The 243,793-nt window shown below is 41.5% G+C and overlaps 1 protein-coding gene across 2 annotated transcripts; it reads right to left on the reverse strand.

The window, feature by feature from the left end:
• Positions 1 to 77,263: 77,263 nt before the first annotated feature.
• LOC109905288 (follistatin-related protein 5-like) lies at positions 77,264 to 243,524 on the reverse strand. 2 transcript variants are annotated; one of them, XM_020502574.2, is made up of 16 exons: positions 242,767 to 243,524; positions 228,725 to 228,875; positions 209,396 to 209,426; positions 176,751 to 177,002; positions 146,758 to 146,954; positions 141,496 to 141,616; positions 122,811 to 122,977; positions 115,326 to 115,446; positions 110,652 to 110,813; positions 109,495 to 109,629; positions 102,290 to 102,316; positions 101,827 to 101,945; positions 98,793 to 98,942; positions 96,218 to 96,325; positions 95,521 to 95,645; positions 77,264 to 79,761 (listed from the first exon to the last, which is right to left on the reverse strand). In XM_020502574.2, the coding sequence occupies exons 1-16, from the start codon at positions 242,946 to 242,948 to the stop codon at positions 79,059 to 79,061; spliced, it is 2,751 nt and encodes a 916-aa protein (XP_020358163.1). In that variant the 5' UTR covers positions 242,949 to 243,524; the 3' UTR covers positions 77,264 to 79,058. The 2 variants fall into 2 exon arrangements, with proteins under 2 accessions (XP_020358163.1, XP_031646109.1); XM_031790249.1 differs by having other exon boundaries at positions 209,396 to 209,429; positions 242,767 to 243,481.
• Between the last annotated feature and the right edge of the window lie 269 nt (positions 243,525 to 243,793).

Genomic DNA, 243,793 nt, shown 5'->3' on the forward strand with positions numbered 1-243,793 from the left:
CGCCAGTAGCATATCTACTGCAATGCGATTCTGGAATGTCATAAGAGAAGTTGCAGCCAGGCTCTCATGCTCCATACCGTTATCACGCACCTGGCTCCTGTTATCTAACAACAAAAAAAAACGCTTGTTCTCGCAACCCCACGCTCTGAATGTGCCCTCCCTTCTGTATTTTTTCCAGCATGAGAAAGTCCCCTGGCCCTGACACTTTTAACAATGTTTCAAGTCAGCTATGTTGCATAACACTTGCATACATCAACACAAGCCAACAGCAGATAATATTCAATCATATATATGGTAATGGCTATAATGTAAAACACAGGAACCAATAATCCCTCTTTTTCACACCCCCCAGGGTGTGAACAAAAATTCAGCAATGAATCATACAACAGTCACAGAGTTTAAAATACCTTCATGTCAAAAGAGAACAGCTCATTCAAAAACAGAACATTAAAAGAAATGTGTGAAATTTAAGTCCCCCTTTTGACACCCACAAGGGTGTCCCTTAGCAAAAACAGGATAACACTTTATTGTTTATTGACATGTAAGATACCGGATAAAACTTTGGTCATGGAAAACAGAGTAAAACAAAGCAAAGCATTATTATAAACCATCTGGTCCTCTCAGCTACTCCTATCCTGCACCAGTTGGGCTTCATGCCACCCAGGGACTCAAAACCTTCACAACAGGGAGAACAAACATACTGGAAAGAAAACCCATCATAAAGATGTATAACAAGGAACTGTGGTGGTGTAAGATTTATTCTACTACCTCGCCCACAGCATACCATGGGTCATCCTCAGTCAGTCTCATCCTCCCCTGAAAGCATGCTTCAGTATCAGCATCTCCAACTGGAGCATCAAGCAAAGGCATCATCATGCCTGAAGCCTTCACCACATCTGTAACAGACTTCTTAAAACACGGTATGATGCAAGCAGCACAACACGTCAAATAACAAAAATTAGGGTCAGAAATCCAGTAACCACCATTCTAGTTTACTTACCAAAACCAGGCTCCCACTCAAGAGAACAGGCCAGACTCCTCCACCCCCGCCATGGTCCTCATCTCAGCAGATAGTGCATCAAGCCCACTAAGGGCCTTAGATATACTACCATCTGGACTGGTGTTATTAGGAATATACGTGCAACATTGTTCACCGTACATCTTGCATACGCCCCCCTGACTGGCAAGAAGCACATCCAAAGCAAGTCTATTCTGTCTGGCAACCCTAGATGTGGCCTCAAACTGTTCAGACATACCAGTGAGTGCATCACGGGGGTAATTAACAAAACGCTGTTGATCATAGTAGATGTAATGAATCCATGCAGTCTGTCTTGCATCCACTATGGCTGGACCTATAATCCCTCATTCCTGCCCAAGGCCTGAAGCTCATGAGGAACCCCCACCGGCACTCCCAACAGGTTAGTGTGTATGTCAACTACATCCTCTGTCCATGGAGCACTACTTCTATGTCTCCCATGGGATGGAATGTTTTCAGGTCCCCTGGATACAGAACCCAACAGCTGTTCAGCAGTAACATCAACAATGGTCAGTGGAATTATCAAACTGGTCAGAGCACACGTACCTTGCCAGTCTCCTCTAAGAATGGGTCTCAGCACTCTTTTGGGTCCACAGATCCACCACACATCAGCCAGACCACTAGTTTGGTTTAGGCCTGTAACTGGCCAAGTGGAATTAATGGTTATGTTACTACTGCAATCAGCTTCAGGCAATCTCCCATAATCAATGCCATTACCTGTACCCGTGATGCAACTGTAATTGCCCCCATATGCCTCAACACCCCAAGGGGCCCGATGAGGAGGTACTGTAGGAAACACAAGGCTCAAAGAGGAACAGAGAGTTGAATTGGCCTCAACCAGGTATAAACCTCTCAGAATACACAACCACCCCTCTCCTTCTCCTATAGCAAATGGGTGTGTAGCCAGAACAGGTCCATCATGACCAATGTTTCATGTAACTCATGTAGTCCTTTCTTTTCAGGGTCTTAACTGTACCTCATAAGAAAGCCACAAATTGTCCCTACCAATAACACCAGTCTCAGTGCCTAATTGATCAATAGCTGAATAGTCTAACATTAATTACCTGAATGGGATTTTTTAATACAGTGGTGGCAGGTTCGGTCCAGGGGTGGTAGAGGAGTGTGTCTGGCCCTGGTTCATCTGGGACCTCTGGTTTTGGCAGCACCTTAATAGAAAACACACCCATCGTGTCTGTCCCGGTCCTTTGTAGTCCGAGGGTGTAAGTGCCTGCATCAGAGAGCTTAATAGTTTTGATGGTTAGCAAGATTTCATCACCTTTACAAAGTTCAACAGTGCTCCCAGGTTTTCCCATATCATGAAAAGCCTATCCACCTTTGTGGGATCCCCTATGCTATAAGGATACCCTCTCTTCCAATCCCAGAACTGTCCCAAGTCGGTTATCCTGTAATCCCCATACGGACACCCTCCCAATTTAATATAATTTCATTTATAATTTTCGTCCACTTGTTCTGTAGACATACATTCAGCATTCCACGGGTCAGAACCTGGAATCCGCTGGTACATCACCATCTATTTCCATCGATTTCTCCAGAGTCCTGGAAATAAGGCCTCATAGACAGGGAGTTAGACAACAGCCCCATAAAACTAAAACAGTCACACAGGTGAATGTAGCCCACAATACAGTGATCATAATATTTTGCCCATTTTCTAAACATATTATCAAACCCAATTAATCAGAAGTATCCACCCCAGTGTTTTCTGTCAACCCGTGATCCAGGGTGGTCAAACCAGCTGAGGCTTCGGGTACTGATTCATCCGGAGCTGTGTTATTTGGGATGTCACCCACGATAAGACAGCTCAGACAAACAGCTTCCATGTGAAGCCCCACCCTTTCCCCGAGAACACATCACTTAGCAAGAGCCAGACACATCTTCACTTCTATGAACAAAAACAGGGGTGACAGGACAGGGAGGATTTTCTTCATTCGAGAGATGGCCCCCGGAATTCTGTTAATTCCAGTTCTCCTCTCGAACACTGTTTATTGTTCGATAGTGTCAGTGTGTCTTACCCTCCCACCGTGCGATATGAATCCGGGTAGCTCTTTCAGCTAGCTGCCACCAGGAGACCTTGGTATGGTCCCCCCAACAAGCCTCTGGGACTGGATTGAGTGACTTCACCTGCAGTTCACCTATAATGCATAAAATGCTGGACATACAGGCTTGGTTAACAAACAGTTTCTCATCTTTTATCTGATTCTATCTTTAACTTCTATGCCCATTTGTTAGCTACATTTTAAAAAATATTCGTTTATCCAATAGGCCCCATCCTATCCTAGACCACAATTTACCTATCCCCCTTTTGATACCTGGCTTTGCCCAGGTAACAACTTTACCTACTCTAAATAATGACTTAGGTAAGATTAGTATATTATCCTTCTGTTCTGACATTATCATGTAGGAGCGCCCCTTTAAATTTCCCACATGTCCAATTCTCCCTTTTGTCTCCACTCAGTGACTGTTATCTACACACTCCGTTATCTTTGCTCGTCCTGGCTCCCTTCTAAAACTTCTCCTCTCTGCTCTCCAACTGTCAAGGTCTCTGCAGTGCGGGGGAGGGCTCATCTGTCTGCCTTTTCCCATGTTTCCACATTTTAACTAAATGTCCCACTGTTTGGCTTTATCTAAACTCATGGATTTTTAGAAAAACATGTCTATGGTGGCAATTTCTAAAGTCTTTATATAGGTTAAGTAAACTCCACTATAATTAAGTTACCTTAAAAAATTAAATTTAAAAAAAACTTTAATTATTATTATTTTATTTTTTTTAAACAGTATTACCCATGACCACAAATGTATTATTCAAATGGCACCCCCTTGTGGCTGATCAGACCACCCGAGAGAGCCATGAAATCCGGTCACGGGTTACACCATCCCCCCACATTCGTGTTCCATACCATATTAGACATATTAAAGAACCCTTTATCCTTAAAATAAAATAAAAATCACTTGTGTAATTAAAACTCATAAAATAAAAAACTCATAAAGGTTCCATATGTGAGCGTGCCTCTTTAAAATATCATGTCTCTGGGAACATGGAAATCCCCTTAACCCAAACATTTACTACAAAAACAAAACCTAATAATTATGATAATCCCCTCAAACTCAAATAATTTGTCTCGATGTTTCATGTCTTATTCGTGTTTCTCCAAATTGTCTCCCCAAAATACTTCTTAAATACCCAGCCATTAGACAGACACACACAACTGTGATAAATGTGCACTGTCCCTTTAACATAAAAACATCAGCCTGCAATCCACTCTGCGGGCCTTTCATTGTTCTCCATAATGAAAACAGATTCTAATGTTAGTATACCTTGACCTCCTGTTTAATTTCAATGATGTTATCTGAACAATCAAACCAAAATCAATACCCGGGAAGTACTTGTGTAAATGAATTAAAATAACTAAATAATTTGGTTAGAACACCACTCCAGTCTTACATCGACCACACCCTTCGCCCCTTACCTAGTGTACAGTTTATCTATTACTCAGTGGCTCAATTAATGTTTAACGTAAGTATGTTCAGATGTTGATTATGTAATTCTACAACATTAGTATAGTTCAAACCTCATAATATAAATCCGCAAAAAGAATTTTGCGTTAATAGAGTTTAACACTCTTTCCAACAGTCATGCACCCCCCTCAATATTCTATGATATAACTCTCATCAGCAAGCCTGCGACTTTTTCAACATTCTCACCGGTTCCAGCTCCAACTGAAACACCTCATGTACCACACTCGCTTTGTCCCCGACCTCATTCATATCGATATTAGTCCCCGACTGAATATCAAGCGTGTTTCATGCACAGGATTTGATTCTTGCAAATCTTCATTTACGCCAGTAAGCAGACCAGTGGGAGACGCAATGGCCCCGCCTTCTGTTCATTCTCTGTTTGGTCCCTTGGTTCTTAAATACATGGCTTTTATTTCTTTCAACTTCCTTGTCTCTGGCCTCCTGCTACGTCCCTCTCAACTCACGTTCCATTGTTTTCAGCTGGGCCCCTGTTGGCGGCCACCCCCCTAGATAACCTGCTTGTGTCCATCTTAACTTCAATCCCTCCCAAACTTTCTTTATAGGCGTCCATCGTTCCTTTCCCCCTGATCTATATTTAATTTTTTGTTCTAGGAACTCATTAAACCTCAGCTTTGGAGTATTGGGGTTCGCCATTGTGAATTTGCTTTAAACGTAATTTAATTTAATTCAATCGGAATTTAATCGTAGTTTTAATCGAAATTCTCTCCTTCTATCTGAATATAGTTAGCATATACTTCGCCCGACGTTGATTAATGCCCACGAGGTATTCGAAGAGACACTATTGCTCGTGCTCTGCCTTATCTCAGAGCTTCTCCTTCGTATATTCAGGTTGAGAAAAACCGCATGGGCTGGTATAGCATTTGTGGAGCGCACAACCAAGGGATCTATTCGACTATTTAGTCTCAATATTTAAATATTATATTCAGATATTATTTCAATTATACATCAGTCATTTCATTCCTGATTATACATTTATACATGTACCTATTAACATAGGTACATAGGTACAATATAGAAGTTTCGGATTTATCCAATATCCCTTATTATAATTCTCTCTCTCTCCCTCTATCTAACCACCAACAATCTTAATGGAAACAATTACAACCACATTGCATTTTAACATAACATAACATAAACAGTTACAAATAGACAAAACAAGACAAAACAGCACGTTATATCTCTGACCCCTGAAAGCCGATCCTTATCAGTGAATTTCTATCAGACTGAGCCGTACCGGACCACAGGATAAAATTACAACTTATCCCCATCGGCGCCAGATTTGAAGAATAGTAATTAGCTATCCCCTACTGATCTCTATTCCTGATCCCTATCGAGCTGACCCCTATCAGAATTATTACACATGTCCGACCCCTATCGGTGAATCTCTATCAGACTGAGCCGTACCGGGTCACGGGATAAAATTACAATTTATCCCCTTCGGCGCCAGATTTGAAGAATAGTAATTAGCTATCCCCTACTGATCTCTATTCCCGACCCCTATCGGAACTAACACACATGTCCGACCCCTATCGGTGAATCTCTATCAGACTGAGCCGTACCGGGCCACAGGATAAAATTACAATTTATCCCCCTCGGTGCCAGATTTGAAGAATAGTAATTAGCTATCCCCTACTGATCTCTATTCCCGACCCCTATCGGAACTAACACACATGTCCGACCCCTATCGGTGAATCTCTATCAGACTGAGCCGTACCGGGCCACAGGATAAAATTACAATTTATCCCCCTCGGTGCCAGATTTGAAGAATAGTAATTAGCTATCCCCTACTGATCTCTATTCCCGACCCCTATCGGAACTAACAAAGACAAAACAGTGATCACTCATCATTGAAAGCTAGCAGACTGTGCTGACCGGACTGATATCTCATCAATGATTTAAATCACACCGGCCGTCGCCGGTTCGTTACTACATATGTTCACATACACTGTTATTTCGACTCGTCAGCAAATTATAAATTTACACAAGAATTCATACTTACTCGGAAAAACTGATAAAAATTTGGACAGACTATTCGACAATATGCAAAGTTTGATTTAACAGGCTTTTGCTTACCTTATTTTTTTTTATGGTGCACCTTGAAATCAGTTTTCCGAGTTGAGCAGAATTGTTGCCCTCCCCCGAAAGTCTTCACCCGTCTTTCTTATTTATTTAATGAATCGTCCTTTCCCCAACTCGCCTTCTCCACACCCAAATCAACTCACTTCGACTGGATCGTTAGTAAACTATACTCTGCTACCATTTCTGTTAGTAATTTGGTATGTAGACGGACGAGTCGGTCAAGGATCGATTCAGACAAGGTGGTAAATTGTATGACAAGCTACAGTTTATTCAGAGTGAAGATATCTAGAACAGCGTAATTACGGCTCTCCCGCTGGTTCGTACGGAAGCGCAGACGAAGAAGAGGCCGTTACAATCAGTACACCACTATTATATAGGAAAGAATGTAGGTTGATTCTGGAAGATCGGATCTTTGGATTGGTTCATCTGGGGTGTAGTCTGTAGTCTTCCGCCATTGGCTCAGTTGTCTGTCCGTCATCGTAGAATCCTCTTCGGGCATTCAACGTTCAGCTACAACGGAGATCATGTGTGTGTGCGCTGGTTTTGGCCATTAGTGTAATGCGGGAGCTATCCTGTAGGGGACCCCACAGGCTCAACTCTGAGTTGTAGCCCTTTATCAACAATAGTTTGGTCACCTACATAAGAATTAGCATTTCTCTACAGCTTGACACCTTGATAAGCTCATTTCCAGACGATGGCTCACTGGTCTTACTGGGCGACTTCAACCTCCCGACATCTGCCTTCGATAATATTATTTCCAACTTTTTCTTTCCCCTCTTTGCCTCTTGACCTTACCTTTTCATAGTCCCCTCCCACTCACAAGGCAGGCAATACACTTGACCTCATCTTTACTAGAGGCTGTTCTCCTACTAATCTCACTGTAACCCCCCTCCAGGTGTCTGATCACTACTTTGTTTCCTTTTCTGTCTCCCTCTCCTCCAATCCTAGCCACTCAGCCCCTATCCAGATGGTAATGCATTGTCACAATCTTCACTCTCTCTTCCATTAGAATATCCTATTCTATCCAATCATCTTTCCTTTTTGCTAAATCCTTCTCCCTCCTGTCTCCTGATTCTGCTTCTTCAACCCTACTCTCCTCCCTTTCTGTATCCTATGATTCCCACTGTCCCTTTTCCTCCCCTCCTGCTCTGTGGCTGAGTGACAATGTTTGAATGACTGAGTGACCTTTCTGTATCCTATGCCTTGCACTGTCCCCTTTCCTCCCCTCCTGCTCCGTGGCTGAGTGAACAGGGCTACGGGCTGCTGAGCAAAAATGGAGGAAAACTGAACTTCCGGAGGACCTATTATCCTTTCACTCCCTCCTCTTTAACTTCTATTCCTCTGTATCCGCTGCTAAAGCCACTTTCTATCACTTTACATTTCAGGCTTCTGCCTCTAACCCTAGTAAACTCTTTTCCACCTTTGCAGGCGACTTTGTCAACCACTGAAAAGAAGGTTGATGACATCTGCTTCTCATTCAGTCAGCCTAATGGGTCCACTGTTACCACTTACACAGAACTATCCTATGCCTTGACCTCTTTCTCCCCTCGCTATCCAGATGAAATCCTGCAAATAGTGAGGTCTGGCCGCCTGACAACCTGCCCTCTCGACCCCATCACCTCCTCTCTTCTCCAGACCATCTCTGGAGACCTTCTCCCCTCTTTGACTTCAAAATGGCCCGAGTTGCTCCACTCCTCAAGAAACCAACACTCAACCCCTATGACATCCAAAACTACAGACACATATCCATTTGGTTCTTTCCAAAACACTCGAGTGTGTTGTCTCTGATAAACTCTCTTGCTATCTCTCAGAATGATCTTCTTGACCCTAACCAGTCAAGACGGGTCACTTAACCGAGACTGATGACTGCTCATCTCTGTGTCACGGAGGCTTTCCACACTGCCAAAGCTGACTCTCTCCCCTCTGTTCTCATCCTCCTACATATATCCATTGCCTTAGACACCATGAAGCATCAGATCCTTCTTTCCATCCTCTCATGGTTGGGCTTCTCAGGCACACTCTTGGATTGTATTCTACCTGGCAGGCCACTCCTACCTGGTGACATGGAGACGGTCTATGTCTGCACCACATAGTCTCACTACTAGTGTCCATCAGGGCTCCACTCTAGGCCCTCTCCTCTTCTATACACCAAGTCACTTGGCTCCATCATATCTTCGCATAGTCTCTCCTATCATTGCAATGAGGATGACATTCAACTACTTTTCTCCTTCCCCCCCTTCTGACACCCAGGTGGTGACACGCATCTCTGCGTGCCTGTCAGATATCTCAGCTTGGATATTGGCACACCACCCCAAGCTCAACCTCGACAAGAATGAGGTGCTCTTCCTCCTGGGGAAGGCCTGCCCACTACAATACCTCTCCATCATGGTTGACAACTCCATGTGGTCCCCCTCATAGAGTGCAAAGAACCTTAGCGTGATGCTGGACAATACCCTGTTGTTCTCCACAAACATCAAAGCAGTGCCTCGCTCGTCTCTGTCCTGGTACCTCAATGAATGGCAGAACCAGAATCCCCCTAAAGCTAGGACAGCAAAGTCTGAAAACATCTGAAACCCTACGTCTTTGAAGAGTATCTTAAATAATCCCACAGCTTCTTTGACGCACCTTATGTCTTCTTTACAGTGAAATGATCTTGATTGGTGATCTCAACTGGTGTTGGTTAAAGCCGGTGTCTGATGATTTAAACATGTTTTGTCATTCTATGAATCTTACCCAGTTGATTTACTCACCCACTCGCCCAAAACTTAAATGCCCAGATAAATCTACCCTGATTGATTTGATATTGACAAATGTTCCACATAAATAGTCTGCGGTTGGTGTTTTTTGTAATGATTTAAGTGACCATTGTGCTGTTGTTGCTGTTAGAAATACTAAGGTTCCAAAGACAAACCCACATTTTATTCATAAGATAAATCTGAAGTGTTTTAATGAGCAGTCTTTCTTTCATGATTTGTTTTATTTTGACTGGAGCAAGATTGAGCTTATCCCTGGTGTGGAAACTGCCTGGATATTCTTTCATGATGTTTTCTCCCAAATAGTAAAAAAACATGCCCCATTCCGCAGGTTCAGGGTTAAAGGGCGGGATAATCCATGGTTTTCTTCTGAGCTGTCTTGTATTATTCACGACCGTAATCTAGCCTGGGCTAAAGCAATGAAATCATGTTCTGATGCTGATTGGCTTATTTTTAGGCAGTTACGAAACAAGTGTTCTTTTCTTCTCAGGAAGGCCAAGTCTGAATATTTTATGTCTGTGTGCGAGTGTCAGTGATTCACACCCACATTTTGTTGTTACTGCCTGAATTTAAAATGTATAAAATGTAGATTTATTTTCAATGGTTGCTTTAAAACACTTAGAGTTTAATGGCTGTGATAGGAGAAAACTGAGGATAAATCAAAAATTGGAGTTACTCCACAATACTAACCTAATTGACAGTGTGAAAAGAAGGAAGCCTGTACATAAAATATTCCACAACATTCATCCTGTTTGCAACAAGTCACTTGTAATACTGCAAAAAAATTGGCAATGCAATTTCCTTTTTATCCTGAATACAAAGTGTTATGTTTGGGACAAATCCAATACAACACATTACTGAATACCACAGCTCTCCATATTTTCAAGCAGTGTGGTGGCTGCGTCATATTATGGGTATGCTTGTAATCGTTAAGGACTTTTCAGGATAAAAAAGACATGGAATGGAGCTTAGCACAGGCAAAATCCGAAGGAAAACCTGGATCAGTCTGCTTTCCACCACACACTGGGAGATGAATTCACCTTTCAGCAGGACAATAACCTAAAACACAAGGCCACATCTACACTGAAGTTACCAAGGAGAGAATGAATGTGAATGTTCCTGAGTGGCCGAGTTACAGTCTTGACTTAAATATACTTCTAATATATGGCAAAACCTGCAAATGGTTGTCTAGTAATGGTCAACAACTAACTTGACCGAGTTTTAAGAATTTTGAAAGGAATAATGGGCAAATGTTGCACAATCCAAATGTGGAAAGCCCTTAGAGACGTACCCATAAAGACACACAGCTGTAATCATTGTCAAAGGTTCTTCTACAAAGTATTGATGTGAATACTTATGTAAATTAGATATTTCTGAATTAAATTTTTAATAAATGTTTTCAGTTGTTATTATGGGGTATTGTGTTTAGATGGATGAGAAAAATATATATTTAATCCATTTTGAATTCAGGCTGAAACACAACAAAATGTGGAATGTCAAGGGTTATGAATACTTTCTGATGGTACTGTGTAATTCCGAAAAGTTTCTTGTGATGGACCCTGATGGGATCATGGGGTCTGTTTACGATGATAATTATTAGGTGTTGGCTCAGGTTGCTAGCTACAATATTTTCAACCTTGCCTACGGTCTTAAAAATGTTATGTTTGTTTGGATTGCAGGCATTGGGTCACTTAGTTGGGTTATATTCTTTGAAAATAGCAAGGTTGGGTTGTTGATGCTGGCTAATTGTTGCTGGCATATTCAGAAATGATATCAGAAGACTGGAGGCATGGCTTAGTAGGGGTGTGGCTATCAGATAGTTATTTTTGGCCACCCATGAGAGTACATGTCATTCTTGCTAATCTGTTCTGTTGTATTTTCATCACATGATAAGGTTGAATGCTGACAGTTTTTTTTTGCTTAATTGAGGCTTAGAGGGGTGATTGAGTTCCTCAAGAGCCTATTGAACCTTTTGAATGTTCCCCCACAGTGGCAATGTTTGGAACACCTAAAGGTTATTTGAGGCTCCTTTACTTCTAACAATGCATGGTACAGTTACCCTTCCAACTTAAATCTGTGGGCTAAAATAACTGTTCCTCCAATTATTTTGCTCTACGTTTGGATCATATAGTTCAAACCTATAATAATCCACGTGATATGTGAATATAATGTTATATTTTTTTTATAAAAGCATAACACTTGGTACACTTGTACAGTTTGGGGCCCTGAACATTTTCTATTTACATACACTACATTGTAGATATACATAATGATTTAGGAAAGTAATATCACCATTTCCCAAGAAACAGACTGTTTCAAAGTTCAATGTGAGCAGTACATTTCCGCGCAGAACTACACGAGTTGCCAATGTTTGCATCTTCATTAAGAAAACTGTAATGGTTGTTAGTTTGGCTCAGACAGAAATTAAATTGGTCTGATTATGCTATCAGGTCAGGGGTCAGATTGTTGGAGAGTGCTGCTTCAAGTTACAAAGTTTTTATTTTATTTATGTATTTAACTTTTATTTAACTAGGCAAGTCAGTTAAAGATCAAATTCTTATTTACAATGACGGCCTACCAAAAGGAAAAAGGCCTCCTGCGGGGACGGGGGCATGGGATTAAAAATTACAAATATAGGACAAAACACACATCACGACAAGAGAGACAACACAACACTACATAATGAGAGACCTAAGACGACAACAGCATGACAGCAACAAATGACAACACAGCATGGTAGCAACACAACATGACAACAACATGGTAGAAACACAACATGGTAGCAGCACAACATGGTAGCAGTACAAAACAGGGTACAACCATTGTCATGCACAGACAATAGCACAAAGGGCAAGAAGGTAGAGACAACAATACATCACGCAAAGCAGTCACAGCTGTCAGTAAGTTAACTGCTTAGGAGCTACCATGTCCTGATACAGTATTTACAGTATATCTAGCTGGTCCTTATCTCAAGCTATGGTGTCCATATTAGGACAGCCTTAGAGTTACGAGGAGTCATTCTGACACCTATGTGTGACTCTGAGTCTGTCCTATTATGGCCCCCTTTATTTGGGTGGGTATGGTAGAATACAGAAGTGAACTAATCAGCACTACAACACTACTTTAATTAAAAGCAACTCTAATGATAGTTGGTCAAGTTTCTGAGGTAAATGTATCATAAGTGGACCAAGACGGACCCGCTTTAAATTACGTTCAGCATATAAAGGCTTCATAAAGCCTTCTTAAGGCCTTCATAAGCACTACATAAATGTGTTACAAAGCATCTATAACTGTATGTCATGCTTTATAAAGGGTTCATAAATGTGGCAAAACTGTGTGACATAATCACCCATGTCAAATGTGACATAACCCACTATGTCAAATATGATAAAAACATGCTTTTTTTTGTTGCTCTTTTGTTCTCAACCCCTCCACCACCCCCCTCTTCGGAGGACATCTTTCAGTTGTTGTTTTTTTACAGCTTTTCTGATTCATGTACATACATTTTAACATATGCATTTTTAGATGTATATTTTGCATACATATTTTGCATACACATTTTACATACATGGTACTTTTATATAAAGCAGTCACATAACAATACATTAACCGACATACTGTAAGCTCTTTAAACCCAACCCTCGGTCACTCTCAGCCCATCCCACGTATCAGCATAAACCACCCTCGTTTGGTTTCCATGTGCCATATATTTTTCTATTGTGCTGGGATGTTTTATATAAACATGTGCTTTATAAAGGGTGACATGTTGTGCAGAAGGATGGCATACGCTGTAAAGTGATGACATGTTAGTGACATTCCCGAAATGCGCGGAAGTTCTGGTGGACCAAACTTGGCCTTCATTAGTCAGGGTTAGGTTTATAATCTCATTTTAAGAAGATCAATAGTGGAAACGGGCAGGGTTTAGCAATAATTATGACTGCTTGACTGTGTTAAGTAGTGACGATGACAAATACTTTACTCAGTACGCTCACTCCTATAGTTTTCTATGGCCACTAAGGCCAACTTTGAATGGTTGATATCTCAGGCTTATATGTGCGGTGCAATAGCCTGGGGACGACGATACACTTAGAAACACTTACCTTGATCAAAGCCCCCAAACCTAAAGACTTTGAAAGTACCTTTCTTCTGGAAACCAAGTTCCTCAGTACACAAACATTCACATAACAAAAATGACCCATTACGCGTGGTGCTGGGCCCAGTCAGGTCTTTGACACATTCACCCACTCTCCTGCTGAAAGATCAGCTACAAAATGTTGTCACCATTGTAACAGGTAATAATCAAGCCCTGGTCCAACATGGGAACAGAAGAGGAATACCTTGTGTGTTAGTCTCAGGTTGGACTACTCCAAATCATCTTGGTTGTGACACACACACACACACAAACACACACACACACACACACACACACACACACACACCCACACACACACACACACACACACACACACACACACACACACACACACACACAAACTTACAAAAACACACTATTTGCAGGTCCATCAACCCATTTAAATACCTCTCAGACACAACAGTAACCTATAGATCATGAAATATCCTTCATAAATCAGTAGAATGTTAATAACCTATTAATTTACACTTTGTAGTGTCCTGTAATGCTTAGTTTAAAGTAAGACCACTATGGTCATTCACAACACATCCATAAATTCCTTATATAATATGATGCTGTACCTACCATAAAGTCAGACCCCTATGGTCATTCACAACACATACATAAATTCCATATATAATATGACGCTGTACTACCATAATGTCAGACACATTTGGTCATTCACAACACATACATAAATTCCTTATATAATATGACGCTGTACCTACCATAAAGTCAGACACCTTTGGTCATTTATAACACATATGTCCAGGGCAATACATTTCAATGTCCGTACTGTGAGATGCCTAAGACAGTGCTACAGGGAGACAGGACGGACAGCTAATCGTCCTCGCAGTGGCAGATGTGTAACAACACCTGCACAGAATATGGTACATCCGAAAATGACACCTCAATGGTACAGGATGGCAAAAACAACTGCCTGAGTTACACCAGGAACGCACAATCCCTCCATCAGTGCTCAGACTGTCCGCAATAGGCTGAGAGAGGCTGGACTGAGAGCTTGTAGACCTGTTGTAAGGCAGGTCCTCACCAGACCTCACCGGCAACAACGTCGCCTATGGGCACAAACCCACCATCGCTGGACCAGACAGGACTGGCAAAAAGTGCTCTTCACTGACGAGTCGTGGTTTTGTCTCACCAGGGGTGATGGTCGTATTTGTGTTTATTGTCGAAGGAATGAGCGTTACACCGAGGCCTGTGCTCTGGAGCGGGATTGATTTGGAGGTGGAGGGTCCGTCATGGTCTGGGGCATTGTGTCACAGCATCATCGGACTGAGCTTGTTTTCATTGCAGGCAATCTCAACACTGTGCGTTACAGGGAAGACATCCTCCTCCCTCATGTGATACCCTTCCTGCAGGCTCATCCTGACATGACCCTACAACATGACAATGCCACTACTGCTCGTTCTGTGCGTGATTTCCTGCAAGACAGGAATGTCAGTGTTCTGCCATGGCCAGCGAAGAGCCCGGATCTAAATCCCATTGAGCACGTCTGGAACCTGTTGGATCGGAGGGTGAGGGCTAGGGCCATTCCCCCCCAGAAATGTCCGGGAACTTGCAGGTGCCTTGGTGGAAGATGTCTGTAACCTAACCCAAATTATTACCAACCAGAACGTTCACTAATAGGTCTGGTATTACATCATCAGCGTGTATCAATCACATTTTTACTAACATGGCTGGACATTGTTCTAAAGCTGTATCAGTGGCACTAGGTTACAGTGATCATAACTTGGTTGCACTCACTAGGAAAACTAAAATACCAAAGGCTGGCCCTAAAATAATCTACCGCAGGTCCTACAAGAGGGTTCAATCAGGACTCATTTGTGGATGAGATTAAGAATGTGCAAATGTTAGAAGTGTGTAGCAAGGATGATCCTGAAATCTCACTAAGTTTGTTTATGAAATGATTTATGAGTATAGCTGATAAGCATGCCCCTTTAAGAAAATGCACTGTGTGTCACGAACGTCGTAATGATTGGACCAAGGCGCAGTGTGAGTAGAGTTCCACATATTTTTTATAAACCGAAACTCAGCAAAACAAAACAAACAAGCACAAACGAAACGTGAAGCTACTGGTGCACACAGACAACTATTCGTAGACTAGATCCCACGAATACCAATGGCTACCTAAATATGAAATGGCTACCTAAATATGATCCCCAATCAGAGACAACGATAAACAGCTGCCTCTGATTGGGAACCATATCAGGCCACCATAGAAATACAAAAACCTAGATGACCCACCCTAGTCACTATCACGCCCCAACCAACATAGAGAATACACAGCTTTCTATGGTCAGGGTGTGACACTGTGATGTCAAATGGTGCCCTATGGATTGATGATGAGCTGAGAAATTTAATGATTCAACGTTATGATGCCAAAAATGTAGCAGATAAATCTGGTACTTTGTTTGATAAGCAAAGTTATTGTAAATTAAGAAATCTTGTGACTAAGCAAAGGAAAGAAGAAGGGATTCTATCAGCACAAAATCTATGAAGTAAAGGGTGATGGGAAAAAGCTGTGGAGAATGTTGAACACTATTATGGGTAGGAATTCAAACATGTCTGCCTCTTTTGTTGAATCAGAGGGTATATTTATTACAAAACCACACAACATCGCAAATTACTTCAACTAATATTTTACAGGGAAAGTGGACAAGTTGAGGAATGCTATGATTCCAACTGATGGTTCCATGTCATATACCCTTATAAAAGATTGTATCATGAAGGAGAGGCAATGCAGGTTCCAATTTCATCAAGTAGAAAGGGAAGATGTAGAAAGGATGCTGTTGTCTCTTTCGGATGACAAGTCACCTGGTACAGATAATCTTGACGCCAAATTGCTTAGAGTTACAGCTAACAAAATATCTACCCCAATCTCTCATATTTTTAATATGTGCTTGATGTATGGGGTGTGCTCAGAAGTCTGGAAAGAGTCAAAAGTCACCTGGTCCCTAAGGATAAAAAATTTGCATTCACTGGTTCTAATAGTCATCCTATAAGCTTGCTGCCTGTGTTAAGTAAATTATTGGAAAATATTGTATCTGTACAAATCAAGGATTATTTCTCATGTAATGATCTGATAACGGGTTTCCAGCATGCATACAAAGAAGAGCATTCTACGAATAAGCCCTTAGCACAAATGACAGATGATTGGTTAAAAGGTATGGATGATAGGAAGTTAGTTGGTGCAGTGTTCCTGGATTTCAGTGCTGCTTTTGATGTAATTGATCATGAACGGTTACTCGGAAAACTTAAATGTTGTGGTTTTAAGGATGCAGCTCTATCCTGGACGGAAAGCTATCTATCCAGGAGAAGGCAAAAATTGTTCTTTAATGGTACCTTTTCAAATAGTAAAGATATACATTGTGGTGTTCCTCAAGGAAGCTGCCTAGGCCCACTGATCTACGCTATCTTTACTAATGATTTATCTTCAGTAATCAACAAAGCAAGAGTGGTCATGTATGCTGATGACTCTACAATGTATAGTGCAGCATCAGAATGTAATGAGCTAGAAGATGTACTGAACAGTGAACTAAGAATGGTGTCTGAGTGGGTTGATATGAACAAATTGGTGTTGAACATTTCTAAAACTAAATGTTTTGTATTTGGTTCAAGATATATGCTTGCTGATGGCCCCCAATTGACTTTGTCAATGAATAGAATACATGTAGAGCAAGTGAGAAAAAAGAATAAACTACTAGGTGTCATGTTGGACGCAGCTTTATCATGATCAGAACACATAGATAATATTGTTATTAAGATCGGTAAGGGAATTGCTGTTACAAGAAAATGTGCAGAGTATGTAACATCTACCACTCTGAATCAGGTGATTCAATCCCTGGTCCTATCACACTTAGAGTACTGTCCGGTTATATGGTCATCTGCAGCAAAGAAAGATAGAAAAAAAGCTCCAAATGCCTCAAAACAGGGCTGCCAGATTAGCTATTCATTGCTGTAACTGAATGAATATTATTAAAATGCATCACAATCTTTCATGGCTTCAAAAACAAATGACTATCAAGTCTTCTGATTATCTTTAGGAATGTTATTTTTCAAACAACCACAGTATTCTTCAGTCCAATTAGTACATACTAGCAACACGCATAACCACCAAACCGGACAGGCAAATTCAGGGCAGCTAAAACAACTCAAGCCAAGGACAAATCGCCTTAAATCTACAGTTTTATATAAAGCTATAGCTGAAAGGAACTTTTTACTAATCCATGTTTCTCAGGCAAAAAGTGAATCCACCTTCAAGAAAAAAATAAAAGAACATCTAATGTGATAGACCATATGACTGGACAGCAAATAGAAATTATCTGTCACGATCGTCATAAGAAGCCTTCCAAAATGCAGCATGGTATGTGTTCATGATGATATTTTAATTAAAGAAAGCACTAAGCACTGACCACTGACTATAAAACAATAAACGACCGTGGCGCTATAAGAACTGTGCTGACACAAGCAACTAACATATACAATCACCCACAACCCACAATGACAACACAGGCTACCTAAATATGGTTCCCAATCAGAGACAACGACTAACACCTGCCTCTGATTGAGAACCATATCAGGCCGAACACAGAAACAGACAAACTAGACATACAACATAGAATGCCCACTCAGATCACACCATGACCAAACAAAACATAGAAACATACAAAGCAAACTATGGTCAGGGCGTGAGAGCATCAACTGAATGTTAAATGTGCTTCCTGTCAGGTATTTTAATTATCTGTATTGTCTACTTGTTGAATGTTTGTGAAGTCTTGATTGGTTGTTTGTAATGTCTTGTTAACTGGTGTTGGGCCCCAGGAAGATTAACTAGTGTTACGGCGTTAGCTAATCGGTATCCTTATAAAAATTACAAAATTACATTTGCATTAAATGTGGGTTTTAAAACATGTTCCAAGGTCAAATAAATGCCCCCAATGCAAATCACTGTATACAGATGGGTGCAGCAGTAAAAGTATTGTATGGGAAAACTGTAGGTCTGTAGAATGTATACAGTACAGTATATGGTGTCATTTCATGGGGCTATGAATAATGCAGAGTGTTGCTGGACTTTAACTCCACCCATTACATTGGCAGCGGAATCACATCACACGCACTGACTGCACTACAGAAAATGAATTAAAGGGTAACTACACACAAAAAATCAACATTTCTTAGACTTTACCCAGACCTCAAAAGCCATCCCCTGATGTGGTTAAAGCATCCAATTTGGTTGTTTTTCTATTAAAAAGTGTGAAAAAACTGGGGCAAACCAACTTTTGGGGGGGAAATCTGAAACCTGAGAAACAAAACCAAGATAACGGAATTTGGGAAAAGACAGATGTAAGCAAAACATTTAAACAGATTTTAAAAGGCCCTAACAACGTTTTATGCTGTGCATGACTGCACTTTACAGTGTGTGTCATCCTGCAGCATAGCATTTTGGGGGAAGTTGAGGTCAGGTCAAATATTGATTATGCACCTAAGAGGGAAAGTGGTTGGGCCATGCTAGAAATGTTTTAGTGAAATATAATATAATATGTAACAATTAGCAGACACTTTTATCCAAAGTGACATACATTCATGCGTGAATCCATTTTTATGTATGTTTTATGTGTTTCTAAAGTGAACTCTAACACGGTGTGTGCATGCGTATTAATGTGTGTGTCTCCAGGGAATTCTATTAAGTTTACATCAAGGATATGCTTAATAACAGAGGGTTGTGTTTTCTTAATCACATTTTCCATCACTGTGACTTGCATAATTTCGCCACTGTCACAACTTGGCTTCCCATTTATTTTTCTACAGCCCAGACCAGAGGTCATTTAAAAAAAAGATAAATTCTAATTATCCACTGAAAGTACAAAGTAGCAAACAATTTACCAGACCAGTACATTTGCCCCTTTTGCTTGAAGATACAGTATCAAATGATTATTATGGAACCACTATGAATTGATATATTTTTTTCTTATATTCTGTGTTGACTGCAGGTTGGGAGATATACGTGATCTAATTAAAAGGCTTGTTCGGTAAAACATACAGTACATTAATAATAATAGCCTCCATAATCTCATTTTAATGATATTTCCAATGCAAATCCTTAAATAATGAAAATTGTGCATTGTTTGTCAGTAAATTGTTTGTGTATTATCTCCAAACGATGCACATCTCAGCGAAACCGCTCTGGCATTACATGCTTCATTAAAAATGATGACAGGAAAAGAAACAAATATATTTGTGAATGAAATGCTTCTCTGTATCTTGAAATATTCCCAAAGCAACTCAGCAAATATCCACTATGATTCTATTGGGTATGCTATGACGTCAGTCTCCAATATTATTAAGAGACCACTTCAGGCCACTGATTGAATGATCCAATGGCTGTAACCCCATTTGTTTCCCATATCTGTCTATTATCATATATCATATTTGATTCATAAAGCCTTGCCATCTTTAGGAACAATAAATAGTCTTTCCTGTGGTCTACAGAGCCAAACAAAAGTCCTAACTGAGTACGACAGTATGAGTATACCTAGCTGTAAAACCTGGAAGTGGTTTCAATCATTTTTCTACCATTCATTTTTCCGTAGGGGATTTTAGAATTACTTCACATAAGGTCTGTGTAGGCTTACCTTGGCATGACATTTTGATAACCACACAAATCTCTCTCGGACAAGGTTAATTATATCAATACCCCCCAAAAATATGAAATTAGCTAATTAGCTGCTAATGTGGCTATCATATAGAACTACACATCCTGTTGAAAGCTTAGAAAAGTCTCTACACGAACAGTGAGCTAATGTTAACTATCTAGCTAAGTGGGCTAGCTAGTTAGGCATCTGGGTTGGATGGTTGACTACATTAGCAAACATTTGCTAGCTAATGTTGATCTCACCGTGGTGTAGTTGGACTTTCCCGACAGGAAATGCTAGCGAATGTTCCTAACAATAGCGATTAGCGCTAACTAGCTAACGCTAAATATCCCTGCTCTGGTGCACGAGCTAGTATGTCACCACTTGTGGGGAAAAGTCTGACTACATGAACAATGAGCTAACCTAACTAGTTAACTAAACGTTAGCTAAATATTTGTGTCCTGGTAGGCTAACATTAGCTAACATGTCACCACGTGGCAGGTGTGACTACGCGGTGAGCCAACATTAACTAGCTGGCTAGCTAGCTCACATATGACTTGTTTTCCCATAGAAAACACAAATGGTTTTGTTCCATGAGTGCGTCCGTTGCACATGGCTAATCAAATGACCTGTGAAGTCAGTTATACATGTTTGCAGGGATGAAAATTAAGCTAGCACCAAGACTAGTACTTTTCAGACTATGCTAGTAGACAATGTGCCAAACTAGCCTGACACAGTAGTGACATTTTGCCTTTACAAACATAGCATGCCACAGATTTAGGACATGCATGTTACTCAGGCTAGTATAAATTGTGGTCTGCTGGCCAGTGCCTAAAATCCTTATGTTCCACCCCTGCATATCAGTCCCTTTCAGACGATCCCCCTTGTCACTATTGGTTTTCATCAGTGCCCTCAAGGCTTAGGGTTTTAACTTTCCTCTTGAGAATTAGAATCAGAAGTACAGTAGTATAGCTTATCACAATACTTGGGCTCCTGACTGGCGCAGCTGTCTAAAGCATTGCATCTCAGTGGTTGAGAAGTCACTACAGACACCCTGGTTTGAATCCAGGATGTATCACCACAGGCTGTGATTGGGAGTCCCATAGGGCGGTGTATAATTAGCCCAGCATCGTCTGGGTTTGGCTAATGTAGGCTGTCATTGTAAATATGAATTTGTTCTTAACTGACTTGCCTAGTTAAATAAAGGTTAACATATATATTTTTTAAACTTCACCTCTTCGTGCAAATAGTACCCTAGATGTCATGACCATCTAGTTGAGCATTCCAGATAATTCCCCCTTCCCAGCAAAAATGTCCTATCCACATAGTAGGATTTTAGATGTGCAGATAGATCAAAACCCAGTCTATTTTACCATTACTATAGTCAAGTCTGTGGGTTATGGTATTTTAATATAGATGTTACCATTTTAGTAATCAACTTAGCTAGCTAGTAAAAGTAACCTTTTTTTTCATCTTTCAGGTGGGCGGACCGGAGACCCAGTGTCATCACTCGGGTCTGTAGCTGCCATTTTCCGGTGGGAAAGAGAAATGAACCTGTACTTACCAGAAAAGGTAGCTCATCCACCATGGCAGAAGAAGCAGACCCAGACTGTTGATTTGAAAACAATAACAAAACACGAGGCATGAGGATTGGGTGTTGAGCGACCACTTGTCACATTGTCCAAGGTGGGTTTGTGTTATGATAAACAATGCATTTCTGTCCAGATGAAGATGATGAAAAAGACCAACTACTGACCAAATGTCTCTTTGTTTTCCAGTCCAACAGGAGTGCATCCCTAAGGCCATCCGATGCATGGACATCCTGTGCCAGTGGGATCCGACTGCGAGCGTCCAGTTGTGGAGACTACAGCACATCGAGCCTGTGGAAGGACAGGTCAGTAACTCATTAAATCATTTAATATAACACAATATTGTATTTGCAACAAAATGTTTAATGACGTGACGCGTGACGTGCGGAACGTAAGGCTCACCTCACAAGAAGCAGTGCATGATCAACGCCACCCTCAGCAAGGAGATCTGCTGAAAGTGATGCACTCTCTCTCTCACTATCGGGGTAAGACATCATTTAAACATCACAGATATAAATTCCCACTGTGCCCATGATAAAATGCAATGTTAACTGTGTTGTACTACTGAATGAAACTGTGAGGAGATGCATTCAGACCAGCCTTTGTGATTGAACTTACCTTGGCTATATTACTTTAGTTGGCTGCTTTGAGCAAGACTTGAATGTAATATAACATATTATAGGAGCCTATTGTTTGTGTATGATCTTTATTCAGTGTTTACTTGTTTTTAAACAATGTCAGGTACAGGCAGGGATGACTAGTGTCTTCAGTATACATTTTTTTAGACAGGTTAAATGTTATGTCATATTGTATCATAGCCAACATACAATTTAATATAGCATAGGGTCAGACGCTGTTTTGAGTATTATTTCGTTCCACTCACCTCTGTTCCTAATCTGAATTAACTATACTCACCACTTACATTTTTTACTGCCTTTAAATGAGTCCGTTGAGACAGTGTTTCAAGAACCTAACGTTTGGCTCCAAATGTGAATACATGTCCAATACTCTAGTAATATATAATAATATGTGTATTATTTACAATTGCTCCATACTATGTGATAATGCCAATGTCACATATAAACATCTACGAGTCATGCTAACGCATATACTGTGAGTCCATTGATTATCATTGTCTCAACTTGTTCCTTTTCCTTAATTCATCATATCTTCAATTACTTAACTTTCTGCCTTCATTTTTTCTATGCAATTTTTTATGAAATGTGACATCTTCTTGACATTAATTATATTCTACACCTTTCCTTACTGTTACAGATCATGGTGAAGGATTTGCACCCTGTGATGTGATCGCATGCACACTGTGTAGTATGTAGCTTATACAGCTTTATGCAACCATACAGTTGCTCTGCTGTACCAGGTGGCACATTATTCACAGCTCAAAAACTCAAAAACCCAGTGGTCCCAACAGTCCTTAGCTGCACAGAGAGCGAGCAGTGTTGGCACAAGCCAAGAACTACGTTAAGGTGTGGATGGGTGTGGATAGATATCTTACATGTGTATATATATATATATATATTTATTTTTTTAAATAAAATCTCAAATTCAAAATTAGATCTAGAATCGGCTTCCTATTTCGCAACAAAGTATCCTTCACTCATGCTGCCAAACATACCCTTGTAAAACGGACTATCCTACCGATCCTTGACTTAGGGGATGTCATTTACAAAATAGCCTCCAACACTCTACTCAGCAAATTGGATGCAGTCTATCACAGTCCGTTTTGTCACCAAAGCCCCATATACGACCCACCACTGGCTCTCGTTGGCTGGCCTTGCTTCATATTCATCGCCAAACCCACTGGCTCCAGGTCATCTACAAGTCTATGCTAGGTAAAGCCCCACCTTATCTCAGCTCACTGGTCACCACAGCAATACGCACATGTAGCACGCGCTCCAGCAGGTATATTTCACTGGTCATCGCCAAAGCCGCCTTTCCTTCCAGTTCTCTGCTGCCAGTGACTGAAACTAATTGCAAAAATCACTGAAGCTGGAGTTACATCTCCCTAGCTAACTTTAAGCATCAGCTGTCAGAGCAGCTTACCGATCATTGCACCTGTACATAGCCCATCTGTAAATAGCCCATCCATAGCCCATCCAACTACCTCATCCCCATATTGTTATTTATTTTTTTGTTCTTTTGCACCCCAGTATCTCTACTTGCACATTCATCTTCTGCTCATCTATCACTCCAGTGTTAATGCTAAACTGTAATTTTTTCGCCACTATGGCATATTTATTGCCTTAGCTCCCTAATCTTATGACATTTGCACACACTCTATATAGATTTTTATTTTGTGTTATTGACTGTACGTTTGTTTATCCCATATGTAACTGTGTTGTTTGTGTCATACTGCTTTGCTTTATCTTGGCCAGGTCGCAGTTGTAAATGAGAACTTGTTCTCAACTGGCCTACCTGGTTAAATGAAGGTGAAAATAAATGAATAAAATCCCTGGTCATCCCTAACTAAATCTGATCAGGCGGGCTCATTAAACATACATGCTTAGTTTGTAAATGACTGTTGGAGTGTGCCCCTGGCTAAAAAAACAAGAAAACTGTTTGCTCTATGTAAGGAATTTGAAATTATTTATACGTTTACTTTTGATAATTAAGTATATTTTAGCAATTACATTTACAGTTGAAGTCAGAAGTTTACAAACACCTTAGCCAAATACATTTAAACTCAGATTTTCACAATTCCTGACATTTAATCCTAGTAAGAATTTCTTGTCTTAGGTCACCACTTTATTTTAAGAATGTGAAATGTCAGAATAATAATTTACATTCACTCAATTAGTATTTGGTAGCATTGCCATTGTTTAACTTGGGTAAAACGTTTTGGGTAGCCTTCCACAAGCTTCCGACAACAAGTTGGGTGAATTTTGGCCCATTCCTCCTGACAGAGCTGGTGTAACTGAGTCGGGTTTGTAGGCCTCCTTGCTCGCACACACTTTTTCAGTTTGGCCGTCAAATTTTCTATAGGATTGAGGTCAGGGCTTTGTGATGGCCACTCCAATACCTTGACTTTGTTGTCCTTAAGCCATTTTTCCACAACTTTGGAAGTATGCTTGGGGTCATTGTCCATTTGGAAGACCCATTTGCGACCAAGCTTCTTAACTTCCTGACTGATGTCTGATGTCTTGGGATGTTGCTTCAATATATCCACATAATAGTCCTGCCTCATGATGCCATTTATTTTGTGAAGTGCACCAGTCCCTCCTGCAGCAAAGCACCCCCACAACATGATTGCTGCCACCCCGTGCTTCACGGTTGGTATGGTGTTCCTCGGCTTTCAAGGCTCCCCCTTTTCCCTCCAAACATAACGATGGTCATTATGGCCAAACAGTTATATTTTAGTTTCATCAGACCCGAGGACATGTCTCCAAAAAGTATGATCTTTGTCCACATGTGCAGTTGCAAACCGTTGTCTGACTTTTTTATTGCGGTTTTGGAGAAGTGGCTTCTTCACTGCTGAGTGGCCTTTCAGGTTATGTTAATATGGGAATCGTTTTACTGTGGATATAGATACTTTTGATATAGATTCTGTTGTTCTGGGATTGATTTTCACTTTTTGCACCAAATTACGTTCATCTCTAGGAGACAGAATGCATCTCCTTCCTGAGCGGTACGACGGCTGTGTGGTCCCATGATGTTTATATTGCTTGTACAGATGAACGTGGTACCTTCAGGCATTTGGAAATTGCTCCAAAGGATGAACCAGACTTGTGGAGGTCTTCAATTTTTTTTCTCAAGACTTGGCTGATTTCTTTTGATTTTCCCATGATGATCAAGCAAAGAGGCACTGAGTTTGAAGATAGGCCTTGAAATACATCCACAGGTACACCTCCAATTGATTCAAATGATGTCAATTAGCCTATCAGAAGCTTCTGAAGCCATGACATCATTTTCTGGAATTTTCTAAGCTGTTTAAAGGCACAGTCCACTTAGTGTATGTAAACTTCTGACCTACTGGAATTGTGATACATTGAATGATAAGTGAAATAATCTGTCTGTAAACAAATGTTGGAAAAATGACTTGTGTCATGCACAAAGTAGATGTCCCACCCGACTTGCCAAAACGATAGTTTGTTAACAAGAAATTTGTGGAGTGGTTGAAAAATGTGTTATTTTTTTTGGTTGAATTTTACCCCGTTTTCATGGTATCCAATTGTTTTTAGTAGCTACTATCTTGTCTCATTGCTACAACTCCCGTATGGGCTCGGGAGAGACGAAGGTTGGAAGTGACACTGCGTGTTTGTGTGCAGTGAGAAAGAGCAGCTGTATGTCAGATCGTTGGAGACCACGTGGGATATATGGCTCACACCGTTGAAGGAGTTACCAAAGAGCAGGGCACCTCACTGGACTGGCATAAACTAAGAAGGCTATTTTGTGGACCAAAAATTAGAGAAGGTGACAATTGTGACTAGCTACTTGCAGGTTCTGAGACACAGCATGAGGACTCGAGAACTTGTTTAGGTAGATAGACATATATTTTCATCTCACGGGAGAGAGCCACTCCCTGTCAGTGGCAATCTTGGGGACAAGACGTTCGCACATCCGTCCTGGGGTCATTGATGCCGGGAGATGTGTGAAGACGGATGAAACATGAATCGACTAAATTAATGTTACTGTGAATTAAATTGCCCATGAATTAAATTAAATTGTCATGTTTGGATTGTATCAAGAGTTCATAAAGAGTTACACATTTTGATATGTTCTATTGTACTCTAAGTGCTCTGGATTTAGTTTAAATTAAGTTGATTAGAATAGGGTGTGGGTGTGTTTTCCTCCATATTGTTGTAACTAGCAATGTGCAAAGAAATGTTAATTCAGGTTGGGTGAGTTTCTGCTTGAATTTGGTTAAAAGGACAGTGAATTCGTTCATATTTTGAGAACTTGTTAGCAAGCTCCTGTGTGTATCACGCACGCAGTATTTTCTCTTCGTGATTATTTTGAACTGAAGACACGTGTAACCACATTAAGTCTTATTTAATTGATAGTAATTTACTCTGTTGTTCTGTAATGTGTCATGTACTTCATGTACACTGTAAATGTTTGAGTGTTAATTCTTTCGCGACTAATAAATCCTATTAGTTGAATTGAGTAAATCCATCCCTTGTTTTACAGAGTAATCCTTTGACTATACATTCATAATTTAGTGGGTCTATTGGTAAGTATAATTTACACTACACATAGTACATACACATAGTACATGCTTTGGTTTCACTTTGGTCGACTTGACTCAACAAATGAATGCTAGAACATTGGTCTCCAGGATTAGCTATTTGTATCTAACTTCTTAATAATTTCTTAACTGTGCAAGATACAAACATGTTCATTATAGTCATAATGAGAGGTGATGCAAGGCTTGCTACCTTGACTAGATCCTCACATAATAATGAAGACAGATTGATGAATGTAGTTTATTATTATATTTAACATGATTTAGATTCAACTACAGCCACGTCTAACCTCCTTTCGCTCAGGGAAGTCTGCCACATCCGAGGGCAGAGCTCAGTGGAGAACCTGGCAGACCGAATTATCAAAGGAACCCCGGCAGCAATGAAGAGGGGTCTGGCCATGGAGCCTGCTGCTGTCCGTGAGAACTGACACTGTTTTGGGCTCCCTAGTGGCGCAGCGCTCTAAGACACTGCATATCAGTGCTAGAGGTGTCACTACAGACCCTGGTTCATTTCCAGGCTGTATCACAACCAGCCGTGATTGGGAGTCCCTTAAGGTAGCACACAATCAACCCAGCGTCGCCAGAGTTAGGGTTTGGCTGGGGTAGGCCGTCATTGTAAAACTTGCCTAGTTAAATAAAAGTTAAGTAAATAAAAAACATCAAGAATGTGAACTACATAACATGTGGGTTTGTAATCCACCCTGACGCCCCTTGGCTGGGGTCTTCACCTGACAGGCTGATCTACGATCCAATTGAGAGCCCACTGTTCGGCTTACTGGAGATCATGTGTCCAAACGCCAAGAGTTATGTTGACTGCCCCTACCTGAAAGCTCCAGCGTGGCAAACTGGAGCTGAAGTCACAGCACACCACAGCACACCTACCACCGGTACAAGGCCAGATGCTAATAACATGGCTAGAGCGGTGCGACTTCGTTGAAGAGGGCATGCTAATCCAACGCATCTACAAAGACAGTGGGGTGGCAAACACCATCAGGGAAAAGGCAGACCATTTATTTTTTTCATTTTTGCATGTCTAGATATCGACATTAAATGTTTTACTTCAAACATGGCTATGCCTGAGGGATGTACAGGGAAACTTGTTTTGATGTACAATTTTGGAGTGCATCCTATTTTCATTCATGTTCGTTCATCATTGATGTTGACTGCTTAACCTTTATGAGACAGACGTTCCGCTAGCGACCCACCTCGACAACATCCAGTGAAATTGCAGAGCGCAAAATTTAAATTACAAAAATTTAAATATTTAACATTCATGAAAATACAAGAGTCATACATCAAAATAAAGCTTAACTTCTTGTTAATCCAGCCGCTGTGTCAGATTTCAAAAAGGCTTTACGGCGAAAGCACACCGTGCGATTATCTGAGGACAGCGCCCCCGCATGAAAAACATATTTCAACCAGGCAGGTGCGCCACGAAAGTCAGAAATAGCGATGTAATAAATGCTTTACTTTTGAAGATCTTTTTCTGTTGGCACTCCAAAAGATTCCAGCTACATCACAAATGGTCCTTTTGTTCGATAAATTCCTTATTAATATCCCCAAAAACTCCTTCAAAATGCATACAAAATTAATCCCAAACGTTACCAATCAACTTCTCCAAACAAGTCAAACAACGTGTATAATCAAACCTCAGGTACCATAATATGTAAATAAATGATCAAATTTAAGACGGATCGTTATTGTCTTTACCGGAGATAAACAACAAAGAACGCACTCTCATCCATGAAAACACTACAGCCAAAATGGGAGCCACTTAGAAAAACGAAAAATTATTGCAAATTTTTCCAAGAACAAGCCTGAAACTCTTTCTAAAGACTGTTGGCATCTAGTGGAAGCCCTAGGAACTCCAATCTGGGAGGACTTCGCCTCATAATAAACATGACAGTCATTGCAAACAGTGGTAGGCTGAAATTATTATTTTATTGGATGGTTTGTCCTCTGTGTTTCACCTGCCATATCAGTTCTTTTATACTCACAGACATTATTTTAACAGTTTTAGAAAGTTTAGAGTGTTTTCTATCCATATCCCAGCTTCTGGGCCTGAGTAACAGGCAGTTTACTTTGGGCACGCTTTTCATCCGGACGTCAAAATACTGCCCCCTAGCCCAAAGAGGTTTTAAACTTGTTAAACTGATGTCTTTTCTCATTGAACACATTGTGGAGCATACAGGTTACTTGTGTGTTCCAATTGTTCTAAACTGGTTGCCAGGTGAAGAGGAGTGACACAAGGGATAATGCAACTGTCATGTCTGCTCCCGCTCTTCCCTCCCCTTGGCGCTTGAGGGCGCCAGGTTGCGCTGCATCACGCACTCCTGCCATACATCATGCACACCTGCCTTCCCTCGTCACAAGTATCAGCATTATTGGACTCACCTGGTCTCACTTATCACCTGTTCATTTCCTCCCCTATATTTGTCAGTTCCCCAGCTCTGTTCCCTGCTGCTGCATTGTATTGTTTTTGTCTTTAGCATTAGTTTGCTGACGCTGTTCCTGTCTCGTTCCATGTCCGTCTTTATTAAATGTTTAACTCCCCGTACTTGCTTCGTCTCTCCAGCGTCAATTCCATGTGACAGCAACAAGATGAGGTTTAAGGCAAACTATAGCCTTAAGGCTAGTATTTAATTAGAACTTAATGTAGGCTAATAATATCAAACAGAATTATAAAATGAACTGATTCAATAAAACATCAAAATCAAAGGCACCTAGAGCATTGGAGCTTGTCGAGATGACCTGAGTGACAGTGCAGGGTGCTCAGGCTGGCTATGGGCATGGGGTGGCTGTCTAGGTGGTTCTGGGCTCACTTCTTATTTGCCTGGGCTTTGAACAGAGTTCCATTCTGGTAGTTGAGCAGGAAGCATGCGGCTGAGTACAGCTGGTTGCTGCTACCTATGATGGAGAGGGGGATGACGGTGTCAAAGAGTTTGTTCTCCCTTACCTTCCTGATACATCTTTCCACGTGAACTCTCAATCAGGTGATAGACTGGGTCAGACACACATCTAAGGCTGGCCTCTGGGTCCTCTTTGAGAGGAGAGCTGGTCGGTGAACCTTACAAGGCACAGTGTCATCCACAATAAACCCTTTGTCCACCAGGTTGGCCATCCTCGGTGTGAGAAGAGGCACAATGCTGGACTACTTCAGCAGCTCTTTGCTGCTGATCAAGCCAGCAAGGGAGAACAAACTGTTTGAGAAGACACAAATGTGAGTGCATAATTTAGTGCCATCCCAATCATGCCTTTGAAGGTGGAGTGAGACTTGTACGTGGAGAAGACCTCACTTTGTAGAAGCAGAGGGTATGGTGTCTTGCAGCGCAACTCTGTGCAGTCGATGACCATTTAAATGTGTCCATATAGCCCTCGTTGAACTCCGCAGTTCTTCCTCTATCATCCAGAGACACTTGACACCAAGCAAAGCGTAGAGAAAGACGATCCGACTCAGTGGACAGGCTGATAATAAACCTGTGAGCCAAATTCCTCTGCTTCAATCCCACAGTGTGCTGGATCATGAAGAGTAAGAACTAATCTATGGGCTGCAGGACTGTCTGTTGAAGAAAGTGAAAACATTCATAAACATGCTGTACATGAAATCCAATACTATAACAAAAACATTTTAGCCCTTAGAGCAGTGCTATTCAAAGTCGGGTTCCCCAAAAAAATATTTAAAAAATAGTACAGATTATTGTATGGGATAATATACAAAGTTTTAGGGAAAGATAATAGAGATGAAGATGTAATGAATTGAAGGTTATTTGTTGACGTAAATATCTAAATGTACTAATTTGAAGGTAGTGTTATCAGACCTGGGGAGGGGTGAGTTCCACAGAAATTCTGGTGAAAGAAAAATGGGTTCTCCGCTGGAAAAGTTTGCCTACCACTGCCTTAGAGGGAAGCGAAACCATGCCTAAATAACAACCAGTCACAGTATTATCTCTCCTTAACCCAGGAGTTATTATCATGATTCCCATTGACATTGAATAGAAGATTGAACCAGGCTTGTGACAGTGATGTTGCTGTTTGTTAAAGATCTGTAGGGCACTGTAACATGTGCGCTACATTATATTGACTGCTGTTGCTGCTGCTGTGGTGTCTATTTTAAAAACAGTTTTAAGAAAGATTGCATTTACCGTTGCATCGCTTAGGAATGTGACCACGTTGTTATTCTTTGACACTGCTCTTGCTCTCGTTACACTAATCACCTTGTGTGTGTCAGGTTTGATGAGCTTTGTGAAGGCCATTAGGTGGGCGTGAGTTGCAAGCCCATGCGAAAGTTGGAACATACTATAATGAATGAGTTTAGAAATGGATTAGAAATAAGTCCTACTGTGGCATAACATACAGAGTGATTTAGAGATAGAAAGAGATACATCTGTTTATTTTCCCTTTTGTACTTCAACTTTATGCACATTGTTACAACACTGTACATAAACATAACATATCACGTGAAAGGTCTCTATTCTTTTGAAACTTCTGTGTTCCTTTCTGATTATTTCCCTTTTTGTTAATGATCTATTTCACTTGCTTTGGCAAAGATAAAGATATGTTTCCCGTGCCCTTTGAATTGAAATTGAATTGAGATGGCGAGTGGGGTAGAGGTAGAGAGAAACTGAGAGAGAGGAGAGAGAGCGGGGCAAATGAGTGAAAGATAGAAATAGCAAGGGAGAAAAAGATGGACAGGGCCTGATTGTGTTCCCTTCTGGCCCTGGCAGCAGTTGTAATAGTGTAACACATACACAAACCCCAAGGAACCTGCATCAGGTCACTAATGTAAACTACAGCTGTGATGCTCATTGTAAAAGTTTATCAAGTTTATAGCTAATAGTAACATTAACTTACCTTATGTCGAACTGTATGTCGGAGGAGGAGGCTGCAAATCTTTCCAAACAGAAATGCTTGCTGACAGACAGCTTTTCCACCTGCCTCCCTAGATGCTGTATCTCCTTGCGAAGGTCTTCGTTTTGCCCCAGTGACATATCAAGGACCGAGGGGTCGGGGGCTGAACTGTAGTCATGATCCATCGCCATGGACACGTCATCTGCAATGTCCTCAACATCCTCTGTCTCGGATGATTTCGTGGTGACTGATGATATCGCTAGCTAGCTACTGTTCGCGTTGTAGTTTGTTTAAGTCGAGACCAGAACCCCATGGCCTGGTTAATATCTTCAGCGGAAGTACGTGGGGGTGGCGTTGTCGTTCTACCCTATTCTCATAAACATCACTTAATTGTATGGGTCTGTTCCACTCAAAATAAACATGACCTGTTTTCTAAACGCTCATCCCCAGGGCCTGACTCCCCAGCCCAAATGAATGGTGTGGCAGCTGGAGCTATGGCAAGTTGGATAATGTTGTATCCACTTTCTCTGCTGTGTGCTTTTGAAGTGATTTTCTGCTGCTCGTGGATGTTTCTTGATGGCAGCACTGTGAAGTACAAGGCACCAGTACACCTTTCACACTGCTAAGCCTTTGAAGCTGTGACACTTAGCACTCCTATACAAGCCAGGCCTCAACCGGAGTGGCTAGGATTGGAGGAGAGGGAGACAGAAAAGGAAACAAAGTAGTGATCAAAGACCTGGAGGGGGGTTACAGTGAGATTAGTAGGAGAACAGCCTCTAGTAAAGATGAGGTCAAGCGTATTGCCTTCCTTGTGAGTTGGAGGGGAGTGGGAAAGGGTGAGGCCTGGGGGAAAAAAAGAGGCAAGGAGGGGAAAAAAAGAGGTATAAATAAATTCATCGAAGGCACACGTCGGGAGGTTAAAGTCACCCAGTTTACTTCGATATGTGGTTATTATATCAATATTTGTGCATAAAGGTGTTTCCATTGCCATTTCTCGCATAATTAATGTTACAGACACAAAAAGATCCAACCATCTCAAACGAACATATTATCTGTCAGCATTTCTAAAATTGTACCAAAACTTCCTGTTTCCATCACAGCTGTCTTGATTTTTTTTATACGGTAGAGCTTTACTTGCATAAAAACTGTGTATGGAAACAGTAAAAGTTTTAAGGAAGTTATTCAAAAATCTAACCTTCCAGGAAAACGTTCAAGGAACCAGAGTAAAACATTCGAAGAACTTAAAAATAAATAGACGCAAACATGCTTCGGTTTTGATGACACAAACAAAAACAACGCTCCACATGAGGTGTAGCAGGCAAGCTTCAGGCGTGATTTTAGCTGCTAGTGTGACTCCCCATAGTTGTCTTGTACATCGTTTCCCACCCTTAAGGAACAGTAGTTATAGTCATAACGTTACTTTAATTGCAATACCATTTCTGACAAACCAAAACATTGCCTTATCTTGCACTAGACGACAGTCTTGTCCTAGAGCAGTGTTCTTGTTTATGTGTCAAGTGGCTGAGATTACATGTTTTCTATGTGTCTCTGGCCTGGAACTCAGGAGCTCTCCAAAGAATCTGGCAGATGTGTTAGCAGCAACAACAAAGTAATGTTCATGACAGTCTGTTTCTTTGAAATATGGGGTAGAAAAAAACTGGGGGACCTGATATCCTTTCCCTTCTTGAAAGACATTTGTTTAATTCACTGATCAACAGATTAACCTATGAGGGGGAGAATAGACATAACTGACGCCAGTGGACAACAAACTCAAAACTACAGTGGATGACTTGCAGTTTTCAGACCTGCGATGTAATTAGTAAATGTCAAGCATAACCCCCCCCCCCCCTCATGCTAATTTCTGTACTCAATGATTATCTCATTGGCATTGTGCCTTTTTCTGCATGATTTAAGATGATGTTATCCTTGAAAGGCAAACTCTGTATCATTGTGCATCAGCGATACAACTTTAACTAAAAAAACAAATGGCAATCGACCTGCTGATAATCTGAAATGCACGAGGGTACGGTCATCTCATGCAGATACACTTAAAGTTGTGTGTCATTGACATTCTGATTTAGCAATTCACAAGTAACTTAACGGTTTTAAAATACAATAGTGGCTCCGATATAGGCCAGGTAAAATATAACTGATGGCTTATGGTGCTAACACAAGGTAGCCTGTACAGGGGACATATTTGTGACGTGTACGGGATATATCAGTTATCATATTATCGCCACACCGTCAGTCATGAATGATGACCACAGTAAAAATCCCATGTCACTGTTGAGTCATGGTAATATTCTCTTATGCACTCTGGCCATGCTTTGGTAGTACCCAACTCGCTAATGACCATCAGGTCGCTAATGGCCTGGTACTTAAGGGCTCTATTGTCCCTCTAACCACTCTGACATCAATGCAAATTCAATCGTAAAATCGCATCAAACACTTGTCATCAAAACAGTGTCCTTCTTTTAAAACTCACCTCACTATGATGATCAATTTGAAGAAAGAAATTCAACCACAGGTTGAAACTGAGTGGAAAACTGAGTGGAAAACATGTTCCACTGGACAGTGTTTTCTAAGGTGATGATTAATTCAAAACAATCATATGCATATTAGAGCTTAGGCATACTCATAGACCTACAGTAAATATGAGCCCCAAAACCCCTGAATTAAATTAATGATTGTGCCGTTTGACAGTATATAGCTTACCGCATATTACTCAAGGCAGAATATTTTTTTTTTTTTATGATTTAAGATGTCTTTCATACCTAATTGGTCTAGCCTATACTCTAAAATTAAACCAATTCTAGTAATCGTCATTGAGTGTGGACTGTATTATTATGCAAACTGAATGGATTGGTTACCTTATGCTATGCTCCAAACTTTTTATCCATGAGTCTCAGAGAGAACTTATAGGCCTAGGCTATGCTGTTGGTTCATCGATTGTGCAGGGCAGCTTCACTATAATTACAGTGAATTTGTATTTCATTTTGAATAACCTAGTAATAGGGGATTTAGTCTATTTTCATATCTCACCACCCTGCGTATCCATATCCGTATCTCTCTCCGTATCTCCTCCTCTCTCTACTTTCTCGAGCGCGCAGAGGGGGGCTGATAACAGTTTAATTAAATATATTCCGTTGTGAAAACATCTTACTATCGATGTTCCCGAACAGATTTAACTTGGTTTCCCAAATTAAGCACTGGGGAAGCTGCAGGAACAAGGTTGGAGAGCCCGTGGAATACCAAGTTTGGGCTGAATATCACGCTGCATTGCTCCTCAAACAGTGGTTGACCCGCGGATTGAAATAGGTGTTCTTATAAGCCCAGGCATTTCTCTATGCATTTCTCTATGCAATCCCATGTGAAAGCAAAGTTTTGATGGTTGCCACAAAAAATAGGAGGATTCCAGATGCTACTATATTAAGAACACGGTCTGCTATAAATCCGGATTAGCCTATCCTGTGTGATTGAAAAATGAACCAGCAGGAAAGTGTCCTCCGTTCGTTATTCAAGTGCATACGGCTAACATGTCCCCCCCCCCCCTGCCCCTGTTCCCCTGTTCTTGAACATTTGATAATGGGCCATTCTAAATCAAGACAAATGTTATACATTAGTAAAGACAAGATTGCATGTAAAAAATAGTCTGGTGGGTGAAAATATGATTACTTGATGAGAGAACAGCACGTGCAGCCGGAGGTCAAGGCAGAGAGCGCAAGCTTTTTTAGCGACTTTCTCAAATCGTGAATAGTCATTGTACTGTACCAGTCGAAACCTACTCATTCAAGGGTTTTTCTTTATTTTTACTGAGATGGTTTGGGATGAGTCGAACCGCAGTGTGAAGGAAAAGCAGTCAACAAGTGTTCAGCATATGTTGGAACTCCTTCAAGACTGGTGGAAAAGCATTCCTCGTGAAGCTGGTTGAGAGAATGCCAAGAGTCTGCAAAGCTGGCATCAAGGCAATGGGTGGCTACTGTGAAGAATCTCAAATCTAAAATACAAAAGTTTAACACTTTTTTGGTTACTACATGATTCCATATGTGTTATTTCATCGTTTTGATGTCTTCACTATTATTCTACAATGTAGAAAACAGTACAAATTAAGAAAAACCCTGGAATGAGTAGGTGTGTCCAAACTGTTGACTGGTATTGTGTATTTTGATTTCTAAGACATTCTAAGGTTTGTATCATAAAATAACTCTCAATCTAGCATATAGGACCTGTTTCAAATGATCACTTTTATGCTCAACATCTCCACTTCATATACTTAGTCGCGCCGGAATGGGAAAATGTTATTTTCTATTTTATTCAGTTCATTTCTATTCTTCTCATGATAAAATCACATAATATAAAACATTTGGAATGGGATTTCTAAGCATATCTTGTCTGCTAAATGGACAAGCCTACAACCTGTGGCATGGTCAGATAACATACAGTAGGCCAACTTATGCTCTGTTCTTCTGAAATAAAAGTTCTTCATATCATAATGTTTCTTCAGACCTGCCTAAAATCAATAATGGATTTATTGTGATGTTGTATATTAAATGTATTTATAAATTGTTCCAAAGGTGTGCATCAGTGGCTAGATTATGCGGCTTGTACAGTATGTGTTGAGGCCTGAAGATGCTAAATGTGTTTATGTTAATTAACAGTCAAGTACCATGAGAACGGCAGTTTTTTGCATGACAAAATTTCATGACCTCCACAGCCCTATGTACACCCTAGAAAAATAGCACCATTCACTTTGAAGAGTACATATTTTGTCATGGATAAATGTGCTATTAGTGTGGCTGTCGGTGCCACGGCTTTATAAACATGACAAAGATAACATGGAGATGAATCACAGTTTTGGCCAATCGCCTTTTTACAAATTGTAAATTGTGAGGAATTCTGATTTTCCTTCCTCTCTTACACCACAGTAGAAACAGGGTTAGATCATCAGGCATAATAAATGTGTAATCATGACAAATGAGATGTGAAACACAATCATTTTTGAATAATACGAGGCATCTCCGAGGTACCCAAACATGAGAGGCTCGCATACCCCATTTGTATTGGCCCGTAATGGTGTCATAAACCATTATAAAAAAAAATCAAAAATGACAGTCATATTTATGATGTGTGGAATAGATGGAGCTTTCTTTAATCCCAAATGACGTTTGCGAAAGAAGCCTAAAGCTTTTCCAGAACCTGGGGCCAAGTACTTTACAGTTTGACGGCACTTCATTTTCATTCAGAGTTTGTAACCTTGAGCGCCACAATGTCATTACCCTCCTCCGTTCTCAGCTCTTTAAGATGCACCAATTTCATTTGCATGGGCATCTCTGGGAGTGGAATTTCACATTGCAATATCGCATTACAAAAACTAAATGGGTTTTCGAGCGCCTTCGCGCACATTAGAGAGTCTTGATGCATATTACTGACACAGATATTGCCGGTTGTGAATGGATCGCTTGGACTTTGAGCTATCTTCAGCCGCTTCCGGCTGTTTACTGGTAATGAAGTCGGCGGTGGTTAAGTAAGTCATTGCTGTGTTTGTCACCAAAATAATGGCTTTTTGGCTCATTAAGCCTCATACTGTTGGTAGCCATTTTATCTAGAGCTGGGTGTCCCGCCCGTGTTGACTCCCAAATGACACTGTCGGTAATTGAAAACGCTGAGCTTTCAGGTTTTTGGGGTGAACTTTTGACACAGAAACATTCCTTGTCTAGGGCATTGGGTTGGTTTAATTTCTGGTTTATTCATCACTGTCAGTATCATATCCAAATTCATATTAGCAGGGTGGTGGCTAGCATGGTTCACTACAACAATAGACAACAACAGCAGACAATCACTCTCTAACTGGTTATATTCATTATCCTGACAGCATCCGTATATCAGTGTTAATTATTTGTATGTACGCACCTCTAAACTGTCCGAGGAAAAACTACATGACAGAAAAATAATACATTACCTCCACCAAATCTTTTGTAAACAATGCCCTTAAACTAGTTCTCTTCCAGCATTGTTGGCCATTAAATCTTGTCGCTGGCGATACAGAGCTCATTAGTTTTAATGAATACATTGATGAATGAGGGGTTTTCAGCTGACTGATGAGATTAGGGAACAGTATCATTGTGGAAATGGGCCCCTTACGAAAGGTCACAAAAGTCAGTCGAGCGAATATCTTAAACCAAAAGGAACTCTAATCAACTCAAACTCCTTTCTTGAAAAGTTACTGTTGTCAAAGTTGCACTTAAGCGGGCAGACCGATAGCAAATAAACCCCTATTCTGTCAAGGCTAGATCTGATGTTACACTCTCCTGGGATGATCGCTGTGGAGCGATGGGTAACGATGCTTCGTGGGTGTCAGTTGTTGATGTGTGCAGAGGGTCCCTGGTTTGCGCCCGGGTATGGGCGAGGAGACGGTCTAAAGTTATACTGTTACACAAACATACAAAATATTGGCCGATGGAACGTTTCTCCAGTTCTCCAAGCTCCAAATGTAATGCCCTTCATTTCAAGGCTATGTTCACATATAAAAGGAGAAACACATTGTCCACTCTAACCAAAGATTATACACACAGACACTCATACATGTACAGTTCTTATTGAGCCTTTTCTCCGTGTTGAAGAGAGAAAAATACTTGTTAACAAAGGGAAAATAAGCCTTCACTGTGTCTTTTTCAAACTGTTCTCTGCTGTATAAGTCCCCCCTTCCTTCCCTCTCTCTCTCTCTCTCTCTCTCTCTCTCTCTCTCTCTCTCTCTCTCTCTCTCTCTCTCTCTCTTTCTCACACGTTTTAACTTGTACTGTAATTTCGATGAACTTGAGTCTGCTTTTGGTCTGGCTAGCTCTCTCTCTTCTCAGACCCTCTCCCTGAGAGACCGATTGAAGGAAATCAACAATGGCTTAGTCGGGTTTCAGCATCTGCCGTTTATTGGCAACAGGAGGACACCTTCTCTACTAAGTGGCTTAACTCATTTATTAGCCCCTTCAGCACTTTTACTTTATTGCTGCAGGTTTTCAGACATTGCACTGGGTTGTGGTCATTAAGCACCAGACAGAAGCAAACAGGCTGACACAGGGAGTGACTACATGGACATGTCCAATTATACACACCACCCTAATTTTACTTTGGTACACCGCTTTGAGTGACTTACAAAATAAAACAAACTTGAATTGTTGCATCTCGTCATGATGTTGTCCTCCGGTGGCTAAGATAGCTAGCTAAAGAGAAGAGCATGCCATTGTTGTTTCTCTACAAGTAGGGTGAGCCAACATGTTTTTTTTCTATTTGCAAGTATGCACACACATGCACGCACACACGCATGCACACACACACACACACAGAAATCAGTACCATGGACAGCCACATCATATTTACCTCATGTTGATTGAACTAAATTATTTTGATTTGATGATGTTGAAATGTTAAAGTTGAAATGGTGCTGGCTGGAATAGTGGAGGCAGCTCCTGTTTTCTTTGCGACTTGCGGTAACACTCATTGGTTCTAAATCATTAGTTGTTTAGCAGAAAACATGAACATGCTTGACCATGTTGTAGGTAATTTAACTGTTTGTTACATGCAATATGCTTTGTGGACTTCACCCGACAGATGTTGCTCTCCGGTTTTGTGTTGAAACAAAGGTGTGGTTGAATTTTATTTCTTGGCCTTGGCCTATATATCACAGTGGCAAAGTATATGAACTAACAAGTTAGAGCAATTATCACAACACATAGGATGTAATATGGCTATTAGTTATTGCTCATCATTTTAATGAGATACAATGCATTCGAAAAGCGTTCAGAGCACTTTTTTCACATTTGTCATATTTTTGTTATGTTGCAGCCTTATTCTAAAATGTATTAAATCATTTTTTTTCTCTCATCAATCTAAACACAATACCCCATAATGACAAAACAACATTTTTGGGGTGTATTTTACCTCCTTTTTCACCCCAAATTAGATCTTGTCTCATCGCTGCAACTCCCCAATGTGCTCGGGTTGCGGATGGCTGAGCCATGCGTACTCTGAAACATGAACCGCCAAACCCCGCTTCTTACCACCAGGAAGGAAACGGGAGGGAGGAAACGCCATTTAATTGACGACCGAAGTCAGCCTGCAGGCGCCAAACACACCCCTAACCCGGACGACGCTGGGCCAATTGTGCGCCACCCTATGGGACTCCGGATCACAGCCGTTTGTGACACAGCCTCGGATCTAATCGAGGTCTGTAGTGATGCCTTAGACTGCTGCGTCACTCGAGAGGCCCGCAAAATAGGCTGTAATACATTTTTGCAAATGTATTAAAAATAAAAAACTGAAATATCAAATTTACATAAGTATTCTGACCCTTTACTCTGTAATTTGACAGTGATTACAGCCTCAAGTATTCTTGGGTATGACGCTACAAGCTTGGCACACCTGTATTTGTGGAGTTTCTCACATTCTTCGCTGCAGATCCTCCCAAGCTCTGTCAGGTTGGATGGGGAGCATCACTGCACAGTTGCACATTCAGAGACTTGTCCCGATGTCACTCCTGCGCTGTCTTGGCTGTGTGCTTAGGGTTGGTGTCCTGTTGGAAGGTGAACCTTCGCCCCAGTCTGAGGTCCTGAGCGCTCTGGAGTAGGTTTTCATCAAGGATCTCTCTGTACTTTGCTCTGTTCATCATTGCCTCGATCCTGACTAGTCTCCCAGTCCCTGCCACTGGAAAACATCCCCACAGTGCCGTAGGGATGGTGCCAGGTTTCCTCCAGATGTGACACTTGACATTCAGGCCAAAGAGTTCAATCTTGGTTTCATCAGACCAGAGAATCTTGTTTCTCATGGTCTGAGAGTCTTTAGGTGTCTTTTGGCAAACTCCAAGCGGGCTGTCATGTGCCTTTTACTAAGGAGTGGCTTCCATCTCAACCATAAAGGACTGATTGGTGGAGTGCTGCAGAGATGGTTGTGTGGAGAACCTCTGGAGCTCTGTCAGAGTGACCATCAAGTTTTTAGTTACTTCCATGACCTAGGCCATTCTCGCCCAATTGCTCAGTTTGGCCGGGTGGCCAGCTCTAGGAAAAGTCTTGGTGGTTCCAAACTTCTTTCATTCAATAATGATAGAGGCCACTGTGTTCTTGGGGACCTTCAATGCTGCAAAAATGTATTGGTACCCTTCCCCAGATCTGTCCCTTGACACGATCCTGTCTCAGAGCTCTACAGACAATTCCTTCGACCCCATGGCTTGGTTTTTGCTCTGACCTGCACTGTCAACTGTAGGACCTTATATACAAAGGTGTGTATCTTTACAAATCTGGTCAAAACAATTGAATTTACAACAGGTGGACTCCAATCAAGTTGTAGAAACATCTCAAGAATTCAGTGGAAACAGGATGCACATGAGTTCAATTGAGTCTCATAGCAAAGAGTCTGAAAACTAAGTTTCATTTTTTTTTTTTGTAATACATTTGCAAACATTTCTAAAAAAAACTGTTTTCACTGTCATTATGGGGTAGATTTATGGGGGAAAAAATGATGTAATCAAGTTTAGAATAAGGCTGCAACGTATCAAAATGTGGAAAAAGTCAAGGGGTCTGAATACTTTCCGAAAGCAGCGTACATGTGCAAATTCTTAAATGCAACACATCATAGGTGTAGCTGAAAAGCCTCCAAAGATATTTTTGGGGATAGTAAGTTGCAAATATAATTGTCTCTTTGTGCCTTCCCAGTGTAGCCCATTCAAGCCTTGAAAAGCTTTAAATGAACACACACACACACACACACACACACACACACACACACACACACACACACACACACACACACACACACACACACACACACACACACACACACACACACACACACACACACACACACACACTCCTCTGAATCTGCCTGTTAGCGTTTGAAGTCTCCTCACACGCAGTCCCCAATGACATCTTTTCTTCAGTCAAAGGCATCTAAAGACTCTATATGTACAGAGATTGTTACATTATGTTTCACATTTTTAGATTTGCACAGCAGAGGTTTCACCCTGTATGTGCCATGTAATATTGTGCTCATGTAACCGATTGGATTTTGTTTTGTTTAGACACCAAATAGCATTCAAGTAAGTCAGATTTGACCAATTGTATGTTGATTTGCAGCATAAATGCAGTGATTGTTAAATGTATCGCAGCACATTAATACTGTTAATGAGATGCAAACCAATTTGTTAATGATGTATTCCAAGAAGATTGCTAGAGCCTTTGAAATATAGTGATTAGACTTCAAGTGGAATTGACAGCATTTTAACGGCTTTGCAAATATGAAACAAACAGTAAAAAATATCACCTTTCCAGTTAATGCTACAAAATCTACTTCATAAGAGGTTTTAAAAATAGATTATATTTTAAATAATCCCATGAGATAGAGTAAAGTATTGTTGGCAGAAGCTGAAAACACGGAGCCTAACATTAGCTAGCTAGCTTGCTGGGAGGATGTCATGTCAGTGGGCGAATGGGTGAGTGGCCAACTTTTTCCCCTCATATCGTTATTCGGTGGCTACAGCTAGAGATGCAGGTGCCATTTTGGTTCGCTAGCAAGTAATGTGACTTGTTTTGCTAGCTAGCTATTCTGAACTTGAACGACTGTTATACAAAGTTAGCATGCACATCTCTAAGTTGTCAATCAAATGTATTTGGCGTCGATAAAATGGGCGTGCAAGGCAGTTCCCATTCAGTTGACAAAATGTGGATTTGGATAAGCATGCATTGGCAGGCAAGATTCAGAAGGTCCAGCAGGCTACGATTCCCCATCGTTTACCAGTGAAATTTTGATGGCAAACTACAATCTGAAAAGGGTGGGTTTATCTATTCTTGCCTCGTTAGATTTTAGCTCATCGCGCTCATTTACATATTTGCAGAAATCCTTCAGGTGACTTTTGGCGAATGCGTTCTAATGGTCACAAGTCACGCTGTTGCTACTTCCTGTAAACACAGGAAATGGCTTACTTGCATAGAAGCTTACTGTAGCTCTGAGTGGTTATGGCGCACCAGTCTGTGTAGAGTCAGGTCCTGATTACCGTTCGCCTAGCTGCAGGATATTATGCTGGCCATACGAGTGCATATTATTATATATTTTTTTTATATACTGTATAAGAGTCCGTCTGGAAAGATGCTAAACTTTGGGGATATTGATGATATTTTTTGCACTCTAGTGCAGCACAACTGTTTTTCACAGCATTGCAACCAACACAGAAAAAATACATTTTTATAATATGTGACGTTTTGGCGGGGGGCTGTGTCATACATACCCAGCAGCACTTCGTTCTCCACCCCCTCCATAGCCCCCAATGAATGATACTGTAATAGACAGTTCTCTCTTTTCTCTCTACAAGCCAATATGTATCCAATGTACAGTCTATTACAGTAGAATTAAAATCCACTCCAAAACTAACTCTATTTGGTTAATAGAGACCCTACTGAGTATTCTCCACCCCACTTTACCATAGACAGGAAGAAAAGTTTACAGCTCAACAGCCCAATATTCTCAACATACCAGTGTCAACATTGTATTTTTTAATATACATTTTTTCAATAATTAAAACCATATTTGTATTTTTTTCCCCCTAAATTACTCATTGCATTGTCTTGTTGTCACAATAGAAGTGGCGAATGATTAAAATGCAATATCCTTTGAATAAGTTATCCACATTACAATGTTTTGAAATGAGGGCTTTTATTTTTAAGGTTTCCTCATTACCATACGAAAGCGTCTGTGCAGCTGGCAGAATACTAGTCCAGTCCTGGAAAAGACTGACACGTTTTTATGAGGTTTTGTATACTGCAGTGTTAATTAATTGTCCGAAAGCACGGCCGCTTTCCTACTGTATAGTGCTATATAAGTTTCACAAATGCCTTGCTCTATGTCATTCCCAAACATTCTATGAAAGTATGAAAACATGAAAATTACCATGTCTAAGTGCTTGCTTGTCAGAAAATGTAAAACTTTTTTTTTTTTTTTTTTAAGTGTCATATTCTTCCTGAGAGCGTACATGAACAGATTTTTGAAGAAGATTTCATGTCGCTAAAAGGCTGTCAGTTCCACTTTAATGAACAGCAATAACACATCTTAATGAAAGGCAATTTTGCCAGGCAGGCATATTGTGATTGTAAGAAACGCATTAAGTAAATGTAGAATGATTTAAATAAATACAAAATTTATGCAGTTAAGGAATTATATTGAATCATATACACATCACCATTCAAGATAATAAACCTGATATTCTCCCCTTGATGTATGGGTTGAGAGTGGGATACATGTAGCTTTCCAAAGGCATGTACATTGTTGATGCATGTACCTCTGCTGTTGTATGTTGAACACAATCAGTACATAATGATCTTCAAATGTAAAATGAGAACATATACTCCCTTCAGATAATATAGATTTGTTTTTGGTGGGGCATGATCATATCTTTTTGAAAACATAAGCTCGGAGCAACACGTTTAAACAAACACGTTTTAAACCATTTCAAAGTTTAGCAAAACAATTTCCCAGATTGTGACATAAGGATAATGTAGCTTGTGCAAGTGAATGCATGGATACTATATAGTTTCATAGTATTTACGCTGTAACATACTATATGATCACAGAAAAGATGCTCCTACGATGGGAAATCCAATGCAATTGAATGCCTCATCCATCCCTCACTTGTCAGTAAGTATGATCATGCTTTGGAATCCTTATAAACAGCCTTTTTTTAAATTAAATTTTTTAAAGGGGTGGTTCAGCTTTAGTACTTCTGATGTCATGCACACTTGTTTTTTACGACTTGGATTCAGATGTTTTGTCGTTCAGCCTTGATTACACCTGGAACAGTTCTCATTTCACAACTTAACAGACCAGTGGACACTGCCTCTCTGTATATCATCTAACACACAGACAAATGCTCGCCGCTATCCCCGCTACCCACGATCCCGTTGTGGTGGAACAGACACCACCTGTTCTCTAAATCTTATTGCCATTAAAGTGACATTGAATGGATGAACATTTCCGCCATCGCCAATGTTTTGCAGGTTGCCTTGTGAAGATTCTGTCTTACATTACAAAGTATAGTATAGAGAGAATTCATCTTTTTGTTTGTAATTGTTGGTCTAATGTTGTTGTGTATATCTTCTGGATGTTTGCTCTTCACTCAAACTACGAGTCTTCTTTTATGAAATTATACATAAAATATACAGCAGGACTGAAGAACTTAATCTAAATAAATTATGATTTCTGACTGTGTGAAGTTGAGTTCACACTCACACATGAATTATGGACTAGCTATTTTGGACATATTGCCATTTCCTCCCTGTATTCTTTTGCCATCTGCTTTGGTTCCTTTGTGCCTAAATGGAATGAGCAGTCTCTCTTTCAAGATTCGCTACACTTATTCACAGTAATGTACTGTCACCCTGGATCCAATCTTACTGAGGGTGTTGAATCAACCCAAGTGGGTTGAATCTGTGTCATTGTCAGTCTAACTCTACCTACTGCATATCAATATATTCCTCACTTCACCAGCCAAAGTATTGGATATTTTTGTGATTTGCAGACATTATCACATTTGAGTGGCTGTAATGCAACAAAAAAAGGCTTTACAATGACTTTTGGTGAAAATAAATATATCTTCCCCTCAATTTACTCAAAAGTAGAAATATAAGGCCACAAAATAAATGGCTGAAAGCATACATGCTTCCAAGTGATTTTTTAAATATTTTTTTCCACCTTTATTTAACAAGGTAGGCTAGTTGAGAACAAGTTCTCATTTACAACTATGACCTGGCTAAGATAAAGCAAAGTAGTGTGACACAAACAACAACACAGAGTTACACATGGAATAAACAAGCGTACAGTCAATAACTCAATAGAAAAAAGAAAGTCTATATACAGTGTGTGCAAATGGCATGAGAGGGTAGGAAATAAATAGGCCATAGTAGCAAAGTAATTACAATATAGCAGATTAACACTGGAGTGATAAATAAGCAGATGATGATTTGCAAGTAGAGATACAGGTGTGCAAAAGTGCAGAAAAATAAATAAAAACAATATGGGGATGAGGTAGGTAGATTGGGTGGACTATATACAGATGGACTATGTACAGCTGCAGTGATCGGTTAGCTGCTCAGATATGTCACGACCTGAACTTAGTTATCTTTGTTTTCTTTAATATTTTGGTTAGGTCAGGGTGTAACTAGGGTGGGTATGTTAGTGTTTGTATTGTCTAGGGTTTTTTGTTTTTTTTCTAAGTCTAGGTATTTGTATGTCTATGGTGGCCTGAATTGGTTCCCAATCATAGGCAGCTGTTTATCGTTGTCTCTGATTGGGGACCGTATTTAGGTAGCCATTTTGTCTAGGGTATTTGTGGGTTCTTGTCTATGTGTAGTTGCCTGTCAGCACTCGTTTATATAGCTTCATGTTCATTTTGTAATTTTGTTTGTTTGTTTTGTCTTCTTTTCTTTCTTCATTAAAATAAATATGTACGCTTACCACGCTGCGCCTTGGTCTCCTCCATACAACCAACGTGACAAGATAGCTGATGTTTAAAGTTAGTAAAGGAAATATAAGTCTCCAGCTTCAGCGAGTTTTGCAATTCGTTCCAGTCACTGGCAGCAGAGAACTGTAAGGGGAGGTGGCCAAAGGAGGTGTTGGCTTTGGGGATGACCAGTGAGATATACTTGCTGGAGCGTGTGCCACGGGTGGTTGATGTTATTGTGACCAGTGAGCTGAGATAAGGCAGAGCTTTACCTAGCATAGATTTATAGATGACCTGGAGCCAGTGGGTCTGGCGACGAATATGTAGCGAGGGCCAGCCGACTAGAGCATACAGGTCGCAGTGGTGGGTGGTATAAGGGGCTTTGGTAACAAAATGGAAGGCACTGTGATAGACTGCATCCAGTTTACTGAGTATTGGAAGCTATTTTGTAGATGACATCGCCGAAGTCGAGGATCGGTAGGATAGTCAGTTTTACTAGGGTAAGTTTGGCGGCGTGAGTGAAGGAGGATTGCTTATTGAAGTTTTCGATTATCATGGATTTATCAGTGGTGACTGTGTTACCTAGCCTCAGTTCAGTGGGCAGCTGGAAGGAGGTGCTCTTGTTCTCCATGGACTTTACAGTGGAGTTAGCTACAGGATGCAAATTTCTGTTTGTAAAAGCTAGCCTTTGCTTTCCTGACTGACTGCGTGTATTGGTTTCTGACTTTCCTGAACAGTTGCATATCGCGGGGACTATTCAATGCTATTGCAGTCTGCCACAGGATGTTTTGTGCTGGTCAAGGGTAGTCAGGTCTGGTGTGAACCAAGGGCTATATCTTTTCTTAGTTCTACGTTTTTTGAAAGGGGCATGCTTATATAAGATGGTGAGGAAATGACTTTTTAAGAACGACCAGGCATCCTCGACTGACGGGATGAGGATAATATCCTTCCAGGATACTCGGGCCAGGTCATTTAGAAAGGCCTGCTCGCAGAAGTGTTTTAGGGAGTGTTTGTCAGTGATGCAGGCAATGAGGCAATGATCGCTGATATCCTGATTGAAAACAGCACAGGTGTATTTGGAGGGCAAGTTGGTCAGGATAATATCTATGAGGGTGCCCATTTTTACGGATTTAGGGTTGTACCTGGTGGGTTCCTTGATGATTTGTGTGAGATTGAGGGCATCTTGCTTAGATTGTAGGACTGCCGGGGTGTTAAGCATATCCCAGTTTAGGTCACCTAACTGAATGAACTCTGAAGATAGATGAGGGGCAATCAATTACCATATGGTGTCCAGGGCACAGCTGGGAGCTGAGGGGTGTCTATAACATGCCACAACAGTGAGAGACTTATTTCTGGAGACATTCATCTTTAAAATTAGAAGTTCAAACTCTTCCCCCTTTGACAGTTCTATCTTGAGGAAAAATGTTGTAGTTGGGTATGGAAATTTCAGAATTTTTGATGGCCTTCCTAAGCCAGGATTCAGACCCTGCAAGGACATCAGGGTTGGTGGAGTGTGCTAAAGTAGTGAGTAAAACAAACTTAGGGATGAGGGTTCTGATGTTAACATGCATGAAACCAAGGCTTTTTCGATTACAGAAGTCAATAAATGTGAGTGCCTGGGGACACGCAGGGCCTGGGTTTTTTAGGCCTTATAGCCAAAACGTTCATCAGAAGCCAGCTATCAGATGCTAATTAGCTACTAGCTATTTAGTCATTGTTAGCCACTGCTAGCGGCCTTTACCCTCTGCACATGCACCAGACGTTTTTTAGCCTGGATAAGACCTGCCAGCCTCGGACTGACGGATTCCTGCCGTAAACCCTAGACCATTACTCCTGATCATCACAGCTAGCTAGCTGCCACCGAGTGACCCAGACCCGAAAAATAGCAGATCCGTGTCACATTGAGTGAGGCGGGTTACCGGAAGGTATATTTAACAAAAAAATGAAAAATATACAACAAAGATGAAAAATACAAAAAGTAAACGAGAGGACGACAAACCACGTCTGCACTGCTACGTCATCTTGGGAAATCTTGAAAATAGGTTTGCAGGTTTTGTCTCCTGTGGGCTTTCAGAATGGTAAAGACAGTGAGAAAGAGTTTGGTGGGCAGTCTATAACTGGCCTGGTACTGTAACTGATTGTGGCAGCTTTTCTAGGGGATACAAGCTTCCATTCCGTCTATTTGTTTCCTGCCTTGGCCCATCCTATTCCACAATGGATTTAGCTTGTCAATAAGGGACCATTAAGGCTGAAGGATTCTGCCTGGCATTCACTCGTCTAATTGTTCCATTTATTCCAAGTATCCCTCAGTCTCGGGCCTCTACAAATGTCAGCACATCCATATCAATATTGTCATATTCTGAATGGAAAAGCATGAGACATCTGTCAGAAAGAGAAGGGCTGAGAAATATCATGTGACCTCAACTCTGACGCCATCAAGAACTGTCTAGCATGAAAAGCTAGTAACATAGCTATAAATCCTATAGTATTAACGTATGCACCAATTAACTACTAAGTATAGTAAGATTACTTATCTCAGAACCACTCAGGTGTATGAGAGCACATTTTACACCATGACATCGGAAAGTATTCAGACCCCTTGACTATTTCCACGTGTTGTTACATTACAACCTTGTTCTAAAATGTTTTTAAAGTTTGTCAATCTACAAACAATACCCCATAATGACAAAACAAAAATATGTTTTTAGAAATGTTTGCACATTTATATAAAAAAACGAAACAGAAATATCACATTTACATTAGGGTTAGGGGCAAAGTGAGTCCAATTTCATGGACTATACCTTTAGCAGTATCTTACGGAGCATGCTGGTAAGGCAATTAGCCGACAAAGGCCAGACAACTACACAGAGACCGGCATCACATGAAAGAGGTGTGAGGATCAAACCTTAAGGGCAGAGTTGGCAGTTAGCATCACAGACACTTTTCTGTTGATCAGCTTGTTGCCATTTTGCCAGAGAAATCGCCAGTACAGTACTATATGTATATGTCCAGTGTAAGTGTCTCCAGAGCCTGGGGCACAGTAAAGATGATAAACATTTTAGGCCTGCAAAATGGAGGGACATGTCAATATTGGTGGACGATTGCCTACTTTGTGTGATTAGCATCTGCTGCCCAGCTCCCTTGGCACTGGCGCTAACACTTAGTCCGCGCTCTGCGTGATCTCTATGGCACAGTGGTACTCTCAGAGGTTTTATTTGCATCTGAATTGGCTTGTCTCTGCTGGAGCTCTCTTAACAGCACCTCTCACACATGGAAATGAATTCAGTGATCAGGTGGATTCTCTCATTGTCTCAAAGAGCCTGTCGAGGCATGACTCCGGGTATGATGGGGAGATGGGCAGGGGATTGGAAAGTAAAGATGTTGACATGAATAAATGTAAGATGAGAAGATGTTTTTGACTTTGGTGAAACCTGAGTATCACAGATCAAACTACACTCTTGCCATTCTGTTAATCCATTGCAATAGACGCTACACTTGCTGAGATTGTACTGACTTGAAAGGCATATTGTCAAGTGGATAGGAACATCTACAGCTCGTTCCTCTTAAAAACCTGCAGTCATTCGGGAAAAAGGCAACAGAGATGCTCACTATGCTCTTTCATAGGGAGTTGATGTAGAAAATTGTGAATAGAATGATACATCATATTGTATGAAAACACACAGTATTCAAGAGCTGATCATCACAATATGTTTTTGTTTTCAGCATAGGCGCTCAATAATTATAGAGGACTAAAAGAGAGCTGTGGATAACACTCATAATATAGTGTGTTCTGTTTTGCCACCATTGTGGTTTATACAATTGAAGTTGGAAGTTTACATACACCTTAGCCAAATACATTTAAACTCAGTTTTTCACAATTCCTGACAAATCCTTGTAAAAATCCTTGTAAAAATGCCCATCTTAGGTCAGTTAGGATCACCACTTTATTTTAAGAATGTTTAATGCCAGAATAATAGTAGAGATAATTCTTTATTTCAGCTTGTATTTCTTTCATCACATTCCCAGTGGGTCAGAAGTTTACATGCACTCAATTAGTATTTGGTAGCATTGCTTTTAAATTGTTTATCTTGGGTCAAACGTTTTGGGTAGCCTTCCACAAGCTTCCCACAATAAGTTGGGTGAACTTTAGCCCATTGCTCCTGACAGAGCTGGTGTAACTGAGTCAGGTTGGTTAGCCTCCTTGCTCTCACACACTTTTTCAGTTCAGGGCTTTGTGATGGCCACTCTAATACCTTGACTTTGTCGTACTTAAACCATTTTGCCACAACTTTAGGAAGTATGCTTGTGGTCATTGTACATTTAGAAGAGACATTTGCGACCAAGACCCATTTCCTCTCTCATGATGCCATCTATTTTGTGATGTTCACCAGTCCCTCCTGCAGCAAAGCACCCCTACAACATGATGCTGCCACCCCTGTGCTTCACAGTTGAGATAGTGTTCTTTGGCTTGCAAGCCTCCCCCTTTTTCCTCCAAACATAACCATGGTCATTATGGCCAAACAGTTATTATTTATTTCATCAGACCAGAGGACATTTCTCCAAAACGTACGATCATTTTCCCCATGTGCAGTTGCAAATCGAATTCTTGCTTTTTTATGGCGGTTCTGGAGCAGTGGCTTCTTCCTTGCTGAGTGGCCTTTCAGGTTATGTCGATATAGGACTTGTTTTACTGTGGATATAGATGCTTTTGTACCCGTTTCCTCCAGCATCTTCACAAGGTCCTTTGCTGCTGTTCTGGGATTGATTTGCACTTTTCGCATCAAAGCACGTTGATCTCTAGGAGACAGAACGTGTCTCCTTCCTGAGCGGTATGACGGCTGTGTGGTCCCATGGTGTTTATACTTGCGTACTATTGTTTCGACAGACGAACGTGGTACCTTCAGGCGTTTGGAAATTGCTCCCAATGATGAACCAGACATGTGGAGGTTTTTCTCAGGTCATGGCTGATTTCTTTAGATTTTCACATGATGTCATGCCATAAGGGGCTGAGTTTGAAGGTAGGCCTTGAAATACATCCACAGATACACCTCCAATTTACTCAAATGATGCCAATTACCCTATCTGAAGCTTCTGAATTTTACACGCTGTTTAAAGCACAGTCAATTTAGTGTATGTAAACTTCTGACCCACTGGAACTGTGATACAGTAAGTTATAAGTGAAATAATCTGTTTGTTAACAATTGTTGGAAAAATGGCTTGTGTAATACACAAGGTAGATGTCCTAACCGACTTGCTAAACTATAGTTTGTTCACAAGAAATTTGTGGAGTGGTTGAAAAATGAGTTATAAGGACTCCAACCTAAAGAGTTTTGGACACTTCTATTGAAACGACCCCGTTTCAAAACTGTTTGTTGGATCACGATGTTGAATTCTGATACATCACAGAAGAATCAAAAGGCATGGCAAGCTTATGTGAGGGGTACAGGAAAGTGCAGCAATAGACCAGCTCAGATGACACGTTTATGTTTGGGTAAATAGAGTTACCCATGTCATGTTCCCCATTCTGCAATTTAACTCTAAAAGAGCCGACCATCGGTTAAACATAGAAGACTCGAGGCCGTAAATATGTGGTTATCAAAGGGCATTGCGCAAACCATCCGTGCGCAAAATGACACTGCCAGCTACCTGGCTGACAGAGTCATATCAGCTTTCTGATTCGCTCTTGGACCTGAAAAGATCAATATCCATTTGCAGTCTAGAAGATGGAATGTGAATGTTGTACTTGTAGATATTAGTTTGTTTCCTGTGTTGGTAACTTATGTGACTGGTTGAATGCAAATCTTTGTTGCACCGTTTACTTTAAATCCGCACAGCTAATTGCCGCATTCTCATTGTGAAAAGAGACATTTTGAGATCTATCCCACTGCAACTGTTGTGAGTGGCAGGGACTTAAGAGTGCACTCCAATAGTTGTTTTGTGGACTGAGTATGCTGTACTGTGTTCATTTGGGCTTACTTCCCTCTCCTTTACCCTGTGTATTTGTTTTGCATATAGTGCAATATAACAGCTGAGACTGTTGTCTAGCCTCACACTGAAAACTCACACAGACCTTGAGTTTGACAGAATCGTCCAACTCAAGGTCTGTGAGTGCAGTGTGTTTCCGATCCACGCGAATGGGTTTTCTCTCAGTTAATATCTCTATCCGTTAGCACAAAGCTTCCTGTTACGTTGACACCGACCCAATTGACAAGGGAGGCAAAACGAGAGTGAGAAACTTTCCTTCTACCCTCTCATGATGAAAAGAATGGGCTACATCTGAGATGGGCGTTCTGCATGACTGGAGCTCCTCGAGCACACGGGCACATCCCTTCTTGTACAGGCAGACAAGTGGAGGGAGGCGGGTGGAAGAGTGGGTTATTATCTGTCAGACGGTAGCTAGCTAGCTCGAGATGAAAGAGCTGCTGCTCCAAAGAGTTGCCTGCAATCCTCAGAACGGGGCTGCCCCGATCACTGGCAAAAGCCAGAGCTGCCCTCCAGGGCTTCAAAAGGAAAAAGTTGAACTTACTTATGAGCTGCACCACGGTTCCACAGTCAGGAATCCCTAAAGCCGAGTTAAATATAGAAGAGCATGGAAGAGCAAAATGCCCCATGGAGGGAGCAGGTGGACAGATGATGGATGCAGTAAGAAAGGCGTTGGTGGATATTAAGGTCTCGATCGAATCAAGGTGTTATTGTGTGATTCATTTTGTTTTAGGAATATCACTTGCTCACTATATGAAACAGAACTGACAGAAAATACACACATCAAAATAGAAATACAAATTGCAAGCAGAAAAAAAATATGGTCACAAAAAAACAAGCGCATTCATCAGTAATCAGGTCCTCCGTCAGCTTTCTGAATTGCCCTAGAGGCACCAACACATCGAATTTAAGGACATTTTGAAGATTGTTCCACAAATAAGGTGCAAGAAAACTGAAAGTTGACAAAAGGAATTTCCAGAGTTAGCCGTCCCTGAGTGGGTGTGGCTAACATATGGAATTGTTTTAAGATGGTCATACTATGGATCATTTAGTTATTTGTTTTTGAATTTTAGGACCCCTTTAGGTATCAAAAAAATTTTTGAAAAAATTCGTATTTGATAAAATATAGAATTTGGTCTTTACTACTATAGCCCGGAGAAATGCGTTGAATAACACAATCATAAATGGCAAAACAGACAGTCAAAAAACAAATGACAAGAAACACGGTTTTGAAGTGCTTGTTCTATATCTTGGCGAAAGTTATATACAGTACCAGTCAAAAGTTTGGACACACCTACTCATTCTAGGCTTTTTCTTTAGTTTTATTATTTATTTTCTACATTGTAGAATAATAGTGAAGACATCAATACTATGGAATAACACATATGGAATCATGTAGTAACCAAAAAAGTGTTAAACTAATCAAAATATATGTTATATTTGAGATTCTTCAAAGTAGCCACCCTTTGCCTTGAGGACAGCTGTGCACACTCTTGGCATTCTCTCAACCAGCTTCATGGGGTAGTCACCTGGAATATATTTAAATTAACAGGTGTGCGTTGCTAAAAGTTTGTTTGTGGAATTTCTTTCCTTCTTAATACGTTTGAGCCAATCAGTTGTGTTGTGACAAGGTAGGGGTGGAACACAGAAGATAGACCTATTTGGTTAAAGACCAAGTCCATATTATGGCAAGAACAGCTCAAATACGCGAAGAAAAATGACAGTCCATCAGTACTTTAAGCCATGGATGTCAGTCAGTACGGAAAATGTAAAGAACTTTGACTGTTTAGTGCAGTAACAAATGCCATCAAACGCTATGATGAAACTGGCTCTCATGAGGGCCACCACAGGAAAGGAAGACCCAGAGTTACCTCTGCTGTGGAGGATAAGTTCAGTAGAGGTACCAGACTCAGAAATTGCAGCCCAAATAAATGCTTCACAGAGTTCAAATAACAGAAACATCTCAACATCAACTGTTCAGAGACTGCATGAATCAGGCCTTCATGGTCAAATTGCTGCGAAGAAACCACTACTAAAGGACACCAATAAGAACAAGACACTTGCTTGGGTCTAGAAACTCGAGCAATGGACATTAGACTGGCGGAAATGTGTCCCTTGGTCTGATGATTTTTGGTTCCAACCGCCATATCTTTGTGAGACGCAGAGTAGATGAACAGATTATCTCTGCATGTGTGGTTCCGGTGGTGAAGCATGGAGGAGGTGAGATGGTGTGGGGGTGCTTTGCTGGTGACACTGTCTGTGATTTATTTAGAATTCAAGGCACACTTAACCAGCATGGCTACCACAGCATTCTGCAGTGATATGCCATCCCAACAATTGTTTTTCAACAGGACAATGACCCAACACACCTCCAGACTATGTAGGGGCTATTTGACCAAGAAGGAGAGGGATGGAGTGCTGCATCAAATTACCTGGCCTCCACAATCACGGGACCTTAACTAATTTGAGATAATTTGGGATGACTTGGACCGCAGAGTGATGGAAAAGCAGCCAACAAGTGCTCAGCATATGTGGGAACTCCTTCAAGACTGTTGGAAAAGCATTCCAGGTGAAGCTGGTTGAGAGAATGTCAAGAGTGTGCAAAGCTGTCCTCAAGGCAAAGGGTGGCTACTTTGAAGAATCTCAAATATAAAATATATTTTGATTAGTTTAACACTTTTTTGGTTACTACATGATTCCATATGTGTTATTCCATAGTATTGATGTCTTCACTATTATTCTACAATGTAGAAAATAAATAATACAACTAAAGAAGAATCTTTGAAGAATCTAAAATATATTTTAATTTGTTTAACAGTTTTTGGTTACTACATGATTCCATATGTGTTATTTCAAAGTTTTGATGTCTTCAACTATTATTCTACAATGTAGAAAATAGTAAAAATAAAGAAAATGAATGAGTAGGTGTGCCCAAACTTTTGACTGGTTCTAAATATATATATTATGTGTAAAATAAATGAATATATATATATATTTATTTATTTATTTTACACATATTTAACTCATTTTTTGGTTAGGCATAGAGTGGTCATAAAAGTCTCCAGTGCTACAGATGTTTTCATGAGAAGACCAATTTTCAGGATGTCTCATGGTCTGACAAACACCGCTCTCGTCCTGCCAACTTTCATCACAGATGAGAAGAACGACACTGGCGGATTCGGTGAATTGAGGCAGATCCAATGCAAAAAACAGATGTCCCTATTTTAAATGGGCAGATCTTTATTGGGATTTTTGTCTTAAAATGTATACATGAAAACATAGCAATGTCAATCTACATGACACCTGCTTTCTCTAACTGTATGATCGGCTATGAAAAGCCAACTGACATTTACTCCGGAGGTGCTGACCTGTTGCACCCTCTACAACCACTGTGATTATTATTATTATTATTTGACCCTGCTGGTCGTCTATGAACGTTTGAACATCTTGGCCATGTACTGTTATAATTTCAACCCAGCCCTTCAATCAAGTGGTAGAAACACCTCAAGGATGAGCAATGGAAGCAGGATGCACCTGAGCTCAATTTCGAGTCTCATAGCAAAGGGTCTGAAAGTAAATAAGGTATTTCTGTTTTTATTGATTTATAATACATTTGCAAAACTTTCTGAAAAACTGTTTTCGCTTTGTCATTATGGGGTATTGTGTTTAGATTGACGAGATCCTTTTTGTAGATGTTACCCATTTTCTATTAAGGCTGTAACGTAACAAAATGTGGAAATAGTCAATGGGTCTGAATACTTTCCGAAGCCCCTGTATGTACGTATATTATTATACATGAGTTTGCGTATGGTTACTGAGATCCAATGCAAATACTTATTTATGGGGGTTATTAGTAATATATAAATACATCAATGAGGTGTTAACAGGGTGTTTCACATTTATCATGGGGATTTTTTTTTATAGCAATTGAGTCTGATTAAAGTCATGCATATACTCATATATTGATCAGGGATAGCCAATCCAGATTAAAATCCCCTAAAATGTCCAACACCGAGGACAGAAAAGGTGTTAAACACTCAGATAAAGCACCAACAGCATCCGCCATGGCAGCAGGGGGGGGGGCGGTAAATTCTATCAACAAATACATTTGAGCTAAAAATTGATTTGGAACATAAATATTTAAAGATTGGGACACAGTGAAATTCGATTTTACATTTGACATATATGGCTACTCCTCCCCCTTTATGTAATCTAAATACATTGTAATCACTTTCTTCAATGTCTTTATCAGAGACAGAACCATTTAACCATGTTTCCGAGAGAACCAGAATGTCAGGACACGAGTCCTGTACCCAAATGTCTATAGTGTCAATTTTTAAGTCCTACTTCATACATTTAGGTGCATTAGCCAAAGTGTCCGATGAGATTTAAAGGCAGAGGGGGTATTCAGCTCATTCCCATAAGAGCTAACATGCATAGGGTCAGCTGCATCTACTGTATTTGTTGAGTGAGCTGAGAATTTGCCAACGTCCCTGGCCAATCACGTGAGAGCAGAGTTTAGGCTAGCTACCCTGTTACTGCAGTGCTTCCAAACCCCTTCTTGGACTTCAGGGATTCTTGATCAGCTGAGGCAACCTTTGCAGGGCAAAGCGGATGCTGCAAGTCATACAAACGATGACAGTGCGTCTAGGGTTGTATATCTGTGTGACTGATGAAGGCAGTAGATTTCAGATTGCCTTCCAAAAGATCTGATATACTGCTGCGGTATTGCACGAGAGAGCATTGCAGCATCATAGTATATCTGATTAAGGTTGGATGAGGACAAACCTTACCTAGTGACATGTCAGTGCTCTCTAGACCCTCGGTGTGTTTGCATATGTGTTCCGGGGTGGACTTAGATATTTGAAAGCCTTCACTGACCATGAGAGTTATGAGAGTTATATTCAGAGGAAGTGAGTTTCTGCAGTCTATCTATATTGACCTTTAGCATTTTCCCTATGCCTACTTGCTCTGCAGTGAAACTCTGTTACATTCATTCATGACGACATGATCAGGTGCCTTCCCTCGAAATTCCTAAATGGAATCCAAAGAGTATATTTTTTTTCAAGAAAATAAAAATGGATTTCATGCCCGACTAAACTACTGAATTAAGAATTATAATGTACATGGCTCCTCTTTACTTCATAAATCTCAAATTCAATTAATTCAGCAAATATCGCATGCTAAATGCATTGTAATATCCCGATAGCTAATTAGTGAGAGTTGCAATTTTTCCCCATGAGGATCCTGCTGGATTTCAGATTGACCTTTCTTGTCCCCTTTGAGCTTTCCTAGAGGAATTCACAAAAATGCAGTTACCTACATGCAAACAAATCCATGGTAGTAGCAGCTCTTTAAGTCTCCGTTTGAATCATTAAATCATGCATATTTAACTTTATCATGCCTTATTAAGTCTTCTACCTCTGTCACCAGTCAACCCAAAGTATGAATAGATCTTAATGTGGAGGTTTCAGAGCTAATGTGAGCAGAAAAGATGAAGGTGAGTTTAAAACATGTTCTAATTGGTATGAAAGCAATTCAGTGCCATTCAGTGCATACCAGGTCTTGAACACAATAATATACAGCATATATACAGTGGGGAGAACAAGTATTTGATACACTGCCGATTTTGCAGGTTTTCCTACTTACATACTTACAAAGCATGTAGAGGTCTGTAATTTTTATCATAGGTACACTTCAACTGTGAGAGACGGAATCTAAAACAAAAATCCAGAACATCACATTGTATGATTTTTAAGTAATTCATTTGCAATGTTTTTGCATGACATAAGTATTTTATCACCTACCAACCAGTAAGAATTCCTGCTCTCACAGACCTGTTGGTTTTTCTTTAAGAAGCCCTCCTGTTCTCCACTCATTACCTGTATTAACTGCATCTGTTTGAACTCGTTACCTGTATAAAAGACACCTGTCCACAGACTCAATCAAACAGACTCCAACCTCTCCACAATGGCCAAGACCAGAGAGCTGTGTAAGGACATCAGGGATACAATTGTAGACCTGCACAAGGCTGGCATGGTCTACAGGACAATAGGCAAGCAGCTTGGTGAGAAGGCAACAACTGTTGGCTCAATTATTAGAAAATGGAAGAAGTTCAAGATGGTCAATCACCCTTGGTCTGGGGCTCCATGCAAGATTTCATTGATGTGGGGCATCAATGATCATGAGAAAGGTGATGGATCAGCTCAAAACTACACGGCAGGACTTGGTCAATGACCTGAAGAGAGCTGGGACCACAGTCTCAAAGAAAACCATTAGTAACACACTACGCGTCATGGATTAAAATCCTGCAGCGCACGCAAGGTCCCCCTGCTCAAGCCAGCGCATGTCCAGGCCGTCTGAAGTTTGCCAATGACCATCTGGGTGATCCAGAGGAGGAATGGGAGAAGGTCATGTGGTCTGATGAGAGAAAAATATAACTTTTTGGTCTAAACTCCACTCATCGTGTTTGGATGAAGAAGAAGGATGTGTACAACCCCAAGAACACCATCCCAACTGTGAAGCATGGAGGTGGAAACACCATTCTTTGGGGATGCTTTTCTGCAAAGGGGACAGGACAACTGCACCGTATTGAGGGGACGATGGATGGGGCCATGTATCGCGAGATCTTGGCCAACAACCTCCGTCCCTCAGTGAGAGCATTGAAGATGGGTCATGGCTGGGTCTTCCAGCATGACAACAACCCGAAACACACAGCCAGGGCAACTAAGGAGTCGCTCCGTAAGAAGCATCTCAAGGTCCTGGAGTGGCCTAGCCAGTCTCTAGACCTGAACCCAATAGAAAATCTTTGGAGGGAGCTGAAAGTCCGTATTGCCCAGTGACAGCCCCGAAACCTGAAGGATCTGGAGAAGGTCTGTATGGAGGAGTGGGCCAAAATCCCTGCTGCAGTGTGTGCAAACCTGGTCAAGAACTACAGGAAACGTATGATCTCTGTAATTGCAAACAAAGATTTCTGTACCAAATATTAAGTTCTGCTTTTCTGATGTATCAAATACTTATGTCATGCAATAAAATGCAAATTAATTACTTAAAAATCATACAATGTGATTTTCTGGATTTTTGTTTTACATTCTGTCTCTCACAGTTGAAGTGTACCTATGATACAAATTACAGACCTCTACATGCTTTGTAAGGAGGAAAACCTGCAAAATCGACAGTGTATCAAATACTTGTTCTCCCCACTGTATATATATATATATACATGCATTCAGTATCTCATGGCGGTGCACTAGAGAGAGAGTGTGAGTGACAGAAGGGAGAGGAGTGAAAGCTGGGGATGGAAACCCCTTCTGGGAGTCAGCTGAGGGAGAGCTAAGGGTTCAACAGGAGGTTAAAGTTCAACAGGAGGTCAACAATAAAGAGGACAAAACGCAGGAAACAGCAGCCTGCACTAAATTAACTGTAAAATGATCTTGTAAAGACACCATGTAAAGTAAGTATGACATGTACCTTGTAGGCCTAATACCATTTTCACTGAGCTAAAACCTTTAATCAGAAATAATGCATTGCGTAAACATGTGTTTTCACAGTTTCAATATATAGCACAATATTTAAAGACATATTCCGCATTCATGTCCTGCTCCAGGTGTGGGTGAATGGAGAGAGAAGTAAATCAGGGATTTTAGTATCGGCGTGTAGTGTTTGACGCGGTATTGTGAAGTTCAGCTTGTTTCTCACTTTTCTCATTATGTTTGTAAATGCATTCTCTGTTTAGTAATTTAAGATAAGTTGTCTGGTGGTGGAATGTAAATAAAAGAAAGGGAAAGCGCAACAAGTTTGCGTAAATCCCTAGAGAGTCGTAATTCAGGAAATAGTGATTCACATGCAACAAAGAACCCAAACGGTGTCCTCCATGTTGTCTGGTGACGAGCAACTTCCTTGTAGTTTACTTATGTATTTGTTGCTGGTGATAATGAATTACTCATTCTCTTTCTGCCTAATGCTGGAAATACAGTGTGTGGAAATAAGCAATAAAGTGCGTACATTAGCCTATGAATGCCTACAGGGCTGACAAGGATGGACTAATTGTTATATGGTGAGTGAGAATATGTCACTTTAATAATCTGTCAATTGTATTTGTCTGTAATGATAATGGAAATGTCAGGGAATCTTCTTAGGAAGACGCTAATAACTACAAAACAACACCTTACAAAATTCTGCTTCAGTTATTTTGTCTTAAATTGCTAAATGCCAATGCACCGTCTCTCATCGTGTTTCACTAATTGATTGCCAAGATACGCGCTTCTGTAATTCATTGCATGCAAGATGCCATGTTTTCGACTGCGGAACAGGGCAATGCATTTTACCTTTGTGTGAGTGATATTTCTGATCTAATATTTGAAGAGTTAATTTCCAAAAAGCTATATCCACCAATGTATTTTATATCCATTGTTTAGCTGGAATGGAATGTTCATATCCTGTATATTTGAGTGTGATATGTGGTTTCCTCACCTAACGTAGCTATTTAAAGATGAATGCACTTACTGTATGTCGCTCTGCATATGAGCATCTGCTGAATGACTAAAATGCCAAAATGGAAATGTTTCAAATGTATCATTTGTACAGTTCTTTATTAAAAATGTAGTTATTTGTTACTTTCGAAGACATTCGACTGTGTAAAACCTATAAGTGCTACTTATTTCTCTGAGAGTGAGGCACACATATAGCATTCAGAAATGAAAAATACAAATAAAGTGATTTTAAACAAATACATGTACAGTGCCAGTCAAAAGTTTGGACACGCCTACTCATTCAAGGATTTTTCTTTATTTTTTTTACTATTTTCTACATTTTTGAATAATAGTGAAGTCATAAAAACTATTAAATAACACATATGGAATCATGTAGTAACCAAAAAAGTGTCAAACTAATCAAAATATATTTTATATTTGAGATTCTTCAAAGCAGCCACCCTTTCCCTTGATGAAAGCTGTGCACACTCTTGACATTCTCTGTCCAGGTAGTCACCTGGAAGGCATTTCAATTCACAGGTGTGCCTTCTTAAAAGTTAATTTGTGGAATATCTTTCCTTCTTAATGCGTTTGAGCCAATCAGTTGTGTTGTGACAAGGTAGGAGTGATATACAGAAGATAGCCTTTTTTGGGCTATTAGGTCCATATTATGGCATATTATGAACAGCTGAAATAAGCAAAGAGGAACGACAGTCCATCATTACTTTAAGACATTAAGGTCAGTCAATGTGGAAAATTTCAAGAACTTGGCAAGTTTCGTCAAGTGCAGTCACAAAAATCATCAAGCGTTATGATGAAACTGGCTCTCATGAGGACCGTCACAAGAAAGAAAGACCCAGAGTTACCTCTGCTGCAGAGGATAAGTTCATTAGAGTTACCAGCCTCAGAAATTGCAGCCCAAATACATCAAATCAAAGTTTATTTGTCACGTGCGCCGAACACAACAGGTGTAGTAGACCCTACAGTGAAATGCTTACTTACAGGCTCTAACCAATAGTGAAAAAAAGCTATTAGGTGAACAATAGGTAAGTACAGAAATAAAAACAACAGTGAAAAACAGTAGCGAGGCTATATACAGTAGCAATCACCGGTTAGTCAGGCTTATTGAGGTAGTATGTATAGGTAGTATAGATATGGTTAAATTGACTATGCATACAGTATATGATGAACAGAGAATAGCAGTAGCGTAAAGAGGGGTTGGCGGGTGGCGGGAGGCGGGACACAACGCAGACTGGTTGGTGCACTAGTGGGAGCACTGGTTGGTCGGGCCTATTGAGGTAGTATGTACATATGTGCATGAATGTATAGTTAAAGTGACTGTGCATATATGATAAACAGAGAGTTGCAGCAGCTTAAAAGAGGGGTTGGGGGAGGCACACAATGCAAATAGTCTGGGTAGCCATTTGATTACGTGTTCAGGAGTCTTATGGCTTGGGGATACAAACTGTTGAGAAGCCTTTTTGTCCTAGACTTTGTCCTAGACACTCCGGTACTGCTTGCCATGCGGTAGTAGAGAGAACAGTCCATGACTGGGGTGGCTGGGGTCTTTGACAATTTTTAGGGCCTTCCTCTGACACCGCCTGGTGCAGAGGTCCTGGATGGCAGGCAGCTTAGCCCCAGTGATGTGCTGGGCCATACGCACTACCCTCTGTAGTGCCTCGGATGCTGAGCAATTGCCGGACCAGGCAGTGATGCTCTCGATGTTGCAGCTGTGGAACCTTTTGAGGATATCAGGACCCATGCCAAATCTTTTTAGTTTCCTGAGGGGGAATAGGCTTTGTCGTGCCCTTGTTGGTGATGTGGACACCAAGGAACTTGAAGCTCTCAACCTGCTACACTACAGCCCCGTCGATTAGAATGGGGGCATACTCGATCCTCCTTTTCCTGTAGTCCACAATCATCTCCTTAGTCTTGGTTACGTTGATGGATAGGTTGTTATTCTGGCACCACCCGGCCAGGTCTCTTACCTCCTTCCTATAGGCTGTCTCATCGTTGTTGGTGATCAGTTGTGTCATCTACAAACTTAATGATGGTGTTGGAGTCATGCCTGGCCATGCAGTCGGGAGTGAACAGGGAGTACAGGAGGGGACTGAGCACACATCCCTTGGGGGCTCCAGTGTTGAGGATAGCGTGGCAGATGTGTTGCTACCTACCCTCACCACCTGGGGACGGCCCGTCAGGAAGTCCAGGATCCAGTTGCAGTGGGAGGTGTTTGCAGTGGGTCCCAGGATCCTTAGCTTAGTGATGAGCATTGAGGGCACTATGGTGTTGAACACTGAGCTGTAGTCAATGAATAGCATTCTCACATAAGTGTTCCTTTTGTCCAGGTGGGAAAGGGCAGTGTGGAGTACAGTACAGATTGCATAATCTGTGGATCTGTTTGGGCGGAATGCAAATTGGAGTGGGTCTAGGGTTTCTGGGATAATGGTGTTGATGTGAGCCATTACCAGCCTTTCAAAGCACTTCATGGCTACAGACGTGAGTGCTACGGGTCTGTAGTCATTTAGGCAGGTTTCCTTTGTGTTCTCGGGCACAGGGACTATGGTAGTCTGCTTGGAACATGTTTGTATTACAGACTCAGTCAGGGACATGTTGAAAATGTCAGTGAAGACACCTGCCAGTTGGTCAGCTCATGCCCGGAGCACACGTCCTGGTAATCCGTCTGGCCTGCAGCGTTGTGTATGTTGACAAGTTTAAAGGTCTTACTCACGTCGGCTACGGAGAGCGTGATCACACAGTCATCTGGAACAGCTGATGCTCTCATGCATGCCTCAGTGTTGCTTGCATTGAAGCGAGCATAGAAGTGATTTAGCTCGTCTGGTAGACTCGTGTCACTGGGCAGCTCGCGGCTGTAATAGTCTGTAATAGTTTGCAAGCCCTGCCACATAAGACGAGCGTCGGAGCCGGTGTAGTACGATTCAATCTTAGCCCTGTATTCACGCTTTGCCTGTTTGATGGTTCGTCGCAGGGCATATCAGGATTTCTTGTAAGCTTCCAGGTTAGAGTCCCGCACCTTGAAAGCGGCAGCTCTGCCCTTTAGCGCAGTGCAAATGTTGCCTGTAATCCATGGCTTCTGGTTGGGGTATGTACGTACAGTCACTGTGGGGACGATGTCCTTGATGCACTTATTGATTAAGACTGATGTAGTGTACTCCTCAATGCCATCGGAAGAATCCAGGAACATGTTCCAGTCTGTGATAGCAAAACAGTCCTGTAGTTTAGCATCTGCTTCATCTTACCACTTTTTTATAGACTGAGTCACTGGTGCTTCCTGTATCCATTTTTACTTGTAAGCAGGAGTCAGGAGGATAGAGTTGTGGTCAGATTTACCAAATGGAGGGCGAGGGAGAGCTTTTTTACGTGTCTCTGTGTGTGGAGTACAGGTGATCTAGAATTTATTTCCCTCTGGTTGCACATTTAACATGTTGATAGAAATTTGGTAGAACTGATTTAAAATGCTTCATAGAGTTCAAGTACCAGACACATCTCAACTGTTCAGAGGAGACTGTGTGAATCAGGCCTTCATGGTCGAATTGCCTCAAAGAGACCTCTAATAAAGAACACCGATAGGAACAAGAGACTTGTTTGGGCCAAGAAACATGAACAATGGACATTAGACCGGTGGAAATCTGTCCTTGGTCTGATGAGTCCAAATTTGAGATTTTTGGTTCCAACTGCAGTGTCTTTGTGAGACGCAGAGTGGGTGAATGGATGATCTCCGTATGTGTGGTTCCCACCGTGAAGCATGGAGGAGGAGGTGTGATGGTGTGGGGATGATTTGCTGGTGACACTGTCTGTGATTTATTTAGAAATCAAGGCACACGTAACCAGCATGGCCACCACAGCATTCTGCAGTGAAACGAAATCCCATTTGGTTTGAGCTTAGTGGGACTAAGGGCTATTTGACCAAGAAGGAGAGTGATGCAGAGCTGCGTCAGATGACCTGGCCTCCACAATCACCCGACCTCAACCCAACTGAGATGGTTTGGGATGAGTGAAGGAAAAGCGAAGGAAATCAGCCAATAAGTGCTCAGCACATGTTGAAACTCCTTCAAGACTGTAGGAAAAACATTCCAAGTGAAGCTGGTTGAGAAAATGCCAAGAGTGTGCAAAAGCAGTCATCAAGGCAAAGGGTGGCTATTTTGAAGAATCTCAAATATAAAATATATTTTGAGTTGTTTAACACTGTTGGTTACTACATGATTCCATATGTGTTATTTCATAGTTTTTATGTCCTCTATTATTCTACAATGTAGAAAATAGTAAAAAATAAAAACTCTTGAATGAATAGGTGTGTCCAAACTTTTGATTGGTGCTGTATATACAGTATCTTTCAAAAGTATTCAGACCCGTTTGCTTTCACATTTCACATTTTATGGTGTTACTGAGTGGGATTCAAATCAATTTAATTGATTTAATTAATCTACACAAAATTATCTGTAATGTCAAAGCGGAAGAACATTTAAAAAAATATATATTAATAAAGAATTTAATAACTAAAATATAGTTGTTACAGCTCCCTGAGTCAAAACATCTTTGCCATTGATTACAGGTGCGAGTCTTGGGTAGGTCCATAAGAGCTTTGCACACCTGGATTGTGGAATATTTGCCTATTATTTTATTTTGTAAACTCAGTCGAGATGTTGGGGATAAGGGGTAGACAGCCATTTTCAAGTCATGCCGTAGATTTTCAAGCATATTTAAGTCAAAACTGTAACTTTGCCACTCAGGAACATTCACTGTCTTCTGGCTACTCCAGAGTAGATTTGGCCTTGTGTTGTAGGTTATTGTCCTGCTGAATGGGGAATTACTTTCCCAGTCTCTGGTGTAAAACAGACTGAAGCAGGTTTTTCCTCTAGGATTTTGCCTGTGCTTAATTAAGTCGGCCCATTTCTTTTCATCCAGGATAAAACGCCCAAATATTTGCCGATGGAGTCACTACAATATTGTGGATCCACCCACAGCCATTGAACTGTGTAGCTTGGCCTCATGGTGACATTCCTGTGCAGTTTGATTCCGGTCCCTATATCTCAGTTCAGAATGACGACTTGTATCTTTGATTTGTCTGGGTGGTTTACAGCTCCACAGCTTTTATCTTGACCATTCTTCAAGAGATATTCTTAAGGAGATATTTTCACCCATTTTACCAACCACTGCCCTTCTTTATGAGGCTCTCGAAAGCTCCCTGGTCTTGGTGGTTGAATCTGTGCTTCAAATTCAATACTTGACCGAGGGACCTTACAGATGTTGTACAGTATGTTTGGGGGACAGAAAAAAAAGGTTAGTCATTCCATAATCATGTCAACCCCTATTATTTCACACAGAGGAGGCATCTGTTGGTCACAGATACCTTACAAAAGGTACGGGGCATGGATCAGAAAACTAGTCAATATCAGGTGTGACCGACACACCTCATGCAGTGTGACATCTCCACATAGAGCTGATCAAAGCTGTTGATTTTGGCCTGTGGAATGGTATCCCACTCCTGTACAATGGCATTGCACTGTTTTATGTGATTTGTTAAGCCACATTTGACTCCTGAGCTAATTTAGGCTTGCCCAAACAAAAGGGGCTGAATACTTATGCAAGTTATGGATTTTTTTTATTTATCTTAAAAACATTGACGTTACAAAGTAATCTGTGTAGATTGTTGACGAGAAATGACAATTGTAATCCGTTTTAATCCCATTTTGTAACACAACATAATGTGAACAAATCCAAGGGGTCTGAATACTTTTGCAAGCACTGTATAGCGTTTTGGAACGAAAGGCATATAATGTAAGGCACATAGAAAATTTGATGCAGACAAGTCTCAAGTCCCAGGCGAGGACTGAATTTTAGAGAGGGTTGTGGGTAGACAATGTGTGTTGAAAAATGTGTTACAGGCATTCTGGTGGGGATGGGTTATTGGGGAAATATAAGCTTGCTCGCTCCATTGCATTGGAATTGCTTTCTCAAGTCACCTGTGTATATAGAGCATAGTCTCAGAAAATAACCTGTTTATTATTGTGCTGTCGAAAATTTGATTTCTAACCATGGCAAAAACAAACTTATATTAAGGCCAGTGGAGGCTGGTGGGAGGAGCTATAGGAGGACGGGCTCATTGTAATGGATGGACTGTAATTAATGGAACGGTATCAAACACATCAAACATTTGGAAACCACATGCTTGACTAAGTTCCATTTATTCCATTCCAGCCATTACAATGAGCCGTCCTCCTATAGCTCCTCCCACCAGCCTCCTCTGATTGAGACATCGTCAAAATAAGTTCTATTCCATTCTATTCTCCTTGCCAAAGTGAAGACTTTTCTTTGGTGAGGAGACTTTAGGGAGATACAAATCTTGTTGCCATGGCAAACAGCGCAGAGACATCTGACAGCTATGCTGGGCTGAATGTTAATTAATTCACCCCCAACTTATTCCTTTATCACACAATCAAATGTTGCTCTGTCACTCCCCATTTTTCCATCACAACATTTCCCCCTTTTAATTGTTCCTTATCCATTCACAATGCCAAAAGGAATTGCTTTGACTGATTATGGCCAATGGCAGCTAGCGAGAAAATAAGTAACCATTCAGGTTGTGTGTTCCCTTTTGCTTTTCAGTCAGGTACATCCTATTATGCTCCTACTCATGCCAAACCACATTGCTCACTCCCTCTTTGTAGCACTCCAGCCATCCAGCTGGCCCTTTGTGTGTGTGTGTGTGTGTGTGTGTGTGTGTGTGTGTGTGTGTGTGTGTGTGTGTGTGTGTGTGTGTGTGTGTGTGTGTGTGTGTGTGTGTGTGTGTGTGTGTGTGTGTGTGTGTGTGTGTGTGTGTGTGTGTGTGTGTGTGTGGGTGTGCCAGTCCGCCTCTGTGAGAGCTGCGTGATGTTTTCCTCCTCCTCTCCAGTGTAGCTCATCAGGGGGCTGGACACACCTTCTCCACATCTGCTAACCCGTGAGAGTGGCAGCACATCTGCTCCTTCACTGTGAACACATCCACTCCAGTGGCACACATGCATGGGGGACATTTTCCATGACTCCCTGGCTACGAGCCATGTCTGCGTTCATCGCTGTTCCAGTGTTTTGAATTGTGGGCCCATGTCCCAGTGCAAAGCAGGCTTTCTTGATTTGTGTCACAATTAACACGGTGCTGGGTGTGTTGTTCAATAACTAGAGAGATGAGCAATGGCCGATGCACAGACACCTGTACCTCTCTCAAGCCATTATCCAAGTTATGTCTCATAAGAATAGGAGTCTTTATTATTCCCTGTGGGCCATTCATTTTGCAGCACGTAGTAAAAACAATATGTACTCAACTAACAGTATTACTACTTATTGAGAAAGCTGATAGCAGTTGGCATGAAGGTGAGTTCAGACCTATTCGGTTTGAACTTAGGGAGCTTGTGTTTGCACTCTGAGGGAAGCAACATAAATTCATCAAACAAGGGATGCTCGGAGTTCCTTAAATGGATTGCGCCCTACGTATTACTCGTGCCTCTTATTCTACCCTGAAACTGCAGGGTTTCCTCAGGAAGAGCAAGCGTTGATTTCCCTTTTGCACAGCATCCACCTTCGCCTCGAAACTCAGTTTGCTGTCAAGGAAAGTGCCAAGATATTTGTGTTGATCAACGGTCTCCACTGGCTCACCATCTATCAGCATCTGCATAGGTGGCAGTGAGCTGGAAATCAATAGTCATATCCTTGGCTTTTCTTGACATGAAGTTCTAAGTAGGAGCTGTCACACCCATCCAACAAACTCTTCCACCACTGGGCCATGGCTCACCTCCTCATCTTGTGAAAGACTCACGATAACCAAGTTGTCTGCAAACGTAATAATATGCCCAGCTTCATGATTACTCTGACACTAATAAGTGTACCGTGCAAACACGATGGGAAAGGATGCACTCTTGTGGTGAACCAGTGAAGGAATATAGTGTGCCGGGTCGGGAACTGTTGACTCTCACCCTTTTGAGGTTTAAAACCAGCTGACCATGTTAAAGTCATGATCTGAATTGGACAACAGCCTCTCTGCTAAGACATGGTTGTATACAATTAAAAGCTGAAGAGAAGTCAACAAATAGCAGTCAGCTTACTACCCTCAAGATGATTAAGGACATAATTAAGAATAGTGATAGTTGCACCTTCCGTCCCTGTCCTGATCCTTTAAGCAAACTGCGATGGGTCTAACTGGTCCTGAACCTTGGCCATAATCTCACCCTTAACAATATGTTCAAAGGTGTTCAAGGTCAGTGAGGAAAGGGCTACATGCAACAATTTCAACAATTTTACTGAGTTACAGTTCATATAAGGAAATCGGTCAATTTAAATGAATTCATTAGATCCTAATCTAATGGATTTCACATGACTGGGCAGGGGTGCAGTGGGCCTATCCCTTATCCCCTACCAGTCCCACCCACTTGGGAGCCACGCCCACCCACTGGGGAGCCAGTCAATCAGAATTAGTTTTTCCCCACAAAAGGACATTATTATAGACAGAAATACTCCTCAGTTTCATCAGCTGTCCAGGTGGTTGTTCTCAGACGATCTCGCAGGTGAAGGAGCCAGATGTGAAGGTCCTGGGCTGGCGTGGTTAAACATGGTCTGCGGTGGTGAGGCCGGTTGGTCGTACTGCCAAATTCTCTAAAACGCTGGAAGTGGCTTATGGTATAGAAATTAATATTACATTCTCTGGCAACAGCTATGGTGGACATTCCTGTATTCAGCATGCCAATTCCGAGCTCCCTCAAAACTTGAGACATCTTTGTGTGACAAAACTGCACATGTTAGAGGGGCCTTTTATTGTCCCCAGCACAAAGTGCACTTGTGTAATGAGCATGCTGTTTTATCAGCTTCTTGATATGCCACACCTGTTAGGTGGACACATTATCTTGGCAAAGGATAAAGCTCACTAACAGGGTTGTAAACAAATTTGTGCACAACATTTGAGAGAAATACATTTTTTTGAGCGTATGGAAAATGTATGGGATCTCATGAAACATGGGACCAACACTTTACACTTTGCGTTTATATTTTGATTCAGTACAGTATCCTTTGCTGTTGCAGTGACAGCTGGAAGATGGAGGAAAATATGCCAGTGAGTTTTTAACACTCTGCCTCCAACATCATCAGGGCCAGGGCTCTTTTTGTCTTTGATGTGGCGGAATATTTAAAAACATTCTCATGACCAATATGAATATTACATTCAGAGACACTCCCTTAAACCAGTTAATTCATCATAAAAAAAATGGGTGTCAAACCGTAGGTAAAAATTGTCATTGGTTTATTAATTATCTTCCCAGCTCTAAACTGCAATTCAACCGTCGATTTCATCCCCTCCAAGTAGAACAGGAGTTGCCTCTACTCAGTTCAGCCTCCACCTTGTCTTTATACTTCAACTTAACCCATTTAACCTCCCTCTTTATTCATTTTATGTGCTCCCCTACGCTGGGAGACGTCACCCTGGTGAAAAGGGATATTTCTCATGTTATAGTTTCGAGTGATTTGGCTACCCAAGGTTTGTTATTTGGGAAGCTTTTGCACGATTTCTGGGGGTGTCACCTAATTCTCACAGAATGAAACAGAACTGGTCACAGTGCCAGTCAATGAATCCAGGTCGGTGCAGGAGCAAGTAAAACATGGCCGAGTCAGTTTTATCAAAACAGTTCTGTGTACGTTTCGATGACTCAGCCATCCACAACAGAACGTGTCTTCACTTTGACGCGGCCTCTCTTCAGGACAGGTTTGTCTGTGGGAATGACGTAAACAGAATTATGGTCAGACGAGCCTATTGGACCTCAGACGATGGATTTCTTCACCCCCTCTACTGTCCGACAACGCAAATCCAACACTTGACCATGTCTTGCAGGACAAGTGACGTATTGGTAGATGTGAGTGTGAGACTTTTTCAGTGAACAGCGATTATTGTCACCCAGAACAAGATGCGGAGCATCAGGGGGGGGGGGGAAGATGCTCTGTAACTGTCGCATGGTCCGGGAGATGGTGTCCGTCGTCTTGTCCACGTTAGCTCTAGGATGCATGTGACTGAGATTTGGGGGGGAACTCCTGTGGTAAGCAAAAGGGCTGAAGTGAGAGTAAAAGTTCAATATCTGGGTCACACAGACTCTCACGTATGAGCGCGTAGAGGCAGATCCCTCCGCCTTGTGCCTTTGCCCATCGTTTTTGCATCACAGCCTTGACGTACAGGCACCCAAAAGCCGTAGATTTCTAAATCAGCGTCCCGGTCCTGCTCTTTCAGCCACGACTCAGTGAAGGCCAGAATGCAGGCATTTCTGTAATCGGATAATCACTTAACATTGGCTTGCAAGTTCGTCTATTTTACGTCTGAGAGATTTGCACATTAGCCAGGATGATGGGAGGGGAGAGGTATGCGGTTTAGTTGTGATTTCTTGAGTCTTTAATGCACGCAGCGACTGTGTCCTCTCCTCTTCTCCCGACTCGGCTTTTGGTTATTATATGTGCTCTCTTGTTGCCATTTTGTGAATATATTGTTATCAAAAGGCATACTGTTTTAGTTAACTTTTATTTAACCAGGAAGACCCATTGAGGTCAGAAGAACCCTTTCCCAAGGGAGACCTAGTGCCTGTTAATACCCGTATTGAATTTGTCTACAACCTAAAACAATGCTTGTTGATATAAAAAGTATAATAGATGCAATAATCTGACACTTGAGGAGAATCCATTTGCCGCCATCTTAAAAACATGTAGTGTAAACAAAGAGCAGATGGGTGGAATGTGGTTGGCTGTAGACGGATGCTTGGCTTCTTTATCTCTTGCAGCATCACTCCAGTGCATCTCCAAGGCGAAAAGGTGGCTGTGTGTGCATCCCCCTGTCATTGATGTGTGTTCACTCACCTAGCGCGGCCCTGGTGTCATGCCCGACTAAATAACAGCAGGCTCAGCATGACAATGGGGCCCAAAGGAGACAAGGTGTGACGCCGCCACCATCTTATCACATACACAGGGCTCTGGCTGATACGTGTCATATCCTTCCAACATCCCAGTGAGTCTCTACTATGAGTTTGACACGGGGCAAGCTAAGGGGAGTGTTCACACAGCCAGTTAAGATGCCAATTGGGTGCACCCTGTTGACTATCGATCTATTTAGTAGGTTAGACACTACACAGACACACACAGATACACAGACACGCACACATGCACACACACTGACTACGAATTTTGCACACAACTGAGGATGTTATACTGCAGAAATTGATCAATCAATATGCACATTGATTAGTTGGTTTTCAATTAAGTAGGAACCAATTAATTTCTTTGTTGATGTCAACCGACCCCAATCAACCCTTACACCCAATCAATGCAGAAAAGATCCACTGAATGCTGTTGATTCCATTCAGACATTCAGAGAAATAGAAAACCAGTGAGTGTTAAAGCGTGGGAATTGAAGGCAGAGAGGGGACCGTTGGGTGAAATGTATGAGTATTCAGGTCTGGCACAAAGCACAGCACACATGGTGGCCTCGATCAGTCATCAGCCCTGACGCGGGATGGACAGAGAAGTGAGGCATTACTAGTGCCCAGGCCTGGAACATGATTAAAATACTACATTTGATACCGGGAGGGGAAGGGAGGGGAGAGTTCCACCCATGTGGCAATGCACTGGAAGATGAAGGGCTTGACAATAGATCATTTAAGGCACTTCCAGCCACCTCGTTTCGCAAACCGAGATATGTATTCTCCTGGCAAATTTTATTATAGGGATTGTGTAAAGGAGACTATTAATGTAATGTATCAGTCTCACCGAGTTAGAGAGGAATGCAAATTTGGTCTGTCAGGAAAAACTAGCTGGGGCTTATCAGCTGGGTGAAGGGAAGTGTTTCAGCGGGAGTGTGCGATCTGTGATGAGGCACGGGCTTGCCTAATCACCACGGATCAATACGGGAAACCTAAATGGACAGGGTGGAAACTGAAGCTAGGCTACGAAACTCCTTGGAATGGCTTTGAACATCATAGTGTGACCTATATGACATAAAGCAACGTGAGAAACATGGATGTCCCTGGGTTAGCTAGCTGGGGACTGGCACTATCAGGTAGGGCAAGCCGGTAAAGTGCCTTCAGAAAGTCTTCACACCTCTTGACTTTTTCCACATTTTGTTGTGTTAAAGATCAGTAAAATGTATTAAATTGAGATTTTGTGTCACTGATCTACACACAATACCCCAAATGTCAAAGTGGAATTGTTTGATTACAAATTAATAAAAAATTAAATCTGAAATGTCTTCAGTCAAGCAGTATTGAACCCCTTTCTTACGGCAAGCCTAAGTTCAGGAGTAAAAATGTGCTTAACAAGTCCCATAAAAAGTTGCATTACAGAGTTCAACAGGATTTTTAAATGACTACCCCATCTCTGTACACCACACATACAATTATCTTTAAGGTCCCTCAGTCGAGCAATGAATTTAAAGCACAGATTCAACCACAAAGACCAGGGAGGTTTTCCAGTGGTTCGCAAAGAAGGGCACCTATTTGTAGATGGGTAAAAAAAGTATATTGAATATTCATTTGAGCATGGTCCAGTTATTAATTACACTTTGGATGGTGTATGAATACACCCAGTCACTACAAAGATACAGGTGTCCTTCCTAACTCAGTTGCCAGAGAGGAAGGAAACCGCTCAGAGATTTCACCATGAAGCTATGATAGGCTGTGATAGGAGAAAATTGAGGATGGATCTACTCCACAACACTATTTATTTAAAACCTGTATTTAACCTTTATTTAACTAGACAAGTCATTTAAGAACAAATTCTTATTTACAATGACAGCCTACCCCGGCCAAACCCAAACCCAGATGATGCGGGGCCAATTGTGTGCCACTCTATGGGACTCCCAATCACGGGCAGTTGTGATACAGCCTGGAATCAAACCAGGGTTTATAGTAACACCTCTATCACTGCGATGCAGTGTCTTAGACCGCTGTGCCACTCTGGAACCCTTACTAACATAAATTACAGAGTGAAAAGAAGTATAGCCTGTACAGAATTTTTTTAAATGCAAAACATGCATCCTGTTTGCAATAAGGCAATAAAGTTATACTGCAAAAAATGTATTTTTGTCCTGAATACAAAGCGTTATGTTGAGGGCAAATCCAACACAACACATCACTGAGTACTGCTCTTCATATTTTCAAGCATGGTGGTGGCTGCATCATGTTATGGGTATGCTTGTCCTCGGGAAGGAGTTTTTTAGAATACAAATAAATGGAAAAAAGCTAAGAACAGGCAAAATCTACGAGGAAGACTTGGTTCAGTCTGCTTTCCAACAGACACTGGGAGATTAATTCACCATTCAGCAGGACAATTAACTAATACACAAGGTCAAATATACAATTGAGTTGCTAACCAAGATTACATTAAATGTTCCTACGGTAAGACTTGAAAATGCCAGTCAGCAATAATCAACAACTAACTTGACAGCGCATTAATCATTTTTTAAAGAATAATGGGTAAATATTGTACAATCCAGGTTTGCAAAGCTCTTAGAGACCTATCCAGAAAGAGCTGTAATTGCTGCCAAGGTGATTCTAACATGTATTGACAGTAGAGTATTTTTTGTAGATCGTTGACAAAAAAAATTTTTTATACATTTTAATCACACTTTTTAGCACAGCAAAATGTGGAAAAATATCAAAAATATGTGTTAATTATTTCTGAAGGAACCCTATTCCTTAAATGTAATATCTAACGTAAATGCAAGAAGAAGAAAAAAATATATTTGCATCAGTCGTCATCTCTCACTCGACATTTGTTTCTAATACATTTCCTTCATTTAACTACAGTTCATTTCAGTATTTATACTCTCTGATTGTTACTCGCTTTATATGCAATTGATTTGTCCACTATTACCAGTGTTGGGGAGAGCTATTCTGAAAATATAGTTTATCAAGCTACCAATTACTTCACACTACAACAAGTTAAGCTACCCGTAAGAAACATATAAATGTAAAATAACAAAAATATAAATGTAACAAACAATTTAAAAGATTTTACTGACTTACAGTTCATATATAGTTCACATATAAATTGAAAGAAATGTATTAGGTCCTAATCTATGGATTTCACATGGCTGGGAATACAGATATGCATCTGTTGGTCACAGACACCTAAAAAAAAAGTAGGGGAGTGGACCAGAAACCTGAAATTGTTGCATGTAGCCCTTTCCTCACTGACCACACACATTTGAACATATTGTTAAGGGTGAGATTATGGCCAAGGTTCAGGACCCTTTAGACACATTGCAGTTAGGACAGGGGTGAAAGATGCAACTGTCACTCTTCTTAATTATGTCCTTAAACATCTTGACGGAAGTAAGACCCATAGCTGATCTCAGACAATCCTGCTGGTAAAAGAGCTGGATGTGGAGGTCCTGGGCTGGCGTGGTTACACGTGGTCTGCGGTTGTGAGGCCGGTTGGAAGTACTGCGAAATTCTAAAAAATGACATTGGAGGCGGCTCATGGTAGAGGAATGAACATTCAATTCTCTGGCAACAGCTCTGGTGGACATTCATGCAGTCAGCATGCCAATTGCGTGCTCCCTTACAGCTTGAGAAATCTGTGTGCAAAAATTGTGTGACATTCATGCAGTCAGCATGCCAATTGCGCGCTCCCTTACAGCTTGAGAAATCTGTGTGCAAAAATTGTGTGACAAAACTGCACATTTTAGAGTGGACATTTATTATCCCCAGCACAATAAGCTTTTTGTGTGTTTGGAAAATATATGGGATCTTTTATTTCAGCTCATGATGTCACGGATCCTTCCGGAACTGTCATTACGCACACCTGGTCCCCATTCCCAATGATTAGTAATTGTATAAGTATGCCCTTTGTTCACCATTGTCCTGACGATTATTGTTACAATGTCTGTTGGTGCATGTGACCTGTGCTGTGTGTTTTGGCTTCTGTGCCATTGATGATTACCGGTCTCGTCCCGTGTGTTAATCACTGTGCGTGTGTGTTATTTATTCGAGGTACTCCTCGCTCTTTTGTTTTGGGTTTCTACCCTGTGTTTTGTATAGTGTTTGTCTGGTCTTCCTCCCTGTGCGTTGACACGCTGTAATTTGGGTACAATAAAAAGCCCTATTACGCATTCCTGCGTCTGTCTCCCGACCAACACTACATGTTGCTGCATTTCTATTTTTGTTCAGTGTAGTTTACTTAACTATAGTTACTTTGAAAAAGTAGTTCACTACATCCAAACTACTTCAGAGAAAAATCATCATATCTAAATCTGAAATGTCATAGACTACAAATTGCAAGAAAGATCACCCTGGAGTCAGATGTTAACATCATGTGTAATTTGTCTATTAATCATAAAAACTATGTTTCAAGTGAAAATTATGCTGGTCTTCCTGAAAAAGAAAATAAATCTCGCTTACTTTACTCATATTTTCTGTTATTTTTGCAAAAAAGTCATTGTAGTTCCAGAAGTTAGCTAAACCACTACATGGCAAAAAAGTAATGAAATACTGAAAACACAACCATCATTTGAATTTAGTACAACTACCACCAAGCTACAGCAAAATGTAATTCAATTGCTAGTTCACTACTCCCCCTCACTCACTATTACACATAATTTTTTAATAGCGATTGAAATTTCTAATGATGATCGCATTTAAAAAAATAAAATCATGGTTATGTGAAGTGCCCATCAATAAGTTATGTATCAGCACACCCACATTGTGTGGGTCTCCTTTAATCTCAAGCAGACACGATTGGGTGTGGAATTAGTTTTGTAAGAGTGACAGAAACTGCTGAATCAATATAGGGGTCGTTCAAATGAAATTTCCAAAGCTCTTTCAAAATGACATTCACGAAAGTTCAGAGATATGTTCATATTCTCAGAATGTCATGAGCCTCATTTATACCTGGTGCTAACATGCAATCTTTGTCCTGATCTTATCCACATTCTGATTGTGCACACATTTTAGCCTGTTATATCTACATATGGTAGTAAATTGTGTCTCTTATCCATCCACTGTGTCCGCATTGTGACCAGATGTCCTGTTACCTCCCTGTATGCAGATTATTTGACAGATATTCTTTGAAAATAATATGAATGTATTTATTTTAAAACAATTATGGATGCTATAAGTCAATGGTGCTACCTGTCAATGATTGTAGAGATCGGTATAACTATGATTTAAATGGTTTGACCATCCAGATCGGTTTTCACTTGATTGATATCCAGTTACAATGGGTCCCTGACTACCTCTGGAGGTGGTCAGGAAGAGCTGATCACAATCAGATCACAATGCATCTTTTAATTGTCTACACCTGTCTGAAAATGTGAGAATGTGGACAATATCAAGAGAAAGGACAAATGTTAGAACCAGGCATAAACACAGGCTATTGTCAGCAACAGAAGAATTACCAAAGAAGTTTCTCTGAACTGTGTTGAACCTGGTCTTTCAACGGCATTAGTAGAGTGTGGCCTGAAACCATGTTTGAAACACATTTTCCACAGAAAGGAAGTATAGACTTTATTGTCAGGTAAAATGTCAAGTGTGTATTCTCTACATAAATAATAACCACATGAATCAACAAACAGCACATGGCTATAATGAAAACTACAATGTCTCAGTAGGTGAAATCACAATGTACTTGGTCAAGGATAGCGAGATGACAATGGTGCTCTTTTCGTTTCTTGAAAGGTGGGTGCATATGCACAAAATAATGAACAGAGCCCTCAAAAACTGTATGAAAACTTCCATGTTCAGGAACTCAGTCAACTCTGCTGCTATATACAGAAAACAATAAGTAAAGTCACAGGTAATCAGTACAGTCCTATGGGTATCAAGGGGCAACACCAAAGAAAATGTGACATCTTTTTTTGTTTTTTTTTCATGAATTGAAATTGAATTGACTAAATAAAACAAAACATCAAATTATATAAAAATCTTAATTGGGAACATAAAATGGACCTGTCCATAACCAACCAGAGGTCCAACATTAGATTTGAAAAATAATACATTAACATATTCCTCATTGTGTTTGTGTTAGAGTGCTATGGTGAAAATGCATAGAATGTGTCCTTCGAGGAAAGAACTTGTGTCCTAAGCACAACGGGCCACATACTTGCCAGGTTTCATAGGTACAACTGATTCATCCAACTATGTTCTGCCTTGTAGCATTTGAAAAGAAATGTGACTCACATTTGAAGCTTATAGACCAAGGTCTCTCTCTATATTATCCTTAGACCCACACAGCTCATAGGGCCTCTATTCTCTACAACTGCACAAATCCACTTCCAACTAAACAAATCCCTCTTTATTTCACTGTAATGATACATATCCAATTGCTAAACTTTGCCAAAATTGACTGACAATATGTAAGTACATTCTATTATATACTATGACTCCTTTTGGGCCAGGGATATTCTTCAAATTTGAATATTTTTCTACACACACACACACACACACACATTGACCTTGTGAATCAAAGTGTGAAACTTTCATGAATTTATCCCGCAAATATTAAGACGAATCAATCTATTAACATTGTCATTGAGACTTGGATTGTTGGACGAAATCACATTCAAATCACTAGCTCTGTTGAAGACTCTCAGAGATCAAAGGTGACCAAGCAGCACTACATCATAATGGACAACTCAATCTCTCTATCTCCACTTCAAACGAGACGGGGTCTCAGCAAGAGCTCATTTTAATTAGCCCAGAATGGGCTCCACGTCGGTCTGAGATGAAAATAAGACGAGAAACATGGATTTTTGGAGCATCTCTCACCATGAAGGAGGGTCAAAGAGAAGGTGTAATCTGCAGCCGCAATGGGAATAATTATGTGAATTCCTCTTTTGGAGTTTGTTTTCCTTCAAGGCACAGGAAAAAAATGGAACGGGAGTAGACAAAACAGAGGATAGTCTAGACCTATTTTCTCCCTCTTTTTAGCGAGATGCGAGTTGATGTGATTATCAAAAAACGTCCATCGAATTGAATTAGCAAGACTTGCAATCGAAAAATGCTAATATGACTCTAATTTGTCTAATTTGAACTGATATCCCCTAGAAGATATTGTGGAACCACCAAGATTTCAACTTGGCTAGTAAACAACGCCAACAAATCACTCCCTATTTTTTTTATGAAGTTCCCAACATCTAATACGATTTTGATCTGTGAATTTTGGTTTTGAGAATTGCTTACGTTTTTCTTCACACCCAATAAATTATGTATCTGCAACCAAATTCAGTGCAACTGTACCTTAATAATAACACAAGACGAGTCTAAACACAGACCGGCCTACGACTCGCCAACCCACGTCACTACGTTGCCTTTGACAACATCGGTGATCTCGCAGTTGAGCTTGTTGAGACGACCGTCCAGGATGAAAATAGACTCCCTGGACGGGGTCATGAGGTACTGTCCGAAAAGTCCACTGCCGGTCATCACGCGGTTTCTACTGCTCCACGGCCAATCGGAAGTCTTGGTGGCCTCCTTCAGACTCTTGATCATCTTCACATTGCCTGTGCTCAGCTCGACATATAGAGAGTCCGTTTGGCTTCCCGAACTTCCGAAGACGTTGTACTGGTGGACCTCGGTGAACGACGGCTGGAAGGCCACATCAGACAGGTGAAGGTTGGTGTGGATGTCGAAGGGCTCGCCGATCTCCCCGCGCACCGTGATCTGCTGGATTCTCATCAAGCCGTTGCGGTCGTCCACTGTGACCAGGTAGTGACCGTCCGGAGACACGTACGGGGTGCCGGTGACGTCCCCATTGTGTCCATTCACGGAGTCTGTCACACTGTCTACGATGAGCTGGGGCTGGGTGGCGCCCGTGGAATCAGGCCTGCAGTTGATGAAGTAGTAGCCTCCCAGGTGGGTGTAAGCCAGGGACTTGGGAATGCAGTTGTACTTGAGCAGGCTGATGTTCTTCCCTGACGACGTGGTCTCCAGGTCGATCTTGTGGAGCGCCGGTTCATTTCTGTGGAGGACGATTCCAAATCTAGACGGAGAGAAAATACATTTGGAATGTTAGTATACTCGTTCACGTATTTATGACATATATAAAACCATTAGAAGTACTGTTGAGGGTCGACACAAAAAATCTATACTTTAAAATGTATTTTATGCTTATTAATTAATTAATTAAGTCATTCATTCATGTTGCACATTACACCTACAGACTTGAATCAATTTGCTTTTCTACAGACTTGAATCAATTTGCTTTTGCTTCCGGACTTCACAATTCATAGTGGTGCTACATTAGAATTAAAGCCAACCTTCACCAAGACTATAGTTACATTTACAATTGTGGAGAGTAGAATTAAATATATGATTTTCGAGAGAAGTCTTTTATCCTCACGACTATTGAATAGTTGCACATTTTTCCCACTCATGCTGTGATTAAAATCTTAACAGTGACAGGGACTTCCATTTGCATCCCCTCTCCTATTATTATACTCTGAATTGACTTGGGTGTGTGACTCTCTTAGCTACAGTATTTCAGTTCCTCAAAGAAACGGCCTTAGGATTGGTTTGAGAAGAAGAGAGGGGTGGATACGGTCTTTTCACATTTCAGTGGCCATTTTCTTATCGCCTCAGATGAGCAATCTCAGCAAGCTGAGTTGAAATCGTCTGCCCTATGCTTCACAGTAATAGATTTCCATGGGAATATTAATCATTGAAAATACTATATTATACATAAAAAATCTAAGGAGGAGTGATAATGACACGTTCGAATTCTGATATGCAAGACTGGAGGGAGAATGTGAGGGGCCGACATGGCAAAATTACATCTGAATGCTGTCTGATCAATCCTGACATGCACTTCAATCTCGGTATCATCCGTCTTCTTTTATGTGATTTTAAACACCCCTACTGTCTGTTCATGTGGACAGAAAATTACTGTTAGAGAGTGATGGAGCACATTATCAGCACTGTGAAGTAAAGCATTGATCCAGAGATTTGTATCGTCCATTTGAGGCGTTAGGGCTGGGGACTTGGACATCAATGGGACTGATCGTGGACGTTTACTAGGTGCTGCATTGGGTCATGAAATCGGAGGGTCTGCATGGTCCATTACCATGGCCTTTTATCTTTTGATATATAAATACTCTTGGATTTTGTGTAATTGTGAGTTTCTAGAATGTTCGAAATCCACAGGATTTCTTCCCAGGGAGCTTTTGATCCCAACATAAGCACCTTCAAGTTAAAAAAAAAAGCACACCCACAGGGAACGAAATTAATTCAAAGCTAACACAGTTAGTGAAAATAACTATAATTTGATCTATGGGAGAATGAGAAAAAAGGAAAGTAAAATGATGTTGCGGGTGGACTCCTGATAGGGAGAAAGGAGTACTATGTTAGTGCAAGCAACTGTAAATACCATCAAGTGCTATGTGAATGTACCTGTATGGTATACATTTTAGGACATCCCTACTCCCCATGATAAATGTCCCTACTCTCTACAAATGTGTACATTAAGACAGATCAGTGAATGGAGCACATCTACAGTGATACAAAGCAGAGTACTTGATATATGAAGGTCAATATGACAATTTTGCCTTCAGCCTTATTTTTGCTAAAAAATGAGTTGTGCTGAAGTTTGTTAGAAAAAAAAAAATATGGGCTTGTTTGCGTTCTCTATGAACAGAAAAAGTGTAATCTGGGCTGGCTTTGCTTGTAAACACATTGAGCAAAATATAAATTGCGAGTTGCCTTTTGTTGTTTTGTTTTCAGCGTGCCTCCCTTTATCGGTACACTATACAGATTATTTGTGCAATTATGTGAAAAGTAACACTTGTGTGTTGAGTTATGAGCTGTATACTTTGTTGTAGTTTTTCTTGCATACTTTATAATAAGGCAGGAGTTAGCTTTTCTGGTCCACCTGAACTCAATTCGTAAACAGAGGAAAACAAGGATGTTTTCTCTGTAATAGGCGAAACGACTTAAACAATTCATTTGGTTGAATATTTATTTGTTAAATTCAGTGGTGACCCATCATTCAGGGCAGGTGGGACCTGTTTTAAGCCTCACATTTTTGAGCTTGCCTGTTTTGCTTGTTATTTTGGCATGAATACATTGTCTATGAACAGTAAAGGTATCATCTGGGCTGGCTTTGCTTGTAAAGTTTGCTAACAAAGTAAAGAGAAAAAAAAATATATCATTGAGTTGATAAAGCCACAATACAAACATGGTCTCTGTTTTGTTTTCTTGAGTAAGGCAGCTCCAAAATGAAGGTGGTCAGCCTAGCTCAGTGCTTTCTGTGGTGGTGGGGCAAGCCAGCAGAAAAATATGGAGCATTGCGCCGTGATTGGCTCAGTGTTCTGTCACTCATGGGGACACTCTACGTCACCGCCAAGTCTAACGGTAGACTTTGAAAATTCTTGCCCCTTGGGTGCTGCCATAGAGTTTGGGTGCTGCCACATTAGAAGAGCCCATCTAAGAAGGCTCAAGGTCATTGGCCACAGATAAAATGGCGTCAAATCACAATATATGTACAGTAGCTTTCATTGGACTGATCATGTCAACATCACACTTTCAAAATCTTAGCTAGCAGTCATCATCATGAAGTCGACAATGTACTGGCAAATCCTTGTCATAGTGATAGAAATAATGAAGAGAAATTATAGATAAAACGTATTGGTGCTCATCAGCCATTGGACATAAACATTACACAACAAGTTGGAAATCGCAAATTCAACAATGAGTGGTTTGGAAGGAATCAGTTACAGTGGCTGTATGGTCCCAAATCTGCGATTAAGGGGCTCTTTTCCAAGTTTAAAATGATAAACATTCAACATTGGCCAATGAAGGATGATTTGTGCCGCGACTGGGAAAATACGTTTTGAACATCATCCAACTCGGAATTGGAACACCTTCCTGTTCAAGTGAGCACAGTCCAAAAATGTACTGTATGCTTCTGCATAAATGATGTAAAGATGGCGCCGGAGAGGATGGCTGCTGTTTTATTGGCTCTTAACCAACAGTGCTATTTTGTTATTTTTTTCACATTTGTAACTTATTTTGTACATAATGTTGCTGCTACCACCTCTTATGACCGAAAAGAGCTTCTGGACATCAGAACAGCGATTACTCACCTCGAATTGGACAAATCATTTTTCTTAAATGAGTCGAACCGGAAGGATATACTACAAACACCTGAACAGGCCCTCATTCCCTGTCAAAGAAACTAAGATATTGCGGAAAGAGACCAGGGTGCCTTGTGAGGATCAGGCGACGAGTGGCTAATCTGCCTTTGCCATCCTGTCACGGTCTGACCATCGTTCGTATGTGTTTTCCTTGTTTTAGTGTTGGTCAGGACGTGAGCTGGGTGGGCATTCTATGTTGTGTGTCTGGTTTGTCTATTTCTATGTTTGGCCTGATATGGTTCTCAATCAGAGGCAGGTGTTAGTCATTGTCTCTGATTGGGAACCATATTTAGGTAGCCTGTTTTGTGTTGGGTTTTGTGGGTGATTGTCCTTAGTGTCTTTGTTCCTTGTTCTGTGTGTATGTGCACCAGTATTAGGCTGTTTCGGTTTTCGTTACGTTTATTGTTTTGTAGGTTTTGTATTTAGATTCGCGTTACGTTTGTTCATTAAACATGGATCGCAATCTACACGCTGCATTTTGGTCCGACTCTCCTTCACACCTAGAAAACCGTTACACATCCGTACTGTTTGCCAACGTTTAATCGCTGGAAAATAAATGGGACGAACTGAAAGCACTTATATCCTACCAACGGGACATTAAAAACTGTAATATCTTATGTTTCACTGAGTTGTGGCTGAACAAAGACATTAATAACATACATCTGGTGGGTTATACACTCCATCGGCAGGATAGAACAGCAGTCTCTGGTAAGACATGGGGCAGCAGCCTATGTATGTTTGTAAACAACAGCTGATATATGATATCTAAGGAAGTCTCTAGGTTTTGCTCGCCTGAGGTAGAGTATCTCATGATAAGCTGTAGACCACAATATCTACCTAGAGAGTTTTCATCTGTATTTTTCGTAGCTGTCTACATATTACCACAGACCGATGCTGGCACTAAATCTGCACTCAATGAGCTGTATACCGTCATAAGCAAACAGGAAAACGCTCATCCAGAGACGGCGCCCCTAGTGGCCGGGGACTTTAATGCAAGGAAACTTAAATCCGTTTTACCTCATTTCTATCAGCATGTTAAATGTGCAACCAGAGAGAAAAAAACTCTAGACCACCTTTACAACACACACAGAGACGAGTACAAAGCTCTCCCTCGCCCTCCATTTGGCAAATCTGACCATAATTCTATCCTCGTGATTCCTGCTTACAAGCAAAACATTTAAGCAGGAAGCACCAGTGACTTGGTCTATAAAAAATTGGTCAGAAGAAGCAGATGCTAAACTACAGGACTGTTTTGCTAGCACAGACTGGAATATGTTCCAGGATTCTTCTGATGGCATTGAGTAGTACATCACATCAGTAACTGGATTCATCAATAAGTGCATTGACATGCACCAACCAGAAGTCATGGATTAACAGGCAAGATTCTCACTGAGCTAAAGGGTAGAGCTGCCACTTTCAAGGAGCAGGATTATAAGAAAACCCACTATGACCTGTGACGAACAGGCAAAGCGTCAATACAGGACTAAGATCGAATCATACTTCACCGGCTCCGACGCTCGTTGGATGTGGCAGGGCTTGCAAACTATTACAGACTACAAAGGTAAGCACAGCCGAGAGCTGCACAGTGACACGAGCGTACCAGATGAGATAAATATCTTCTATGCTTGCTACGATGCAAGTAACACTGAAACATGCATGAGAGCATCAGCAGTTCTGTGTTATCACGCTCTCCGCAGCCGATGTAAGACCTTTTAACAGGTCAACATTCACAAGGCATTTGCTGACCAACTGGCAAGTGTCTTCACTGACGTTTTCAACCCCTCCCTGTCTGAGATCCACAGATGAAGCAATCTCTATTGCACCCCACACTGCGCTATCCCACCTGGACAAAATGAACACCTATGTGAGAATGCTATTCATTGACTACAGCTCAGCGTTCAACACCATATTGCCCTCAAAGCTCATCAATAAGCTAGGGACCCTGGGACAAAACACCTCCCTCTGCACCTGGATCCTGGACTTCCTGAGGGGCTGCCCCCAGGTGGTAAGGGTAGATAACAACACATCCGCCACACTGATCCTCAACACAGGGGCTCCTCAGGTGCGTGCTCAGTTCCCTCCTGTACTCCCTGTTCACTCATGACTGCACGGCCAGGCACGACTCCAACACCATCATTAAGTTTGCCGATGACACAACAGTGATCACCGACAACGAGTCAGCCTATAGGGAGGAGGTCAGAGACCTGGCCGTGTGGTCCCAGGACAGCAATCTCTCCCTCAACGTGATCAAAACAAAAGAGATGATTGTGGACTACAGGAAAAGGAGGACCGAGCACACCCCCATTCTCATCGACGGGGCTGTAGTGGAGCAGGTTGAGCATTTCAAGTTCCTTGGTGTCCACATCACCAATAAACGAACATGGTCCAAGCACACAGCTCTGCAGATTCTGCTGTGAGGAGGCAGTCGTTAGTCGTTATTTTGGCATTGTCCATATGTAGCTCGTTTTTGGTCACAGGTCCAGGAATGGCTGAAGAATTGCAACATTTGCCTATTACTAACGCTACAGATAGCAATACTGGTTGATTTGAAAAGCCATAGTCAATCAATCAATAATATAAGAATTATTTTAGCAAAAATATATATTTTTAATTTACAATCTGTAGAATCTATGAGAATAGGAAGGTTCAATTATTTTGTGAAGCACAATTGAAAAATATATGGCAAATAGAAATCTGAAATCATCAACATGGATGATGTTGAGAGATAGATGGGAGGGGTTGAATGGAGCTGAAGGGTGGGACTAATAACAAGATAAACAATGTAAAGCATACGGGTTCTGTAAAATGTATATAGTTTCGGAACTTTTGTGAAATAGCACAGTTACAAATAGAAATCAAACTGGATGGACATCAGAAATAGAGGAAGGACTAAGAACAAACAAGAGAGAACTATTGTAAAGTAGACTGTGTCTGTAAAATGGGTATAACATGTATGAATTGAAGGTAAAAGCAGAAGTGTTTATTAGCTTACACCAATTTGGGGATCGGTGGTAGGGTTTGCGGGAAATAATAATAAAGGTATATTCTTTAAAAAGGTATGTACAGTATGTCTATATAGGCATGTGTATGTATATATGTGTATATGTATGCATGCGTGTATGGATATATTTACCCAAAAAATATTGTCGATTGAAAATGATGCAGACAACTACATTGGAAGTAACATTCTTTCCGCAATATTAAGCTGACCCTCCCTCCCTCCCTCCCCCAAAAAATGTAAAATAAAAAACATGGTCCAAGCACACCGAGACAGTCGTGAAGAGGGCACGACAAAACCTATTTCCCCTCAGGAGACTGAAAAGATTTGGCATGGGTCCTCAGATCCTCAAAGGTTTATACAGATGCACCATTGAGAGCATCCTGGTTGCATCACTGCCTGGTATGGCAACTGTTCCTCCTCCGACCGCAAGACACTACGGAAGATAGTGCATACGGCACAGTACATCACTGGGGTCAAGCTTTCTGACATCCAGGACCTCTATACCAGGCGGTGTCAAAGGAAGGCCCTAAAAATTGTCAAAGACTCCAGCCACCCAAGTCATAGACTGTTTTCTCTGCTACCACACGGCAAGTGGTACCGGAGCACCAAGTCTATGTCCAAGAGGCTTCTAAACAGCTTCTACCCCCAAGCCATAAGACTCCTGAACATCTAATCAAATGGCCACCCAGACTATTTGCATTGCCCCCACCCCATTTTTTATACTGCTGCTACTCTCTGTTGCTATCATCTATGCATAGTCACTTTAATAACTCTACCTACATGTACATATTACCTCAACTAACTGGTGCCCCGACAGATGTACCGCTACCCCCTGTATATAGTCTCGCTGTTGTTATTTTACTGCTGCTCTTCAATTACTTGTTACTTTTATTTTCCTATTCTTATTTTTTTTATAAACTGTATTGTTGGTTAGGGGCTCATAAGTAAGCATTTTACTGATGTATTCGGAGCATGTGACTAATACAATTTGATTTGATTTGACATGAACATAGATGAAATGTGATGAAATGTGTCTACCACCACAAATTTATCATTTCAGAACTGTAACATAATGAAAGCATCAACTTGCGGTGCAAGAAATGATTGCGCACACTACTTAGGAATGTGTTATGTACGGGTTATTGAATGTATCATCAAGTCCATATGCCATTTATGTTAAACCATCCTCCAACATGAAAATTAAAATCACATTTTAAATAACGTTCTCACACTTCATGCATTGAATTGACTTGCTGATGTATTGTTACCTCAGTACCGTGCACACTGCAATAACCCTACTGCTAAAACTACAAAGGCCTGTTGAAGCTTTCAGAGTTTACATCCTAGATATCATTGGTCTAAACCTTACTAGTGTACTGCTCGGCTGATCTGCCAAATGCATTATGCTGCTTTGAAATACTGTAAGATATAGATGAGTTATAGACAAAGGTCCATGTTTATGTAAGAATGGCGGCACTTACTTACTGTAAAATGAAGGAAGGCTAAGGACTGTATACGTCCATGTTCAAATCCATACGAACACTGTAAGGTCTACTCTTATTTTCCATCGTCCAGTCACTGACAGAAGTGTAAAAACATGACATACAACACAGCCAGCAAAACGTTCACCACTGTCGACTCCCCACCAAGCGAGGTAGAAACAACAGTACAAAAGATTGGACCGGAATTTAAGTCCAAGACCTCTATAATAGAGTCAGCAAAAACATTCAATCGATGTTTGCGCCCTAAGAGCACAATCAAGGGCTCTTTTAAGCTGCGTTATCAGACGTTTCAAAGGAATTGGGTGTTTAAAAAGTCCTTGTGCACAATGCCATATCCTTGGCATTGATTCGCAGCTCCCCAAAGCCCCTGGATCGTTTTTCCTGATAAATCTAAAAGCCTCCAAAACCTTTGTATATTGTGATGTTCAGTGCACTGAGACTCCTGTTTTGGGCTATGAGGTGCACTGACCGCATATTGGTTTGGTGGAGTTGTTGGGCACATCCACAATGGATTGATCTTGCCTGAGGCTAAGGGAGTTATTACGCACGAAAAGCTATCAATAAGTGCGCTTGATTGAGTTTGAGCTATCCAGAGTGGGCATGGTTTGACCTAAAGGGTGGCAGTCTGCCTACCTATCAATGGAGGTTCAATTGAGTACACCTAGGGCAAAATGAATGGTCATAGATTAAAGTCTATTTGTGGACTAAATGTAGATTCCATGTAGACATTCATACAATAAACCTTTTTTCCATAACATTATCAAGCCAATTAAGAAGGAATATCGACGTAACGAAGTTAGAAGCAAAATTCGATTTTCATCAAAATAATAATTATTGCAAACTATGACATGAAGTAATAAACAAATTTGAATATGTCTCAAAAGAAAAGATAATTCACTCTATTTAAACTAGCCAGATCATTTTCCATCAATAGATGTCAGTTTAACTCATTTGACTGTTATAATTAAGCAATAAGGCTATGTATAAGGGTTATGGTATATGTCAAATGGGCTGTTCTTAAGCATGACACAATGCGCAGTGCCTGGATACAGCTGTTAGTCGTGGTATATTGGCCGTATACCACAAACCCCCAGGGTGCCTTATTGGTTAAACTGGTTACCAACGTAATTACAACAGAAAAAAGTTATTTTTGTCATACCCATGGTCTGATATACCATGGCTTTTAGCCAATCATCATTCAGGGCTTGAACCTCATATATAATTGTAAATAAATTACCTTTTGCGCATGCGCATAACTATAGATAAATCCGACAGGAGAGTTTGAGTGATGAAATTCGGACAGAGGATCTCAAAATCTCTGAGCAAGAAACAAATCAAATCGTATGTCACCGAATACAACAGGTGTAATGCTTGCCGTGAAATGCTTACTTATAAGCCCTTAACCAACAATGCAGTTCAAGAAAGAGATAGGAAAATATTTACTAAGTAAACTAAAGTAAAAAATTCAATAAAAAGTAACACAAGGCTATATACAGGGGGTACCAGTACTGAGTCAATGTGAGGAGGAACAGGTTAGTCGAGGTAATTTGTACATGTAGGTGGGGTAAAGTGACTTTCACGTCCGGATGAAAAGCATGCCCAAAGTAAACTGCCTGTTTCTCAGGCCCAGAAGCTAGGATATTCATATAATTTCTAAAACTGTTTGAATGATGTCTGTGAGTATAACAGAACTTATTTGGCAGGCGAAACCCCGAGGACAAACCAACCAGGATTTTTTTTATTTGAGATCACTCTCTTTTCTATGGGTTTTCAATGGGAATCTAGGCAGTTGCTTGCAGTTCCTATCGCTTCCACTGGATGTCAACAGTCTTTAGAAATTGGTAGATGTTTTTCCTTTGTGTAATGAAGAAGTAGCCCTGTTCAGAATGAGGGTCGAGTGAAGTGTACTGTTTGATAGAGGAGCGTGATCTGAAAGCAAGCTCCACATTGTTTTCCTCCGGTATTGAACACAGTTTATCCCGTCTTAAATGTTATCGATTATTTACATTAAAAAAGATTTAAAGTTTTATTAGGAAAGTTGTTTGAAATGTTTGGACAAAGATTACAGGTAATTTCTGAGATATTTTCTAGTCATATTGCGCGAGTTGGAACCGGAGTTTTTCTGGATCAAACGTGCCAAATAAATGTACATTTTGGAGATATAACGACGGAATTAATCGAACAAAAGGACCATTTGTGATGTTTATGGGACATATTGGAGTGCCAACAAAAGAAGATCTTCAAAGGTAAGCCATGAATTATATAGTTATTTCAGAGTTTTGTGTCGCACCTGGCGGGATGAAATATGATTGTCTGTGTTTGTTTGATGGGGTGCTATCCTCAGATAATAGTATGGTTTGCTTTCACCATAAAGCCTTCTTGAAATCTGACACAGTGGCTGGATTAAAATAAGTTTATCTTTAAGACTGTTATTTGAGACAATGCATTACTGAACATAACGCGCCAATTTAAACTGAGGTTTTTGGACATAAAGAGGGACTTTATGAACAAATCGAAAATGTATTGTGTAACATGGAGTCCTGGGAGTGCCACCAGATGAAGCTCGTCAAAAGTTAGTGATTCATTTAAATAGCTATTTCAGACTTTTGTGAGCCCTCTCCTTGGCTGAAAAATGTCTATATGTTTTTTTGTGGCTAGGCGCTGTCCTAGCATAGTCACATGGTGTGCCGTAAAACCTTTATGAAATTGGACACTGTGGTTGAATTAACAAGAAGTGTATCTTTAAAATAGTGTATAATACTTGTATGTTTGAGGAATTCTAATTATGAGATTTCTGTTTTGGCGCCCTGCAATTTCACTGGCTGTTGTTGAGGTGGGACGCTAGCTTCCCACAAATCCCAGAGAGGTTAACAGAGGTTAACAGAGGAGTATAGAGTGCAGTGAAGTGTCCTATAAGAAGCATTGGTGGCAAATCTGATGGCCAAATGGCAAAGAACATATAGCCTCTCGAGAGCACCATTACCTGCCGATCTATATATTATGTCTTCCCATCCCAGATGGTCATCTGCATCAGGGTTAGTTTGGCAGCTGGGGTAAAAGGTAGGCCGTCATTGTAAATAAGAATTTGTTCTTAACTGATTTGTCTAGTTAAATAAAAAAATCGAATAAAAATGTATCTCCCCTTTAAATAAAGGACGAACCGTGGCTGCCTTCCAAGCAATGGGAACCTCCCCAGAAAGGAGAGACAGGTTAAAAGGGTTGGAGATGATAGGGGCAGCGACCTTAAAGAAGAAAGGGTCTAAACCATCTGACCCCAATGTTTTTGGGGGGTCAAGTTTAAGGAGCTCCTTTAGCACCTTGGACTCAGTGACTGCCTGCAGGGAGAAACTTTGTAGCGGGGCAGGGGAAAAAGAGGGAAAAAACATTGGGGATAGGCGCATTAGAAAGGGTGGGAGATGAGGAAATGTTGGATGGGCAAGAGTCAAATAGGAATCCTGACTTAATGAAGTGGTGATTAAAGAGCTCAGCCATGTGCTCCTTGTCAGTAACAACCACATCATCAACATTAAGGGACATGGGCAGCTGTGAGGAGGAGGGTTTATTCTCCAGGTCTTTAACCGTTTTCCAGAACTTCTTGAGGTTAGACACACAGAGAGAGAATAGCTCCTTAAAGTAACTAACATTGGCCTTCCGGATAGCCTGAGTGCACTTAGATGCAAGGAGGCTATAGCCCCTGATAGGCCTACATCTTATTTAGCAGCCCGAAGACTATCTGAAATGTAAGCAATATGTAAACTGAACAATTTAGCAGCTTGCTTAGTTCAAATTAACAGACTAATTTATTCAACATGAATAGCGAGGCGATTTGAGAATGAGGTCGTAATTTCAATCACTGAATTAAATATGAATATGAACTGTATATGCTTGTCAACAACATGCCATTGATTATCTTGATCTGTAGCCTCATCTGACTGACTGTTACGTCTCTCTAATGTGGTATAATAACTCATTGACAATTTCGATAGAGCTTTGACAACTTCCCATTGAATTAATTAAACACGGACAATTATTATTCCATAATAACACAAGGCCACAACAATACACTGAAGTTACGGAGTATTTATTAAATTAGTTTGCCAGCTCAAGGTAGGCTACACAAGCCACACAATTTGAGTAGCAATGACTCAAGTGAAATAGTCATTTCAACATATTTATTGTATCAAATGGTAGCCTACCATAGCCTACAATGGCATATACATTAATAGGCTACTGGATGGCCAACAGATGCAAATGTATTATTCGCCACATTTAATGGTGAAACACACAAGGGCGTTCCATAAGGTCCATTTCAAATTTCCACACGCACATTCCACCTACTTTTTTAAATTTTTTTATATTTTTTTATTTCACCTTTATTTAACCAGGTAGGCTAGTTGAGAACAAGTTCTCATTTGCAACTGCGACCTGGCCAAGATAAAGCATAGCAGTGTGAGCAGACAACAAAGAGTTACACATGGAGTAAACAATTAACAAGTCAATAACACAGTAGAAACCAAAGGGGGAGTCTATATACAATGTGTGCAAAAGGCATGAGGAGGTAGGCAAATAATTACAATTTTGCAGATTAACACTGGAGTGATGAATGATCAGATGGTCATGTACAGGTAGAGATATTGGTGTGCAAAAGAGCAGAAAAGTAAATAAATAAAAACAGTATGGGGATGAGGTAGGTGAAAAAAGGGTGGGCTATTTACCAATAGACTATGTACAGCTGCAGCGATCGGTTAGCTGCTCAGATAGCTGATGTTTGAAGTTGGTGAGGGAGATAAAAGTCTCCAACTTCAGCGATTTTTGCAATTCGTTCCAGTCACAGGCAGCAGAGTACTGGAACGAAAGGCGGCCAAATGAGGTGTTGGCTTTAGGGATGATCAGTGAGATACACCTGCTGGAGCGCGTGCTACGGATGGGTGTTGCCATCGTGACCAGTGAGCTGAGATAAGGCGGAGCTTTACCTAGCATGGACTTGTAGATGACCTGGGTCTGGCGACGAATATGTAGCGAGGGCCAGCCGACTAGAGCATACAAGTCGCAGTGGTGGGTGGTATAAGGTGCTTTAGTGACGAAACGGATGGCACTGTGATAGACTGCATCCAGTTTGCTGAGTAGAGTGTTGGAAGCCATTTTGTAGATGACATCGCCGAAGTCGAGGATCGGTAGGATAGTCAGTTTTACTAGGGTAAGCTTGGCGGCGTGAGTGAAGGAGGCTTTGTTGCGGAATAGAAAGCCGACTCTTGATTTGATTTTCGATTGGAGATGTTTGATATGAGTCTGGAAGGAGAGTTTGCAGTCTAGCCAGACACCTAGGTACTTATAGACGTCCACATATTCTAGGTCGGAACCATCCAGGGTGGTGATGCTAGTCGGGCATGCGGGTGCAGGCAGCGACCGGTTGAAAAGCATGCATTTGGTTTTACTAGCGTTTAAGAGCAGTTGGAGGCCACGGAAGGAGTGTTGTATGGCATTGAAGCTTGTTTGGAGGTTAGATAGCACAGTGTCCAAAGACGGGCCGAAGGTATATAGAATGGTGTCGTCTGCGTAGAGGTGGATCAGGGAATCGCCCGCAGCAAGAGCAACATCATTGATATACACAGAGAAAAGAGTCGGCCCGAGAATTGAACCCTGTGGCACCCCCATAGAGACTGCCAGAGGACCAGACAGCATGCCCTCCGATTTGACGCACTGAACTCTGTCTGCAAAGTAATTGGTGAAAAAGGCAAGGCAGTCATCCGAAAAACCGAGGCTCCTGAGTCTGCCGATAAGAATATGGTGATTGACAGAGTCGAAAGCCTTGGCAAGGTCGATGAAGACGGCTGCACAGTACTGTCTTTTATCGATGGCGGTTATGATATCGTTGAGTACCTTGAGTGTGGCTGAGGTGCACCCATGACCGGCTCGGAAACCAGATTGCACAGCGGAGAAGGTGCGGTGGGATTCGAGATGGTCAGTGACCTGTTTGTTGACTTGGCTTTCGAAGACCTTAGATAGGCAGGGCAGGATGGATATAGGTCTGTAACAGTTTGGGTCCAGGGTGTCTCCCCCTTTGAAGAGGGGGATGACTGCGGCAGCTTTCCAATCCTTGGGGATCTCAGACGATATGAAAGAGAGGTTGAACAGGCTGGTAATAGGGGTTGCGACAATGGTGGCAGATAGTTTCAGAAATAGAGGGTCCAGATTGTCAAGCCCAGCTGATTTGTACGGGTCTAGGTTTTGCAGCTCTTTCATATTGAATTGATGATCATTAGCACCTGTTTGGTTTAATCATTCACCTGACTATATGCCCACACAATCCCTGACTTTGTGCAAGTGTACCTAGAAGAATTCATGCTGTTTTGAATGGGTGGTCACACCAATTATTTGATGTAGATTTTTCTTCTGTTCACTCACTTTGCATTAAGTTAATTGATAAATATAATATATTAACATGTCTATTTCTGAAAGCATTCTTACTTTACAGCATTTTTTTCACACCTGCCTAAAACTTTTGCACAGTACTGTATATATTATGTCTGCTCCTCTGTGTTGTTCCCGGTAGCAGCATTGTTTGTTGTGTCGTGTTTATGTCCAGATGCTGTCCCTGTTCCGTTGCATGTCCGTCTGTATTAAATGGGTCACTCCCTGTACCTGCTTCTCATCTCCTGCGTTGGGCCTTTACAAGGAGTTTTTTAGGGTTTTGTTTTGTTGGTGACGTCGGACCTGGGGGCTGCCGCCGATGGAACCGGGGGTGCCTAAGCTGGCTCCTCGGGCTGTCATGCCCTAGCTGGCTGGAGAGGTTGCCCAGATTGGCTCGGCAGGTTCCCATCCCACGTCATGCTTCGGCCGGCGCGTCGGTCCCGGATGCCTCAGCCGGTCCATGAGTTTTCTTGTTTTGTTGGTGACGTCGGGCTTGGATTCCGCCGCCAATGCCTAAGCTGGCTCATTGGGCTGTCACTTCATAGCTGGCTCGAGAGCTTTCCATGCCTCGGTTGGCTCGGCAGGTTCTCATCCCACGTCATGCTTCAGCCGGCCCATCCGGCTTGGGGGGGGGGGGGGGGGGGGGGGTACTGTCATACCCTGCTCTCGCTCCCCCTCCTTACCCATCATCATACGCATCTGTTGCCATCATTACGCGGAGCTGCGCTCATTGGACTCACTTGGACTCCCTCACTTTGTTGATTGCCTCTGCATATATGTCTGCTCCCCTGTGTTGTTCCCGGTCGCAGCATTGTTTGTCGTGTCGTGTTTATGTCCAGACGCTGTCCCTGTTCCGTTGCATGTCCATCTGTATTAAATGGTTCACTCCCTGTACCTGCTTCTCATCTCCTGCATTGGGCCATACACACCTGTTAATTGAAATGCATTCCAGGTGACTGCTGGTTGAGAGAATGCCAAGAGTGTGCAAAGCTGTCATCAAGGCAAAGGGTGGCGATTTAAATCATCTCAAATATAAAGTATATTTGGATTTGTTTAACACTTTTTTGGTTACTACATGATTCCATGTGTGTTATTTCATAGTTTTGATGTAGTTCACATTCTACAATGTAGAAAATAGTACAAATAAAGAAAAACCCTTTAATTGAGTAGGTACTCTAAAATTTTTGACCGGTAGTGTACATTCTCAGTACATTCCATGTTTTTTTAGCAACCCTATCAGACAAGTCTTAGTCGACCTAATTACAACTAGGGCTTGCGAATGCAACTCTCCGGGAGTCTGTTAACATCCTTAAATCCCAGATACATCCAGCTTGGCACTTGGCTTTCTCCACAACTTCAACTCCAGCTAAGCGTTTGGTATTGCGCTAGGCCTTCTGTATCAAGTTAAGCCTCAGTGTGTCAGCAGCTCGGGACTGAGTCTCGGTGAGTGCCCATCAAAAGCTCAGGCACCAAATCGATCTGCTCTGCATATGTTGCTGACGAGCAGTGGGTCAGTAAACTCACCTCCCCCTGCTTTTCAGAAGGCAGGAGGGCGTGGTCCGAGGAGGGGGGGGGGTGTCTGTATTTAAATTCACACTCAAACACACTGACTCTCTCGCGCACACACACACAACCACCCACCCACAAACGAACACACTCTGACTCTCTTTCTCACACACATACCGACACTGACGTACCTGATGTGATTAATGATGAGGCTGGCGGCAGGAATGAAGAAATCCTCCACTCTATCAAAGCGTCTGCCAACCGGCTGGGTGTGGACGGTATGGTGGGACACACTCCCGCTGGCCTGATTGATCACCTAGCACCACACCAGGAGAGGGGGAGGAGGGGAAAGGAGGAGAAGATGGGGGGAGATATTTAACACAGCCCTCGTGAATTATTCACTGTGTTTGCCTCCTGCATCGCTTCTGACATGAACTCACACTGGAAGGAGAGGTCCTCTGTGTGCGTTTGTAACAGTGTGCGCATACAGGAAAGGCTAGCCTTAATTATGCCACAATGCACTGGAGAGACTGGAACCTCCTAACAATCCAAAAGCCGTGCAGGCTAATAACTTGTATTGAACTATAAACAGAAAAGGCCACATAGTACTGTGCCATTTGGGAAAGGGTTGTTGACCAAACTTGGATTGATAGTTGATAATGTATCCCATTGGAAGAATAATAATGCATAGTAATGCATAGTAGTGTTCCGAAAATGTCACAACACAAGTGTTTTTTATGCCATATCATAACACATAAAATAGTACATCTTTAAACTAAATATAGCTTATTTCACATACATAGACCCACTTGTATAGATCATTAGTATCAAGACAAACACGTAACACTACTCTATATGGTGCATTTCAGTGTGATGTCAAACAGTTACCTGCAAAGTAGGAAAGTTTCTCTCCATGTCTCCCCAGCTGAGGACCCACACCTGGTCGTGGGATTTGTCATAGTGCAGCTTCACCGGGTAGGGGTCTGTGCTCACCGTCTGAGAGCACACACACAAAAACAAACCTTAAATAGCACACTCTACTTACCCAGTCCGATCATTTGCTTTAGCCTTCCTGGAGTGCCAGGTGGACAGGGTTTGCACTTTTGGGACTTTTCCATTGGTTCCATCACATCAGGCAAGCACAGCTTGAGGCAAGCACAACTATTTGAAGACAGGTCTGCACTTAAAGGGCAAATCAGGACCATTCAACACGGTTCTTAGACAGATATGCCCTTTGACGCTTGGCGCGGTGCATATCACAACTTCCCCATTCGCTAATGCATTGGATTTGACAGGTGGAGTCAAGTTTTCCCTTTTGAACGAGACAAAGGGGAGGCTCAACCTTTTTTTATGTATGAGGTGTTTGGACGTGGAGCGGCTTCCCAAATCGAGTGGTGACAGGGCAATTGCTCGACAACACCGAAGTAATTGCTTTCAATCCGTATCCATTCCTTGACACCTGGCTACGATGTGTTCCAGCCCGGCTCCGACGGATGAGTCATGTGTGTGGCACTCATGCATTATGTCTACTCGGGTGCGGATTGACAGTAGAAAACACACAGTGAGAAAAACAACACAACAACACAGCTTTTTACACCTAGCTTGGCACAAAAAAGCTATTATTTTCCTTCTTTCTGGGAAATTAGAGCAGACACCAAAACAAGCTGAAGGAAGTTGAAGTAGTGTTTTTTTCTTCTTCTCCCCGTAAAAATCTTAATGGAGCATTTTATCTAGCTGCTTCATGTTAAAGTGTATGGTATTACTGTGAGAGTAAACAACTCGAGGGGATTTATCGTACAAGGAGATATGAGAGATGTGTTGAGTCATGACTCATCTCTGAGCATGTAGTAATCAGATGGAATAGGTGTGGACATTGTTGTTGTTCTTCTCCGGGCAACTTCCGCCTCTCGAGGACTTGACAGTATTATTCCATCCATATTCACATGTACCTAATCTGTGTCTGTGACAGTGGATATGCTATGAATTAGACCGAATCAATCCAGTACGCTGATGTTCTATTTAAATACAAAATGGTAAAGTTGATGGATGATCCATACAATACAGTGGCAGGACAGTCAATATAAAGTACAACTCAATTTTGAAAGCGAAAAGAGAAGATGAGTAAATAAACTGAGACACCCAAATTACCCCCCCCCTACCCCCTTTTTCCTTTCCTTGGTAGAGCTGAGCGAGGATCAGGTGGCTAATTAGCGTCAGCTCATCTAAAGTAATGAAGCCAAGCCTCCAGGTGACCCAATAATGAGCCTGTGATGGTCGCCAGCGCAACAACCTGACTACCGGGTTTGACCCTAGGGAGCCTTCAGCAGCAGAAATTGGCCCCCATGCGGCCCCCCATGCGGAGTCCTTTTACTCCGAGACGCACAAACCTTTTTAACCCGGCACATACACAGCCTGCTCCGCTCAAGGTACTCTCCTACTGTAAGAACGTTGGAGCCTTTTGGTTCATCCTGGGGTTAACCATTCCCAGCAGGCAAAACTGCAATGATGTCAGGCCGACATTCTTTTTTGCGATGTCATGGTCAACATTGGTAAAAAAAAGAAAGAAAGAATAGGTGGGTAAACACTGATCTCTGTTCGCGGTGAATAAAGTAACTCTCTGTACGTTTTCAAGGAATTTTTCTGCGTGTGTAAATAAAAAAAAGCGCGTAAACAACGGTTATGTGTGTTTACCCTCCACCACACCACTGATAAGCTTATATACTGGCTGTATAAAAGGAGGTGAAGTACGTAACACAATCACCTGTATCTATCTGAGCAACGGGAACAGCTTTCACAAAAAAAATGTAAGAAGCCATACCTTGCAGAGGTCGGTTGATGGAAAAGACATTGGAAACAACAAAATCCAAATCTACATCACAGAAAATAATTGAGTTGCTAAAGTTCAGTGCATTTGTATCTAAATGAAGTCTGACTCAACTGAGGGTTTGTGAAAAAGTCTGTGTCCATCCCTTCACCAGAATAGCTAGAGTGCTAAATGATTGTCAGCTGTAGTGAATAGTGTAAGCCTCTCAGACTCATCAACTTCGTAATTTCTTCAATGATGTTCGGAAAAACAACATTTGCTTTATGAATGGTTCCAGATTAAAAAAAGTGCAGATCAAAAATGTAATTGAAAATGTGAAACAAATATTCCAGGTCCTTCTGAGTCGAGGCTTGGAAAAATACAATATTAACTGAGAGTGAAGGAGAATGAGTGCAGATATGAAAAAGGCAGAATAGCTATTTATTTTAAACAATACAACATTACACCCATTGCTGTGTACTGTAGCCTATTACTGGACATGTGTTGTTTCGTATGACAACTAAGAGTCTTCCTAATGGATGCCGTATGTATGGTTCGTTATTGTGTTTACTGCATACCGGAACTCATAACACTCCACCGCAGGACCTGTCCAAAAGGGGAAGCGGATCTTGATTATCCAATTTTCGTGGCCGAAATTACCTGGACAACCTTCTGAGACGTGATGTCGACCACAAGCACTCTGGCCAAGGTTGGCTGTGTGACATAAATAAACTTGTCCTTCACGTTAACTGCTGATGACCACACACACTTCTGCTTGACCTCCCCCACTGACTTGGGGCAAACCTCAGCCTGAAAATAAAACACACACACACAGTTAATACATGTATTGTGCAACATTTATCAAAATGACACATTAAAAAACAAATTATCTTTATCTCCTTTCTTCCCCTTTGTTGTCTTCGAGTCATTCCCTTATCAGCTAACTCCAAGTCCAAGTCTCTCTTATCCCAACAGCAACATGAACACACACACACACAATCTCCCTATTGCCCATGTGCAATCCACCCCGGTCCTACACTCTGAAACCCTATATCCACAACCCTCAACCTGGCTAACGTTGGCATCCTGCCCACATGAATAAAATATTACTTCCCTATAGAATACTACAATACTTACTACAGAATTCTATAGTCAACTGTAGTATACTGTAGAATACTATACTACACACTGTAGTATCCCTCAATCATGTACTTACTATAGAAGTTTGTAGTATACTCTACAATACTATAGAAAATGGTATTTTAATATTTCTCCAGTAGGTTTCCTGAAGGAGAAAGCCTCTACTTCTATATACAAGATAATAATACTACAGTAATATCTGCAAAAATACTATAGTAAATACTACATTATACTACAGTCCACAAAAAAAGTACAGTCATCAAAAACACTACAGTAAATACTACAGTATACTTACTTACTTAAGTATATACTACACTTTTTTTTACTACAGTATCTATACTATTATAAACTATAAAAACTACAGTATAGTACAGTATACTATAGTAAATACTACAATAGTGCTAAAAAATACTACAGTGAATACTCCAATAAAGTCTGCAAAAACACTACAGTGAATACTATAGTATTTCTACCATAGTATGCTCTGTCCTTCTATCCCCTGCTATGTCCCTTTCTTCGCTCCCTGTCCCCTCCCGTGGCCTGTGAGCCTGGCTCAGCCCAGCGTCTGTTCTCTGTTCTTGAACTAAGGGAAGATTTGTTTGAGGCCTCATGGCCTGGTTTGTGCCGAGGACGAACTCACTCGCGTCCTACTGTCACAGAGGGGGGGGGGGGGGGTAGAAGTCACACATCGTCACACCGCCGCGGGCCCCATACTCTCGGGGAAGAGGTGTGAAACCTTAACTCTGACATCCAGCGGAGACTGTGAATGGCAGATTTTGTGTGTGTGTGCGTGCGTGCGTGTGTGTGGCGTGTCTGTGGCTGTTGGTTTGTGTGTGGGTACTACTGGACAGAGAGGATGACTTTCAGAGGGAGGCGAAGATAATCTACTGTTGATTTGCCAATGTATCATGCCAATACTACACGTAATTCAAGGCTTCTGTTCATGTGGGTGCTCATGTTTGTGTCATCACATGGCAACTGTAGCTGTTAGACCTTTTACTTTAAATCCCAGAATTGGCAGTCAACGAGATAAACAAAGTTCCATTTTCATGGACGTGTTTGTAAAGGAAACTATTAAAACTCTGGGATGTAATCATATTTTTTAATTTCTGCCACTTTATCAAAGCAGAAGCCATCTGGAGACTGAATACCTCAGAGACTCTACCTCTACCCTCCTGTAGACAACACTGCAGTAAGTCGCAACTGGGCATGTGCGAAACCCTAGTCAGGTAGGCAGAAGAAAAACTTGTGTTATTTTCTACCAACATTGCCCTTGGATCGAATGGAAAGCTTTAGAAGTATAGAAAACATGCTGGAAAGGTTGTCGGGTGAGGACAATTTGGGCTCTGTAACATACCAAGATCATATTTGATTTTGTGGTATGAGCAGGACTAGTTCTTAGCCTTGGACACGACAAACACAATCCTTCAACCTAAACATCCCTGTTCTTTAGCCCCCCTTGCGTCCTGCCTCAGGAAATGTATCTGCCTCGCCACTGAATTTCGAACAGCATCGCTTCTTCAGCTGGCATGTGTATCACAGTAAGACTCCCATATAAACGCTTAAGAATAATTAATTATTGGGTCATTACCATGAATGATCAATCAAGAATGTGAGATGTGAGCGCCATTTCCAGAATGGGCTTGATACACTGGCAAATCAACAGTAGTCTATCTTCGCCTCCCTCTGAAAGTCATCCTCTCTGTCCAGTAGTACCCACACAGACACGCCACACACATACTCACACAAGATTCTTCGTAGACAGAGCTTGTGCTGCTGCCATAGAGTTCCCCGTTATTGATATCCTAATACAGATGTCGTCTCTCCGAGGAGCTTGGGGCCTGATCGTTGTGCATTCATGGCTCGCCTTCGCACATAACAGCTGTCCAATAAACATAGGCTCTTTGGTGAAAGGTAGAAAGGAGGAATGCACCCATTTGAGTACATGTGTAAATCTGAGGGGCATCTATCAGCGACCGGCTCTGAATAATACGCCGGTTCAAAATGGAAGACGCAGCAGAGAGAGAACCATTTCGACGTCAAAACGGCAATTCAACGAGGAGCCTGACTTGAGAGAGAGAGACTTTTGGGAGTTGACAAACCCTCCAGAAGTGCATGATCTTTCACTTAATCAAATATATGAGAAACAGTAGTGACGACAAGAGAGACAATCAACTCCCCATTTGTTATGAGACGCAACCATTTCATTGAATAAAAGATTGTGACAGGTTTGCAAGATCAAATGTGAAATACACAAATAATTATCAAAGTGTTGATAATACCGAAGCAGGTGGTCGGTCCTAAGCTAATTACATGAACACTGTTTAGCTAACAGCTAGCTAAAGCTAATTTGTTAGGCTAGCCCTCTATACCAAGCACAGTGATACACGAAGAGGAAGTGTTTCTGTTAGAAGGCATTTCACCTGAAGGAATCGTACTTCTAGGTGGTTGGTCCTTAAGCTAATAATGCTAATTAACTAACAGCTAATCTGCTAGCAGTAGCCCTACAATGCTACATGTACTGGACGTGTTTCTCTTGTGGAAGACGTCTCACCTGAAGTCCCAGTAGTTTCTCACTGGGCTTTATGTGTCTCTGGATCTCACATGCCACTGGCTGGATGACTTTGATACCATCCTCGTAAAACACATAGAACATATTGGCAATTCCAAGACCTGGCGAGAAATGCAACCTTGTTACAAGTCAGACAGGTTTTATTACAAGGTTAACAACAAACTACTATGTTAAATGGCATGGAGCACGATGTACAGCACCGTTCAAATGTAACAGTTGAGTAGGTGGGTAATTAGCTACTTCAATATAACTGAAAACGGACCCAGTTATTAGATGTTTGTTAGAAACGGACATTATACAAACAAATGTACGGTGTCCATATGAGGACAGCTTGACATGTCAATTGAAATTGTGCCAATCAAAATCATTTGATCTACTTTATAACATGTTATAGTAATCTACTGTATAACATGGGAGTCAACAAATGGTTTAAATACCAACATACCTTCCTCTCTCCACAGAATGTTTGCCACTGAATGGGATGACAAGAAAAGAAAGACAAAGAGAGTGCATTAGTGTGGAATTAATGGTTATCCCTTTGTAAGAATTCACATACCGATTTAGAAAATGTCTGTTTGAAGAAAACCGTCTCTTTGATACTTATTGGAACAACCAATCAATAGAAACCCTCTGTTTTAGAATAATTGAATAACAAACACTTCAGGGTGAGACACAATCCAGATGGTATATTGTAAATACATACAAACAAAAAGCATTTGTTTGTTACAGTTTTGTTGTTAGCCCACCTAAAAAGCCCTTTGTGTTTTATACCGCCAAAGCATGTACCACATGCAATGAAAGATATTGAATAAAATACAGGTACGCCTCAGGTAATTATCTATCAATTAGTATATGTGTTATGTATTCGTTATTACTAGAGTTATCATTAAAAGTCTACACATATCTCCAGCGTAGATGAGTTCCACGGGTCATTAAATGGGCTACATGTTTTTCCTAACTAAAAACGCCGTAATTGTCATTAAATTCACTTTGAGACAACTAATAACATGAAATTGGAAACTTGAGCTGCATACCAACCAAGCAAATGTAATGCATGACCTGGAATTTACAACCCTGCAAAGCCCTCAGAGCCTTTTGAGTTGAGAATGATATGCCTCTTAAAAAGACGTGCTCATTTCGCCACACAAATAGAGGAACACTCAGAGTGAGATCGGCCTATCACAGGAAAATGTTCGATTTGCTATTCAGGAGCAAAATGCAAATAACAGCCCCATTTTGTTTTGAATATCCAGATTTTCCCACCGTATAAGCACGACGACCTTCTCCTATCGTTCATCCTTCCCACAACCCCCTGTTTCCATTCCATCTTCCATTTTCCTGGCTGTTGGCAAACCAATCTTGGGCCCCAATTCAGCTCTAATTCTAATCTTTCCCTCTTTTGATGCTGCTCATTCTCTCACCCTCTCTTCTGGTGTGCAGAGAGAGTAGAGAAAGATCAATACAAATAGCTACCAAAGCAGTTGTGCCATTGCTTTGGTCGTGGCAAAACAGACCTGTTAGCCTCATCTTTCAAAAGTGCTGTGTCAAGTCCCACTCCCTTGCGCTCGTGCATACATTTTTGGTCTCATTTAAAAGAACTGAGTTCAAGTTACACAGATAACTGCTGTAGATTAAAGACGAGCGTGGAAAGAAAAAGGGGAGTGGCAGGGGAACACTGAGTTGTTCCAGTTTCTGGTGGTGTTCGAAAAAGCGCCAAATTGGTACTGCTGGGGAAAATGGAGGAAGGTGGAAGGCTATGAGATGAGGTCTTGGCGCCCAAGTCTTTTCCAATAACGCATTAATATGATGCTATTCATCACAGGGCAGAAAGATTGCGCTCGTTCTCAAACATACAAGGGGCACATAAATCATATTCGTCATCCATATTATAAAACAGCTAGGCGCCCCTTTCAGCGGCGGCGGGGTTCACTATGCCGGGACTCCACATAACTGCACCTTCCCACCAGCAAGGTTACAACACAAACTTGCTCTGCTTACAAGGGCACACAGCTGCAAAATTTGGGCACAGTGCCTGTGGATTGGAACATCCTGACATCGCAGCTAGCAGACTTACTGACTGAATTAACAGGTGATGCCAGGCATCCCCAACTTAGCTAGGTCGGCAGATGCAAATGAAAATGCGCTTCGCAACACAATCACCCTGGGCGTCTTCCTCTCTTTATTCTTCTCCCACTGTGATTCATTGGATTTATCAGCCTGTGTTTGGGATTGAGTCGCCTGGCAACATTGGCACGTTGTGTCTGCTGTGTGTGTCAGTTGTTATGCAAATTGACCTGGCAGCATAGTAAAATTGAGACAGAGGATATGTTTTAATTATAGCTGGTTATAAATACCTTTGTCCAAATACTGCCTGGCTTTATTGACATGATGACGACACAGATTTCAATTGGATTCATTAACATTCCTGTTTCACGGTCTGATCATGATACATCAGTTATGGATGGATAGATAGAAGGTTATGGAAAGATTGAAATACGAGTTAATAAAATGCCACACAAAGAGCTTAGAGAATGTGATCGTCCAGGCAAAGATGACAAATCAGTTCAGAGACACACACACACACACACACAAACAAAATAGAATGTTGACAATATTTGCCCACCAACAACTATGCTGTATCACCATCGACTTAAGTGTACATCATCTTGAATTCTTCCTGTTCCAATGCCATGAAACACTGTAAATGGATTAATGTTCAACCAGGTTTTTATTTGGCTGAAGTTGTGTTTAAAAGCTTAATCCTGCCGATATAAGGACGCTTCATTATTGGAAGGATAACTTTAGCTGGATTGAGAAACATCCCAGTCATACTATAAGCCGAAATGGAATTCTTCAAAGGTGTAAGACTATTCTATAATTGGAGGTGGAAGTCTGTGGAGAGAACTGCCTACTGGGGGGATAGTATATCATCTTTTAAAAGAAAAAAATAGCCAATGATTTAATCCTGGGAGGGGAAAATCCTTGAAAAATTCAAAAGCGCAAGTAATTGGTGAGACAGAAGTGTGGAGCTACCCATGTGATTTTACCTCGTCAGGAGAAAAAGCAGGATAAATGTTTTAGATGGTTTCAAATAAGTACTTTCCCGACAGCAAGCTGTTAAGACTCCCAGTGATGGAAACTTTACTTTTAGAATTATAGCCTCACTATACTTTTTTAATCATTTAATGTATATTTACGTCAGGGAGAAAAGTGCAGGTCTCCGACAGCCTTCCCCGGGTCGTCATAATGTCACACACTGGCATTACATTACATCGCAAGTCATTGGCAATGTCCTGTGAAGCTGATTCAACTGATTCAAGTGCTTGATGATTTGTTGAAATTGTCAAGGTAGTGTTGGGCCGTAACAAAAGCCTGTCGCTCTCCCATTCACAATACCTGACAAGGCCTGATTCAACTAAGAGCTCAAGGATTTGTTGAATTTTGTGTGATATTGCTTGGCTGCAACAAAAGCCTGCACACCCTAACGCACCATACAGTACATGCTTGACACATGCTCAAGGGTGCCATACATAGGCCTTACAAACGCTTCACAATGGAGCCCCTGCAGACCCACAGCCAGACAGACAGGCCATGACACTGCTGTTGCTGGCCACACAGCTTAGGTTTCTGCATAGGGACTGTGAACCGTGGCCAACAGTGTGAAAGCATGATGTGATCGAATGTGATGGGCTTCGATTGACACACACACACACAAACATGCCCGCACACACACACGTTGACACACACACACCTAAACACCCCGAATCAAAATCATGTATTTGTCACGTGCGCCGAATACAACGGGTGTAGACTTTACCGTGAAATATTTACTTACGATCCCTTTCCCAACAATGCAGAGTTAAAACATTTTAAAAATGTGTGTGTGTTTGTGTGTGGCGTCAATATGCATGTGTGTGTGTTTTGTGTGTGTGAGGATATGTAGTCTGAGTGTGTGTGTGTGTGGGGTGTGTGTGTGTGTGTGTGTGTGTGTCGGAGTGTCAGTGTAGTAAGTGTGAGTGTGTGGGTAGAGTACAGTGAGTTTGCATAGAGCCAGTGCAAGAGAGTCAATGCAACAAAAAAAAGGGGGTCAATGCAAATAGTCCGGGTAGATATTTAATTAACTGTTCAGGAGTCTTATGGATTGGGGGTAGAAGCTGTTCAGGAGCCTTTTGGTCCCAAACCTGGCGCTCCGGTACCGCTTGTCGTGTGGTGGCAGAGAGAACAGTCTATGACTTGGCTGGAGTACATTTTTAGGGCCTTCCTCTGACACCGCCTGGTATAGAAGTCATGGATGGCAGGGAGCTCGGCCCCAGTGATGTACTGGGCCGTACGCACTACGCTCTGTAGCGCCTTGCCGTCGGATGCCAAGCAGTTGCCATATCAAGCAGTGATGCAGCCAGTCAAGATGGTGCAGCTGTTTAACCTTTTGAGGATCTGAGGGCCCATGCCAAATATTTTCAGCCTCCTGAGGGGGAAGAGGTGTGTTTGGATCATAATTGGTCCTCAGTGATGTGGACACCAACGAACTTGAAGCTCTAGACCCACTCCACTAAAACCCCTTTGATGTGAATGGGGGCGTTTTCAACCTTTTGTTTCCTGTAGTCCAGGATCAGCTCCTTTGCCTTTAGGGACGTTGAGCGAGAGATTGATACACACACACACACACACACACACATGTTGACACACACACAGTACTCATAATGCTTAGGCTGTAGGCACATGTCCCTCTCTATGTTTTGACCAACGCCAACAACGACCCCTGCCTCACGCTCCAGAAATAATTGGCGGCCATTTTTAAATGCAGGGCAGATATTCATGCCAGTTTAGCACCAGTTCTTGTCAGATAATTATAATATTTATTTTGTCATTTAGCAGACACTCTTATCCAGCAGTGATTGCCTACAATTTCATAACTTTTTCTGTAGTGGTCCCCCCGTGGGAATCGAACCCACAACCCCTGGCGTTGACTCTTAAGGAGCACTCTGAATATTGTCTGCGCGCTTTTTTTGTCGGTGATGAAGTGCACCAATGGCTTCAAGAAAAACGTCTTGACTCTCGCGGAGGCGAGAAGCAGGTTTCTGACCTTGAACGAGCTCAAGGTGAATCCACTGAGTGGGGTTCATTCTTCGCTCAGAGTATCACGTTTCTCACACTGGTGTTACTATAACTACTTCAGCAATCTATCAACACTGTGTTGAATAAGGCAGCCAAGATACTTGTGTTTATTTTGTACTAGATACCTGATGTATGAACCATGCAGCCTACTGAGCCATTTGCACGAGTGAAAACTCACACCGTGACAATAGTGGACAGGAGAAATTCAAATATAACATGTGGTGTGACATCACATCTACCTGAAAACATAAAGGGCGATATGAAGGAGCTCTAGCAAACGATGGTCGACAGCATTGAGTCGAAAGTGCACACACGGCTCCAACTGCCAAAGGGGTTGAGGTTGTACCGCTCCCAGTAAAGATGGGAGGTCATTGAGGGATCGACAGCCACCGAGGCACAGCAGACAGCTATCCAATGGGAGGGAGGGACGGAGGGAGGTGAGGAAGGGAGGGCGGGCGGGAGGGAAGAGGGAGACAAGAGATGTCTAGGAATAGCTTGGCTAAGGTTAAAGCTAGCCAGCCCAGGGACACAAGTTACACTGGTTATATGAAGGGCAGTTCACATGGACCGTATATCACATGCATCAGCTGATCACAAGTGTCTTTCACAAGTCTATGTTAATATACGGATATAAGAAAGTAGGCTACAGTACATCATAAACAAAGTGATGTTCCATACTCTACTGTAAGGCTACATCACTTTCCAGTGATGGCTGTAATACAGTGAATTTAGGTTAATTAGGGTATAATACATTATTTTGTACAAAACATAAAATGTGCTCAACTGTCTATTGTGACTGTGTATCACCTTGCAGTTGTTGACATCTCTCTCTCTCTCTCTCATGCAGAAGAGAGAGAGTGGTGAGATGCATCAGTCGTGCACAGCGGCGCTTCAGCTTACACACTGACTAAGAGCAGTAACATAGCCTCAGGGCTAGAGAAGCAACCAGAAGCAGTCTGCATTGCGGTCTAGCAGAGCAAGCTGAGCTCCTGGATAAGTAGACAGTCCACAGAGGTAATAAGGGGAGACCAGACGAGGTCAAACATGCATTGGGGTGCCGCTGGGTGGTTATAATGTAGTGGTGGACTATTTCAACATCCACACTGCCATCTCTTTGATGTTGACTATGGGCTGTGGATCCAAAAGGGTCGCAAGTGTGCAGACCTCCTGAGCAGTTTCATCATACACAGTGAATTCAAAGCTTCAAAGGAGGAGACTGACTGAATTCTGACCCAAGAGTAAGTATGCTCTCTGGGTTGGGGATGATCCAAAATGGTCACCAGTGCGTGTGTCAAACCCCTGAGCAGTTTCATCATACTCGGTGGCTTCAAATCTTCAAAGGAGGCAACTGACTGACTTCTGAGTGATCCTGTGATGTGTGACGGCACGTGGAGTGTGTCACTGTCGCTGGGACAGCAGCTAAACCTAATGCATCATCGAAGGGGACATGTGAGTGACTTGAGAGTTAGAGTTGCTCTGTTTGCTTTTTACGTGCTGTTACTACAACACAAGCTCCAAATAAAACACCATCCTCCCCGTAACTGCAGCAACAGAGATGTGGCATGGCTGACCGTTTTAATTATGGCATGTGGGGCCGTCTATAGATTAAAGAGTGTGCATACTGTTTTAATTACAGAATATTTTTGGCCCTATTTTAGCTGCCAGTCAAACTGTGCAAAAGTGAAAGTGAAACCTAAGTTTAGTTATTCAGTCTGAGTAGTTAAGGTTTAGGATAGGGTTAAAGCAGGAAAACAAAAAATACAAAAAGAGTGCCTAGCACCGGGATTGAACCCGCAATCCTCTGAGCCGTAGCTCGCGGTTTAAGCCCATCCTCAACCCCGTTGCCAACACGCCTACTAAATGGTAATAGACACTCGCGTTGCCCCTTGTGGACATTAGGAAATTGCCATGGAGATAAAATGCCACCCAGTGCCATAATTTCTCCCTTTCAATGATGACACTGGGTGTCGTAATCCACTAGAGTCTGGCCTTCCTTATTAGGAGAGAAGAGGATTAGTGACAACGTGGTTCGCTAATCAGGGATTGATCTCTTTTTTTCCATTTTGGAAAGTTTCATGATGAATAGGACTGTGTCTGTTCTGAACACATACTTGTATCACAATTCTACTTTGTCCCGTAGGGCCACCCAACCATTTCCTCAAAAAGCTGAATTAATTTCACACGCCTTTTGATGACGGGACCATCAGTGCATTGATGACGGGACCATCAGTGCAAATCTCTCTCAATTAAATAAGAATCTAAGATAAAAAATAAACAACACAGACATTACCATAGGTACCCTGTTACTAATGACAACCATTAGCCTCCATAGCCAAACCACCAAACCACTAGATAGGAGACAATAATATTGCGTGTAGCTATCTATTATTTCTCTAGCTGAAGTTCTATTATTCAATTTGTTATAAACTATTAACAAGTGACTGGATGAATTATTGAATGTTTTGAGCCGTGCGTCTCCATTATCTCCAGGGAAGGATACACACACACAAAGGAGACATCATGACTTATACATACGGGTCTTGCGCGCCGAATCCTCCACAAACAGGGAGGAGATGTCCTCGTCCACCCCGGCATCGTTTTTGGCGATACAGGTGTACGCCCCCGTGTCCTCGAAGTGGACGTTGCTGATGTGCACCTCGCTTCCGTTAGCTGGTCGACCCAAAAGAAAACATGAGCACACAGATAGACGCGCACAGACACACACGCACACAGACAGACGGGCGCACGTATACACACACACGCACACAGACACTGTTAGTAAGTGTGGCACATGCAGATAAAATACCATTTGTGTGTTGCCAGTGACACTTAAGAGATGTTTGCCAATTTTGATCAAAGTCACCCCATTACATAACTGAGACTAACAGGATAGGAGAGAGTGAGGGGTCTTAACAGGACTGGAAAAAGTCAAAATGGGAGACCTTGCAAAGTTGCGCCATGTAGTGGGGTTGTCATTGTGTACAGTGTTGATCTAGTTGTCGCTAATGGTAGGGTGTCTGCCCATCTGGGGAATGATTTTGGTGTCACACCAACAGCACTAAGAAGAGCCACTGAACACGCCGATTGGCACATGTGTTTTTCTGATGCTCAGAAACAAAAATGACATTTCAGTCTTGGAGGAGTGTTTCCTGACCGATTCCATGTTTGTCCCCCATGAGACACCGTAGACGCGGAAGCCTGTTTCACTTCCTTAAAATCACCACAATGAATCTAAGGTAACTCAAGAAATGTGCAATAAATGTTGACGTTTTTGCTGAGGATCTTTTAGTTGTGCAATTTTACATGTAACTAGGGTGTTTGGTGCAGTAATTCTCAAGTAAGAAAGTGCGTGACGTCTTATGTAAACAAAGTCGGAGCTGCTGGGCAGGCCTGTCTCACTGTCTATGCTATTGGATAGAGCGCAATCACCGCAGCTGTTCACCCCATGTTAGTGGAAAAATGGACATTGTCAAATCAAAACACAACCTTCATATACCCCTTGTGTTCCTAACTCCGTTTTAGACGAGACTGACTTTATAACCAAAATTACCCAATTTCCAGTTTGTAGTCAATTTTGACACTTGGGTTGCAAAACATTTTGATTCGGTATACCCTACTGAACATGACCCAGATGTATGCCAGCGTTGCTTGATCCAATTTCTAACCCCCACCTGCGACTAGATGGAACCCACCTTGCAGGGTGAGCTGTTTGGACAGCTTGGTAGCGATGTCCATGCCATTCTTCAGCCATGCCAGTTGTGGGTTGGGGATACCCTCAGCATGGCACCGAAGACTGGCCGTCACCCCTGGCTCCCGTGCCTGGCTCTCTGGGTAGACGCGGATGACGGGAGGAACTGCATTGTGGGAAGAAGGAAGAGAAGGACAGATGAATGTAGGCCAACACACACTTTTTTTTAAATAACGGGGCTTTTGAGGAATGAGGCAGCCTTATCGGATAAGAAGTTTTCTTTCAGAGTGTCTGCCAAGTCCATTTAACTTCTCACCTCTGCATTAACATACTATCAATAGGATCAAGTGCATTTCCAGCATATGCTGAATGCCATTAGAAACATTGGTGTGCTCGGCGAGATCCGCGCAACCCAAACAAATCAGCTTGATGAATAAGGGAGGGAACCTCGGTGGGGCTGGCCATTGATTTTGTTTGGGTGACCATTGATTTTGGGCAATCTTTTGTCAGGCACAGGGATGAGGGGGAAAGGAGCTGCAGGAAGAGGCACGACTTTTTATCTAACAACTTTACTTAAGATGTGTTCGATATAGGAGATGTATAAGCAATGTTCAGGCATTTATAAGCAATAGACACAGAATTCCACAGGTCAACCTGCAGTTTTCGACAAGAGTCATTTTTATGCATTGCTTATGAAAGTGTGACATAGTTCTTAATGCAGGGCCCCTATAACTGGTTAGCATATTTCGTGGTACAAAATCTAACTAATACATTTGAATAATCCTTAGAATGGATAGCACATTCTAAGCCTGATAGTATTATGAGAAAGAGTGCTGGAAAATGATTTTCATTATTGAAAAATGAGTTACAAGGTTTAAGTTAATCAATGTGTGTCAATGCACTAGTGACTCATTAAGTGCACCTCCAATATTGTTGTAATTTTATGTGGAGGAATCCTTGTAAACAAAGGCCACATGGCAGCTCGTGACCGTATGTTTCTCTGTACTTCACGTTCCCTGTTGAATTTAAGAGTAATGACCTGATAGAGGTCAATTGGGAACATTAGACCACTCCAACATGCTATCCTGTCATTGACATTTGATTCACAGCAAATGTGGCCCAAATCTATGGCCTATTGACCCACTTTAAAATAGAGGTAAAAACAATACCACTAATACCATTTAACCTCTAAAAGCCTAAGCTAACATATGGATTTGTTTGAAGATGGTCATACCACGGATCATTTTGCGATTTGATTTAGAATTTTAGGACCCCTTTAGGTATCAAAAAGTGAAATAATAATATTCAACACCGTAAAATATATATTTTTTAAAATCATACAGTGTCTGTTTGTGGGCCAAACCGTTCGGACGTTACAGACGTCTTCGTGACAAGACATTTTTGTGGGATTGTCTCATGGTCTGACAAACACTGATGTAAGCTTGACCACCTTCCACCGCAGATGTGGAAGGCCGCCATAGGAGGATGCCTAAACGGACTGTTTTTTTTATTGGGGTGTTCTTATTATGTTACTTAGATTGACGTACAGGCGCATCAATAGACTCTTAAGGATTCAAATACACTTATAAAGAGCAGTGACATCAAGGCTTCAGAGAAGATTTCCACCTTGCTACCCTGGTAGGCTGGCATAGGAGAGAGAAGAGGAAATGCCACTGGCTACAGAGACTATTTCCTGTGGGCTTGACTAGGGAGAGGAAGCCTTTGGCCAGCCAGGTGAGTGTGAGACTGGAGAGTGATTTGGTGCCATGGCCATCTGCTCCCAGTAACATTCTGGTTCCTAGAACCTGCTGCCTACAACATGCCTCAGCTTGAAGGTATGCCACCCAGCAATGCCAAACATACCAACCGGAACGAGCCATAGCAGGTGTAAGATAAAGGTAGCCAGCTGACAGAAATAACACCACTAAAATCCATGAAATGCATAGTTTAAAATGTTGTTTGACTCTTTATGTCAAGCATCATAAAGACAATGGTTTAATGTTGCGGATTCCCACCGGTTACATCGATACCCTTTCAGGAAAAGGCGGGGCCGAACAGGCGCCCATTAACATCGACGGGGCTGTAGTAGAGCGGGTCGAGAGTTTCAAGTTCCTTGGTGTCCACATCCCCAACGAACTCTCATGGTCCAAACATGCCAAGACAGTCATGAAGAGGGCGCGACAAAAACAATTTGTCATGGGTCTCGTATTTGTTATTCTTATTGTGTTACTTTTTATTATTACTTTTTATTTTATTTTAGCTTACTTGGTAAATATGTTCTTCTTGAACTGCACTGTTGGTTAAGGTCTTGTAAGGAAGCATTTCACGGTAAAGTCTACACCTGTTGTATTCGGCGCATGCGACAAATAACGTTTGATCTGATTTGATTAGGAGACCATTTTGGAGGTCATGCCGTCTTTACACAGTGACGGCCTTAAGATTCCACTTCCAATTGATATACTACAGTCAGCACACATTGTATATAAGTTAATCAAGGTCTTATTAACCTAGAACAAAAAAATGATATATTTCTCTAAACACTTCTTATTTTCATGTGAGTGGCTTGCTTCCTCCCTCCCTCCCTCCCAAAATGCCTCAATCTTCCGCTGTGCATGCATTTGTAAAAACACTTCTTGTTCATGTTCGAATCACCATTTCCTTTAGCTCCGGACAGGCACAAAGTAAAATATAGTCATAGCGGTTTTCACACTCAAAACTAAATTCAGACAGAATTGGAGACGTGTTGTAGCCTGATGTCTTCCTAGGAGTGACAAGAGACATAGTGATACGAGTATAGGACACAGCAGGGTTGACAGCTCCATCATAAAACTCCCCAGCCTGCCGTCAATCACACAGCAAGTCCCCCTTCAGCACTGGTGGCAAAGGAAGTGTGTGTATCACACACACACACACACACACACAAACACACACACACACACACACACAAAAAAAAACACACAGACTCACATGCATGCATGCATGCACACGGACATACACGCATACACACAGGCATGCACGCATACAAACAGGCACACACACACCCTCCCCCACACACATAGCCCTTCAGGGGACAGCCTTGCCAGCACACTCAAGGGTGGTTTCAGACTTTCAACTTTTCACCAAATTGACTCGTAGCCCCTGTGAGTCCCCTGCCCTCTGTGTTTCATCTCAAGCATCACGACCAAGGCAAGCCCCATTATAGGGGCTGTCGGAGTGTTCTGGCCGCCCACCATGGAAAACACTTTTTCTCTGCGCAGTGATTAGTCTTTCTTCCTGCCTGTTCTCACAGCTAGCTCTGGGCCACCCATGGAGGTTTCCAAACATCAGAGAGAGGGAACCATACACGGATGCTCCACATCCCTACAGCCAATGAGGACCAAGACCGTGAAAGACAACTTCATCAAGTCGAGGGATACAATTTACGTGAATACATACACATACACCAAGTTAGAACATGAACAGCCCCGGACACAAGAATAATGCTCATGTGGCTTTTTTCACAAATTGTCACCACAAGTGCTGATTAACTTGTCTAAAAACCCTGTGATAGTAATCAATGTAATAAGCATGTAATAACATATGGAAAGGAAAGCCTGTAGAGAGGAGATTTTGCTGTGATTTTGAGTCATCTGGCTGTAATCAGTTGTTTTCCATTACTCAAGCAGCTATGCATCATAAAAATAAGAATTTGTTCTTGACTGACTTGCCTAGTTAAATAAAGGTCAAATAAAATAAATAAGCATTTGACCATAATTAAATGCATTTCTTCCAGTTTTCACACGTCATATACTTATGCCCTTGTGCATTTCTATATAATATACTGCAGTGGTAATCAAAAGGTGGTATTTTTAGACCGAACCCTGAACTGTATTTCCAGAGAAAGGCGAACATTATCCCCTGACAATTCTGATGTGAGTTTTTTCAATGTTTTGACGCATAATTGAGCGAAAGGCCATCAGTGAACCCTGATGGCTGTTAGCACAAAGATGAACTTTTTCGCCCCATCCATTTCCAAAATCATTTGCCAGGCTGCATTTACCCGGGCCAGCCAATTTGTTTTTCAACCAATTAAAGCGATACATTATCATTAACTACACTGTGAGTGATACTGTGTGTGCTTTAAGGTCATCGTTAATGGAAACTGTCTGTTTCAAACGATTGTCCTTCTGTCAGAAATTCGGCAGCCGTGAGTGTTTTAAGACAGCAGTACCATCTTTTCCTGCGTGCCTCAACTCATGTCTCTAACATGAAAATGGCATCGACAAGACATGGCCCCCTTTCCAATTACAAATCTAACACTTGAAAGCATTTTCACACAACTAAGGGCTATTTGATTCGTTAAATCTGACTGAGTGATAATCCTGAAAGAAAGGAAAGGAGTTTGATCACTGATAGAATTATAGATCCAAAACAACACTCTCAACAAGCTCATGTCGCATTCCCAGTTTCCTTTCTGCGTATTTAGAAGGGGAAAAAAGGAAACTTGACAGCCCCGTAAGCATTTCATTTCACCTCACACATCTCTGTCTCAATGGTGGCGTGTCAAAGTATCCAGGCGCACTCTCAGGTGGGATTTAACAGCATTTGGCGTGGATAGGCATTTGGCTGTGACACAGCTGCGGAAGGAAGTGTGAGAGTGTACCATTCTGTTCCCGCCGAGCAGAGGCAGGCGGCTTACCGTTCACCTGGAGCGTGTGCGTCTGCGAGAGCTGCTCGTACCCGTCAGCATGGCAGGTGTAGTTCCCTGTATGGGTGGTGGTCACCTTGGTGATGTACAATGAGCCGTCATCTCCGAAATCCTGCAGAAGAAGAAAGAGGGACGTCACAATGGCTGTGTGGGACAACAACAACAACAACAAAAACGAATGGGGTTCAAAATCGAATTCACCTCAGTATGAATGATATTCAGATCTGAAAATGAAAATGTTTTGAGAATGTGCAAAATGTGCTCAGGCAAATATGGCTGTGGGGACAAGGAGGACATGATCAATAAAAGCACACTGTGACATACATTTCCAACAAAGACAAGCAGTTGTTCCACAATAATCTTCCAATTATTGTTTTTTGTATGCCTGCCACCATAATACCCAATACTGGGTCCTTAACGACATGTGATAGGAGTAAAGTTACACTTGAACATTTCTATGTATTATCTTTTACGAAAAGAGAAACATGCACTGCATCTTATCAAAAACATGTCCAGGAAGCAACTATGAAAAACTGCTTTGTCTTTTGTTTTGGGGCTGAAATTCACCTATAGTTGGGCTAGTTTTAAAAGCAAGGTAGGTTGAAGTAAGTCTGTCTGTAATGTTATGGTAATTACATCAAAATCAAATCAATGTTTATTGGTCCCGTACACAGACTTGCAGATCGCAGGTGCACCGAAATGCTTAGGTTCCTATCTAACGATAACAACACACATATAAGGAAAAATAAGGAAAACAAGAAAGTACGAATAACAAGTCAATGTGAACTGATGTTCGTCATGTTGAGCATAATCAATAGAAAAAGCCATTATGAGTAATCACTGAAAAGAGCAAAATGAGAGGATGTAATTTGTTTTTTTTTGTGTTTTTTACATGAATGCAACACAAATACAAGTTTCACTGTGCAATTTAAATTGACAGGCCAATCTGTGAGGCTACCAAGGTCATGGTAAACAACTGAAACAAATGTAATGTTTGCTGTGTCATGATCAAGCTGGTGGTGAAAACAAATAAACTCAGCAGAAAAAAAGAAACGTCCCTTTTTCAGGGACCCCTGTCTTTCAAAGATCATTCGTAAAAATCCAAATAACTCCACAGATCTCCATTGTAAAGGGTTTTAAACACTGTTTCCCATGCTTGTTCAATGAACCACAAAACAATTCATGAACATGCACCTGTGGAACGGTCGTTAAGACACTAACAGCTTACAGACGGTAGGCAATTAAGGTCATAGTTATGAAAACTTAGGACACTAAAGAGGCCTTTCTACTGACTCTGAAAAAACACCAAAAGAAAGATGCCCAGTAACCCTGCTCATCTGCGTGAACATGCCTCAGGCATGCTGTAAGGAGGCATGAGGACTGCAGATGTGGCCAGGGCAATAAATTGCAATGTCCTTACTGTGAGACGCCTAAGACAGTGCAACAGGGAGACACGATGGACAGCTGATTGTCCTCGCAGTGGCAGACTACGTGTAACGACACCTGCACAGGATCGGTACATCCGAACATCACACATGCGGGACAGGTACACAATGGCACCAACAACTGCCCGAGTTACACCAGGAACGCACAATCCCTCCATCAGTGCTCAGACTGTCCGCAATAGGCTGAGAGAGGCTGGACTGAGGGCTTGTAGGCCTGTTGTAAGGCAGGTCCTCACCATACATCCCCGACACCAGTCACCTACGGGCACAAACCCACCGTCGCTGGACCAGACAGGACTTGCAAAAAGTCCTCTTCACTGACAAGTCGCGGTTTTGTCTCACCAGGGCTGATGGTCGGATTCACGTTTATCGCCGAAGGAATGAGCGTTACAATGAGGCCTGTACTCTGGAGCGGGATCGATTTGGAGGTGGAGGGTCCGTCATGGTCTGGGGCGTTGTGTCACAGCATCATTAGACTGAGCTTGTTTTCATTGCAGGCAATCACAACGCTGTGCGTTACAGGGAAGACATCCTCCTCCCTCATGTGGTACCCTTCCTGCAGGCTCATCCTGACATGACCCTCCAGCTTGACAATGCCACCAGCCATATTGTTCGTTCTGTGCGTGATTTCCTGCAAGACAGGGATGTCAGTGTTCTGCCATGGCCAGCGAAGAGCCTGGATCTCAATCCCATTGAGCACGTCTGGGACCTGTTGGATCAGGGGTGAGGGCTAGGGCCCTTCCCCTCAGAAATGTCTGGAAACTTGCAAGTGCCTTGGTGGAAGAGAGGGGTAACATCTCACAGCAAGAACTGGCAAATCTGGTGCAGTCCATGAGGAGGAGATGCACACATTATTCCATTTCTGTTAGTCACATGGCTGTGGTTTTTTTCAGTTTATTTCTCAGTTGTTGAATCTTGTGTTCATACAAATATTTACACGTTAAATTTGCTGAAAATAAACGCAGTTGACAGTGAGAGGACGTTTAAATGCTGAGTAAGGGGAACAATTTAATTAAAAAAGCATACTGCTGTTACAGTACATTGAAATAAGCCCCAAAGCTAATGAATCCATCTGGAAATAACTTAAATTCACTTCCTCATTTAATACCTATCAACATTTGTACTTTCACAGTAATTTGACATTTTTCATGGGAGTATTTCTTACTTCAGTTAGTTGCTAAAAATGTATTCATTCTAATTTGATTAAGCAGCTTTCCTTGCTGGGAACCCAGAGAGACCTGAAGAAAGATAGCAAATCTGTGTTTCTTGTCATAATTCAATTAGAATTCCAATCATGTCTGATGGTCATTGTTTCGGTTTCAGAGTCAGTACATGTCGTCCCTTACATAGACCTGCAAGACAGCTATAAAGCATAGGCATGGGCCACCATGTTTGGCAGGTACAACCTCTATGACCAAATAAACAGCGATCAGGTATGAGATTGTGAGACTCGGGCTGTGCTGGATCATCATACCGTCGCTGTGTGAAGGGAATTGATGGCACGTTTTGGCCCCTCTGCGGAAAGCATATTGTGTCACCCTTCTAAATGAAAAATGAATGGGGGGAGAAATGAAACTCAGAGGGGTGGAACTAGAGGCACTGGAGGCGATCGACCCCCGCACCCTTCCTCCACCCCTCCTTCCCCCTCCACCCCTCAGACATAGCTGAGGGAAGGTGAGACGGTGAGACAGAGGAGCAAAAAAAAGGAAAAGGAAGAAGATTTACAGGCAATCCTGATAGGAAAAAAATGGCTGCCAGCAACCCTTTGCATGACCAGCTGACCTCTTAAAGAACACCAAGGAACTGTCTCATTGGCATCTAATACAGGGCGGGAGATGTGACCCTAATAAAGGGCAGGACATGTGAGGCCAGGTGTATAAGCCGACTTCTTCAATATGATGTCAAGGTCGGATGTATCCATGACAGGGAATTCATTAGCTTTGTGGGCTTTTTTATTGTGGATGACATCAGTTCCGATGAAACCTACCTGTGTTGGGATCTGCTGGGGAGAAAGAACACAAATGAAACATTTAGATGTTAGTTAAAAGGAAGACTTAAGTTAACTTTGAAGGAAGACATGACACAACATATAAAGCAGGTAATGGCAACTATCAGAAGTTGGCACGCTTTCCACCATGTTACACTACTCATCATACAGCTTCATTTATTTCATGCATTTTGTGTTTCCTACGATATGAATTGGAGTATTTATAGCGAATAGAGAAGTCTTATAGCTCAACATGTACAGTACCAGTCAAAAGCTTGGACACACCTACTCATTCAAGGGTTTTTCTTTTTTTTTTTATACTATTTTCTACATTGTAGAATAATAGTGAAGACATCAAAACTATGAAATAACACATATGGAATCACGTAGTAACCAAAAAAAGTGTTAAACAGATCAAAATATATTTTAAATTCTTCAAAGTAGCCACACTTGATGACAGCTTTGCACACTCTTGGCATTCTCTCAGCCAGCATCATGAGGTAGTCACCTGGAATTATTTTCCAACAGTCTTGAAGGAGTTCCCACATATTCTGAGCACTTGTTGGCTGCTTTTCCTCCACTCTCATCCCAAACCATCTCAATTGGTTTGATGTCAGTCATCTGGTCATCTGATGCAGCACTCTATCACTCTCATTCTTCGTCAATTAGCCCTTAAACAGCCAGAATGTGTGTTTTGGGTCATTGTCCTGTTGAAAAATAAATGATAGTCCCACTAAGCCCAAACCAGATGGGATGGCGTATCGCTGCAGAATGCTGTGGTAGCCATGATGGTTACGTGTGCCTTGAATTCTAAATAAATCACAGACAGTGTCACCAGCAATGCACCCCCACACCATCACACCTCCTCCTCCATAATAATAATTAATTCACCTACTTTGCGTCTCACAAAGACACAGCGGTTGGAATCTAAAATCTAAAATTTGGACTCATCAGACCAAAGGACAGACTTCCACCGGTCTAATGTCCATTGCTTGTGTTTCTTTGGCCCAAGCAAGTCTCTTCTTATTATTGGTGTCATTTAGTAGTGGTTTCTTTGCAGCAATTTGACCATGAAGGCCTGATTCAAGCAGTCTCCTCTGAACAGTTAATGTTGAGATATGTCTGTTTTACAATCTGAGTTGCAGTTAATATCTGAGGCTGGTAACTCTAATGAACTTATCCTCTGCGGCAGAGGTAACTCTGGGTCTTCCTTTCCTGTACCAAATAGGGCTGTTTCCTGTATTTCCAACCCTACTTTGTCACAACACAACTGATTGGCTAAAACACATTAAGAAGGAAAGAAATTCCACAAATGAACTTTTAACAAGGCTCACCCGTTAATGGAAATGCATTCCAGATGACTACTTGATAAAGCTGGTTGAGAGAATGCCAAGAGTGTGCAAAGCTGTCATCAAGAAAAATGGTGGCTACTTTGAAGAATCTCAAATATAACATATATTTGGATTTGTTGAATACTTTTTTGGTTACTACATGATTCCATATGTGTTATTTTATAGTTTTGATGTCTTCCCTATTATTCTACATTGTATAAAATAGTAAAAATAAAGAAAATCCCTTGAATGAGTAGGTGTGTCCAAACTTTTGACTAGTACTGTACATGCAGTGTAAAGTGTATGCCTATATAGATTAAAATCCTAGCTGCTTTACCCCACTCAGTACAATAGGCCCTTGAACATTGGGAGATAAACCACAATACGCATAAACCCTTGATCAGGGCGAACCAAGACTCTCAAGATAAGTACAGCACCGAGACATACTGTCTCCTCTCTCCTCTATTACAATTCCACATAAATTCCTTAAGCTTCTACGCCGGACGTGCAGACTAGGCAGTCTAGACACAAGACTCAATGTAGATACTTTCCCAAGCAGAGCACTCATCCTTGCAGTCTTCATCATGTTTCGGCATCCTAATATTGGAGCATCCTAATACCAGCCAACAGCTGAGGATGATGATGCAATGCCCAGCGACTGTCATATTCATGGGATTAGAGTAAGCGGCTTTGTCAAAATGGAAACCGGCTCTATTGAACTCCATAATAAGAGCACACCATTAGGATTAATGTGGGATTCACTGAGTCGGACTGTTGACAGATTTTTTAAATATTTTAAATAACACCCATTCTTAAAGGGAAGTGGTCTGTTAAATGAGACAGTGTAAATCCTAGAAATCCATTTACCGAAGTACAACTCCAATTAGTGTTGGCAGTTCAGGCCTTGGCATATTAAAAGGCACTATTATACCGAAACTTTGGTGAAATTGGATAATTGGCCTTCACAGAGGGGGTTGGTGAACACCAGGTGTGTATAAATCCACTCACTTTGCTATGAACAACTCTGTTGGCAATTAGCCACAAGACTAAGGGCAATAAATAATCTAGGGTAAACCGGTTTTGGGTTTTTGCTTGATATTTCACTTAGTCTAGTTAGCGATAAAACACTTGGTACAGACACTTTTATGTTTAGTTAGAAATGACTGTCTGACTGACTAACTGGACTAACTAGACTCTTGAGTCTTTTGTTGTTCTCATGGCTGGTGGGCTGTTCATAACAATAGGCCATCTGTGGTAATCATCTGCCCAAGGTCGGGGACAACCTTGTTAAGACGACTACAGGAAAATAAATCCAAAGCTGACAGACACCGGGATCAAAGTTGAGCTCACACTGAGGGAAGCGGTGGGCAGAATACAGTTAACCTGAATGGCACGGAAACTGACACTAACAGAACAGAGCGAAGGTATCCCAACTTGACTTCATTAGCCCGTGACTGAATTTAAATAGTGTACATACAGTACAGTGTAGTGTCCAATTCAATTGAGCTGTTACAGTCTGTAACACCGCAACGCCGTGTAAGGTTGGTTTTCCACTACACCACAGCACATCGTATTAGGAACCAGTTAGTACAATAACAGTTGATATCAACTAACTGTATGTCGATGCTAACAATAAAAGGGGTCTCCTTCAATTCAACAGGGAAATAAGTTATTCTATGTGAAGAGGAAGAACCAAAGACCCCCCTTCAGGTTGCAAAGCCTCTGAACTCCATTGGATGTCTTCATCGGTTGCCCGATGCTGCCCACATGGAGCGAGTAAAATAAAAAATATCTACCATACACAGGAGCCGAATGACATCGAAGTCGACCTAACTTGACCTGACAAGGCCGTTACTTTACCCAAGAGTTACATCTAGCTCACTCACTTTAATCCAACTTGGCATAGGCTTGTTTTGATGCATTCCCATGTCATTTTGCCGTACAAAATGATGAATCATTTATTATAGAGGGGACTGGGGGGGGGGGGGTGTCAGTGCGCCTGCATTCACATGCTAGTCATCAAGCACCTTGGAGAGTCGGCGATGGACGGGGCCAAGAAAGAAGAAGATTCTTCATGTAAATGGAGGATCATAAGAAGCTGAAGCGCTTTGGAAACAGTTGGGACAGAAATCCGATCCCAGGGATGATGGTGCTCGGTGATGATTGGCGGCAGCTGTGCAATTCCTCACACAGTTTAAAAGGTCATCAACATTTAATGTTACATTAGCGGCTTCGCTGGACCGCCTTTATCTAATGCGACAGTGTTGACTCAATTACGCATGGTCGAGTCAGCTATAGCTTGGCCAACCCTGAAGGGGGAGAACGTAGAGAGTGGGCAGTGTTGCCTGGTGACTCACGGAACCTCAAGTCTCTAAGTGTCCTGCCTTTGAAGAAGGATGAAAGCGACATGGTGGTTGTCGGGGGCTACCGGCAGATTCAGCACACAGACAATGTCAGAGACGATGACACGCTCAGCGGGAAGTAAAAATAGGTGCTTCCCCATTGGAGTTGAACCCCTTTTGTATCCCTCTAAGCAGACTGAATATCTGTCAAACCCAAAATGTTGTTCAAAACCTCTAGGTCAACCTTTTGATTTGTCCAGGTTAAAGAAAGCATGTATGTGTGTGTGTGTGTGTGTGTGTGTGTGTGTGTGTGTGTGTTACAAAACTAGAAGTTCAGCTGTATTTCAAGTGAGGCTGCAGGCACCACTTACATTTATGTCCTCCAGATCCAGCAAGTTGAGAACCTGATTGTTGCGTTTCCAGATGATGGGAGGTCTCTGCTCCCCTGTGATTGCACAAGTCAAGATGGCACTCTGGCCAACGGTTACCGTGGTGATCCTCAATTTCTGGTCATCGGGCAGGGTGAGCTGGAACACTTCTGTAAAGAAAGAAAGCCAGCTGGTAATTAGATCACCCGTTAGTCATAGAGAGCGGTGCCACAGCCACTTTTGTTCTACCAGGGTGCTTAAATGTAAGAATTCAAACGTGTGTGTGTGTGCGTGCGTGCGTGCGTGCGTGCGCGCGCGCGTGCGTGCGTGTGTGTAACTACACTTGCGGGGACCAACTGTAGTAAACAAACAAAAAATTTGACCAAAGGTCAAGCTTTTGGGTTAAGGTTCAAATTAGTGTAAGGGTTAGAATTAGGTTTAGGAGCTAGGGTTAGGGTTAAGGTTAAGGTTCGGTTTTTGGGTTAAGGGTTAGGGTTAGGGATGAATGAAAATAGGATTTTGAATGGGACTGAATTGTACGACCCCAAAAGGTTAGCTGTGGAAGACTGTGTCAGTGTGTGTGTGTGCATGTATTTACTTCCACATATCAAAGAAGTACGCACAATTATGTTTTGTGTGTGTGAGCACAGCACACTGAAAAGCAGAGTAATTATGGCGCAGTGTGTTTGTGCACATTCTTTGAATTAATCAAGCTGAAAAAAGTAGAATAGACAGAAAGAGTCTCAATTAGCCAGTGTTTTGTTGGCAAGGCACAGCATTACTGCATGATATTGTTTGTTTCCTGGTTAAATATGCATAGAGGAAACATAATGAGTTCATACATCAAGAAGAAATGTATGACATTAGGAGCTATGTAAAAACATTGAGTAAACAAGAGGTTTAATGTACATTTAATTTAAACCATGCCCATATCTCCAAGGATTTCATCCACCCAACTAGCTATCCATATTATCATGTGGACTTTTCCAAAGGGATTGTGGGTGTTCTATTCAATTTCCCACAATGCCACCATATTTATGTAATATTTACATAAAGAGATTACTTGAAATGCACTGGCAAACCAAAAGAAACCCCAGTCCTCCACATATTGCTATCGTCACTGATTGCTCTATTGAAAGCATATTATTCTATAACAATATGCTGTATTATGCTGCCATAAATCTACAGCGTTTATTAAAAATATATATGTATGTTAATGTTAACTTGTTTTTCGTTTACAAAGGGACTCAAGGCACAGAAAACATCTTGGAAAAACAGAGAACTTTTGTGTGTGGCCAGTAAGGGTGTCGATGGTTAGCGGCTATTACGCTTCCAGTTCTTCAATGAGACAATGAATGAAAAAAAGAATCTGTTACCCAAGCATCCCTTTAACTCTGTTATGTAACTAGATTTGTAACTAGTGTGAGCCTTTTAATTTTCCTCTTGGGCTAATGAGCAACAGAGCAAAAGGAAACACTGACTCAATTTGTTCTGCTCCTGAGAGCATGAAATACAAAACCTAATGAAAGAAAAGCCCAGTTCCGGAGACTAGCAATTAGCTTAGCATACCGAAACACAACTGAGAAGGGGAAGACAATACAGGTGCATCAAAGCTGGGACCTGAGACTGATGAACAGCTTCCATCTCCAGGCCACCACAAGCCGGCCTCCGTCCAGTACCCTGCTCTGAACCTTAGTGACTTTTACTAGCTGGCTACCACCCGGCACCTTAGAGACTGCTGCCCCATGTACATAAAAACATGTTTTTGCTTTGTCATTATGGGGTATTGTGTGTAGCTTGACGAGGAACTGTTTTTATTTCATCCATTGTAGAATAAGGCTGTAATAAGGCTGAAAAAGTCAAGGGGTATGAATACTTTTCGATTTAAATGTATATTCCGGACTCTTGACATTGCTCGTTCTGATATTTCTCAATGTATTTTTATTTTTTTAACCTTTTTGGATTATGTGTGAATCATTTTGCATGGCTAGGTATTACTGCACTGTTGGAGCTAGACACATAAGCCTTTCACTGCACCTGTGATAACATCTGCAAATTGGTATATGCGACCACTTTGATTTAATGAGCTGGAATTAGGCTAAACTCTCCATGTGGTGTAGGTTACCTTTTTAGCAAAAGTCTTGCTCATACATAACGATCTTCTAAGTCAATCTGTTTGTTGTGTCTGTACCATTTATGTGATTCCTGAACTGGAATAACCCCCATATGATCAATGCTTGAAGACTGCAGACACCTAATTCTGTAGGAAACACAAATAAAGATACACCTTGCTGCACTTCTTGCCCTGAGTCGAGATTGTATTGACTAATGCTTTAAAATGGTTCATAACTCCAAGCAACGCGTGTCCAGTATTACTATAGGGTTTAAAAGATCACTAAAGAACTTAGTGAAACAGGATTGCTCTTTTCGAGATTAAGTGAAGCTAACTATGTCATTAAGTCATGAATATGTACACTTCCACTTCTACATTGTTTCAAGAATTCTTGGGAGATGTTTCTCATGGAGAGAGGATTGCATACGATTGTCCTGGAACAATGTTTTGTCCTTTGTGAAATTCCCATGTGGAAACCTAAATCCAAGACACAGGAGGACATACAGTCGCTAGTGGAAGTCTACACACTTCCTTCTAAGTTTTCACATTTTGCTGCCTTAACCTTACATCTAAAAAGGGAATCAATTAGATTTGTTTCCTATCGATCTACACCACCTAGTCCACATTTTCAAAGTCAAAGAAAAATGGTAGAAAATGTTTGCGTAATGTCTTCACACCCCAGAGTTAATACTTGATGGATGGAGCTTTGGCAGCCATTATAGCTGTGACTCATTTTGAATAAGATTCTACCGACTCTGCACAACTCTTTGGGCAAGTTTTACTGTAAGAATTTTTTTCAAAATTTCAAGCTCAGTAAATTTGTTTGCACAGCAAGATTCAAATACAGATTTACAGTGTGTTCAGAAAGTACTCACACCCCTTGACCTGTTCCAAAACATTTTGCATTACAGCCTGACTTTAAAATGGATTATTCAACTGAAATGTTGTGTCACTGGTCTACACACATTACCCCATAATGTCAACGTGGAATTATGTTTTTGTAATTGTTTACAAATTAGCTGAAATGTTTTGAGTCAATAAGTATTCAAACCATTTGTTACGGGCAAGCCTAAATAAGTTCAGGAGTAAATATGTGCTTAACAGTTTACCTAATAAGTTGACTGACGACCTCATCTTTGTACCCCACACATGTATCTGTATGGTCCCTCAGTCGTGCAGTGAATTTCAAACACAGATTCCACCACAAAGACCAGGGAGGTGCTTGTTTCATAATGAAGGGCACCTAAATGGGTGATGGGTAAAATAAAAAAAATATTGAATATACATTTGAGCATCAGTGAACTGGATGGTGTATCAATACGCTCAGTTACTACAAAGATACAGGCATCCTGTATCTGTGATAAAAATTCACCTTTCAGCAGGACAATAACCTAAAACACAAGGCCAAATATAGACTGGAGTTGTTTACCAAGATGACATTGAATGTTCCTGAGTGGGCTAGTTACAGTTTTGACATAAATAGGCTTGAAAATATATGGCAAGACTTGAAAATGGCTGTCTAGCAATGATCAACAACCAACTTGACAGAGCTTGAAGAATTTGTTAAAGAATAATGTGCAAATATTGTACAATACTCTTAGAGACCTACCCAGAAAAACTCACAGCTGTAACCTCTGCCAAAGGTGATTCTAACATGTAATGACTCAGGGGTGTGATTACTTACAGTATGTAAATTAGATATCTGTATTTAATTTTCAAGAATTTTGCAAAGAGTTTTAAAAACATGATTTAACTTTTCCATTATGGGGTAGAGTGTGTAGATGGGTGAGAATTCACGCTGTAACACAACAAAATGTGGAACAAGTCAATGGGTATGAATACTTTCTGAAGGCACTGTACGTCGGGCCTGAGACTGGACTACTCAGGACCACTCAACACATCTTGGAAAGCCATTCTGGTGTGTCTTCAGTATTAAAATCTGTTCCTATGAAGAAAAAAAACTACATTATAGGGTCAGATTTTCAGAAGACAGACAGGTTTTCCTCTAATATTTTACCTGGGCTTTGCTCCTTTCATGCTTCTTTTGATCCTGACAAACTCCCAAGTACTTGCCTATAACAAGCACACCCATAACATGATGCCGCCACAATATTAGAAAATACAGAGGGTTTCCCTCTGTGATGTGTTGTATAGTGTTTAACCCAAGCCAGTTGTTTTTAGGCCAAAATGTCTATTTATTTGCTGTATATTACTTAACGGCCTTGTTGGAAACAGAATGGATGCTTTTTTTGTGGATTTTTATACACAGGCTTTTCTCTTTTCATTTTGTCATAGAGGTCAGCACTGTGGAGTGAATGCAATATTGTTGAACCTCTGTATTTGTAAGTATTGTGGTGGCAGCATCATATTATGGGTATGCTTGTCACTGGCAGGGACTGGGGAGTTTGTCAAGATGAAAGAAACATGAAAGGAGCAAAGTTCAGATACAAAGTTGGATGAAACCCTTTTGAATAACTAACCTTGGGATAGTTATCTTTTCAGCGGGACAAATACACAAATGTTAAGGCCAAACACACACCAGAATGGCTTTCCAATAGGTGTTGAGTGTTCCTGAATTGTCCAGTCTCGGCGTAAATCGGCGTAAAAATCAGAGACAGTGTTTGAATATAGTTGTCCATTAATGACCCACAACCCAATCAATGGATATATGTTGCTCTAAGAGTTGTACAAAGTTGGTAGAATCTATTACAAATGATTGAGTGCAAACTTCATCTATTGTGACGCTAAGAGTTTGTAAACAATGAAATAACTCATTTTCAGAGTTCAGCTCCGGGTTTATTGGTCACAGCCGAGATTTAAAAAAAGTCACTTGATGTTTTCCTAGAAGCAGATCTAGATTCACACAAGGATTTAATATTGTCATATGGTTTAAAGATGACATAAACACACTGTTGATCAAAAATATTCAAAATAAATATGGTTGCCGAGAGCAAACGGTGGTCATCGTTTTGACATGCTCACTGAACTCTGTCGGGCCAATATCACGTCAACAAATACAGATGCCTACAACGGACATCCTACTCCACAAACAATACAACATCCAAGTGGGAGCTTCCTAACCCTGGCTCTATTATGATCCTCCTACCCGTCGACACTGCTGGCAAAACAACCCTGATAACATCACGGTTAACACGACGCATGGACGTTTCAAAACCCAGCAGGCTTTATAGTGACGGGATATACCCACAAGATCTCCTCCAATAATATCCTCCCTAACCATTCAATTACGTGTCCCTTGTATCTTAATGCTTGGGAAATGCGCTCCGAGCGATAAAGTTGATTCACAGGCAATCTCGGGGGGATTGAAACGGGGGAAGTTATGGGGGAGTTTAAAAAGATCAATTGCCAGCCGGCGAGCTCCATCATCATCATACCGTCGGAGGGAAAACGATTTGAATGTGAAGTCACAGAATGGGCAATTCCTTATAGGTCGAACTGGAGCACGGGCTGCTGGACATTTTGGCTCACCTTCTTTGGCCTCTGATTTATCAGACAGGCAAGTGGCCTGGCTGCTCCTTTCGTCTTGTTTTGGACTTCCATGGCTCTTCTCCTGGGAGGGACCGAACCTTCAACATCCAGCCTGTAATTAGTGATTAATAGGCTGGGTCTGGCTTTTCATTTTCTCTCCGACTGTTCCCATAATGGGATGGTGGTCCATGCCCACCACCGGAGTCTAAATCACCTATGGCACAGTAGAGGAACAGTGTTTGTCAAGGAAAATAACTGGGGCTGCAGGAAGTGTAGTAGCCAAAGGGGCAGGCAAGAGATAAATAGCTACCCACTGTCGTTTAGCGACTCCCCTGCTCACCTATCCCTTTCGTTTTCTGTTTCTTTCTCTTTCCCTCTCTTGTGCTTTCCCTCCATCATATATTTTATACTTGTGGCACAGCATTTTCAAAGAGGTGTCATCAGTCCTGTTGGGTGTATCCCCACCGCTGCTGTTTTTTTATATATATTGTGGAGTACTGTTACATACTTTTGAACGACCCCTAAGTCACTCCACTTGGGTATAGGGTTCCCTAGACTGATAGCAGGGTTAGTTCGACTTAATTACCTGCTCCAATATCAGTGTCTGCAGATATGAACAACCTTGCCAATACCAGTAATACTTTGAACGAGACTTGAAGCTTCAGAAAGTAAACTGAATGTAAGGCCAATTGAAATAAAAACCTCTGCTCCAAGGTTATTAATGTGAGCGAAGCCTGTAAAAGTTGAGCAAATGGTCTTGCTGATTACCTTTGGCAGGATAGGCAGTTAACACACTGTTCCTAGGCCGTCATTGAAAATAAGAATTTGTCCTTAACTGACGTGCCTAGTTAAATAAAGGTCAAATAAATAACCGTGGGGCCTTGTTTTCAGAGCAGCTGGGGACTGACCTCGTGGGACTGACCACACATCAGTTTTCAACATGGCTGAAGACCATTCTAATTGGACAAATTTCAAACTACTTTGTGAAAAAGGCATTGAGAAAAATGCTCCAAATCAAAGGTGTATTTGGTATTGGGGTTTATCTTAAGGGGGCGATGATGATTTGGAGTATGTGCCTCTCTTACCCATGACGCTCCTTCTGATGCTCCCATATGTATCATTTGCTATTTGGTATTTGTTGAAGTCCATTTTGTTTTAAAACAATTTGCTACTTCTTGAAGTCAATTTTCTTTCAAGTGAGCACCTATTCCTTGTCATGCGGTTCACAACAGTGAATAATATTGAGCGATAGACAAGTGGGTGTTGTCTGTCTGTGTGTGTGTGTGTGTGTGTGTGTGTGTGTGTGTGTGTGTGTGTGTGTGTGTGTGTGTGTGTGTGTGAGTGTGTGTGTGTGTGTGTGTGTGTGTGTGTGTGTGTGTGTGTGTGTGTGTGTGTGTGTGTGTCTCAAAGGCATGTTTGATTAAGGTGTGCCAGTGAGCCATATCAACAGCAGACTGATGAAAAGCGAGATGGAGTGAGTTCAACACAGCTGAGTGTCCAGGGATGCATTAAGTAATTGCCTTCTAGCTCCACGGGAGGGTTCTTAATAGCACCGGTGTGTTCAAAGTACAATGTTGCTCCAATACTTGCATACCTCTCTAGACTGCGTTCCGAATGTGAGCATGTCAACAACTCACCCCTCCTTGACAAGAGCCTTGAAATGTTCAAGAGGGATGAAGCCAGTGTGTTTGTGTTCATGGATATGCTTCACTTCTGTCGGTTTGTCTGTCTTTCTGTTGGTCTGTTTGTCGACATTGACAGGAAGGAGGAGGAAGACTAACGTCTATGGTCGATTTCAAGTTTTCATAACAACCGGTAATCGGCATTTTTGGACGATTACATTGCACTCCACGAGGAGACTGTGTGGCAGGCTGACCACTTGTTAGGCGAGTGCAGCAAGGAGCCAAGGTAAGTTGCTAGCTAGCATTAAACGTATCTTATAAAAAACAATCAATCTTAACATAATCACTAGCTAACTACACATGGTTGATGATATTACTAGTTTATCTAGCTTGTCCTGCATTTTTATTTTCCTTTATTTAACTAGGCAAGTCAGTTAAGAACAAATTCTTATTATCAATGACAGCCTAGGAACAGTAGGCTAACTGCCTTGTTCAGGGGCAGAACGACAGATTTCTACCTTGTCAGCTCAGGGACGCGATCTTGCAACCTTCCCGTTACTAATCCAATGCTCTAACCAGTAGGCTACCTGCGTGATCAATGAATCATAGCCTACTTCGCCAAACAGGTGATGATTTAACAAGCGCATTCAAAAAAAAAAAGCACTGTCATTGCACCAATGTGTACCTAACCATGAACATCAATGTCTTTCTTAAAATCAATACACAAGCATATATTTTTTAACCTGCATATTTAGTTAACATGCATTTGTTTTAACTAGGGAAATTGTGTCACTTCTCTTGCGTTCTGTGCAAGCAGAGTCAGGGTATATGCAGCAGTTTGGGCCGCCTGGCTCGTTGCGAACTGTGTGAAGAACATTTCTTCCTAACAAAGATCGTAATTAATTTGCCCGAATTTTACATAATTATGACATAACATTCAAGGTTGTGCAATGTAACAGCAATTTTTAGACTTAGGGATGCCACCCGTTCGATAAAATACGGAACGGTTCCGTATTTCACTGAAAGAAACGTTTTGTTTTCAAAATTATAGATGCCGGATTTGACCATATGAATGACTTAATGCTCTTATTTCTGTGTGTTTATTATATTATAATCATGTCTATGATTTGATATTTGATAGAACAGTCTGACTGAGCGGTGGTAGGTAGCAGCAGGCTCGTAAGCATTCATTCAAACAGCACTTTCCTGCGTTTGCCAGCAGCTCTTCGCTGTGCTTCAAGCATTGCGCTGTTTATGACTTCAAGCCTATCAACTCCTTAGATTAGGCTGCCAATGATATAGTGCCTATAAGAACATCCAATAGTCAAAGGTATATGAAATACAAATGGTATAGATAGAAATAGTCCTATAATTCCTATAATAACTACAACCTAAAACTTCTTAACTGGGAATATTGAAGACTCATGTTAAAAGGAACCACCAGCTTTCATATGGTCTCATGTTGTGAGCAAGGAACTTAATGTTAGCTTTTTTTACATGGCACATATTGCACTTTTACTTTTTGCATTATTTTAACCAAATTGAACATGTTTCAGTATTTATTTGAGACTAAATAGATTTTATTTATGTATTATGTTAAGTTAAAATAAAAGTGTTCATTCAGTATTCTTGTAATTGTCATTATTACCAAGGCTGTTGAGTCTGCCAATAAGAATGCTGTGATTGACAGAGTCAAAAGCCTTGGCCAGGTTGATGAAGAAAGCTGCACAGTACTGTCTTTTATCAATGGCAGTTATGATATCGTTTAGGACCTTGAGCGTGGCTGGGGTGCACCTGTGACTAGCTCGGAAACCAGATTTCATAGCGGAGAAGGTATGGTGGGAATCGAAATGGTCTGTGATCTATTTGTTAACTTGGCGTTCGAGGACTTAAGAAAAGCAGGGCAGGATAGATATACAGTACATGGGGTACCAGTACAAAGCTGAGTACAAAGCAGTGTTACGAGGAAATTGAGGTAGATACTATATGTACATATAGGTAGGGGTAAAGTGACTAGGCAACAGGATAGATAATAGACAGTAGCAGCAGCGTGTGTGTGTGTGTGTGTGTGTGTGTGTGTGTGTGTGTGTGTGTGTGTGTGTGTGTGTGTGTGTGTGTGTGTGTGTGTGTGTGTGTGTGTGTGTATGTGTGTATGTGTGTGTATGTGTGTGTTTGTGTGTGTGTGTATGAGTTGGAGTGTCAGTGTGATTGTGTGGGTAGAGTCCAGTGTGTGTGTGTAGAGTCAAAAAAAGTCGGTGCAAGAAGGGTCAATGCAGATAGTCCGGGTAGCTATTTGGTGAACTATTTAGAATGTGTGCCTGTTTTGCATACAGCTTGGAATATTCAAAGCACAGCAAAGTTTTTTGTCACTGTTAAAGATAAGACACTAACGTCTATGCATAATTCATTGACTCCGTCCCATATTAAAAAATAAGTAAGGTAAATATCTTTCCAGGAGTAATGGATTTGAATTAGATCAAGTTTCTGATATAAATGAAGCCTGCCACACTACAGATAGTTTCATGTAGTGTCATCCTTGAATACATCAGGTATAGGACAGATAAGGCTAAAGACGTCATCCACATACTGCACATTCAATGTCACCTTAACGTTAGGGCGTGGGGATGTTAAAGTAGCAAGGCTGCAGGCATCACTGTTTCGCTATGTCTTGATTTCAGTATCAAGCACTACTGAATAGATGAGGAGAGGGAAACAGCTGGTGGTGTACACGCTTTATTTTCCTTCTGGCTGACTGTCAGTCAGTGGCTGAAGTATCGATCCAGAGGGTGATGGTGGGCGACAGGCGAAACATGTCACTTCTGTTTTGCTGAGTGGGAGGCCCTTGGGGCATTGCACAGTCTAAGGCTGTGTCCAAAATGGCGCCCGACTTCCAATATAGTGCATAACTAGGGAGTAGGGTGCCATTTGGGAAAGGTGATGCGGGTGGGCCAAGTTCTAGAAGTCGAGGGTAATACCAGTTAATGTCATATCATCTAATAAACCACATTGACATCAGCGATTTGAAGTCATTCATGCTGGTAGTTAAGTAAACAGTTCAAGAATGATCCATTTAGAACGTAATAAAGATCTGAGCGTCCTATTCTCTTGTTTTATTTGACCTACTCTTATGGGCTTCATAATCCCTGGATCGTGTGGATTTGCAGAGATAGAAAAAAAAGGGTTACTGAAACTCTGGTTCTTTTACTATCGACCATAATTAGATTATCAAAGGCGACAGCCTTGTCTCCTCCAGGGCAGCGGCAGACAACGACGGGTTGCTTTCTGGGCCTACATGCCTGCATTTCTATTTATTTAAGTAAGCTTTTTACTGCAGTAAAGTGACTGAGAATACATTCTCATTTACAGAAACGACCTGGGGAATAGTTACAGGGGGGGGGGGGGGGGAATGAGCCACTTGGAAGCTGGGGATGATTAGGTGGCCATGAGGGCCAGATTGGGAATTTAGTCAGGACACCCGGGTAAGTTACATGATCAAAACTGGGAACTCAGAAATATCATGACATCAGTGATCTTCAGGTCAGAGCTCTAGAAAGAGGCCCGAGTTGGAATTCAGAATTGAATTTCCGTTCAAACCGATTTATCCCAGTCAGTTCCCAGTTGATTTGAACGCACTGAAGTCACATGGTATTATGATAAGTACCATGGGATCTTTAGTGACCCCAGTGCCAGGACACCCGTTTAACATCCCATCTGAAAGACAGTGCCCTACACAGGGAAATGTCCCCAATCAATGTTCTGGGATATTGAGATATATATATTTTTTAGACCAGAGGAAAGAATGCCTCCTACTGGCCCTCCAACACCACTTTCAGAAGCATCTAGTCTCCCATCCAGGGATCGACCAGGGCCAACAATGTTTAGCTTCAGAGGCAAGCCAGCAGTGGGATGTAGAGTGGTATGCTGCTAGCAAATATTAAGACGACTCTTGGGTTATTTATCACTCGACAATTCATGGATCCTCATGCTTTCTCACGATAAGCTTCTGCAGAGCATTCTGCTCACTAGCTTCAGTGAGTGCTGTTAAATTTGATCCATAATACATGTCTCGTTTTCCAAAAGTGTGGTTTTTCCCGAATGTGTTAATGTATTTGGAACATTTGAAAAGTTTTGAGAAAAAAAAAGCTTTTTTAGCTTTTCCTTATTTTTTTTTCAGGAAATATCCTCAATGCCACTTGAGGTACTGAGATAATAGCCAAATGGGGCATATCAAAACCCACAGGAGGATTTCACCTCCTTTCTAACTTAAATCGATGACAAATTGCATTTTTGCAAATTGGAACCAATTCTAACAGGATAAAGCATTGTAGAAGAGTTGCACAATACTCCTTAGGTTACAAGAATGTCCCATCTTCCAGAAGTTTGGTCTTTTATCAAATAAGCCTTGGTTTTTATTTCTCCATATACTGTCGGTAATGCGTATTCACATCCGTTCGTGAATCTTGTAGTCTTGTATAACCATTAATGTATGTCAGTCAGGAAAGCAGATATTTGCATCCTGTAGCTCTAACTCCAAAATGTTCTGGGACACTGTAAAGTCCATGGAGAACAAGAGAACCTCCCCCAGCTGCCCACTGCACTGAGGCTAGGTAACACGGTCACCACCGATAAATCCATGATAATCGAAAACTTCAACAAGCATTTCTCAAAGGCTGGCCATGCCTTCCTCCTGGCTACTCCAATCTCGGCCAACAGCTCCGCCAATTTTCTAATGACTGCCTTGCCTGGTTCACCAACTACTTCTCAGACAGAGTGCAGTGTGTCAAATCGGAGGGCCTGTTGTCTGGACCTCTGGCAGTCTCTATGGGGGTGCCAGAGGGATCAATTCTCGGACCGAATATTTTCTCTGTATATATCAATGAAGTCGCTCTTGCTGCTGGTGATTCTCTGATCCACCTCTACGCAGACGACACCATTCTGTATACTTCTGGACCTTCTTTGGACACTGTGTTAACAAACCTCCAGGCGAGCTTCATTGCCATACAACACTCCTTCCTTGACCTCCAACTGCTCTTAAATGCAAGTGAAACTAAATGCGTGCTCTTCAACCGATCGCTGCCTGCACACCCCGCCGGACTAACATCAATACTCTGGACGGTTCTGACATAGAATATGTGGATAACTACAAATCCCTACAGTGCCTTGCAAAAGTATTCACTACCCTTGGTATTTTTACTATTTTGTTATCTTACAACCTGGAATTAAAATGGATTTTGGGGGAGTTTGTATCTTTTGATTTAAACAACATGCCTACCAAAAAATAAGACAAAAAAACTGAAAACTTGAGCGTGCTACCCGAAACTTCTGACCCACGTTTAACAATTTAAAGGCAGTGTAAACTTATGACCCACTGGGAATGTGATGAAAGCAATAAAATGTTAAAATAAATAATTCTATCCACTATTATTCTGACATTTCGCATTCTTAAAATAAAGTGGTGATCCTAACTGACCTAAAACAGGGAATATTTACTTGGATTAAATGTCAGGAATTGTGAAAAACTGAGTTTGGCTACGGTGTTCCGACTTCAACTGTTTACTAAGATCATGTGACAGATTATGTGACACATAGATTGCACACAGGTGGACTTTATTTAACTAATTATGTGACTTCTGAAGTTAATTGGTTGGACCAGATCTTATTTAGGGGCTTCATAGCAAAGGGGTGAATACATATGCACACACCACTTTTCCATTTTAATTTAAGATTTTTTTTTTTAACAAGTTTTTTTTCTTCATTGTACAACTTTATGTATGTCCATTAAATGAAATTCTAATAATAATCAATTTAAATAACGGGTTGTAATGCAACAAAATAGGAAAAACGCCATGGGGGGGGGGGGGGGGGGGGGCGATGAATACTTTTGCAAGGCACTGTAGGTGTCTTGTTAGACTGTAAACTCTCCTTCCAGACTCACAATAAGCATCTCCAATCCAAAATTAAATCTAGAATTGGCTACCTATTTCGCAACAAAGCCTCCTTCACTTATGCTGCTTAACATGCCCTTGTAAAACTGACTATCCTACCGATCCTTGACTTCGGCGATGTCATTTACAAAAATAGTCTCCAACACACAACTCAGCAAACTAGATGCAATTTATCACAGTGCCATCCGTTTTGTCACTGAAGCCCCATATACTACACACCACAGCGACCTGTATGCTCTAGTCAGCTGGCCCTCGCTACATATTCGTCGCCAGACCCACTGACTCCAGGTCATCTACAAGTCCATGCTAGGTAAAGCTCCGCCTTATCTCAGTTCACTGGTCACGATGGCAACACCCACCCGTAGCACACACTCCAGCAGGTGTATCTCACTGATCATCCCTAAAGCCAACACCTCATTTGGCCACCTTTTCTTCCAGTTCTCTGCTGCCTGTGACTGGAATGAATTGCAAAAATCGCTGAAGTTGGAGATTTTTTTTTCCCACACCAACTTCAAACATCTGCTATCTGAGCTAACCGATCACTGCAACTGTACATAGTCCATCTGTAAATAGCCCACCCAATCTACCTACCTCATCCCCATACTGTTTTTATTAATGAACTTTTCTGCTCTTTTGCACACCAATATATCTACTTGCACATCATCATCTGCTCATCTATCACTCCAGTGTTAATCTGCTAAATTGAAATTATTCTCTCCTATGGCCTATTTATTGCCTACCTCCTCATGCCTTTTGCACACAATGTATATAGACTCTTTTTTTTCCTACTGTGTTATTGACTTGTTCACACTGTTATGCTTTATCTTGGCCAGGTCGCAGTTGTAAATGAGAACTTGTTCTCAACCAGCCTACCTGGTTAAATAAAGGTGAAATAAATAAAATAAAAAATTAAAATATACCACACTTTCTTGTGCCTTATTGCTTAAATATACTGAATCAACATATTTACTATTCGAGGGAATTTAAGGTATTAGATTTTAAATGTGTGCATAGGACTGAAATACCATTTAGATTTGTTGTTAAGACAAGTGCTACACTATCTCAAGTGATGTTAGACAGCGCCATCATTGTGGTTCACCAAACCATCATTGTGGTTCACCAACTATTTATTTTTTACATTCACTCACATATAATGTCTTGTGCTGGGGACAATAAAAGGACACTAAAATGTGCAGTTTTGTCACACAATACAATGCCACAGATGTCTCAAGTTTTGGTACTACGACTGCAGGAAACGTTGTTTTAGAAAATTTGGCAGTGCATCCAACCGGCCTCACAACTGCAGACCACGCGTAACCACACCAGCCCAGTACCTCCACATCTGGCTTCTTCACCTGCAGGGTCATCTGAGACCAGCCACCTAGACAGCTGATGAAACTGAGGAGTATTTCTGTCCGTAATAAAGCCCTTTTGTGGGGGAAAATGTATTCTGATTGGCTGGGCCTGGCTCCCCAGTGGGTGGGGTGTCAGGCTCAGGCCCACTCATGGCTGCGCCCCTGCCCAATCATGTGAAAACCATAGATTAGGGCCTAATGAATTTATTTCAATTTACTTTACTGATTTCCTTATATGATCTGTAACTCAGTAAAATCATTGAAATTGTTGCATTAACATTTTTGTTCAGTATAGTTTACTTCATAAAACGTGGGAATTAACTACAATGACCACAATGTTTATTTTACGACTGCTCCCGAAGAGAGATTAATGTTCGATCGTGAAGTGATATAGAGAGCAGCTGTTGCTTCGCGAGGGATCTCTACCTGAAAATACATGATCTAAGTGATTGATAGTTTATATTCATAAAAGTATGCTTTGTTTACTTTGAACTACAAAATATTGATTTTGTCAAACAGCATAGGAGGCAGCTCTATAGAGATGATGACTTGAAATGAAATAATAAAGTAATCAAATAAAACAAGTGAAATATACAAAACAACTGATATATTTTATTAAAGTAAAGTCATGTGAATAAATGTTGGCTTGTAAGTGATAAGCAGTTATAGGCAGTCACTACTATCATGACTTTTATTAATTGTTTCATATTTTGTAATAATCTAACCGAAATCAACCTCAAAATCGCTCAGCACTATTTGCCATGAGTATTTACTGAGTAAAATCATCTTAAGCACCAGCAGACACAGAGGGGGAGAAAGAAAGACAAAACAATTGAAAAGAAGAGGAAAAGAGACAGGTAAAGATGAATGCTTAGCCAACGAGGAAAGACATTTCCTTTTCTTTTTCAGTTTCAGCCTGAAGAAGCTTGGGGGGAAAAGCTAAAAAAGTGAGTAGTTGGAGCTAGTGCATCAGAGCTCTTCAAGGATGTTGAGCTCTCCACAGATTTTACCCGTATCCTTTCTTGATTTGATTTGCCTGAAGGACTACTCCCCCGCTTAAGCCTGACTAGGAGAGGAACAAGACAAGAAAAATACTATGCCAGTTTGCCTTTTTCTCTTGTAACTTTTCTTGTCTCACCTAGACATGCCTTACATACAAAGTGCTGATGAGTGACCAATTTTACTGGGAAATTCATTATGCATAATTTTTCTAGCCGTGATGTGTCAACCCCAGTGAAATGTCAGAGGATATTGAGCCAGTTGGAAATGTCAGACTGGGATGATTTGAGAAAGGGAATTAGGCAAGAAAAATCCGTATCTGTATACTGCATTTACCCATCTCTCACTACCGGGTTGCCATGTTAGGCTCAAGTTTTCAAGAATATAGATATAGTTGTTCAGTGTATATCTGGAAACCACACAAGTAGTTTTAAACTTCAGCGAAATAGCAAAGTAAAGGACTATACTGAACAAAAATATAAATGCAACATGCAACAATTAAAACAATCTTAATGAGTTACAGTTCATATAAGGATATCAGTTCATTTAAATACATTTGTTAGCCCCTAATCTACGGATTTCACATGACTGGTCAGGGGCGTAGCCATGGGCCCACCTACTTGGGAGACAGGCTCAGCTCTGGGGAACATTCCTGAAGTCAGCATGCCAATTGCACACTCCCTCAAAACCTGACTTCTGTGGCATTGTGTGGTGTGACAAACCTGCACATTTTAAAGCAAACTTTTATTGTTCACAGCACAATATGCACCTGTGTAATGTGCTGTTTAATGAGCTTCATGATATGCCACACCTGTCAGGTGGATGGATTATTTTAGCAAAGGAAAAATGCTCACCAATAGAGATGTAAACAAATTTGTACAGTCAGGGAGAGGTTGTAAATGTTAGTGAAGACACTTGCCAGTTGGTCCGCGCATGCTTTGAGTACAGGTCCTGGTAACACATCTAGCCCTGCGACTTTGTGAATGTTGACCTGTTGAAAGGTCTTGCTCACATCGGATACGGAGAGCATATTCACACAGTCGTCCAGAACAGCTGGTGCTCTCATGCATAGTTCAGGGTTGCTTGCCTCGAAGCGAGCATAAGAGGCATTTAGCTCGTCTGGTAGGCTCGCGTCACCATTGTAGTCAGTAATAGTTTTCCATCCTTGCCACATATGACGAGCGTCAGAGCTGGTGTAGTAGGATTCAATCTTAGTCCTGTATTGATGCTTTGCCTGTTTGATGGTTGTTCTGAGGGCATAGCGGGATTTCTTATAAGCTTCCGGATTAGTGTCCCACTCCTTGAAAGCGGCAGCTCTAGCCTTTAGCTCGGTGCAGATGTTGCCAGGAATCCATGGCTTCTGGTTGGATATATACGTACCGTCACTGTGGGGACAACATCATCGATGCACTTATTGATGAAGCCGGTAACTGAGGTGGTATACTCCTCAATGCCATTGGATGAATCCCGGAGCATATTCCAGTCTGAGCAAACAAAACAGTCCTATAGCGTAGCATCGTGTCATCTGACCACTTCCGTAATTGAGCGAGTCACTGGTATTTCCTACTTTAGTTTTTGCTTGTAAGCAGGAATCAGGAGGATATAATTATAGTCAGATTAAGTAAAGTTTTTTTTATCTTCGGATGCACATGTGACATGCTGGTAGAAATGAGATAAAACGGATTTAAGTTTGCCTGCATTAAAGTCCCCAGCCACTCAGAGCGCTGCTTCTGGATGCTTATGGCCTTGTACAGCTCGTTGAGGGCAATCTTAATGCCAGCATCGGTTTGTGGTGGTAAATAAACGGCTACGAATAATATAGATGAGAACTCTTTGATTTAGACAGTGTGATCTACAGCTTATCATGAGGTAGTCTACCTCAGGTGAGCAATACCTTGAGACTTTAATATTAGACATTGCGCACCAGCAGTTATTGACAAATATAGACTCATCCCCGCCCCTCGTCTTAGCAGACGTAGCTGCTCTGTCCTGCCGATGCACAGAGAAACCTGCCAACTCTATATTATTTGTATCGTCATTTAGGCAAGTCTCCGTGAAATATAAGATGTTACAGTTTTTAATGTCCCTTTAGCAGGATAGTCTTAATTGTAGATCTTCCTGTTTGTTTTCCAATGATTGCACATTGGCCAATAATGCTAAGGGTAGCAGTGGTTTACCTGCTCGTCGGCAAATTCTTACAAGCCACCCAGTCCTCCTCCCCCTTTTTCTCCGCCTTTTTTTCATGAGGATGACAGGGATTTGGGCCTTGTCTCGTCAAACAGTATATCCTTTACGTCGGACTCATTAAAGAAAAAATCTTTGTCCAGTTCAAGTTGAGTAATCGCTGTTCTGATGTTCAGAAGCTCTGTTCGGTCACAAGAGACAGTAGCAGCAACAAAATGAGTTCAAACAATGCGAAAAAACAAATAAAATAGCACATTTGGTTAGGAGCCCGTAAATGGCAGCCATCTCATCTGGCACCATTAAGTAGTCTATGATGAGATTTAAATCTCCCAGATGGAGAGTTCTACAGATGAGGACAAGTGTCTTGCCATTCAACGAGATATCATCAATGTCAACTCTAATTGAAACTAAATTACACTCCATTTACTTTTATAGTTCCCACAAGGATAATAAGTTGATCCAGGTTTCAGAACCTTGTGCTAATAAATAATAAGGACCATAGAAAAGCCTTATATGTTCTGTTTAGAGCTACCGGCATAATGATGGTCACTTGCTTGAGTTATTATTAACATCCTATTGGCATGGGGGATGGCGGGTAAACGTAGACACAGCAGTAGCCCCCGGCTCTCTCTATCTCAATTGGGAATTGTATTGCCCGAGATAAAAAATTAAGAAAGAATTGCCTACCTGCAACCAACCCATGGTAACTATTGTATAGGAATGTATAGAATAGTGTAGAGTAAACATGGCTAACAGTTTTATCCACTTTGCTGTTGCATAAAGGCATAGATTTGTTATAAGGCTTTTAGCAATATGTGCTTGAAAGCATGTCATGTCTATTGGTCAAGTCAACACAACCTGTGGAATGTATGGTTCTTTGAATTTCCTTGCCAAAGAAAATGCAAGCAGGAAAAAGTTGACGGTAATGTGTAGAAAATAAAAAGAGTGGACAATCCACTCTGGACTGGTCCTGTCACTCACCGAAAGCTGTATAGAACTCGTCCTTTGTCAGGTGCTCGTCGTCATTGATGTCGTTGTATTTGAGAAGGTCAAACAGGGTGCACTCAGAGACATCCTTGGACAGACCTTCCTGCTTGATGACCTGCAACAGAAAAATGCATTTAGACCTTGCCTTTTAAGTGGGCCCGTATATAACTTACAGTTAAACCTAAGTCTAGGCCTGGATTTTTCTGGGTCTGGGATTTTATTTTTTCTTGTACTTTTTTCCCCCGCTGTCTCCTTTTTGGGGGGGGGGGGGGGGGGGGGTTGCCGAAACTGGGAACCACTCGAGGATCTGGGATTTCTAATGTTACAGCATAGAGCATGCAATGAAACAAAATCAGTTCTCTCTCTAAATATAGCACGTCAAAGAAGACATGGATTCCTCAGTAATAAGATAATTGAAATAGAGAGATATCACAACCTCTCCAGTGTTGCTTTCCAATGTCAGTAAGACCTGAATGCATTTCTTTGTGTGACACTGTAGGTGAATGTGCATTCAATTACACTGGAGAAGACCCACTGATGTGTAAATTGTGTGTACAATACATGGTTTAGTGGAGAACAGGTGCCATCCTAAAAACCAGCCCAGATTTGATCATCTCTGCAGACAGAACAATGACGACAAACTTGAAAATGATGTTTCTAACCTCAACTCAATTTTACATTAAAAGCTTAACTCTCAAGCCCAATTTCATTCTTTGTCCAATCCCTTCAACAACAAAAAATGCATTCAGGTGAGAAGTTGTGGGTTGGGGGAATTGCTATTAATATTAATTCTGGGGTGGGTAAACATAGTTGTACTTGATCCCAACCTTTTCTTACTAAATCCACTTGCAGTGGAAGTTCAAATCCCCCATTGGATGCAAAATACATCTTTGAAATGTGGACTCACATTTATTGTGTTGGGAAGAAAAATGCAGTCATCACCTTGAATATGAAGATTAGGTGCTCAATTCAGTCCAACCCGAAATGGCAGTATTTACGTAGTAGCTATATTCTCAATTGTCAAAGAAACTCACAGATCGGTCTTAGGTACTGCATAAAAACCTACAATTACTACCAGAGGGATCCCTCTCACAGCAGGTATGCTTTCACTTTTCACAATTAGAAGTGTGTGGGCATGGGATGAACATTGTAAATAAATTATTTCTGCCCAATGTGGGATTTAAACTCACAACCATTGAACTGTAAACCAACTGCCATAACAGACTAAGCCACCAATCAATCATAGCGTTTGGAAGAAGAAAAACATACTACAATTTGACATGACCACCATTGTAATTTATTTCTTGTCGTGATGGATGTAGCTACTGATATAAATGTGAATCCACATAGCCTACATGTTTATTTTCTTCGTATTCGTAAAAGCACATACATTCGTATGAAACGGCAAGCAAAAACATAGAATTTGGAATTTTGTGGAACGTCAGTAGTCTAGTCAAGGAAGCATCATGCAAAATATAATGGCACATTCCACTTACCAAGACCATTGCCAAATAAGGTGCGCTGTCACCTAATTTTATAGTTAGCCTTGAGGTGGTACCACCCAGCACATCTAGAAGAGAGTGTATTTCATACTGAACCCCTCCCTTGAGATGACGTGAAATTATTATGTGTTAGTCATTATATCTGTTTGGGCTTCTTGCGGTCCGGTCCATTTGCATTCTACAAATTATTTCTAATTCTAATTACAAATTATTTGTAATTATGTTCAACGCCCCCTGACCATCCGTTCAAGGAAAGATCGGCCTGCGGATAAATCTAGATGATCCCTGACGTAGAGGCACCTTCTCAAGATGTCACGCCTGCTCCAGCTCCCGCTCCCTGGTGCTCGAGGGCGCCAGGCTACCAGTCTTTACACGCACCTGTCACCATCATTACACGCAACAGCGCTCATTGGACTCACCTGGTCTCCTTCACGTGGTTGATTACCGCTGTATATCTGTCTGTTCCTCGGTGGTGTTCCCTGTGTCCGCATTAATTGTTGTTACGTGTTCCTGTTCGATGTCCGTCAGTTATTAAACCTTCCCTTCCTGTACCTGCTTCTTATCTCCTGCGTCAATCCTTTCTCAAGAGGCCTCCACAACATGATTTCAATGGTACAGTCGAACCGCTAGTGTCAATAAGAGCTAGATTTACTACTAACAGACCAAAATATATTACTTTTGCAACAAACTATCACAATGATGACCAGCATTGACGTGTTTCACTATAACTAAGCCTAAAACATCTGTTTTTCGATGAAAAAAAAGTTTTTTACATTAAAGTTACTCTTTAAGTCTTATCTTGTCCTAGATAGTCTATAGATCTCTTATTTCTGGAAGTAAATAGTATTATCCCGAGGAAACCCCTTTTCATGCTGCAAAGACTCTCTTGTTATGTTTTATATATGGTTTGAAATATGACAAGTTGGATCTACAGTATCTCACCGTCAGGCTGACTTTCACTCATCCATCATTCTAGATCAGCTGTCATGAAGCTTGACAAAATATGACAGTGTTGGGAAGTAGTGAACGACTGTGTTTTGCAGTAGCTTGGTGGAAGTTGAACACAATTCAAATCTTGGTAGTGTTGTCTGTAGTTAGTTACTTTTTGCCATATAACGGTATAACTAACTATTGAAACTACACTACTTTTTGGGGCAAAAAGAGAAGAAAATAATGGCGAAATAGGCAATAATTTATTTTATTTCTCAGCTTTAGACCTGCCTAATTCTCACTTGAAACCGTTTTTGCAAGTTGTCGTCTGACATTTCAGATTTAGATATGATCATTTTTCCCGAGGTAGCTTGAAAACTATATAATTTTTAACAATATTTTTATTAAGGGTAGCTTTTGTTTAGCTTAACTATTTCTAGTGTGAAGTAATTGGCAGTTTGGTCAACTATGATTTCAGAGTAGTTTCCCCAGCACTGCTGCCTTAACGTATCATCATAAAGTATGTCTTGTTCGTTGCAACTTTGCCTATGCTTTCTGAACTCTTACTGAACTACAAGTGTAAACTATAAAGAATTATCAAAATGTTTGTGATGATTCAACCTCGTATGTTGATTTCAAAAACATCCTTAAAGCCATCTGTGCATGATAAAGTACCAGAAATGTATTTCCATTGGCGTCTCTCCCTTCACAGTACATTACAACACTTGCTATAAGCACTCATAAAAGTGTACCCATCCTTTAAGACAATTTATAAGAATTGGCAATTGAATGCATTCATAATAGACACAGTTGGTTCAGAGAAAGTGTTATAAAAAAACAGGGCATTCCAAAGTATTCCCTGCTTTTCTGAACCACCCCATGGCGGACGGATTGATTCAGGGAGATGGTAATATTAGAGGGGGCTGTGAATCACCACAGTCTTTGATGATTCTCACACCATCTCTTAAATGTTTTATGTCCCGGGTAGAAATCAAACCATCTTTACCTTGCTCTGTAGTTGATGTTCGGGTTTGATGTACCAGAGGAATCGACACTATCTGATTGCGTCAACATAGAGAAGGGGGTCAGTGTCTGAAGATAGAGTGTACCCACCTGACCCTTCTTCCACTCCGATCTAAAGACACACACATACGCATGCACACACACATTGAACACACACACACAAACGCGCACACACTATACCAGGCCTTAACCTTTGAACTAAATGATTCACATTGTGTTTGGAATGCTGCCAGAGTCCGTGTCAAATTAACATCCCATCAACTTTATGTATTTTATGTATTTTACTTAACCTTTATTTAACTAGGCAAGTCGGTTAAGAGCAAATTCTTATTTACAATTAACAAATACACAAATAGAAAACTCGTAAATGAGGGCTGAAATGATTGGTCACGTCAAATTTGTATAATTTAACCTGGCAAAACAAGAATGGCGAAGAATTTAGGATTTCAGTGGTTGAATTCTGGGCCATGAGTGACTTCTGAGATGTGGCATAGTTTTGAGGACCTCTGAGATGTGGCATAGTTTGAGGACTTCTTGAGATGTGGCATAGTTTAAGGTCAATTGTGTCAACGTCTGATATTCAGAATGAATGACTTTTGTAGACAAGACAAAAACGTTGGGCTTAGAATAGCTACTACATATTCTGCATGTAATACCAGTTTGTACTGTATATATACTGTGTCACCATTGCCATATGTTTCAAGGATTAAGAGGGACCTTAGCATTTTCTGTGAGGAATGACTTAAAACCAACATGGCGTTACTCAATCTGCGCAGTGGATATTTGTGGACAGACTTTGACATTAAAACACCTGGATAGACGATGGCTCATAGCTTTGTGTCTAGCCCTTAGTGTCATCCGTAAATGTAATACTTTTGGTACCCATGGTAACTCCTTGAAGCAACTTACCAATGTATCAACAGGGAATATTTGCATAGTCAAATAAAGCCCAACACAACATTACAATTTCTCTTTCGTTATGTATTTCACCCGCTGTTCATCGATTTATGCTCCCATCCCCGAGCTGAAAGCATTGCTGTTATGTAAATATATATATATATTTATAGTTAAATATCAGAGTTGTTGGCTGTAATCAAATGGGGCACTTTGGATTCAAAAGAGTGAATACATAAGAATATGAATCAAGCTTGTTTTCTATCTCACATCAGTCTAATAGAGACAGGAGTAATCAGAGTGCCACTGGATATATTAATATGAAACTGAGAGCAGTTGAAAGGTTATTTAAACCAGCAGTGGTTGCTTACTTATTCAATTATTTAAATGCATGGGATATAAACCAGTCCTCAGGTATTGCGAAACATAAATTCATTATGCATAAAATGTCTTCCTTTGTCATGAAAGTCACACAATACTCCATATTCAACCACACTTTTTCCGGGCCGTAACAGTCAAAGCCGACATTCTACCCACGAGCGGAACGCTCCTTTGACCTGGATTATTACATTTCTTAGTCGCCTCGCTTTCTGAAGCAAAGACCAACTGAAAAGGGAATAATATTGAAAATATTACATCAAGATGGCTCCTATAGTAAATTCCTAGCAGGCTATAGTAAACGCAATGTTATGGTTCTGTTTGTTGACCCTTTCTTCATTTCAGGGAAGGGTGTGATGGCATGGCTACTGACATGTGGGAGAGACATTTACTGTGGCTTTATTGTCCACCCTCGTGTCCTCACCTGTGATAGTTCCCTACTCCTTGGTGTGTAGTAAACACAATGTTTAGTTGGTTTTTCCCTTTTTCTTTCAAACACTTAGTGACATCCAAGTCCCGGCCTCCTCACCTGTGATAGTTCGCTGCTGTCTACTCTCCCGCTACCATCGGCGTCGAAGCGCTTAAACAGAAGGTCGACCAGCTTCTTTCTGGTGGCCATGTTTTCTTTGTGGCCCCCACGGTTGCCAGTTTCCATGTATCGCTGGTCATGCAGGTTCAGAATTTTGGTCTTCAACCTCCGGTAGTCACTCAGTCTGCAGTTGTCATCTGAGGAACAACAACAAGAGAGAAGAAGTTAAAATAGCTTAATCATGTAAAGTGAGGCCCATATAAAGCCAATGTGCACACCCAGAGACGTCATACCCATAGGAGGTACAAGGACACTAACATCTCAAATTTCTCCTGTTTTTATTTATTTTCAGATGTTAAACTGTTTTGGGATAGGGGGCACCATTTTCACTTTTGGGTGAATAGCGTGCCCAGAGTGAACGACCTCCTACTCTGTCCCAGATGCTAATATATGTATATTATTATTCCTTTTGGATAGAAAACACTCTGAAGTTTCTAAAACTGTTTGAATGATGTCTGTGAGTATAACAGAACTCATATGGCAGGCGAAAACCTGAGAAAAATTCCAACCAGAAAGTGGGACATCTGAGGTTGTAGTTTTTCAAAGATTGGCCTACCAAATACACATTGAGATATGGATAAAGTTGCACTTCCTACGGCTTCCACTAGATGTCAACCATCTTTAGAAACTTGAATGAGGATTCTACTATAAAGGAGGGGCTCATGAGACCTTGAGTCAGTGGTCTGGCAGAGTGACTTGGTCTCATGACGAGTTACCTCTCGTTCCAGTGCTTTTCTGAAGACAAAGGAATTCTCCGGTTGGAACATTATTGATGTTTTATGTTAAAAACATCCTAAAGATTAATTCCATACATCGTTTGGCTTGTTTCTACGACCTGTAACGGAACTTTTCAAGTTTTTGTCTAGACGAAATGTTCGAGCCTCATGAAGATGGATTACTGGGCTGAACACGCTAACAACAAGTGGCTATTTGGACATAAGTTATGGACTTTATGGAACAAATCAGTAATTTATTGTCGAACTGGGATTCCTGGGAGTGCCTTCTGATGAAGATCATCAAAGGTGAATATTTAAGGTGTTATTTCTAACTTCTGTTGATTTCAAAATGGCGGATATTCCTCTGGCTGTTTTGGGTTCTGAGCGCCGTTCTCAGATTATGCTTTTTCCATAAAGTTTGTTTGAAATCTGACACAGCGGTTGCATTAAGGAGAAGTATATCTTTAATTATGTGAATAACAGTTGTATCTTTAATCAGTGTTTATTATGAGTATTTCTGCAAAATCACCGGATGTTTTGGAAGCAAAACATTACTGCACGTAAGGCGCCAATGTAAACTGAGATTTTTGGATATAAATATGCACATTATCGATCAAAACATACATGTATTGTGTAAGATGATGTCCTATGAGTGTCATCTGATGAAGATCCTCAAAGGTTAGTGATTTTATCTATATATTCTGCTTTTTGTGACTCCTATCTTTGGCTGGAAAAAATGGCTGTGTTTTTTAAAAACTTGGCTATCACCTAACATAATCATATGTTGTGTTTTCGCTATAAAGCATTTTTGAAATCAGACACGATGGGTAGATTAACAAGATGTTTGTCTTTCATTTGCTGTATTAGACTTGTTAATGTGGAAGTAATATATTTCTATAAAATATTTTAGAATTTCGCGCACTGCCTTTTCAGCGGAAGGTTGAGGAGGGGTTCCCCTAGAAATGTTAAATAATTTAATTTTAAAATTTTATCAAAATTTTTACATTTGATCAAAATGATTTATAAAAAGTGTTCTTTTGCGGAGCGGGCACACTAACTGGACCATATTTTTCCTATCAGCTACCCACATCATATGTTATAGCAATCTCAGTCGATGACACAGTCGATGACGTGGCACGCAACCATTAGTTGATGCATGCAACATCTAAGCAGTGGAACATGACTAGTATTGTTAGTAGATGAGGAGAGAGGTGTCAAGTGACACAACCAGCATCTGATTTGATTTTAGTTGCTGTTGATGGGCAGGACCCGCAGGAGATATGTTTGTAAATTAATTTGATCAAGCTATGTTGCCTATTGATTCCTTCTTGATGGGCCAGCGTCGTCAGGGTTTGGCCGGGGTAGGCCGTCATTGTAAAAAAAAAAATGTGTTCTTGCCTAGTTAAATAAATAAGGATGACTCGTTTCAACTGGGCACAAAATATTCTGAAACACAACCAAAACAAACAGAAAATGCATCCGCAAAATGTGTAGAGTCACTAGCTTGACGCTGTCATTGTGTGTATGGGACCAAATACTTCACTTTTTACTAAATGAATACACGGAAGTGAATTTGTCCCAATACTTTTGGTCCCCTAAGATGGGGCGGGGGGGGGGGGGGGTCAATGTACAAAAAGTGCTGTAATTTCTAAACGGTTCACCCGATATGGATGAAAATACAGTCTGCACTTTAACCGCATAGTCATTGTATTATTTCAAATCCAAAGTGCTGGAGTACAGAGGCAAAACAACCAAACATTTGTGCCCCTTCTAAAATAATGGGTACATGACGCCCCTATCTGCAGCATATGAGTCTCTGTTCATGCAGAATATTAAGTTTAACACTCTCATAACTTGTAGTGTTGTGTGGGTTGGCAATGATGGAAGTTGTGAGCGAATTCATTATCAAACACCAACAGTAAGAGAAAATATGATGATTTGTGTTTGCAATCCACCACCAAAAAGCAGACATCAAAAGAGTCAACTGCATGAAATATTCAGTATAGAAGAGTTACGAGCAAAAATAATGACTGGAACTTGTCATTCCAATGTATGACATATTGTAAAACTTATTTTTCTTATATCTAGAGAAGTGTTAGTGACAGTTCTGTGGTGACAGTTCTGTTGGCTGTTGTGAACTACACCTGAGTAGACTTTGCTTCCTCCAGACAGAAATAAAATACTAAAGCAGGACAGAAAGTTTGAGGGAATGTTTCGAGTTGCTTTAGACAGGTGTTCTCGACAGTGGCATAACACAATTAGTGACAGACAGTCGTCTCAAGACAAAGCCTCTCAAGGACTGTGGCATCCCCATCTACAGGGTGGGACTGTGCACCATTTTGCTGCCAAGCGCTGCACATCATGAAATGGCCTCTGTTTTGACAAGCCTTGGTGACAGAAAAGCTGCCTCAGAAATGGCCGAATGAATAAAAGATAAATGGCTGCTAGCCCTAGCCCAGGGGATATGAAGGTCAGTGTTATCAAAAGCCCTGGACACACAGGGACAGACAGACACACACACACACACACACACACACATAAATACACACGCACACACTGCAGGCACGTACTCACACACTCTTACGGACAGACACTCGCACACTCTCTCTCTTTCTTTAAAATACGCACACATACAGGTACACGTACAATTACTGAGCATTCATTCAACAGCCTCGGCAGCCTATTTTCTAAAACAAACTAAAAAAGATATACTTAAGCTGTCAAGTAGGGCGCTTTGAAAAGAATGGCAGCCACTCATAATGCATGCTAGACTAGTATAGTGTCTAGTGCTTCGGCTATGTTGTGAGAAGAGTGCCGTTGTTAACCCCTACCTAAATTCTTTGTGAAACACTCAAACGGCTTGGTGAGTGCATCTCTTCAAGACAGTGTGTTCCGAATGGCTGGGAATCCGTCTCGAATGGAAACAACCCCTACATTCAACCAACTTGAACAACACCTGCCAGAATCCGAATTGTTCATGTTTGCTACAACCACAAGCAAACATGACGAGGGTCGAAATACTGGATGAAGTCAATTTCAACCAAGGCTTTCTGAAACATCTCTTCGGCGATGCATTCGGGAACTGCAAAAAAAAGACTCCTGGTGAGACTTCTGTCCCCCTGGAGTGCCTCTGTATAATGCAAACTCTGGCAACATTGTTCATGTCGGAAACGTAGGACCACTCCTCGAGGCCCGAGAGACTCCATGTAAAAGCCGTCGCCATGGCTGACTGAAGCTTCTGATGGGGATTTTTTTTCTTCCACCGCCGCCACGGACTCCCATTCAGACATTGTTTTAAAAAAAAAAGAATATTCTGGTCACGTCAGTCGGGTGTGACGCTAAGTGGCTCGCTAAGCACGAAAGACCCGTTGCGTGTTATTAATTGTAATGGACTGGTGAAATAATTTGCAGGTCAGCTCCCCATTCGAGGATGAGAATATATGGGCAAGCAGACGCACGCATATTGGCCAGAAGGGGTTGAAGGATACGACTTGGATCCATCACGAGAGCCCCACGCCACAGAGGTATTACTGTTGACAGCAGAGTAGAATATAGCAATCAAACAGAGTAATTGTTCACAACACTCGTGGTCCTAATGCTGAATCATGGAATCATGCCTTGTGCAATGGCTTTGCTGCATGTGCAAATCTGAAGGAATTCATTCGTCTTTGTTCTGTCAAGTCATTCTTGTTTTTCATTCCCGCAATGACAGATAAAAAGAGGGTCCCAGTGAAAACGATAAGATGGGGAAGAGACGCAATGTCATTTTTATCTGCGAGTGGTTAAGATCAATCAATTCAAATTAAATCCTTTTTAAACTAATGCTGTACAGCTCTCTGGAGAATATATGATAGATGATCATTTGACGGTCCATTCACGGCTTTAGTCTCTTGCTTATTTGATTTGAAACTAATACGTTTATTCATGTTATTCCAATTGACATGTTTGAGTTGTCAATACATCAATTATACTGAACAAAAATATAAATGTAATATGCAACAATTTCAAATATTTTACTGAGTTACAGTTCATAGATGGAAATCAGTCAATTGAAATAAAGTCATTGGGCCCTAATCTTTGAATTTCACATGAATGGGCAGGGACTTAGCCATGGGTGGGTCTGGGAGGGCATAAGTCCACCCACTGGGGAGCCAGGCCCAGCCAATTAGAATGAGTTTTTCCACACAAAGTTCTTTATTAGAGACAGAAACCTGCCTTACACCCCCCCTGATTCTAGAGCAGCACTTCTACTCTAGGATGTGTTATGAATATGGGCCCTGGTCCTCTAGGTCCGTCGTGTACGTTGGTTTTCATCCTTTGCCTTTAAGACACTGTATTATACACGGGTAACCAAATGTGTGAAACCTATGTCTAAATTAGAAACATAAACAGATCAAGCTAGAGGGACATAAAAGTCAGCAGTACTATGGCCCTTGAGGATTGAGCCTTTGTAGCCTTGAATCCAAACTGACATGATCCTTTTTACCATTGTTTTGGAGAATATCACTTTAAATTCTAGCCAAGGGGCTTTTGCAACCCTCATATAGATCTATCAGCCATTATTACAAAGCGTAAACAGAATATTATGAATGTAGGGGGAAGAGTTGCAATGAGACAGTTCATTAAGGGTAGATTAAACATCCACTTCACCCCAAACCACAGTTCACTGTTAAAGGGACGGTGAATGCCGCTGAACTCTGTGCCCTGCTCAAAAAGTATTGCTGTTTTATTTATGTAGAGAAAGAGGAAAGAGGCTGCTCAGCGGAATAGCTTGTGTCACATCCCCCCTGTCCCCCGTCCCCGTTTCTCCCCCCATCCGCCAGGTACTGCCTCCGCCCCACCATACATCAAATCACCACAGCGTGACAACTCGGCTACCCAAATCAAAGGTCACTGATTGCTATCTTAAAGACCAACTAGAGGTGTCATTGGTGTAACACCTGACTGGATCCGAAATGGATCTCTGGGCAGTGGGCCGCAAACTCCCCACAGCTGCTCTGCCGAGCCGGGGGACTGTATTACTGCAGCCGTAGCCAGCCCACTACCGATTTGCTGTTTTTCTGAGATGCAAGTCAATGCATTGAATTAGACTCTGTATATTCCTATAGACATTCTACACAGAATTGGACATAGAACATTCTCATTCTAGCAACCTAGCTAGCTATCAGAGTCCAGATCAAATTAAACGATCCATTGCAACCTGTGATTTTGCCAGCTATAACAGCGGTGTAGTTGATACCTCACTGAGCTCCAGGTGAAAAATATTCTTATTCTGTCTGTAGCCCTTCTCTTCGCTCAGTCTCTGTCTGTCTCTGTCTCTTTACCGCCTTACTGCTACCTCCCAGTGTGTATTGGCACCCCCAGTTGCACCTCTAATTTGCTTTTCTCACTCCTGTGAGCTGGGCCCACTGTTCCTCTCCATTCCTTTATCTTCAATCACACACGCACACACACACGCACACGCTCACACGAGCGCACGCTCGTGCACACACACACACATACCCCAACCTTTGAGGAGATCATTATTTGCCAGGAGTCTTGAGTCTACTCATTCTCTAAGAACTAGCTTTAGAGAGCCAGTACCATAGAGATCCTATTAAATTATTGTTAGTACTCTAATTCCTAATTCTATGGCCAATACACTCCCTCCCTAATTAGCTCAACTCAGCTCTTATGCATTTTAGTGTCCCCTCACCTTTTCTTCGCAAAGTGAAAACTGTTCCAATTATGTATCCGCTGCGGGATTCACATTCCATTGGATCTCTATGAAAACATTATGTTTTCATCTGTGCTATTGAAATACATTCACATTCCATCGTTATTCCATGATTTAGAAGACCAAACCCATTTTTATCATAACCCCCATACCAGTGGCTGTCCGTGTTGTTTAAGACAAGGGAGGATATTTTTTTTTTTATCGCTATTACAGCAGATTACATGACTGGCATTCATATTCCATTCACCAAGCTCAATGTAACATGGATAGGTTTAGGCTACTACATGATACCAACATTTTACCTGTACCCATCATGAGGTTGCTACAACCTAGCCTATGAATGAAAGTTTACAACGTAAACTGATCTACGCACAAGTCGAGAGAATTATGAGTAATCAAGGTGACAGACAGGTCATATTCAATACCGTGTTGCGCACTCTTGCCTGCATTCAGCTGATCTACGGTATAATCATTAGACCAACAGTTGCAAACGATTCGTTGTGATTGCTTCTGTTTAAGATATATATATATATATATATATATTTATTGGCACAATGAATACACACACCCATGAACACAAGCAAACACAGTTCACATTCATAGCAGCCACATTCAAACATGTAACGGCGTTCGTCTGTTGAAGGAGAGTCGGACCGAAATGCAGCGTGGTGGTTACTCGTGTCTTTTAATGAAGATATAGCGATACACGAAATAACTTAAATACAAAAACAACAAACGAAACGTGAAAACCTATACAGCCTGTCTGGTGCTAACTAACACAAAGACAGGAACAATCACCCACAAAATACACAGTGAAACCCCGGCTACCTAAATATGGTTCCCAATCAGAGACCACGAGAATCACCTGACTCTGATTGAGAACTGCCTCAGGCAGCCAAGCCTATGCTAGACACACCCCTAATCAGCCACAATCCCAATGCCTACAAAAAACCCAATACGACAACACAATAAGCCCATGTCACACCCTGGCCTGAACAAATAATTAAAGAAAACACAAAATACTAAGACCAAGGCGTGACAAAACAGCTCATTGTATATATAATTACTTCTTGCATCTATCTTATGGACTTCATTGCACAACACATCAGCTGTCTGTGACGAGGCAAAAAAACATTTCCAAGCAAAACCTTCATATCATGACCGCTACCTGCTACAACACAGCCTACATCATTGTCACCATATTAGCTAACGTCAAGTCAACATAGCTACTAGAACTAACACGTAAGTAAACCCACTGGAATCATGTAGTACAGTGTACTGTCAGCAGCGAGCAGTTTAGTAGTTACACCGGTGGGCCCCAGTGGCAATAAATTAAATAAAACTAAAAGCTTACCCTGACTTCCAGTGTTGGATAACCATAGTCAGCTAGCTAACATAGAGTCCTTCTTTGATTGAGCTGGGTGTTTGAGAAGACCAAACTAGCTAGCTGCGTTCTCCTTAATTTTGGAAGAAATACATTTGTTCAAAACTGTTCAACTTCTGAGCCAACTTCTGAGCCTACTGTAGACCATTGCAAAACAGTGTTTTAATCAATTCTTTGGTGACATGTGAATGTATTTAGTATTAGTGTTGTAAAGTACTTAGGTAAATATACTTGAAAGTACTACTTAATAGTTTTTGGGGTATGTGTACTTTACATTACTATTTATATTTTTGACAACTTTTTGTTTTACTTCACTACATTCCAAAATAAATAATGTACTTTTTACTCCATACATTTCCCCTGACACCGAAAAGTACTCGTTACATTTTGAATGCTTAGCAGGACAGGAATTGGTCAAATTCATGCAATTATCAAGAGAACATCCATGGTCATACTCTGGTCTGGCAGACTCACTAAACACACACTTCATTTGTAAATAATGTCTGATTGTTGCAGTGTGCCACTGGCTATACAGTGCATTCAGAAAGTATTCAGTCGCACTTGACTTTTCCCACACTTTTCCCACATTTTGTTACTTCACAGCACTATTCTAAAATGGATTCAATAGTTTTTCCCCCCTCATCAATCTACACACAATACCCCATAATGAAAAAAAAAAAAGCTTGCAAATTTATAGAACATATCAAATTGAAATATCACATTTACATACAGTACCAGTCAAAAGTTTGGACACACCTACTCATTCTAGGGTTGTACTAGTTTCTACATTGTAGAATAATAGTGAAGACATTAAAACTACGAAAAAACACATGGAACCATGTACTAACCTAAAAAGTGTTAAACAAATCTAATATATATTTTATATTTGAGATTCTTCAAAGTAGCCACCCTCTGCATTGAAGACAGCTTTGCTCACTCTTGGCATTCTCTAGTATCAAAATGTGGCAAAAGTAATGGGGTCTGAATACTTTCCGAACGCACAGTACGTAACAAAAACAAGAAAATTACGTTGTTTGGTTTGCTTAATATAATTAATTTATACTTTTACTTTTGTATATTCAAATCAAAAATCAAATCACATTTTATTTGTCACATGCGCCAAATTCAATTCAACCTTACAGTGGAATGCTTACTTACAAGCCCTTAACCAGCAATGCAGTTTAAAGAAAATACCCAAAAAAGTAAGAGATAAGAATTACAAATAATTAAAGAGCAGCAGTAAATAACAATAGCGGGGCTATTTACAGGGGGTATCGGCCAGAGTCAATTTGCAGGGGGCACCGGTGTCGAGGTAATTGAGGTAATATGCAATGCAAAAAGTCTGGGTAGTCATTTGATTAGATGTTCAGGAGTCTTATGGCTTGGGGGTAGAAGCTGTTTAGAAACCTCTTGGACATAGACTTGGTGCTCCGGTACCACTTGCCGTGTGGTAGCAGAGAGAACAGTCTATGACTAGGACGGCTGGAGTCTTTGACAATTTTTAAGGCCTTCCTCTGACACCGCCTCATATAAAGGTGCTGGATGACAGGAAGCTTGGCCCAATGATGGACTGGGCCGTACACACTATCCTCTGTAGTGACTTGCGGAGGCTGAGCAGTTGCCATACCAGGCAGTGATGCAACCCATCACGATGCTCTCAATGGTGCAGCTGTAAAAACCTTTGAGGATCTGAGGACCCATGCCAAATCTTTTCAGTCTCCTGAGGGGGAATAGGTAGTGTCGTACCCTCTTCACGACTAGTGGTGTGCTTGGACAATGTTAGTTTGTTGGTGATGTGGATGCCATGGTACTTCAAGCTCTCAACCTGCTCCACTGCAGCCCCGTCGGAGAGAATGGGGGCATGTCGATCCTCCTTTTCCTGTAGTCCACAATCATCTCCTTTGTCATGACCACGTTGAGGGAGAGGTTGTTATCCTTGCACCACATGGCCAGGTCTCGGACCTCCCTATAGGCTGTCTCATCGTTGTCGGTGATCAGGCTTACCACTGTTGTGTTATCTGCAAACTTAATGATAGTGTTGGAGTTGTGCCTGGCCGTGCAGTCATGAGTGAACCGGGAGTACAGGAGGGGACTGAGCACCCACCCCTGAAGGGCTTGGTGGATTGTTATCTACCCTTACCACCTGGGGGGTAAGGGTAGGTCTGTCAGGATATCCAGGATCCAGTTGCAGAGGGAGGTGTTTAGTCCCAGGGTCCTTAGCTAGTAATGAGCTTTGAGGGCACTGAGCAGTAGCCAATGAATAACAATCTCACATAGGTGTTCCTTTTGTCCAGGTGTGAAAGGGCAGTGTGGAGTGCAATAGAGATTGCATCATTTGTGGATCTGTTGGGGCGGTATGCAAATTGGAGTGGGTCTAGGGTTTCTGGGATAATGGTGTTGATGTGAGCCAATGACCAGCCTTTCAAAGAATTTCATGGCTACAGACATGAGTGCTATGGGTCGGTAGTCATTTAGGCAGGTTACCTTGGGCACAGGGACTATGGTGGTCTGCTTGAAACATGTTGGTATTACAGACTCAGACAGGGAGAGGTTGAAAATGTCAGTGAAGACACTTGCCAGTTGGTCAGCACATGCTCGGAGTACACGTCCTGGTAATCTGTCTAGCCATGCGGCCTTGTGAATGTTGACCTGTTTAAAGGTCTTACTCACATCGGCTGCGGAGAGCGTGATCACACAATCGCCTGGAACAGCTGATTTTCTCATGCATGTTTCAGTGTTACTTGCCTCGAAGCGAGCATACAGTAGAAGTTATTTAGCTCATCTGGTAGGCTCGTGTCACTGGGCAGCTATCAGCTGTGCTTCCCTTTGTAGTCTGTAATAGTTTTCAAGCCCTGCCACATCCGACGAGCATCGGAGCCTAGCGGGATTTCTTATAAGCTTCCGGGTTAGAGTCCAGCTCCTTGAAAGCGGAAGCTCTACCCTTTAGCTCAGTGCGAATGTTGTCTATAATCCATAGCTTATGGTTGGGGTATGTACGTACAGTCACTGTGGGGATGACATCATCGATACACTTATTGATGAATCCAGTGACGGATGTGGTGTACTCCTCCATGCCATCGGAAGAATCCCGGAATATATTCCAGTCTGTGATAGCAAAACAGTCCTGTAGTTTAGCATCTGCTTCATCTGACCACTTTTTTCAGAGTCACTGGTGCCTTCTGCTTTCATTTTTGCTTGTAAGCAGGAATCAGGAGGACAGAATTATGGTCAGATTTGCCAAATGGAGGGTGAGGGAGAGGTTTGTACGCGTTTCTGTGTGTGGAGTAAACATGGTCTAGAGTTTTTTTTCTCTCTGGTTGCACATTTAACATGCTGGTAGAAATGAGGTAAAATAGATTTAAGTTTCCCTGTATTAAAGTCCCCGGCCACTAGGAGCACCGTCTCTGGATGAGCGTTTTCCTGTTTGCTTATGGCAGAATACATCTCATTGAGTGCAGTTTTAGTGCCAGTATCGATCTGTGATGGTATATAGACAGCTATGAAAAATACAGATGAAAACTCTCTAGGCAGATAGTGTGGTCTACAGCTTATCACCTCAGGTGAGCAAAACCTCGATACTTCCTTAGATATCGTGCACCAGCTGTTGTTTACAAATATTCATAGGCTCCCGCCCCGTGTCTTACCAGAGTTTGCTGTTCTATCCTGACGATAAAGTGTATAACCCGCCAGCTGTATGTTATTAATGTCATCGTTCAGCCAAAACTTGGTAAAACATAAGATATTACAGTTTTTAATGTCCCGTTGGTAGGGCATACTGTGCGTGCTTTCAGTTTGTCCCATTTCTTTTCCAGCAATTGAAAATTAGCTAACAGTATGGATGGCAAAGGCAGATTAGCCACTCATCACCTAATCCTCACAAGGCACAAAGTATTTGAGCAATTATATTTCATTTTATATTTAAGTATATTAAACCAAATACTTATACTCAAGTAGTATTTTACTGGGTGATTTTCACTTTAAGTACGACAATTGTACGACAATTGGATACTTTTTCCACCACTGTTCACTATAGTTTTATCTAAAAAGGTAAAAAAGAAAAAAAATAGTATTTTATTAGAATCCCCATTAGCTGTTGCAAAAGCAGCAGCTACTCTTCCTGGGGTCCACACAAAACATGAAACATAATACAGAATGACATAATACAGAACATCATTAGACAAGAACAGCTCAAGGACAGAACTACATTCATTCATTTTTCACTATTTAGATTTTTTATAAATTCCCTGAGGAGGATGATCCTCCCTTTCCTCCTCTGAGGAGCCTCCACTGCCCCATACTCCATGGACAGCATGTTTCAACATTGCCATCTCTGCATTGATCCACTCAAATTATTTATCAAACACACATACAACAAGCCCAGCAAAGGAAGTAGGGATTCCTTCCTTTAGATCTGCCAGTCTTAACTAGTTCAGAACGCCAAGTGCTGCCTCGTGGCTGCTGTAGCTCTCTAGGCAGTGTGTGTTTGAGAGGGCAGAGAGTGTGGTGTTGTGTATGATTCCGTTTACAGGCACAGGCTGATCCCCCTGTTGTTCATTAGGTACAGCTAAACTCCTTTGGTGGGGAGGTTTGTTGACATGATGGAGGACAACCAACCTCAAGGCTCAGGAAGAAGATCTAGAGCTATAACACAGTTATCCTACAGATCAAATCAGCACCAGAGGACCATATCTATATACGGACTACTGGAAAGATGGTAGGTGGGATAACCCTAATTGAAAGCCTATCCAAGACTACAACTCTGTGGATCAGCCAAGACCCCCCCCCCCCCACCCCCCAAAAAAATCACCTCGCAAATGTATTCTACAGTGACTGGTGAAATTAAGTTATTTAACTGTGCAACTGTCAGGGAACACCCAGACCACAGAAACTCTTGCACAGATTTTCTGATAACCAGACAAATACCAGGGTTCTTACACACTGTACAATCTTTATTTTTCAAACACAAATGTGATGTGAACATAGCCTCTCTGTCCTCTGATGGCTCACAGTACACATTGGATTACAGCTCCTATGAAGAGATCTTCTATGAGGCTACTATCAATCCCCAATAGGGTCACAGACAGGGCACAGTACAGTACAGCACACCAACCACCATATCACCTTTTGAACCCAACCAGGGAACTACAGACATGAGTCAAATAAAGATTATACAGTACTCTCTTGTGGCTCCGTATTGATCGAGATGAAGGCTATCAAAGGTTACAAATATCAGTTCCCCTGGGAATTGTGAGTTTATAACAGTGACTCAAAAGTGGTGTTAAATACTGTGAAGAGAATATCAGTATGAATGAATATGTTTGAAACAGTTCCAATTCATCAATATTCAAAGTCCAAGTTCATTGCGGTACATCCCTGTTCACCTTGGACATCACCCTCTCGAGGGCTTTAAGAGTATACACACGTAACACATTGGCTTGGGGCTTATGGGTCAGCCAATATTTATTCTGTGTCCAAAATGTGCATTGCTCTTACTGATGGTTTGTGTGAAATCTGACTGGCCTTGATATATGATGTAATCTGCGGTATTGGCAGTCCGCTCAGTCATTTTCGCACAGACAGTCTTGGCGGGCCCTCATTCAAACTGATAGAGGACTCAGGGTGGGGTTGGGGGGGGGGGGAATCTTCGACCAAAGTCTCATAGGAGAGGCCCTTAGGTACAGATCCAGGATAAGATGGTATTTGATCCTGATTATTCGATATTTAAAAGGGATCTTCAACTTTTCTTTTTCTTTCCTCAATGTTGATTTTCTTATTGAGGGCGATTACAGTGGCAAATCAAAGGGCTTGTGCTGCGCTCTATACGATATCGATCAGAGTTTCTTTTACAGTGCCTTGAGATAAATGTCCTGGTAGAGGAAGTAGCCAGTGGCCACAAATTAAATGCATTTCTCTGTGTCATCAAGCTTGGGGGTAGATGTACTGTACATAGTTTGAGGTTCGTGTTTTTATACTACGACACACTTCCGCAGAATAAAACGCTCTAACTCCACTCAGACACACCATTCTGTCTCTCTCTTTCCTTTTCTCCCTCTCTCACTCAACTCAAGACACAGCTTCAAGCAATCTTGGCAGCAATTGTTTGGTTTATTTCTCCAAATTGTTCAGTGAGGATAAAATCAAGAAAATGAGGGGGAGGGGGATAGAGGAAGAGAGAAGCAGAGAACTGGAAACTATTTTTGCAATTGAAGCTGATAAATTCGTGAGAATTACCTCAGGTATTTCAAAGGAAATGTGTTAAGATGGATAGCTCTGCAGGTATTCTCACCACGGACAAATAAAAAGGACATTTGGACAATTGTGTTTGTTCCTAGTTTGGCAAAGCAATGTCATTTTGTACCAAAAGTATATTTATCAAAAGTACCAATGGTACAGTGCAGCAAACTCTCTCCAGAAGTTCAGTGAGGATCTCTGAATGATCCAATGTTGACCTAAATGACTAATGATGATAAATACAATCAAGTCTCCGTATGAATGCACCTGCACTGTGATAGTCTCAGAGGTCCGTTAAAAGCGCTGAGAGCATCATGAAGAACAAGGAACACACCAGGCAGGTCCGAGATACTGTTGTGAAGAAGTTTAAAGTCGGATTTGGATACAAAAAGATTTCCCAAGCTTTAAACATCCCAAGGAGCACTGTGCAAGCGATAATATTGAAATGGAAGGAGTATCAGACCACTGCAAATCTACCAAGACCTGGCCGTCCCTCTAAACTTTCAGCTCATACAAGGAGAAGACTGATCAGAGATGCAGCCAAGAGGCCCATGATCACTCTGGATGAACTGCAGAGATCTACAGCTGAGGTGGGAGACTCTGTCCATAGGACAACAATCAGTCGTATATTGCACAAATCTGGCCTTTATGGAAGAGTGGCAAGAAGAAAGCCATTTCTTAAAGATATCCATAAAAAGTGTTGTTTAAAGTTTGCCACAAGCCACCTGGGAGACACACCAAACATGTGGAAGAAGGTGCTCTGGTCAGATGAAACCATGGCGTAAAAGCAACACAGCTCATCACCCTGAACACACCATCCCCACTGTCAAACATGGTGGTGGCAGCATCAGGGTTTGGGCCTGCTTTTCTTCAGCAGGGACAGGGAAGATGGTTCAAATTGATGGGAAGATGGATGGAGCCAAATACAGGACCATTCTGGAAGAAAACCTGATGGAGTCTGCAAAAGACCTGAGACTAGGACGGAGATTTGTCTTCCAACAAGACAATGATCCAAAACATAAAGCAAAATCTACAATGGAATGGTTCAAAAATAAACATATCCAGGTGTTAGAATGGCCAAGTCAATGTCCAGACCTGAATCCAATCGAGAATCTGTGGAAAGAACTGAAAACTGCTGTTCACAAATGCTCTCCATCCAACCTCACTGAGCTCGAGCTGTTTTGCAAGGAGGAATGGGAAAAAAGTATCACGATGTGCAAAACTGAGAGACATACCCCAAGCGACTTACAGCTGTAATCGCAGCAAAAGGTGGCGCTACAAATGATTAACTTAAGGGGGCTGAATAATTTTGCACAGACAATTTTTCTGTTTTTGATTTGTTAAAAGAGTTTGAAATATCCAATAAATGTCGTTCCACTTCATGATTGTGTCCCACTTGTTGTTGATTCTTCACAAAAAAATACAGTTTTATATCTTTATGTTTGAAGCCTGAAATGTGGCAAAAGGTCGCAAAGTTCAAGGGGGCCGAATACTTTCGCAAGGCACTGTACTTACTGTACAGTAGCCCTTCATTCTCTAGTCAATTACCACATACATACAGCAAAGCATAAATGAAATGAATACCCTTCGTTGCCTTTCAAAATTATTCATAAAAAATCACCTGTTTCAGCATTTTTTTGTGAACATCAAATAATGACATTTCCATTCTGTCAACATATTATTCTGCACATCAGAGGGCCACAGCATCAATAGAAGTCTGAATGGCAAATTTGTCATATTATTGTTTTGTGTCTGCCCTCCAACTTTCTGCACGCATGTTTGATGGAATAATTGCCCATTTTAGGTACAAAATGAACATGAAAAGAATCAGGGCTGGCTTTGATGCTTAGCCTGCAGTAAATACACGCACCAATCAAAGACAATGGTTATTTGTTTGTCTTAGAGTGAAACCAGCGGGGCTTCTGTCATGTTTCACTTCGCACGTACAATAAGCAGCATTGACACACGGGTGTATATGCAGCCCAAGCTTTTAATGTGCATTTACAATTGATGTGACGTGCTTCTGTGAGGTGGTTCCTAGACGTGGGAGAGCGGCCTAGCCTGGTTAGATGGCCTGCTGGAGAGCATAAATGGAAGGAGATAGACGGTGCGTAAACAAGGCCAGAACCTCTGAAGTGAAATGTTCATCATTATTGCTTTTCATCTCACACGGAATGCACTGAATCATCTGACTGTGTGCTTTATGATTTTATTTGGCCCTGTGATGTGTTGATTGAGTCCTCGCACCTCGATGTGTGGATGTGTAGAGTTCTGAATAGCTAGGGGTAAAAAAAAAAAATCCCAACCTCAATCTAGCAATATGTTTCATCACAATGGGAATACAACTGTGATTGCCCTGTGGTTAAAGTGGTGAACGTGTGGGTACCCTCTGATGCAGCGGTCCTCTGAAATACCCACTTCAAGACTTCTGGATGAACAGTAGAGCTTGGGTAGCACTGTACCTAACATCTTAGTTAAGGACTTTAAGCATTGCTATAAAATATTTGAGTGCTTTTCAAATTCTCAAACTCTCCCAGTCCAATATCCATTCAATTCAATTCAACACAACAACACAACAATGAGACCACCAGCTGTTCAAGACAAATCTGTTATCACTCTCTCCATAGCCGATGTAAGACCTTGAACCTCACTAGGGTAAGGGGCAGCATTCGGAATTTTGGATGAAAAGCGTGCCCAAAGTAAACTGCCTGCTACTCAGGTCCAGAAGCTACAATATATATGTAATTGGTAGAGGTGGATATAACTGTTTCCAGAACTGTTAGAATGATGTCTGCGAGTATAACAGAACTGATATGGCAGGCGGAAACCTGAGGAAAATCCATCCAGGAAATGCTATTATTTTGAAATGCCTGTTTTTCCATTGAAAGCCTATCCACCATACAAAGACTTATGACCCAGTTCACGATCCCTATGGGTTCCACTACATGTGGCCAGTCTTTAGACATTGGTTCAGGCTTTTACTCTGAACAATGAGGGAGAAACACCACTTTCAATGAGAGGACAGTGGAAATTGCCAGACATGAGTCCAGCGCATGACCGGGAGCGCGCCTTTCTTGTTTCTCCTTTTCTATTGACTAAGCTATTGTCCGGTTGAAATATAATTGATTATTGATGACAAACACAACCTGAGGATTGATTTTAAACATTGTTTGAGATGTTTCTACAAACTCTTATGTTTTTATTTTTATTTTTCGTCTGTCTGTTGTGACCACACTTTTTTTCAATGGATTACTGAACAAAACGCACCAACAAAACGGAGGTTTTTGAATATAAAGAGGGACTTTATCGAACAAAATTAACATTTATTGTGTAACATGGAATCTTCGGAGTGCAGCCATATGAGATCATCAAGTTTTATCGCTATTTCTGACATTTGTTACTCCTCTTCTTGGCTGCTAACTGTTTGTAATGATTTGTCTGCTGGTCGCTGTTCTCAGATAATCGCATGGTTTGCTTTCACCGTAAAGCCTTTTTGAAATATGGCACAGTGGTTGGATTAACAAGAAGTTTATCTTTAAACTGGTGTATAACATTTGTATCTTTTATGTATGTTTATTTATGGGAATTTCTGTTTTGTTGAGTTTCACTCTCTGCAATTTCACCGGATGTTGTTTGAGACAGTGGATTACTGAACAAAATGCGAGGTTTTTGGAAATAAAGAGGGACAATATCAAACAAAACGAACATTTATTGGGTAACTGGGAGTCTTGAGTGTAACCATATGAATATCATCAAAGGTAAGTGATTCATTTTATCGCTATTTCTGAATTTTGTTACTCGTCTACTTGGCTGGTTACTGTTTGTAATGATTTGTCTGCTGGGCGCTGTTCTCAGATAAAACGCATGGTTTGCTTTCACCGTAAAGTCTTTTTGAAATCTGACAACGTGGTTGGATTAACAAGAAGTAAATATTTAAGGGCCGAGCACTCCCCCCATTCACATCGACGGGCTATAGTGGAGCGGGTTGAGAGCGTCAATTTCCTCTGTGTCCACATCACTGAGGATCTATCATGGCCCACACACACCGATACAGTCGTGAAGAGGGCACGGCAATGGCTCTTCCCCCTCAGAAGGCTGAAAGGTTTTGGCAAAAAAAGTTATACAGCTGCACCATTGAGAGCATCTTGTCTGGCTGCATAACCACTTGGTATGTCAACTGCTTGGAATCCAACAGCAAAACGATACAGAAGGTAGTGCGTACGGCCCAGTACATCACCGTGGCCGAGCTCCCTGCCATCCAGGATCTCTATACCAGGCGGTTTCAGAGGAAGGCCCTAAAAACTGTCAGACTCCAGCCACCCAAGTCATAGACTGTTCTCTCTGCTATCGCACAGCAAGCGGTACAGATGCGCCAAATCTGGAAGAAACAGGACCCTGAACAACTTTTACCCCCCAAGCCATAAGACTGCTAAATAGCTAGTTAAATGTTTAACCAAATAGCTACCCCGACGACCTGCCTTGACCCTTTGTGCAGTCTTTCTTTTTTTTTACTCATCACAAACGCTGCTGCTACTGTTAATTATAAATCCTGTTGCCTAGTCACTTTATTCCTAGTTATGTGTAGATATCTACCTCAATCACGTCATACCCCTCCACATCAACTTGGTACTGGTACCTTGTGTATATTCCCAAGTTAAAGTTCATCATTGTGTATTTGTTATTACTTTTATTATTATGTGGTATTACTTTTTCTTTCTCTCTGCATTTTTGCGAAGTGACCGTAAGTAAGCATTTCCCTGTTAGTCTCCACCTGTTGTTCACGAAGCATGTCACAAATGAAATTTGATTTGATTTGATTTTAAGTTCAAGTCTTACATAAACCGTTTGTTTGCACAAGTTTAACTACATTCCAAAAGAAAAGGCTGGCAAATAAAATAAAAAACATCCTATGAAACACTCCTCTTCCCCGTTCCTAAATGAAGTTATTATATTGTCTGTGGGTAGGCTACCTTCCAAAGAACATTGCTGAATTTTTTTTCACCTTTTGATGCAACACATGACAGTGAGTTTTTACTTCTAAGAATTGAAGAATATAAAAAGAGGGGATATCGTACTGACTCTGTCAAAGCTGGTAATCTTCTTCCTGGAAGTGTATGGCAAGCATTGGCATGGACTGAGAGGGAAGAGCATGTCTAAGGCCCTTAGCATCGCTTTATGGTTGGGAAAGTGATGGATTGTCGACTCAACCTTACACTCCACTAACATGTCTAGGCCAGAGTAGCGGAGGTGGTTAAATGGATTAAACTCACCGTCACATGATGGCTAACCTTGACTGAGACCTAAAGAGGCATTATCCTAAAGAAACATATTAGCTCCCCAAGCTAATTCCTAGACTTTAACTCAATGGAATAACAGTCTGGAGACATGCGTATGACCCAGGTCCGACACCGACAGGTAGTTGGTCACTCTTTAGTACATGAACGTGACTGCAGAGGACTAGACAAAGAAAAATGAGATCATTTGAATGCAAATTTCTCTTAGCATATACATTTTTGACAAACAGGCCATTCCCTGTCCCCACAGCTATGCAATAAATCTGCAACGTCATCCTACAGCATCTGTCTTTATTTTGCCATAATAAGAAAGGCTGGCTATGCCATCCAGTGATATTCCTATCATTATGCTCTGTTTTTGATCTCAGAAAAAGCCAAATGAAGAGCAATAAAAGACAAGAAAATCTATACTGAACTTGATAGCTCCAACACACAGAATTCCAACACACAGAATATTGATCTTAGAGTCCCAGTAGTAGAAATGGGATCATGTCCCTCGATGTTACCTAGGTTACTATTTAAATCTATTGTCACAGCAAAAAAAGCTTCACTGTTTGGGAAGCTCACCTGAATACTCTTTGTGACTGAATTACATGTACAACTTTTCAACACTACTGATCTTCCTCCTGTTAACAGCAATTCAGAACCTACTAAAAGTCCCATGTCTGGTCTTCCATTACTCACTGCATAAATTCCCTCATAGATTTTCCTGTGACTTTGCTGAAACATACTAAATGATCAGATCATGAACTGTACATCAGAGAGTGACTAAAAGTGATTGATTTCATTGCTGATAAACCTTGGGTGTAAATGTCCCCTTTTGTAAAAATTCTGACGACCTCGGTACTATTTGTATTTTACAAATCATGACATAGCTTCATTCTAAGTTCATCTAAACTAATATGGCACAGTGATTACTGACTGACTTTCCTTCAATCCCAGGCCTTTCAGAACCGAAATGCACTGCACAAATATAATACCCCCAAGACATGCTTAGCTCTCACTATTACAATAACAAGGGAGGTTAGTATTTTTTGGGGGGGTATGATATTTGTACGTAACTTTCTCAATCATCATCATTCAGAATTCGTTAGGGATTATCTATTATCATGGCAGCATTCACATTAATGTATACTGAACAAAACTATAAACACAACAATTTCTAGGAATTTAATGAGTTGCAGTTCATATGAGCAAATCAGTCAATTGAAATACATTTATATAGATATGCATCTTATATTTATTTATTTGTATTTATCCTTTATTTACCTGTTAGTCACAGATACCTTAAAACTTCTTACGGCTAGGCACCCCTCGACAACATTCCACTGAAAAGGCAGCGAACGAAATTCAAAAATATTTTTTGAAATATGTCACTTTCATACATTAACAAGTCCAATACAGCAAATGAAAGATAAACTTCTTGTTCATCTACTCATCATGTCTGATTTCAAAAAGGCTTTACAGCGAAAGCACAACATATGATTATGTTAAGTCAGAGCCAAGTCACAAAAACACACACAGCCATTTTTCCAGCCAAAGAAGAGTCGCAAAAAGCAGAAATATAGATAAAATGAATCACTAACCTTTGATGATCTTCATCAGATGGCACTTATAGGACATCATGTTACACAATACATGTATATTTTGTTCGATAAAGTGCATATTTATATCCAAAAATCTCAGTTTACATTGGCGCGTTATGTTCAGTAATGTTTTGCTTCCAAAACATCCAGTGATTTTGCAGAGAGCCACATCAATTTACAGAAATACTCATAATAAACAATGATAAAAGATACAACTGTTATTCACAGAATTAAAGATATACTTCTCCTTAATGCAACCGCTGTGTCATATTTTTTAAAACTTTACGGGAAAAGCAAACCATGCAATAATCTGAGTACAGTGCTCAGAGACCAAAACAAGCCAAACAGATATCCGCCATGTTGAAGTCAACAGAAGTCATAAATAGCATTATAAGTATTCACTTACCTTTGATGATCTTCATCAGAATGCACTGCCAGGAATCCCAGTTACACAATAAATGTTTCATTTGTTTCGATAAAGTTAATCTTTATGTCCAAATACCTCCTTTTTGTCCGCACATTCAGCCCAGTAATCCAAATTCATGATGCACGAGCAGACGAAAAGTCTAAAAGTTCCGTTACAGTCCGTAGAAACATGTCAAACGATGTATAGAATCAATCTTTAGGATGTTTTTAACATAAATCTTCAATAATGTTCCAACCGGAGAATTCCTTTGTCTTCAGAAATGCAATTGAACTCAAGCTAACTCTCACGTGAACGCGCGTCACGAGTTCATGGCATTCTGAAATGCATGCTTCACAGTAGAAGCATCAAACAAGGTTCTAAAGACTGTTGACATCTCATGGAAGCATTAGGAAGTGCAATTTGACCCCATAGACACTGTGTATTTGATAGGCCAAGAGTTGAAAAACTACAAACCTCAGATTTCCCACTTCCTGGTTGGATTTTTCTCAGGTTTTCGCCTGTCATATGAGTTCTGTTATACTCACAGACATCATTCAAACAGTTTTAGAAACTTCAGAGTGTTTTCTATCCAAATATACCAATAACATTAAAACCTCTGGCAACAGCTCTGGTTGACATTCCTGCAGTCAGCAAGCCAATTGCATGCTCCCTCAAAACTTGAGTCATCTGTGACATTGTTTTGTGTGACAAAACGGCACATTTTAGAGGGACCTTTTATTGTCCCCAGGACAAGGTTCACCTGTGCAATGATCATGCTGTTTAATCAGCTTCTTGATATGCCACATCTGTCAGGTGGATGGATTATCTTGGCAAAGGAGACATCCTCATTAACATGGATGTAAAGAAATCGAGAAATAAGCTTTTTGTGTGTATGGAACATATCTGGAACATTTTCTGTTATTTCAGCTCATGAAACATGGGACCAACACGTTATATGTTGCGTTTATATTTTTGTTCGGTTCTTATTTACAGTAAAAGTGACTCCCGAAATTACACAATACATTATTTACCATTCATTTCTATTGGACACAAAATGATCTGAAACACAACCCAAAAAAAACAGCCAATGCATCTAACACATTTGTAGTCACAAGCTTGATGTATTCATTGCGTGTATTTGTTGCATGTGTTCATTGCGTGGTCCCGAGTGGCTCAGTTGGTAGAGCATGGCACTTACAACGCCAGGGTTGTGGGTTTGAAAATGTATGCACTCATTACTTACTTTAAGTCGCTCTGGATAAGAGTGTCTGTTAAAATGAATATGGGAGCAAATAGTTTACTTTTTAATAACAATACAGTATAAGTGGCACCCGAGTGGCACAGCGGTCTAAGGCACTGCATGACAGTGCTAGAGGCGTCACTACAGACCCTGGTTCGATCCCGGTAGGTATCACATCCGGCCGTGATCGGGAGTCCCATAGGGCTGTGCACAATTTGTCCAGGTTAGGTGAGGGTTTGGCCGGGGTAGGCCGTCCTTGTAAAAAAAAGACGATGTTCTTAACTGACTTGCCTAGTAAAATAAAGGTTAAATAAATAAAGGTTAAAGATGTGAATTTGTCCCAATACTTTTGGCTCCTAAAATGGGGGGACTACATTTCTAAACGGTCCACCTGTTATGGATGAAAATACTCTAAAGCTGAGTACAGGGCCAAAGCAGTAAAAAAAATGTGTCACTGTCCCAATACTCACTGCATTTCTTAATAATTTTAAGACCAAAAGCAAGCAAACATTTTCATTTTCCATTTGTGTGAGGTTTTGTTTCAAATGCAGGGTTGACTGGCAGCAGACATTTTTGAAGCAGAATTTGAGTAACACCATCATACAGAAATACTTGTGCTGTATGATTTCAAGGCAAGAGGGTACTTTAGCATCTCTATCTTTTCTCAAATGTGCCTGTGTGTGCTGTTCTTAGTTACACATGCACCAAACTGATCCTGCATCATTCATTTGATATACAGCAGATGAGCCTCATAATCTGTCTGGATTTGAGCCGGAATGTTTAACCTCGACTACTTGGAGTGTTAGTGCTCTTTAGCATTGAACTGTTAGCTACTTTTAAACACTGGAGCGCAACCACACAAACATTTAAAAATGGAGTATTGAGATACATATACATACTGTAGGTAAATTGCATCAAAACTGGCATGCAGACAGACCCTGGGGGTTGATTTACACCCATAGCCTTTGAAAACGTAATGATACACAGGTCAGGATTTAATGAGGAGCCTTTCTGCCGGTGACAATGCAGGTTTATGGGGTTGGGGGGGGGGGGGGGGCTGACACACCCAGTGTCTCACGTGGAGGTCGCTGCATCCGTGCCAAGCCTAGTCATTAAAAAAAGAAAGCGCGCACAGGGCTTCTGAGGTCTTACTTCTGAGGTTTTAGGCAGGCAAATCCCACTGTCGTCTCACTAGAATTGAAAAGCACAGACAGAGACCTCATTTAGATAGAAGGTCTCCTGGGAAAAGATGCCATGATGGCTTCATAAACATGTTTTTCTGACGTACGGCAGGCCACCAGGGAACCATCCACAGGGAAGGGTTTTGTTGTGAGGCACACTGTGAAGGCCATCGGAACACTGTAGATTGTGGTTGACAAAATATGTTCTTTTTCCGCGTATTCGCTGATTATAAATTAAGATGCTGCCTGTTTTGTAAAGGTAATCTATCGTTCACTGTACATAGGAAATCACGATGTGTCTCTTGTATTCATGGACTTTGAATTGTTACATTTAAATGTCTCCCCCAACAACATAAAAATACTTCTTAGAGGAAATCAGTGATCCTCCAAAAGTGGAACAGATGTCTTCTATCGGAAGAATCAAACTTGGTTCCTGAATGAAACATATGGATATTCAAACAAAGATTCAGCACTTGAGATGATGTACTATGATAAAAATAAAAAAAGAAGACTTACTATGTATGATAAATGACTTCCAATATGTTAAAGAGCTCGACGGATAGAGCTTTTTAATTAGTTCAGCAAAACAATTTGTTGAGAGATAGTAACATTTAAAAATAAAAATAAAACATAATTGAGACACTATATTTCCAAAGAGAACTCCATATCGCCACAAACCTAGCAACAGGTAACATTGACAGTTGACTGGATGTTGGCGCAAACTATTCCAAGTGAACTTTTGCCGGAGACTATTTCTATTTCTAAACAACATTTCATTTTGGATTTTGAAGCGAGATGAAACACCGAAACCTTAATTGCTTCCTCTGCATACATATAGTTGACGTGAAATTGTATTTCCTGAATGTAAATAAATGCGGAGAGCACCACGAGTACTAACTCACTGTTAATTTCCCTGGAGGGAAAATCTTATAAAAGAAAGTACTCAATAACAGTGTGAAAACATACACAATTAAGGTGAGACTCTGAAGATGTTGCACATTTCCCCCTATAGACATATGCAAAAGCATTTGATTAATAAAACAACCTTACATGGGCGAGACCAAACAACTTACAGTATTTTGGTTTTATTAAAGTAGTGCATCTTTGTCGCACAGGAACGATGGGACTTTCTCTGCAGTTGCACGTTAATGATTGACTCCATTCCCTAGTCGCATACAAGACATTCATAACCAAATACTCCTTAGGGCATTGTAATTAAGCATCTCTTACCTTAAGGTATCCTAGGCTAATCTTAAACCTTTGTCTTTGTCTTTCTAGGCACACTGAAATCACACGGATATGCTATATCACTACTCAACATCCAAATAGTCAAAAACTAAAGCAATAGGGCTGGTTCTATGATTGAATTCTTGCTCTGGATGAGTGACATCATTGGTTATCACATGAAAACAACAACACAAACTAAACATCTCATCCTACTGGTACATGAATGTGTTTCTGAAGCACAGAGAGCACTTGGCTGGAATGCCAGGACCTCATTGTTAATTGTCTATGGTGGTGTCAATTGTCTGCTGCTGAGATTGCCCTGCTTCCATCCACGAAACTTCCCCCTTGGATTGGACAAGCTTTTGTTCTCCACTCATATTTCAATCAAATCCAATCCCGACTCGGTCTCCGAGCAGCAGAGGAGGGAGGGGAGGGGGGGGGGGGGGGGGGGGGGGGGGGTGGAAGTAGACGGGGGTCATGTGTTATCCAAAGGCCTAATGAGAACCTTCAGTCAACGCATTGGCTGTCATTTTTTATCCTGTCCTTCTTAGGAGATAAGAGCGAGAGAGCGCTGTGCAGATAGAGGCTGTCCATTTCCACATGTACTAATTAAGCTGAGACCAACTCAAAAGAGCCCTAGCAGGGTTTTTTTCTTCTCACATTCGAAAACAATCATTGCTGCTAGGCAACCCAAGCCCCTGGTACTAATTGTCCCTCTATCAACTTAATCTGGCATTTGCAACTTCACTTAAGTCTTTTTGAGGCCTGGATGTCTGTTTCTTGTCTTACTGTGACATTAGCATGGCATTAGTGTGAGCCTACTGGGTCTATGGTCTGTGTCTGCCAGACACAACAATAACAATGTCGCAAATATTTTATTTGCGACATCTGTAATGGAAATGGAAGATATATGAGAATTATTTTTATCCGTTCAACATCATTTCTATCCCTTCGACAGGCGTGGATTTTTCTTTCATGCATCAAATGATGATGGAAATGTTTTTTTCTTTCAAATAAATGATGACTGCTGATGATTGCCTACTGCTTGCAAAATGAATTTTTTCAACTATAAAAATAATATTTCTTTGCAGGACAAGGATTATCCTGACTTTCAAGAATGCTTGAATTGTTTCACCTTGCTTTTCTGGTTGGTTTGATGCAAGTTTCACCATCCAATTACTTCAGATCTACAGGAGTGCAAGTATCACCATGGCACGAACCGTGGCGTTGGCACATGAAAATGATTAGAATATGGCAAATATTAGTCAGTTATTGCATTCTATCCTTGCGGGCTTTCGCGGGCTACCTGAGACATGAAACAGATAGGTGGGCAGGCATACAGGCTGTCACCAATTTATTAACGTGCAATTTGCCTAAATGGGTGATGGAAACACTTCAACCACTACTGTTTTATTCAACACTGTAGGTTTCTGTGATGTGATTATGTCCAACTGTTATCGGAACAAGATAGTTAAATGGAAACTCACCCTAGCAGGTAATTGTGGCATCTATTTTTTATTTGTTTAAATTTAAAGCCAACAAAAACAATTACTGGACAAGTTCATTGAAACATAGCTACTGATCTCGTGATTTAAGTACGAAAAAGTTCAATTGGTTAATTTCCTTGCCAACGGTGTAAAGATAGTAGGGGTCATGTTGGATATCAAGGACTACATGCTCTGATTTGGTCGGTCCATACACTCTTCGAAAAAAAGGTGCTATGTAGAACCTAAAAGGATTTTTCAGTTGTCACATTGGAGAACCCTTTGAAGAACCCTTTTTGGTTCCAGGTAAACCCATTTTTGTTCCAGGTAGAACTCTTTGGGGTTCAATGTAGAACCCTTTCCATATAGTAATCAGGTATTATACTTCATTTTATAGAAATGGCTGAACCTGAATTCGTCCCCATTTACATTGACACTACCAAAAGGGATTTTGTTTTATAGTGATATTGAAATGATTGGAAATTTCCGATTACATTAAGGAGTATTAATGCCCATTAACTCAAGGTAAATTGAAATCAGGGACTGCGTGGTCTATAAATATGTGAATGACATGTTTTATAAAATGACATTTAGGCACATTCCATTTCACCACTAATAACCCCCAATCATAACACGTTATAATTATGTCTGGATTCTAGCAGTAAGCCCCACTACACATTTGCCTCAATTATCTATTTCCCACCATTTTAACTGTGACTTTTGTATGCGCTGCAATGAACAAATCCTCTGCAGTCGCTTGCCGCCAAGACCTACGCGGGCACTAATGTGGAAGAAAGACAAATGTTGTAAACATTAGGGCTTTGCCCTATCAGGGAAAATACTAATGGAATAGCGGGAAGTGGCTAGAAGTGCAGTAACACTGCAGTCTATTTCTAGAGAGAAAAACAAAGCTTTTAAGGGGCCATGAATATTTTAAAGAGGAGAGGGCTCTAATAGGACCAACAGGTCTACGAGCAGTGCCTATGCTGCTCACATCGAATAAGAAATTGATTACAAATCAGTCACTGTAAAATACAATTCTGGGCACAGACAAAGAGCGACTGAAAGAAACCATTTTCAGGCCGAGAGCCTTTTTGATTTGGCTCATGTTGATCTTGTATTGATTCCGCCTACGTTGGTCAAATATCACAATCCCACTTATGAATGCTCATTGATTGAGGCTTGATTTTCAGATGGCTAGGATGGAAGGTTGACCAGACAGGACACATGGAGAAGTTGATTAGAGCATCAGACAACCAGGGACAGATCATTGATCCAAATGTCTTTGTCTGATTGGGATGAAAGGGATTGGTACCCTTTGCGTATGCATGCAGACAAGGCCCTACCCTGGCTGAATTTGCCTCAGACTCATGCATGGGAGGAAAGTGGTCATACTTTCATTACGGAGGGTTTTTATAAGCAGTTCTATGATGGGCTCTTTTGTTCCGCAATATATACAACCATCTTTGATTATATTATTCTTCCAATTCCTAACTAATAATTGTGATGGAAAATGGGAAACATGAGTTTTACATTCACTGTATTCCTATTTTCCTGTGTAGCTTGTCATGTGGTTTGACAATTCACTAGCAGCAGTTTGCTTGCACTGGTACCATGCAATTGTGCATCCAGCAAAAGAAAAGGCACATTAAAACTCAGTTTCCCAGAAATCCAGGTAAACCAATGTTTCTCTCACTAATATTATAAGAAATCACATAGCTTTGTCATGTGTTCCAATCATCTCGCCTTCCTCCCAAAGTGTGCACTTGTTTACTTCCCTTCACTGATTTGAAAGGAAATAACTCGTATAAGATGGTGGAAACTCCCACTAGTCCTTGCATCCACCACTCTAATGCTTTTCAATTTGTGTAAAGTAGTGAACAAGTGCACACTTCAGGAAAAACAAAGATATTATTGAGACCCACCCCATGGTCTAAACCCTACATACTCAACTGGTGGACCACGGACCAGATCCGGACCCAGAACGGGGTTAATACTCGGTCGGGCTTCGAGGTCACATGTGTTGGTTTGTTACTAAGCCGATAAATTACAATGTCCATCCGGACCTTTGCCACCTAGGATTATTTTGTGACTGGACCTTCTCAATTAGTACTTGAGTATCCCTGGTCAACACCTATGAAAATCCCATTGTTTACCATACAGGAAAAGTAATTGGTGTCTTTGTACAATCAATGTTCCAGAGCATCTGAAATTCTCTGGGGAAATCAAAGGATTGGTGTGTACAGTATTACCACCTGCTCATGATATAAAAACAAGCAATGCTCTGCATCAACTGAGAAACTAACAGAGATAGCAGGGTACAAGAAGTAGCTACTGTATGTTGTATCGGGTTCATAAATTGAGAGATGGCTCCATCACTGTACGAAACCATTTTTCTAACAACAAAAACATTCTGCGTACGATATGAATTACTGAGAACTGCAGGATCTCTGGTGGCTTCTCCAAAGCTCTAATTTAGACTCTTATAGGAAAAGGTGCTACCAAGAACCTTAAAACCTCTTAAGGATCCGCCCCTTTTCTTCAATTTTTGCCTAAAATGACATACCCAAATCAAACTGCCTGTAACTCAGGCCCTGAAGCAGGGATATGCATTTTCTTGGTACCATTTGAAAGGAAACACTGACGTATTTGGAATTGTGAAAGGAATGCAGGAGAATATAACACAATAGATCTGGTAAAAGACAATACAAAGAGAAAAACAACAGTTCTTTTGTATTTTGTTTGTACCATAATCTTTGAAATGAAAGAGAACGGTCATAATGTATTATTCTAGCCCAGGTGCAATTTAGATGTTGGCCACTGGATGGCAGCAGTGTATGTGGAAAGTTTTAGACTGAACAATTGCATTTATGTTCAAAATGTTGTATAAAAGACTGCCCAAATGTGCCTCATTTGTTTATTAATAACTTTTCATGTTCAAAATTGTGCACTCTCCTCAAACAATAATATGGTTTTCTTTCACTGTAATAGCTACTGTCAATTGGACAGTGCAGTTAGATTAACAAGAATTTAAGCTTTCTGCCAATATCAGATATGTCCAATGTTACTGTTACTTACAACATCATGCTAATCGCATTAGCCTACATTAGCTCATCCGATCCTGAAGAAGTTTTAAAGGCTTCTTCGGCTGTTCCCCATAAGAGGACCCTTTGAAGAACCCTTTTTCCTTTTTAGCTGCAGGTAGAACCATTTCTACAGAGGGTTTTACATGGAACCCAAAAGGGTTCACCTGGAACCAAAAAAGGGTTATCCTATGGGGACAGCCAAAGAACCCTTTTTTTTTTAAGAGTATAGTGCATAAAGAAGATGAAACAAATCTCCTGTAACTCCTGCATAAAGGGAACATACACCACAGAAGATCTCTGAACAATGTTGCTTTGACCCCATAATATGATCTTGCACATTCCATGACAGACATTTTATGAAGTTATGAGATGTAATTCTTACCTTTGTAGAAGCATTCCTCGCTGTGCATGATAGTAATTCTCTGTGCACCCAGACAGGAGGCACGGTGGAGCTCACAGTGGTTCTGATACAACTTGCCGTCCGAGCCACACACCGGTTTGTAGTGGGGTTTACAGCGGTCCAGACAGTTGCACTCCCCTTTACCACTCTCATGGTTGACCACGCAGTGACGCCCAAGGCCACAGTACTTGTGCTCACAAGGACTCTGGAAGCCCTTGTTATGGCCCAAAATCCCTGCAAGGAAAACACAAATAAAGAAATGTTTAAATTGAGAAAATAATAAGATTAATAGGACGATAGTATGTTAGAGTTTGAACGTTGGCTTAAAGTACAGCTGTAGGATCTTAATTTGACCAGTTTCTCACAGAATAAAAATAATCCTGCAACAACAGGAAATGTGAATTATTGTGTGGATTATAATTAATATACATTTTTGTTGTATGGGTTGATAGATTTTTAGTGAGGGCAAATCAAGTCTGACATTTTAAATGGAAACTTAAAATGCTTAGAAGCCTTTTTAAACCTTGATTACACTACAAGTTTGCATTTCCTGCAACAACAGGGTGATCAAATTAAGATCCCATGTAGATGCAGGTTATACAAGAATGTAAAAACATTAACATCAGATACTAGAAAGGTAATAAGATGATAGTCAAAGTTTGAAAAGCTTTTGAAGTTCACTTGTAGTAACTGTCTAGGTTTAAGTAAATCTCGCATTGAGGCAAAAATGTGTGTTTTATATTATTTTGTACTACTTTTCAGGCAGTGAGTTATCGTGTGTTTAACAAGTCAACCTTCACACGCAGTGAGTATTCTTGACAGGGCAAGAAGCACGGTAACCTCTCATCCGTACCAAATGTGTTGGGGCTCAAACGGAAGGTTGCTCTCTCTTAGGTCCCCTATTCACCAGTTCCATTGCCCTTTGGATTCACTCTCAAGGGCAGTGTGCAAATTACTTTTCCTTATTTGTTTCTCTGTCTGGCTTAAGCTTTCGCAAGCAACATTGTTTCAGCTGGGCACTCAGTTTCCCGCACCGGTGAGCTCGGGACGGATACAGCTCTGTTTCAGGTGTTCTTGACTTTTCTTTTTACAAAAAAAGGTTAATTTGTCAGCAAGACGCATCACTTAGGCTAATTCAGGCTACAAGAGTGTAGGCATAATGACAATCGCTGAATGTAATTACACTTTTTGGTGTTTTGTAACAGAAATCTCCTTCCATTAATCAAATGGCGGGTTCACACTTCACAGTGCACTTTTTGGATGCTAGAATCATTTTGGTGTTGACGAATGTACGTAGGTAGCCTACTTTTTGGAGTGATTTGTTTGACAGTCAGATGAAATCATAATGAAATTAATAGGGACCCCCAAATATCACAGTATAATTAGCAATGCTCAAGGGGAATAAGAACATGGCCACCAAACGCTGGAAAAACAATCCCACTGAGACTAATGATGGCCACTGAAATGATGGGAAGATTCACTTAATAAGCATCATTTATCTGCTGGGGGTCTATTTATGTTGCTTTTTGGTTGTCTACCTCAATAATTATTAGGGCACCATTTCACTACGTAAGCTAAAAGCATTGTGAATAAAGTACGAAGAAAAATGTGTATCCACAACGTGTTGAGCGCTGTCCTACTTTTCACAAATCCACCACTATTTTGAAATGTTTATATTTATCGGACAATCCACTGCTGTAGTGAGCTATATAACATGAAATATACATTAGGATCAAAGTATAAACAAGGGGCTACCATACTCTTCTCTGTAATCATCTTTGAGCTTTAGTATTGGCCATTGAATAAGGAGTGGTGCATCATAATGGTACGATGTTTCAGTGCCTCAGATGCCTTCTTTACAATTACCAATGCATCTGCCCCACAAGGTGCACACGGTGTTCTAATAAACAAACCCCGCTATAGAGGGAAATAAAAACACTCTACTCTCATTGGTCAACGAGGGAATCCGTTGGCAGGGAACCTGAATACAGTAACAAACAAACCACTCGTAAAGAGGCTTCGTCACCCTGGTAGCGACTCCCCGTGGGTGTATTATCCCCTATCTGTCAGGGAGGATTTAAACGATACAAGTGTCTACATTGTGGCCTGATTCAAGCCCATCAATGGCCATGGTTCGCTGTGATTTATTTATCCCCCTCGGTGCGGTGGCATAATGATTATTCAATGTGACTTTGTGTTGCACAGTAAGGTGCCCAAATGCCACTGACGGGGGTCATAGAAGGGCAGAGGGAGTTTGTTATTGGTATGCACACCCAGTCTCTGGGTGATCCAGTGACATCAAAGACAAATGAATAATTCTGTGCAATGATTTGTTTATTGATGACTAGCCGTTTCAAAGTGAGAGGCGCGCGGCGGGAGGGAGGGAGTATCTGATTCTGGGCGCTAGTTAGCGTTACTGCATTTGTAATTGTTGCTGGCTTTATCCGAAGAAAAAACTATTTTCTTTGGAATGTTCACTTGGAAAATGTTCATTCATTATTCATAACTGTATTGTACAGCAATGAGGACGATTTTCAGAAAGACAGATGGACAGATAGAGTTGCATAGATGAACGGCTGTATCCAAAATGCATGGATAGTTCACAGGGAACTGTCTTGATTTGAAGGCAACAACAATAGTGGAAATGACTGAGGTAAAACAATAACCAGGGGAAAAATAAGTCATGATCACTGGGAAACAGTGAGTGTCAGATTTATTCAAGCCCATGTGCTCAGTCTGATGGTCTAGTAAGCATTTCACCTGTTGTTTATGAAGCATGTGACAAATAAAATAAAAGTTGATTTGAACATATGTTGACCCCAGCGCACATAGTTTTGAAGGCTACGTATTCATAATGAGATGCATGTCGTGTTTAACTCTAAAGAGTTACATGGACAATAGACAAAAGACATGACCAGATTGACATTGCAGTGGTTCAAACACGAAGGCATTTAGGATGGAAAACTCAATAATGTCCCTGTGCACCACTCGTTGCATCATACTTTGCTAAATCATTATAATACATAAATATCTAGTGCCTTGTGGCTACCAGAAGCATTTACCTCTTTGGTATGCTCCACCTTACTCTCTTTGCGGTGCCTTTCTGAATCTGAAGCCTTCAAACCCATTACAAAGCTGAATCTAACTGACTCGCTCCCATTCACATTCATAAGCATGCCCCCAAAGCATGCTATTTACAGCACTCTCTCAGATATACAATGCATGCTTTTTCCCCAACAATATCCGATTTGCCGTCTCCATTTGTTCCATAAACCCAGGATGCAAGACCCGGCCCATGTGATGTTTTCGTAACAGCGGCTCTGAGTCCTTGGGGAAAGTCGGGAGTGTAGTAAACAACAGTTTGGAAGCTCTCAGATCATCTCAGCTCATCTCACCGTGGTGAGTTAAGATTCCCCAGAAGACGCACGTGCGAGAACAAGATGATGCAAGTCTAAATCAACAGCACACTAAACAACGCAAAAAAACTTTACATGACACGACGCACAACACGACTCGCTCGCCACACGTCACCCCGCTTGGATTAGTTCCTTGAAAGTTGCACCAGTAACATATTGTGTTACCACGGTCTATGGAGAAGCGGCCTACGTAGGACGTGGGTAAAACCGGAAAGGTGTCTGCACTCGAGAAAAGCATTAACATTAACGCTAGCAGGAAAGACTGTGTATTTTTACTAGCATACCTGCTGTCATGGAAACAAAGAGTAATATATTCACGGTGGCAGGCCGGTGTCATTTAACCTGCTCCCTTTCAATCCCGAACAATTGTAATTCATTCCTCCACATTGGCTTAATTAAAACCTGATAAGAGTGTTTTAGGCAGAAGAGAGAAGCCTGATTAGTTCTCGCCAGTGTGTGTCATCACTAATCACTTGTGGCATTTTTGTATTGAGAAAGACTTCAACATTAATAATTCATTAATAAATACCCAAGAAAGGACCCCCTGCTCAGAAATCACAAGAAGGTTGTCGGCTCTATTCTTACATCACTGCATTGCAGGGCAAACTACATGTATATAGCTCTCTGTTGGTGGCAAGAATTTTATATAATCATTTAAATTGGAAAAACTAAGTGTTGAATCAAGTGTCGTTTTTTGTACCAGTTCATAAACCATGTGCCATGGAATTGGTATATCGAAAATATCTTCCCATTTATTTTGAACCTGTATGACACAGCTGTCAACATTTTTGTTCTCAAATGAAACTGGTATATTTTTCTATTTATGCCAGTTCCTTTCAGCCAATTTGTATCTTAAATATATGGCAGGCAAACAAGTTCCCTACCTTCTCCCTTTTCCACTTGCCTCCTCCATTTTTGTGGTAGTGCTGCAATCAGTTGGCTGTAAATTAGGATTGAGCAGATATTCCCGTATATTTCCGATAGCTGCATATGTGACTCCTTCCATTCATAATGTCATTAATAAAGTATACTACCATTTTTAAACATTTTTTCCATAAACAACGTTTTTTTCATTCATCAGTATATTTGAGTTTAACCATAACATTTGTTGTAATATTTGTTCTATCTTTTCTGGAAGATAAAACTGAAATTGTAACCAGCTTTGTATGGCTTGTTTAAGACAGAGTGATACTTTAAACCAAATGTTCTTTTCAATTAGTCGGACATGATTTGTAATCTTAGTTAGCGTCTCTCGACAGTGGACTATTTCCTCAGTGAACCTATTGCAAAGTTCATTCTATTGTGTTCTGAACGAGGCGACAGAAAAATGTATTTACCAAAACAAATGTACTTTTGTACAATATTGAGTCCCACAATATGGAAAGGAGTTGTAGGGAAGATGGAGAAATACTGTACATACTATTAGAGACACATATGAATGATTTCATGTTGAGCGTGGGTTTACCTGCAGTATGTAATTGTCAATCTATACAATTATACATACTGACTGGGGGAAAAAATGGACAATTATAGTGAATTTCTATTTTTAAAAGCTCTAGGATCAAGACGTAATTGGTTTGATTACACAAAATGGTAGGCTAAACGCAGTGCCAGTGGTCTCCCATTGTTACTAAAAGCATGTGTAAGGCACAGACTCGGAGCTGAGTGACGCCCAACTGTTAAAATATGGTTCAATATAGATGCCTCATGACATTTTTTGGAACGATAAAAAAAAACAACACACACGCTTCAACGTTTTGCTACCGTACCTTCATTTCAAATAGCGTGATGCATCTGTCCAAATCCTCAGTGACTTGGATAGGCCTATACTTCTTTATGGGAGAAAGATTCCCAAATATTTGAATGTCGTTTCTCTGCCAACACAACATTGCTAGGAATGCATCTAATAGGTAGTCACGGCGTCACAATGGAGATGATCAGAGGGTTGTTGCAAGGTTGTCGCTCAACATTTTCCAATAGTACCGATTTTGTACCAAAGTTGTAGCCTATGAGGTTTCTTTAATGTCGTATTGGCACCAAAGCTTACACTCTGAAAAAGGTGTCACAACCTACATTACAGTAAATGCAAAATTGCGACAATTTATTGTGCTTGTTGGTGTTGATTAAACAACTAATGAAAATGTTTAATAAGTGATTATTTAAGGCGCAAAAGCTTTTGCCGCCATTTAAAGCAGCCTCAAAAAGTTTTTTTTTTTTTTTTTTATGTTGCCCTTCGGGTTCCTCTCGATGTAGCTCACAAGTGAAGCCTGAACCGAAACAGGTTGTCTTGGGAGATAGCTAAGTATTCAACAGGAAAGTACTGCTGTCGGCACAACAAGCTAAACCCATCCAAGCATGCTCAGCCAATCGATTGACTGCAAGTGAGCATTAGTCCCCTGTTCTAGACCAAAGCACACAATTGGGTGTGTAAAGGTGCTGTTTGTGCAATCCAACTGCACGTTCACTCAACCAGGCTTGAACTTTCCATCCCATTAATCTCTCTGGCCTGATCAGTCAATAGGGGCCCATGCTTTTCTCTCAGTGTGTCCATATTAGAATGCATCCCTCATTCCATGTCAGTAAATGGTCCTATTTGTCAGAGTGTGCCATGCTTGACTAATTGTCAACTCCTAACACTACTCCCAGTGTTAATTCACATAACATTAAGTTGTCTTGCTGGTGGCAGCTAGACACAGTGTGTGTTTGGTGACATACGATATCTTGGGGTGTTTTGGTACAGTTGTTATTTTTGGCTTTTTTGACCGCTGGTTTTCTGGTCGAAGGGGACAGAAACACATGTCCCAGTAATGTGTTCATATTATGATGTGGAATTAGTTCATTTGAGGATGGGTTTTGTTTGTTCTATTATAACAGCTTGTTAATAGTGTGTCAAAAGAACACAAGAGCATGCTACATGTCACATGTTGTGTTTTTTTGTGTCTGAGTCTGTGTGTTCTTCAGAATCTTAGTAACAGCAACTATTGAATCTGAAACGGGGGAATTTACCATCAGAACCCAAATTAATCAAAGATTCTGCCGTTTCTGTAAAGAATTGTACACCTCTGATTGTAAATCCAAACCAGTCCATTCTAAAATAATTAAGAACCCTCAAGCCACCTCACTGGGAGCCTAAATCGCTCTCAATGAACTCAAATGGGCATTGGATAGCATAAGCAAAGGCAAAACACCTGGATGGAACGGTATCAATTCTGAATCAATTAGGTCCACTATTACTCGAAATTATTAACACAGCCATTCACAAAAGAACATTTGGGAGAGATGTGAATACAGCACTAATTTGGCTTTTATTCAATAAAGGTAAATATGCCAACCAGTGTTCTCACTATCTCCCCTTATCTTTGATAAACACAGATATTAAACAGTTTTTTAAATCTGTCGTCCTGTCTCAAAACTTACTTACCCAAATTGGTCCACACAGGCCAAAGCGGGTTTGTTAAAAAGCTTTTATCCTCAGATAACCTCTGTTGACTATTACGTATCTTAGATGCTTCATCAGACACAACGGCTCCTTGGGCTGTATATCTCTCAATGCAGAGAAAGCTTTTGGTAGACTAGAATGGTCATATCTCTGGTCTGTCTTGTAACATATGGGAATTGGATCCCATTTCGTTAATATGATTGAAATACTATATGCCAATCTTTCAGCCATAGTTTAAAAAAACTATATCTGCTCAGCTCCATTCAGAATCACTAGAAGCGATCCCAATTTTGACTTTGCTATTCTTATTATCCACGGAACCTCTGGCCCAGACAATTCGTTAAACTAAGGAAATAACACCAAATTTCCTCAAATCGACTGATCACTTCATCAAAAATATATATCATTTAACTAGACAAGTCAGGTAAGAACAAAGTCATATTTACAATAACGGCCTAGCCCGGCCAAACCCCAACGACGCTGGGCCAATGGTGCGCAGCCCTATGGGACTCCCAATCATGGTTGGTTGTGATACAGCCTAGAATCAAACCAGGGTCTGTAGTGACACCTCTAGCACTGAGATGCAGTGCCTTAGACCACTGCGCTACTCGGGAGCCCCATTATATGCAGACAATATTTTACTGTATCTAGACTTCGTACAGTTGAAGTCGGAAGTTTAGATTCACTTAGGTTGGAGTCATTAAAACTTGTTTTTCAACCACTCCACAAATATCTTGTTAACAAACTATAGTTTGACACATGACACAAGTAATTTTTCCAACAATTGTTTACAGACAAATTATTTCACTTATAATTCACTGTATCACAATTGCAGTGTGTCAGATGTTTACATACACTAAGATGGCTGTGCCTTTATGCCTTTAAACAGCTTGGAAAATTTCAGAAAATGATGTCATGGCTTTCAAAGCTTCTGATAGGCTAATTGACATCATTTGGAGGTGTAGCTGTGGATGTATTTCAAGGCCTACCTTCAAACGCAGTGCCTATTTGCTTGACGTCATGGGAAAATCTAAACAAATCAGCCAAGACAACAGAAAAAGTATTGTAGACCTCCACAAATCTGGTTCATCCTTGGGAGCAATTTCCAAATGCCTGAAGATACCACGTTCATCTGTACAAACAATAACACGCAAGTATAAACATCATGGGGCCACACAGCCATAATACCTCTCAGGAAGGAGACGCGTTCTGTCTCCTAGAGATGATCATACTTTGGTGCGAAAAGTGCAAATCAATCACAGAACAACAGCAAAGGACCTTGTGAAGATGTTGGAGGAAACAGGTACAAAATAATCTATATCCACAGTAAAACGAGTTCTACATCGACATAACCTGAAAGGCCGTTCAGCAAGGAAGAAGCCACTTCTCCAAAACAGCCCCAAAAAAATCCAGACTACGGTTTGCAATTGCACATGGGGACAAAGATCATACTTTTTGGAGAAATCCTCTGGTCTGATGAAACAAAAATAAAACTGTTTGGCCATAATGACCATCGGTATGTTTGGAGGAGAAAGGGACGGCTGGCAAGCCGAAGAACACCATCCCAACCGTGGCAGCATCATGTTGTGGGGGAGTTTTGCTGCAGGAGGGACTGGTGCACTTTACAAAATACATGTCATCATGAGGATGGAAAATGATGTGGATATATTGAAGCAACATCTAAAGACGTCAGGAAGCTGAAGCTTGGTCCAAATGGACAATGACCCCAAGCATACTTCAAACGTTGTGCAAAATGGCTTAAGGACAACAAAGTCAAGGTATTGAAGCGGCAATCAAAAAGTCCTATAGAAAATGTGTGGGCAGAACTAAAAAAGCGTGTGGGCAGAACTAAAAAAGCGTATGTGACGTCACCGGCTTTCTAGCCATCGCCGCTCCATTTTTCATGTATCCACTTGTTTTGTCTTGTCCCTGCACACCTGGTTTTCATTCCCCAATCAATCTACATGTATTTATTCCTCTGTTCCCCATCATGTCTTTGAGTAAGATTGTTTGTGTTACGTGTGTATTGTTGACGCGCCAGACTGGCCTGTTTTTTCCATGCTATTTTTCATGAAGATGTTTATTGTTAAACATAATTCTTGTGACTGTTTTGAGCGTTTTGCACTTTTGCCTAAATAAAGTGTGCGCCTGTTCACAAATCTCTGCTCTCCTGCACCTGACTTCGCTACCAGTACGCACACTTCTGATAGAATCTTACACCTACCATAGAGTCAGTAGGAGCATGTACCCCGGGTCAGAGGAGTCGAGGAGCGCGTCCAGGAACACGCGGCATCATCTCGGTACCATGATGGATTGCGTTGTCCAGACCATGGACCGCTGGGAGAGACAGGAAGTGTCTCCAGCGCCTCGACCAGCGCAACCAGGGTTACCTCTACCCGTCCCGTCCGGATCCAGCTCCAGTGGGATGCGTCTCTCCCTTCCCAGTGAGTATGATGGGACAGCCGCACAGTGCCAGGGGTTCCTTTTACAACTGAACCTATACTTTGCCACTGTTCACCCAGCTCCCTCAGGAAGGGAGAGAGTGTCCGCCTTCGTCTCATGCCTCTCGGGGAGCGCTCTGGAGTGGGCAAACGCCGTGTGGAGAGAGGAAGATGCGGCGATGGACCACTTCGATGAGTTCACCCGCCGCTTCCGGGCCGTCTTTGACCATCCGCCCGAAGGTAGAGCGGTGGGGGAACAACTCTTCCATTTGAGGCAGGGGACGAGGAGAGCACAGGAGTTCGCGCTAGAGTTCCGGACCTTGGCCGCCGGAGCAGGATGTAACGACAGGGCCCTCATCGAACACTATCGATGCAGCCTGTGTGAGGACGTCCGACGGGAGTTGGCCTGCAGGGATGCCACCATCACCTTTGACCAACTGGTGGATCTGTCTATCCGGTTGGATAACCTGCTGGTCATCCCGTGGACGTCCTGAGGTGGCTCTGTCAGTTCCATCTCCCAGCACTCCCGCTCCAGTGCCCAAAGAGTTGGGACGGGCTGTGCGTAGGGAGGCTGGAGGAGGGGCCTTCACTTGCACCATCTGTGGCCGCAGAGGGCACACTGCCGGTCGGTGCCGGGTTGGTCCCTCTGGGAGTCGAGGCAGCAGGCAGGGCACTCTGGCATCACCCCAGGTGAGTCTGCACCACTCTCATCCAGAGTCCTCTGTCGTCCATCTGTTTGTACCTGTTTGTTTCCCTGAGTTCTCACCTCATTCCCAGTATAAGCCTCTCGTAAATTCAGGAATTTTATCGACAGAGCGGTAGCTCTTAGTTTAGGGATCCCCATTATTCCTGTGGATAGACCTTCCCGGTTCACGCTCTGGATAGTCGACCATTAGGGTCCGGACTAATCAGGGAAGCCATCATCTCCCTGGCCATGGAGACGCAGGGGGGTCACAAGGAGAGAATGAGTCTCTTTCTCATTGACTCTCCTGCGTTTCCCGTGGTACTAGGCTTTCCCTGGTTGGCCTGTCATAACCCCACCATTTCCTGGCAACAGGGGGCTCTCACGGGGTGGTCGCGAGAGTGCTCGGGGAGGTGTGTAGGGGTTTCCGTTGGTGCTACCACGGTAGAAAGTCCAGACCAGGCCTCCCCCGTGAGCATTCCCCCAGAATATGCCGATTTGGCTCTCGCCTTCTGTAAAAAGAAGGCGACTCAATTACCACCCCATCAATGGGGGGATTGTGCGATAAATCTCCTGGTAGACGCTGCACTTCCCAGGAGTCACGTGTATCCACTGTCGCAAGTGTAGACAGTGGCTATGGAGACAAATCCCTGCATTAGGGGTACATTCGTTCCTCCACTTCACTCGCCTCAAGTTTCTTTCTTTTTTTGAAGAAGGATGGAGGTCTGCGCCCGTGCATTAAATATAGAGGTCTAAATCAGATCACTGTGAGGTACAGTTACCCGCCACCTCTTATCGCCACAGCGATTGAGTCAATGCACGGGGTGCGCTTCTTCACTAAACTGGATCTCAGGAGTGCGTACAATCTGGTGCGTATCCAGGAGGGGGGCATTTATTACCACCTCAGGGCATAATGAGTACCTCATCATGCCATGCGGGTTGATGAATGCTCCATCAGTCTTCCATTCATTTGTAGACAAGATTATCAGGGACCTGCACGGGTAGAGTGTAGTGGTGCATATCGATGACATTCTGATATACTCCGCTACACGCGCCGAGCAGGTGTCCTTGGTGCGCAAGGTACTTGGGTGACTGTTGGTATATGATCTGTATGTCAAGGCTGAGAAATGCCTGTTCTTTCAGCAGGCCATCCCCTTCCTAGGGTATCGCATTTCCACATCAGGGGTGGAGATGGAGAGTGACCGCATTGCAGCCGCGCGTAATTTGGTTGACTTCCACCACAGTAAAGGAGGTGCAGCGATTTTTTGAGTTTGCCAATTACTACCGGAGATTTATCCGGGGTTTTGGCCAGGTGGCTGCTCCCATTACCTCACTGCTGAAGGGGGGTCCTGTACGTCTGCAGTGGCCGGTTGAGGCGGACGGGGCTTTTGGGCACCTAAGAGCTCTGTTTACCTTGGCTACCGTGCTGGCTCATCCGGATCCCTCTTTGGCATTCATAGTGGAGGTGGACTCGTCCGAGGCTGGGATCGGAGCCATGCTCTCTCAACGCTCGGGCACGCCACCGAAGCTCTGCCCCTGTGCTTTCTTCTCGAAGAAGCTCAGCCTGGCGGAGCGGAACTATGATGTGGGGGACCTGGAGCTGTTGGCTGTGGTTAAAGCATTGAAGGCGTGGATACATTGGCTTGAGGGGGCTAAACACACTTTCCTCATCTGACTGACCACCGCAACCTGGAGTACATCCGGGCAGCTCGGAGTCTGAAAACTCGACAGGCAAGGTGGGCCATGTTCTTTACCCATTTTGTGTTTACCCTGTCCTACAGACCAGGTTCCCAGAATGTGAAGGCAGACGCACTGTCCCGGCTGTATGACACAGAGTAGCGGCCCATGGATCAGTCTCCTATTCTCCCGGCCTCCTGCCTGGTAGCGCCGGTTTTGTGGGAGCTGGACGCGGATATTGAGCAGGCGTTGCGTACATAGCCCGCTTCCATCCAGTGTCCCATCGGGCGTCAGTATGTTTCGTCTGCTGTCCGTGACCAGTTGGGCCCACACATCACCCTCCTCTGGTCATCCGGGGATCAGTCGGACGGTGCGCTCCCTGACTGGGAAGTACTGGTGGCCCACCTTGTCTCGGGATGTGAGGGTTTATGTTTCCTCCTGCTCGGTGTGCGCTCAGTGTAAGGCTCCTGCCCAGAGGAAAGCTACATCCCTTACCCGTTCCACAACGGCTTTGGTCACACCTGTCGGTGGATTTTCTAACGGATCTTCCTCCCTCACAGGGAAAAACAATGATCCTGGTCGTTGTGGATCGTCTCCTCCCTCTGAACGGTCTCCCTACGGCCCTACAAACTGCAGTGAGGTGTTCATACCGGGGGACAGCTCCCGACCCGAAACCTGCCCCTCCGCCGGCGGAAGTCGTGATATGCTACCAGTACGCACACATCTGACAGAAATAAACCATTCTCTCTACTATTATTCTGACATTTCACATTTTTTAAATAACTGACCAAAGACAGGGATTTTAATTAGGATTAAATGTCAGGAATTGTGAAAAACTGAGTTTAAATGTATTTGACTAAGGTGTATGTAAACTTCCGACTTCAACTGTATCTCAATTGCTCTCAAACGCATTGAAGATCATAGATAAATTCTGATAAATGAATCTTACCAAATCAGCCCTAATGCCTCTCAAGACCCGATGGAGGACTCCATCTCCAATCCTTTCCCATTATAAATATTTGGTAGTAGCTAAGGTTCCTTCCTTAGATTAAACCATTGCCAGAAATGTTAACAGAATGCTAAAATAATTTCCATCCTACCTCAGTTCATGAAATAATATCTCTGTTTCTTTAACTGGCAGAATATCTATCGTCAAAATGAATATATTGCCACGGATGAATTTCTGCACTTCAATGCTTCCCATGGCTCACCCTTCTGGATATTGGCAAAATAAAATCATAGTGCGGTTTGAAAATGTATATGGCAAGGTAAATGATCCCAGATGAAGATTTATAAATTAACACATTTACAAAGAGGGACAGATGTAAGACGACTATCCGTACCAAACTTTAAATTGTATTTCCAGGCACTAGCATTTCGCACAATCCTAAATTGGTTTAGATAAGATTATTCTGCCCTCTGGCCTACTATAGAGAGAAATATGGTGTCTCCTATTGCCTTGGAAGAGGTGGTATTCACTGATATATCCCTTAAACGATGTAAACTATGCTTTGGCCCTATTATTGCTTGCACAATTACTATTTGCCGCAAAATTGAAAGACAACCGAATGAAAATGGCATGCCCATGGTCCAATATTTCGCAATAATGCCTTGTGATCTGGAGGGTGACCTTTTGCATCCCCCTAATTGCTCAAATGTGGAATCTGTATCCTTACCGATATCATGGACAGTAATGGTTTGAGAACATTCCAAGATTTGAAAGATACAGTACGTACACATTACCAGACAATTCACTTTTTCTATTCTGGCCTATGGAGTCCCTCGGAAAACTCAACTACTGAACCATCCAATGATGAGCTCCCAAAATAACTGATCTCAATAATATATAAACACCTTTTGGAAAGCTCATATTCTGAGCTAGCCATTAAAAAAGTATTGTTCACAGATTGAATCTGAACAACCCTTTAATTGGAACTGAATATGAATAAATATGACCTTGGCATCCTGTAACCATTAATTTATACATTTGAACTTTATTCACAGACTGTATTTAACACCAAGGAAACTGGCCCCAACTGTTCACCATGTCCCCTAAATCAGGTAGGCACATTCCTTCATATGATGTGGGGGTGCGCTGCAGTTAGATGCTTCTGGGGAAAAGTTACAAAAATAGATTTTTAAGTGCATAAATTAAAATACTTTGCATACTTAATGATGATAGGCCCTTGAATCTTGAATACAAGCCAATTAGATATATTCATTTAGACTTTTCTTTGCTTTCAGGCCCACAGGAAGGGGTGGTACGGGGGGGGGGGTGTCTTTGGTCATTGTAGGGGAGGGGAGGGCAGGGGAGATTGCGTTCGGGGGGGGGGGGGGGGGGGGGGTTAAAGTTCACAAAAAAACAAGCTTGTATAAGACTTGAAGCTTTTCCTCTGTCAAATACTCAGAATTGCTGATTTCCAGTGTTGTCTTGAAATAGCACACATAGAAGACATGACTGTCAGGCTTTAGCTTTTCAAGACTCTGAAGCCATATCAAGCAGAAAAACATACAGAGGTGATTGACAGAGGTGTGTTTGAAAAGGCAAAACAAAAAATCATTGGGTGGTAACTGTTTCTTGTTGGATCAAACAACTTCCATAACCATTGACCTGAATGGAGAAAAAAACCAGAAGGGAAATGAAATATGCATCTATTCAAAAAGCCAGAGGCGACTTAAGAAAAAGTGAAAGCCTGCAATGTTGTCCACTCTTTTTTAATGCAGTTTCTAGGAGTCCAGACGACATAGAGTGTGCTGCTGATAGGATGAGCACAAATCCAATCCGGTCATTCATTATTTAGAATTTAAAATAAAAACTTTAAGTGTTCTGTCCGTTGCTCTTTACCTTGAGATGGGCAAGGATACAGCCATTAAGATAGGAAGATAAAGGGAGATGAACTTGAAAAAGTGAGGGTTACTTATTTATTTATCCCTAGATTTCTCTGTTGATTAATTTATAGATACAGTAAGTAGCAGGATGTAGAACCACGTGCCCTTATGGTTGTCTGCATCCTCACTGCCCCAAGTCAAAAGCATTGTGAATGCATAAATGGATTAGTGCCTTGTCAGAATCGCCCAAGGAATATTACTTATTTTGGAGGGAAACATCCATGTGTCAAGAAACAAATGAGTCACAGAATGACTACTGATGAGATGAAAGCGAGAAAACTAAGCTCCTGTAGGGACTGGGGTTATACAACCAGGAACATGTGTTCCGACTCTGTCATTTGGATCTTTGTATTTATGCTCAGCAGGTGCCTTATAATAATCACACAAAAAATGAGTTCAGGAGCATAATCAGGGGGTGGGGGGGGGGGGGGGGTACATGAGAAGTTACAAAGCTAAGAGCCTTATTCATCTCTTGTGACGCAAGATCTTTGCACAGCTCCCTACTTTCATTTCACCACAACTATACTGCCTTCATTGCCATTCTAATCCAACTTTGGAGAGAGTGAAGTGAGATATTTCCTCTTGACGAATGCTTATGCATAGACATTCGACTAAAACCACTGTAGAATTACAGGAACGTGATTCTCGCCCTCTCAGCCACGGAGTTGTGTCGCTAAGTCTAGCTACTTAAGAACTCATTTTAAAGCTTGAATCCTGATCTACTCTTGGTGCCAAGATAAATAATGCATTTATGGGGGGAATATTGGCCAAAATCTAGGGTCGTCCTTCAATATAATTACAGTGTTGACCTTCAGTGGGGAGGGGGTGAATAGAACCTTATCACCAATCCATCCGTATGGCCTCCATTGTAAGTAGTCCTACCACAGTCCTTCGTTGATCACTGAGAGTAATGATAATGAATAATGAATCTTTGTTTAATCCCATACATCCTTCTGCTGATGTCGTTGGCCAGAAATGTATACGTATCAACGTACAGAGAGTATCATCACTTAAAAGTAGACCTCTTGGTCTTCGAAACCTCTTGGTCTGTTTGATCTTACAGATGTAATAAAATCAAATCAAATGTTTTTGTCACGTGCTTCGTAGGCAACAGGTGTAGAGTAACAGTGAAATGCTTAATTACGGGTCCATTTCCGAACTATGCAGAGTAAAGATAAGATAAAAAACGAAATAAAAAATTGAAGTAGTGATACGAGGAATAAATACACAGTGAATAAGGAATAAAACGAATGAGCAAAAGTAACATGGCTATATAAAGGGAGTACCAATGCAGAGTCGATGTGCAGTGGTATGAGGTAATTGAGGTAGGTATGTACTACACATATAGGTAGGGGTAAAGTGACTAGGCAACAGGATAGATAATAGACAGTAGCAGCAGCGTATGTGATGTGTGTGTACATGTGTTTTATAAATGTTTTATTTAACCCTTATTTTACCAGGAAAATTGACTGAGGACACATTTAAAGCAACGGCCTGGGGAGTAGTTACAGGGAAGGGGAGGGGAGATTAATGAGCCAAGTGGAAGCTGGGGATGATTAGGTGGCCATGATGGAATTTAGCCAGGACACTGGGGTTAACATCCCTTCTCTTAGTGCCTTGAGATCTTAAGTGGCCACAGAGAGTCAGGACACCCATTTAACATCCCATCCAAAAGACAGCACCCTACACAGGGCAATGTCCCTAATCTCTACCCTGTGGCATTGGATATTGTTTTAGACCAGAGGAAAGAGTGCCTCCTACTGGCCCTCCAACACCCCTTCCAGCAGCACCTGGTCTCCCATCCAAGGACCAACAAGGTTGGTCTGCTTAGCTTCAGAGATGCTTAGCTGCTTAGCTTCAGAGATGTGTGTGTGTGTGTGTGTGTGTGTGTGTGTGTTGGGGTGTCAGTGTAAGTATGTGTGTGCATAGAGTCAGTGCAGATAGTTAGAGCAAAAAAGGGTCAATGCAGGTTGTCCGTGTAGCCATTTGATTAGCTATTTAGCAGTCTTGTTTAAAAGTGTTATGGCTTGGGGGTAGAAGCTGTTCAGGGTCCTGTTGGTTGTGCATCGGTACCACATGCGGTAGCGGAGAGAACAGTCTATGGAAAGAGGTGTTGTCATGCCCTCTTCACAACTGTGTTGATGTGTTTGGACCATGATAGATCCTTAATGAGGTGGACACAGAGGAACTTGAAGCTCTCAACCCGCTCCACTACAGACCCATTGTTGTGAATGGGGGCATGCTATGCCCTACGTTTCACATAGACCACGATCAGCTCCTTTGTCTTGCTGATGTTGCGGGAGAGGTTGTTGTCCTGGTACCACACTGCAAGGTCTCTGACCTCCTTCCTATAGGCTGTCGCTTTGTCGTCAGTGATCAGGCTTACCACCGTCGTGTCATCATTGGGGCGGCAGGTAGCCAGCAGGTTAGAGATCGAATCCCCGAGCTGACAAGGTAAAAATCTGTTGTTCTGCCCCGGAACAAGGCAGTTAACCCACTGTTCCTAGGCCGTCATTGTCAATAGGAATGATGGTGTTGTTTGTGGCCATGCAGTTGTGGGTGAACAGGATGGGACTAAGCACGCACTCCTGAGGGGCCCCTGTGTCAGGGTTCAGCATGATGGATGTGTTGTTGCCTACCCTCACTGTCTGGGGGCGGCGTCAGGAAATCCAGGATCCAGTTGGAGTGCAATAGAGATTGCGTTATCTGTGGATCTGTTGGGGCGGCATGCAAATTAGAGTGGGTCCAGGGTGTCTGGGATTACGTAGTTGATGTAAGCCATGACCAGTATTTCATGGCTACAGATGTGAGTGATCAGGGATCATTTAGACAGGTTATCTTGGCGTTCTTGGGCACATTGACTATGGTGGTCTGCTTGAAACATGTAGGTATTACAGACTGGGTCAGGGAGAGGTTAAAAATGTTGGTGAAGACACTTGCCAGCTGGTCAGCGCATGCCCTGAGTATGCATCCTGGTAATACGTCTGGCTGTGCCACCTTGTGAATGTTAACCTGTTTAAAGGTCTTACTCAGATCAGCTATGGAGAGCGTGATCACACAGTCTTCCGGAACAGCTGATGCTCTCGCGCATGGTTCAGTGTTAGTCTTAGTCCTGTATTAACACTTTTCCTGTTTGATGGTTCATCGGAGGGCGTTGCAGGATTCCTTATAAGCGTCTGGGTTAGTGTCTATTTTTGAAAGCGGCATCTCTAGCCTTTACCTCAGTGCAGATGTTTACCTTTAATCCATGGCTTCTGGTTGGGATATATAAGTACGGTCACTGTGGGGACGATGTCGTCGATGCACGTGTTAATGAAACCGGTGACTGATGTGTTAAACTCCTCAATGCCATCAGATGAATCCCGGAGCATATTCCAGTCTGTGCTAGCAAAACAGTCCTGTAGCTTAGCATTCGCTTCATCGGACCACTTCCGAATTGAGCGTGTCACTGGTACTTCCTGTTTGAGTTTTTGCTTGTAAGCTGGAATCAGGAGGATATAATTATAGTCAGATTAAGTAAAGTTTTTTTATGTTATGGTCAGATTTGCCAAATGGAGGGTGAGGGAGAGCTATGTGTGGAGTAAAGGTGATCTAGAGTTTTTCCCCCCTATATTTGCACAGGTGATTTGCTGGTAGAAGGTAAAATAGATTTCAGTTTCACTGCATTAAAATCACTGTCCAATAGGAGCGCTGGAACTGGATATGCATTTTCTTGTTGGCTTATGGCCCTATATAGCTCGTTGAGTGTGGTCATAGTGCCAGCATCAGTTTGTGATGGTAAGTAGACAGTTAGGAAAAATATAGATGAAAACTCTCTTGGCAAATAGTATAGTCTACAGGCTTATCATGAGCTATTCTAAATCAGGCGAGCAGAACCTCGAAACTTCCTTAATATTGGAGCGCTGCATATGGGGCCCCGCTGACGCTAGGGGGCTCTGTCGGGGTTTCAACTTATTGTTGAGAGTTAGAAAAGTTGAACACACAAGGTGTAATTTCGAAATGTGGTAGTGCATCTGCAGTTTTCCTCTTATGTCAGTAATTCACAGTCACTCAATTAGCCACATTTTTTGAGCTGGATTGCTAGTAAGGTAGTCTAGCCAGCTATCTAAGCCTTGTAGCATCTAAGCCAACCGGGCATGCAGGGCACTGGCCCAGTGGGTCTGACCTAAAGGGGGCCCGCATTGATCACTGGGCAAAAAGGGTCAACATCATGGGATGTCTTTATCTATGTATTTCCGGATATCTGACATTTTATTAGATAAAAGAAGTAAACCTGCTCCATATACACATGTCCTTCATTTCATATACGGGGCTAGGATATGCTCCGTAACAGGACAGTTTCTACATTTCTCCAATCCAGCCTCCGAAATCTCCCTGCTACCGTATGAGCCCAGGGAGATATCTGGGGTCGAGATATGTTCAAGACACGCACATGATGTACGTGCACACGCTTCTATATTTGTAAGCGAGTATGTGTCACAATCTGACACACTTAAGCCTTTCTACTCAGGCATGAAATAATCCACATGTTTTCAGAAATGTATCATATCTGTTGTCATTAACACGTGAAGGTGACATATCTGAGCATACATTTGCACTATATTCAGAAGTAGGTTTATACAAGGCATGGAAAGGCAAGCATCGTCAGATTTATTCAAAGTTGCTATCTCCAAGGAATATCTCTGATATTTCTATTTTAAGAATGCAGCACAGCAAATCCAGAGCTCCAATCACAACATGTGTTTTCTGGAAAGATGCAAAGGTAGGGCAAACTTTTATATTTATTTTTATTTATTTATTTTTTAACAGTTGCGCACTCTCAATGTTAATATCCCTGCCTGCCCTGTTTGATATAATGGACAATGAGATGACGGCAGATTGGGTTGTCAGCGGCGGTCCCTCACAGTCCAGAACCAACGTGGGGGCAGAGTGTTGGTCTGTGATCCACTCCAAACTTTCAATGCATATACAGTGCCTTGCGAAAGTATTCGGCCCCCTTGAACTTTGCGACCTTTTGCCACATTTCAGGCTTCAAACATAAAGATATAAAACTGTATTTTTTTGTGAAGAATCAACAACAATTGGGACACAATCATGAAGTGGAACGACATTTATTGGATATTTCAAACTTTTTTAACAAATCAAAAACTGAAAAATTGGGCGTGCAAAATTATTCAGCCCCCTTAAGTTAATACTTTGTAGCGCCACCTTTTGCTGCGATTACAGCTGTAAGTCGCTTGGGGTATGTCTCTATCAGTTTTGCACATCGAGAGACTGAAATATTTTCCCATTCCTCCTTGCAAAACAGCTCGAGCTCAGTGAGGTTGGATGTAGAGCATTTGTGAACAGCAGTTTTCAGTTCTTTCCACACATTCTCGATTCTATTCAGGTCTGGACTTTGACTTGGCCATTCTAACACCTGGATATGATTATTTTTGAACCATTCCATTGTAGATTTTGCTTTATGTTTTGGATCATTGTCTTGTTGGAAGACAAATCTCCGTCCCAGTTTCAGGTCTTTTGCAGACTCCATCAGGTTTTCTTCCAGAATGGTCCTGTATTTGGCTCCATCCATCTTCCCATCAATTTTAACCATCTTCCCTGTCCCTGCTGAAGAAAAGCAGGCCCAAACCATGATGCTGCCACCACCATGTTTGACAGTGGGGATGGTGTGTTCAGGGTGATGAGCTGTGTTGCTTTTACGCCAAACATAACGTTTTGCATTGTTGCCAAAAAGTTCAATTTTGGTTTCATCTGACCAGAGCGAGCACCTTCTTCCACATGTTTGGTGTGTTTAGAGGGACGGCCAGGTCTTGGTAGATTTGCAGTGGTCTGATACTCCTTCCATTTCAATATTATCGCTTGCACAGTGCTCCTTGGGATGTTTAAAGCTTGGGAAATCTTTTTGTATCCAAATCCGGCTTTAAACTTCTTCACAACAGTATCTCGGACCTGCCTGGTGTGTTCCTTGTTCTTCATGATGCTCTCTGCACTTTTAACGGACCTCTGAGACTATCACAGTGCATGTGCATTTATACGGAGACTTGATTACACACAGGTGGATTGTATTTATAATCATTAGTAATTTAGGTCAACATTGGATCATTCAGAGATCCTCACTGAACTTCTGGAGAGAGTTTGCTGCACTGAAAGTAAAGGGGCTGAATAATTCTGCACGCCCAATTTTTCAGTTTTTGATTTGTTAAAAAAGTTTGAAATATCCAATAAATGTCGTTCCACTTCATGATTGTGTCCCACTTGTTGTTGATTCTTCACAAAAAAATACAGTTTTATATCTTTATGTTTGAAGCCTGAAATGTGGCAAACGGTCGCAAAGTTCAAGGTGGCCGAATACTTTCGCAAGGCACTGTATCTAAATTGTGTCAATATTGCAATAAAATATTCATCATACCACAAGGTAGCTAACATTAGTCTGCCCGCTTCATTCATGACGAAAAAACGAATTGTGACTAGCCAAGTTAATAGGTAACTAGTGAGCAGCTCGTTAGCTAGTTAGCGTATATTAACCAGTAATACAAAATCTGCCTAAATGTTTTCAAACATTAGCTGTTACCTTGATGTTTGATAGGGGGTAAAAAAAAGGGAAGGCAATGTTGTTATTTGTTAGCTAGGTTCCTAGCTAAATTAGCTAAGCTACCAGGTAACTTTTACCCCCCTATCAAGCCTAGCTAGCTAGCCCTACTGGCCACTGGCCAAATGAGTTAATGTTCTTGATTCCAGTTACTAAGATACATACAACATCTCAAATTAGCTACTCGCTTTAGCATTAACTTCTTTGCGGTATTGTCAGTTCAGCTTCTCACTTCTTTGTTTCTACATTGCCAGTTCAGCCCCATCAATTACAAACTATTTTGTGGTGCCCAAATAAAACAATGACAGTTGGAACATTGCTCATGCATTTAAACAGAGGGAATTTTAAAAAAAAGAACGATATGGACATAATATTTGTCAAATTATTGAGCATGTCCTCAAATACCAAATACACATCAGAAATTGTCCTTATTTAGCAAATCAAAATCCTGATATGGCCCTCAGCCAAGAGCATATGCATTGTATGTGCTGAGGAAATATACTATACTGTCAGTATTTGTCAACCTAGAATTTTTTTTAAAATAAGATGTAATAAGATGTCCGCATCGGCCTATTTCAGGATATCTAATGAGTTAATGTCCGGCCATACCATGTGGAGGGAATCCAAAATGTATTATTGATTATTATGCTGAAAACTCAGAAATGCATCAGAAATCGTTCTTATTTTCAGCATATCAAAAGCATATCAAGAACGCAGCCAAGAGATGCATATCTGGACTTAATATACAGTAGCTTCCTATCTTGAATGTGCTGAGAAAACACAGATGTGCTATGTATACAGTCAGTATTTGTCAACAGGAAGAGAGAAAATAGGATTTCACATATCTCTGGATATGGAATGAGTCCATATCCGGCATTTGGAAATGTCCATGAGTGGTAATTCGGAGTAATCCCAATATCATATACGTCAAAAAAACACATCTGGATTCAGAGTGTCAGGATATGGTGCATATCCATAAAACTCTAAATACTGTATGCACTGGAAATGGTCTGTATTCTTTACAACAGTGGTCACCAACTGGTCAATCGCCATCGACGGGTCGATCTTCAAAGCATTCCTAGTCGATCATTTCTGTAAAAAACCCAATGATAGGTCTTGCATTCCTATTTTTTTAATTACTCTCGCGGTGTTGGCAGTAGGTGCACCCGATTCAGCTGCCCTGAGCGCCGGGTAGGCAACGTGTTCCCATTTGGAATGATTTCATACGTCTGAAGGTATAAACTCCCTTCCCAGCAGGCCTGGAGGGAGAAAATCAAGGGCACTATAGGTCTACCGCTGGCCAATCGGATGGCTCAGATTATCATGCCTGCAGTAACGTAGCAGGCGTAAAAGAAAGCTACAGCAAAGTTGATACTGTACGATTTCTTAACTTTTAAAACCATGACTAGAGACAGAGACTGTCAACGAAAGTTAAAGTTTTTACTCAGCACTGTCAACACTTTCTATTCAAACTTTTATAATCCATAAAATGTGCCTTCTCCCTGCTTCCACTCGCGTTACAACCAGCACTAAACTGCAATGAATAAGTAGGAGAGTGTATCAATAGGTTTGCGTTGTTATTGTTATCCGCTTGGGTCTTTTTTAATATCGAGGAATATTTCACTGTCTCTAGTCATAACAATAACAACATGAATTTGTGTATGAGGCTGTGCAAGTTTTGCCATCAGCTGGAAAAAGGTGTCCCTTTTTGGTCAGTGTCAGCAGAGAAAAGGGAGATGTTTTTTTTACATTCTGAGAAGAACAACAATGCATTAGCAGGGCAAGTCAAGCTAATCCAATACACAGCGATAATGTTTTGGGCCAATAGCCTACTGGCCTAACCTCATTACGACTGTACTGTTTTTAATAGGTTAATGTTGCCATTGGCTTACATTGTTTAAGTCATGTAAAAAATCGAATAAAAAAGGAACGGTAGATCTCAGCTTGCATTGAGACTCAGAAAGTGATCTCGACTCAAAAAAGGTTTGTAACCACTGCTCTAGAATACATTACATGTAAAGATATCCCCTGAAAAGTCATGGCAAAATGTGTAGAATTACAGGATATTACCATTGAAAACTCTAAATTATCTCCACCCAATTGCAAAATCTGAAGAATTGCATGAAATGAGTTTTAAAAAGACAAAAAAATATGCCAAATGGCAAAATGAGAGATTTTTATTGTTTTTACAATTGGGCGGAGATAAGGCATTCTACATTTTCTGTAGGGCCCCCAAAATGAGAGGGGTTGCCCTGACTCCTATTATTAGGCTGTCCTAATATGGACACCATATAACGATGAGAAAGTCAGTCAGCAAGATGATAATGGCTATCAATCGAAGCTTGATTTGTCAACAGCAACAATTGCATTTCAACACTCATTCTGCCATGTGAAATTTCCAGGAAGTTTGAAAAACACCTCGAGAGTTGCTAATTAGTTTCATGTCTATGCACACACCATCTCATTCTCAATGAATATGTAATCTCCCTGCACACATTACCTTAGAAACACGGAATCCTTTTGTTTAAAGTGTACAGTCCCTCCTGTACCGGATTCACACCCATGAATATTCAACAAATGCAAATATTGACTTTTCTCATGTAGAGTGAATCCTATCCTGGGGTTACAATAGAGATTTAAATAAGGAAATATCAGTCAAACCATATTTTTGGGGAATAGTTCTGATGAAGGTGACCTTTGGCCTACTATGATCGGAACATTAGCCACTGTAGCATTCGCATTCGTCTTTAGCATTCACTCTAGCATTCATTCAGATTTTTTATAGTATTTCGTTGACCGCACATATGTCTCCCACAAGACCATTGGAAATGTATGGTTTTATTCACAAGGATTTTTCAAGTGCATCTACAGTACGAGCTACTGTGTGTACATTACAGATAGAGAAGGCAAGCTATTGAGGCAGCTTTAACTAGTATTTAGGACATGCCCATCTGTCCACTAGGGTTTTTGTCGGTCAAAGAGTCACTGTTGTGAATGAGAGCGCCTTACGTCATCCAACTCTTACCCCAGGCCTCTTTACTGCTCAGTATATCTTCAGGCGATTTCTCAACTTCTCTCCATAACAGAGTGCTAATAAAAGTATACTACACTCTGTGAATCTTAATTCCCGGTAACCTGATTAAGACTTATGGAAGCTATTACATTTGAACTCATTGGGAGACTGTGGGATGTGATTAAAACAACAGGGAGTCTTCCTGCCAATAAGTCTGTCAGAGGAAAGTGCAGTGCACTGCAAAATGTTCAATGTTCCGCTCTTACATACTGCTGTGCTGCAAAGTTATTAAAAGTGTAACCCAGTCTCATGGCGGGGGCATATCATTTTAGGATTAATATACAATTTAGGGGATAATGTTTGCAACCTTTGAATTATTCAAATGTACCAGAGTCTGGGGTAGGGTTGGGATGTGGTGGCAGTGGCAGTGGGATGCTGAGCATACAAAGTAATAGATAATATCATTCTATCAAAGTTGTTACTTGTTGTACAGATGGTAGTACAGATAGAGGAATTTATACTCTGGTTTCAGGTAACTTAAAAAACAATGTCTGTTTTTATGTAGAATTCAAAACAGAAGGTAAACTACATTTGACACAGCAACAAACAGAGAGGATTCTGTGATTGTTATTCAGGGAGTAACTGCAACTTCCAATTCGGATTTTTTGTTGTTGTTGTTGTTCCAAATAGTACCACAGCATGGCTTTGAATGCGCCAAATGTCATGCAGTTGGGACATAATATATATCTAAAATGTATGTTCCACCAGCTTTTCAATATTGTAAGTTGGGATAGCCTATTTACTCCTGCAAATGGCATTTTCCTGACAACATCCCAAGGTATTTTGTACCAAGCCGAACAGCCAGAGATATTGATATGGTCCCAGGCTTCATTTGGTACTCCGATTACACTGCGTTCTGGCATGAGATGGGTGTATTCTGTCCATTTTTGTCCGTTCCAGTCCGACATCATTTTGGTTTATTCTGGATCTGTCCTTAATTGTTTTATCTGCATCACGAACCAATGACTAAATGTAAAAATATAACAATCTGTCAGTCTGAAAATGTGTGAGACAACAGCACAGAAGCTGACTTTGTGTACTGTAATGACATGTTATGTCTATCCAATTACTCTTAACTTACTGTTTTGAAGATTGAACTGGAGTCTCAAAATATTGTAGCTAGGGCATATAAGGTCACCATAACAATTGATTAATACCTTTGGATTTTGACTACACATTTGACCCCGAAAAATATTTGTATATCCCAATTGATCCAATTTAGCGCCAGCTATAGCAATAAGTCATACGAAAGGTTTAAACTTCCTGTTTTGCACTGTTCATAACTTCAAATAACCATGAACGCTGGACAAATCAAGCCTCGGGGGACCCCCCTTTAAGCCAATGAGCAGTTATTTTGACTCAAACATTCTAACAGTCTAATAAATACATTTCAAATGATCCTTTGGTTGTGTTGGGTGACGTCAGTATACTGTACGTGAACATTAATTATTTAAAAAAAACAATATAGGATTTTCATTAGTTCATGTCGCCGTAGGCTATCTGCTCCAAACACGGAGCGCATGGAACAGTGTTTATTCGTGGCAGAAGTTATATTTTTAAATGCAGCTAACCCCTTCAATTCTGAGATTTATTTGGGTAAGTGTTTTGGAAACCTCAAAATCTGCTCTTTCTGATATAAAAAATAATAATCTAAGGGCCTTCCCAAATCTTACCTGCATGTGACTCTATAGCAGGATTTGAAAAAGTCACTTTGTGGCACTTGGGGACAAAAATGACATCCTCTAAAAACTGCTTATAACACAAATTCTGTTTGTGATGTTGAAATTCTTACAACGTACTTTTGTTAAATTAAATGACTTAGGAAAAGTCAAGGACGGACGGGGGCATGACTTAAAACATGGCAGCGATACACTACATGACCAAAAGTATCTGGACACCTGCTTGTCAAACATCTTTTTCCAAAATCATGGACATTAATATGGAGTTGGTCCCGCCTTTGCTGCTATAGCAGCCTCCACTCTTCTGGGAAGACGTTCAACTAGATGTTGGAACAATGTTGTGGAGGCTTGCTTCCATTCAGCCACAAGAGTGTTAGTGAGGATGGGCACTTGATGTTGGGCGATTAGGCCTGGCTCGCAGTCGGCATTCCAATTCATCCCAAAGGTGTTCTATGGGGTTGAGGTCAGTGCTCTCTGCGGGACAGTCAAGTTCTTAAACACCGATCTCGACAAAAAATGTATGTATGGACCTCGCTTTGTGCATGAGGGCATTGTCATGTTGAAACAAGAAAGGGCCTTCCCAAAACTGTTGCCACAAAGTTCACAGAATTGTCTACAATGTCATTGTATGCTGGAGCGTTTACCTTTTCCTTCACTGGAAATAAGTGGCCAAGTCCGAACCATGAAAAACAACCCCAGTCCATTATTCCTCCTCCACCAAAATGTACAGTTGGCACTACATATTGGGTCAGGTAGAGTTATCCTGGCATCTGTCACACCCAGATTCGTCCGTCGGACTACCAGGCATTTGAATTCAATCTGGAATTAGACGGGGTACCAGTATAGAGATGCCAGGATGCCAAGAAGGGTTCATAAAACCGAATCGAAGCCGACAGCTGGGGACCGCCCTTTATGATAATGCCCCCTCTACAATTTCAGCTTTGACCTTCCTGAGGTGGAGAGAAAAAATTGAGAGACATCCATTACCAACCCTGCATAACACTTAGTGGCAGACATCTTGGTCACTGCATCACTTTTCTACCTCCTGACATTGACTGTGTGTGTGTGTGTGTGTGTGTGTGTGTGTGTGTGTGTGTGTGTGTGTGTGTGTGTGTGTGTGTGTGTGTGTGTGTGTGTGTGTGTGTGTGTGTGCGCGTTGAAGGGTCTCCACATTACAGAGGTGACAGAGTGTCGGACGAGATGCATCTGTCAGACACCGTGGGAGAGCACTAAGACATTTGTCATGCCGTAGTATTGTGTTGTCTCGTGTCACATTGGTGGACGATTAGGTGCCAGGGTAATGTTGTGAACAGGAGATATTAGAGGTACTCTCTATCACCTGTGTGTTGGCCTCTGTTACAGGTTTTGGTTTTTCCATTTATGTTTCGAGGCTAGACTTTCAGAACATAGAGCACATTAGCACGTAGAGCGCAACGATGGGTGCCACCTCGTTAGTCAGTATAGTTACACCTGTACTGGCTTGTCCATCTCGTTAGTGGGAAGGTGTTTCACCTGGCTAGCCCAGATGTTATTTAAGAGTGGCTGACCCAGTGCTGCAGTTGTCTTGAGAGATGTGGAGGTTTAACACCTTTAGTTAGCGCTCCCTATTTTTATTTCCAGACAAACAACCTGATTCTTCCCTGCTTTTGTTTTGTTTCACATTTTTGGTTTACTTACTCTCATTAGGTTTGGTGTGGGTTTTTCGTTTGTTTGCTACTTCTTGGGCAAATTTATGGGGCGCTCATGGTGGGTGTCCAGTTGTTGCTAGTTAACTTTCAGTGGACACCCCCATGAGTGTCTTTCAGAACCCCTCTTAAAACCCCACCTGTTTAAACTTAGTTGTCAGTGACTCTTTGTTAGTTCCCCCTTTTGTTTCAGCGATATTATTTGGTTTTCTTGCTGGGGAATGCAACACCTCTTTTAAGTATTGACGTTTACAGAAAAATACACTAAGTATGTGGACACCCCTTCAAATTAGTGGATTCGGCTGTTTCAGCCACACCTGTAGCTGACACGTGTATAAAATCGAGCACACGGCCATGCAATCTCCACAGACAAACATTGGCAGTAGAATGACCTTACTGAAGAGCTCAGTGAATTTCAACGTGGCACCGTCATAGGATGCCCCCTTTCCAACAAGTCAGTTAATCAAATTTCTGACCTGCAAAATCGTCTGTCCTCGGTTCCAAACTGCATCTGGAAGCAACGTAAGCACAAGAACTGTTTGTCGGGAGCTTCATGAAATGGGTTTCCATGGCTGAGTAACCCGCGGGGTAAAGATCGCCGCCATTGGACTCTGGAGCAGTGGAAACTCATACTCTGGAATGATGGATCACGCTTCACCAACTGGCAGTCCGAACGGACAAATCTGCCATTGTTCAGACTAGCCCCCATTGAAGGGAAATCTTAACGCTCCAGCATACAATGAAAGTCTAGACTATTCTGTGGTTCCAACTTTGTGGCAACGGTTTGGGGACGGCCCTTTCCTGTTTCAGCATGACAATGCCCCAGTGCACAAAGCGTGGTCCATACGGAAATGGCTTGTTGAGATCAGAAGAACTTGACTGGCCTGCACAGAGCGCTGACCTCAACCCCATCGAACACCTTTGGAATTATTTGGAATGCAGATTGCGAGCCAGCCCTAATCATTCAACATCAGTGCCCATCCTCACTAATGCTCTTATGACCGAATGGAAACATGTCCCCGCAGCAATGTTCCAACATCTAGTGGAAAGCCTTCCCAGAAGAGTGAAGGCTGTTATAGCAGCAAAGGGGGGACCAACTCCATATTACAGCCCATGATTTTGGAATCAGATGTATGTATGTACGACAAACTTTTGGTCATGTAGTGTAAGTAATGTACCAAATATAGTGTGATTTGGGCTTGATATACACTACTACTGTATCTATGAGTCTGTATAATAACATTGAAAGTATTGGTGACACTTGACGCTGACAGGTATAATGCATTATGAAGCAGTTATAATGCACTGTAAGACGTGTCAGAAGTGGGTATTACACCTTTATAACATCGCAGGATTATCTCCTAATGTTCCTGATTAAATAACAGCGATTTTAAGTCAGTTGTCAATAAGCCTTGCAATAAGACATTATAACGACCCATTCATGCTTAAAACATGTAATACACAGTCCTAGTCAAAAGTTTGGACACACCTACTCACTCCAGGGATTTTCTTTATTTTTACTATTTTCTGCATTGTAGAATATTAGTTAAGACATCAAACTATGAAATAACACGTATGGAATAATGTAGTAACCAAAAAAGTGTTAAACAAATCCAAATGTATTTTATATTTGAGATTCTTCAAAGTAGCTACCCATTGCCTTGATGATAGCTTTGAACACTTGTGGCATTCTCTCAACCAGCTTTGTGAGGTAATACATTTCAATTAACAGGTGTGCCTTGTTAATTTGTGGAATTTCTTTCCTTAATGCATTTGAGCCAATCAGGGTAGGGGTGGTACACAGAAGAAAGGCCCTATTTGGTAAAATACTGTACCAAGTCCATACTTTGGTAACAGCTCAAATTAGCAAAGAGAAACAACAGTCCATCATTATTTTAAGACATGAAGATCAGTCAATGCGGAACATTTCAAGAACTTTGAACGTTTCTTCAAGCGCAGTCGCAAAAACCATCAAGCACTATGATGAAACTGGCTCTCATGAGGACTGCCACAGGAATGGAAGACCCAGAGTTACCTCTGCTGCAGAGGATAAGTTCATTAGAGTTACCAGCCTCAGAAATTGCAGCCCAAATAAAGTTCAAGTAACAGACACATCTCAACATCAACTGTTCAAAGGAGACTGCGTGAATCAGGCCTTCATGGTCAAATTGCTGCAAAGAAAGCACTATTAAAGGACACCATTAAGAAGAGACTTGCTTGGACCAAGAAACTTGCTTGGTCTGATGAGTCCAAATTTGAGATTTTTTTCCCGCAGAGTAGGTGAACAGATAATCTCTGCATGTGTGGTTCCCACCATGAAGCATGGAGGAGGAGATGTGATGGTGTGGGGGTGCTTTGCTGGTGACACTGTCAGTGATATATTTAGAATTCAAGGAACACTTAATGAGAATGGCTACCACAGCATTCTACAGCAATACGCCATCCCATTTGGTTTGCGCTTCGTGGAACTATCATTTGTTTTTCAACAGGACAATGACCCAACACACCTACAGGCTGTGTAAGGGCTATTTGACCAAGAAGGAGAGTGAGGGAGTGCTGCATCAGATGGCCTGGCTGAAGGAAAAGCAGCCAACAAGTGCTCAGCATATGTGGGAACTCCTTCAAGACTGTTGGAAAAGCATTCCTCATGAAGCTGGTTGTCAAGAGTGAGAGAATGTCAAGAGTGTGCAAAGCTGTCATCAAGGCAAAGGGTGGCTACAATGTAGAAAATAGTGAAAATAAAGACAAATTGGTGAGTAGGTGTGTCCACATTTTTTGACTGGTACTGTAAGTAAAATAAACCATTATACCAGTTTTAGTAGGATAAAGTTTTAACAAGTATCATTATAAGAGAAGATGGAATAACCCATGAAATAATTAATTATATATGTCATTACCCCTGATGGTAATCTTTTATTTAGTTTGCTCATATAATTATTCACTTTTTTGAGGATGACAAGCGGAATATGAAAGACAAACTCATTCCCTGAGATTCAAATCCCCGGGCTTACTCTTCACACCTTCCCTCCTCAAAGAGATGAGAAGGGGTCAACACTGCAGTGAATGATAGACATCCACGTTGATGGCCTAAGTCGATAGGATAGTCTCTTTCATGCAAGGCAGAGGGAGCAGATTCCCTTTCAGTGGTTTGACTCATGTTCTACCTCTCTGAAGTACTTTGTACAAACCTAAAATAGAAGCCTTTTGGAATGACTAGTGGATTTCTATCAGACCTGGGTTCAAATAGTATCATTCAAATGCTTACCAGACAAAGCAAACCCCACCCATCTAGCACTCCAGGCAGGCTTAAGCAAACACCATTTGAAAGGTATGCAGTACTATCTGAACTCCGATTCCGTACCACCAGTGTGTGGTACGTACTGCAACACACCTCCTTCAGAACAGTAAATACAGTATGTTAGTCTTGATAGCCTGTTTACTTCTTACTTATCTTGCCTGTGTCGGGACATTTTGCTCACAGTGAAGGGAAAGTGCTTTTTCTACCTCCAATTCCCCTTTCCAACAATTTGGTCGATATATCCCAGCGAAGGATTCTCATCTTCCACAACTTATTGATGTACAGGTTCCCTTGTGGTTACAGTGTCTGCCCTGAGGAAGGTTGTGAGTTCGATCTCTGGCCTAGTCATACCAAAGACTGTAAAAATTGGACCTGATGAGTGTCTGCTTGGCGCAGAGCATGAAGGAGATACACTACATGTCCAAAAGTATGTGGACAATCTAGAGGCGAAAGAAACAAAAGAAAAATATTTATGTCCAACGTTTCGACAGACAATCTGTCTTCATCAGGGTATAAAAGCATGTGGATACCTGCCCATAGAACATCACATTCCCAAATCCTTTGCTGCTATAACAGCCTCCACTCTTCTGGGAAGGCTTTCTACTAGACGGTGGAACATTGCTGAAGGGATTTGCTTCCATTCAGCCATAAGAGCATTAGTGAGGTCGGGCACTGATGTTGGGCGATTAGGCCTGGCTCGCAGTCGGTGTTCCAAATCATCCCAAAGGTGTTCAATGGGGTTGAGGTCAGGACTCTGTGCAGGACAGTCAAGTTATTCTACACTGATCTTGACAAACCATTTATGGACCTCGCTTTGTGCACAGGGGCATTGTCATGCTGAAATAGGAAAGGGCCGTCCCCAAACTGTTGCCACAAAGTTGGAAGCACAGAATCGTCTTGTATGCTGGAGCGTTAAGATTTGACTTCACTGGAACTAAGGGGCCTAGCCCGAACCATCAAAACAAGCCCCAGACCATTATTCCTCCTCCACCAAACTTTACAGCTGGCACTATGCATTGGGGCAGGTAGCGTTCTCCTGGCATCCGCCAAACCCAGATTTGTCCGTCGGACTACCAGATGATTGAAACGTCATTCATCACATCAGAAATGTGATGAACTGACTTGTTGGAAAGATGGCATCCTATGACGGTGCCACGTTGAAAGTCAATGAGCTCTTCAGTAAGGCACTTCTACTGCCAATGTTTGTCTATAGAGATTGCATGGCAGCGTGCTCAATTTGTCAGCAACGGGTTTGGCTGAAATAGCCGAATCCACCAATTTGAAGGGGTGTCCCCATACTTTTGATTACATAGTGTAGATTGGGGGTAAGACCCTGTGATAGATTAGTGTCCTGTCCAGGGGATGTACTTGTACATCAAGCTGCCTCACGCTATAGAAACAGGAGATAGTCTCCAGCCTTATGAGCTGTTCCAGCTCGCACAACCCAAGGCTACTGGTAGACTTCTTGAAACAAAGTTATTGCAACACACTCCACCAACCACACAGGTTCTCCTTTTAAACTTCTGAAATCCTTTTTTCGTAGAAACAACATAAGCCCGTTGATTTTTTTTCAGAACGTTCCTTGTTCATTCAATGGAAATGTGTGTTTATCTAACTGTTTAATTTGTCAACCGTTTTACTCAACTACCCAATAACAGCTCCGTAGTCACCGCTACAATAACATTCATGGAAGTGAAAGAAAAACAGGTATGGTGAGAGAGAGAGAGAGAGGAAGAAATGAATAATGGAGACATACCCTTTATCTGCAAACTCCCTGGGAGCCCATCCTGCTGAAACAAAAACAAACAGAAAGACAAAGTCGTGAGATACAACACAATCACACGCCCATCAAAGTAATGAAGCCAACAGAGCAACAACACCAAGAGCAATTTCACTTTTACGGGTGGAATCTCAACCCCCTGCTACAGATATGAGGGGATTCGGGTCGAACGCCTATACATTGATTTTACTGGATGAAGCACTAAATTGAGGTGGCTATTGAGGAAGGTCTATTGAGAAGAGAAGGATACAAATTGAGAATATGTTTATTGTGTCGTATAGTTGCGGTGACCACTTGTCTTTTCTGCTCCGTTTTTCATATTCATAAGTTACTGCCGACTCACTGGAGAACATAACATACGCCGAGTGTTCGACAGTGAAAAGCTAAGAGGTGCCGTATCTCCGTAAAGGGGTGCCTTTAAAGGTTCAAAGAAGGTACTTCCAGAGAGCTAGTGAATCATGGTGAATCATAGTGAATCATGGTTATACTACGGTATAGGAGCCTTATGGCGAATTAGAAGGTCCACATTTACAGTAGTGCCACCATGTACGGCTATTCGCCGGGCTGTTGAAGACCGCAAATAGGAATGGGGTAAGTATTCCATTCCACCAGCGCAGTCTCCATTGCTTATCCTCAATGTGGAGATTCCCTCCTTTTGTAGTCCAGCTACTGGCAGGGTGGTAATTATGAAATGAACACACAGCGTAACAGGTCCAAAGTCGACAACGAGAGCAGAGCGTTTCTCTTTTCTCTGACTGACACCACACAGAAGATAGCCTACTGTACTTGTCATTCATCTTATCTAACATACAGATTGACCTGGTAACATGCACAGGGAAGCTATAGAACAATGCCTGTTTTCATGTAAGTCCCCAATGGACTTACCTAAATCAATGGAATGTAGGTCAATGCCTGAGTCCTGTGATGGCCGGGCATCTAGAAATCTTTTTAGAAACCTGTTCTAGCTCTGTGTGTGCAATTTGATGCTTCTATCATCAAAGTCATAATCCCAAAAAACAGCTGCCCCACCAAACGGAATTCTATGGCTAAGCTTCCAGCATTCTGATGTTAATGGCCCAATATGGACATTTTTTTAAGCAATAGTTGTAGCTGGTGCTTTCAAAGTGAGTGATATTGTATATCATTTTAAAGCTAATTGCATGACCTTTCAGAACCACTTGTCAATCAAAGTTTAAAATGTATCAGGGTTTTACCTTTTTAAAGTAATTCATACATTTACTTCTGATTATGCCCCTAGAGGTCAAAGGTCAAGGTTCTGCTGACCTGAATACGTGTCTGGTGGATAACTGTGAATCAAAGGTATCCAATGATATGATTAAAGGGTATACGTGATCAATGACTTGATGTATACTAACACTGTTTGTCATAGGGTCAAATCCCTATGGGAAAAATGAATGGGATGTGGGGATGAAAGAAAGAGTGATAACACACAGTAAGCTACCATTGCTATCACACATTTTCCAACTAGGGACATAGACCTTAAAAAAAATCACTGTGAACCCAACTGACTCTCCTGGTTCATAAGGCCTACAAATTCATTTTTTGTTGTTGTTTATCAGCGAGTGTGTTCGTGTGTGTCTATGACTATGCAGGTGTGTACATTTGGTGGAAGGTGGTATGTGGAGGGCCGTTTAAAAGAAGAGAAAACAATGCATAAAACATTCTTGTGCAATTCATATCTACAGGCTACATTTAGGTTTTTCTTTCATTGTTTTTATCTGGCATTAGTGCATAAACCTATAAGCTTTAGGGCTTAACCGTAGACTTTGCGTGCCAAATACTTGAAAATCGGCAAATGCTTTTTGGTAACTTGGGCAGAAAACGTTAAGAGAGTTGGAGAGTTGAATTAAAGAGAGGGGAAGGCCAGAGCAGTAATATTTGGGAAAGATTTGGTGAAGTGGTAGAAGAGGATGATAGCATTGCCGGCTATGTTCTGTGTGATGATTGTGAGGTGCTCTACAAATAAATTCAACAGTCACAAGACGGGGACTTCAAATATGTCAAATATGTCACGTCAAGGGAACTGCACTGTTCAGATGGGTTAAATGGAATAGTAGCCAACGTGAAATGTGGATACTGACTATAGGTCTATAACCTCTCACATCGCCTAATATGATATTAACTCCTGTCGAATCAAGCATTTATTGCAGTAAAATGACACACCAAGTGTACATTTTGACAGTGGAACAGGAGTGGAGAAATATGATTTCTTTCTTTCAGCATCTTGAGAGAATGAAGGTATTTTTGTATTTTATTTAACTAGGCAAGTCCATTAAAAACACATTTTTATTTACAATGATGGCCTAACCCGGCCTAACCCGGCCTACCCCGGCCTACCCCGGCCTACCCCGGCCTAACCCGGCCTAACCCGGCCTACCCCGGCCTAACCCGGACGACGCTGGGCCAATTGTGCACCGCCCTTTGGTACTCCCAATCACGGCTGGTTGTGATACAGCCTGGTTTTGAACCAGAGTGTCTGTAGTGACTCCTCTAGCACTGAGATGCTAGTGAGGTGCTAGTGCATGGTTAGGCCCTTTCTGTAAATGGGTTATCTTTATCAGCATTATAAAAGCTGATAGTATTTCAACCACATGAAATATGCATCATTTTCACAGCTTTTCATTTCCATAAAACTGATCAAACTGATGTCATTTGAAAATGTTGCATAAAAATCTTTCCTATGTGTAGACAAATTGACTAACAAATAGCCTACAAACATTTCAGAAGTTAAGCAGAAACATGTCAAAATTAGGCTTAAAAAAATCCTGCACCCCCTGTCAAAAAATCGTTCCGCCATCTCTGACTGTATACAGCACATTTTTCTATATTAGCTAGAGGGTTAGTGTCGGGTAGCGGCCTCAGAATTTCACATTATCACATATAGTCGTGGTTGCAGATGGGTTATTAGTAATTGCAGGCGGGTGCGGGTTAACTAACAGCTGACCTGCGCATCACTAGCACACACACACAACTAAACACACAGGCTCGCACACACACACACACAACACTGCTACACTCTCGGTATTCAAGGGACACTGTTTCACTAAAGCTTGCCTTTCAACCTCAACGACTTTGAGCTCTCTCTCGCTCTCTCTCTCTTCTCTCTCTCTGGTTCTCTCTCTCTCTTCTCTCTCTCTCTCTCTCTCTGGTTCTCTCTCTCTCTCTGGTTCTCTCTCTCTCTCTGGTTCTCTCTCTCTCTCTGGTTCTCTCTCTCTCTTCTGGTTCTCCCCCCCGCTCTCTGTCGGCTTATCTGCTTCTAATCTAGATTTGCCATGTGGACAGGCCAGCACATGGTGGTTGTTGCTCTCATCAGCCTCCCTCTCCTTGCCTCCATTTTGTGATGCCACAACCGGTACAGTAGATAACTTCACGACAAACGTATGTAAAAAATAAAAATAGAAATACAAAATAAAAATAAAATCCTTTGTTGTTTTAGAACCATATCTTTTGGTTGTCCTATTACATTTACATTTTAATAATTTAGCAGATACAGTTATTCTGAGTGACAGTTAATGCATTCATCTAAAGCTAGCTAAGTGAGACAACCACATATCACAGGTATATTAACTACATTTCTCAATAAAGTCGTTTTTCTCTGAAAGACATTCTCCAAAAGACGAACAGAGTAAAATGACATTTCCATAATCTATTGGTTATTTAATAGACTTTAATTTATGTGGACAAAGGATATTCTTGAGAAGGAATACAATTAGAAAATGTTTTCGTTATGTGGTATGCCCATCCATACACACTCATTTGGGCATTTGTGGAATGACATCATGGACAAGATGCCAATTGGCTGATGATGACGATGACTACAGAGACAAAGCTCCATACTATAAACTGAATGGCTCTGTATGATTGGACGTAGCCTGGTCTCATAGATTGGACGTAGCCTGGTCTCATAGATTAGACGTAACAGAGTAAACTTCCATCCGGGATACTCAAATGAGTATGAGTGTTACATTTGGTATGGTTGATTGATTGATTGATTTTATTGATTAGACTTTTTTTTTAAATACATACATAGGGGCGCTCCAGCCAGTGACACCTCCACATACAATTTAAGAAATTCATCAAAGATAACACAAAGTTGAAAAGCATATTTCCATTGTGGTTCTTTTGGAGGGGAAGGTGGGATGACAGACAATGACAGACACAATTGTTGTTTGTTTCATAGCATGAGATAATTAGTACAGTTCCATTTCCTAATAACCAACTATGGACAGGCACATCTCCCTTGTCTCAATGATTATACACAACAGGCACCAAAAGGCAGACCATATGCTATCCCAGGCATTTCCTTCTCATCCACAAATGATAATCTTACTCACTTTTGACTCACTTTTGAGACATGCTACTATTTAGCCATTTTTTTCAGTGAGATCTTGAAACTACCTAGAGGTTAGAAGTTTCAAATTGGAAACAGTTTATTTTCCCATACCACTATTAAATCTAAAAGGAACAACGTCAGTTTCACTCCTTCTAGTGGAATAGTTATGGATATCCTGGACCAAGTTAAAGTAGTTACTTAGCTACCTGGGGTCCGTACTCTGGACAATCTGATGTACAAGACATAATTTCATCTGAAAGACTATCTGTCACGCCTCTGTTTAACCTGTCTTGTGCTTGTCTCCACCCCGCACCAGGTCTCCCCATTTTTCCCCCCTTAATATATACCTGCATTTTCTGTTTGTCTGTTGCCAGTTCGTCTTGTCTTGTCAGGTCTTACCAGCATATTTCCCGTTTCTCCTGCTCTCAAGTAAATTTTTCTAGTCTGACCTTTCTGCCTGTTCTGACCCTGAGCCTGCCTGCCATTCTGTCCATGTTCGACCCTGCCTTGTATTATGCCTGCCCTCGCCCTGCCCTTTGCCTGCCCCTTTGTATAATACACATTCTGAGTATCGATCGATCAACCTCCTGTGTCTGCATCTGGCTCATTTCCTGAGTTGTGATACTATTCTCCAATTTGAACCATCAAAGGCTTTCAAAGTGAGAATAGTCAAGGTGAGTAAGTGCTGGTAGTTTATGAATAACCCTGACTAAGTTGTTCTGAGATGTCTGCAATTTATTTTCAAATGATCTTGGGGGCACTATTGTACCAGGTACGTATAGTCAAAGTGGCACTGAACAAGAGCCCCCAGCAAATGCCACCATTGTATTCCTATCCAGATATTTGGAGGTTCTTGCCAGAAACCACATTTTATGGTTCACTTTGGAGATAACGTTTTGTTCCATGCTCTCCCTTGTCAGGATGGTTATCTAGCACACATCCAAGATAATTAACTAAGTGTTTTGCTGTGACTACTATTCACCTACTACCACCTTAAAATCTGGGGATTTCCTCAGTTTCACTTTGGACCCGAACAAGATGGACTCTGTTTTTCCAAGGTGAAATCACAGCTTATTATCATATAGCCATTTACTGACATTCAGAAGTTCAGCACTGGGGGCTTTCTCAACCACATTTTTGTCTTTATGGGAAACCAACGGTTCAGAATCATATGCATAGAGGAAAAGGTCACATGTAAAGGCAGATTTCAGATCATTTATATATAACAGATAGAGAAGTGGACCCAGAACACTCCCTTGGGGTACCCTGCAGTTCAGGATTTTGGATTTCGACAGGGTCCCATCCACATCCACCATCTGTTTTCTTCCTTGCCGATAAGAGCTAACCTATTTTACGGCTAAGTTGTTAAAGCCCATGGCTCTTAGTTTGATTAACAGAATCTCATGATCCACTGTATCAAACGCCTTTTGGAGATCTAACATAACAATACCACAAAATGTCCCTCCATCTACTTCCTTTCTGATGTGGTCAGTTAAATATAGTAGGGCGAATGTCGGTGGAATGGGATTTCCTAAAGCCAGATTGGAGCTCATATAGTAGGTTAAATAAGGAAATGTAACTGTCAATCTGTTCGAACATAATCTTTCCATGGCCTTCGATAAAATGCACAGGATTGAGACAGGCCAGTGGCTTCCATGATCGAACTTATTCCCTTTTTTATATAGAGGAATGACCCTTGCTAGTTTTATTTCACTGGGGGGGGGGGAGGAACAAGTTAAATAACAGATTTACAATGTGAGTTACACAGGGGGTGATAATTACCGCAGCGTCCCTTAGTAACTGTCAAGGCCAGTTGCTTTGGAAGTTCCCTTCAGCTTCTTCAGCACAGTTGACTCAGACACTTTCAAATGAAATAGCATTTACAGTACTTGAATCCCCTGCTGTGAGTAAAATTGTTGGACTTGACTTTCCCCATAGCAACCTAATTGATAAGGTTCCTTGCGAACAAATGCATTAGCTATAGTTGTAAAATAGCTATTCAGACTGTCTGCAACCATGTTCTTGTCTGAATGAACCTTTCCTCTAATGTCCAAGCTAAAATGTCGAGCTTTGGTCTTTAATTTGTTACTGTGACCTAACAGCTTCAGACACTTCCATAAATAATGTACTCGGATTGATCCTATTCGAAACTATTTTGTCATTAAAATAATCTTTCTTGGCCTTCTCTATCATCCTGTTAAACCTAATTTCTTAATTTCTTATAGTCTATAAAAACATAATCTGACCTGGATATCCAGAACTCCAGATCATTTCTACACTTAATTGCCTTTAAAATGTTATTGTTTATCCATGATTCTGCTCTTTGCTTAATAAATACATTATCTGGTGCCTGCTTGTCTGCACCATCTAAAAACAATGATTTAAAATTGCCCCAGTCATTTTCCACCTTGTTACATTTCAATACAGCAGACCAGTCAAATTTGCTCAAACAATTAACAAAAGTATCTGCACTATAGTTCTTCATAGACCTCATTTTTATTGAGTTATGACAATTCAAAACAGTTTTCTGGACCTTCCTACGACAGAAAATTATGGAATGATCCGTGTGCCCATAGTTTACAACCCTACTGTTTGTTATCATTGATCTATCCGATAACAACACAAGGTCAATGACGGTTTCGGTAGAAGGACAGACCCTGGTGTGTTCATTAATCAGTTGGTGTAAGGCAAACAGATAGAGCGAACGTCCAGCAACATAAAGGTTGCGTGTTCAAATCTCATCACGGACAACTTTAGCATTTTTGCGCAATAGCAACTTTGCAACAACTTACTACTTTGCAACTACTTAGCATGTTAGCTAACCCTTCCCTTAACCCTAACCTTAACAATTTAACCTAACCCCTAACCTTAACCCCTAATCCTAACCCCTAATCCTAACCCCTAGGCAAACTCATGTTAGCCACCTAGCTAACGTTAGCATTTGCCACCTAGCTAACGTTAGCCACCACAAATTGTAATTCATAAGAGATCATACGAATTGTAATTCGTAGCATATCATACGAAATGAATGACGGACATCCACAAATGAATACATACCATACGAAACGTAACATATCATACTAATTGGAGCGTCACGGATTACTTTTACTATGTTATGCCTACCCCTGAGTCCAGGTTGTTGGAAGTGGTCTCTATAGTGAAGGCTAATGGGGACAAAGCTTATTTCAAATGGCATAAACAAAGCACAAGCAGTGTTATGACAGAATACCATCTCACTCCAACCCGTTGGCCCCAATCGACCTTGGCTCTTTCCTAATCCAAGGCTGAGCAAAGGCATGGAAAAGGAATAAAAGTACAAGGTCTTTGCTGTGTCTTGTTGTGGCCTACAATACAATGAAAATACCTCACCGCACAACAATTATAACGTTAAGTGCACCTTTGTAAGAAAATTGAACCTCTTTGACATGCGGTTGTGTGTGGATGGTCCTTGACTCCCCTCAAAACAATTAAACCTCAACAAGAAAAACATCAAGGTATATGAAAAAGACTTGAGTTAGCAATTTATTATAATGCGCCATACATTCTCACAGACCTGTTGGACAATTAAACCAAGCTTACCTTTCTATCCCCACAAGACAAATTGTACGATAGGCAAAAGCTGTAATGGCATTTCTCTGTGTCCATTATTAAGGCACCTAGCTAATGCATGCATTTTAACAGAGAGGAAAGTACATTCATTCCTTTTTGTGAGAGTACTTTTCTATTTAGCAAAAGTATCACCGACAGTCTAGCTAGTCTAATCTGTTTTATCATGGAGTTGTGTTCATCACAGGGTAATTCAATATGTGGATGTCAGTAAAGGGAGAAAATGGAGAGACTGTGCGTGATACACACCAATTCTACATTTCTCCACTGGTGCTGAGCCCCCCAAAAAAGACTGGATAATAACAGAAGAAAAGCTTGCACACCAGATACGCTGCTCCAGTGTTTTATTCCTGCGCCCACTTATGTGTGTAGGCTTTTGCTTTATTATAATGGAGATGGGATCCTATACCCAACTCTCTCCATTCTCTATTTATAGAGGCCTTATGTCACCATTGACAAGGCTGCAATTTGAATTAACATGTAAGGGGGGTATTTCCAGTGTTCTTGTTGGAGTGGCCTTCACGGTTTTGTTCATATGTGACATCCTTTCAGAGCGCAAAATTGGATCTTTAGAATTCAATTGAGCTTCAAAGGACAATTCCAATCCAACTTGATGACATTCAAGGTAGAAGAGCGCAAAACAACTGTACGAACACCGTGATTAACGAATACAAGGTAGCCCGTGTATGTTGTCTACTACGGTATTGCTACTTCATCAACATGATGAATCGACAAATAATTCCCATTTAGAATTCTGACACAAATGTTCCCGAGTGGGATCGTGTCATCAATATGTATCAATGATGTAATTAATCTAGCGTGTTAGCATCACGTTCCGTAGAATGAAAGTCATGTTGGGCCCGCTCAGCACAAAGTCACAGCATACAGAGGATAGGGTACACCACTCTGGCAACGATAGGTTCATTTATCATAACAGATCGGGATTAATTTTACTACTCAGCTTCTACACGTGTACTGCGGCCATAACTCATATGGGATATTATATTAATAAAAGGCAAGTCCACAACAGAGAAGAATGTCTCGCTGATATTAAACTTAACATAGATTTGATTATGCAGTGGCCTCTGTAATTATTGGGACTGTGAAGCATTTTTGTTCTTCTTTTGGCTCTACGCTCCAAAAGTTTGGATTTGAAATCAAACAATAACTATGGGGTTAAAGTGCTGACTATCAGCTTTCATTTGAGGGTATTTCCATCCATATTTAGTGAACCGTTTAACCCCATTTTAGGGGTCAAAAGTATTGGGACAAATTCACTTAAAGTAGCAAAAAGTTAAGTATTTGGTCCCATATTCATATCACGCAATGACTACATTAAGCTTGTGACCAATGCTTCAAAAACAATTTGGGCACTGAGAAAATTTCAGGTCTGCTGAGCGCAAACTTGAAAGTTCTGCGCAACTTCCCGTGCGAGTTTACTGTGAACACTGAGGCTGTACCTGCTTTACGTTACAGTTTTAACAATGGCCAAGTAGTATGTAGGCCTTATGTAGGCCTACCAGAGTGGTCTACCATCAAAAACAATGGAGAAAAACACATCCCATAACATTTTAATGTTGAAATAGTTGTTCTATTATTCAGCCTACAGTAGCAGCCAATGTGTGATGTTCAATGTGGGCCTACATTCCATGAGATGTTTGAAAAAAAAACATGCATTATGAGGCGACAGGTAGCCTAGTGGTTAGAGTGTTGGTCCAGTAACTGAAAGGTTGCAAGATCAAATCCCCAAACTGCCAAGGTAAACATCTATTGTTCTGAACATGGCAGTTAACTGTTCCTAGACTGTCATTGTAAATAAGAATTTGGTCTTAACTGACTTGCCTAATAAAATAAAAATTAAATTACCTGAAACTTTTCAAAGATGGTTGTGCTCTTGTTAGAAGCAACCACTCCCCCATTGTCCGTGGTGGAATAAGTACTCAATTGTCATACTTGAGTAAAAGTAAAGATACCTTAATAGAAAATGACTCAAGTAAAAGTGAAAGTCACCCAGTAAAACACAACTTGAGTAAAAGTTTTTAAAAGTATTTGGTTTTAAATATACTTAACTATCACGAGTAAATGGAATTGCTGAAATGTACTTAAGTATCAAAAGTAAAAGTGTAAACCATTTCAAATTCCTTATATTAAGCAAACCAGGTGGCTCAATTTTATTTTATTTATTTATTTATTGGCAGATAGCCAGGGGCACACTCCAATACTCAGACATAATTTACAACTGAAGCATTTGTGTTTAGTGAGTCCGCCTAGTGAGTCCGCATTAGGGAGGACCAAAATGTAAAAAGTACTTTTGGGTGTCAAAATATATGGAGTAAAAAGTACACTATATTCTTTAGGAATGTAGTGAAGTAAAAGTTGATGTTAGCAAAAACATAAATAGTAAAGTAAAGTACAGATACCTCCAAAAAACGACTTAAGTAGTACCACTGCCCATTGTTGTATAGAAATATGCTATAACTGGGCTAATAACTCACTAACTAGCAAAGAATATGAACAAATGTGCAGAAGTGGCTACATGCAGCACTCGCTCTGATCTCAGAACAAGCGCATCTACTTGAACCGCTCACACTGTAGCCTAAACACAGTCCAGTTCAAAGTGAATGGCACAGATCCATATATGGCAATGACTATTTGAATTTAGGCCTACTGCAGATCTAATTGGTTATGGTGCACCGGTCTGCATAGAGTTTGGGCTTGAGCAGGCCTGTCAATGCAATAGAATCCTACTCCAATGTGCTCTGCCTAGAAAAAAATATCTTGCACAGTTAGTTTTGCATACTAAGTCTTGCATAGTTCGTTTTGTTTCGGTATGTTACATTGAATGTGGCTAATATTGCGTTGATTCGATCACAATTCCCACAGTAGAGCGAAACATTGATAGTGTTAACTAAGGGGGAAATTCAATCTCATGCTTCTCTGTGTGGGCTGATAGCGGCAGTTGCACACCACAGTTTAGAGGGAACATTGCTCGTGACTTTACAAATTTGTTAGATGCATTTACTGTTTGTTTTGGTTTTGTTTCAGATTATTTTGTGCACAATAGAAATGAAGGGTAAATAATGTATTGTGTCATTTTGGTGTCGCCTGTATTGTAAAATAATGGCTATGTACAAAAACTGCTGTAAATTCTAAACAGTTTACCAGATATGGATGAAAATACCCTAAAGTTCAAGCTGACAGTCTGCTCATTTACCTCATAGTCATTGTTCAACTTCAAATCTAAACCTTTGGAGTATAGAACCAAAGTTTTATGGTCCCAATAATTATGGAGGGCACTGTCTATTGTTCTAAAATCCTCAAATGAGTGTGGAGAATAGGGATAATACTTGGAATCTGTTCCACAGCAACAGCAGATTATGCATCTCTGCTGTTAAACATATAGTTTTGGTTACATATTGTTGTCTACCACAAAATCCAAAAATTACTGCGAGAATGGAGGGATCCTAGAAAATACTTCCAATCAGTTTCATAAGTAAAGTAAGACAGGTCCGGGACCTAATTTACTCCTCACGCTCATTGAATATTCATATTCCAGCATGTCACATATGCAACCAGAGGGGGAAAAAAACTCTAGACCATATTTACTGACCATAATTCTATCCTCCTGATTCCTGCTTACAAGCAAAAACTAAAGCGGGAAGTACCAGTGACTCACTCAATACAGAAGTGGTCAGTTGACGCGAATGCTACGCTACAGGATTGTTTTTCTAGCACAGACTGGAATATATTCCGTGATTCATCCAATGGCAGTGAGAGGTATACCACCTCAGTCACCGGCTTCATCAATATGTCCATCGATGACGTCGTTCCCACAGGGACCTACGTACATATCCCAACCAGAAGCCATGGATTACAGGCAACATCTGAACCAAGCTAAAGCTGCTGCTTTCAAGGAGAGCGACACTAATCCCACTATAGAAATCCCACTATGCCCTCAGACGAACCATCAAACAGGCAAAGCGTCAATACAGGACTAAGATTGAATCCAACTACACCGGCTCTGACGCTCGTCGGATGTGGCAGGGCTTGCAAACTATGACGAACTACAAAGGGGAACCCAGCCGCGAGCTGCCCTGTGACGTGAGCCTGCCAGATGTGCTAATTGCCATTCATGCTCGCTTCAAGGCAAGCAACACTGAAGCACACATGAGAGCCCCAGCTGTTCCAGACGACTGTGTGATCATGCTCAATGTGAGCAAGACCTTTAAACAGGTCAACATTCACAAGGCCGCCAGGCCAGACGGATTACCAGGGCATGTACTCAGAACATGTGTGGACCAATTGGCAATTGTCTTCACTGACATTTTCAACCTCTCCCTGACCGAGTCTGTAATACCTACATGTTTCAAGCAGACCACCATAGTCCCTGTAACCAAGAATGCAAAGGTAACCTGCCTAAATGAAAATCCGCCCTGTATCACTCATGTTGGTAGCTCTGAAGGCTGGTCATGACTCACATCAACACCAACATCCTAGAAACCCTAGACCCACTACAATTGGCATACCGCCCCAATAGATCGACAGATCTCAATCGCAATCTCAATCACACTCCACACTGCCCTTTCCCACCTGGACAAAAGAAACACCAATGTGAGAATGCTGTCCATTGACTACTGCTCAGCGTTCAACACCATAGTGCCCATAGGGCACGACCACACATTTTCTCCCTCGGGAGACTGAGGGACCCATGATTTGGCATGGGTCCCCAGGTCGTCAAAAGGTCGTCATCGAGAGCATCCTGACCGGTTGCATAATCGCCGGGTATGTTAACTGCTCGGCATCCGACCGTAAGATGCTACAGAGGGTAGTGTGTTCGGACCAATACATCACTGGTGCCAATCTTCCTGCCATTCAGGACAGAACAGTATATACTAGGCGGTGTCAGAGGGAGGCCCAAGACTTCAGTCACCCAAGTCATAGACTGTTCTCACTGCTAAGAGAGTCTAGGTCCAAAAGGCTCTTTAACAGCTTCTACCCCCAAGCTATAAGACTGCTGAACAATTAATTAATTTGCCACCTGGATTATTTACATTGACCCTCCCTCCTTTATTTTTACACTGCTGTCACTTGCTGTTTATTATCTATGCATAATCACTTTACCCCTACCTACATGTACAAAATACCTTGACTAACCTGTACCCCCGCACATTGACTCGGTACCGGTACCCCCTGTATATAGTCTTGTTATTGTTATGTAATTTTATTGTGTTACTTTTTATTACATATTTAACTTTAGTTTATTCAGTAAATATTTTCTTAACTCTTGAAGTGCATTGTTTGGTTAAAGGGCTTGTAAGTAAGCATTTAACGGTAAGGTCTACTGTTGTATACCTGTTGTATTCGACGCATGTGACAAATACAATTTGATTTGATATTTGCACTCACGGGGACAACTTTAACATGGAATCTTTTTTTTTAAATGATTTAACCTTTATTAAACTAGGTAAGTCAGTTAATAAGAACAAATCATTTTTTACAATGGCGGCCTTCCAAAAGGCAAAAGGCCTCCTGCAGGGACGTGGGCCTGGATAAAAAACAAATCCAATATAAATCGAGGACAAAACACACATCACAACAAGAGAGACAACACTACAAAAAGAGAGACCTTAGACAACAACATAGCAAGACAGCAACACATGACAACACAGCATTTTAGCAACACAACATTATAGCAGCACAAAACATGGTACAAACATTATTGGGCACAGACAATAGCACAAAGGGCAAGAAGGTAGAGACAAAACAATAAATCACACAAAGCAGCCACAACTGTCAGTAAGAGTGTCCATGATTGAGTCTTTGAATGAAGAGTTTGAGATAAAACTGTACAATTTTGAGTGTTTGTTGCAGCTCGTTCCAATCGCTAGCTACAGCAAACTGAGAAGAGGAACAACCCAGGGATGTGTGTGCTTTGGGGACCTTTAACAGAATGTGACTGGCAGAACGAGGGCTACAGTAGATATCTCAGAGGGGAGTGAGGCCTAAGAGGGTTTTATAAATAAGCATCAACCAGTGGGTCTTACTACGGGTATACAGAGATGACCAGTTTACAGAGGAGTATATAGTGCAGTGATGTGTCCTATAAGGAGCATTGGTGGCAAATCTGATGGCCGAATGGTAAAGAACATCTAGCTGCTCGAGAGCACCCGATCTATACATTTTGTCTCTGTAATCTAGCATGGGTAGGAGGGTCATCTGAATCAGGGTTACTTTGCAGCTGGGGTAAAAGAGGAAATAGAGATAGAGGAAACCAAGTCTAGATTTAACTTTAGCCTGCAGCTTTGATATGTGCTGAGAGAAGGACAGTGCAACGTCTAGCCATACTCCCAAGTACTTGTATGAGGTGACTACTTCAAGCTTTAAACCCTCAGAGGTAGTAATAACACCTGTGGGAGGAGGGGCATTCTTCTTACCAAACCACATGACCTTTGTTTTGGAGGTGTTCAGAACCAGGTTAAGGGTAGAGAACGCTTGTTGAACACTAAGAAAGCTTTGTTGTAGAGGATTTAATACAAAATATGGGGAGAGGCTAGCTGAGTATAAGACTGTATCATCAGCATATAAATAGATGATAGAGCTTCCTACTGCCTGAGCTATGTTGTTGATGTAAATTGAGAAGAGCGTGGGGCCTAGCATTGAGCCTTGTGGTACTCTCTTGGTGATCTACACCAGCCTGTGTGTTCAAGTGATAAGGGAGTTGGGCCCTGAGAGAAAATGAAGTGTGGGACCTATTATGTTTGCCAGCCAGAAAAGATCTGTGATTATTGCAAATAATTTTTGCTTTACTCGTTTTCGCCAGAGGCATGCATAGCCGAATATATAAAAAAAAAATCTAATTTCATTACATTTTAAGGAGTGTCCAGGATGAATGGTTGGTTATTGGGCCATTATCTAAAGTATAGAAAGTCCTACTGACCAGACCTGGGTTCGAATACGATTTAAAATCTTTCAGCTACATTAATTTTAGCCTGACTTTCTGCCAGGTGGGCGAGATTTGCTCTTGTGGAACTTCTCTAATTGTTCCGTTAAGCCAGGCGAGCTCAATTGAACATAAAGTATTTGAAATTAATAGTATTTGAACCCAAGTCTGTACTGCTTATCATCATAATGTGCAGCTCACTAAACTACACAATGGTTTAGCATGAGCCACAGCCTAATTCTGAGAGACAAACAGGTGACAGAGAAAGAGAGTGCTGAGCAGTAGACAGCAGAGCAGAAGCTGTTCAGTCCTGCTGCTGAGAACGTGATTGATGAAGTCATTATATGGCCAATGCAGTTAATGTCCCGCAGTTTAAAGTGGTATACCTACACTGAAAAAAATACAGGTTCTTAAATGGTTCTTCCTCAGCTGTTAAGGTTCCTTGGTGAACTGTTGCCAGATAAAGAACCTTAGGGTGAAGTGTGGGGTTCTTGACGTGGCATCTACGGCCTGAAGATGTGTCCCTTTCATAGCACACAGCAAATAGGCGTTAATAACCAGAGTTGAACCAAAACCACGCCCATCATTATCATATTTCCCAGCATGCTCTATTGCAGATAGATTTTTAAAATTGTTCGTTTCAATATCAATGTTTTGTATTTACATTGATTGATTAATAATTAATCTTTTGCTACTGGAATATACTGTAAAAAAAAATGCAATCTGTTACTTGGACTTGATTGCACCCGTTACTGAAGTGGTTGTTCCAGTTGAGATGTTTAAACCTGTCTCATATCAAAATCATTTGGAATTCAGGTGAATAAAAATTCTAAATGTTTGTTTTCCAAACTCTTGGCTGGATTCTCGTAGGAATTACATATCACATTGCAAGCCAGCATAATGTGATTTGCAGGCCTGATGAGGCCTGGTGTTTCAAGACACTGTGCTAGGGTAAAACTAGGCCCTCAAAATCTGTTGTATTCTCTTAAATAATAAAATTTTAATGACAACATATTAAATTACGATCTCATTTGGTGAAAATAATGCAACAACCGTGTCTCTGTCACTAGCAAACACAGTCATGGGTGGTACTGGTAACTCTAAAATGGAGAAATATGCAAATAAGGCTTAAAGGAGCAATCTGCAGTTGCTACATTTCATTTAAGAATGAAAGAGGCCACTGTGTTTTTGGGACCTTCAATGCTGCAGGAATTTTTTGTTACCCTTCCCCAGATCTGTGCCTCGACACAATCCTGTCTCGGAGTTCTGCGGACAATTCCTTCGACCTCATGGCTTGGTTTTTGCTTTGACATGCACTGTCAACTGTGGGACCTTATATAGACAGATGTGCCTTTCCAAATCATGTCCAATCAATTGAATTTACCACAGGTGGACTGCAGTCAAGTTGTTAATCAATGGAAACCGGATGCACCTCCATTTCGAGTGTCATAGCAAAGGGTCTGAATTCTTATGTAAATATGGTATTTCTGTATTTTATTTTTAATACATTTGCAAAAATGTCAACAACAATTTTGGGGGGGTTTTGTCATTATGGGGTATTGTGTGTAGATTGTGTGAATAATTGAATCCATTTTTTAATACGGCTGCAATGTAACAATGTGGAAAAAGTCAAGGGGTCTGAGTACTTTCCGAATGCACTGTACAGCCTCAAAACATGGTTCAAACTATCTATATAACGTTCTGTCAGTCCTCGCATCCGTAGCTCTACCTATGAATTTGTGAGTGGTTCCATTTCACCAGCCTCATCCCTCAGCGTTTTACCAAAACAGGGTTGGGGAGGCACTTTGTTATGGTTTTAACTACTGATTGCTGCTTTAAAGCCTACAGCAGGGCTAAAAACCTTATTTGGATCCAACTTCCACCATTATTTTTAAGAGTGTAGGAAAATATACTCTGCTTGCTTTAGAAAAGAAATGGACATTGAAAGATTTTTCAAGAGAATATTTATAATGTCACTGCGACAGTTGATAGACGTAGCTGGTAAATTCGCTTTGGCTATCTACTCCCTTTTCAGAGCACTCTCGTCTGAGTGTGCCAGAGCGCAGAATAACTGACGAATTTACTAACGCTCAAAAACCTGTTGAATATGGCCGGTGTCAGTAAAAGCTGGCAAAAAAAAGTAATTCAATTGTTGCCAGCAGCACCGTTGCAGTCACCAACGCTCTGAATTACATTTTAAAAATAAATAAAAAACAGCCTAACCACCTCTGCTAGGGCGAGTAAAATGGTCAGAGTGAGGTGTTCTCTCATTTGTGTCTGGGAGTAGCTAGCAAGCTAGCCAACGATAGCCAGTTAGCTTGGGTGCTCGACTGCTGTTGTTAGGTCAGTACGCTCCGATCAACTCTACTCCTCAGCTAGAGCATCCAGTGTGCGCTCTGAACGCCCCGAGACCGTTTACGAACGCCCAGAGCACACTCTCTGCCCTCCAGATAAAATTTACGAACACACCCATAGTATAAACCAGCCTTTTTAGTCTTGAAATCATTGGTTGTTTAGTATATAGCCTCACATGTGAATCCTTAAAGAGATGGGTGGGGCAAATTTTCTCAGAAGTGAGTTTACAAGTTAATCAACTTTCAAAGCAGAATTACTTTCCCATTGTTCCTCAACTGTAGTGTATGATATACCATTTTATAGGGCTGATTCTACTTTTATTCAATATAAAATAAAATAAACACAATTTCAAATGTTGTTACGTAAGACCGAATCGAGTCGGTCGGTCACAAATGTGACATTTCTAAAAACGTATGTTTGCTTTGTCATTATCGGGTATTGTGTGAAGATTGACGAGGGAAAAAAATCCCTTTTAGTATAAGGCTGTAACGTAACAAATTGTGGAAAAAGTTCAGGGGTCTGAATACTTTCCAAATGCACTGTATGTAATGTATTGTCATAAAGAGTTTAATTTTAAAGGCTAATAAGTCTGGTGGAACCATTCATAGAGAAGAACACTTCATAGAGTTCTAGGTAGAACCATTTACAGGGGGTTCTTTGAAGAACCCTTCATAGAGGGTTTTAGGTAAAAACCCTCTGCAAAGGGTTCTAACCAGCACCAAAAAGGGTTCCACTACAGGGACAAACCAAAGAACCCTATATGGTTCTGCTTAGCACCTTTTTTTGGAAGAGTGTAGATTAGAGTCCGTTCCTACTTGAAGATACACGTGTGACCTTGTCTAAATCAATGTAACAAATGTAGAGGCATTTGCATATGCGTTGGCACCACTTCTATAAATAATTGTGTCTCAAAAAAAGCAGCACAGCAATGCCCAGAACTGTCCATACTTGTATTTTTCCTAAGCCACTCTGAACACAACATGTTCCACATTAATGAAAACATTGCCAATATTAGACTTTTTTTTTAAACATTCCCATGCCAATGTGACCTTCGAGTCGGTCTACAGACAGCTTCCAGCCTCTGGCGCAGGGTAGCCGACTAGCCGGTCTCAAGTTCTGTTCACACCATCTGTCCTCCTACTTCCTCTCTCTCTCTCTCTTACTCTTGTTCTCTCTCACACAATGTCATAATCAACACTGATCCTGGGCTTAAAATGACCATTGTTTCTCTTTTTTTTATTCACATGCCAACATGAATTAAGCTAATTGAAAGAATCTCTAAGCAGAAAAAGGATAAAGTCTCTATTTGGAGATGGCAGAAGACTGGCTCAAAGTAATGGGGCATAATATGGAAATCAATGGGCAAGTTTTTATCTCTGTGCTTACAGAGAGGCTGAGGAGAGTGTATTCCAATGCATGGGGGATTTACAGTAAATGTGTGTTCAGGGGGAAACACACACACACACACACACACACACACACACACACACACAAATGCCTGCAGACAAAAGAGCGTGTGTGTGCCCATCAAACGGTTTCCTTTGCCAAAGTATAATCCATTACAATTGGACATAATTGATCTATTACGTAATATGGATATCGCACAACCCTCGTCTTTGTAAGTATGAAAGAGAGAGTGGGGGAGAGAGAAAGCTTGTTAGTGCTTTGGAAATACTTTTTTCTTGGAATCTGATTGTGCTTGCAGAGCTAGGCCTGCGCTGTCGAGACGATAAATGTTCAATTACACTTTCAACTTGTACGTTTTTCTAAAAAAGGCAATTCACTTTTAGCATTAATGCCTCCTCTGATAACTTCCCCTTCTCCTCCCCTAAATTGTAAAATGTTATGTTATGTTAACTTGATGCTCAAGTCTCCCTGGCAAAACACCAGTAATAAATCACTGTATTTTTGTGAGCCTGAAAAAAAAACTTTTTAACAAAGTTGCTCGATGCACTCTGGGAAAACTCCATTGTGATTAGCTTCATAATTGGCAACGCTGCAGAGATCTCTTGTTACGAAAAGGCTAATGGAAGAGGAAGGAAATCAATACCTTATGTCGGAACCTCATGACAGGTCGATAAGGTGGCGGACCGAATCCCTCCTCCTTGCCCGGTCTCCCCTCAATGACTCCCACTCCGAGGGAGACCACTCCCAACAAGAACGCCAGCGAGCACCATCTGGATGTCCTCATTGGTCTGTTCCTGTCATCAACAAAAAAATGCAAAAAAATTGTGAGCAGTTCGGCAGAACCCTTCGACGTGGCTGCAGTTCAATATCAGTTGGGGGGCTGAGACCATACATTAACCAAGGGGCTATTAGCGTAGACAATGGACACTACAAATCTGTCGTTGGTTTAAACTAATGCTATCAATAAGTGCCTCACAATCAGCAAAAAAGATCAGATCTGCTTTGGAATCAATTAAATGGAAATGGGCATCAAGAGAAAGTAAAGATAAATGAAGGCAAGTGAGTCGATGTATCAGGATCATTAAGGCGGTGATTTTGCATTAATTAAACATTAATTAGGTAGCTGTACAGCAGTACAACTTCCAATACAATCAACTCAACTGTGAGACAGAAAGTATGGCTTAATTCAACCCTTTTCATCAGTTACATCCAAATGCTATTTACATAAAGGTATAGTGGCAGTGAATACATCACACTGGAAAAGGGCTCCTATCTATTAAAGCAATAACGCCACACTGAATATAACTCTCCTTCAATTATCCATTACACGGTGTGAAAACAAGTTCGACCTTGGCACGGCGCCAATTAAACAAACATCATTGAGAAACAGTCATCATTTCCTTAAAAAGCCATTTCTGTGGCCCAGATAATGCGGGGAAACATGGAAAGACAACACGCGTTGGAGTCACCGGTCTACAATTCCGCCTCTCATTTTCTGCTTTAAAGTCCTCCTCACACCGCAAGCGCAGGACAACTGACATCGTGGGTGTGACCCCGCTCTCTGGTTGCTCTGAGTAGTAGACACATCTCGACAACACTGGCAGTGCTTGTTCCCATAGGTGAAGGGTCAAATTCACAAAAACAATGTGTCACCAAAATCGGCTGTAGTAAGACAAGGAAGTGTTCATACTGTGTGCCTGTGACTTGTTGGCTTCCTCTGCACTTGCTGGTCCCTGTGCTGACGATGCCACTCTTTCTCTGTTGTTTGAGGACGGAGCAGATCTGGGTTCAAATACTATGTGAGATCATTTTGAATACATTAGTTGGGCTTGACTGAGCTTGTCTGGTGCAATGGAACCACTAGAACAGTAGCCAGTGTAAACCCCACCCATATGACACTCCAGGCAGGCTAAAGTAAACACTAAAAGTATATGAAAGATTTAAATAGTATTTGAACCCAGGTCTAGATCTGCGAGTGGCATCAAAATCTACTGTTTCCCACTGGTGTCGAATTGTTAAACGGAACAGCATTTATTTTGGATCTTGTGTCACAGACTGAGACATATCATTGTGAATGTATATTTATTTTCCTACTGTCATGTTTTGCAGTGGAGAACAAACATCAATATACAATGATAATAATAAATGATTGTGGGGGAGACTCACTTCATCTGCCACCAATGTCATTATATGTTGCATAAGCCTGTATATCCCTTGATACTCATAACTTAGTGATGATATGGTAATACTGTGGTTGCTGGTTAGAGGATTCATCGATATATTAAATGAATCATCATGGCAGTATGGATCATTCTTGTTGTACGCCACTGGTTTGTATAATAATCAAGTGTATTACTGACTGAACCAATACATTTGTTAGAGGGCTTGGGTTTGAATAAGATCATTTATGTTTCTTTTTATGCCCAATGAAAGTACAGCTGTCCCAACTTCATTAACATTTGATTTCTTCCACAAAGATGGCAAACGAAGTGCAAACCTTTTCAAGTAAAACCCACATCTGCTTTTAAATCAACCAAGGGGGCTGCATTTGAGAGACAGCATCGCAAGGCTTCAAAGCAGTGGGTGTTTGCGTGGGGAGCAAAGGGGCTGCATCAGAGCAGTGGGTGTTTGCGTGGGGAGCAAAGGGGCTGCATCAGAGCAGTGGGTGTTTGCGTGGGGAGCAAAGGGGCTGCATCAGAGCAGTGGGTGTTTGCGTGGGGAGCAAAGGGGCTGCATCAGAGCAGTGGGTGTTTGCGTGGGGAGCAAAGGGGCTGCATCAGAGCAGTGGGTGTTTGCATGGGGAGCAAAGGGGCTGCATCAGAGCAGTGGGTGTTTGCGTGGGGAGCAAAGGGGCTGCATCAGAGCAGTGGGTGTTTGCGTGTGGAGCAAAGGGGCTGCATCAGAGCAGTGGGTGTTTGCATGGGGAGCAAAGGGGCTGCATCAGAGCAGTGGGTGTTTGCATGGGGAGCAAAGGGGCTGCATCAGAGCAGTGGGTGTTTGCGTGGGGAGCAAAGGGGCTGCATCAGAGCAGTGGGTGTTTGCGTGGGGAGCAAAGGGGCTGCATCAGAGCAGTGGGTGTTTGCGTGGGGAGCAAAGGGGCTGCATCAGAGCAGTAGGTGTTTGCGTGGGGAGCAAAGGGGCTGCATCAGAGCAGTGGGTGTTTGAGTGTGGAGCAAAGGGGCTGCATCAGAGCAGTGGGTGTTTGCATGGGGAGCAAAGGGGCTGCATCAGAGCAGTGGGTGTTTGCGTGGGGAGCAAAGGGGCTGCATCAGAGCAGTGGGTGTTTGCGTGGGGAGCAAAGGGGCTGCATCAGAGCAGTGGGTGTTTGCGTAGGGAGCAAAGGGAGAGAGACTGAAAGGTGCGGTATGGCACATGCGGTTTGAGACTTGTAAAACACAGAGGGAGGTTACCTTCCGTCGACATTACTAAGAGCTGGGCTCCCGAGTGGCGCAGCGGTCAAAGGCACTGCATCTCGGTGCCTGAGGTGTCACTACAGTCACCCTGGTTCAAATCCAGGCTGTATCACAACCAGCTGTGATTGGGAGTCCCGTCGGGCGGCGCACAATTGGCCAGTGTAGGCCGTCATTGTAAATAAGACTATCTTCTTAACTGACTTGCCTAGTTAAATACAAAGAGGCAATGGCATTTGTTTGACTGGGATTGCCTTCTAAGTGAACCTGACATCATATACTACATGTTTATGAGTCTATGTTGATCTATGTGTGCAGCTATGCTATGGTTGTGCTTTGTGTGATGACTAGAGAGAATTTCTTGACCATGTGACCTGACCAGGAAAATAAGTTGTCCAGTTCCAGTGCTCTACACTCCTACTCCTCCCCACTCATATTTTCGACATTTAACCTCAATTTAAACAAATGCAAAAGCTGACCTCTTTAAGCATGCTCAACAGTATTTCTGTGTGGATCAATTTCCGGGTTGGAGTTACTGCTGTCTGTCTCCAAGACGTCTTCCACATTTGGAAACATCTGCTGTGCTGTGTGTCTGCCACACAAACAATATCCCGCGTCTTCTTTCCTGAAAGTTATCGTGGCACTTCTCTTACTGCCGTCTGCCCGACTGCATTGTAGCCTAACTCAGATAAAAGGATGGGAGAGATCCTTCAGTTTCAAAGCAACACCGAGCCTTTTGCCCTACCGCTGTGCTCTTAACTTTGTAACTCTCACAGGAGTTGAGTTTATTTTGGTGTCTTGTTCTCTCTCCTAACAACCTACACATAGAAGACAGACAATAAACCAACTGATATTCACAGATGTGGGGGGAAAAAATATTATATTTCCCGATTATGGTGCCCATACTTCTCTTGTGTGTCTATCAGCAAACCTACTTCACATCGGAAACCCAATGATTTCATTTAGCCTACCTTCATTTAGCCTACCTGCAAATTGTCTGTTCCTTCATTTCATATTCCTCACACTCCACCCGTCAGAACATACAGAACATATAAAACTCATATGGTTGCTTAGCATAATTACTTTGCCACATACCATATACTTGCGAGATAGATCATGTGTTGCAAATTGCAGCCTCTAGGCAATGTATGCATGGTTCCTATGGGAAGTCTACACCAATACCAAATGTGTCCCCCTGACTACATATGGAAAAAATATGAGCCTCAAATATCTCAATATATTTCCAAAAATAAAAAGCATTGTGGAGTAAAATAGAACATTTCCATGTTGACATGTCATTGTTACTTGGAAACTATTCATTTCCATGGACATAACAACAGATGTTTATTTGACTCTATGGGTAGAAATAGTGTCCCTCTCGTGGGATGTGTTGCTTTTCAAAGCCTGACTCGCATTCTCTGACAACTAATGCAGATTCGGCCCAGTTGCAGCCTTTAGATTGTCAGTAATCTGAACAAGACGGAGGGCACATCTGGGATGTTTTAAACGGTGTAATTATAACGTTTTGATGCTGCAGAAGACGAAACAACTCTCAATAGTTATGGTCCCACGTTACACCGAAGGTACAATCCTTCTCTGATCTTCATCAGACACTGCATTAAGTGGTTTGTGTTGCCTCCCTCATACTGCATCAAGAAAACTACACTGACGGAACTCAAATGTAACATTTCCAAGCCCAGCGTTTCTGCTCCTTTCTATCACCTGTTTGGAACACAATATGATCTATACTTCGCATGTATGTGTCTCTCTTATGAGTTGCACAAATCGAGATAAGGGGGAGGGGAATGTGAAGGGTATATCCAAATTAAATACTGTAGTATTCACTATAGTTTTTTAAAAAGTGTAGTGTTTTTGCAGACATTACTGTAGTATTTACTACAGTGTATTTTGGGGGGGATAATAAAGTAGAATTTACTATAGTATTCTACAGTATAGTACAACATTCTATAGTAAGTAATACACATGATCTTGGGATACTACAGTGTGCAGTATAGTGTTCTACAGTATACGGCAGTTTACTACCGAATTTTATAGTAAGTAATGTAGTATTCTATTATAAACTGTAGTATTATTTTCAATTGGGGACATAGACACATATAGACTATCCCTGAGGGTGGCAGGTAGCCTAGTGGTTAGAGTGTTGGGCCAGTAACCAAAACGTCACTGGCTTGAATACCCGAGCCGGCGAGGTGAAAAATCTGTCGATGTGGTCTAGAGGAAGGCACTTATGCCTAATTTGCTCCAGGGACACCATACCACTATGTCTGACCCTGTAAAACAACACATTTTACTGCACCTACGTATCTGGTGTATGTGACAATAAAACATATTTATTTATTATTTTTCTTCCCCCTCTACCTAGAGGGCAATTATCAACGTCTTTCCAGTAAGTCTGGCAGTGGTCACATGGCCGAAGCCATGTAAACTGTTGATCACGTGCCCATCTTAAAAGGATAAGAGAGGAACCAGAAGACTAATCCTGGCCTAGGGACAGATGTAGGACACCCTCAACCTCCAGCCTCATGCCTCACCCCTCCTTGTGAGGAACAAAGCCTCCAAATGCCCGATGGATGGAACAGCGTTGCACGCTTGCCCTCTCACCAACCTTTGTGAGGGGTTAGCCGTGAGGCTTGAGGCCAAGGATGTCCTAAAAGGCCTTAACCTTCTGAGGGGCTAGGGCTTAGAGTGTCCTAAAGTGGACACCGAACAGCTGATAAATATCCCTGACTCATTACACAAGGAACACAGCTCCCAAATGCCAGGCGGATAACACCGGCGCACGCTCGCCCCCACCAGATAACAGATGAGCCAGGCGGATAACACCAGCGCACGCTCGCCCCACCAGATAACAGATGAGCCAGGCGGATAACACCGGAGCGCTCTCGCCCCCACCAGATGACAGATGAGCCAGGCGGATAACACCAGCGCACGCTCGCCCCCACCAGATGACAGATGAGCCAGGCGGATAACACCGGCGCACGCTCGCCCCCACCAGATAACAAATGAGCCAGGCGGATAACACCAGCGCACGCTCGCACCACCAGATAACACATGAGCGAGGAGTTAGGCCCTTGTGTACATTTGTCGTCTACATATTGCATCATAATTATTTATTATCCCAAATCCTTTTATGAGGCTGTTATCTGGTTTCATTCAGGTATCCATCCCAATTAAATGTGATCCCATTGAGCTTTGAACTTATGCTTTGTGTGTTGTATCTTTCCCCCTAAATATATGCCTGTTGGGGGAGTGCCTGCCTGCCTGTCAAGAAAGCCAGCCTTCTATCAACTGCACATACAAAAGGAAGACATTCTAACAGATAAATAGAACTGTTTACAGTATCCTTACATGAACTAAAGTTACCCTCTATTCTCCAAGTAAAATAAAAACTTTGACTTTTCCCCCCCTTACTAGTTCTGACTTTGCTGATAGCTACTTTAAGGAAACATCTACGTACTATGACTGTGATGTGTGGTTGTGCCACATATCTTTATCTTAAGATGAATGCAGAAATTGTATGTCGCTCTGGATAAGAGTGTCTGCTAAATTACTAAAATGTCAAATGTATTCAAATAAACCAGCACAGATGAATGCTTAGATCACATCAACACGTAACACTCTGGCGACAAAGCCCTCCGAACTAAATCACTCTTAAAACATAATCCCTTATAAATCATCCTAGGAAGTCCATATCCTGAGAAGATAAACACTTGAAAATGAAATGTGGGATTTCAATGATTGAGAGGCTCAGCAGTGACTGTCTCTCAGCTCTCAGCACCACCAGCAGAATGCATCAGCAGACAACAAGGCATTAACGTCAATTCATTTTTTTATAAAAGCACCATTCAATGTACTAGAAGTCTCATTATACTTTATGGCACTGGATATGAATGCACTACAAGCCATTTAGAATAATAAAACTCTCCATGGTTTGCTTTTTGAGAGACAAAGGGTTTTATTGGTGACAAGTGGGCGAAAAAAGACAAAAACAATATGGCTGCCTCATAGCCTGTAGGAGTTAAGAGGTAAAAGAGAGTTCAGCCGGTCACTCATTGCACTGTAATGAGTCTCCAGTGTTTTCCAAGTTAGCTGTCTGCTTTGCTCTCAGTGGGACTTCCAAGCCCGGGCGCTTTTCAAAGGTTTCTAGCTAATCATTTTCGAGAACATCCAACAAGGTGTGTTCCCCTCAGTGTACGACCAGACTGGCAGTCTTTCTTTGATCTAGCAAGGCTACCTTTTCTTGGTCTTACACTGTGATCAATGTCTTGCTATTAATTATTCAAATGTAACCCAATTTATCCTCAGAGTGTGTTGCATTATTCAACTGGCTTTGGACAACCACCTGTAATAACGTTTTCAGTCACTGGCCTTGGGAACAATAACAATCCATGTATCAAAGGAATGAATGTATGTCACGCCTCCAGTGGGATCGTTGCAATCATCTATGCTCGTTTATACAATGGTGGTTCTAATCCTGAATGCTGATTGGTTAAAACAGCATTCCAGCCGGTGCCTATTCCACAAGTTACCACCGGCTAAATCTATTATATTAAAATGCCTATTTACTCTGTTCCATTTGACCGCGCAATCCACCATCTCATCAGCCCAGCCAAGCAATTTATAAACTTCATCACCACTATAAAATTCATCTAGACATTATCTCACATTTATTTTAGACTAACATTGAGTTTTCAACAGCGGAGATTTGTGTAAACCTTGCTGTCTGTCTCTCTGACATTCGATCTCCAACTGTCCCATAGTAATGAACGTGAAGGGAGTCGGGACGAGACAGACAAGCAGGCAGCGTTTCTCAGTCACTCTAAATCATGAATCAGCTGGTATCATTTTTATGGATATATACAAAGAAATGTCAATTGAAAAAAAGGTCAAACGAAACCAAGTGCAGTTGGTTTGCAGTCTTTCCAGCTTCAGAGTGGAGTGATTGTGTTAGTTGTGTTGTGGGCTAGCTCCTCTGAACAACAGTGTCTTGACGAGTGAGCCCATTTTCTATACCAGATGAAATCGAGCCTCATTAGCTCATTGTTATGGATGTATCCAAATAAATGTCACTAGAAAACAGCTTAAACCTATGCAAATGCAGCTACTTTGCTGTTATTCTGGCTGCACTTTTTGACGTGACTATAAGTTATCCATAGTTGGCTAGCTAGTAAGCAAGGGATAAGAACATTTCCAGCCAGTATGGCAAATGGAGCATTTAGAACAAAAGACTGGGTCGCGTCCATATATACAGAACAAAAATACTGAACGACTGGGTCGCGACTCTAGCAACCAAACTGATAGAAAGAACGTCCAGCCAGCTTGGATACCAGCCCTAGATTTGTGTCGGGACTATATCTTGTGGAAGGATGAAACAGTATGAATAAATGAATCAAAATCAAGTTTTTCATTAAAATATGTCAATCATTATTTGAATATGGTGGTAACCCGTTGTATAAAAGTGATAATGCCTGAGAAGCATTATGGGGGATATATTGGCTTCTACATCGTCTCGGGCCTAACAACACCCGTGCCAATATATCCTCCAAACACCAACTTCTCCGGCATTATCACTTAAATATTGTACTGTAGATACAAGAAAATCCCATGACATTCTCTCTATAACTATAGCTGAGAGAAGAACTGAAGAACTGGACAATGAAACGAATGTGAAATCTCAGGGCAATAGAAGCAGGGCTTTCCTCAATCACTACACCACATTACATTAACACAGTGATGTTATCTAAGGAGGGCCAGAACAATGTGGCCACACTTGGCCCATGCTGTGATGTGGGGCGAACTGTGTATTAAAGTGCAATGCATGGGCAGACTCCTCCCACATAATAACCAGAGAGCAATCCACAAAGACAATAACACTTAGTGTTTTGATCTCAACCCCCGTAACCCCACATACGTTGGCATGAACACACACACACACACACGCACACACACACTCTGCTGTACACACAGGATTACCACACAGCTACAGTGGGCGAGCTTGTGATAACCCGTTTACCCGTTAACCCTCAACCAACCTGTTGATGAACTAGATAAGTGACCTGACCATCTGTCTTCAAGACCAGAAGGATCAACCCCACAGTGTTAAAGACACGGTTCTTATAACGAGCGGGCTGAGAGTCGGGAAGTGACTGTTCTGATAAAGAAACAAAACAAGAAAACACGAAACACAAACAACGCACCGACATGAAACAGAGTCAATAGCACCTGAGGAAAGAACCAAGGGGAGAGACAGATATAGGGAAGACAATCAAGGATAGGATGGAATCCAGGTGAGTGTCGTGAGGCGCTGGTGCGCTTGAAGATGGTGACAGCAGCCTGATGACCTAGAGGCCGGAGAGGGAGTACACGTGACAGTACTGCCCATAGCAAACAGCTTGAGCGCCTATATTATACATGCCACGTTTACATCCGTAATGTATCTTTCAAATGGCGATACTGTTACACTAATGAAAGTGTTTTGCCATGGCTCAGATTCATCCAAAATGGCAAAAATCCATACTATGGGCATATAGCATTGCTGTGCCACAATGAAGTGCACTTTAAATAAAAAACAAGAAATATTGAACCATACTATTACAATTGGGTTCCTAAATCACTCACTAAGCTAAGTGCTAACATGTTATCGAGATTGTAAACGCCCTCGTCTGTAGCTACCCCTCTATTTGTGCTACATTAGTAATATTAGGCTAGACTAGCCCACTGTCTGCGTGTTCACTGGTATCATAGACCTAATGGAGACAAAGCCATTCAAGGTCGATAAGATATTTCTCACAGCCCATAAAATAGCTATAGCCATGAATAGTGGTGAATCCCAAATCAAACCCAAACGCCTGTCCCAACCCGCTGTGCACTAACGTAGATTTGCCAGACATGACTAGAACTGAGGACTCTGCTGCAATCAATCACAACAAGTGCTAAATTCCCAATTGACCCCTAACCCCTCAAACCTAAACACTTTGGCATGTTTCCCAGACAGATTAAGCATTGAGGATCAGGGTACAGTATAATACAAGTATTTACAAAACGTTTACTCCAACACTGTGGTATTCCATTCATATTTCATCCATTACCTTTCCAACACCAATATATGTGCAACACATTGCTAGAGTACCTCTGTCTGCTCTCTAATCTCAATCTAATCTTAATCCATTTTCCAGGGGCTGTATTCATACATTTCAAAATAGAAGTGCTGATCTAGGATCGTTCTTTTTAAATTGTAACAATAGGACAGAAAGAAATGAGCCACTTTGTCTAGCAAATGAGCACGCGTCGATTCGGTCCCCAGGGTGCTTGAAGTCATTGTAATGAGAGGCGGAGTGCACATTAATTCCTGCTGTTCCGTTAATATGAGAACCTTTTCCCCCGGCACAATCTCATACCTGTTGCTAAACAAATTTAATTGGGTACATTTAGGTCGGAAAATAAAACGTGTGAAAAATGCCTCTTTCAAATAGAAAATGTCCTACTGAGTTGGATAATGTTTGGCTGAAAGGTTTTGTAATCACACCTGGGCTCAAAATCGTTTGGTTGAGTCTGACCGGAGTGGCAGATGGTGAGGCTTGCAGTTTTGGTTGGTTTATTAAACCAGGCATTAACAGGCCCAGATAATGTATTCATGTCTGTTTGTAATGCATGGGATTCAGTGTGGCCTAGCTATCATATATTCTTATTATTCTTATACCACAGCATTGTTGAATACTCATTTCTGATTGGGAAGAAGTGCTTTCTAGAATGGACATGAATTAAAACCAGATAACGGGACCGTTGGAAAAGATATCGGGACACCTTGCAATCATGACGCAATATGTGCCTACACATGCAGACCATACTTGCTACAAAGTTACAGAAAGCTTAACCAACAACTACACAAACTGAAATTGGATACATTGTAAACGCAGATCCAACGAGGAAAAACTTTGCTAAGCTAACTAGGATTGATTTGTTTTTGCAGAGACATCTTTTTGGAGCATCTGATGATGTAACATTGTGAGTGATGAACATGAATTTCTCTGCTCCCTAATGTTGCAGTCATGACGCAAGTGAAGCTATGCTGTCAAATCCTCCCACGTTTCTAGTTTCACCAGCTGTTTTCAGCAAGTGATATTTTTTAATTCGGTAGCCATTTTGGCAGGTTTGCTAGCGACAAACTATTTAGCAGGCTTCTAGCCTAGTGTTTGATATGCAGTGCGATCTCCTCTTAATGAAAACTGTCGGGTGTCCTGGCGAGAAGGCAAACTTTTCTAGCTATGCCAGGCAAAATCAGGCATTGTTATGGATGTATCAAAATTTATGTCAATAGAAACGGCTACTTTGCTGTTATTCTGGCTGCAGAGATCGTGAACGTGTTAGCCAAAGCTAACTGGCTAGCTAGCAAGCAAGGGATACGTTCCCAGCTAGCAATGAGGAATCGGCCCAGAAGTGGCCCTCTTCCGGGGGGCCGGAACTGATTGAATCGGGTGTCGGACTCGGCCCGGAATTAAAATGAATAACTGCCCAGAATCGGCCCAAGTATATTGGGCAGTTTCCTTCTACCGGAATTCAGCCGTCTACCTGGAATCCCCCCAAAAGCGGCCCGATGCTATTTTAAATAAATGTATACAAAATTACCCGATTTAGTAATTTAAAATATTACTATTATACATTTTATACATACAAATTATACCCATCCACCCCAAAAATGTTTTATTGTATTTATTTATTTTTTACCCTCTTTTCGTCATATCCAATTGTCTTGTCCCATCGCTGCAACTCCCGTACGGCCTCGGGAGGGGTGAAGGTCGAGACCATGCCTCCTCAAACACAGCCCCGCCAAGCCACACTGCTTCTTGACAGAATGCATGCTTAACCCAGAAGCCAGCAGCACCAATGTGTCCGATGAACAATGTGTCGGATGAAACACCGTACACCGCTGACACGGTCATTCGCCTGGCCCGCCACAGGAGTCGCTACAGCACAATGGGACAAGGACATCCCGGCCGGCCAAATCCTCCCCTAAGCTGGACGATGCTGGGCCAATTGTGCGTCGCTTCAAGTGTCTCTCAGTAGCAGCCAGCACTGGTATCGTGCTGGCTGCGATGCCGCGTCTTAGACAGCTGCTCAACTCAGTTGGCCCCATCCAAAGTTTAATGCTAATCAATTTCCCTGCACAAAGTATCAAAATACTAAAATACTACTTAAACAGGACTCTTAAAGAATTTAATGTAAATGTTTGTTTTTGTTTTTTTGATCACAAAAGCAATTACAAAGTATGGAAAAATAAATAAGTAATGAAATGTTAAATATATAAAGCAGCCCGTGTAATTATCTGCCGGAGAGTAACCACGATCAGCCAAAACACCAAATTATACATTTGGGCCAGATAACTCACACCGGAATCGGCCCGAGCCCCAAGTAATACATTTGGGCCAGACAACTCAGACCGGAATCGGCCTGAGCTCAATCCCCTCATAGTAGCCATAAATAATACTGCTGAAGGCGGCCCAGACTCCGGCCACATGACGTCGGCCGATTCTGACTCTCATCCAAATGCCCCGACTCTCAGCCGGAGTCGGCCCAGATCCACTAGGTTGCCACTGAGCATGGCAACGGAACATAAATAACGAACAAATGGGTCGCGTCCATAAATATAGAACTAATCGAACAACCGACTGGGTTTGATGAGAAAGTATGAATTAGCTTTTTTTTATGATAGCGGTAAATGTGTACTTTCATATTGTTTTCTTTGGCAACTTTGGTATAAGCGGGTGAAACGCCTCGGTTCTGTACGTTACCTTGGAAATATAAACTCCGAAAAAGGACTTGGCTCCGCCTTGTCCCGCTGCGTCATCCATTATTTCCAAAGTAATGTACAGAACGTCGGCGTTTAGCCATTTACATATAGTGACATTTCCAATGGATTTATGGGGTATCAGTCACTCCATTTGTATTGTAAAATATGCATTTTCGTTGTTATTGCAGGTTATGCCGGTCTACTGAGGAATGTATTGTGTTGGGGATTCCATCAATGCCTTGGCTAACAGCATTTTTATGTCAACGTGTGTGTGTGTGTGTGTGTGTGTGTGTGTGTGTGTGTGTGTGTGTGTGTGTGTGTGTGTGTGTGTGTGTGTCAAATTATCTCTGATTTAGACAGAAGAGGTGTTGTTCCCCTCTGATGTTTAAAAAAATCTAATCGATACAGGGTGAGTGGACAGCATGGGCGATGCTTGAATAGTAATAGCCCAACTGGTTGAGGGACTGTTGAACGCAAGTTCTCCATATTCAGCACCTTCAGATGAATGTGAATCAAGGTACATCTCACATGGAAGGTTTCTATCGACTGTTATCTTCAAGTTTGGATCGCAAGGGGCCTGAGAGAAGTAAAAGGGGTCATTAGGTCTGCCAGACAATACAAAAACACATTGTGTAGATGTTCTCCAATCAACCCATTTATCAACAAATAGTCCATTTGAATTCAATTTCAGAGTTAAATTTTTTTTTAGGAGTTTATTCAAATCGATAACACTATCCAGTCGGACTTGAAGACTTAACGGTACTAAAGTCCTACATCTACGCTCGAGAAGATACAGTACACAGCAATTCAGAGTAGCGGAGAATTTACAAATAAAATGAATGTCCATCGCAGTCTCTATAAAGCCAAACGAGTCACGCGCAGCGAGAGAGCGGGTGGAAAAAAAACTCGAGTATCCCGTAATCCTTCCGCCGCCAACAGTGTAACAAGGATTAGCCTGCTAAAGAATAACACGCTAAATACTAAATACTAGGCACCGGAGTGGAGCGTCCCTGCCATTCCCAAAGATATATATATATTAATTCCCAAACATATTGATTTCGTTTCAGAACTAGGCTACTCATCACGCCATTCTAGCAGCGCAGTCACCTATAGCGCACTTACAAAAAGCATGCACTCCACTCGCAACTTCATTGCCATCAACTGATGCAATTGTATTGCCTACAGTTCAGAAAGCATAGCTTAGCTTTATCAAGTAAGTAAACTAAATGCCAACCCCGATACATATATGCTTTGAATAAGATGACATATTTCCGGTGATGGAGAAGAGTTGTACGGAGGGATTTGTCTTTGATGTCGATTAAACTGCAGTTCGATGCTAAATTAAACACTTTTATGGAAGGTGCACTTTCAGTGGAATATGGTTTGTTTTTCTATTCACATTCCACCTTTTACTTGTGTTATTTAACAATAGAAACACTATGAATATCTGTGTATATTGTGTTTTACCTGTATGTCCAGACGCAAACCATCCAGAAGGATAATCCGAACGAGATTGTTTTTTTAAACAGTAGTTCACAACAACTATATGTCAAACTGGTCCGATCAAATCCACCGATTGTAACTCGACATCCACACAATAGCCTATAAGTTTGTAAACGTGAAGTCAGTAAATCCTTTTCGAATACCATCAACCATCGGGTGGGCTACGAAGAGCGAATCTCTGACGTTCAGCACCACCAGAGGAGTGGACAGCTCCGTTAGAAACTGCGGGTCTAACCTCTCTGGATCGTCTCCTGTGCCACTGAAGCACAAGCCACCACCTACTGGATGCGTCCGGATCCGATTTACAGGAATAACCAATCAAAAGCCCAGCAGTAATCTCCAGCGCGAAAGTGAAGACAAACAATCTGCCTCGACTGATCCCATCCGCTGGAATGAATTGTCCTTGACTGAGATGAAAAGAGTTGGGGGCTGTCGAATGTCACCCTTCCCACTGTTTAGAATTTTGAGTCCCTGAAATCCGTCAGTCAAGTCCTGCAAGCAAGCGTCATCCACGAACAGCAAGGTTATGACAAATATGGTGGTCCTCCAAATACATACCAATGCAATAATCTATGTTTTCATCGATATACACACTATCAGCTGGTACAACTTGTTTCTTTCCTTTTATAAACTGAACAGTGTCATAAAGGCATATTCTTCAAGTTATTCTACTAAGCACACATAACCTCTTCAATGTAAATTAGGCTGAATTCATCTCCAATACATTGATAGGGTAAGAGACAATTTACGCTTGATCCTAAAATGTGGTCGGAGGCACCTTATGGATGGTGTGACGCAATTGTGAAGCCCCTGGAGGCACGCAGAGGCCAAATTGAGCTATGTACCTCATCGCAGTGCGCCTTTCAAATGTTGAAACAATGTGGAGGGCTATGTATATCTCCGCATTGACATGATTGGATGACGGTAGGTGAGGGCGGGAGGTCCTGCATTAAACACAAACTCCTTGACAACTTCCTTCACAACAGCTCTG

Source organism: Oncorhynchus kisutch, linkage group LG15 (assembly GCF_002021735.2).
Source record: "Oncorhynchus kisutch isolate 150728-3 linkage group LG15, Okis_V2, whole genome shotgun sequence".
Lineage (NCBI taxonomy): Eukaryota > Metazoa > Chordata > Actinopteri > Salmoniformes > Salmonidae > Oncorhynchus > Oncorhynchus kisutch.

Coding starts and splice junctions, on each gene's coding strand:
- LOC109905288 (XM_031790249.1), bottom strand. CDS start 242,948: ATGGTATTCGAAAAGGATTTACTGACTTCACGTTTACAAACTTATAGG. Junction 122,978..141,495: donor CGAGTTCTATACAGCTTTCG/GTGAGTGACAGG, acceptor CTTTCTTTACAG/AAGTGTTCCAGCTCACCCTG. Junction 109,630..110,651: donor CAAACAGCTCACCCTGCAAG/GTGGGTTCCATC, acceptor TGGGTCGACCAG/CTAACGGAAGCGAGGTGCAC.